This window comes from Mobula hypostoma, chromosome 22 (assembly GCF_963921235.1).
Source record: "Mobula hypostoma chromosome 22, sMobHyp1.1, whole genome shotgun sequence".
NCBI lineage: Eukaryota > Metazoa > Chordata > Chondrichthyes > Myliobatiformes > Myliobatidae > Mobula > Mobula hypostoma.
This window is the reverse complement of record NC_086118.1, coordinates 60222394-60510751: the sequence shown is the minus strand read 5'-3', so window position 1 is coordinate 60510751 and position 288358 is coordinate 60222394. Positions and strand designations below refer to the sequence as shown.

At 52.0% G+C, this 288358-nt stretch overlaps 2 protein-coding genes across 5 annotated transcripts; both read right to left on the bottom strand.

Annotated features, from left to right (window-relative positions):
• Positions 1–168494: 168494 nt before the first annotated feature.
• Positions 168495–242431, bottom strand: rab11fip4a (RAB11 family interacting protein 4 (class II) a). 3 transcript variants are annotated; one of them, XM_063030883.1, is made up of 15 exons: positions 242081–242431; positions 235626–235713; positions 234113–234204; positions 233200–233402; positions 226749–226922; positions 225652–225786; positions 223000–223035; positions 222493–222586; positions 212451–212554; positions 204667–204807; positions 202110–202191; positions 172454–172591; positions 171084–171242; positions 169787–169924; positions 168495–169406 (listed from the first exon to the last, which is right to left on the bottom strand). In XM_063030883.1, exons 1-15 carry the CDS (start codon positions 242237–242239, stop codon positions 169290–169292), a joined length of 1860 nt encoding a protein of 619 aa, XP_062886953.1. In that variant the 5' UTR covers positions 242240–242431; the 3' UTR covers positions 168495–169289. The 3 variants fall into 3 exon arrangements, with proteins under 3 accessions (XP_062886953.1, XP_062886954.1, XP_062886955.1); XM_063030884.1 differs by having other exon boundaries at positions 171084–171203; XM_063030885.1 differs by lacking the exon at positions 168495–169406 and having other exon boundaries at positions 169791–169924; positions 171084–171232.
• Positions 242432–247296: 4865 nt separating this feature from the next.
• coil (coilin p80) lies at positions 247297–274095 on the bottom strand. Of its 2 annotated transcripts, XR_010015795.1 has the most exons (8): positions 273805–274095; positions 271715–272702; positions 269875–269961; positions 268841–268888; positions 267934–268003; positions 262989–263080; positions 249552–249741; positions 247297–249442 (listed from the first exon to the last, which is right to left on the bottom strand). XR_010015795.1 is itself a non-coding variant. In XM_063030711.1 (7 exons), exons 1-7 carry the CDS (start codon positions 274038–274040, stop codon positions 249655–249657), a joined length of 1608 nt encoding a protein of 535 aa, XP_062886781.1. In that variant the 5' UTR covers positions 274041–274095; the 3' UTR covers positions 249458–249654. The 2 variants fall into 2 exon arrangements, 1 of the variants encoding a protein (XP_062886781.1); XM_063030711.1 differs by lacking the exon at positions 247297–249442 and having other exon boundaries at positions 249458–249741.
• Positions 274096–288358: the final 14263 nt, after the last annotated feature.

The following is a 288358-nucleotide window of genomic DNA, read 5'->3' as shown; positions in this document are numbered from 1 at the left end:
ACCCTCCACACCCCAGATCCCACATTCTGTACCTGATCATCACTGCCCGGACTCTGCTCACCCTAGACCCGATTTCCGGCATCTGCTCACCACTCCCCAGACCCTGCTTACCACAGACCCCACATCCTGTATCTGTTTACTACTCCACAGATCCTCCTAACTCCAGACCACACTTCCTGTATCTGTTCACCACTGCCCAGACCCTCCTCACCCCAGACCACACATCCTCTATCTGCTCACCACTACCCAGACCCTCCTCACCCCAGACACCACTTCCTCTATCTGCTAACCACTGCCGCGACCCTCGTAACCCAGACCCACATCCTGTATCTACTCACCGCTGCCCAGACACTTCTCACACGTCCCCCAAGTCCTGTATATGTTCACCACTGCCCAAACCCGCCTCACCCAGACGCCACTTCCTGTATTTGCTCACCACTGTCCAGACCCTCCTCAGCCCAGACCCCAAATCCTGTATCAGCTCACCACTGCCCGGACTCTGCTCATTCCAGACTCCATTTCCTGCATCTGCTCACCACTCCCCAGACCCTGCTCACCCCAGACCCCACATCCTGTATCTGTTCACCACTGTCCAGACCCTCGTCACACCAGACCACATTTCCTGTTTCTGTTCACAACAGTCCACACCCTCCTCACTATAGACCCCATTTCCTGTATCTGCTCACTTCCCAGACAACCTATCCTCACTCGAGACCCCATTTCCTGTGCTCACCACTGCCCAGACCCACGCAACCCAGACCCACATCCTGTATCTACTCACCACTGCCCAGACCCTCTTCAAACGTCCCCCACATCCTGTATATGCTCATCACTTCCCAGACGCTCCTCACCCCAGATCCCACTTCCTGTATCGGCTCACCACTGCCCAGACCCTCCTCACCCTAGGCCACACATCCTGTATCTGTTCACCCCGCTCAGACCCTTATCACACCAGATCCCACTTCCTGTATCTGCTTACCACTGCCCAGACCCGCCTCACCCTAGGCCACACATCCTGTATCTGTTCACCACTGCCCAGACCCTTAACACACCAGATCCCACTTCCTGTATCTGCTCACCACTGTTCAGGGCCCTCCTCGCCCCAGACCCCAAATCCTATATCTGCTCAGCACTGCCCTGACACCCCTCAGCCCAGACACCAAATCCTGTATCTGTTCACCACTGACCAGACGCTCCTCACCCCAGACACCATTTCCTGTATCTATTCAGCACTGACCAGACGCTCCTCACCCAAGACCCCATTTCCTGTATCTGCTCATCACTCCCCAGACCCTCCACACCCCAGACCCCACATCCTGTATCTGATCATCACTGCCCGGACTGTGCTCACCCTAGACCCGATTTCCTGTATCTGCTCACCACTCCACAGACCCTGCTTACCACAGACCCCACATCCTGTATCTGTTCACTAATCCACAGATTCTCCTAACCCCAGACCACACTTCCTGTATCTGTTCACCACTGCCCAATCCCTCCTCACCCCAGACCACACTTCCTGTATCTGTTCACCACTGCCCAGACCCTCCTCACCCTAGACCCCACTTCATGTATGTTGTCACCACTGCCCAGACCCAACTCACCCCAGACCCCACACCCTATGACTGCTCAACCCTGCCAAGACCCTCCTCACCCCAGATCACACATCCTGTACCTGATCACCACTGCCCAGCCCTCCTCACACGTCCCCCACTTCCTGTATCTGTTCACCACTGACCAGACCCTACTCACCCCAGACCTCACTTCCTGTATCTGCTCACCAATGCCCAAACACACCTCACACTTCCCCCATATCCAATCTTTGCTCACCACTGCCCAGACCCTCCTCATACGTCCCCGACATCCTATATCAGCTCAGCACTGCCCAGACCCTCCTCACCACAGACCTCACATCTTGTATCTGTTCACCACTGCCCAGAACCTCCTCACACGTCCAACACATCCAGTGTCTGTTCACCACTGCCCAGGCCCTCCTCACCCCAGACCCCACTTTCTGTATCTCCTCATCACTGCCCAGTCACTCCTCAGCCCAGACACCCCTCACCACAGACCCCACATCCTGTACCTGCTCACCAGTGCCCAGACCCTCCTCACCCCAGAGCCAATTTCCTTTATCTGTTTCCCAATGCTCACACCCTCCTCACCCCAGATCCTACTTCCTGTATCTGTTCACCACTACCCAGACCCTCCACACCCCAGACCCGACTGCTTCTATCTGCTCATCACTGCCCAGACCCTCCTCACACGTCCCCTACTTCCTGTACACTTTCACCATTGCCCAGACCCTCTTCGCCCTAGACCCCACATCTTGTACATGCTCACCAGTACCCAGACACTCCTCACACGTCCCGCACATTATCTGTTCACCACTGCCAGACTCTGCTCAACCCTGACCCCACTTCCTGACTCTGTTCACCACTGCTCAGACCCTCCTCACCCCAGACACTATTCCCTATATCTGTACACCACTGCCAGATGGTCCTCACCCCAGACCCCACATCCTGTCTCTGATTACCACTGCCCGGACCCTCCTCACCACAGACACCATTTCCAGTGTCAGATCACTACTGCCCAGACCCTCCTCACCCCAAACCCCATTTCCTGTATCTGTTCAGCACCGCCCAGACCCTGCACACCCCAGACCGCACATCCTGTATCTGCTCTCCACTGTCCAGATCCTCCACACGCCAGACCCCACATCCTGTATCTGTGCACCACTGCCAAAACCCTCCTCACACGTCCCCCACATCCTGTATCTGCTCACCACTGCCCAGACCCTCCGCACACGTCCCCCACATCTAGTATCTGTTCAGCACTGCCCAGACCCTCCTCACCCCAAATCACACATCCTCTATCTTTTCACCACTGCCCAGACCCCACTTTCTGTATCTCCTCACCATTGCCCAGTCACTCCTCAGCCCAGACCCCACATCCTGTACCTGCTCACCAGTGCCCAGACCCTCCTCACCCCAGAGCCAATTTCCTTTATCTGTTTCCCAATGCTCACACCCTCCTCACCCCAGATCCTACTTCCTGTATCTGTTCACCACTACCCAGACCCTCCACACCCCAGACCCGACTTCTTCTATCTGCTCACCACTGCCCAGACCCTCCTCACACGTCCCCTACTTCCTGTACACTTTCACCATTGCCCAGACCCTCTTCGCCCTAGACCCCACATCTTGTACATGCTCACCAGTACCCAGACACTCCTCACACGTCCCGCACATTATCTGTTCACCACTGCCAGACTCTGCTCAACCCTGACCCCACTTCCTGACTCTGTTCACCACTGCTCAGACCCTCCTCACCCCAGACACTATTCCCTATATCTGTACACCACTGCCAGATGGTCCTCACCCCAGACCCCACATCCTGTCTCTGATTACCACTGCCCGGACCCTCCTCTCCACAGACACCATTTCCAGTATCAGATCACTACTGCCCAGACCCTCCTCACCCCAAACCCCATTTCCTGTATCTGTTCAGCACCGCCCAGACCCTGCACACCCCAGACCGCACATCCTGTATCTGCTCTCCACTGTCCAGATCCTCCACACGCCAGACCCCACATCCTGTATCTGTGCACCACTGCCAAAACCCTCCTCACACGTCCCCCACATCCTGTATCTGCTCACCACTGCCCAGACCCTCCGCACACGTCCCCCACATCTAGTATCTGTTCAGCACTGCCCAGACCCTCCTCACCCCAAATCACACATCCTCTATCTTTTCACCACTGCCCAGACCCCACTTTCTGTATCTCCTCACCATTGCCCAGTCACTCCTCAGCCCAGACACCCCTCATCCCAGACCCCACATTCTGTATTGTTCACCACTGCCCAGACCCTCCTCACACGTCCCCAACATCCTGTATCTGTTCACCATTGACTAGACCCTCCTCACCCCAAACCACACATCCTCTATCTTTTCACCACTGCCCAGACCCCACTTTCTGTATCTCCTCACCATTGCCCAGTCACTCCTCAGCCCAGACACCCCTCACCCCAGACCCCACATTCTGTATTGTTCACCACTGCCCAGACCCTCCTCACACGTCCCCCACATCCTGTATCTGTTCACCATTGACCAGACCCTCCTCACCCCAAACCACACATCCTCTATCTTTTCACCAATGCTTGGACCCTCCTCACCCCAGACCCCATTTCCTGTATCTGCTCACCACTCCCCAGACCCTCCACACCCCAGACCCCACATCCTGTATCTGATCATCACTGCCCGGATCTGCTCACCCCAGACCCCATTTCCTGTATCTGCTCACCACTCCCCAAACCCTGCTTACCACAGACCCCACATCCTGTATCTGTTCACTACTCCACAGATCCTCCTAAACCCAGACCACACTTCCTGTATCTGTTCACTACTCCACAGATCCTCCTAAACCCAGACCACACTTCCTGTATCTGTTCACCACTGCCCAGACCTTCTTCACCCCAGACCACACATCCTCTATCTGCTCACCACTACCCAGACCCTCCTCACCCCAGACGCCACTTCCTCTATCTGTTAACCACTGCCGTAACCCTCGTAACCCAGACCCACATCCTGTATCTACTCATCGCTGCCCAGACCCCCCTCACACCAGACGCCACTTCCTCTATCTGCTAACCACTGCAGTAACCTTCGTAACCCAGACCCACATCCTGTATCTGTTCACCACTGCTCACACCCTCCTCAACAGAGACCTCAGTTCCTGTATCTGCTCACCATTACCCAGACCCTCCTCACCCCAGATCCTACTTCCTGTATCTGTTCACCACTACCCAGACCCTCCTCACCCCAGACCCGACTTCTTCTATCTGCTCACCACTGCCCAGACCCTCCTCACACGTCCCCTACTTCCTGTACGCTTTCACCATTGCCCAGACCCTCTTCGCCCCGACCCCACATCTTGCACCTGCTCACCAGTACCCAGACACTCCTCACACGTCCTGCATATACTGTATCTGTTCACCACTGCCAGACTCTCCTCAACCCTGACCCCACTTCCAGATTCTGTTCACCACTGCCCAGACACCATTTCCAGTATCAGTTCACTACTGCCCAGACCCTCCTCACCACAGACACCATTTCCAGTATCTGTTTACCACTGCCCAGACGCTCCTCACCCCAGACCCCATTTCCTGTATCTGTTCAGCACCTCCCAGACCCTGCACACCCCAGACCCCACATCCTGTATCTGCTGTCCACTGTCCAGAATCTCCACACGCCAGACCCCACACCCTGCATCTGTGCACCACTGCCCAGACCCTCCGCACACGTCCCCCACATCTTGTATCTGTCCAGCACAACCCAGAACCTCCTCACACGTCCAACACATCTAGTATCTGTTCAGCACTGCCCAGACCCTCCTCACCCTAAACCACACACCCTCTATCTTTTCACCACTGCCCAGACTCCACTTTCTGTATCTCCTCACCATTGCCCAGTCACTCCTCAGCCCAGACACCCCTCACCCCAGACCTCACATTCTGTATTGTTCACCACTGCACAGACCCTCCTCACACGTCCCCCACATCCTGTATCTGTTCACCATTGACCAGACCCTCCTCACCCCAAACCACACATCCTCTATCTTTTCACCAATGCTTGGACCCTCCTCACCCCAGACCCCATTTCCTGTATCTGCTCACCACTCCCCAGACCCTCCACACCCCAGACCCCACATCCTGTATCTGATCATCACTGCCCGGATCTGCTCACCCCAGACCCCATTTCCTGTATCTGCTCACCACTCCCCAAACCCTGCTTACCACAGACCCCACATCCTGTATCTGTTCACTACTCCACAGATCCTCCTAAACCCAGACCACACTTCCTGTATCTGTTCACTACTCCACAGATCCTCCTAAACCCAGACCACACTTCCTGTATCTGTTCACCACTGCCCAGACCTTCTTCACCCCAGACCACACATCCTCTATCTGCTCACCACTACCCAGACCCTCCTCACCCCAGACGCCACTTCCTCTATCTGTTAACCACTGCCGTAACCCTCGTAACCCAGACCCACATCCTGTATCTACTCATCGCTGCCCAGACCCCCCTCACACCAGACGCCACTTCCTCTATCTGCTAACCACTGCAGTAACCTTCGTAACCCAGACCCACATCCTGTATCTGTTCACCACTGCTCACACCCTCCTCAACAGAGACCTCAGTTCCTGTATCTGCTCACCATTACCCAGACCCTCCTCACCCCAGATCCTACTTCCTGTATCTGTTCACCACTACCCAGACCCTCCTCACCCCAGACCCGACTTCTTCTATCTGCTCACCACTGCCCAGACCCTCCTCACACGTCCCCTACTTCCTGTACGCTTTCACCATTGCCCAGACCCTCTTCGCCCCGACCCCACATCTTGCACCTGCTCACCAGTACCCAGACACTCCTCACACGTCCTGCATATACTGTATCTGTTCACCACTGCCAGACTCTCCTCAACCCTGACCCCACTTCCAGATTCTGTTCACCACTGCCCAGACACCATTTCCAGTATCAGTTCACTACTGCCCAGACCCTCCTCACCACAGACACCATTTCCAGTATCTGTTTACCACTGCCCAGACGCTCCTCACCCCAGACCCCATTTCCTGTATCTGTTCAGCACCTCCCAGACCCTGCACACCCCAGACCCCACATCCTGTATCTGCTGTCCACTGTCCAGAATCTCCACACGCCAGACCCCACACCCTGCATCTGTGCACCACTGCCCAGACCCTCCGCACACGTCCCCCACATCTTGTATCTGTCCAGCACAACCCAGAACCTCCTCACACGTCCAACACATCTAGTATCTGTTCAGCACTGCCCAGACCCTCCTCACCCTAAACCACACACCCTCTATCTTTTCACCACTGCCCAGACTCCACTTTCTGTATCTCCTCACCATTGCCCAGTCACTCCTCAGCCCAGACACCCCTCACCCCAGACCTCACATTCTGTATTGTTCACCACTGCACAGACCCTCCTCACACGTCCCCCACATCCTGTATCTGTTCACCATTGACCAGACCCTCCTCACCCCAAACCACACATCCTCTATCTTTTCACCAATGCTTGGACCCTCCTCACCCCAGACCCCATTTCCTGTATCTGCTCACCACTCCCCAGACCCTCCACACCCCAGACCCCACATCCTGTATCTGATCATCACTGCCCGGATCTGCTCACCCCAGACCCCATTTCCTGTATCTGCTCACCACTCCCCAAACCCTGCTTACCACAGACCCCACATCCTGTATCTGTTCACTACTCCACAGATCCTCCTAAACCCAGACCACACTTCCTGTATCTGTTCACTACTCCACAGATCCTCCTAAACCCAGACCACACTTCCTGTATCTGTTCACCACTGCCCAGACCTTCTTCACCCCAGACCACACATCCTCTATCTGCTCACCACTACCCAGACCCTCCTCACCCCAGACGCCACTTCCTCTATCTGTTAACCACTGCCGTAACCCTCGTAACCCAGACCCACATCCTGTATCTACTCATCGCTGCCCAGACCCCCCTCACACCAGACGCCACTTCCTCTATCTGCTAACCACTGCAGTAACCTTCGTAACCCAGACCCACATCCTGTATCTGTTCACCACTGCTCACACCCTCCTCAACAGAGACCTCAGTTCCTGTATCTGCTCACCATTACCCAGACCCTCCTCACCCCAGATCCTACTTCCTGTATCTGTTCACCACTACCCAGACCCTCCTCACCCCAGACCCGACTTCTTCTATCTGCTCACCACTGCCCAGACCCTCCTCACACGTCCCCTACTTCCTGTACGCTTTCACCATTGCCCAGACCCTCTTCGCCCCGACCCCACATCTTGCACCTGCTCACCAGTACCCAGACACTCCTCACACGTCCTGCATATACTGTATCTGTTCACCACTGCCAGACTCTCCTCAACCCTGACCCCACTTCCAGATTCTGTTCACCACTGCCCAGACACCATTTCCAGTATCAGTTCACTACTGCCCAGACCCTCCTCACCACAGACACCATTTCCAGTATCTGTTTACCACTGCCCAGACGCTCCTCACCCCAGACCCCATTTCCTGTATCTGTTCAGCACCTCCCAGACCCTGCACACCCCAGACCCCACATCCTGTATCTGCTGTCCACTGTCCAGAATCTCCACACGCCAGACCCCACACCCTGCATCTGTGCACCACTGCCCAGACCCTCCGCACACGTCCCCCACATCTTGTATCTGTCCAGCACAACCCAGAACCTCCTCACACGTCCAACACATCTAGTATCTGTTCAGCACTGCCCAGACCCTCCTCACCCTAAACCACACACCCTCTATCTTTTCACCACTGCCCAGACTCCACTTTCTGTATCTCCTCACCATTGCCCAGTCACTCCTCAGCCCAGACACCCCTCACCCCAGACCTCACATTCTGTATTGTTCACCACTGCACAGACCCTCCTCACAAGTCCCCCACATCCTGTATCTGTTCACCAATGCTCGGACCCTCCTCACCCCAGACCCAATTCCTGTATCTGCTCACCACTCGCCAGACCCTCCACACCCCAGATCCCACATCCTGTATCTGATCATCACTGCCCGGATCTGCTCACCCCAGACTCCATTTCGTGTATCTGCTCACCACTCCCCAAACTTTGCTTACCACAGACCCCACATCCTGTATCTGTTCACTACTCCACAGATCCACTGCCCGGACCCTCGTCACCCCGGATCCCATTTCCTGTATCTACTCACCACTGCCCAGACCCTCTTCAAACATCCCCCACATACTGTATATTCTCATCACTTACCAGACGCTCCTCACCCCAGATCCCACTTCCTGTATCAGCTCACCACTGCCCAGACCCTCCTCACCCCAGGCCACACATCCCGTATCTGTTCACCCCGCCCAGACCCTTATCACACCAGATCCCACTTTCTGTATCTGCTCATCACTGTCCAGGCCCTCCTCGCCCCAGACCCCAAATCCTATATCTGCTCAGCACTGCCCAGACCCTCCTCACCCCAGACCCCAAATCCTGTATCTGTTCAAACCACTGCCCAAACCCTCCTCACCCCAGACCTCACTTCTTGTAACTGCTCACCAATTCCCAAACACACCTCACTGGTCCCCCATATACTATATCAGCTCACCACTACCCAAACCCTCCTCACGCGTCCCCCACATCCTGTATCTGTTCACCATTGACCAGACCCTCCTCACCACAGACCACACATCCTCTATCTGTTCACCACTGCCTGGACCCTCCTTACCCCAGACCCCACTTCCTGTATCCGTTCACCACAGCCGGGACTCTGCTCACCCAAGACCCCAATTTCTGTATCTTTCCACCACTCCCCAGACCCTCCTCACACCAGACACCACATCCTGTATCTGTTCACCACTGTCCAGATCCTCGTCACACCAGACCCCATTTCCTGTTTCTGTTCACAATAGTCCAGACCCTCCTCACCCCGGACCCCGCTTCCTGTATCTGCGCACCACTGCCCAGACCCTCCTCACCCCAGAACCCACTTCCTGTGTCTGTTTACCACTTCCCAAACCCTCCTCACACGTCCCCCACATCCGATATCTCCTCATCACTGCTCAAACCCTCCTCACACGTACCCCACATACTATATCTGCTCAACATTGCCCAGACCCTCCCCATCTCAGTCCCTCACATCCTGTATGTGTTCACCACTGTGCAGACCCTGTTGACACCAGTCCCCATGCCCTGTATCTGCTCACACTGCCCAGACCCTCCTCACTCCAGACCCGACATCCTCTGTCTGCGTACAACTGCCCAGACCCTCCTCACAGCAGGTCCCACTTCCTGTATCTATTCGCCACTGCCCTGACCCTCCTCACCCCAGACCATACTTCCTCTATCTGCTCACCACTGCCCAGACCCTCCTCACCCCAGACCCCACTTCCTGTATCTGCTCACCACTGCCAGGACACCCTCACCCCAGACCCCATTTCCTGAATCTGCTCACCAATGCCCAGACCCTCCTCACCCCAGACCTGACATCCTGTGTCTGCTCACAACTGCCCAGACCCTCCTCACACCAGACCCCACTTCCTCTATCTGCTCACCACTGCCCAGACTCTCCTCACCCCAGACCTCACTTCCTGTATCTGCTCACCAATGCCCAAACACACCTCACAGGTCCCCCACATCCTATATCTGCTCACAACTGCCCAGACCCTTCTCACACCAGACACCACTTCCTGTATCTGCTCACCACTGCTCAGATCCTCCTCACCCCAGATTTCACTTCCTGTAACTGTTCACCTCTGCCCAGACCCTCCTCATCCCAGACACCACATCATGTATCTGCTCACCACTGTCCAGATCATCCTCACCCCAGATCCCACATAGTGTATCTGCTCACCACTCCCCAGACCCTCCACACCCCAGATGCCACATTCTGTATCTGATTATCACTGCCCGGACTCTGCTCACCCTAGACCCGATTTCCTGCATCTGCTCACCACTCCCCAGACCCTGCTTACCACATGCCGCACATCCTGTATCTGTTCACTATTCCACAGATCCCCCTAACCCCAGACCACACTTCCTGTATCTGATCACCACTGCCCAGACTCTCCTCACCCCAGACCACACATCCTCTATCTGCTCACCACTACCCAGACCCTCCTCACCCCCGACGCCACTTCCTCTATCTGCTAACCACTGCCGTGACCCTCGTAACCCAGACCCACATCCTGTATCTACTCACCGCTGCCCAGACCCTCCTCACACGTCCCCCAAGTCCTGTATATGTTCACCACTGCCCAAACCCGCCTCACCCAGACGCCACTTCCTGTATCTGCTCACCACTGTCCAGACCCTCCTCAGCCCAGACCCCAAATCCTGTATCAGCTCACCACTGCCCGTACTCTGCTCACTCCAGACTCCATTTCCTGCATCTGCTCACCACTCCCCAGACCCTGCTCAACCCCGACCCCACATCCTGTATCTGTTCTCCACTGTCCAGACCCTCGTCACACCAGACTACATTTCCTGTTTCTGTTCACAACAGTCCACACCTTCCTCACTATAGACCCCATTTCCTGTATCTGCTCACTTCCCAGACAACTCCTCCCCACCCCAGACCCCATTTCCTGTATCTGTTCACCACTCCCCAGATCATCCTAACCCCAGACCACACTTCCTGTATCTTTTCACCACTGCCCGGACACTCGTCACCCCGGACCCCATTTCCTGTATCTATTCACCACTGCCCAGACCCTCCTCACCCTAGACCCCACATCCTGTATGTGCTCACCACTGCCTAGACCCGACTTACCCCAGACCCCACATTCTGTGTCTGCTGACTATTGCCGAGATTCTCCTCACCCCAGACCACACATCCTGTATCTGTTCACCACTGCGCACACCCTCCTCAACAGAGACCTCACTTCCTGTATCTGCTCACCATTACCCAGACCCTCCTTACACGTCCCCCACTTCCTGTATCTGTTCACCACTCCCTAGACCCTCCTCACGCCAGAGCCAATTTTCTTTATCTGTTCACCAATGCTCACACCCTCCTCACTCCAGAACCAATCACTTACCAGACGCTCCTCACCCCAGATCCCACTTCCTGTATCGGCTCACCACTGCCCAGACCCTCCACACCCTAGGCCACACATCCTGTATCTGTTCACCCCGCCCAGACCCTTATCACACCAGATCCCACTTCCTGTATCTGTTCACCACTGCCCAGACCCGCCTCAACCCAGACCACACTTCGTGTACCTGCTCAACACTGTCTAGGCCCTCCTCGCCCCAGACCCCAAATGTTATATCTGCTCAGCACTGCCCAGACACCCCTCAGCCCAGAACCCACATCCTGTATCTGTTCACCACTGCCCAGACCCTCCTCACCCAAGACCCCACATCCTGTCTCTGTTCACCACTGCCCAGACCCTCTACACCACAAACACGATTTCCTGTATCTGTTCACCACTGCCCAGATGTTCTTCACCCCAGACCCCATTTCATGTATCTGTTCACCACTGCCCAGACCCTCCTCACACCAGACCCCACATCCTGTATCTGCTCTCCACTGCCCAGACCCACCACACGGCAGACCTTTCATCCTGTATCTGTGCACCACTGCCCAGACCCTCCTCACACGTCCGCCGTAACTTCTATATGTTCACCACTGCCCAGAACTTCCTCACAAGGCCAATACATCCAGTATCTGTTCACCACTGCCCAGACCATCCTCACCCCAGACCCCACTTTCTGCATCTCCTCACCACTGCCAAATCACTCTCAGCCCAGATACCACTCACTCCAGACCCCACATCCTGTATCTATTCACCACTGCCCAGACCCTCCTCACACGTTCCCCACATCCTGTATCTGTTCACCATTGACCAGACCCTTCTCACGCCAAACCACACATCCTCTATCTTTTCAACAATGCCCGGACCCTACTCACCCCAGACCCCACTTCCTGTATCTGCTCACCACTGCCCGGACTCTGTTCACCCCAGATACCATTTCCTGTTTCTGCTCACCCCTCCCCACACCCTGCCCACCCCATACCCCACATCCTGTATCTGTTGACAACTGTCCAGACCCACGTCACCCCAGATCCCATTTCTTGTTTCTGTTCACCACTGCCCAGACCCTCCTCACCCCAGACCCCACTTCCTGTATCTGCCCACAAGTGACCAGACCCCCTTCAGCCCAAACCCCATTTCCTGTATCTGCTCTCCAGTGCCAAGAACCTGCTCACCCCAGACCACATTTCCTGTGTCTGCCCACCACTGCCCAGACTCTCCTCACACGAGACCACACAACCTCTATCTGCTCACCACTGCCCAGACTCTCCTCACCACAGACCACACATCCTCTATCTGTTCACCACTGCCTGGACCCTCCTTACCCCAGACCCCACTTCCTGTATCCGTTCACCACAGCCGGGACTCTGCTCACCCAAGACCCCAATTTCTGTATCTTTCCACCACTCCCCAGACCCTCCTCACACCAGACACCACATCCTGTATCTGTTCACCACTGTCCAGATCCTCGTCACACCAGACCCCATTTCCTGTTTCTGTTCACAATAGTCCAGACCCTCCTCACCCCGGACCCCGCTTCCTGTATCTGCGCACCACTGCCCAGACCCTCCTCACCCCAGAACCCACTTCCTGTGTCTGTTTACCACTTCCCAAACCCTCCTCACACGTCCCCCACATCCGATATCTCCTCATCACTGCTCAAACCCTCCTCACACGTACCCCACATACTATATCTGCTCAACATTGCCCAGACCCTCCCCATCTCAGTCCCTCACATCCTGTATGTGTTCACCACTGTGCAGACCCTGTTGACACCAGTCCCCATGCCCTGTATCTGCTCACACTGCCCAGACCCTCCTCACTCCAGACCCGACATCCTCTGTCTGCGTACAACTGCCCAGACCCTCCTCACAGCAGGTCCCACTTCCTGTATCTATTCGCCACTGCCCTGACCCTCCTCACCCCAGACCATACTTCCTCTATCTGCTCACCACTGCCCAGACCCTCCTCACCCCAGACCCCACTTCCTGTATCTGCTCACCACTGCCAGGACACCCTCACCCCAGACCCCATTTCCTGAATCTGCTCACCAATGCCCAGACCCTCCTCACCCCAGACCTGACATCCTGTGTCTGCTCACAACTGCCCAGACCCTCCTCACACCAGACCCCACTTCCTCTATCTGCTCACCACTGCCCAGACTCTCCTCACCCCAGACCTCACTTCCTGTATCTGCTCACCAATGCCCAAACACACCTCACAGGTCCCCCACATCCTATATCTGCTCACAACTGCCCAGACCCTTCTCACACCAGACACCACTTCCTGTATCTGCTCACCACTGCTCAGATCCTCCTCACCCCAGATTTCACTTCCTGTAACTGTTCACCTCTGCCCAGACCCTCCTCATCCCAGACACCACATCATGTATCTGCTCACCACTGTCCAGATCATCCTCACCCCAGATCCCACATAGTGTATCTGCTCACCACTCCCCAGACCCTCCACACCCCAGATGCCACATTCTGTATCTGATTATCACTGCCCGGACTCTGCTCACCCTAGACCCGATTTCCTGCATCTGCTCACCACTCCCCAGACCCTGCTTACCACATGCCGCACATCCTGTATCTGTTCACTATTCCACAGATCCCCCTAACCCCAGACCACACTTCCTGTATCTGATCACCACTGCCCAGACTCTCCTCACCCCAGACCACACATCCTCTATCTGCTCACCACTACCCAGACCCTCCTCACCCCCGACGCCACTTCCTCTATCTGCTAACCACTGCCGTGACCCTCGTAACCCAGACCCACATCCTGTATCTACTCACCGCTGCCCAGACCCTCCTCACACGTCCCCCAAGTCCTGTATATGTTCACCACTGCCCAAACCCGCCTCACCCAGACGCCACTTCCTGTATCTGCTCACCACTGTCCAGACCCTCCTCAGCCCAGACCCCAAATCCTGTATCAGCTCACCACTGCCCGTACTCTGCTCACTCCAGACTCCATTTCCTGCATCTGCTCACCACTCCCCAGACCCTGCTCAACCCCGACCCCACATCCTGTATCTGTTCTCCACTGTCCAGACCCTCGTCACACCAGACTACATTTCCTGTTTCTGTTCACAACAGTCCACACCTTCCTCACTATAGACCCCATTTCCTGTATCTGCTCACTTCCCAGACAACTCCTCCCCACCCCAGACCCCATTTCCTGTATCTGTTCACCACTCCCCAGATCATCCTAACCCCAGACCACACTTCCTGTATCTTTTCACCACTGCCCGGACACTCGTCACCCCGGACCCCATTTCCTGTATCTATTCACCACTGCCCAGACCCTCCTCACCCTAGACCCCACATCCTGTATGTGCTCACCACTGCCTAGACCCGACTTACCCCAGACCCCACATTCTGTGTCTGCTGACTATTGCCGAGATTCTCCTCACCCCAGACCACACATCCTGTATCTGTTCACCACTGCGCACACCCTCCTCAACAGAGACCTCACTTCCTGTATCTGCTCACCATTACCCAGACCCTCCTTACACGTCCCCCACTTCCTGTATCTGTTCACCACTCCCTAGACCCTCCTCACGCCAGAGCCAATTTTCTTTATCTGTTCACCAATGCTCACACCCTCCTCACTCCAGAACCAATCACTTACCAGACGCTCCTCACCCCAGATCCCACTTCCTGTATCGGCTCACCACTGCCCAGACCCTCCACACCCTAGGCCACACATCCTGTATCTGTTCACCCCGCCCAGACCCTTATCACACCAGATCCCACTTCCTGTATCTGTTCACCACTGCCCAGACCCGCCTCAACCCAGACCACACTTCGTGTACCTGCTCAACACTGTCTAGGCCCTCCTCGCCCCAGACCCCAAATGTTATATCTGCTCAGCACTGCCCAGACACCCCTCAGCCCAGAACCCACATCCTGTATCTGTTCACCACTGCCCAGACCCTCCTCACCCAAGACCCCACATCCTGTCTCTGTTCACCACTGCCCAGACCCTCTACACCACAAACACGATTTCCTGTATCTGTTCACCACTGCCCAGATGTTCTTCACCCCAGACCCCATTTCATGTATCTGTTCACCACTGCCCAGACCCTCCTCACACGTTCCCCACATCCTGTATCTGTTCACCATTGACCAGACCCTTCTCACGCCAAACCACACATCCTCTATCTTTTCAACAATGCCCGGACCCTACTCACCCCAGACCCCACTTCCTGTATCTGCTCACCACTGCCCGGACTCTGTTCACCCCAGATACCATTTCCTGTTTCTGCTCACCCCTCCCCACACCCTGCCCACCCCATACCCCACATCCTGTATCTGTTGACAACTGTCCAGACCCACGTCACCCCAGATCCCATTTCTTGTTTCTGTTCACCACTGCCCAGACCCTCCTCACCCCAGACCCCACTTCCTGTATCTGCCCACAAGTGACCAGACCCCCTTCAGCCCAAACCCCATTTCCTGCATCTGCTCTCCAGTGCCAAGAACCTGCTCACCCCAGACCACATTTCCTGTGTCTGCCCACCACTGCCCAGACTCTCCTCACACGAGACCACACAACCTCTATCTGCTCACCACTGCCCAGACTCTCCTCACCCCAAACCTCACTTCCTGTATCTGCTCACCAATGCCCAAACACACCTCACAGGTCCCCCATATCCTATATCTGCTCACCACTACCCAAACCCTCCTCACACGTAACCCACATCCTGTATCTGTTCACCATTGACCATACCCTCCTCACCACAGACCACTCATCCTCTATCTGTTCACCACTGCCTGGACCCTCCTCACCCCAAACCCCATATCCTGTATCAGCTCACCACTGCACAGACTCTTCTTACCCCAGACCCCACTTCCTGTATCTGTTCACCACAGCCGGGACTCTGCTCACCCCAGTCCCCAATTTCTGTATCTTTCCACTACTCCCCAGACCCTCCTCACACCAGACCCCACATCCTGTATCTGTTCACCACTGTCCAGACCCTCGTCACACCAGACCGCATTTCCTGTTTCTGTTCACAATAGCCCAGACCCTCCTCACCCCAGACCACAAATCCTGCATCTGCACACCACTGCCCAGACCCTCCTCACCCCAGAACCCATTTCCTCTGTCTGTTCACCACTGCCCAAACCCTCCTCACACGTCCCCCACATCCGATATCTCCTCACCACTTTCCAAACCCTCCTCATACGTACCCCATATCCTATATCTGCTCAACATTGCCCTGACCCTCCTCATCCAGTCCCTCACATCCTGTATTTGTTCACCACTGTCCAAACCCTGCTGACACCAGACCCCATGACCTCTATCTGCTTACACTGCCTAGACCCTCCTAACCCAGACCTGACATCCTGTGTCTGCTCACAACTGCCCAGACCCTCTTCGCTCCAGACCCCACTTCCTCTATCTGCTCACCACTGCCCAGACTGTCCTCATCCCAGACCTCACTTCCTGTATCTGCTCACCAATGCCCAAACACACCTCACAGGTTCCCCACATCCGATATCTCCTCACCACTGCACAAACCCTCCTCAAACGTCCCCCACATCCTATATTTGCTCACCACAGCCCAGACCCTCCTCACACCAGGTCCCACTTCCTGTACCTGTTCACCATTGCCCTGACCCTCCTCACAACAGACACCACTTCCTGTATCTGCTCACCACTGCCCAGACCCTCCTCACCCCAGATCCCACTTCCTGTAACTGTTCACCTCTGCCCAGACCCTCCTCACCCCAGACACCACATCATGTATCTGCTCACCACTGCCCAGACCATCCTCACCCCAGATCCCACATACTGTATCTGCTCACCACTCCCCAGACCCTCAACACCCCAGATCCCACTTCCTATGTCTGTTCACCACTGTCCGGACCCTGCTGACACCAGACCCCATGCCCTCTATCTGTTTCCACTGCCTAGACCCTCTTCACCTCAGACCCGACATCCTGTATCTGCTCACCAATGCCCAAACACACCTCACAGGTCCCCCACATCCTATATCTGCTCACAACTGCCCAGACCCTTCTCACACCAGACACCACTTCCTGTATCTGCTCACCACTACCCAGATCCTCCTCACCCCAGATCCCACTTCCTGTAACTGTTCACCTCTGCCCAGACCATCCTCACTCCAGATCCCACATTCTGTATCTGATCATCACTGCCCGGACTCTGCTCACCCTGGACCCGATTTCCTGCATCTGCTCACCACTCCCCAGACCCTGCTTACCACAGACCCCACATCCTGTATCTGTTCACTACTCCACAAATCCTCCTAACCCCAGACCACACTTCCTGTATCTGCTCACCACTACCCAGACCCTCCTCACCCCCGACGCCACTTCCTCTATCTGCTAACAACTGCCGTGACCCTCGTAACCCAGACCCACATCCTGTATCTACTCACCGCTGCCCAGACCCTCCTCACACGTCCCCCAAGTCCTGTATATGTTCACCACTGCTCAAACCCGCCTCACCCAGACGCCACTTCCTGTATCTGCTCACCACTGCCCGGACTCTGCTCACCCCAGACCCCACATCCTTTATCTGTTCACCACTGTCCAGATTCTCATCACACCAGACTACATTTCCTGTCTCTGTTCACCACTGCCCAGACCCTCCTCACCACAAACACGATTTCCAGTATCTGTTCACCACTGCCCAGACGCTCCTCACCCCAGACCCCATTTCCTATATGTGCTCACCACTGCCCAGACCCGACTTACCCCAGACCCCACGCTCTGTGTCTGCTGACCATTGCCGAGATTATCCTCACCCCAGACCACCCATCCTGTATCTGTTCACCACTGCTCACACCCTCCTCAACAGAGACCTCACTTCCTGTATCTTCTCACTATTACCCAGACCATCCTCACACGTCCCCCACTTCCTGTATCTGTTCACCACTCCCTAGACCCTCCTCACGCCAGAGCCAATTTCCTTTATCTGTTCATCAATGCTCACACCCTCCTCACTCCAGAACCAATTTCCTTTATCTGCTCACCAATGCCCACACCCTCCTCACCCCAGATCCCACTTCCTGGATCTGTTCACCACTACCTTGACCCTCCTCACCCCAGACCCGACTTCATCTATCTGCTTCCCCTAAGCAGACCCTCCTCATGCCAGACCTCACTTCTTCCATCTGCTCACCACTGCCCAGACCCACATCCTGTATCTACTCACCACTGCCCAGACCCTCTTCAAACGTCCCCCACATCCTGTATATGCTCATCACTTCCCAGATGCTCCTCACCCCAGATCCCACTTCCTGTACCAGCTCACAATTGCCCAGACCCTTCTCACCCTAGGCCACACATCCTGTATCTGTTCACCCCGCTCAGATCCATATCACACCAGATCCCACTTCCTGTACCTGTTCACCACTGCCCAGACCCGCCTCAACCCAGACCACACTTCCTGTATCTGCTCACCACTGTCCAGGCCCTCCTCGCCCCAGACCCTAAATCCTATATCTGCTCAGCACTGCCCAGACACCCCTCAGCCCAAAACCCACATCCTGTATCTGTTCACCACTGCCCAGACCCTCCTCACCCCAGACACCATTTCCTGTCTCTGTTCACCACTGCCCAGACCCTCCTCACCACAAACACGATTTCCAGTATCTGTTCACCACTGCCCAGACGCTCCTCACCCCAGACCCCACATCCTGTATCTGCTCTCCACTGCCCAGACCCACCACACGGCAGACCCTTCATCCTATATCTGTTCACCACTGCCCAGACCCTCCTCACACGTCCGCCATAACTTCTGTATGTTCATCACTGCCCAGACCCTCCTCACACGTCCGCCATAACTTCTATATGTTCATCACTGCCCAGAACCTCCCCACACGTCCAATACATACAGTAGCTGTTCACCACTGCCCAGCCCCCACTTTCTGCATCTCCTCACCACTGCCAAATCACTCTCAGCCCAGATACCACTCACACCAGACCCCACATCCTGTATCTGTTCACCACTGCCCAGACCCTCCTCACACGTTCCCCACATCCTGTATCTGTTCACCATTGACCAGACCCTTCTCACGCCAAACCACACATCCTCTATCTTTTCAACAATGCCCGGACCCTACTCACCCCAGAACCCATTTCCTGTATCTGCTCACCACTCCCCAGACACTGCACACCCCAGACCCCACTTCCTGTATCTGCTCACCACTGCCCGGACTCTGCTCACCCCAGACACCATTTCCTGTGACTGCTCACCCCGCCCCACACCCTGCCCACACCAGACCCCACATCCTGTAAATGTTGACAACTGTCCAGATCCACGTCACACCAGACCCCATTTCTTGTTTCTGTTCACCACTGCCCAGACCCTCCTCACCCCAGACCCCACTTCCTGTATCTGCCCACAAGTGACCAGACCCTCTTCAGCCCAAATCCCATTTCCTGCATCTGCTCACCAGTGCCAAGAACCTGCTCACCCCAGACCCCATTTCCTGCATCTGCTCACCACTCCCCAGACCCTGCTCACCCCAGACCCCACATCCTGTATCTGTTCACCACTGTCCAGACCCTCCTCACACCAGACCCCACATCCTGTATCTGCTCTCCACTGCCCAGACCCACCACACGGCAGACCCTTCATCCTGTATCTGTGCACCACTGCCCAGACCCTCCTCACACGTCCGCCATAACTTCTATATGTTCATCACTGCCCAGAACCTCCACACACGTCCAATACATACAGTAGCTGTTCACCACTGCCCAGCCCCCACTTTCTGCATCTCCTCACCACTGCCAAGTCACTCTCAGCCCAGATACCACTCACTCCAGACCCCACATCCTGTATCTGTTCACCATTGACCAGACCCATCTCACGCCAAACCACACATCCTCTATCTTTTCAACAATGCCCGGACCCTACTCACCCCAGAACCCATTTCCTGTATCTGCTCACCACTCCCCAGACACTGCACACCCCAGACCCCACTTCCTGTATCTGCTCACCACTGCCCGGACTCTGCTCACCCCAGACACCATTTCCTGTGACTGCTCACCCCGCCCCACACCCTGCCCACCCCAGACCCCACATCTTGTATCTGTTGACAACTGTCCAGATCCACGTCACACCAGACCCCATTTCTTGTTTCTGTTCACCACTGCCCAGACCCTCCTCACCACAAACACGATTTCCAGTATCTGTTCACCACTGCCCAGGCGCTCCTCACCCCAGACCCCATTTCTTATATGTGCTCACCACTGCCCAGACCCGACTTACCCCAGACCCCACGCTCTGTGTCTGCTGACCATTGCCGAGATTATCCTCACCCCAGACCACCCATCCTGTATCTGTTCACCACTGCTCACACCCTCCTCAACAGAGACCTCACTTCCTGTATCTTCTCACTATTACCCAGACCATCCTCACACGTCCCCCACTTCCTGTATCTGTTCACCACTCCCTAGACCCTCCTCACGCCAGAGCCAATTTCCTTTATCTGCTCACCAATGCTCACACCCTCCTCACTCCAGAACCAATTTCCTTTATCTGCTCACCAATGCCCACACCCTCCTCACCCCAGATCCCACTTCCTGGATCATTCACCACTACCTTGACCCTCCTCACCCCAGACCCGACTTCATCTATCTGCTTCCCCTAAGCAGACCCTCCTCATGCCAGACCTCACTTCTTCCATCTGCTCACCACTGCCCAGACCCACATCCTGTATCTACTCACCACTGTCCAGACCCTCTTCAAACGTCCCCCACATCCTGTATATGCTCATCACTTCCCAGATGCTCCTCACCCCAGATCCCACTTCCTGTACCAGCTCACAATTGCCCAGACCCTCCTCACCCTAGGCCACACATCCTGTATCTGTTCACCCCGCTCAGATCCATATCACACCAGATCCCACTTCCTGTACCTGTTCACCACTGCCCAGACCCGCCTCAACCCAGACCACACTTCCTGTATCTGCTCACCACTGTCCAGGCCCTCCTCGCCCCAGACCCTAAATCCTATATCTGCTCAGCACTGCCCAGACACCCCTCAGCCCAGAACCCACATCCTGTATCTGTTCACCACTGCCCAGACCCTCCTCACCCCAGACACCATTTCCTGTATCTGTTCACCACTGACCAGACGCTCCTCCCCCAAGACCCCACATCCTGTTTCTGTTCACCACTGCCCAGACCCTCCTCACCACAAACACGATTTCCAGTATCTGTTCACCACTGCCCAGACGCTCCTCACCCCAGACCCCACATCCTGTATCTGCTCTCCACTGCCCAGACCCACCACACGGCAGACCCTTCATCCTGTATCTGTTCACCACTGCCCAGACCCTCCTCACACGTCCGCCATAACTTCTGTATGTTCATCACTGCCCAGACCCTCCTCACACGTCCGCCATAACTTCTATATGTTCATCACTGCCCAGAACCTCCCCACACGTCCAATACATACAGTAGCTGTTCACCACTGCCCAGCCCCCACTTTCTGCATCTCCTCACCACTGCCAAATCACTCTCAGCCCAGATACCACTCACACCAGACCCCACATCCTGTATCTGTTCACCACTGCCCAGACCCTCCTCACACGTTCCCCACATCCTGTATCTGTTCACCATTGACCAGACCCTTCTTCTCACGCCAAACCACACATCCTCTATCTTTTCAACAATGCCCGGACCCTACTCACCCCAGAACCCACTTCCTGTATCTGCTCACCACTGCCCGGACTCTGCTCACCCCAGACACCATTTCCTGTGACTGCTCACCCCGCCCCACACCCTGCCCACACCAGACCCCACATCCTGTAAATGTTGACAACTGTCCAGATCCACGTCACACCAGACCCCATTTCTTGTTTCTGTTCACCACTGCCCAGACCCTCCTCACCCCAGACCCCACTTCCTGTATCTGCCCACAAGTGACCAGACCTCTTCAGCCCAAATCCCATTTCCTGCATCTGCTCACCAGTGCCAAGAACCTGCTCACCCCAGACCCCATTTCCTGCATCTGCTCACCACTCCCCAGACCCTGCTCACCCCAGACCCCACATCCTGTATCTGTTCACCACTGTCCAGACCCTCCTCACACCAGACCCCACATCCTGTATCTGCTCTCCACTGCCCAGACCCACCACACGGCAGACCCTTCATCCTGTATCTGTGCACCACTGCCCAGACCCTCCTCACACGTCCGCCATAACTTCTATATGTTCATCACTGCCCAGAACCTCCACACACGTCCAATACATACAGTAGCTGTTCACCACTGCCCAGCCCCGACTTTCTGCATCTCCTCACCACTGCCAAGTCACTCTCAGCCCAGATACCACTCACTCCAGACCCCACATCCTGTATCTGTTCACCATTGACCAGACCCATCTCACGCCAAACCACACATCCTCTATCTTTTCAACAATGCCCGGACCCTACTCACCCCAGAAACCATTTCCTGTATCTGCTCACCACTCCCCAGACACTGCACACCCCAGACCCCACTTCCTGTATCTGCTCACCACTGCCCGGACTCTGCTCACCCCAGACACCATTTCCTGTGACTGCTCACCCCGCCCCACACCCTGCCCACCCCAGACCCCACATCCTGTATCTGTTGACAACTGTCCAGATCCACGTCACACCAGACCCCATTTCTTGTTTCTGTTCACCACTGCCCAGACCCTCCTCACCCCAGTCCCCACTTCCTGTATCTGCCCACAAGTGACCAGACCTTCTTCAGCCCAAATCCCATTTCCTGCATCTGCTCTCCAGTGCCAAGAACCTGCTCACCCCAGACCCCATCTGCTCACCACTCCCCAGACCCTGCTCACCCCAGACCCCACATCCTGTATCTGTTCACCACTGTCCAGACCCTCGTCACACCAGACCACATTTCCTGTTTCTGTTCACAACAGTCCACACCCTCCTCACTATAGACACCATTTCCTGTATCTGCTCACTTCTCAGACAACCTCTCCCCACCCCAACCCCATTTCCTGTATCTGTTCACTACTCCCCAGATCTTCCTAACCCCAGACCACACTTCCTGTATCTTTTCACCACTGCCCGGACACTCGTCACCCCGGACCCCACTTCCTTTATCTGTTCACCACTGCTCACACCCTCCTCAACTGAGACCTCACTTCCTGTATCTGCTCACCATTACCCAGACCCTCCTTACACGTCCCCCATGTCCTGTATCTGTTCACCACTCCCTCGACCCTCCTCACGCCAGAGCCAATTTCTTTTATCTGTTCACCAAAGCTCACATCCTCCTCACCCCAGACCCCATTTCCTGTATCTGCTTACCACTGCCCAGACCCTCCTCACCCCAGATCCCACTTTCTGGATCTGTTCACCACTACCTTGACCCTCCTCACCCCGAACCCGACTTCATCTATCTGCTTCCCCTACCCAGACCCTCCTCACGCCAGACCCCACTTCCTCCATCTGCTCACCACTGCCCAGACCCACATCCTGTATCTGCTCACCACTGCCCAGACCCGCGCAACCCAGACCCACATCCTGTATCTACTCACCACTGCCCAGACCCTCTTCAAACGTCCCCCACATCCTGTATATGCTCATCACTTCCCAGACACTCCTCACCCCAGATCCCACTTCCTGTATCTGCTCACCACCGCCCAGACCCGCCTCACCCTATGCCACACATCCTGTATCTGTTCACCACTGCCCAGACCCTTAACACACCAGATCCCACTTCCTGTATCTGCTCACCACTGTTCAGGGCCCTCCTCGCCCCAGACCCTAAATCCTATATCTGCTCAGCACTGCCCAGACACCCCTCAGCCCAGAACCCACATCCTGTATCTGTTCACCACTGCCCAGACCCTCCTCACCCCAGACACCATTTCCTGTATCTGTCCACCACTGACCAGACCCTCCTCACCCTAGACCACACACCCTGTATGTGCTTACCACTGCCCAGACCCGACTTACCCCAGACCCCACATTCTGTGTCTGCTGACCATTGCCGAGATTCTCCTCACCCCAGACCACACATCCTGTATCTGTTCACCACTGCTCACACCCTCCTCAACAGAGACCTCACTTCCTGTATCTGCTCACCATTACCCAGACCCTCCTCACCCCAGATCCCACTTCCTGGATCTGTTCACCACTACCTTGACCCTCCTCACCGCAGACCCGACTTCATTTATCTGCTTCCCCTGCCCAGACCCTCCTCACGCCAGACCCCACTTCCTTCATCTGCTCACCACTGCCCAGACCCACATCCTGTATCTTCTCACCACAGCCCAGACCCTCTTCAAACGTCCCCCACATCCTGTATATGCTCATCACTTCCCAGACGCTCCTCACCCCAGATCCCACTTCCTGTATCGGCTCACCACTGCCCAGACCCTCCTCACCCCAGGCCACACATCCTGTGTCTGTTCACCACTGCACAGTCACTCCTCAACCCAGACACCCCTCACCCCAGAACCCACATCCTGTATCTGTTCACCACTTTCCAAACCCTCCTCACACGTACCCCATATCCTATATCTTCTCAACATTGCCCAGACCCTCCTCACCCCAGTCCCTCACATCCTGTATGTGTTCACAACTGTCCAGACCCTGCTGACACCAGATCCCATGCCCTCTATCTGCTTACACTGCGTAGACCCTCCTCACCCCAGGCCACACATCCTGTATCCGTTCACCCCGCCCAGACCCTTATCACACCAGATCCCAATTCTTGTATCTGTTCACCACTGCCCAGACCCGCCTCAACCCAGACCACACTTCCTGTATCTGCTCACCACTGTCTAGGCCCTCCTCGCCCCAGACCCTAAATCCTATATCTACTCAGCAGTGCCCAGACCCTCCTCGCCCCAGACCCCAAGTCCTGTATCTGTTCAAATCACTGCCCAGAACCTCCTCACCCCAGACACCACTCACCCCAGAACCCACATCCTGTATCTGTTCACCACTACCCTGACCCTCCTCACCCAAGACCCCACATCCTGTCTCTGTTTACCACTGCCCAGACGCTCCTCACCCCAGGCCACACATCCTGTATCTGTTCACCCCGCCCAGACCCTTATCACACCAGATCCCACTTCCTATATCTGTTCACCACTGCCCAGAACTGCCTCAACCAAGACCACACTTCGTGTACCTGCTCACCGCTGTCTAGGCCCTCCTCAGCTCCAGACCCCAAATCCTATATCTGCTCAGCACTGCCCAGACACCCCTCACCCCAGACCACAAATCCTGTATCTGTTCAAACTACTGCCCAGAACCTCCTCACCCCAGCCACGATTTCCTGTATCTGTTCACCACTGCCCAGACCCTCCTCACACCAGACCCCACATCCTGTATCTGCTCTGCACTGTCCAGACCCACCACACGCCAGACCCTTCATCCTGTATCTGTGCACCACTGCCCAGACCCTCCTCACACGTCCGCCATAACTTTTATATGTTCACCACTGACCAGACGCTCCTCACCACAAACACGATTTCCGGCATCTGTTCACCACTGCCCAGACACTCCTCACCCCATACCCCATTTCATGTATCTGTTCACCACTGACCAGACGCTCCTCATCCAAGACCCCACATCCTGTCTCTGTTCACCACTGTCCAGACCCTCCTCACCACAAACACGATTTCCGGTATCTGTTCACCACTGCCCAGACACTCCTCACCCCAGACCCCATTTCATGTATCTGTTCACCACTGCCCAGACCCTCCTCATACCAGACCACACATCCTGTATCTGCTCTCCACTGCCCAGACCCACCACATGTCAGACCCTTCATCCTGTATCTGTGCACCACTGTCCAGACCCTCCTCACACGTCCGCCATAACTTCTGTATGTTCACCATTGCCCAGAACCTCCTCACACGTCCAATACATCCAGTATCTGTTCACCACTGCCCAGACCCTCCTCACTCCAGACCCCATTTTCTGCATCTCCTCACCACTGCCAAGTCACTCTCAGCCCAGATACCACTCACTCCAGACCCCACATCCTGTATCTGTTCACCACTGCCCAGACCCTCTTCACACGTTCCCGACATCCTGTATCTGTTCACCATTGACTAGACCCTTCTCACGCCAAACCACACATCCTCTATCTTTTCAACAGTGCCCGGACCATACTCACCCCAGACCCCTTTTCCTGTATCTGCTCACCACTCCCCAGACACAGCACACCCCAGACCCCACTTCCTGTATCTGCCCACCACTGCCCGGATTCTGCTCACGCCAGACACCATTTCCTGTGTCTGCTCACTACTCCCCACACCCTGCCCACACCAGACGCCACATCCTGTATCTGTTTACAACTGTCCAGATCCACGTCACACCAGACACCATTTGTTGTTTCTGTTCACCACTGTCCGGATCCTCCTCACCCCAGACATCACTTCCTGTATCTGCTCAGCAATGCCCAAACACACCTCACTGGTCCCCTATATCTACTCACCACTACCCAAACCCTCCACACACGTCCCCCACATACTGTATCTGTTCACCATTGACCAGACCCTCCTCACCACAGACCACACATCCTGTATCAGCTCACCACTGCACAGACCCTCCTTACCCCAGACCCCACTTCCTGTATCTGTTCACCCCGCCAAGACTCTTATCACACCAGATCCCACTTCCTGTTTCTGTTCACAATAGCCCAGACCCTCCTCAACCCAGACCACACTTCCTGTACCTGCTCACCACTGTCTAGGCCCTCCTCGCCCCATACCCCAAATCCTATACCTGTTCACCACTGACCAGACGCTCCTCACCCAAGACCCCACATCCTGTCTCTGTTCACCACTGCCCAGACCCTCCTCACAACAAAAACGATTTCCAGTATCTGTTCACCACTGCCCAGACTCTCCACACCCCAGACCCCATTTCATGTATCTGTTCACCACTGCCCAGACACTCCTCACACCAGACCCCACATCCTTTATCTGCTCTCCACTGCCCAGACTCACCACACGCCAGACCCTTCATCCTTTATTTGTGCACCACTGCCCAGACCCTCCTCACACGTTCGCCATAACTTCTATATGTTCACCACTGCCCAGCACCTCCTCACAAGGCCAATACATACAGTATCTGTTCACCACTCCCCAGACACTGCACACCCCAGACCCCACTTCCTGTATCTGCTCACCACTGCCCGGACTCTGCTCACCCCAGACAACATTTCCTGTGTCTGCTCACCACTACCCACACCCTGCCCACCCCAGACCCCACAACCTGTATCTGTTGACAACTGTCCAGACCCACGTCACGCCAGACCCCATTTCCTGTTTCTGTTCACCACAGCCCAGACCCTCCTCACTATAGAACACATTTCCAGTCTCTGCTCATTTCCTAGACAATCCCTCCTCATTCGAGACCCCATTTCTTGTATCTGTTCACCACTGCCCAAACCTTCCTCACCCCAGACCCCACTTCCTGTATCTGCCCACAAGTGACCAGACCCTCTTCAGCTCAAACCCCATTTCCTGTATCTGCTCTCCAGTGCCAAGTTCCTGCTCACCCCAGACCCCATTTCCTGTATCTGCTCACCACTGCCCAGACTCTCCTCACACGAGACCACACAACCTCTATCTGCTCACCACTGCCCAGACCCTCCTCACCCCAGACCTCAGTTCCTGTATCTGCTCACCAATGCCCAAACACACCTCACAGGTCCCCCATATCCTATATCTGCTCACCACTACCCAAACCCTCCTCACACGTCCCCCACATCCTGTATCTGTTCACCATTGACCAGACCCTCCTCACCACAGACCACAAATCCCCTATCTGTTCACCACTGCCCGGACCCTCCTCACCCCACCCCCATATCCTGTATCAGCACACCACTGCACAGACCCTCCTTACCCCAGACGCCACTTCCTGTATCTGTTCACCATTGCCGGGACTCTGCTCACCCAAGACCCCAATTTCTGTATCTTTCCACCACTCACCAGACCATCCTCACACCAGACCCCACATCCTGTATCTGTTCACCACTCTCCAGACCGTCCTCACCCCAGACCCGACTTCCTGTATCTGGTCACCACTGCCCTAACACTCCTCACCCCAGTTCCCACATCCTGTATCTGTTCACCACTGTCAGGACCCTCGTTACACCAGACCCCATTTCCTGTTTCTGTTCACAATAGCCCAGACCCTCCTCACCCCGGACCCCGCTTCCTGTACCTGCTCACCACTGCCCAGACCCTCCTCACTCCAGATCCCACATCCTGTATCTGGCGACTACTGCCCAGATGCTCCTCACCCCAGACCACAAATCCTGCATCTGCTCACCATTGCCCAGACCCTCCTCACCCAAGAACCCACTTCCTGTATCTGTTCACCACTGCCCAAACCCTCCTCACAAGTCCCCCACATCCGATATCTCCTCATCACTTTCCAAACCCTCCTCACACGTACCCCATATCCTATATCTGGAACATTGCCCAGACCCTCCTCAACCCAGTCCCTCACATCCTGTATTTGTTCACCACTGTCCAGACACTGCTGACACCAGACCCCATGCCCTCTCTCTGCATACACTGCCTAGACGCTCCTCACCCCAGACCCGACATCCTGTGTCTGCTCACAACTGCCCAGACACTCCTCACCCCAGACAACAAATCCTGTATCTGCTCACCACTGCCCAGACCCTCCTCACAGCAGGTCCCACTTCCTGTATCTGTTCACCACTGCCCTGACCCTCATCACCCCAGACCCCACATCCTGTATCTGCCCCCAAGTGACCAGACCCTCTTCAGCCCAAAGCCCATTTCCTGTATCTGCTCTCCAGTGCCAAGAACCTGCTCACCCTAGAGCCCATTTCCTGTATCTGTTCACTATAGCCCAGACCCTCCTCACCCCGGACCCCGCTTCCTGTATCTGCTCACCACTGCCCAGACCCTCCTCACCCAAGATCCCACATCCTGTATCTGCCGACCACTGCCCAGATGTTCCTCACCCCAGACTACAAATCCTGTATCTGCTCACCACTGCCCAGACCCTCCTCACAGCAGGTCCCACTTCCTGTATCTGTTCACCACTGCCCTGACCCTCATCACCCCAGACCCCACTTCCTGTATCTGCCCACCTCTGCGCAGATGCTCCTCACCCCAGACCACAAATCCTGTATCTACTCACACCTTCCCAGACCCTCCTCACCCCAGACACCACATCATGTATCTCCTCACCACTGCCCAGACCATCCTCCTCCAAGATCCCACATCCTGTAACTGCCCACCACTGCCCAGGTGCTCCTCACCCCAGAGCACAAATCCTGTATCTGTTCACCACTGCCCAAACCCTCTTCACAAGTTCCCCACATCAGATATCTCCTCATCACTGCCCAAACCTTCCTCACACGTACCCCTCATGCTATATCTGCTCAACATTACCCAGACCCTCCTCACCTCAGTCCCTCACATCCTGTATGTGTTCACCACTGTACAGACCCAGCTGACACCAGTCCCCATGCCCTGTATCTGCTCATACTGCCCAGACCCGACATCCTGTGTCTGCGTACAACTGCCCAGACCCTCCTCACAGCAGGTCCCACTTCCTGTATCTATTCACCACTGCCCTGACCCTCCTCATCCCAGACCTCACTTCCTCCATCTGCTCACCACTGCTCAGACCCTCCTCACCCAGATCTGACATCCTGTGTCTGCTCACAACTGCCCAGACTCACCACTTCAGACACCACTTCATGTATCTGTTCACCACTGTCCAAACCCTCTTCACACGTCCTCCACATCCTATATCTGCTCAACATTTCCCAGATATCCCTCATCCTTGACACCACTTCCTGTATTTGCTCACCACTGCCCAGACCCTCCTTACACCAGACCCGACCTCCTGTGAATGATCAAAACTGCCCAGACTCTCCTCACCCCAGACCACAAATCCTGTATCTGCTCACCAATGCCCTAACACACCTCACAGGTCCCCCACATCCGATATCTCCTCACCACTGCCCAAACCCTCCTCACACGTCCCCCACATCCTATATCTGCTCACCACTGCCCAGACCCTCCTCACACCAGGCCCCACCTCCTGTATCTGTTCACCACTGCCCAGACCCTCCTCACCCCAGACACCACATCAATCATGTATCTGCTCACCACTGCCCAGACCATCCTCACCCCAGATCCCACATCCTGTATCTGCTCACCACTGTCCAGTCCCTCCTCACCCAGATCCCACTTCCTGTGTCTGTTCACCGCTGCCCAAACCCTCCTCACACGTCCCCCACATCCGGTATCTCCTCATCACTGCCCAAACCCTCCTCACACGTACACCACATTCTATATCTGCTCAACATTGCCCAGACTCTCCTCACCCCAGTCACTCACATCCTGTATGTGTTCACCCCTGTCCAGACCCTGCTGACACCAGACTCCATGCCCTGTATCTGCTCACACAGCCCAGACCCTCCTCATCCCAGACCCGACATCCTGTGTCGGCTCACCACTGCGCTGACCCTCCTGACCCCAGACTCCACTTCCTGTATCTGTTCACCACTGCCTAAAACCCTCCTCAAGAGTACCCCACATCCTATATCTGCTCACGATTGCCCAGACCCTCCTCACTACAGACACCCACAATTTCTGTATCTGCTCACCAATGCCCAGACCCTTTCCACCCCAGACCCCACTTCCTGTAACTGTTCACCTCTACCCAGACTCTCCTCAACCCAGACCCCACTTCCTGTATCTACTCACCACTGCCCAGACCCTCCTCCAACGTCCCTCACATCCTGTATGTGTTCACCTCTGCTCTGACCCTGCTCACACCAGACCCCATGTTCTGCATCTGTTCACCACTTCAGACACCACTTCATGTATCTGTTCACCACTGTCCAAACCCTCTTCACACGTCCCCCGCATCCTATATCTGCTCAACATTGCCCAGATATCCCTCACCCCAGACACCACTTCCTGTATCTGCTCACCACTGCCCAGACCCTCCTCACCCCAGACCCGATATCCTGTGTCTGCTCAAAACTGCCCAGACTCTCCTCACCCCAGACCACAAATCCTGCATCTGCTCACCACTGCCCAAACCTTCCTCACACGTCACCAACATCCTATATCTGCTCACGATTGCCCAGACCCTCCTCTCCACAGACACCCATAATTCCTGTACATGCTCACCAATCCCGAGACCCTTTTTACCCCAGACCCCAGTTCATGCATCTGTTCACCTCTACCCAAACCCTCAACCCAGACTCCACTTCCTGTATCTGCTCACCACTGCCCAGACCCTCCTCAGCCCAGACCCGATACCCTGTGTCTGCTCAAAACTGCCCAGACTCTCCTCAACCCAGACCCCACTTCCTGTATCTACTCACCACTGCCCAGACCCTCCTCCAACGTCCCTCACATCCTGTATGTGTTCACCTCTGCTCTGACCCTGCTCACACCAGACCCCATGTTCTGCATCTGTTCACCACTTCAGACACCACTTCATGTATCTGTTCACCACTGTCCAAACCCTCTTCACACGTCCCCCGCATCCTATATCTGCTCAACATTGCCCAGATATCCCTCACCCCAGACACCACTTCCTGTATCTGCTCACCACTGCCCAGACCCTCCTCAGCCCAGACCCGATACCCTGTGTCTGCTCAAAACTGCCCAGACTCTCCTCACCCCAGACCACAAATCCTGTATCTGCTCACCACTGCCCAAACCTTCCTCACACGTCACCAACATCCTATATCTGCTCACCACTGCCCAGACCCTCCTACAACGTCCCTCACATCCTGTATGTGTCCACCACTGCCCTGACCCTGCTCACACCAGACCCCATGTCCTGTGTCTGCTCACATCTGCTCAGTACCTCCTCACCCCAAACCACACATCCGATAACTGCTCACTACTGCCCAGACCCTCCGGTCCCCAGACTCCACTTCCTGTATCTGCTCACCACTGCCGAATCCCTCCTCAGACGTCCCCCACATCCTATGACTGCTGAACAATGCCCAGACACTCCTTACCCCAGACACCCACACTTCCTGTTTCTGCTCACCAATGCCCAGACCCTTTCCACCCCATACCCCACTTCCTGTATCTGTTCACTGCTGCCCAAAACCTCCTCACCGGTCCCCCATATCCAATATCTGCTCACGATTGCACAGACCCTCCTCACCACAGACACCTATACTTCCTGTATATGCTAACCAATCCCTAGACCCTTTTCACCCCACACCCCACTTCATGTATCTGTTCACCTCTACCCAGACCCTCCTCACCCCAGACCTCACTTCCTATATTTGCTCACCACTGCCCAGACCCTCCTCAACCTAGATCCCACATCCTGTATCTGTTCACCACTGTCCAGACCCTCCTAACCCCAGACCACTGTTCCTGTGTCTGTTCACCACTACCCAGACCCTCGTCACCCTAGACCCCATTTCAAGTATCAGTCCACCACTGCTCAGACCCTCCTCACCCTGGACCCCACTTCCTTTATCTGCTCACCACTGCCCGGCCCATCCTCACCCCAGACACCACATCATGTATCTGCTAACTACTGCCCAGACCATCCTCACCCCAGATCCCACATCCTGTATCTGCCCACCACTGCCCAGATGCTCCTCACCCCAGAGCACAAATCCTGTATCTGCTCACCACTGCCCAGACCCTCCTCACCCCAGAACCTACTTTCTGTGTCTGCTGACTACTGCCCAAACCCTCCTCACACGTACCCCACATCCTATATCTGCTCAACATTGCCCAGACCCTCCTCACCTCAGTCCCTCACATCCTGTATGAGTTCACCACTGTCCAGACCCTGCTGACACCAGTGCCCATGCCCTGTATCTGCTCACACTGACCAGACCCTCATCACTCCAGACCCGACATCCTGTGTCTGAGCACAACTGCCCAAACTCTCCACCCAGCAGGACCCACTTCCTGTACCTGTTCACCACTGCCCTGACCATCCTCACCCCAGACCCCACTTCCTCTATCTTCTCACCACTGCCCAGACCCTCTTCACACCTGACCCCACTTCCTCTATCTGCACACCACTGCCCATACCCTCCTCACCCCAGACCCCATTTCCTGTATCTGCTCACCAATGCCCAGACCCTCCTCACCCCAGACCCGACACCCTGTGTCTGCTCACAACTGCCCAGACCTTCCTAACCCCAGAGCATACTTCCTGTGTTTGCTCACCACTGCTCAGACCCTCGTCACCCCAGACCTAATTCCTGTACCTGTCCACCACCGCTCAGACCCTCCTCACCCTGGACCACACTTCCTGTATCTGCTCACCACTGCCGAATCCCTCCTCACATCCTATATCTGCTGAACATTGCCCAGACGCTGCTTACCCCAGATCCCACATCCTGTATTTGCTTACCACTGCCCAGACCCTCCTCACCCCAGATCCCACATCCTGTATCTGTTCACCACTGTCCAGACCCTCCTAACCCAAGACCACATTTCCTGTGTCTGTTCACCACTACAGAGACCCTCGTCACCCTGGACCCCATTTTTTGTATCAGTCCACCACTGCTCAGACCCTCCTCACCCTGGACCCCACTTCCTGTATCCACTCACCAGTGCCCAGACCCTCCTCACCCCAGACACCACGTCATGTATCCGCTCACCACTACCCAGACCATCCTCAACCCAGACTCCACTTCCTGTATCTGCTCAACACTGCCCAAATCCTCCTCACCCCAAACCCCACATCCTGTGTCGGCTCACCACTGCCCAGACTCTCCTCACCCCAGACCACACATCCCATAACTGCTCACCACTGCCCAGACCCTCCGGTCCCCAGACCCCACTTCCTGTATCTGCTCACCAGTGCCAAAACCCTCCTCACATCCTATATCTGCTGAATATTGCCCAGACTCTCCTTTCCCCAGATACCCACACTTCTTGTATCTGCTCACCAATGCCCAGACACTTTCCGCCCCAGACCGCACTTCCTGTATCTGTTCACTGCTGCCCAAAACCTCCTCACACGTCCCCCACAACCAATATCTGATCACGATTGCCCAGAACCCCCTCACCACAGACACCTAGACTTCTTCGATATGCTCACCAATCCCTAGACCCTTTTCACCCCAGACCCCACATCATGTATCTGTTCACCTCTACCCAGACCCTCCTCAACCCAGACCCCACTTCCTGAATCTGCTCACCAATGCACAGACCCTTCTCACCCCAGATCCCACATCCTGTATCTGTTCACCACTACCTAGACCATCGTCACCCCAGACCCCATTTCCTGTATCAGTCCACCACTGCTCAGACCCTCCTCAGCCTGTTCCCCACTTCCTGTATCTGCTCACCACTGCCCAGTCCCTCCTTACCAGACTCCACTTCCTGTATCTGCTCACCACTGCCCAGACCCTCCTAACCCCAGACCACATTTCCTATGTCTGTTCACCACTGCCCAGACCTTCGTCACAGCAGACCCCATTTCCTCTATCTGTCCACCACTGCTCAGTCCCTCCTCACCCTGGACCCCACTACCTGTATCTGCTCACCACTGCCCAGACCCTCCTCCAACCTCCCTCACATCCTGTATGTAGTCACCACTGCCCTGACCCTGCTCACACCTTCGTCACAGCAGACCCCATGTCCTGTATCTGCTCACCAGTGCCCAGACCCTCCTCAGCCCAAACCCCATTTCCTGCATCTGCTCAACACTGCCCAGACCCTCCTCACCCCAGACCCCACATCCTGTGTCTGCTCACCACTGCCCAGACTCTCCTCACCCCAGACCCCACATCCTGTGTCTGCTCACCACTGCCCAGACTCTCTTCACCCCAGACCACACATCCCAAAACTGTTCACCACTGCCCAGACCCTCCGGTCCCCAGACCCCACTTCCTGTATCTGCTCACCACTGCCAAATCCCTCCTCACACGTCCCCCACATCCTATATCTGCTGAACATTGCCCAGACCCTCCTTACCCCAGACACCCACATTTCCTGTATCTGCTCACCAATGCCCAGTCCCTTTCCGCCCCAGACCCTACTTCGTGTGTCTGTTCGCTGCTGCCCAAAACCTCCTCACACGTCCCCCACATCCAATATCTACACACGATTGCCCAGACCCTCCTCACCACAGACACCTATACTTCCTATATATGCTCACAAATCCCTAGACACTTTTCACCCCAGACCGCACTTCATGTATCTTTTCACTTCTACCCAGACGCTCCTCAAAATAGACCGCACTTCCAGTATCTGCTCACCACTGCCCAGACCCACCTCACCACAGATCCCACATCCTGTATCTGTTCACCACTACCCAGACCATCGTCACCCCAGACACCATTTCCTGTATCAGTCCACCACTGCTCAGACCCTCCTCACCCCAGACACCACATCATGTATCTGCTCACCACTGTCCAGACCATCCTCATCCCAGATCCCACATCCTGTATCTGCCCACCACTGCCCAGATGCTCCTCACCCTGGACCCCACATCCTGTGTCAGCTCACCACTGCCCAGACTCTCTCACCCCAGACCACACATCCCATAACTGCTCACCTCTGCCCAGACCCTCCGGTCCCCAGACCCCGCTTCCTGTATCTGCTCACCACTGCCGAATCCCTCCTCACACGTCCCCCACATCCTATATCTGCTGAACATTGCCCAGACCCTCCTTACCCCAGACACCCACATTTCCTGTATCTGCTCACCAATGCCCAGTCCCTTTCCGCCCCAGACCCTACTTCGAGTGTCTGTTCACTGCTGCCCAAAACCTCCTCACACGTCCCCCACATCCAATATCTGCACACGATTGCCCAGACCCTCCTCACCACAGACACCTATACTTCCTATATATGCTCACAAATCCCTAGACACTTTTCACCCCAGACCGCACTTCATGTATCTTTTCACTTCTACTCAGACGCTCCTCAAAATAGACCGCACTTCCAGGATCTGCTCACCACTGCCCAGACCCACCTCACCACAGATCCCACATCCTGTATCTGTTCACCACTACCCAGACCATCGTCACCCCAGACACCATTTCCTGTATCAGTCCACCACTGCTCAGACCCTCCTCACCCCAGACACCACATCATGTATCTGCTCACCACTGTCCAGACCATCCTCATCCCAGATCCCACATCCTGTATCTGCCCACCACTGCCCAGATGCTCCTCACCCTGGACCCCACATCCTGTGTCAGCTCACCACTGCCCAGACTCTCTCACCCCAGACCACACATCCCATAACTGCTCACCACTGCCCAGACCCTCCGGTCCCCAGACCCCGCTTCCTGTATCTGCTCACCACTGCCCAGACCCTCCTTCATCGTCCCTCACATCCTGTATGTGTTCACCACTGCCCTGACCCTGCTCACACCAGACCCCATATCCTGTATCTTCTTAACAGTGCCCAGACCCTCCTCACCCCAGACCACACATCCCATAACTGCTCACCACTGTCCAGACCCTTCGGTTCCCAGACCCCACATCCTGTAGCTGCTCACTACTGCCGAATCCCTCCTCACACGTCCCCCACATCCAATATCTGCTCAAGATTGCCCAGACCCTCCTCACCACAGACCACCTATACTTCTTGTATATGCTCACCAATCCCTAGACACTTTTCACCCCAGACCCCACTTCGTGTATCTGTTCACCTCTACCCAGACCCTCCACAACCCAGATCCCACATCCTGTACCTGTTCACCGCTACCCAGACCCTCGTCACCCAAGACCCTATTTCCTGTATCTGTCCACCACTGCTCAGACCCTCCTCACCCTGGACCCCACTTCCTGTATCTGCTCACCACTGCCCAGACCCTCCTGCAACGTCCCTCACATCCTGTATGTGTTCACAACTGCCCTGACCCTGCTCACACCAGACCCCATGTCCTGTATCTGCTCAACACTGCCCAGACCCTCCACACTCCAGACCCAAAATCCTGTGTCTGCTCACCACTGCCCAGACTCTCCTCACCCCAGACCACACATCCCATAACTGCTCACCACTACCCAGACCCTCCGGTCCCTAGACCCCACTTCTTGTATCTGCTCACCAGTGCCGAATCCCTCCTCACACGTCCCCCACATCCTATATCTGCTGAACATTGCCCAGACCCTCCTTACCGCAGACACCCACACTTCCTGTATCTGCTTACCAATGCCCAGACCATTTCCGCCCCAGACCGCACTTCTTGTATCTGTTCACTGCTGCCCAAAACCTCCTCACACGTCCCCCACATCCAATATCTGCTCACGATTGCCCAGAACCCCCTCACCACAGACACCTAGACTTCTTCGATATGCTCACCAATCCCTAGACCCTTTTCACCCCAGACCCCACATCATGTATCTGTTCACCTCTACCCAGACCCTCCTCAACCCAGACCCCACTTTCTGAATCTGCTCACCAATGCACAGACCCTTCTCACCCCAGATCCCACATCCTGTATCTGTTCACCACTACCTAGACCATCGTCACCCCAGACCCCATTTCCTGTATCAGTCCACCACTGCTCAGACCCTCCTCACCCCGGACCCCACTACCTGTATCTGCTCACCACTGCCCAGACCCTCCTCCAACGTCCCTCACATCCTGTATGTGGTCACCACTGCCCTGACCCTACTCACACCTTCGTCACAGCAGACCCCATGTCCTGTATCTGCTCACCAGTGCCCAGACCCTCCTCAGCCCAAACCCCATTTCCTGCATCTGCTCAGCACTGCCCAGACCCTCCACACCCCAGACCCCACATCCTGTGTCTGCTTACCACTGCCCAGACTCTCCTCACCCCAGACCACACATCCCATAACTGCTCACCACTGCCCAGACCCTCCGGTCCACAGACCCCACTTCCTGTATCTGCTCACCAGTGCCGAATCCCTCCTCACACGTACCCCACATCCTATATCTGCTGAACATTGCCCAGACTCTCCTTACCCCAGACACCCACACTTCCTGTATCTGCTCACCAATGCCCAGACCCTTTCCGCCCCAGACCCTACTTCGTGTGTCTGTTCACTGCTGCCCAAAACCTCCTCACACGTCCCCCACATCCAATATCTGCACATGATTGCCCAGACCCTCCTCAACACAGACACCTATACTTCCTATATATGCTCACCAATCCCTAGACACTTTTCACCCCAGACCGCACTTCATGTATCTGTTCACAACTACCCAGACCCTCGTCACCCCAGACACCATTTCCTGTATCAGTCCACCACTGCTCAGACCCTCATCACCCTGGACCCCACTTCCTGTATCTGCTCACAACTGCCCAGAACCTCCTCACCCCAGACACTACATCATGTATCTGCCCACCACTGCCCAGATGCTCCTCACCCCAGAGCACAAATCCTGTATCTGCTTACCACTGCCCAGACCCTCCTCACCACAGATCCCACATCCTGTATCTGTTCACCACTACCCAGACCCTCGTCACACCAGACACCATTTCCTGTATCAGTCCACCACTGCTCAGACCCTCCTCACCCTGGACCCCACATCCTGTGTCTGCTCACCACTGCCCAGACTCTCCTCATCAAAGACCACACATCCCATAACTGCTCACCACTGTCCAGACCCTTCGGTTCCCAGACCCCACATCCTGTAGCTGCTCACTACTGCCGAATCCCTCCTCACACGTCCCCCACATCCAATATCTGCTCACGATTGCCCAGACCCTCCTCACCACAGACACCTATACTTCCTGTATATGCTCACCAATCCCCAGACACTTTTCATCCCAGACCCCTCTTCATGTATCTGTTCACCTCTACCCAGACCCTCCACAACCCAGATCCCACATCCTGTACCTGTTCACCACTACCCAGACCATTGTCACCACAGACCCCATTTCCTGTATCAGTCCACCACTGCTCAGACTCTCCTCACCCTGTACCCCACTTCCTGTATCTGCTCACCACTGCGCAGACCCTCCTTCATCGTCCCTCACATGCTGTATGTGTTCACAACTGCCCTGACCCTGCTCACACCATACCCCATGTCCTGTATCTGCTCACCAGTGCCCAGACCCTTACCGCCCCAGAACCCAGTTCCTGTGTCTGTTCACTGCTGCCCAAAACCTCCTTACACGTCCCCCACATCCAATATCTGCTCACGATTGCCCAGACCCTCCTCACCACAAACACCTATACTTCCTGAATATGCTCACCAATCCCTAGACCCTTTTCACCCCAGACGCCACTTCATGTATCTGTTCACCTCTACCCAGACCCTCCACAACCCAGATCCAACATCCTGTACCTGTTCACCGCTACCCAGACCCTCGTCACCCCAGACCCCATTTCCTGTATCTGTCCACCACTGCTCAGACCCTCCTCACCCTGGACCCCACTACCTGTATCTGCTCACCACTGCCCAGACCCTACTGCAACGTCCCTCACATCCTGTATGTGTTCACAACTGCCCTGACCCTGCTCACACCAGACCCCATGTCCTGTATCTGCTCACCAGTGCCCAGACCCTCCTCAGCCCAAACCCCATGTCCTGTATCTGCTCACCAGTGCCCAGACCCTCCTCAGCCCAAACCCCATTTCCTGCATCTGCTCAACACTGCCCAGACCCTCCTCACCCCAGACCCCACATTCTGTGTCTGCCCACCACTGCCCAGACTCTCCTCACCCCAGACCCCACATCCTGTGTCTGCTCACCACTGCCCAGACTCTCCTCACCCCAGACCACACAACCCATAACTGCTCACCACTGTCCAGACACTCCGGTCCCCAGACCCCACATCCTGTATCTGCTCACCACTACCGAATCCCTCCTCACACGTCCCCCACATCCTATATCTGCTGAACATTGCCCAGACCCTCCTTACCCCAGACACCCACATTTCCTGTATCTGCTCACCAATGCCCAGACCCTTACCGCCCCAGAAACAGTTCCTGTGTCTGTTCACTGCTGCCCAAAACCTCCTTACACGTCCCCCTCATCCAATATCTGCTCACGATTGCCCAGACCCTCCTCACCACAGACACCTATACTTCCTGAATATGCTCACCAATCCCTAGACCCTTTTCACCCCAGACCCCACTTCATGTATCTGTTCACCTCTACAAAGACCTTCCTCAACCCAGACCCCACTTCCTGTATCTGTTCACCACTACCCAGACCCTCGTCACCCCAGACCCATTTCCTGTATCAGTCCACCACTGCTCAGACCTCACCCTGGACCCCACTTCCTGTATCTGCTCACCACTCCCAGACCATCCTCACCCCAGATCCCACATCCTGTATCTGCCCAACACTGCCCAGATGCTCCTCACCCCAGAGCACAAATCCTGTTTCTGCTCACCACGGCCCAGACACTCTTCACCCCAGAACCCAGTTCCTGTGTCTATTCACCACTGCCCAAACCTTCCTCACACGTCCCCCACATCCGATATCACCTCATCACTGCCCAAACCCTCCTCACACGTACCCCACATCCTATATCTGCTCAACATTGCCCAGACCCCACTTCCTCTATCTGCTCACCACTGCCCAGACCCTCCTCACTCCAGACCCGACATCCTGTGTCTGCGCACAACTGCCCAGACCCTCCTCACAGCAGGTCCCACTTCCTCTATCTGCTCACCACTGCCCAGACCCTCCTCACTCCAGACCCGACATTCTGTGTCTGCGCACAACTGCCCAGACCCTCCTCACAGCAGGTCCCACTTCCTCTATCTGCTCACCACTGCCCAGACCCTCCTCACCCCAGACCCCACTTCCTGTATCTGCTCACCACTGCCAGGACGTACTCACCCCAGACCCCACTCCCTGTATCTGCTCACCAATGCCCAGACCCTCCTCACCCCAGACCCGACATCCTGTGTCTGCTCACAACTGCCCAGACCCTCCTCACACCAGACCTCACTTCCTCTATCTGCTCACCACTGCCAGACTCTCCTCACCCCAGACTTCGCTATTTGTAGCTGCGCACCAATGCCCAAACACACCTCACAGGTCCCCCACATCCTATATCTGCACACCACTGCCCAGACCCTCTTCACACCAAACACCACTTCCTGTATCTGTTCACCACTGCCCAGACCCTCCTCAATCCAGACCCCACTTCCCTTATCTGCTCACAACTGCCCAGACCCTCCTCCAACGTCCCTCACATCCTGTATGTGCTCACCACTGCCCTGACCCTGCTCACACCAGACCCCATATCCTGTATCTGCACAACAGTGCCCAGACGCTCATCAGCCCAAACCCCATTTCCTGCATCTGCTCAACACTGCCCAGACCCTCCGCACCCCAGACCCCACAACCTGTGTCTGCTCACCACTGCCCAGACTGTCCTCACCCAAGACCACACATCCCATAACTGCTCACCACTGCCCAGACCCTCCGGTCCCCAGACCCCACTTCCTGTATCTGCTCACCAGTGCCGAAACCCTCCTCACACGTCCCCCACATCCTATATCTGCTGAATATTGCCCAGACCCTCCTTTCCCCAGACACCCACATTTCCTGTATCTGCTCACCAATGCCCAGACCCTTTCCGCCCCAGACCACTTTTCCTGTATCTGTTCACTGCTGCCCAAAACCTCCTCACACGTCCCCCACATCCAATATCTGCTCACGATTGCCCAGACCCTCCTCACCACAGACACCTAGACATCCTGGATATGCTCACCAATCCCTAGACCCTTTTCACCCCAGACCCCACATAATGTATCTGTTCATTTCTACCCAGACCCTCTTCAACCCAGACCCCACGTTCTGAATCTGCTCTCCAATGCCCAGACCCTCCTCACACCAGATCCCACATCCTGTATCTGTTTACCACTACCTAGACCCTGGTCACCCCAGACCCCATTTCCTGTATCAGTCCAGCACTGCTCAGACCCTCTTCACCCTGGACCCTACCTCCTGTATCTGCTCACCCCTGTCCAGACCCTGCTGACACCAGACTCCATGCCCTGTATCTGCTCAACACTGCCCAGACCTCCTCACCCCAGACCCCACATCCTGTGTCTGCTTACCACTGCCCAGACTCTCCTCACCCCAGTCCCTCACATCCCATAACTGCTCACCACTGTCCAGACCCTCCGGTCCCCAGACCCCACATTCTGTATCTGCTCACCACTACCGAATCCCTCCTCACACGTCCCCAACATCCTATATCTGCTGAACATTGCCCAGACCCTCCTTACCCCAGACACCCACATTTCCTGTATCTGCTCACCAATGCCCAGACCCTTTTCACCCCAGACCCCACTTCATGTATCTGTTCACCTCTACCCAGACCCTCCACAACCCAGATCCCACATCCTGTACCTGTTCACCGCTACCCAGACCTTCCTCACCCTGGACCCCACTTCCTGTATCTGCTCACCACTGCCCAGACCCTCCTGCAACGTCCCTCACATCCTGTGTGTGTTCACAACTGCCCTGACCCTGCTCACACCAGACCCCATGTCCTGTATCTGCTCACCAGTGCCCAGACCCTACTCAGCCCAAACCCCATTTCCTGCATCTGCTCAACACTGCCCAGACCCTCCTCACCCCAGACCCCACATCCTGTGTCTGCTCACCACTGCCCAGACTCTCCTCACCCCAGACCACACAACCCATAACTGCTCACCACTGTCCAGACCCTCCGGTCCCCAGACCCCACATTCTGTATCTGCTCACCACTACCGAATCCCTCCTCACACGTCCCCAACATCCTATATCTGCTGAACATTGCCCAGACCCTCCTTACCCCAGACACCCGCATTTCCTGTATCTGCTCACCAATGCCCAGACCCTTACCGCCCCAGAACCCAGTTCCTGTGTCTGTTCACTGCTGCCCAAAACCTCCTTACACGTCCCCCACATCCAATATCTGCTCACGATTGCCCAGACCCTCCTCACCACAGACACCTATACTTCCTGAATATGCTCACCAATCCCTAGACCCTTTTCACCCAGACCCCACTTCACGTATCTGTTCACCTCTACCCAGACCTTCCTCAACCCAGACCCCACTTCCTGTATCTGCTCACCACTGCCAGGACGTACTCACCCCAGACCCCACTCCCTGTATCTGCTCACCAATGCCCAGACCCTCCTCACCCCAGACCCGACATCCTGTGTCTGCTCACAACTGCCCAGACCCTCCTCACACCAGACCTCACTTCCTCTATCTGCTCACCACTGCCAGACTCTCCTCACCCCAGACTTCGCTATTTGTAGCTGCGCACCAATGCCCAAACACACCTCACAGGTCCCCCACATCCTATATCTGCACACCACTGCCCAGACCCTCTTCACACCAAACACCACTTCCTGTATCTGTTCACCACTGCCCAGACCCTCCTCAATCCAGACCCCACTTCCCTTATCTGCTCACAACTGCCCAGACCCTCCTCCAACGTCCCTCACATCCTGTATGTGCTCACCACTGCCCTGACCCTGCTCACACCAGACCCCATATCCTGTATCTGCACAACAGTGCCCAGACGCTCATCAGCCCAAACCCCATTTCCTGCATCTGCTCAACACTGCCCAGACCCTCCGCACCCCAGACCCCACAACCTGTGTCTGCTCACCACTGCCCAGACTGTCCTCACCCCAGACCACACATCCCATAACTGCTCACCACTGCCCAGACCCTCCGGTCCCCAGACCCCACTTCCTGTATCTGCTCACCAGTGCCGAAACCCTCCTCACACGTCCCCCACATCCTATATCTGCTGAATATTGCCCAGACCCTCCTTTCCCCAGACACCCACATTTCCTGTATCTGCTCACCAATGCCCAGACCCTTTCCGCCCCAGACCACTTTTCCTGTATCTGTTCACTGCTGCCCAAAACCTCCTCACACGTCCCCCACATCCAATATCTGCTCACGATTGCCCAGACCCTCCTCACCACAGACACCTAGACATCCTGGATATGCTCACCAATCCCTAGACCCTTTTCACCCCAGACCCCACATAATGTATCTGTTCATTTCTACCCAGACCCTCTTCAACCCAGACCCCACGTTCTGAATCTGCTCTCCAATGCCCAGACCCTCCTCACACCAGATCCCACATCCTGTATCTGTTTACCACTACCTAGACCCTGGTCACCCCAGACCCCATTTCCTGTATCAGTCCAGCACTGCTCAGACCCTCTTCACCCTGGACCCTACCTCCTGTATCTGCTCACCCCTGTCCAGACCCTGCTGACACCAGACTCCATGCCCTGTATCTGCTCAACACTGCCCAGACCTCCTCACCCCAGACCCCACATCCTGTGTCTGCTTACCACTGCCCAGACTCTCCTCACCCCAGTCCCTCACATCCCATAACTGCTCACCACTGTCCAGACCCTCCGGTCCCCAGACCCCACATTCTGTATCTGCTCACCACTACCGAATCCCTCCTCACACGTCCCCAACATCCTATATCTGCTGAACATTGCCCAGACCCTCCTTACCCCAGACACCCACATTTCCTGTATCTGCTCACCAATGCCCAGACCCTTTTCACCCCAGACCCCACTTCATGTATCTGTTCACCTCTACCCAGACCCTCCACAACCCAGATCCCACATCCTGTACCTGTTCACCGCTACCCAGACCTTCCTCACCCTGGACCCCACTTCCTGTATCTGCTCACCACTGCCCAGACCCTCCTGCAACGTCCCTCACATCCTGTGTGTGTTCACAACTGCCCTGACCCTGCTCACACCAGACCCCATGTCCTGTATCTGCTCACCAGTGCCCAGACCCTACTCAGCCCAAACCCCATTTCCTGCATCTGCTCAACACTGCCCAGACCCTCCTCACCCCAGACCCCACATCCTGTGTCTGCTCACCACTGCCCAGACTCTCCTCACCCCAGACCACACAACCCATAACTGCTCACCACTGTCCAGACCCTCCGGTCCCCAGACCCCACATTCTGTATCTGCTCACCACTACCGAATCCCTCCTCACACGTCCCCAACATCCTATATCTGCTGAACATTGCCCAGACCCTCCTTACCCCAGACACCCGCATTTCCTGTATCTGCTCACCAATGCCCAGACCCTTACCGCCCCAGAACCCAGTTCCTGTGTCTGTTCACTGCTGCCCAAAACCTCCTTACACGTCCCCCACATCCAATATCTGCTCACGATTGCCCAGACCCTCCTCACCACAGACACCTATACTTCCTGAATATGCTCACCAATCCCTAGACCCTTTTCACCCAGACCCCACTTCACGTATCTGTTCACCTCTACCCAGACCTTCCTCAACCCAGACCCCACTTCCTGTATCTGTTCACCACTACCCAGACCCTTGTCACCGCAGACCCCATTTCCTGTATCAGTCCACCACTGCTCAGACCTCACCCTGGACCCCACTTCCTGTATCTGCTCACCACTGCCCAGACCCTCCTCACCCCAGACACCACATCATGTATCTGCTCACCACTCCCAGACCATCCTCACCCCAGATCCCGCATCCTGTATCTGCCCAACACTGCCCAGATGCTCTTCACCCCAGAGCACAAATCCTGTTTCTGCTCACCACGGCCCAGACCCTCCTCAATCCAGACCCCACTTCCCTTACCTGCTCACAACTGCCCAGACCCTCCTCCAACGTCCCTCACATCCTGTATGTGTTCCCCACTGCCCTGACCCTGTTCACACCAGACCCCATGTCCTGTATCTGCCTAACAGTACCCAGACCCTCCTCAGCCCAAACCCCATTTCCTGCATCTGCTCAACGCTGCCCAGACCCTCCACACCCCAGACCCCACTTCCTGTATCTGCTCACCAGTGCCGAAACCCTCCTCACACGTCCCCCACATCCTATATCTGCTGAATATTGCCCAGACCCTCCTTTCCCCAGACACCCACATTTCCTGTATCTGTTCACCAATGCCCAGACCCTTTCCGCCCCAGAACACTCTTCCTGTATCTGTTCACTGCTGCCCAAAACCTCCTCACACGTCCCCCACATCCAATATCTGCTCACGATTGCCCAGACCCTCCTCACCACAGACACCTAGACATCCTGGATATGCTCACCAATCCCAAGACCCTTTTCACCACAGACCCCACATAATGTATCTGTTCATCTCTACCCAGACGCTCTTCAACCCAGACCCCACGTTCTCAATCTGCTCTCCAATGCCCAGACCCTCCTCACACCAGATCCCACATCCTGTATCTGTTCACCACTACCTAGACCCTGGTCACCCCAGACCCCATTTCCTGTATCAGTCCACCACTGCTCAGACCCTCCTCACCCCAGACACCACATCATATATCTGCTCACCACTGCCCAGACCCTCCTCACCCCAGACCACACAGCCCATAACTGCTCACCAATGCCCAGACCCTTACCGCCCCAGAAGCCAGTTCCTGTATCTGTTCACTCCTGCCCAAAACCTCCTTACACGTCCCCTACATCCAATATCTGCTCACGATTGCCCAGACCCTCCTCACCACAGACACCTATACTTCCTGAATATGCTCACCAATCCCTAGACCCTTTTCACCCCAGACCCCACTTCATGTATCTTTTCACCTCTACCCAGACCCTCCACAACCCAGATCCCACATCCTGTACCTGTTCACCGCTACCCAGACCTTCGTCACCCCAGACCCCATTTCCTGTATCTGTCCACCACTGCTCAGACCCTCCTCACCCTGGACCCCACTTCCTGTATCTGCTCAAAACTGCCCAGACCCTCCTGCAACGTCCCTCACATCCTGTATGTGTTCACAACTGCCCTGACCCTGCTCACACCAGACCCCATGTCCTGTATCTGCTCACCAGTGCCCAGACCCTCCTCAGCCCAAACCCCATTTCCTGCATCTGCTCAACACTGCCCAGACCCTCCTCACCCCAGACCCCACATCCTGTGTCTGCTCACCACTGCCCAGACTCTCCTCACCCCAAACCACACAGCCCATAACTGCTCACCACTGTCCAGACACTCCGGTCCCCAGACCCCACATCCTGTATCTGCTCACCACTACCGAATCCCTCCTCACACGTCCCCAACATCCTATATCTGCTGAACATTGCCCAGACCCTCCTTACCCCAGACACTCACATTTCCGGTATCTGCTCACCAATGCCCAGACCCTTACCGCCCCAGAACCCAGTTCCTGTGTCTGTTCACTCCTGCCCAAAACCTCCTTACACGTCCCCCACATCCAATATCTGCTCACGATTGCCCAGACCCTCCTCACCACAGACACCTATACTTCCTGAATATGCTCACCAATCCCTAGACCCTTTTCACCCTAGACCCCACTTCATGTATCTGTTCACCTCTACCCAGACCTTCCTCAACCCAGACCCCACTTCCTGTATCTGCTCATCACTGCCCTGACCCTCCTCACCCCAGATCCCACATCCTGTATCTGTTCACCACTACCCAGACCCTCGTCACCCCAGACCCCATTTCCTGTATCAGTCCACCACTGCTCAGACCTCACCCTGGACCCCACTTCCTGTCTCTGCTCAACACTACCCAGACCCTCCTCACCCCAGACACCACATCATGTATCTGCTCACCACTCCCAGACCATCCTCACCCCAGATCCCACATCCTGTATCTGCCCAACATTGCCCAGACCCTCCTCACCACAGACACCTATACTTCCTGAATATGCTCACCAATCCCTAGACCCTTTTCACCCCAGACCCCACATCACGTATCTGTTCACCTCTACCCAGACCTTCCTCAACCCAGACCCCACTTCCTGTATCTGTTCACCACTACCCAGACCCTTGTCACCCCAGACCCCATTTCCTGTATCAGTCCACCACTGCTCAGACCTCACCCTGGACCCCACTTCCTGTATCTGCTCACCACTGCCCAGACCCTCCTCACCCCAGACACCACATCATGTATCTGCTCACCACTCCCAGACCATCCTCACCCCAGATCCCACATCCTGTATCTGCCCAACACTGCCCAGATGCTCTTCACCCCAGAGCACAAATCCTGTTTCTGCTCACCACGGCCCAGACCCTCCTCAATCCAGACCCCACTTCCCTTATCTGCTCACAACTGCCCAGACCCTCCGCCAACGTCCCTCACATCCTGTATGTGTTCCCCACTGCCCTGACCCTGTTCACACCAGACCCCATGTCCTGTATCTGCTCAACAGTGCCCAGACCCTCCTCAGCCCAAACCCCATTTCCTGCATCTGCTCAACACTGCCCAGACCCTCCGCACCCCAGACCCCACAACCTGTGTCTGCTCACCACTGCCCAGAATGTCCTCACCCCAGACCACACATCCCATAACTGCTCACCACTGCCCAGACCCTCCGGTCCCCAGACCCCACTTCCTGTATCTGCTCACCAGTGCCGAAACCCTCCTCACACGTCCCCCACATCCTATATCTGCTGAATATTGCCCAGACCCTCCTTTCCCCAGACACCCACATTTCCTGTATCTGTTCACCAATGCCCAGACCCTTTCCGCCCCAGACCACTCTTCCTGTATCTGTTCACTGCTGCCCAAAACCTCCTCACACGTCCCCCACATCCAATATCTGCTCACGATTGCCCAGACCCTCCTCACCACAGACACCTAGACATCCTGGATATGCTCACCAATCCCAAGACCCTTTTCACCACAGACCCCACATCATGTATCTGTTCACCTCTACCCAGACCCTCCTCAACCCAGACCCCACTTCCTGAATCTGCTCTCCAATGCCCAGACCCTCCTCACACCAGACCACACAGCCCATAACTGCTCACCACTGTCCAGACACTCCGGTCCCGAGACCCCACATCCTGTATCTGTTCACCACTACCTAGACCCTGGTCACCCCAGACCCCATTTCCTGTATCAGTCCACCACTGCTCAGACCCTCCTCACCCCAGACACCACATCATGTATCTGCTCACCACTGCCCAGACCCTCCTCACCCCAGACCCCACATCCTGTATCTGCTCACCACTGCCCAGACTCTCCTCACCCCAGACCACACAGCCCATAACTGCTCACCACTGTCCAGACACTCCGGTCCCGAGACCCCACATCCTGTATCTGCTCACCACTACCGAATCCCTCCTCACACGTCCGCCACATCCTATATCTGCTGAACATTGCCCAGACCCTCCTTACCCCAGACACCCACATTTCCTGTATCTGCTCACCAATGCCCAGACCCTTACCGCCCCAGAACCCAGTTCCTGTATCTGTTCACTCCTGCCCAAAACCTCCTTACACGTCCTCCACATCCAATATCTGCTCACGATTGCCCAGACCCTCCTCACCACAGACACCTATACTTCCTGAATATGCTCACCAATCCCTAGACCCTTTTCACCCCAGACCCCACTTCATGTATCTGTTCACCTCTACCCAGACCCTCCACAACCCAGATCCCACATCCTGTACCTGTTCACCGCTACCCAGACCTTCGTCACCCTGGAACCCACTTCCTGTATCTGCTCACCACTGCCCAGACCCTCCTGCAACGTCCCTCACATCCTGTATGTGTTCACAACTGCCCTGACCCTGCTCACACCTGACCCCATGTCCTGTATCTGCTCACCAGTGCCCAGACCCGCCTCAGCCCAAACCCCATTTCCTGCATCTGCTCAACACTGCCCAGACCCTCCTCACCCCAGACCCCACATCCTGTGTCTGCTCACCATTGCCCAGACTCTCCTCACCCCAGACCACACAGCCCATAACTGCTCACCACTATCCAGACACTCCGCTCCCCAGACCCCACATCCTGTATCTGCTCACCACTACCGAATCCCTCCTCACACGTCCCCAACATCCTATATCTGCTGAACATTGTCCAGACCCTCCTTACCCCAGACACCCACATTTCCGGTATCTGCTCACCAATGCCCAGACCCTTACCACCCCAGAACCCAGTTCCTGTGTCTGTTCACTGCTGCCCAAAACCTCCTTACACGTCTCCCACCATACAATATCTGCTCACGATTGCCCAGACCCTCCTCACCACAGACACCTATACTTCCTGAATATGCTCACCAATCCCTAGACCCTTTTCACCCTAGACCCCACTTCATATATCTGTTCACCTCTACCCAGACCTTCCTCAACCCAGACCCCACTTCCTGTATCTGCTCATCACTGCCCAGACCCTCCTCACCCCAGATCCCACATCCTGTATCTGTTCACCACTACCCAGACCCTCGTCACCCCAGACCCCATTTCCTGTATCAGTCCACCACTGCTCAGACCTCACCCTGGAACCCACTTCCTGTATCTACGCACCACTGCCCAGACCCTCCTCACCCCAGACACCACATCATGCATCTGCTCACCACTCCCAGACCATCCTCACCCCAGATCCCACATCCTGTATCTGCCCAACACTGCCCAGATGCTCCTCACCCCAGACCGCAAATCCTGTTTCTGCTCACCACGGCCCAGACCCTCTTCACCCCAGAACCCAGTTCCTGTGTCTGCTCACCACGGCCCAAACCCTCCTCACACGTTCCCCACATCCGATATCTCCTCATCACTGCCCAAACCCTCCTCACACGTACCCCACATCCTATATCTGCTCAACATTGCCCAGACCCTCCTCACTCCAGACCCGACATACTGTATCTGCGCACAACTGCCCAGACCCTCCTCACAGCAGGTCCCACTTCCTGTATCTGTTCACCACTGCCCTGACCCTGCTTATGCCAGACACCACTTCCTCTATCTGCTCACCACTGCCCAGACCCTCCTCACCCCAGACCCCATTTCCTGTATCAGTCCACCACTGCTCAGACCTCACCCTGGACCCCACCTCCTGTATCTGCTCACCACTGCCCAGACCCTTCTCACCCCAGACACCACATCATGCATCTGCTCACCACTCCCAGACCATCCTCACCCCAGATCCCACATCCTGTATCTGCCCGACACTGCCCAGATGCTCCTCACCCCAGACCGCAAATCCTGTTTCTGCTCACCACGGCCCAGACCCTCTTCACCCCAGAACCCAGTTCCTGTGTCTGCTCACCACGGCCCAAACCCTCCTCACACGTCCCCCACATCCGATATCTCCTCATCACTGCCCAAACCCTCCTCACACGTACCCCACATCCTATATCTGCTCAACATTGCCCAGACCCTCCTCACTCCAGACCCGACATCCTCTATCTGAGCACAACTGCCCAGACCCTCCTCACAGCAGGTCCCACTTCCTGTATCTGTTCACCACTGCCCTGACCCTGCTTATGCCAGACCCCACTTCCTCTATCTGCTCACCACTGCCCAGACCCTCCTGTACCCAGATCCCGCTTCCTGTATCTGTTCACCACTGCCCAGACCCTCCTCACCACAACACCACATCATGTATCTGCTCACCACTGCACAGACCATCCTCACCCCAGATACCACATCCTGTAGCTGCCCACCACTGCCCAGATGCTCCTCACCACATTCCCCATTTCCTGTATCTGCTCACCACTGCCCAGACCCTCCTCACCCCAGAAACCACTTCCTGTATCTGCTCACCACTGCCCAGACCCTCCTCACCCCAGAAACCACTTCCTGTGTCTGTTCACCACTGCTCAAACCCTCTTCACACGTCCCCCATATACGCTATCTCCTCATCACTGCTCAAACCCTCCTCACACGTACACCACATTCTATATCTGCTTAACATTGCCCAGACACTCCTCACCCCAGTCCCTCACATCCTGTATGTGTTCACCCCTGTCCAGACCCTGCTGACACCAGACTCCATGCCCTGTATCTGCTCACACTGCCCAGACCCTCTTCACCCCAGACCCCACTTCATGTATCTGTTCACCTCTACCCAGACGCTCCTTAACCCAGATCCCACATCCTGTATCTGTTCACCACTGCCCAGACCCTCCTCAGACCAGATCCCACATCCTGTATCTGTTCACCACTACCCAGACCCTCGTCACCCCAGACCCCATTTCCTGAATCAGTCCAGCACTGCTCAGACCTCACCCTGGACCCCACTTCCTGTATCTGCTCACCACTGCCCAGACCCTCCTCACCCCAGACACCAGATCATGTATCTGCTCACCACTCCCAGACCATCCTCACCCCAGATCCCACATCCTGTATCTGCCCAACACTGCCCAGACGCTCCTCACCCCAGATCCCACATCCTGTATCTGCCCAACACTGCCCAGATGCTCCTCACCCCAGAGCACAAATCCTGTTTCTGCTCACCACGGCGCAGACCAACTTCACCGCAGAACCCAGTTCCTGTGTCTGTTCACTACTGCCCAAACCCTCCTCACACGTCCCCCACATCCGATATCTCCTCATCACTGCCCAAACCCTCCTCACACGTACTCCACATCCGATATCTGCTCAACATTGCCCAGACCCTCCTCACTCCAGACCCGACATCCTGTGTCTGCGCACAACTGCCCAGACCCTCCTCACAGTAGGTCCGACTTCCTGTATCTGTTCACCACTGCCCTGACCCTGCTCATGCCCGACACCACTTCCTCTATCTGCTCACCACTGCCCAGACCCTCCTCACACCAGACCCCACTTCCTGTATCTGCTCACCACTTCCCAGATCCTCCTCATCCCAGACCCCACTTCCTGTATCTGCTCACCGCTGTCAGGACGTACGAACCCCAGACACCATTTCCTGTATCTGCTCACCAATGCCCAGACCCTCCTCACCCCAGACCCGACATCCTGTTTCTGCTCACAACTGCCCAGACCCCACTTGCTCTATCTGCTCACCACTGCCCAGACTCTCCTCACACCAGACCTCGCTTCCTGTATCTGCTCACCAATGCCCAAACACACCTCACAGGTCGCCCACATCCGATAACTACTCACCACTGCCCAAACCCTCTTCACACGCCCCCCACATCCTATATCTGCTCACCACTGCCCAGACCCTCCTCACACCAGACACCACTTCCTGTATCTGTTCACCACTGCCCAGACCTTCCTCAACCCAGATCCCGCTTCCTGTATCTGTTCAACTCCGCCCAGACCCTCCTCACCCCAACACCACATCATGTATCTGCTCACCACTGCCCAGACCATCCTCACCCCAGATCCCACATCCTGTAGCTGCCCACCACTGCCCAGATGCTCCTCACCACATTCCCCATTTCCTGTATCTGCTCACCACTGCCCAGACCCTCCTCACCCCAGAACCCACTTCCTGTGTCTGTTCACCACTGCCCAAACCCTCCTCACACGTACACCACATTCTATATCTGCTTAACATTGCCCAGACTCTCCTCACCCCAGTCCCTCACATCCTGTATGTGTTCACCCCTGTCCAGACCCTGCTGACACCAGACTCCATGCCCTGTATCTGCTCACACTGCCCAGACCCTCTTCACCCCAGACCTGACATCCTGTGTCTGCTCACCACTGCCCTGTCCCTCCTCACCCCAGACTCCACTTCCTGTATCTGTTCACATCTGCCCAAAACCTCCTCACACGTCCCCCACATCCTATATCTGCTCACGATTGCACAGACCCTCCTCACTACAGACACCCACACTTCCTGTATCTGCTCACCAATGCCCAGACCCTTTCCACCCCAGACCCCACTTCCTGTAACTGTTCACCTCTACCCAGACCCTCCTCAACCCGGACCCCACTTCCTGTATCTGCTCACCATTGCCGAGACCCTCCTGATCCTAGATTCCACATCCTGTATCTGTTCACCACTGTCCAGACCCTCCTAACCCCAGAGCACACTTCCTGTGTCTGTTCACCACTGCCCCGACTCTCGTCACCCCAGACCCAATTCCTCTATCTGTCCACCACTGCTCAGACCCTCCTCACCCTGAACCACACTTCCAGTATCTGCTCACCACTGCCCAGACCCTCCTCCAACGTCCCTCACATCCTGTATGTGTTCACCTCTGCTCTGACCCTGCTCACACCAGACCCCATGTCCTGCATCTGTTCATCACCTCGGACCCCACTTCATGTATCTGTTCACCACTGTCCAAACCCTCTTCACACGTCCTCCACATCCTATATCTGCTCAACATTACCCAGATATCCCTCACCCCAGACACCACTTCCTGTATTTGCTCACCACTGCCCAGACCCTCCTCACACCAGACCCGACATCTTGTGAATGATCAAAACTGCCCAGACTCTCCTCACCCCAGACCACAAATCCTGTATCTGCTCACCACTGCCCAGACTCTGCTCGCCCCAGACCTCACTCCCTGTATCTACTCACCAACGCCCAAACACACCTCACAGGTCGTCCACATCCGATAGCTACTCATCACTGCCCAAACCCTCTTCACACGTCCCCCACATCCTATATCTGCTCACCACTGCCCAGACCCTCCTCACACCAGGTCCCACTTCCTGTATCTGTTCACCACTGCCCAGACCCTCCTGTATCCAGATCCCGCTTCCTGTATCTGTTCACCTCTGCCCAGACCCTCCTCACCCCAACACCAAATCATGCATCTGCTGACCACTGCACAGACCATCCTCACCCCAGATACCACATCCTGTAGCTGCCCACCACTGCCCAGATGCTCCTCACCACATTCCCCATTTCCTGTATCTGCTCACCACTGCCCAGACCCTCCTCACCCCAGAACCCACTTCCTGTGTCTGTTCACCACTGCCCAAACCCTCCTCACACGTACACCACATTCTATATCTGCTTAACATTGCCCAGACTCTCCTCACCCCAGTCCCTCACATCCTGTATGTGTTCACCCCTGTCCAGACCCTGCTGACACCAGACTCCATGCCCTGTATCTGCTCACACTGCCCAGACCCTCATCACCCCAGACCTGACATCCTGTGTCTGCTCACCACTGCCCTGTCCCTCCTCACCCCAGACTCCACTTCCTGTATCTGTTCACATCTGCCCAAAACCTCCTCACACGTCCCCCACATCCTATATCTGCTCACGATTGCACAGACCCTCCTCACTACAGACACCCACACTTCCTGTATCTGCTCACCAATGCCCAGACCCTTTCCACCCCAGACCCCACTTCCTGTAACTGTTCACCTCTACCCAGACCCTCCTCAACCCGGACCCCACTTCCTGTATCTGCTCACCACTGTCCAGACCCTCCTAACCCCAGAGCACACTTCCTGTGTCTGTTCACCACTGCCCCGATCCTCGTCACCCCAGACCCAATTCCTGTAACTGTCCACCACTGCTCAGACCCTTCTCACCCTGGACCACACTTCCTGTATCTGTTCACCACCGTCCAGACCCTCCTCACAACAGACCCCATTTCCTGTATCTGCTCAGCACTTCCCAAACCCTCCTAAACCCAGACCACACCTCCTATATCTGCTCACCACTGCCCAGACCCTCCTCCAACGTCCCTCTCATCCTGTATGTGTTCACCTCTGCTCTGACCCTGCTCACACCAGACCCCATGTCCTGCATCTGTTCACCACTTCAGACATCACTTCATGTATCTGTTCACCACTGTCCAAACCCTCTTCACACGTCCTCCATATCCTATATCTGCTCAACATTACCGAGATATCCCTCACCCCAGACACCACTTCCTGTATTTGCTCACCACTTCCCAGACCCTCCTCACACCAGACCCGACATCCTGTGAAGGATCAAAACTGCCCAGACTCTCCTCACCCATGACCACAAATCCTGTATCTCCTCACCACTGCCCAAACTCTCCTCACATGTCCCCCACATCCTATATCTGCTCAGGTTTCCCAGACCCACCTCAGCACAGAAACCCATACTTCCTGTATATGCTCACCAATCCCTAGACCCTCTCCACCCTGGACCCCACTTCCTGTATATGCTCACCACTGCCCAGACACTCCTCACCCCAGATCCCACATCCTGTATCTGTTCACCACTGTCCAGACCCTCCTAACCCCAGAGCACACTTCCTGTGTCTGTTCACCACTGCCCAGACACTCGTCACCCCAGACCCAATTCCTGTATCTGTCCACCACTGCTCAGACCCTTCTCACCCTGGACCACACTTCCTGTATCTGCTCACCACTGCCCAACGTACCCTCCTCCAACGTCCCTCACATCCTGTATGTGTTCACCTCTGCTCTGACCCTGCTCACACCAGACCCCATGTCCTGCATCTGCTCACCAGTGCCCAGACCCTCCACAGCCCAAACCCCATTTCCTGCATCTGCTCAACACTGCCCAGACCCTCCTCACCCCAGACTCTACATCCTGTGTCTGCTCACCACTGTCAGACTCTCCTCACCCCAGACCACACATCCCATAACTGCTCACCACTGCCCAGACCCTCCGCTCCCCAGACCCCACTTCCTGTATCAGCTCACCAGTGCCGAATCCCTCCTTACACGTCCCCCAATCCTATATCTGCTTAACATTGCCCAGACCCTCCTTACCCCAGACACCCACACTTCCTATATCTGCTTACCAATGCCCAGACCCTTTCAGCCCCATACCCTACTTCCTGTGTCTGTTCACTGCTGCCCAAAACCTCCGTACACGTCCCCCACATCCAATATCTGCTCACGATTGCCCAGACCCTCCTCACCACAGACACCTATACTTCCTGAATATGCTCACCAATCCCTAGACCCTTTTCACCCTAGACCCCACTTCATGTATCTGTTCACCTCTACCCAGACCTTCCTCAACCCAGACCCCACTTCCTGTATCTGCTCATCACTGCCCAGACCCTCCTCACCCCAGATCCCACATCCTGTATCTGTTCACCACTACCCAGACCCTCGTCACCCCAGACCCCATTTCCTGTATCAGTCCACCACTGCTCAGACCTCACCCTGGACCCCACTTCCTTTATCAGCTCACCACTGCCCAGACCCTCCTCACCCCAGACACCACATCATGTATCTGCTCACCACTCCCAGACCATCCTCACCCCAGATCCCACATCCTGTATCTGCCCAACACTGCCCAGATGCTCCGCACCCCAGAGCACAAATCCTGTTTCTGCTCACCACGGCCCAGACCCTCTTCACCCCAGAACCCAGATCCTGTGTCTGTTCACCACTGCCCAAACCCTCCTCACACGTCCCCCACATCCGATATCACCTCATCACTGCCCAAACCCTCCTCACACGTACCCTACATCCTATATCTGCTAAACATTGCGCAGACCGTCCTCACGCCAGACCCCACTTCCTCTATCTGCTCACCACTGCCCAGACTCTCCTCACCCCAGACCTCGCTTCCTGTATCTGCTCACAAATGCCCAAACACACCTCACAGGTCCCCCACATCCGATATCTACTCACCACTGCCCAGACCCTCCTCAACCCAGATCCCGCTTCCTGTATCTGTTCACCTCTGCCCAGACCCTCCTCACCCCAACACCACATCATGTATCTGCTCACCACTGCCCAGACCCTCCTCAGACCAGTTCCCACTTCCTGTATCTGTTCACCACTGCCATGACCCTCCTCACACCAGACACCACTTACTGTATCTGTTCACCACTGCCCAGACCCTCCTCACCCCAGAACCCACTTCCTGTGTATGTTCACCACTGCCCAAACCCTCCTCACACGTCCCCCACATCCGATAACTACTCACCACTGCCCAGACCCTCCTCAACCCAGATCCCGCTTCCTGTATCTGTTCACCTCTGCCCAGACCCTCCTCACCCCAACACCACATCATGTATCTGCTCACCACTGCACAGACCATCCTCACCCCAGATACCACATCCTGTAGCTGCCCACCACTGCCCAGATGCTCCTCACCACATTCCCCATTTCCTGTATCTGCTCACCACTGCCCAGACCCTCCTCACCCCAGACCCGACATCCTGTGTCTGCTCACCACTGCCCTGTCCCTCCTCACCCCAGACTCCACTTCCTGTATCAGTTCACATCTTCCCCAAACCTCCTCACACATCCCCCAAATCCGATATCTGCTCACCACAGCCCAAACCCTCCTCACACTTCCCCCACATCCTATATCTGCTCACGATTGTACAGACCCTCCTCACTACAGACACTCACACTTCCTGTATCTGCTCACCAATGCCCAGACCCTTTCCACCCCAGACCCCACATCCTGTAATTGTTCACCTCTACCCAGACCCTCCTCAACCCGGACCCACTTCCTGTGTCTGTTCACCACTGCCCCGACACCCGTCACCCCAGACCCAATTCCTCTATCTGTCCACCACTGCTCAGACCCTCTTCACCCTGAACCACACTTCCGGTATCTGCTCACCACTGCCCAGACCCTCCTCCAACGTCCCTCACATCCTGTATGTGTTCACCTCTGCTCTGACCCTGCTCACACCAGACCCCATATCCTGCATCTATTCACCACTTCAGACACCACTTCATGTATCTGTTCACCACTGTCCAAATCCTCTTCACACGTCCTCCATATCCTATATCTGCTCAACATTACCCAGATATCCCTCACCCCAGACACCACTTCCTGTATTTGCTCACCACTGCCCAGACCCTCCTCACACCAGACCCGACATCCCGTGGAGGATGTCAAAACTGCCCAGACTCTCCTCACCCCAGACCACAAATCCTGTATCTGCTCACCACTGCCCAGACTCTCCTCACCCCAGACCTCACTTCCTGTATCTGCTCACCAATGCCCAAACACACCTCACAGGTCGTCCACATCCGATAGCTGCTCACCACTGCACAAACCCTCTTCACACGTCCCCCACATCCTATATCTGCTCACCACTGCCCAGACCCTCCTCACACCAGGTCCCACTTCCTGTATCTGCTCACCACTGCCCAGACCCTCCTGTACCCAGATCCCGCTTCCTGTATCTGTTCACCACTGCCCAGACCCTCCTCACCACAACACCACATCCTGTAGCTGCCCACCACTGCCCAGATGCTCCTCACCACATTCCCCATTTCCTGTATCTGCTCACCACTGCCCAGACCCTCCTCACCCCAGAAACCACTTCCTGTGTCTGTTCACCACTGCTCAAACCCTCTTCACACGTCCCCCATATACGCTATCTCCTCATCACTGCTCAAACCCTCCTCACACGTACACCACATTCTATATCTGCTTAACATTGCCCAGGACTCTCCTCACCCCAGTCCCTCACATCCTGTATGTGTACACCCCTGTCCAGACCCTGCTGACAACAGACTCCATGCCCTGTATCTGCTCACACTGTCCAGACCCTCTTCACCCCAGACCCCACATCCTGTGTCTGCTCACCACTGCCCAGACTCTCCTCACGCCAGACCACACATCCCATAACTGCTCACCACTGCCCAGACCCTCCGGTCCCCAGACCCCACTTCCTGTATCTGCTCACCAGTGCCGAATCCCTCCTCACACGTCACCCACATCTTAGATCTGCTTAACATTGCAGAGACCCTCCTTACCCCAGACACCCACACTACCTGTATCTGCTCAACAATGCCCAGACCCTTTCAGCCCCATACCCTACTTCTTGTGCCTGTTCACTGCTGCCCAAGACCTCCTTACACGTCCCCTACATCCAATATCTGCTCACGATTGCCCAGACCCTCCTCACCACAGACACCTATACTTCCTGAATATGCTCACCAATCCCTAGACCCTTTTCACCCCAGACCCCACTTCATGTATCTGTTCACCTCTACCCAGACGCTCCTCAACCCAGATCCCACATCCTGTATCTGTTCACCACTGCCCAGACCCTCCTCAGACCAGATCCCACATCATGTATCTGCTCACCACTCCCAGACCATCCTCACCCCAGATCCCACATCCTGTATCTGCCCAACACTGCCCAGACGCTCCTCACCCCAGATCACATATCCTGTGTCTGCTCACCACTGCCCAGACTCTCCTCACCCCAGACAACACATCTCATATCTGCTCACCACTGCCCAGACCCGCCGGTCCCCAGACCCTACTTCCTGTATCTGCTCAGCAATGCCGAATCCCTCCTCACACGTCCCCCACATCCTATATCTGCTGAACATTGCCCAGACCCTCCTTACCCCAGACACCCACACTTCCTGTATTTGCTCACAAATGCCCAGACCCATTCCGCCCCAGACCCCACTTCCTGTATCTGTTCACTGCTGCCCAAAACCTCCTCACACGTCCCCCACATCCAATATCTGCTTACGATTGCCAAGACCCTCCTCACCACAGACACCTATACTTCCTGAATATGCTCACCAATCCCTAGACCCTTTTCACCCCAGACCCCACTTCCTGTATCTGCTCACCAGTGCCGAATTCCTCCTCACACGCCCCCCACATCCCATATCTGCTGAACATTGCCCAGATCCTCCTTACCCAAGACACCCACACTTCCTGTATCTGTTCACCAATGCCCAGACCCTTTCCGCCCCAGACCCCACTTTCTGTATCTGTTCGCTGCTGCCCAAAACCTCCTCACACGTCCCCACATCCAATATCTGCTCACGATTGCCCAGACCCTCCTCACCACAGACACCTATACTTCCTGTATATGCTCACCAGTCCCTAGACCCTTTTCACTCCAGACCCCACTTCATGTATCTGTTCACCTCTACCCAGACCCTCCTCAACCCAGATCCCACATCCTGTATCTGTTCACCACTGTCCAGACCCTCCTAACCCCAGACCACATTTCCTGTGTCTATTCACCACTACCCAGACCCTCGTCACCCTAGACCCCATTTTTTGTATCAGTCCACCACTGCTCAGACCCTCCTCACCCTGGACCCCACTTCCTGTATCTGCTCACCAATGCCCAGACCCTTTCCGCCCCAGACCCCACTTCCTGTATCTGTTCGCTGCTGCCCAAAACCTCCTCACACGTCCCCACATCCAATATCTGCTCACGATTGCCCAGACCCTCCTCACCACAGACACCTATACTTCCTGTATATGCTCACCAGTCCCTAGACCCTTTTCACTCCAGACCCCACTTCATGTATCTGTTCACCTCTACCCAGACCCTCCTCAACCCAGATCCCACATCCTGTATCTGTTCACCACTGTCCAGACCCTCCTAACCCCAGACCACATTTCCTGTGTCTATTCACCACTACCCAGACCCTCGTCACCCTAGACCCCATTTTTTGTATCAGTCCACCACTGCTCAGACCCTCCTCACCCTGGACCCCACTTCCTGTAACTGCTCACCACTGCCCAGACCCTCCTCACCCCAGACACCACATCATGTATCTGCTCACCACTGCCCAGACCATCCTCACCCCAGATCCCACATCCTGTATCTGCCCAACACTGCCTTGATGCTCCTAACCCCAGATCACAAATCCTGTATCTGCTCACCACGGCCCAGACCCTTCTCACCCCAGAATCCAATTCCTGTGTCTGTTCACCACTGCCCAAACCCTCCTAACACGTCCCCCACATCCTATATCTGCTCAACGTTGCCCAGACCATCCTCACCTCAGTCTCTCACATCCTGCATGTGTTCACCACTGTCCAGACCCTGCTGACACCAGTCCCCATGCCCTGTATCTGTTCACACTGCCCAGACCCTCCTCACTCCTGACCCCACTTCCTCTATCTGCTCACCACTGACCAGACCCTCCTCACACCAGACTCCACTTCCTCTATCTGCTCACCACTGCCCAGACCCTCCTCACCCCAGTCCCGACATCATGTGTCTGCTCACAACTGCCCAGACCCTCCTCACACCAGACTCCACTTCCTCTATTTGCTCACCACTGCCCAGACTCCCCTCACCCCAGACCTCACTTCCTGTATCTACTCACCGATGCCCAAACACACCTCACAGGTCCCCCACATCCGATAGCTACTCACCACTGCCCAAACCCTCTTCACACGTCCCCCACATCCTATATCTGCTCACCACTGCCCAGACACTCCTCAACCCAGATCCCACTTCCTGTATCTGTTCACCTCTGCCCAGACCCTCCTCACCCCAACACCACATCATGTATCTGCTCACCACTGCCCAGACCGTCCTCACCCCAGATCCCACATCCTGTAGCTGCCCACCACTGCCCAGATGCTCCTCACCACATACCCCATTTCATGCATCTGCTCACCACTGCCCAAACCCTCCTCAGACGTCCCCCACATCCTATATCTGCTCAGGATTGCCCAGACCCTACTCACTACGGACACGGACACTTCCTGTATCTGCTCACCAATGACCAGACCCTTTCCATCCTCACCCCAAACACCACATGCTGTATCTGATCACCACTGCCCAATACCTCCTCACATGTTCCTACATCCTATATCTGCTCACAACTGCACAGACCCTACTCACTCCAGTCCACACATCCTGCATCATTTCCAGTATCTGTTCACCACTGCCCAGACCCTCCTCACCCCAGACCCCAATTCTGCTCACCACTGCCCAGACTCTCGTAACCCAGACCCCATATCTTGTATCTGCTCACGACTGCCCAGACCCTCGTCAACCTAGACCCCACATTTTATGTCTGCTCACCAATGCCCAGACTGTCCTGACCCCAGACCACACATCCTGTCTCTGCTCACCACTACTCAGACCAACCTCCCCCCAGACACCCACACTTCCTGTATCTTCTCACCACTGCCCTGTCCCTCCTCACCACTGACCCCACAGCCTGCACCTGTTCACCACTGCTCACACCCTCCTTCCCCCCAGATCGCACTTCCTCTATCTGTTCACCACGACACAGACCCTACACACCCCATCCCCACTTCCTCTATCTGCTCACCACTGGCTGGACTCTGCACACACCAGATCCCATTTCCTGCATCTGCTCACCACTCCCCAGACCCTGCTCACCCAAGACCCGACATCCTGTATCTGTTCACAACAGCCCAGACCCTCTTCACTAAAGTCCCCATTCCCTGTACCTGCTTACTTCCCCGACAACCCTTCCTCACACCAGACCCCATTTCCTGTATCTGTTCACCACTGCCCAGACACTCCTCACCCCGACCCCGCTTCCTGTATCTGCTCACCACTGCCCAGACCCTCCCCACCCTTGACCCCACTTCTTGTATCTGTTCATCACTGCCCAGACCCTCCTCCCACGTCCCCCACATCCTGTATGTGTTGACCACTGCCCAGACCCTGCTCACAACAGACCCCATGTCCTGTATCTGCTCACCAGTGCCTTGAACGTCCTCAGCCCAAACCCCATTTCCTGTATCTGATCACCACTGCCCAGACCCTGCTCAACTGACACCCCACTGACTGCATCTGTTCACCACTGCCCAGACCCTCCTCACATGTCCCCCGTATCCTGTATCTGCTCACCACTGCCCATACCCTCCTTACCCAGACACCACAGAACCATAGAGACTACAGCACAGAAACAGGCCTTTTGGCCCTTCTTGGCTGTGCCGAACCATTTTCTGCCTATTCCCACTGACATGCACACGGACAATATCCCTCCATACACCTCCCATCCATGTATCTGTCCAATTTATTCTTAAATGTTAAAAAAGAACCCGCATTTACCACCTCGTCTGGCGGCTCATTCCATACTCCCACCACTCTTTGTGTGAAGAAGCCCCCACTAATGTTCCCTTTAAACTTTTCCCTCCTCACCCTTAACCCATGTCCTCTGGTTTTTTTCTCCCCTTGCCTCAGTGGAAAAAGCCTGCTTGCATTCACTCTATCAATACGCATCAGTATTTTATATACCTCTGTCAAATCTCCCCCTCATTCTTCTACGCTCCAGGGAATAAAGTCCTAACCTATTCAACCTTTCTCTGTAACTGAGTTTCTCAAGTCCTGGCAACATCTTTGTAAACCTTCTCTGCACTCTTTCAATCTTATTTATATCCTTCCTGTAATTTGGTGACCAAAACTGAACACAATACTCCAGATTCGGCCTCACCAATGCCTTATACAACCTCATCATAACATTCCAGCTCTTATACTCAATACTTTGATTAATAAAGGCCAATGTACCAAAAGCTCTCTTTACGACCCTATGTCCCTGTGACGCCACTTTTAAGGAATATTGTATCTGTATTCCAAGATCCCTCTGTTCCACTGCACTCTTTAGTGCCTTACTATTAACCCTGGATGTTCTACCTTGGTTTGTCCTTCCAACATGCAATACCTCACACTTGTCTGTATTAATCTCCATCTGCCATTTTTCAGCCCATTTTTCCAGCTGGTCCAAGTCCCTCTGCAGGCTCTGAAAACCTTCCTCACTGTCTATACACCTCCAGTCTTTCTATCATCAGCAAATTTGCTGATCCAATTTACGACATTATCATCCAGATCATTGATATAGGTGACAAATAACAACGGACCCAGCACTGCTCCCTGTGGCACACCACTAGTCACAGGCCTCCACTAGGAGAAGCAATTCTCTACTACCACTCTTTGGCTTCTTCCATTGAGCCAATGTCTAATCCAATTTACCACCTCTCCAGGTATACCGAGCGACTGAATTTTCCTAACTAACCTCCCATGCGGGACCTTGTCAAAGGCCTTACTGAAGTCCATGTAGACAATATCCACTGCCTTCCCTTCATCCACTTTCCTGGTAACCTCCTCGAAAAACTCCAACAGATTGGTCAAACATAACCTACCACGCACAAAGCCATGTTGACTCTCCCTAATAAGTCCCTGGCTATCCAAATGCTTGTAGATTCTCTCTTAGTACTCCCTCCAATAACTTACCTACTGCCGACGTTAAACTTACTGGCCTATAATTTCCCGGATTACTTTTCGATCCTTTTTTAAACAATGGAACAACATGAGCCACTCTCCAATCCTCTGGCTCCTCACCTGTAGACAACGACATTTTAAATATTTCTGCCAGGGCCCCTGAAATTTCAACAGTAGTCTCCTTCAAGGTCCGAGGAAACACCCTGTCAGGTCCCGGGGATTTATACACTTTAATTTTCCTCAAGACAGCAAGGACATCCTCCTTTTCGATCTATACAGTTTCCATGATCTCACTACTTCTTTCCCTTAATTCCATAGACTTCATGCCAGTTTCCTTAGTAAATACAGACGCAAAAAACCTATTTAAGATCTCCCCATTTCCTTTGGTTCCGCACATAGCCGACCACTCTGATCTTCAAGAGAACCAATTTTATCCATTACAATCCTTTTGCTCTTAATATACCTGTAAAAGCTCTTTGGATTATCCTTCACTTTGACTGCCAAGGCAACCTCATGTCTTCTTTTAGCCCTCCTGATTTCTTTCTTAAGTATTTTCTTGCACTTCTTATACTCCTCAAGCACCCTTTACTCCCTGCTTCTTATATATGTCATACAACTCCCTCTTGTCCTTTATCAGAGTTGCAATATCCCTTGAGATCCAAGGTTCCTTATTGCTATTCACCTTGCCTTTAATCCTGACAGGAACATACAAATTCTGCACTCTCAAAATTTCTCCTTTGAAGGCTTCCCACCTACCGATCACATCCTTGCCAGAGAACAGCCTGTCCAAATCCACGCTTTTTAGATCCTTTCTCATTTCTTCAAATTTGGCCTTCTTCCAGTTAAGAACCTCAACCCTAGGACCAGATCTATCCTTGTCCATGATCAAGTTGAAACTAATGGTGTTATGATCACTGGAACCAAAGTGCTCCCCTACACAGTCTTCTGTCAATTGTCCTAACGCGTTTCTTAACAGGAGATCCAATATTGCATCCCCTCAGTTGGTCCCTCTATATATTGATTTAGAAACTTTCCTGAACACATTTTACAAACTATAGACCATCCAGACCCCTAACAGTATGTGAGACGCAATCAATATATGGAAAATTAAAATCCCCTACCACCACAACTTTATGTTTCCTGCAGTTGCCTGCTATCTCTCTGCAGATTTGCTCTTCCAATACTCGTTGACTATTGGGTGGTCTGTAATACAATCCCACTAATGTGGTCATACCTTTCCTGTTTCTCAGCTCCACCCATAAGGACTCAGTAGACAAGCCCTCTAATCTGTCCAGCCACTTCCAGTATCTGTTCACTACTGCCAAGATCCTTCTCACCCCAGACCATAGATCCTGTATCTGTTCACCATTGCCCAGACCCTTCTCACCCCAGACCCCATATGCTGTATCTGCTCACCACTGCCTAGACCATCCTCACACGTCCCCCAAGTCCTGTATCTGTTCACCACTGCCCAGACTCTCTTCACACGTCCCCCACATCCTGTAACATCTCACCACTGCCCAGGCCCTCCTCCCACGTCCTCCACATCCTGTATGTGTTGACCACTGCCCAGACCCTGCTCACACCAGACCCTATGACCTGTATCTGCTCAACAGTGCGCAGACCCTCAGCCAATACATCATTTCCTGTATCTGCTCTCCACTGCCCAGCATCTGCTCACCCCAGACCCCACATCCTGTGTCTGCTCACCACTGCCCAGACCCTCCTCCCGACCCCACATTCTGTATCTGCTCACCACTGCCAGGACCCTCCTCACTCCAGACCCTACTTCCTGTATCTGTTCACCACTACTCAGAACCTCCACACCACAGACCCCACATCCAGTGTCTGCTCACCACTGCCCAGACCCTCCTCACCCCAGACCCCGCATCCTGTATTTGCTCACCACTGCCCAGACGAAACTCACACGTCCCTGACATCCTGTATCTGTTCACCACTGCTCAGAACCACCTCACACCAGACCGCATTTCCTGTATCTGCTCAACACTGCTCAGAACCTCCTCACACGTCCCCCACATCCTGTATCTGTTCACCACTGCACTGACCCTTCTCACACCAAACCCCACATCCTGTATCTGTTCACCACTACGCAGACCCTCCTCACCCCAGACACCCACACTTCGTGTATCTGCTCACCACTGCCCAGACCCACCTCACCACAGACAACACATCCTGTATCTTTTCACCACTGCCCGGAACCTCCTCACACCAGAACCCACATCCTGTATCTGCTCGCTAATGCCCAGACCTTCTTTACCTCAGACCCCACATCCTGTATCTGTTCACCACTGCCCAGACCCTCAACATCCCAGACCCAATATCCTGTATCTGCTCACCGCCGCCCAGACCCTCCACACCCCAGACCCCACATCCTGTATCAATTCACCACTACGCAGACCCTCCAGACCGAGACATCACTTCCTGTATCTGCTCACCACTGCCAAGACCCTCCTCACCCCAGACCCCACATCCTGTATCTGTTCACCACTGCCCAGAACCATCACACAACAGACCCGTTTTCCTGTGTCTGCTCAACACTGCCCAGACCCTCCTCACATGTTACCCACATCCTGCATCTGTTCACCACTGCCCAGACCCTCCACACTCCAGACCCCACACCCTGTATCTGCTCAACACTGCCCAGACCCTCCTCACCCCAGACACCCACACTTCGTGTATCTGCTCACCACTGCCCAGACCCACCTCACCACAGACAACACATCCTGTATCTTTTCACCACTGCCCAGACCCTCAACATCCCAGACCCCATATCCTGTATCTGCTCACCACCGCCAGACTCTCCTCACCCCAGACCCCACATCCTGTATCAATTCACCACTACGCAGATCCTCCAGACCGAGACATCACTTCCTGTATCTGCTCACCACTACCCAGAGCCTCCTCACCCCAGATCCCACATCCTATGACTGCTCACCTCTGCCAGACCCTCCTGAGCCCAGACACCACATCCTGTATCTGTTCACCATTGCCCAGAACCATCTCACAACAGACCCCTTTTCCTGTGTCTGCTCAACACTGCCCAGACCCTCCTCACCCAGACCTCACATCCTGTATCTGCTCGCTAATGCCCAGACCAACCTCACACGTCCACGACATCATGTATCTGTTCACTACTGCCCAGACAGTCTTCACCACAGACCCCAAATCCTGTATCTGCTCACCACAGCCCAGACTTTCCTCACACCAGCCACCAACACTTCCTGTATCTGCTCACCACTGCACATTCCCTCCTCACACCAGCCACCCACACTTCCTGTATCGGTTCACCACTGACCAGACCTTCCTCACCCCAGAACCCATTTCCTGTATCTGTTCACCACTGCCCAGACACTCCTCAGCTCAGACGTCACATCCTGTATCTGTTCACCACTGTCTAGACCTCCTCAACCTAGTCCCCACTTCCTGTATCTGCTCACCAATGCCCAGACTATCCCTTCCCCAGACGCCACATCCTGTATCTGCTCACCGCTGCCCAGACCCTCCTCACCCCAGACCCCACTGCCTTTATCTGTTCACCAATGGCCAGACCCTCCTCAGCCCAGATCTCACTTCCTGTATCTGTTCACCAGTGGCCAGACCCTCCTAACCCCAGACCCAACATCCTTTATCTGTTCACCACTGCCCAGACACTGCTCAGCCAGGCCAACCATCTTGTATCTTCTCACCGCTGCCCAGACACTCCTTACTCCAGACCCCACATCCTGTATCTGCTCACCACTGCCCACACAAACTCACACGTCCACGACATCCTGTATCTGTTCACTACTGCCCAGACAGTCTTCACCACAGACCCCAAATCCTCTATCTGCTCACCACTGCCCAGACTTTCCTTACACCAGCCACCAACACTTCCTGTATTTGTTCACCACTGCACAGTCCCTCCTCACACCAGCCACCCACACTTCCTGTATCGGTTCACCACTGACCAGACCCTCCTCACCCCAGAACCCATTTCCTGTATCTGTTCACCACTGCCCAGACACTCCTCAGCTTAGATGTCACATCCTGAATCTGTTCACCGCTGTCTAGACCTCCTCAACCCAGTCCCCACTTCCTGTATCTGTTCACCAATGCCCAGACTATCCCTACCCCAGACGCCACATCCTGTATCCGCTCACCGTTGCCCAGACCCTCCTCATCCCAGACCCCACTTCCTTTATCTGTTCACCAATGGCCAGACCCTCCTCAGCCCAGATCTCACTTCCTGTATCTGTTCACCAGTGGCCAGACCCTCCTAACCCCAGACCCAACATCCTTTATCTGTTCACCACTTCCCAGACACTGCTTAGCCAGGCCACACATCTTGTATCTTCTCACCGCTGCCCAGACACTCCTTACCCCAGATCCCACTTCCTGTATCTGTTCATCACTGCCCAGATCCTCCTCAGCCCAGACACCCACACCTCGTGTATCTGCTCACCACTGCCCTGACCCACCTCACCACAGACAACACATCCTATATATTTTCACCACTGCCCGGACCCTCCTCACACCAGAAAACACATCCTGTATCTGCTCACCACTGCCCAGACCCTCCTCACCCCAGTGTCCACATCCTGTATCTTTTCACGACTCTCCAGACCCTCCTCACATGTCCCCCATATCTTGGATCTGTTCACCACTGCCCAGCTCCCCTCACGGCACTCCCCACTTCCTGTATGCTCGCTAATGCCCAGACCCTCTTCACCTCAGACCCCAAATCCTATATCTTTTCACCACTGCCCAGACCCTCATCATCCCAGACGCCACATCCTGTATCTGCTCAACACTGCGCAGACCCACCTCACACGTCCCCACATTCTGTATCTGCTCACCACTGCCAGGACCCTCCTCACTCCAGACCCCTCTTCCTGTATCTGTTCAATACTACCCAGAACCTCCTCACCCCAGACCCCACATCCTGTGTCTGCTCACCACTGCCCAGACCCTCCTCACCCGACCCCACATTCTGTATCTGCTCACCACTGCCAGGACCCTCCTCACTCCAGACCCTACTTCCTGTATCTGTTCACCACTACTCAGAACCTCCACACCACAGACCCCACATCCTGTGTCTGCTCACCACTGCCCAGACCCTCCTCACCCCAGACCCCGCATCCTGTATTTGCTCACCACTGCCCAGACCAGCCTCACACGGCCCCGACATCCTGTATCTGTTCACTACTGCCCAGACACTCCTCACCACAGACCACACATCCTGTATCCACTCACAGCAGCCACCCACTCTTCCTGTATAAGTTCACCACTGACCAGACCATCCTCATCCCAGAACCCATTTCCTGCATCTGTTCAAGACTGCCCAGACCCTCCTCACCTTAGATCCCACCTCCTGTATCTGTTCACCACTGCCTAGACCCTCCTCAACCCAGACCCCACATCCTGTATCTGGTCACCACTGCTCAGCGCACCTCACCGCACACCCCACTTTCTATATGTGCTCGCTAATGCCCAGACCGTCTTCACCTCAGACCCTGCATCCTGTATCTTTTCACCACTGCCCAGACCCTCATCATCCCAGATCCCACATCCTGTATCTGCTCACCACTGCGCAGACCCACCTCACATGTCCCCACATCCTGTATCTGCTCATCACTGCCAGGACCCTCCTCACTCCAGACCCGACTTCCTGTATCTGTTCACCACTACCCAGAACCTCCTCACCCCAGACCCCACATCCTGTATCTGTTCACCTCTGCCCAGACCCTCCTCACCCCAGACCCCGCATCCTGTATCTGCTCACAAATGTCCAGATCAGCCTCACACGGCCCCGACATCCTGTATCTGTTTACTACTGCACAGATCCTCTTCACCACAGACCACACATCCTGTATCTACTCACCACTGCCCAGACCCTCCTCACAGCAGCCACCCACACTTCCTGTGTCGGTTCACCACTGACCAGACCATCCTCACCCCAGAACCCATTTCCTGTATCTGTTCAAGACTGCCGAGACCCTCCTCACCTTATATCCCACCTCCTGTATCTGTTCACCACTGCACAGACCCTTCTCACAGCAAATATCACATCCTGTATCTGTTCACCACTGCCCAGACCCTCTTCACCACAGACACCAACACTTTCTGTATGTTCTCACCACGGCCCAAACCCTCCTCGGCCGAACCCCACATCCTGTAACTGTTCACCACTGCGAGACCCTCCTCACCTCAATGTCCACTTCCTGTATCTTTTCACCACTACCCAGACCCTCCTCACACCAGACCTCATTTCCTGTATCTACTCACCACTGCCCAGACCCATCTCACACGAGACCCCATGTCCTGTATCTGCTCACCGCTATCCAGATCCTCCTCACTCCAGACCCCACATCCTGTATCTGCTCACCACTGCCCAGACCCTCCTGACCCCCAGACCCCACTTCCTGTATCTGTTCACCAAAGATCAGACTCTCTTCAACACAGACCCCACATCCTGTATAAGCTCACCAATGCCCAGACCCTCCTCAACACAGACACCCACACTTCCTGTATATTCTCACCACGACCCTGACCCTCCTCGGACGAACCCCACTTCCTGTATCTGTTCACCACTGCCCAGACCCAGCTCACACAAGACCCCATGTCCTGTATCTGCTCACCGCTGCACAGACCCTGCTCACACGTCCCCCACATCCTACATATGCTCACCACTGCCCAGATCCTCCTGACCCCCAGACCCCACTTCCTGTATCTACTCACCACTGCCCAGACCCTCCTGACCGTAGACCCTATTTCCTGTATCTGTTCACTATTGCCAGACCTTCCTCACCCCAGACCGCACTTCCTGCATCCGTTCACCACTGCCCAGATCCTCCTCACCCCTGACCCCACATCCTGTATCTTCTCACCACTGCCCAGACCCTCCTCACACGAGACCCCACATCCTGTATATGCTCACCAATGCCCAGACATTCCTCACCCCAGACCCCACTTCCTTTATCTGTTCCCCACTGCCCAGACCCTCCTCAACACAGACACCCACACTTCCTGTATATTCTCACCACGGCCCTGACCCTCCTCGGACGAACCCCACTTCCTGTATCTGTTCACCACTGCCCAGACCCTCCTCAACCCAATCCCCACTTCCTGGATCTGCTCACCACTGCCCAAACATTCCTCACCCCAGAAGCCACTTCCTTTATCTGTTCACCACTGCCCAGACCCTCCTTACCCCAGATACCACTTCCAGTATCTATTCACCACTGCCCAGACCCTCCTCACCCCAGACCCCATATCGTGTATCTGTTCACCACTGCCCAGACCCTCCGCACCTCAGTCCCCTGTTCCTGTATCGGTTCACCACTGCCCAGACCAAAGTTCCTGTATCTGTTCACCACTGCCCAGACCCTCCTTACATCAGCAATCCACACTTCCTGTATCTGTTCACCACTGCCCAGACCCTCCTCACCGTAGACCCTATTTCCTGTATCTTTTCACCAATCCCCAGACCCATCTCACACCAGACCCCACGTCCTGTATCTGTTCACCAAAGATCAGACTCTCTTCAAAACAGACCCCACATCCTGTATCTGTTCACTACTGCCCAGACCCTCCTGACGCCCAGACCACACTTCCTGTATCTGCTCACCACTGCCCAAACCCTGCTCACATGTCCCCCACATCCTACATATGCTCACCACTGCCCAGACCCTCCTCACACGAGACACCACATCTTGTATCTGTTCACCAAAGATCAGACTCTCTTCAACACAGACCGCACATTCTGTATATGCTCACCAATGCCCAGACATTCCTCACCCCAGACCCCACTTCCTTTATCTGTTCCCCACTGCCCAGACCCTCCTCACCACAGACACCCACAGTTCCTGTATATTCTCACCACGGCCCTGACCCTCCTGGGACGAACCCCACTTCCTGTATATTCTCACCACGGCCCTGACCCTCCTCGGACGAACCCCACTCCCTGTATCTGTTCACCACTACCCAGACACCCCTCATCACAGACTAGACATCCTGTATCTGCTCACCACTGCCCAAACATTCCTCACCCCAGAAACCACTTGCTTTATCTATTCACTACTGCCCAGACACTGCTCACGCCAGGTCACACATCTTGTATCTGTTCACCACTGCCCAGACCCTCCTCACCACAGACACCCACACTTTCTGTATGTTCTCACCACGGCCCAGACCCTCCTCGGACTTAACCCACATCCTGTATCTGTTCACCACTGCCAGACCCTCCTCACCTCAGTGTCCACTTCCTGTGTCTTTTCACCACTCCCCAGACCCTCCTCACACGTCCCCCACATCTTGAATCTGTTCACCATTGTCCACACCTTCCCCACCCGAGACCCCATATCCTGTATCTGTTCACCACTGCCCAGACCCTCCTCACCGTAGACACTATTTCCTGTATTTGTTCACCACTGACCAGACCCTCGTCACCTCAGTGTCCACTTCCTGTATCTTTTCACTAATCCCCAGACCCTCCTCACACGTCCCCCACATCTTTTATCTGTTCACTATTGCCCAGACCCACTTCATCCCAGACCCCTTTTCCTGTATCTGCTCACCACAGCCCAGACCCACCTCACACGTCCCCCATCCTGTATCTGCGCACCACTGACCAGACCCTCGTCACCCCAGACCCCGCATCCTTTATCTGCTCAACACTGCCCAGACCTACCTCACACGTCCCCGATATCCTGTATATGTTCACCACTGCCCAGACCGTCCTTACCTCAGCAATCCACACTTCCTGTATCTGTTCACCACTGTCCTAACCCTCCACACCCCAGACACCATATCCTGTATCTGCACAACACTGCGCAGACCCTCCGCACCACAGTCCATAGGTCCTGTATCGGTTCAGCACTGCCCAGACCCAAGTTCCTGTATCTGTTCACCACTGCCCAGACCCTCCGCACCCCAGACCCTATTTCCTGTATCTGTTCACCACTGCCCAGACCCTCCTTACATCAGCAATCCACACTTCCTGTATTTGTTCACCACTGCCCAGACCCTCCTCACCCGTAGACCCTATTTCCTTGTATCTGTTCACCACTGCACAGACCCTCCTCACCCCAGTGTCCACTTCCTGAATCTTTTCACCACTGCACAGACCCTCCTCACACGTCCCCCACATCTTGTATCTGTTCATTATTGCCCAGACCCCCATCACCCCAGACAGCACATCCTGTATCTGTTCAACACTGCCCAGACCCTCCCCACCCCTGATCCCACATCCTGTATCTTCTCACCACTGCCCAGACCCTCCAGACACGAGACCCCACATCCTATATCTGTTCACCAAAGATCAGACTCTCTTCAACACAGACCCCACATCCTGTATTTGCTCACCACTGCCCAGATCCTCCTGACCCCCAGACCCCACTTCCGGTATCTGCTCACCACTGCCCAAACCCCGCTCATACGTCCCCCACATCCTACATATGCTCACCACTGCCCAGACATTCCTTACTTCAGACACCCACACTTCCTGTAACTGCTCACCACTACCCAGACACCCCTCACCACAGACTACATATCCTCTATCTCCTCACCACTGCCCAGACCCTCCTCACCACAGACACCCACACTTCCTGTACATTCTCACCACGGCCCTGACCCTCCTCCGACGAACCCCACTTCCTGTATCTGTTCACCGTTGCCCAGACCCTCCTCACCCCAGTGTCCACTTCCTGTATCTTTCCACCACTACCCAGACCCTCCTCACCCCAGACCTCATTTCCTGTATCTGCTCAACACTGCTCAGACCCAGCTCACACCAGACCCCATGTCCTGTATCTGCTCACCGCTGCCCAGACCCTCCTCACCCCAGACCCCACATCCTGTATCTGCTCACCACTGCCCAGACCATCCTCACACGAGACCCCACCTCCTGTATCTGTTCACCAAAGATCAGACTCTCTTCAACACAGACCCCACATTCTTTATATGCTCACCAATGCCCAGACATTCCTCACCCCAGACCCCACTTCCTTTATCTGTTCCCCACTGCCCAGACCCTCCTCACCACAGACACCCACACCTCCTGTATATTCTCACCACGGCCCTGACCCTCCTCGGACGAACCCCACTTCCTGTATATTCTCACCACGGCCCTGATCCTCCTCGGACGAACCTCACTTCCTGTATTTGTTCACCACCACTCAGACCCTCCTCATGCCAGACCGCATTTCCTGTATCTACTCACCACTGTCCAGACCCATCTCACACCAGACCTCATGTCCTGTATCTGCTCACTGCTATCCAGACCCTCCTCACCCCAGACCCCACATCCTGTATCTGCTCACCACTGCCCAGACCCTCCTGACACCCAGACCCCACTTCCTGTATCAGTTCACCACTGCCCAAACCCTGCTCACACGGCCCCCACATCCTACATATGCTCACCACTGCCCAGACATTTCTTACTGCAGACACCCACACTTCCTGTAACTGCTCACCACTACCCAGACATGCCTCACCACAGACTTCATATCCTCTATCTCCTCACCACTGCCCAGACCCTCCTCACCACTGCCCAGACCCTCCTCACCACAGACACCCACACTTCCTGTACATTCTCACCACGGCCCTGACCCTCCTCCGACGAACCCCACTGCCTGTATCTGTTCACCGCTGCCCAGACCCTCCTCACCCCAGTGTCCACTTCCTGTATATTTCCACCACTACCCAGACCCTCCTCACCCCAGACCTCATTTCCTGTATCTGCTCAGCACTGCTCAGACCCAGCTCACACCAGACCCCATGTCCTGTATCTGCTCACCGCTGCCCAGACCCTCCTCACCCCAGACCCCACTTCCTTTATCTGTTCCCCACTGCCCAGACCCTCCTCACCACAGACACCCACACTTCCTGTATATTCTCACCACGGTCCTGACCCTCCTCGGACGAACCCCACTTCCTGTATCTGTTCACCACTACTCAGACCCTCCTCATGCCAGACCGCATTTCCTGTATCTACTCACCACTGTCCAGACCCATCTCATACCAGACCTCATGTCCTGTATCTGCTCACTGCTATCCAGACCCTCCTCACCCCAGACCCTACATATTGTATCTGCTGAGCACTGCCCAGACCCTCCTGACCCCCAGACCCCACTTCCTGTATCAGTTCACCACTGCCCAAACCCTGCTCACACGTCCCCCATATCCTACATATGCTCACCACTGCCCAGACGCTCCTTACTGCAGATACCCACACTCCCTGTAACTGCTCACCACTACCCTGACACCCCTCACCACAGACTAGACATCTTGTATCTGCTCACCACTGCCCAAACATTCCTCACCCCAGAACCCACTTGCTTTATCTGTTCACTACTGCCCAGACACTGCTCACGCCAGGCCACACATCTTGTATCTGTTCACCACTGCCCACACCCTCCTCACCACAGACACCCACACTTTCTGTATGTTCTCACCACGGCCCAGACTCTCCTCGGACTTAACCCACATCCTGTATCTGTTCACCACTGCCAGACCCTCCTCACCTCAGTGTCCACTTCCTGTGTCTTTTCACCACTCCCCAGACCCTCCTCACACGTCCCCCACATCTTGTATCTGTTCACCATTGTCCAGACCTTCCCCACCGCAGACCCCATATCCAGTATCTGTTCACCACTGCCCAGACCCTCCGCACCACAGTCCCCAGTTCCTGTACCGGTTCAGCACTGCCCAGACCCTCCGCACCACAGTCCCCAGTTCCTGTATCTGTTCACCACTGGCCAGACCCTCCTCACCGTAGACACTATTTCCTGTATTTGTTCACCACTGACCAGACCCTCCTCACCCCAGTGTCCACTTCCTGTACCTTTTCACTAATCCCCAGACCTTCCTCACACGTCCCCCACATCTTTTATCTGTTCACTATTGCCCAGACCCTCCTCATCCCAGACCCCTTTTCCTGAATCTGCTCACCACAGCCCAGACCCACCTCATACGTCCCCCATCCTGTATCTGCGCACCACTGACCAGACCCTCGTCACCCCAGACCCCGCATCCTTTATCTGCTCAACACTGCCCAGACCAACCTCACACGTCCCCGATATCCTGTATATGTTCACCACTGCCCAGACCGTCCTTACGTCAGCAATCCACACTTCCTGTATCTGTTCACCACTGTCCTAACCCTCCTCACCCCAGACACCATATACTGTATCTGCACAACACTGCGCAGACCCTCCGCACCACAGTCCATAGGTCCTGTATCGGTTCAGCACTGCCCAGACCCAAGTTCCGGTATCTGTTCACCACTGCCCAGACCCCCCTCACCGTAGACCCTATTTCCCTGTATCTGTTCACCACTGCACAGACCCTCCTCACCCCAGTGTCCACTTCCTGTATCTTTTCACCACTGCCCAGACCCTCCTCACACGTCCCTCACATCTTGTATCTGTTCACTATTGCCCAGACCCGCATCACCCCAGACAGCACTTCCTGTATCTGTTCAACACTGCCCAGACCCTCCACACCCCAGAAACCACATCCTGTATCTTAACACCACTACCCAGACCCTCCAGACACGAGACCCCACATCCTATATCTGTTCACCAAAGATCAGACTCTCTTCAACACAGACCCCACATCCTGTATTTGCTCACCACTGCCCAGATCCTCCTGACCCCCAGACCCCACTTCCGGTATCTGCTCACCACTGCCCAAACCCTGCTCATACGTCCCCCACATCCTACATATGCTCACCACTGCCCAGACATTCCTTACTGCAGACACCCACACTTCCTGTAACTGCTCACCACTACCCAGACATCCCTCACCACAGACTTCATATCCTCTATCTCCTCACCACTGCCCAGACCCTCCTCACCACAGACACCCACACTTCCTGTACATTCTCACCACGGCCCTGACCCTCCTCCGACGAACCACACTTCCTGTATCTGTTCACCGCTGCCCAGACCCTCCTCACCCCAGTATCCACTTCCTGTATATTTCCACCACTACCCAGACCCTCCTCACCCCAGACCTCATTTCCTGTATCTGCTCAACACTGCTCAGACCCAGCTCACACCAGACCCCATGTCCTGTATCTGCTCATCGCTGCCCAGACCCTCCTCACCCCAGACCCCACATCCTGTATCTGCTCACCACTGCCCAGACCATCCTCACACGAGACCCCAATTCCTGTATCTGTTCACCAAAGATCAGACTCTCTTCAACACAGACACCACATCCTGTATATGCTCACCAATGCCCAGACATTCCTCACCCCAGACCCCACTTCCTTTATCTGTTCCCCACTGCCCAGACCCTCCTCACCACAGACACCCACACTTCCTGTATATTCTCACCACGGCCCTAACCCTCCTCGGACGAACCCCACTTCCTGTATCTGTTCACCACTACTCAGACCCTCCTCATGCCAGACCGCATTTCCTGTATCTACTCACCACTGTCCAGACCCATCTCACACCAGACCTCATGTCCTGTATCTGCTCACTGCTATCCAGACCCTCCTCACCCCAGACCCTACATCCTGTATCTGCTGAGCACTGCCCAGACCCTCCTGACCCCCAGACCCCACTTCCTGTATCATTTCACCACTGCCCAAACCCTTCTCACACGTCCCCATATCCTACATATGCTCACCACTGCCCAGACGCTCCTTACTGCAGATACCCACACTCCCTGTAACTGCTCACCACTACCCAGACACCCCTCACCACAGTCTAGACATCCTGTATCTGCTCACCACTGCCCAAACATTCCTCACCCCAGAACCCACTGGCTTTATCTGTTCACTACTGCCCAGACACTGCTCACGCCAGGCCACACATCTTGTATCTGTTCACCACTGCCCACACCCTCCTCACCACAGACACCCACACTTCCTGTACATTCTCACCACGGCCCTAACCCTCCTCCGACGAACCACACTTCCTGTATCTGTTCACCGCTGCCCAGACCCTCCTCACCCCAGTGTCCACTTCCTGTATATTTCCACCACTACCCAGACCCTCCTCACCCCAGACCTCATTTCCTGTATCTGCTCAACACTGCTCAGACCCAGCTCACACCAGACCCCATGTCCTGTATCTGCTCACCGCTGCCCAGACCCTCCTCACCCCAGACCCCACTTCCTTTATCTGTTCCCCACTGCCCAGACCCTCCTCACCACAGACACCCACACTTCCTGTATATTCTCACCACGGTCCTGACCCTCCTCGGACGAACCCCACTTCCTGTATCTGTTCACCACTACTCAGACCCTCCTCATGCCAGACCGCATTTCCTGTATCTACTCACCACTGTCCAGACCCATCTCACACCAGACCTCATGTCCTGTATCTGCTCACTGCTATCCAGACCCTCCTCACCCCAGACCCTACATCCTGTATCTGCTGACCACTGCCCAGACCCTCCTGACCCCCAGACCCCACTTCCTGTATCAGTTCACCACTGCCCAAACCCTGCTCACACGTCCCCCATATCCTACATATGCTCACCACTGCCCAGACGCTCCTTACTGCAGATACCCACACTCCCTGTAACTGCTCACCACTACCCTGACACCCCTCACCACAGACTAGACATCCTGTATCTGATCACCACTGCCCAAACATTCCTCACCCCAGAACCCACTTGTTTATCTGTTCACTACTGCCCAGACACTGCTCACGCCAGGCCACACATCTTGTATCTGTTCACCACTGCCCACACCCTCCTCACCACAGACACCCACACTTTCTGTATGTTCTCACCACGGCCCAGACTCTCCTCGGACTTAACCCACATCCTGTATCTGTTCACCACTGCCAGACCCTCCTCACCTCAGTGTCCACTTCCTGTGTCTTTTCACCACTCCCCAGACCCTCCTCACACGTCCCCCACATCTTGTATCTGTTCACCATTGTCCAGACCTTCCCCACCGCAGACCCCATATCCAGTATCTGTTCACCACTGCCCAGACCCTCCGCACCACAGTCCCCAGTTCCTGTACCGGTTCAGCACTGCCCAGACCCTCCGCACCACAGTCCCCAGTTCCTGTATCTGTTCACCACTGCCCAGACCCTCCTCACCGTAGACACTATTTCCTGTATTTGTTCACCACTGACCAGACCCTCCTCACCCCAGTGTCCACTTCCTGTATCTTTTCACTAATCCCCAGACCTTCCTCACACGTCCCCCACATCTTTTATCTGTTCACTATTGCCCAGACCCTCCTCATCCCAGACCCCTTTTCCTGTATCTGCTCACCACAGCCCAGACCCACCTCATACGTCCCCCATCCTGTATCTGCGCACCACTGACCAGACCCTCGTCACCCCAGACCCCGCATCCTTTATCTGCTCAACACTGCCCAGACCAACCTCACACGTCCCCGATATCCTGTATATGTTCATCACTGCCCAGACCGTCCTTACCTCAGCAATCCACACTTCCTGTATCTGTTCACCACTGTCCTAACCCTCCTCACCCCAGACACCATATACTGTATCTGCACAACACTGCGCAGACCCTCCGCACCACAGTCCATAGGTCCTGTATCGGTTCAGCACTGCCCAGACCCAAGTTCCGGTATCTGTTCACCACTGCCCAGACCCTCCTCACCGTAGACCCTGTTTCCTTGTATCTGTTCACCACTGCACAGACCCTCCTCACCCCAGTGTCCACTTCCTGTATCTTTTCACCACTGCCCAGACCCTCCTCACACGTCCCCCACATCTTGTATCTGTTCACTATTGCCCAGACGCGCCAGACACGAGACCCCACATCCTATATCTGTTCACCAAAGATCAGACTCTCTTCAACACAGACCCCACATCCTGTATTTGCTCACCACTGCACAGATCCTCCTGACCCCCAGACCCCACTTCCGGTATCTGCTCACCACTGCCCAAACCCTGCTCATACGTCCCCCACATCCTACATATGCTCACCACTGCCCAGACATTCCTTACTGCAGACACCCACACTTCCGGTAACTGCTCACCACTACCCAGACATCCCTCACCACAGACTTCAAATCCTCTGTCTCCTCACCACTGCCCAGACCCTCCTCACCACAGACACCCACACTTCCTGTACATTCTCACCACGGCCCTGACCCTCCTCCGACGAACCACACTTCCTGTATCTGTTCACCGCTGCCCAGACCCTCCTCACCCCAGTGTCCACTTCCTGTATATTTCCACCACTACCCAGACCCTCCTCACCCCAGACCTCATTTCCTGTATCTGCTCAACACTGCTCAGACCCAGCTCACACCAGACCCCATGTCCTGTATCTGCTCACCGCTGCCCAGACCCTCCTCACCCCAGACCCCACTTCCTTTATCTGTTCCCCACTGCCCAGACCCTCCTCACCACAGACACCCACACTTCCTGTATATTCTCACCACGGTCCTGACCCTCCTCGGACGAACCCCACTTCCTGTATCTGTTCACCACTACTCAGACCCTCCTCATGCCAGACCGCATTTCCTGTATCTACTCACCACTGTCCAGACCCATCTCATACCAGACCTCATGTCCTGTATCTGCTCACTGCTATCCAGACCCTCCTCACCCCAGACCCTACATATTGTTTCAGCTGAGCACTGCCCAGACCCTCCTGACCCCCAGACCCCACTTCCTGTATCAGTTCACCACTGCCCAAACCCTGCTCACACGTCCCCCATATCCTACATATGCTCACCACTGCCCAGACGCTCCTTACTGCAGATACCCACACTCCCTGTAACTGCTCACCACTACCCTGACACCCCTCACCACAGACTAGACATCTTGTATCTGCTCACCACTGCCCAAACATTCCTCACCCCAGAACCCACTTGCTTTATCTGTTCACTACTGCCCAGACACTGCTCACGCCAGGCCACACATCTTGTATCTGTTCACCACTGCCCACACCCTCCTCACCACAGACACCCACACTTTCTGTATGTTCTCACCACGGCCCAGACTCTCCTCGGACTTAACCCACATCCTGTATCTGTTCACCACTGCCAGACCCTCCTCACCTCAGTGTCCACTTCCTGTGTCTTTTCACCACTCCCCAGACCCTCCTCACACGTCCCCCACATCTTGTATCTGTTCACCATTGTCCAGACCTTCCCCACCGCAGACCCCATATCCAGTATCTGTTCACCACTGCCCAGACCCTCCGCACCACAGTCCCCAGTTCCTGTACCGGTTCAGCACTGCCCAGACCCTCCGCACCACAGTCCCCAGTTCCTGTATCTGTTCACCACTGGCCAGACCCTCCTCACCGTAGACACTATTTCCTGTATTTGTTCACCACTGACCAGACCCTCCTCACCCCAGTGTCCACTTCCTGTACCTTTTCACTAATCCCCAGACCTTCCTCACACGTCCCCCACATCTTTTATCTGTTCACTATTGCCCAGACCCTCCTCATCCCAGACCCCTTTTCCTGAATCTGCTCACCACAGCCCAGACCCACCTCATACGTCCCCCATCCTGTATCTGCGCACCACTGACCAGACCCTCGTCACCCCAGACCCCGCATCCTTTATCTGCTCAACACTGCCCAGACCAACCTCACACGTCCCCGATATCCTGTATATGTTCACCACTGCCCAGACCGTCCTTACGTCAGCAATCCACACTTCCTGTATCTGTTCACCACTGTCCTAACCCTCCTCACCCCAGACACCATATACTGTATCTGCACAACACTGCGCAGACCCTCCGCACCACAGTCCATAGGTCCTGTATCGGTTCAGCACTGCCCAGACCCAAGTTCCGGTATCTGTTCACCACTGCCCAGACCCCCCTCACCGTAGACCCTATTTCCCTGTATCTGTTCACCACTGCACAGACCCTCCTCACCCCAGTGTCCACTTCCTGTATCTTTTCACCACTGCCCAGACCCTCCTCACACGTCCCTCACATCTTGTATCTGTTCACTATTGCCCAGACCCGCATCACCCCAGACAGCACTTCCTGTATCTGTTCAACACTGCCCAGACCCTCCCCACCCCTGATCCCACATCCTGTATCTTCTCACCACTACCCAGACCCTCCAGACACGAGACCCCACATCCTATATCTGTTCACCAAAGATCAGACTCTCTTCAACACAGACCCCACATCCTGTATTTGCTCACCACTGCCCAGATCCTCCTGACCCCCAGACCCCACTTCCGGTATCTGCTCACCACTGCCCAAACCCTGCTCATACGTCCCCCACATCCTACATATGCTCACCACTGCCCAGACATTCCTTACTGCAGACACCCACACTTCCTGTAACTGCTCACCACTACCCAGACATCCCTCACCACAGACTTCATATCCTCTATCTCCTCACCACTGCCCAGACCCTCCTCACCACAGACACCCACACTTCCTGTACATTCTCACCACGGCCCTGACCCTCCTCCGACGAACCACACTTCCTGTATCTGTTCACCGCTGCCCAGACCCTCCTCACCCCAGTATCAACTTCCTGTATATTTCCACCACTACCCAGACCCTCCTCACCCCAGACCTCATTTCCTGTATCTGCTCAACACTGCTCAGACCCAGCTCACACCAGACCCCATGTCCTGTATCTGCTCATCGCTGCCCAGACCCTCCTCACCCCAGACCCCACATCCTGTATCTGCTCACCACTGCCCAGACCATCCTCACACGAGACCCCAATTCCTGTATCTGTTCACCAAAGATCAGACTCTCTTCAACACAGACACCACATCCTGTATATGCTCACCAATGCCCAGACATTCCTCACCCCAGACCCCACTTCCTTTATCTGTTCCCCACTGCCCAGACCCTCCTCACCACAGACACCCACACTTCCTGTATATTCTCACCACGGCCCTAACCCTCCTCGGACGAACCCCACTTCCTGTATCTGTTCACCACTACTCAGACCCTCCTCATGCCAGACCGCATTTCCTGTATCTACTCACCACTGTCCAGACCCATCTCACACCAGACCTCATGTCCTGTATCTGCTCACTGCTATCCAGACCCTCCTCACCCCAGACCCTACATCCTGTATCTGCTGAGCACTGCCCAGACCCTCCTGACCCCCAGACCCCACTTCCTGTATCATTTCACCACTGCCCAAACCCTTCTCACACGTCCCCATATCCTACATATGCTCACCACTGCCCAGACGCTCCTTACTGCAGATACCCACACTCCCTGTAACTGCTCACCACTACCCAGACACCCCTCACCACAGTCTAGACATCCTGTATCTGCTCACCACTGCCCAAACATTCCTCACCCCAGAACCCACTTGCTTTATCTGTTCACTACTGCCCAGACACTGCTCACGCCAGGCCACACATCTTGTATCTGTTCACCACTGCCCACACCCTCCTCACCACAGACACCCACACTTCCTGTACATTCTCACCACGGCCCTAACCCTCCTCCGACGAACCACACTTCCTGTATCTGTTCACCGCTGCCCAGACCCTCCTCACCCCAGTGTCCACTTCCTGTATATTTCCACCACTACCCAGACCCTCCTCACCCCAGACCTCATTTCCTGTATCTGCTCAACACTGCTCAGACCCAGCTCACACCAGACCCCATGTCCTGTATCTGCTCACCGCTGCCCAGACCCTCCTCACCCCAGACCCCACTTCCTTTATCTGTTCCCCACTGCCCAGACCCTCCTCACCACAGACACCCACACTTCCTGTATATTCTCACCACGGTTCTGACCCTCCTCGGACGAACCCCACTTCCTGTATCTGTTCACCACTACTCAGACCCTCCTCATGCCAGACCGCATTTCCTGTATCTACTCACCACTGTCCAGACCCATCTCACACCAGACCTCATGTCCTGTATCTGCTCACTGCTATCCAGACCCTCCTCACCCCAGACCCTACATCCTGTATCTGCTGACCACTGCCCAGACCCTCCTGACCCCCAGACCCCACTTCCTGTATCAGTTCACCACTGCCCAAACCCTGCTCACACGTCCCCCATATCCTACATATGCTCACCACTGCCCAGACGCTCCTTACTGCAGATACCCACACTCCCTGTAACTGCTCACCACTACCCTGACACCCCTCACCACAGACTAGACATCCTGTATCTGATCACCACTGCCCAAACATTCCTCACCCCAGAACCCACTTGTTTATCTGTTCACTACTGCCCAGACACTGCTCACGCCAGGCCACACATCTTGTATCTGTTCACCACTGCCCACACCCTCCTCACCACAGACACCCACACTTTCTGTATGTTCTCACCACGGCCCAGACTCTCCTCGGACTTAACCCACATCCTGTATCTGTTCACCACTGCCAGACCCTCCTCACCTCAGTGTCCACTTCCTGTGTCTTTTCACCACTCCCCAGACCCTCCTCACACGTCCCCCACATCTTGTATCTGTTCACCATTGTCCAGACCTTCCCCACCGCAGACCCCATATCCAGTATCTGTTCACCACTGCCCAGACCCTCCGCACCACAGTCCCCAGTTCCTGTACCGGTTCAGCACTGCCCAGACCCTCCGCACCACAGTCCCCAGTTCCTGTATCTGTTCACCACTGCCCAGACCCTCCTCACCGTAGACACTATTTCCTGTATTTGTTCACCACTGACCAGACCCTCCTCACCCCAGTGTCCACTTCCTGTATCTTTTCACTAATCCCCAGACCTTCCTCACACGTCCCCCACATCTTTTATCTGTTCACTATTGCCCAGACCCTCCTCATCCCAGACCCCTTTTCCTGTATCTGCTCACCACAGCCCAGACCCACCTCATACGTCCCCCATCCTGTATCTGCGCACCACTGACCAGACCCTCGTCACCCCAGACCCCGCATCCTTTATCTGCTCAACACTGCCCAGACCAACCTCACACGTCCCCGATATCCTGTATATGTTCATCACTGCCCAGACCGTCCTTACCTCAGCAATCCACACTTCCTGTATCTGTTCACCACTGTCCTAACCCTCCTCACCCCAGACACCATATACTGTATCTGCACAACACTGCGCAGACCCTCCGCACCACAGTCCATAGGTCCTGTATCGGTTCAGCACTGCCCAGACCCAAGTTCCGGTATCTGTTCACCACTGCCCAGACCCTCCTCACCGTAGACCCTGTTTCCTTGTATCTGTTCACCACTGCACAGACCCTCCTCACCCCAGTGTCCACTTCCTGTATCTTTTCACCACTGCCCAGACCCTCCTCACACGTCCCCCACATCTTGTATCTGTTCACTATTGCCCAGACGCGCCAGACACGAGACCCCACATCCTATATCTGTTCACCAAAGATCAGACTCTCTTCAACACAGACCCCACATCCTGTATTTGCTCACCACTGCACAGATCCTCCTGACCCCCAGACCCCACTTCCGGTATCTGCTCACCACTGCCCAAACCCTGCTCATACGTCCCCCACATCCTACATATGCTCACCACTGCCCAGACATTCCTTACTGCAGACACCCACACTTCCGGTAACTGCTCACCACTACCCAGACATCCCTCACCACAGACTTCAAATCCTCTGTCTCCTCACCACTGCCCAGACCCTCCTCACCACAGACACCCACACTTCCTGTACATTCTCACCACGGCCCTGACCCTCCTCCGACGAACCACACTTCCTGTATCTGTTCACCGCTGCCCAGACCCTCCTCACCCCAGTGTCCACTTCCTGTATATTTCCACCACTACCCAGACCCTCCTCAGCCCAGACCTCATTTCCTGTATCTGCTCAACACTGCTCAGACCCAGCTCACACCAGACCCCATGTCCTGTATCTGCTCACCGCTGCCCAGACCCTCCTCACCCCAGACCCCACATCCTGTATCTGCTCACCACTGCCCAGACCATCCTCACACGAGACCCCAATTCCTGTATCTGTTCACCAAAGATCAGACTCTCTTCAACACAGACACCACATTCTGTATATGCTCACCAATGCCCAGACATTCCTCACCCCAGACCCCACTTCCTTTATCTGTTCCCCACTGCCCAGACCCTCCTCACCACAGACACCCACACTTCCTGTATATTCTCACCACGGCCCTGACCCTTCTCGGACGAACCCAACTTCCTGTATCTGTTCACCACTACTCAGACCTTCCTCATGCCAGACCGCATTTCCTGTATCTACTCACCACTGTCCAGACCCATCTCACACCAGACCTCATGTCCTGTATCTGCTCACTGCTATCCAGACCCTCCTCACCCCAGACCCTACATCCTGTATCTGCTGACCACTGCCCAGACCCTCCTGACCCCCAGACCCCACTTCCTGTATCAGTTCACCACTGCCCAAACCCTGCTCACACGTCCCCCATATCCTACATATGCTCACCACTGCCCAGACGCTCCTTACTGCAGATACCCACACTCCCTGTAACTGCTCACCACTACCCAGACACCCCTCACCACAGACTAGACATCCTGTATCTGCTCACCACTGCCCAAACATTCCTCACCCCAGAACCCACTTGCTTTATCTGTTCACTACTGCCCAGACACTGCTCACGCCAGGCCACACATCTTGTATCTGTTCACCACTGCCCACACCCTCCTCACCACAGACACCCGACTCTCTGTATGTTCTCACCACGTTCCAGACCCTCCTCGGACTTAACCCACATCCTGTATCTGTTCACCACTGCCAGACCCTCCTCACCTCAGTGTCCACTTCCTGTGTCTTTTCACCACTCCCCAGACCCTCCTCACACGTCCCCCACATCTTGTATCTGTTCACCATTGTCCAGACCTTCCCCACCCCAGACCCCATATCCAGTATCTGTTCACCACTGCCCAGAACCTCCGCACCACAGTCCCCAGTTCCTGTACCGGTTCAGCACTGCCCAGACCCTCCGCACCACAGTCCCCAGTTCCAGTATCTGTTCACCACTGCCCAGAACCTCCCCACCCCAGACCCCATATCCAGTATCTGTTCACCACTGCCCAGAACCTCCGCACCACAGTCCCCAGTTCCTGTACCGGTTCAGCACTGACCAGACCCTCGTCACCTCAGTGTCCACTTCCTGTATCTTTTCACTAATCCCCAGACCCTCCTCACACGTCCCCCACATCTTTTATCTGTTCACTATTGCCCAGACCCTCTTCATCCCAGACCCCTTTTCCTGTATCTGCTCACCACAGCCCAGACCCACCTCACACGTCCCCATCCTGTATCTGCGCACCACTGACCAGACCCTCGTCACCCCAGACCCCGCATCCTTTATCTGCTCAACACTGCCCAGACCAACCTCACGTCCCCGATATCCTGTATATGTTCACCACTGCCCAAACCGTCCTTACCTCAGCAATCCACACTTCCTGTATCTGTTGTCCACTGTCCTAACCCTCCTCATCCCAGACACCATATCCTGTATCTGCACAACACTGCGCAGACCCTCCGCACCACAGTCCATAGGTCCTGTATCGGTTCAGCACTGACCAGACCCAAGTTCCTGTATCGGTTCAGCACTGACCAGACCCAAGTTCCTGTATCTGTTCACCACTGCCCAGACCCTCCTCACCCCAGACCCTATTTCCTGTATCTGTTCACCACTGCCCAGACCCTCCTTACATCAGCAATCCACACTTCCTATATTTGTTCACCACTGCACAGACCCTCCTCACCTCAGTGTCCACTTCCTGTGTCTTTTCACCACTCCCCAGACCCTCCTCACACGTCCCCCACATCTTGTATCTGTTCACCATTGTCCAGACCTTCCCCACCCGAGACCCCATATCCAGTATCTGTTCACCACTGCCCAGAACCTCCGCACCACAGTCCCCAGTTCCTGTACCGGTTCAGCACTGCCCAGACCCTCCGCACCACAGTCCCCAGTTCCTGTATCTGTTCACCACTGCCCAGACCCTCCTCACCGTAGACACTATTTCCTGTATTTGTTCACCACTGACCAGACCCTCGTCACCTCAGTGTCCACTTCCTGTACCTTTTCACTAATCCCCAGACCCTCCTCACACGTCCCCCACATCTTTTATCTGTTCACTATTGCCCAGACCCTCTTCATCCCAGACCCCATTTCCTGTATCTGCTCACCACAGCCCTACCCATCTCACACGTCCCCCATCCTGTATCTGCGCACCACTGACCAGACCCTCGTCACCCCAGACCCCGCATCCTTTATCTGCTCAACACTGCCCAGACCAACCTCACACGTCCCCGATATCCTGTATATGTTCACCACTGCCCAGACCATCCTTACCTCAGCAATCCACACTTCCTGTATCTGTTCACCACTGTCCTAACCCTCCTCACCCCAGACACCATATCCTGTATCTGCACAACACTGCGCAGACCCTCCGCACCACAGTCCATAGGTCCTGTATCGGTTCAGCACTGCCCAGACCCAAGTTCCTGTATCTGTTCACCACTGCCCAGACCCTCCTCACATCAGCAATCCACACTTCCTGTATTTGTTCACCACTGCCCAGACCCTCCTCACCCCAGACCCTATTTCCTGTATCTGTTCACCACTGCCCAGACCCTCCTTACATCAGCAATCCACACTTCCTGTATTTGTTTTCCACTGCCCAGACCCTCCTCACCGTAGACCCTATTTCCTTGTATCTGTTCACCACTGCACAGACCCTCCTCACCCCAGTGTCCACTTCCTGTATCTTTTCACCACTGCCCAGACCCTCCTCACACGTCCCCCACATCTTGTATCTGTTCACTATTGCCCAGACCCGCATCACCCCAGACAGCACTTCCTGTATCTGTTCAACACTGCGCAGACCCTCCTCACCCCTGACCCCACATCCTGTATCTTCTCACCACTGCCCAGACCCTCCAGACACGAGACCCCACATCCTATATCTGTTCACCAAAGATCAGACTCTCTTCAACACAGACCCCACATCCTGTATTTGCTCACCACTGCCCAGTTCCTCCTGACCCCCAGACCCCACTTCCGGTATCTGCTCACCACTGCCCAAACCCATGCTCATACGTCCCCCACATCCTACATATGCTCACCACTGCCCAGACATTCCTTACTGCAGACACCCACACTTCCTGTAACTGCTCACCACTACCCAGACATCCCTCACCACAGACTACATATCCTCTATCTCCTCACCACTGCCCAGACCCTCCTCACCACAGACACCCACACTTCCTGTACATTCTCACCACGGCCCTGACCCTCCTCTGACGAACCCCACTTCCTGTATCTGTTCACCGCTGCCCAGACCCTCCTCACCCCAGTGTCCACTTCCTGTATATTTCCACCACTACCCAGACCCTCCTCACCCCAGACCTCATTTCCTGTATCTGCTCAACACTGCTCAGACCCAGCTCACACCAGACCCCATGTCCTGTATCTGCTCACCGCTGCCCAGACCCTCCTCACCCCAGACCCCACTTCCTGTATCTGCTCACCACTGCGCAGACCCTCCTCACCACAGACACCCACACTTCCTGTATATTCTCACCACGGTCCTGACCCTCCTCGGACGAACCCCACTTCCTGTATCTGTTCACCACTACTCAGACCTTCCTCATGCCAGACCGCATTTCCTGTATCTACTCACCACTGTCCAGACCCATCTCACACCAGACCTCATGTCCTGTATCTGCTCACTGCTATCCAGACCCTCCTCACCCCAGATCCCACATCCTGTATCTGCTCACCACTGCCCAGACCCTCCTGACCCGCAGACCCCACTTCCTGTATCAGTTCACCACTGCCCAAACCCTGCTCACACGTCCCCCATATCCTACATATGCTCACCACTGCCCAGACGCTCCTTACTGCAGACAGCCGCACTTCCTGTAATTGCTCACCATTACCCAGACACCCCTCACTACAGACTAGACATCCTGTATCTGCTCACCGCTGCCCAAACATTCATCACCCCAGAACCCACTTGCTTTATCTGTTCACTACTGCCCAGACACTGCTCACGCCAGGCCACACATCTTGTATCTGTTCACCACTGCCCACACCCTCCTCACCACAGACACCCACAGTTTCTGTATGTTCTCACCACGGCCCAGACCCTCCTCGGCCTTAACCCACATCCTGTATCTGTTCACCACTGCCAGACCCTCCTCACCTCAGTGTCCACTTCCTGTGTCTTTTCACCACTCCCCAGACCCTCCTCACACGTCCCCCACATCTTGTATCTGTTCACCATTGCCCAGACCTTCCCCACCCCAGACCCCATATCCAGTATCTGTTCACCACTGCCCAGACCCTCCGCACCACAGTCCCCAGTTCCTGTACCGGTTCAGCACTGCCCAGACCCTCCGCACCACAGTCCCCAGTTCCTGTATCTGTTCACCACTGCCCAGACCCTCCTCACCCCAGACCCCACATCCTGTATCTTTTCACCAATGCCCAGACCCTCCTCACCCCAGACACCCACACTTCCTGTATCTTCTCACCACCGCCCAGACCCTCCTCACCACAGAGAACACATCCTGTATCTTCTCACAGCTGCCCAGATCCCCCTCGCACGACCCCACTTCCTGTCTCTGCTCACCACTGCCCAAATTCTCCTCACACGTCCACCACATCCTGTATCTGTTCACCACTGCAAAGACCCTTCTCACACCAAAATCCGCATCCTGTATCTGTTCACCACTGCCTAGACCCTCTCACCCCAGCCACCCACACTTTCTGTATCTACTGAACACTGCCCAGACCCTCCTCAACCCAGACCCCATTTCCTGTATCTGTTCACCACTGCCCAGACCGTCCTCACCTCAGACTCCACATCCCTAATATTTTCACCACTGCCCATACCCTCCTCACCCCAGACACACACACTTCCTGAATCTTCTCACCACTGCCCAGACCCTCCTCACACCAGACTCCACACCCTGTATCTGTTCACCAATTCCCTGACCCTCTCACCCCAGACACCAATTCCTGTATCTGCTCACCACTACCTACACCCTCCTCACTCCAGACCCCACATCCTCTATATGCACAACACTGCCCAGACCCTCCTCATCCAGCCACCCACAGCCTGTATCTGCTCACCACTGCCCAGTCCCTCCTCACACATCCCACACATCTTGTATCTGTTCACCACTTCCCAGAACCTCCACACACGTCCACCACATCCTGTATCTGTTCACCACTGCCCAGACTCTGCTCAACTCAGACCCCACATTCTGTATCTGCTCACCACTATCCAGTCACTCCTCACCCCAGAGACCCCTCGCCACAGACCCCACAACCTGTATCTGTTCACCGCTGACCAGACCCTCCTCACCCCAGACCCCAGATCCTGTATCTTCTCACCACTACCCAGACCCTCCTCATACGTCGCCGACATCCTGTATCTGATCAGCACTGTGCAGACCCACCTCACCACAGATCCAACTTCCTGTGTTTGTTCACCCCTGCCCAGACCTTCCTCACACCAGACTCTATTTCCTGTATCCATTCACTACTGCCCAGACCCTCCTCACCCCAGACACCCTCACTTCCTGTATCTTCTCGCTACTGCCCAGACCTTCCTCGCCACAGAGAACACATGCTGCATCTTCTCACAGCTGCCCAGATCCTCCTCGCACGACCCCACTTCCTGTATCTGCTCACCAGTGCCCAAACCCTCCTCACACGTCCACCACATCCTGCATCTGTTCACCATTGCAAAGACCCTTCTCACACCAAAACCCGCATCCTGTATCTGTTCACCACTGCCTAGACCCTCTTACCCCAGCCACTCACTCTTTCTGTATCAACTCACCACTGCCCAGACAATCCTCAACCCAGACCCCATTTCCTGTATCTGTTCACCACTGCCCAACCCACCTCATACTTACCCCACATCCTGTATCTGCTCACCACTGACAAGACTCTTCTCACTCCAGACCCATTTCCTCTATCTGCTCACCTCATCCCAGAAAAAACCCTCCTCACCCCAGACCGCATTTCTTTTAGTTGTTCAACACTGCCCTGACCCTCCTCACCCCAGACCCCTACATCCTGTATCTGCTCACCAGTGCCCAGACCAACCTCGCACGTCCCCGACATCCTGCATCTGATCATCACTGCACAGACCTTCCTCACCACAGACCCCACATTCTGTATCTGCTCTCCACGGCCCAGCACGTCCTCACACCAGCCACCCACACTTCCTGTATCTGTTCACTACTGCCCAGAACTTCCTCACACCAGACCCTATTTCCTGTATCTGTTCACCACTGCCCAGACCCTCCTCACACAGACACCACTTCCTGTATCTGCTCACCACTACGCAGACCCAACTCACACTTCCCCGACATCCTCTATCTGTTCACAACTGTCCAGACGCTCCTCACACCAGACCGCATTTCCTGTATCTTTTCATCGCTGCCAGACCCTCCTCACACTAAGCCCCACTTCCTGTATCTGCTCACCACTGCCCAGACCCTCCTCACCCAGAAACCACTTCCTGTATCTGCTCACCACTGCCCAGACCCTCCTCACACAGACACCACTTCCTGTATTTGCTCACCACTACGCAGACCCAACTCACACTTCCCCGACATCCTCTATCTGCTCACCACTGCCCAGACGCTCCTCAGCCAGACACTACTTCCTGTATATGCTCACCACTTTCTAGACCCTCCTCACACGTCCCCCACTTCCTGTATCTGTTCACTACTGCCGAGATCCTCCTCACCCTGTATCTGTGCACCACTGAGCAGACACTATTCCCTGTATCTGATCACCACTGGCCAGACCCTCCTCACCACAGACCCCACCTCCTGTATCTGTTCACCACTGTCCAAACCACCCTCACCCCAGGCTCCACATGCTGTATCTTTTCACCACTGCACAGAGCCTCCTCACACCAGTGTCTACTTCCTGTGTATTTTCACCAATCCCCAGACCCTCACACGTCCCCCACAGCTTCTATCTGTTCACTATTGCCTAGACCTTCCTCATTCCAGACCAGAGATCCTGTACCTGCACACCACTGCCCAGACCCCATTTCCTGTATTTGCTCGCCAACGCCCAGACCCTCCTCACCTCAGACCCTGTATATGCTTACCACTGCCCAGACCTTCCTCAGCCCAGACCCCATTTCCTGTATCTGCTCACCACTGCCCAGACCCTCCTCACCCGAGACCCCACACCTTGTATCTGCTCCACTGCCCAGACCCTCCTCATCCCAGACACACACACTTCCTTTATCTTCTCACCACTGCAGAGATCCTCCTCACCACAGACGAAACATCCTGCATCTTCTCACTACTGCTCAGCCCCTCCTCACCACTGACCCCACACCCTGTATCTGTTCACCACTGACCAGACCCTCCTCACCCCAGACACACACACTTTCTGTACCTGCTCACCACTGCCCAGAACCTACTCACACGTCCACCACATCATGTATCTGCTCACCACTGCCCAATCACTCCTCACGCCAGAGAACCTGCTCACCCCAGATGCCACTTCCTATATCTCTTCACCACTGCCCAGACCCTCCTCACCCGAGAACCCACATCCTGTATTAGTTCATTACTGCCCAGATCCTCCTCACCCCAGACACCATTTCCTTTATCTGTTCACCACTGCCCAGATCTTCCTCAGCCCAGACATCACTTCCTGTATCTGCTCACTTCTGCCCAGACCCTCCTCTCCCCAGACCCTACATCCTGTATCTGCTCACCACTACCTAGACCCTCCTCACCCGAGATCCCACATCCTGTATCTGTTCACAACTGACCAGACCCTCCTCACACGTCCCCCACATCCTGTATCTGCTCACCACTTCCCAGACACTCCACACCACAGACCTTAAATCCTGTATCTGCATACCACTGCCCAGACCCTCCTCACACATCCCACACATCTTGTATCTGTTCACTACTTCCCAGAACCTCCTCAGACGTCCACCACATCCTGTATCTGTTCACCACTGCCCAGATCCTCGTCACCCAAGACCTCACTTTCTCTAACCGTTCACCGCTGCCCAGAGCCTTCTCACCACAGACACCACATCCTGTATCTTCTCACCACTGCCCAGAACCCCCTCACCACAGACCCCACTTCCTTTATCTGCTCACCACTGCCCGGACTCTGCTCAACCCAGACCCCATTTCCTGTATTTGCCCACTACTTCCCAGACCCCACTCGCCCCATACCCAACATCCTGTATCTGTTCACCACTGCCCAGTCCCTCCTTACATGTCCCCCTCATTCGGTATCTGTTCACCACTGCCCAGACCTTCCTCACCCTAGACCCTACTTCCTGTATCTGTTCACCACTTCCCAGACCCTCCTCACCCCATACCCCACTTTCTCTATCTGCTCACCACTGCCCAGTTACTGCTCACACCAAACCACACACCCTGTATCTGTTCAGGACTGCTTAGACCGGTCACACCCGAGACCCCACTTCCGGTACCTGTTCACCACTGATCAGACCCTGCTCACATGTTCCCCACATCATGTATCTGCTCACCACTGCCCAGACCCACCTCACCCCATACCCGACTTTCTGTATCTGCTCACCACTGCACAGTAACTACTCACACCAAACCACACACCATGTATCTGTTCAGGACTACTTAGACCGGCCTCACCGAGACCCCACATCCTCTATCTGTTCACCACTGTCCAGGCCCTCCTCGCACGTAGCCCACATCGTGTATCAGCTCACCACTGCCCGGAACCTCCTCATCCTAGACCCCATTTCCTTTATCTGTTCACAACTGCCCAGACCTTCCTCACCACACCCCATTTCCTCTATCTGTTCACCACAGCCCAGACCCTCCTCTCCTCAGACCTCACATCCTGTATCTTTTCACCACTGCCCAGACACTCTTTGCACTTCCTGTATCTGTTCACCACTGCCCAGACCCTCCTCACATGTCCCCCATATCCTGTATCTGTTCAGCACTGCCCAGACCCTCCTCACCCAAACCCCATTTGCTGTACCTGTTCACCACTGCCCAGACCCTCGTCACCCCAGACCCCACAACCTGTATCTGTTCATCACTGCCCAGACCCTCCTCACCCCAGACCCCACTTCCTGTATCTTCTCACCACTGCTCAGACCCACCTGACCACAGACAACACATCCTGTATCTTTTCACCACTTCACAGACCCTCCTCATACCAGTGTCCATTTCCTGTATCTGCTCGCCAATGCTCAGACCCTCCTCACTTCAGACACCACATCCTGTATCTGTTCGCCACTGCCCAGGCCATCATCACGCCAGACCACACTTCCTGTATCTGCTTACCACTGCCCGGACACTCCTCACCGCAGACCCCATTTCCTAATCTGCTCACCACTGCCCAGACATTCCTTACACCAGCCACCCACACTTCTTGCATCTGTTCACCACTACGAAGACTCTCCTCACCCCAGATACCACATCCTGTATCTGTTCACCACAGCCCAGACCCACCTCACACGTCTCCCACATTCTGTGTCTGCTCACCACTGCCTAGACCCTCCTCAATGCAGACTCCATTTCCTGTATCTGCTCACCACACCCAGAAAAACCCTCCTCACCCCAGACCCCATTTCTTTTATTTGTTCACCACTGCCCTGACCCTCATCACCCCATATCGCACATCCTGTGTCTGCGCACCACTTCCCAGACCGTCCTTACCCTAGTCCCTGCATCCTGTATCTGCTCACAACTGTCCAGACCCTCCTCACCCCAGGCACAATATCCTGAATCTTTTCACCACTGCCCAGACCCTCCTCACATGAGAACCTGTTTCCTGTGTCTGTTCACCACTGCCCATAACGCTCCTCACCCCACACCCTGTAACTGTTCACCACTTCCCAGACACTCCCTCACCCCAGAGCCCATTTCCTGTATCTGTACAACACTGCCCAGAATCTCCTCACCCGAGACCCCACATCCTGTATCAGCTCACTACTGCCCAGACCCTCCTCACCCCAGACACCATTTCCTTTATCTGTTCACCACTGCCCAGATCTTCCTCAGCTCAGACACCACTTCCTGTACCTGCTCACCAATGCCAGGACCCGTCTCACCCCAGACCCCATATCCTGTATCTGTTCACCACAACCTAGACACTCCTCACACCTGACCCCACATCCTCTATCTGCTCACCACTGCCCAGACCTCAATCCAGCCACCCACATCCTGTATCTGCTCACCACTACCCAGATACACCTCACCCCAGACACTACAACCTGTATCTGCTCACCACTGCCCAGTCACTCCTCACGCCAGAGACCCCTCACCCCAGACCCCACATCCTGTATCTGTTCACCACTGCCTGACCCTGTTCACCCCAGACCCTACATCCTGTATCTGCTCAGCAATGTCCAAACCCTCCTCACACATCCCACACATCTTGTATCTGTTCACCACTTCCCAGATCCTCCTCACACGTCCACCACATCCTGTATCTGTTCACCACTGCCCAGACCCTCCTCACCCCTGACCCCACTATCTGTATCTGCTCACCACTGCCAAGTCACTCCTCACGCCAGAGTCCCCTCACCCCAGACTCCACATCCTGTATCTGTTCACCACTGATCAAAATCTCCTCACCCAAGACGCCACCTCCTATATCTCTTCACCACTGCCCAGACCCTCCTCACCCGAGACCCCACATCCTGTATCAGCTCACTACTGCCCAGACCCTCCTCACCCCAGACACCATTTCGTTTATCTGTTCACCACTGCCCAGATCCTCCTCAGTCCAGACACCACTTCCAGTATCTGCTCACCACTGCCCAGAGCCTCCTTACCCCAGACCCTACATCCTGTATCTGTTCACCAATGACCAGAACCCCCTCACCCCAGACGCCACCTCCTATATCACTTCAACACTGCCCAGACCCTCCTCACCCAAGACCCCACATTCTGTATCTGTTCACCAATGACCAGAAACCCCTCACCCCAGATGCCACCTCCTATATCTCTTCACCACTGCCCAGACCGTCCTCACCCAAGACCCCACATCCTGTATCAGCTCACTTCTGCCCAGAACTAACTCACCCCAGACACCATTTCCTTTATCTGTTCAACACTGCCCAGAGCCACATCACCCCAGACCCTAGATCCTGTATCTGCTCACCACAACCCATAGACCCCTCACCCGAGACCCCACATCCTGTATCAGCTCACTATTGCCCAGACCCTCCTCACCCCAGACACCATTTCCTTTATCTGTTCACCACTGCCCAGATCCTCCTCAGCCCAGACACCACTTCCTGTATCTGCTCACCACTGCAAAGACACGCCTCACCCCAGACCCCAGGTCCTGTATCTGTTCACCACAACCTAGACACTCCTCACCCCAGACGCCACATCCTCTATCTGCTCAACACTGCCCAGACCTCAATCCAGCCACCCACATCCTGTATCTGCTCACCACTACCCAGATACACCTCACCCCAGACACTACAACCTCTATCTGCTCACCACTGCCCAGTCCCTCGTCACACATCCCACACATCTTGTATCTGTTCACCACTTCCCAGAACCTCCTCACACGTCCACCACATCCTGTATCTGTTCACCACAGCCCAGACCTCCTCACCCCAGACCCCACAATCCGTATCTGCTCACCACTGCCCAGTCACTCCTCACGCCAGAGACACTTCACCCCAGACCCCACATCCTGTATCTGTTCACCACTGCCTGACCCTGCTCACCCCAGACCCTACATCCTGTATCTGCTCAGCAATGTCCAAACCCTCCTCACACATCCCACACATCTTGTATCTGTTCACCACTTCCCAGAACCTCCTCACACGTCCACCACATCCTGTATCTGTTCACCACTGCCCTGACCCTCCTCATCCCAGACCCCACTATCTGTATCCGCTCACCACTGCCCAGTCACTCCTCATGCCAGAGACCCCTCACCCCAGACTCCACATCCTGCATCTGTTCACCACTGACCAGAACCCCCTCACCCCAGACGCCACCTCCTATATCTCTTCACCACTGCCCAGACCCTCCTCACCCAAGACCCCACATCCTGTATCAGCTCACTACTGCCCAGACCTTCCTCACCCCAGACACCATTTCCTTTATCTGTTCACCACTGCCCAGAGCCACATCACCCCAGACCCCAGATCCTGTATCTGCTCACCACTACCCAGAGACCCCTCACCCCAGACCCCACATCCTGTATCTGTTCACCAATGATCAGAACCCCCTCACCCCACCCCACTTCCTATATCTGTTCACAACTGCCCAGAGCCTTCTCACCACAGTGCTGTAACTGCACACCACTGCCCGGACTCTGCTCACCCCAGGTCACACTTCCTGTATCTGCTCACCATTGCCCAGACCCTCCTCAATGCAGACCCCATTTCCTGTATCTGCTCACCACATCCCAGAAAAACCCTCCTCACCCCAGACCCCATTTATTTTATTTGTTCACCACTGCCCTGACCCTCCTCACCCCACACCGCACATCCTGTGTCTGCGCACCACTGCCCAGACCGTCCTTACCCCAGAACCCGCATCCTGTATCTGTTCACCACTGCCCAGCCCCTCCTCACACCAGCCACCCACACTTCCTGTATCTGTTCACCAGTACCCAGACGCTCCTCACCCCAGTCCCCATTTTCTTTATCTGTTCACCACTGTCCTGACCCTCCTCACCCCCGACACAATATCCTGAATTTTTTTCACCACTGCCCAGACCCTCCTCACATGAGAAACTGTTTCCTGTCTCTGTTCACCACTGCCCAGACGCTCCTCACCCCAAACCCTATTTCCTGTATCTGTACACCACTGCCCAGACTCTCCTCACCCCAGACCCCACATCCTCTATCTGTTCACCACTGCCCAGACCCTCGTCACACATCCCACACATTGTGTATCTGTTCACCACTTCCCAGATACACTTCACCCCAGACACTACATCCTCTATCTGCTCAGCACTGCCTAGACCCTCCTCACACATCCCACACATCTTGTATCTGTTCACCACTTCCCAGTCCCTGCTCACCGCAGACCCCACTGCCTGTATCTGCTCACCACCGTCCAGACCCTCCTCACCCCAGACCCCACTTCCTGTATCTTCTCACCACTGACCAGACCCACCTCACCACAGACAACACATCCTGTACCTTTTCACCACTGCACAGACCGTCCTAACCCAGTGTCCACTTCCTGTATCTTTTCACCAATCCCCAGACCCTCCTCACACATCCCCCACATCTGTTTACAATTGCCCAGACCCTCCTCATTCCAGACCCCATATCCTGTATCTGTTCGCCACTGTCCAGACACCATTTCCTGTATCTGCTCGCCAATGCCCAGACCCTCCTCACCTCAGACACCACAACCTGTATCTGTTCGCCACTGTCCAGACCCTCATCACCCCAGACCACACTTCCTGTATCTGCTTACTACTGCTCAGACCCACCTCACCCCAGACCCTATTTCCTAATCTGCTCACCACTGCCCAGACCTTCCTCACACCAGCCACCCACACTTCCTGTATCTGGTCACCACTACGAATCCTCTCTTCACCCCAGACCCCACACCCTGTACCTGTTCACCACTGCCCGGACCCTCCTCACCCCAGACCACACATCATGTATCTATTCACCACATCTCAGACCCACCTCACACGTCCCCCACATTCTGTCTCTGCTCACCACTGCTCAGACCCTCCTCAATTGAAACCCCACATTCTGTACCTGCACACCACTGCCCATTCACTCCTCACCCCAAACCACACACCCTGTATCCGTTCACCACTGCTTATACCCTCCTCACCCAGACCCCACATCCTGTAACTGTTCACCGCTGCCAGACCTTCCTCACACCAGACCCCATTTCCTCTATCTGCTCACCACTGCCCAGACCCTCCTCAATGCAGACCCCATTTCCTGTATCTACACATCCCAGAAAAACCATCCTCACTCCAGACTCCAATTCTTTTATTTGTTCACCACTGCCCTGACCCTCTTCACCCCATACCGCACATCCTGTGTCTGCGCACCAATACCCAGACTCTCCTCACCCCAAACCACGCATCCTGTATCAGCTCACCACTGCCCATCCCCTCCTCACACCAGCCACCCACACTTCCTATATCTGTTCACCACTGCCCAGACGCTCCACACCCCAGACCCCATTTCCAGTATCTGTTCACTATTGCCCAGACACTCCTCATCCCAGAGACCCCTCACCCCAGACCCCACATCCTGTATCTTTTCACCACTGCCCAGACCCTCTTCACACGAGACCCCATTTGCTGTATCTGTTCACCACTGCCTAGACCCTCCTCACCCCAGACCGCACATCCTGTATCTGATCACCACTGCCCAGACCCTCTTCACCACAGACCCCACATGCTGTAACTGTTCTCCACATTCTAGACCCTCCTCACACGTCTTCCACATCCTGTATCTGCGCACCACTGCCCAGACCCTCCTCACCCCAGACTCCACTTCCTGTATCTGCTCACCACAGCCCGGACTCTGCTCACACCACACACCATTTCCTGTATCTGCTCACTACTCCCCATACCCTCCTCACCACACACCCCACATCCCGTATCTGTTCACCACTGCCCAGTCCCTCCTCACACATTCCCCACATCCTGTATCTGTTCACCACTGCCCAGACCCTCCTCAATTCAAACCCCACATTCGGTATCTGCTCACCACTGCCCAGATTCTCCTCACCCCAGACCCCAGCCACCCACACTTCCCGTATCTGTTCACCACTGACCAGACCCTCCTCATTCCCCGACAACACATCCTGTATCTGCTCACCACTACACAGACACTCCTCACTCCAGACCCTACATCCTGTGTTTGCTCACCATTGCCCAGAACCTCCTCACACGTTCAACACTTCCTGTATCTTCTCACCACTGCCCAGACCCTCTTCACCCCAGACCCCACTTCCTGCATCTGCTCACCACAGCCCGGACTCTGCTCACCCCACACTCCATTTCCTGTATCTGCTCACTACTCCCCATACCCCACTGACCCCACATCCACATTCTGTACCTGCACATCACTGCCCAGTCACTTCTCATCCGAAACCACACACCCTGTATCCGTTCACCACTGCTTAGGATCTCCCCACCCCAGACCACACATCCTGTATCTGTTCACCAATGCCAGACCCTCCTCACCCCAGACCCCATTTCCTGTATCTATTTACCACTACACAGACTCTCCTCACCACAGACCCCACATGCTGTAACTGTTCGCCATAGTCCAGACCCTCCTCACACGTTCCCCACAGCCTGTATCAGCTCACCAATGCCCAGACCCACCTCATCCCAGACAGCCCTTCCTGTATCTGTTCACCACTGTCCAGACCCTCCTCACACCAGACCCCATTTCCTGCTTCTGTTCACCACTGCTCAGACCCTCCTCACGTTAGACCCCACATCCTGTATCAGCTGACCACTGCCCAGACCCTCCTCACTGCGGACCCCATTTCCTGTATCTGTTCACCACTGCCCAGAACCTCCTCACACCAGACACCCACACTGCCTGTATCTTCTCACCACTGCCCAGACACTCCTCACCACAGACAACACATCCTCTATCTACTCACCACTGCCCAGACCCTCCTCGCACGACCCCACTTCCTGTTTCTGTTCACCACTGCCCAGAACCTCCTCACACCAGACCCCACTTTCTGTATCTGCCCACCACTGCGCAGTCACTCCTCACGACAAAGCACACGCCCTGTATCCGTTCACCACTGCATAGGCCCTCCTCATCCCAGACCCCACATCCTCTATCTGTTCACCACTGCCCAGACCCTCCTCACCCCAGACCCCACATTCTGTATCTGTTCACCACTGCCTGACCCTCCTCACTCTAGACCCCGCTTCCTGTAACTGTTCACCACTGCCCAGAACCTCCTCACACGTCCCCCACATCTTTTATCTTTTCACCACTGCTCAGAACCTCCTGACACGTCGACCACATCCTGTATCTGTTCACCACAGCACAGACTCCCCTCACCCCACACCCCACTTTCTGTATCTACACACCACTACCCAGTCACTCCTCAACCCAAACCACACACGCTCAATCGGTTCACCACTGCCCAGAACTTCTTCACTCCAGACCCCACATTCTGCATCTATTCACCACAGCCTGACGCTCCTCACCCCAGACCCCGTTTCCTGTAACTTTTCACCACTGCCCAGAACCTCCTCACAGGACCCCGACATCTTGTATCTTTTCACCACAGCCCAGAATCTCCCCACCCCAGAGAATCCTCACCCCAGACCCCACATTCTGTATCTGATCACCACGGACCAGACCCTCCTCACCCCAAACCTCACTTCGTGTATCTGCTCACCACTGCCTGGACACTGCTCACCCCAGATCCCATTTCGTGTATCTGCTCACCACTCCCCAGAGACTCCTCACCCCAGATATCACATCCTGTATCTGCTCACCGCAGCCCGGACTCTGCTCACCCCATAATCTGCTCAGCCCATACCACATTTCATGTATCTGCTCACTACCCCCCAGACCCCCATCACCACACATCCACATCCTGTATCTGTTCACCACTGCCCAGTCCCTCCTCACACTTCCCCCACATCCTGTATCTGTTCACCACTACCCAAACCCTCCACACCTCAGACCCCATTTACTGTTTCAATTCACCAATGTCCAGACCCTCCTCACTCCAGACCTCATTTCCTCTATCTGCTCACCACTTCCCAAACGCTCCTCACCTGAGACCCCATTTCTTGTATCTGTTCACCACTGCCCAGACCCTTCGCACGTTAGACCCCACATACTGTATCTGCTCACCACTGCACAGACCCTCCTCACACAGCCACCCAGTCTTTCTGTATCTTTTCACTACTGCCCAGACCCTCCTCAACCCGGACACCCACACTGCCTACACCTTCTCACCACTTCCCAAACCCTCCTCGCCCGAGACCCCATATCCTGTGTCTGTTCACCACTGCCCAGAACCGCCTCACACGTCCCCCACATCTTGTATCTTTTCACGAATGCCCAGAACCTCCTCACACGTCCACCGCATCATGTATCTGCTCACCACTGCCCAGAGCCTCCTCACCCCAGATCCCACATCCTGTATCTGTGCACCACTGCCCAAACCCTCCACACCTCAGACCCCATTTACTGTTTCAATTCACCAATGTCCAGACCCTCCTCACTCCAGACCCCATTTCCTCTATCTGCTCACCACTTCCCAAACGCTCCTCACCTGAGACCCCATTTCTTGTATCTGTTCACCACTGCCCAGACCCTTCGCACGTTAGACCCCACATACTGTATCTGCTCACCACTGCACAGACCCTCCTCACACAGCCACCCAGTCTTTCTGTATCTTTTCACTACTGCCCAGACCCTCCTCAACCCGGACACCCACACTGCCTACACCTTCTCACCACTTCCCAAACCCTCCTCGCCCGAGACCCCATATCCTGTGTCTGTTCACCACTGCCCAGAACCGCCTCACACGTCCCCCACATCTTGTATCTTTTCACGAATGCCCAGAACCTCCTCACACGTCCACAGCATCATGTATCTGCTCACCACTGCCCAGAGCCTCCTCACCCCAGATCCCACATCCTGTATCTGTGCACCACTGCCCAAACCCTCCACACCTCAGACCCCATTTACTGTTTCTGTTCACCAATGTCCAGACCCTCCTCACTCCAGACCCCATTTCCTCTATCTGCTCACCACTTCCCAGACAAACGCTCCTCACCTGAGACCCCATTTCTTGTATCTGTTCACCACTGCCCAGACCCTTCTCACGTTAGACCCCACATACTGTATCTGCTCACCACTGCCCAGACCCTCCTCACACAGCCACCCAGACTTCCTGTGTCTTTTCACCACTGCCCAGACCCTCCTTACCCCGAACACCCACACTGCCTGTATCTTCTCACCACTGCCCAGACTCTCCTCGCACGACCCCAGTTCCTGTATCTGTTAACCACTTCCCAAACACTCCTCACCCGAGATCCCACATCCTGTGTCTGTTCACCACTGCCCAGAACCCCCTCACATGACCCCCACATCTTGTATCTTTTCACCAATGCCCAGAACATCTTCACACGTCCACCAGATCCCGTATCTGTTCACCACTGCCGAGAACCTCCTCACCCCAGACCCCACTTTCTGTATCTGCACACCACTGCCCAGTCACTCCTCACGCCAAACCACACACCCTGTATCCGTTCACCACTGCAGAGACCTTCCTCACAACAGACCCCACATCCTCCAACCGTTTACCACTGCACACACCCTCCTCACCCCAGATCCCACATCGTGTATCTGTTCACCACTGCCCAGACCCTCCTCACCGCAGACCCCACATTCTGCATCTGCTCACCACTGCCCAGAGCCTCCTCACCCCAGATCCCACATCCTGTATCTGTTCACCACTGCCCAGACCCTCCTCACCGCAGACCCCACATTCTGCATCTGCTCACCACTGCCCAGAGCCTCCTCACCCCAGATCCCACATCCTGTATCTATTCACCACTGCCCAGACCCTACTCACCGCAGACCCCACATTCTGCATCTGTTCACCACAGCCTGACACTCCTCACCCCTGACTTCGCTCCATGTATCTGTTCACCACGGTCCAGAACCTCCTCACACGTTCCCCACATTTTGTATCTTTTCACCACTGCCCAGAACCTCCTGACACGTCCACCACATCCTGTATCTATTCACCACTGCCCAGACCCTCCTCACCCCAGACCACAATCTCTGTATCTGCACACCACTGCCCAGTCACTCCTCAGCCCAGACCACACACCCTGTATCCGTTCACCACTGCTTAGACCCTTCTCACCCCAGACCCCACATCCTCTATCTGTTCACCACTGCCCAGACCCTCCTCGCACATCCCCCTCATAGTCTATCTGTTCACCACAGTCCAGACCCTCCTCACACATCCCCACATCCTGTATCAGCTCACCACTGCTCAGACAGTCCTCAGCCCGGCCATCCACTCTTCCTGTACTCGTTCACCACTGCCCAGACCCTCCTCACCCCAGTCCCCATTTACTGTGCCTGCTCACCACTGCCCAGAACCCCATTTGCTGTATCTGTTCACCACTGCCCAGATCCTCAACACCCCCTACCCCACTTCCTGTATCTGCTCACCACTGCCCAGACCCTCCTCACCACACACCGCAAATCCTGTATCTGCTCACCACTGCCCAGATCCACCTCACACCAGCCACCCACACTTCCTATATCTGTTCACCACTGCCCAGCCCCTCCTTACACCAGCCACCCACACTTCCTATATCTGTTCACCACTGCCCAGACCCTCCTCACCCCAGACACCCACACTTCCTGTACCTTCTCATCACTGCCGAGACTTTCCTCACCATAGACAACGCATCCTCTCTCTTCTCACCACTGCCCAGACCCTCCTCGCACGTCCCCCACATCCTGTAACTGTTCACCACTGCCCAAACCCTCCTCACTGTGGACCCCATTTCCTGTTTCTGTTCACCACTTGCCAAACCTTCCTCGCACGTCAACCACATCCTGCATCTGTTCACAACTGCCCAGACTCTCCTCACCCCAGACACCATTTCCTGTATCTACTCACCACTGCCCAGAACCTCCTCACACCAGACCCCATATCCTCTATCTGCTCACCACTTCCAGACAAACGCTCCTCACCTGAGACCCCGTTTCTTGTAACTGTTCACCACTGCCCAGACTCTCCTCACGTTAGACCCCACATACTGTATCTGCTCACCACTGCCCAGACCCTCCTCACACAGCCACCCAGACTTCCTGTATCTTTTCACCACTGCCCAGACCCTCCTTACCCCGAACACCCACCTTGCCTGTATCTTCTCACCACTGCCCAAACCCTCCTCGCACGACCCCAGTTCCTGTATCTGTTAACCACTTCCCAAACCCTCCTCACCCGAGACCCCACATCCTGTGTCTGTTCACCACTGCCCAGAACTCCCTCACACGACCCCCACATCTTGTATCTTTTCACCAATGCCCAGAACCTCTTCACACGTCAACCAGATCCCATATCTCTTCACCACTGCCGAGAACCTCCTCACCCCAGACCCCACTTTCTGTATCTGCACACCACTGCCCAGTCACTCCTCACGCCAAACCACACACCCTGTATCCGTTCACCACTGCAGAGACCTTCCTCACAACAGACCCCCACATCCTCCAACCGTTTACCACTGCACAGACCCTCTTCACCGCAGATCCCACATCCTGTATCTGTTCACAACTGCCCAGACTCTCCTCACCCCAGACACCATTTCCTGTATCTACTCACCACTGCCCAGAACCTCCTCACACCAGACCCCATATCCTCTATCTGCTCACCACTTCCAGACAAACGCTCCTCACCTGAGACCCCGTTTCTTGTAACTGTTCACCACTGCCCAGACTCTCCTCACGTTAGACCCCACATACTGTATCTGCTCACCACTGCCCAGACCCTCCTCACACAGCCACCCAGACTTCCTGTATCTTTTCACCACTGCCCAGACCCTCCTTACCCCGAACACCCACCTTGCCTGTATCTTCTCACCACTGCCCAAACCCTCCTCGCACGACCCCAGTTCCTGTATCTGTTAACCACTTCCCAAACCCTCCTCACCCGAGACCCCACATCCTGTGTCTGTTCACCACTGCCCAGAACTCCCTCACACGACCCCCACATCTTGTATCTTTTCACCAATGCCCAGAACCTCTTCACACGTCAACCAGATCCCATATCGCTTCACCACTGCCGAGAACCTCCTCACCCCAGACCCCACTTTCTGTATCTGCACACCACTGCCCAGTCACTCCTCACGCCAAACCACACACCCTGTATCCGTTCACCACTGCAGAGACCTTCCTCACAACAGACCCCCACATCCTCCAACCGTTTACCACTGCACAGACCCTCTTCACCGCAGATCCCACATCCTGTATCTGTTCACCACTGCCCAGACCCTACTCACCGCAGACCCCACATTCTGCATCTGTTCACCACAGCCTGACACTCCTCACCCCTGACTTCGCTCCATGTATCTGTTCACCACGGTCCAGAACCTCTTCACACGTTCCCCACATTTTGTATCCTTTCACCACTGCCCAGAACCTCCTGACACGTCCACCACATCCTGTATCTATTCACCACTGCCCAGACCCTCCTCACCCCAGACCACAATCTCTGTATCTGCACACCACTGCCCAGTCACTCCTCACCCCAGACCACACACCCTGTATCCGTTCACCACTGCTTAGACCCTTCTCACCCCAGACCCCACATCCTCTATCTGTTCACCACTGCCCAGACCCTCCTCGCACATCCCCCTCATAGTCTATCTGTTCACCACAGTCCAGACCCTCCTCACACGTCCCCACATCCTGTATCAGCTCACCACTGCTCAGACTGTCCTCTGCCCGGCCATCCACTCTTCCTGTACTCGTTCACCACTGCCCAGACCCTCCTCACCCTAGACCCCATTTACTGTATCTGCTCACCACTGCCCAGACCCTCAACACCCCCTACCCCACTTCCTGTATCTGCTCACCACTGCCCAGACCCTCCTCACCACACACCGCAAATCCTGTATCTGCTCACCACTGCCCAGATCCACCTCACACCAGCCACCCACACTTCCTATATCTGTTCACCACTGCCCAGCCCTTCCTCACACCAGCCACCCACACTTCCTATATCTGTTCACCACTGCCCAGAACCTCCTCACACCAGACCCCACTTTCTGTATCTGCCCACCACTGCGCAGTCACTCCTCACGCCAAAGCACACGCCCTGTATCCGTTCACCACTGCATAGACCCTCCTCACCCCTGACCCCACATTCTGTATCTGTTCACCACTGCCTGACCCTCCTCACCCCAGACCCCGCTTCCTGTAACTGTTCACCACTACCCAGAACCTCCTCACACGTCCCCCGTATCTTGTATCTTTTCACCACTACCCTGAACCTCCTCACACGTCGACCACATCCTGTATCTGTTTACCACAGCACAGACTCTCCTCACCTCACACCCCACTTTCTGTATCTACACACCACTGCCCAGTCACTCCTCAACCCAAACCACACACCCTCCATCCGTTCACCACTGCTAAGACCCTTCTCACCCCAGACAACACATCCTGCATCTGTTCACCACTGACAGACCCTCCACACCTGAGACCCCATTTCCTGTTTCTGTTCACCACCGCCCAGACCCTCCTCACTCCAGACCCCATTTCTTCTATCTGCTCACCACTTCGCAGACAAACGCTCCTCACCTGAGACCCCATTTCTTGTATCTGTTCATCACTGCCCAGACCCTTCTCACGTTAGACCCCACATACTGTATCTGCTCACCACTGCCCAGACCCTCCTCACACAGCCACCTAGTCTTCCTGTATCTTTTCACCACTGCCCAGACCCTCCTCGCATGATCCCAGTTCCTGTATCTGTTAACCACTTCACAAACCCTCCTCTCCCGAGACCCCACATCCTGTGTCTGTTCACCACTGCCCAGAACCTCCTCACACGTCCCCCACATCTTGTATCTTTTCACCACTGCCCAGAACCTCCTGACACGTCCACCACATCCTGTATCTATTCACCACTGCCCAGACCCTCCTCACCCCAGACCACAATTTCTGCATCTGCACACCACTGCCCAGTCACTCCTCACCCCAGACCACACACCCTGTATCAGTTCACCACTGCTTAGACCCTTCTCACCCCAGACCCCACATCCTCTATCTGTTCACCACTGCCCAGACCCTCCTCACACATCCCCACATCCTGTATCAGCTCACCACTGCCCAGACCCTCCTCATCCCAGCCATCCACTCTTACTGTACTCGTTCACCACTGCCCAGACCTTACTCACTCCAGACCCCACATCCTGTATCTGTTCACCACTGGCCAGACTTTCCTCACACCAGACACCACTTCTTGTATCTGCTCACCACAGCCGGACTCTGCTCACCCCATACCACATTTCATGTATCTGCTCACTACGCCCGAGAACCCCCTGACCAAACACCCACATCCTGTATCTGTTCACTACTGCCCAGACCCTCCTCACGCCAGACCCCATTTCCTCTATCTGCTCACCACTTCTAAGACAAACGCTCCTCACTTGAGACCCCATTTCTTGTATCTGTTCACCACTACCCAAACCCTCCTCACGTTAGACCCCACATACTGTATCTGCTCACCACTGCCCAGACCCTCCTCACCCCAGACACCCACACTGCCTACATCTTCTCACCACTTCCCAAACACTCCTCGCCCGAGACACCATTTCTTGTATTTGTTCACCACTGCCCAGACCCTCCTCACGTTAGAACCCACATACTCTATCTGCCTCACACGTCCCCCACATCTTGTATCTTTTCACCACTGCCCAGAACCTCCTCACACGTCCACTGCATCATGTATCTGCTCACACTGCCCAGAGCCTCCTCACCCCAGATCCCACATCCTGTATCTGTTCACCACTGCCCAGACCCTACTCACCCCAGACCACTCATCCTGTATCTGCTCACAACTGCCTAGATTCTCCTCACCCCAGACCCCTAACACTGTACCTGTTTACCACTTCCCAGACCCTCCTCACCCCAGACACCATTTCCTGTATCTGTTCGCACTGCCCAAACCCTCCCCACCCCACACCCCACACACTGCATCTGCTCACCATTGCCTAGATGCTCCTCAACCCAGACACGCACACTTCCTGTATCTGCTCACCATTGCCTAGACCCTGCTTACCACATACAACACATCCTGTAACTGCTCACCACTACCCAGACACTCCTCACCCCAGACCCTACATCCTGTGTCTGCTCACCACGGCCCAGACTCTCCTCTCACGTCCCACGCATCTTGTATCTGTTCACCACTGCCCAGAACCTCCTGACCTCAGACACCAATTTCTGTATCTGCTCACCACTGCGCTGTCACTCCTCACACCAGAGACCCCTCACCCCAGACTCCACATCCTGTATCTTTTCACCACTGCCCAGTCCCTCCTCACACTTCCCCCACATCCTGTACCTGTTCACCACTTCCCAGACCCTCCTCACCTCAGACCCCATATTCTGTATCTGCACACCACTGCCCAGTAACACCTCACCCCAAACCACACACCCTGTATCCGTTCACCACTGCTTAGACCCTCCTCACCCCAGACCCCTAACACTGTATCTGTTCACCACTGCCAGACCATCCTCACCCCAGACCCCTTTTTCTCTATCTGCTCACCACTTCCCAGACAAACGCTCCTCACCTGAGACCCCATTTATTGTATCTGTTCACCTATGCCCTGACCCTCCTCACTTTAGACCCCACATCCTGTATCTGCTCACCACTGCCCACACCCTCCTCATACCAGACCCCATTTCCTGTATCTCTTCACCACTTCCCAAACCCTCCTCACACGTCCACCACATCCTGCATCTGTTCATCACTGCCCAGACCCTCCTCACCACAGACAACACATCCTGTATCTACTCACTACTGCCCAGACCCTCCTCGCACGACGCCACTTCAGTTTCTGTTCACCACTGCCCAGAACCTCCTCACACCAGACCCCATTTCCTCTATCTGCTCACCACTTCCCAGACAAACGCTCCTCACCTAAGACCTCATTTCTTGTATATGTTCACCACTGCCCAGACCCTCCTCACGTTAGACCCCACATATTGTATCTGCTCACCACTGCTCAGACCCTCTTCATACAGCCACCCAAACTTCCTGTATTATTTCACCACTGCCCAGACCCTCCTCATCTCGGACACCCACACTGCCTGTATCTTCTCAACACTGCCCGGACCCTCCTCACTCCAGACCCCATTTCCTCTATCTGATCACCACTTCCCAGACAAACGCTCCTCATCTGAGACCCTATTTATTGCATCTGTACACCTATGCCCTGACACTCCTCACTCCAGACACCCACACTGCCTGTATCTTCTCACCACTGCCCAGACCCTCCTAACCACAGACAACACATCCTGTATCTACTCACCAAATCCCAGACCCTCCACATCCCAGACCCCGCATCCTGTATCTGTTCACCACTGTCCAGACCCTGCAAACACGAGACCCTATATCCTGTATCTGTTAACCACTCCCCAGACCCTCCTCATCCTAGAGCCCACACCCTATATCTGTTCACCACTTCGCAGAGCCTCCTCACCCCAGATCCCACCTCCTGCATCTGTTCACCACTGCCCAGATCCTCATCACCTCATACACCATTCCCTGTATCTGCTCATCACTGATAGATCCTTCTCACCCCAGACCCCACATCCTGTATCTGTTCACCACTGCCCAGACCCTCGTCACCACAGACCCCACATTCTGCATTTGTTCATCACTGGCTGACCCTCCTCACCTCAGACCCCGCTTCATGTAACTGTTCACCACTGCCTGACCCACCTCACCCCAGATCCCGCTTCATGTAACTGTTCATCACAGTCCAGAACCTCATCACACGTTCCCCACATTTTGTATCTTTTCACTACTGCCCAGAACCTCCTCACCCCAGACCCCAATTTCTGTATCTGCACACCACTGCCCAGTCACTCCTCACCCCAGACCACACACCCTGTATCCGTTCACCAGTCCTTAGACCCTCCTCACCCTAGACTGCAAATCCACTATCTATTCACCACAGCCCAGACACTCCTCGCTCATACCTCTCATCGTCTATCTGTTCATCACTGTCCAGACCCTCCTCACACATCCCCCACATCCTGTATTAGCTCACCACTGCCCAGACCCTCCTCATCCCAGCCATCCACTCTTCCTTTACTCGTTCACCACTGCCCAGAACCCCATTTCCTGTATCTGCTCGCCAATGCCCAGATCCTCCTCACCTCAGACCCCACATCCTTTATCTGTTCACCACTGCCCAGATCATCATCACCCCATACCTCACTTCCTGTATCTGCTCACCACTGCCCAGGAACTAATTACCCCAGACCCCACATCCTGTATCTGTTCACCACTGTCCAGACGCACCTCACATGTCCCCCACATCCTGTATCTGCTCACCACTGTCCAGACCCTCCTCACCACACACCACACATCCTGTATCTGTTCACCACTGCCCAGACCCTCTCACCCCAGACACCCACACTTCCTGTATCTTCTCATCACTGCCGAGACCCTCCTCACCACAGACAACACATCCTGTCTCTTCTCACCATTGCCAAGACCCTCCTCGCAGGTCCCCCATTTCCTGTATCTGTTCACCACTGCCCAGACGCTCCTCACCCCAGACCCCATTTCTTCTATCTGTTCACCACTGCCCAGACCCTCCACACCTCAGACCCCATTTGCTGTACCTGTTCACCACTGCCCAGACCCTCCTCACCCCAGATCCCATTTCCTGCACCTGTTCACCACTGCTCAGACCCTCCTCATCCCAGACCCCGCATCCTGTATCTGTTCACCACTGCCCAGACCCTGCAAACACAAGACCCCATTTCCTGTATTTGTTGACCACTCCCCAGACCCTCCTCATCCTAGAGCCCACACCCTATATCTGTTAACCACTTCGCAGAGCCTCCTCACCCCAGATCCCATCTCCTGTACCTGTTCACCACTGCCCAGATCCTCATCACCCCTTACACCACTCCCTGTATCTGCTCACCACTGACAGAAACGTCTCACCCCAGACCCCACATCCTGTATCTGTTCACCACTGCCAAGACCCTCCTCACCACAGACCCCACATTCTGCATTTGTTCACCACTGCCTGACCCACCTCACCCCAGAACCCGCTTCATGTAACTGTTCACCACGGTCCAGAACCTCCTCACACGTTCCCCATATTTTGTATCTTTTCACTACTGCCCAGAACCTCCTCACACGTTCCCCATATTTTGTATCTTTTCACTACTGCCCAGAACCTCCTCACACGTCCACCACATCCTGTATCTGTTCACCACTGTCCAGACCCTCCTCACACGTCCCCCACATCCTGTATCTGCTCACCACTGCCCAGACCTTCCTCATCCCAGCTATCCACTCGTCCTGTACTCGTTCACCACTGCCCAGTCCCTCCTCATCCCAGCCATCCACTCTTTCGGTACTCGTTCACCACTGCCCAGACCCCATTTCCTGTATCTGCTCGCCAATGCCAGATCCTCCTCACCTCAGACCCCACATCCTTTATCTGTTCACCACTGCCCAGATCCTCCTCACCCCAGACCCCACATCCTGTCTCTGTTCACCATTGTGCAGACCGACCTCACACGTCCCCCACATCCTGTATTTGCTCACCACTGTCCAGACTCTCCTCACCACACACCGCACATCCTGTATCTGCTCACCACTGCCCAGACCCACCTCACACCAGCCACCCACACTTCCTATATCTGTTCACAACTGCCCATACGCTCCTCACCCCAGACCCCATTTCCTGTATCTGTTCACCACTGCCCAGACCCTCTCACCCCAGACACCCACACTTCCTGTATCTTCTCATCACTGCCGAGACCCTCCTCACCACAGACAACACATTCTGTCTCTTCTCACCACTGCCCAGACACTCCTCGCAGGTCCCCCACTTCCTGTCATCCACTCTTTCGGTACTCGTTCACCACTGCCCAGAACACCATTTCCTGTATCTGTTCACCACTGCCCAGACGCTCCTCACCCCAGACCCCATTTCCTGTACCTGTTCACCACTGCCCAGACCCTCCTCACCACAGAACAAATTTCCTGTACCTGTTCACCTCTGCTCAGACCCTCCTCATCCCAGACCCCGCATCCTGTATCTGTTCACCACTGCCCAGACCCTGCAAACACGAGACCCCATTTCCTGTATCTGTTAACCACTCCCCAGACCCTTCTCATCCCAGAGCCCAAACCCTATATCTGTTCACCACTTCGCAGAGCCTCCTCACCCCAGATCCCATCTCCTGTATCTGTTCACCACTGCCCAGACCCTCCTCACCACAGACCCCACATTCTGCATTTGTTCACCACTGCCTGACCCACCTCACCCCAGACCCCGCTTCATGTAACTGTTCACCACGGCCCAGAACCTCCTCACACGTTCCCCACACTTTGTATCTTTTCACTACTGCCCAGAACCTCCTCACACGTCCACCACATCCTGTATCTGTTCACCACTGCCCAGACACTCCTCACCCCAGACCCCAATTTCTGTATCTGCACACCACTGCCCAGTCACTCCTCACCCCAGACCACACACCCTGTGTCCGTTCACCACTGCTTAGACCCTCCTCACCCCTGATTCCAAATCCACTATCTATTCACCACAGCCCAGACACTCCTCGCTCATACCCCTCATCGTCTATCTGTTCACCACTGTCCAGACACTCCTCACACGTACCCCACATCCTGTATCAGCTCACCACTGCCCAGACCCTCCTCATCCCAGCCATCCACTCTTCCTGTACTCGTTCACCACTGCCCAGAACCCCATTTCCTGTATCTGCTCGCCAACGCCCAGATCCTGCTCACCTCAGACCCCACATCCTGTATCTGTTCACCACTGCCCAGACGCACCTCACACGTCCCCCACATCCTGTATCTGCTCACCACTGTCCAGTCCCTCCTCACCACGCACCGCACATCCTGTATCTGCTCACCACTGCCCAGACCCACCTCACAACCTGCCACCCACACTTCCTATATCTGTTCACAACTGCCCAAAGGCTCCTCACCCCAGACCCCATTTCCTGTATCTGTTCACCACTGCCCAGACCCTCCTCACCCCAGGCACCCACACTTTCTGTATCTTCACATCACTGCCGAGACCCTCCTCACCACAGACAACACATCCTGTCTCTTCTCACCACTGCCCAGACCCTCCCCGTAGGTCCCCCACTTTCTCTATCTGTTCACCACTGCCCAGTCGCTCCTCACACCTCCCTCACATCCTGTATCTTATTCACCACTGCCCAGACGCTTCTCACCCCAGACTCCACACACTGTATCTGCTCACCACGGCCTAGAGACACGTACATTTCCAGTATCTGCTCACCACTGTCCAGACCCTCCTTACCACAGACAACACATCCTGTACCTGTTCACCACTGCCCAGACCCTCCTATCCCCAGACACCCACACATCCTGTCTCTTCTCAACACTGCCCAGACCCTCCGCACCCCAGACACCCACACTTCCTGTATCTTCTCATCACTGCCGAGACCCTCCTCAACCCAGCCATCCACTCTTCCTGTACTCGTTCACCACTGCCCAAACCCCATTTTCTGTGCCTACTCACTACTGCCGAGAACCCCGTTTCCTGTATCTGCTCGCCAATGCCCAGATCCTCCTCACCTCAGACCCCACATCCTGTATCAGTTCACCACTGCCCAGATCCTCCACACCCCATACCCCACTCCCTATATCTGCTGACCACTGCCCAGAACCTACTCACCGCAGACCCCACATCCTATATCGGTTCACCAAAGGCCAGACCCACCTCACACGCCCCCCACATCCTGTATCTGCTCACCACTGTCCAGACCCTCCTCACCACACACCGCACATCCTGTATCTGCTCACCACTGCCCAGACCCACCTCACACCAGCCACCCACACTTCCTATATCTGTTCAAAACTGCCTATACGCTCATCACCCCAGACACTATTTCCTGTACCTGTTCACCACTGCCCAGACCCTCCTCACCCCATACACCACTCCCTGTATCTGCTCACCACTGACAGAACCTTCTCACCCCAGACCCCACATCCTGTATCTGTTCACCACTCTCCAGACCCTCCTCACACGTCCCCCACATCCTGTATCTGTTCACCACTGCCCAGACCCTCCTCACTCCATCCCATTTTATCAATAAGTTCACCACTGCCCAGACCCTCCTCACCCCAGACACCCACACTTCCTTTATCTTCTCATCACTGCCGAGACCCTCCTCACCACAGACCCCATTTCCTGTACCTGTTCACCACTGCCCAGACCCTCCTCACCCCAGACCCCAATCCTGTATCTGTTCACCACTGTCCAGACCCTCCTCACCACACACCGCACATCCTGTATCTGCTCACCACTGCCCAGACCCTCCTCACCCCAGACACTCATACTTCCTGTATCTTCTCATCACCGCCGAGACCCTCCTCACCACAGACAACACATCCTGTCTCTTTTCACCAATGCCCAGGCTCTCCACACCACAGACAACCACACATCCTGTACTTTCTCGGCACTGCCGAGACCCTCCTCACCACAGATAACACATCCTGTCTCTTCTCACCACTGCCCAGACCCTCCTCGCACGTCCCCCACTTCCTGTATCTGTTCACTACTGCCCAGACGCTCCTCACACGTCCCCCAAATCCTGTATCTTATTCACCACTGCCCAGACCCTCCTCACTCCAGACCCCATTTCCTGTACCTGTTCACCACTGCCAGGACCCTCCTCACCACACACCGCACATCCTGTATCTGCTCACCACTGCCCAGACCCACCTCACCCCATACACCACTCCCTGTATCTGCTCACCACTGACAGAACCTTCTCACCCCAGACCCCACATCCTGTATCTGTTCACCACTGTCCAGACCCTCCTCACATGTCCCCCATATCCTTAATCTGTTCACCACTGTCCAGACCCTCCTCACCACACACCGCACATCCTGTATCTGCTCACCACTGCCCAGACCCTCCTCACCCCAGATACCCACACTTCCTGTATCTTCTCATCACTGCCGAGACCCTCCTCACCACAGACAACACATCCTGTCTCTTTTCACCAATGCCCAGGCCCTCCACACCACAGACAACCACACATCCTGTACTTTCTCGGCACTGCCGAGACCCTCCTCACCACAGATATCACATCCTGTCTCTTCTCACCACTGCCCAGACCCTCCTCGCACGTTCCCCACTTCCTGTATCTGTTCACTACTGCCCAGACGCTCCTCACACGTCCCCCAAATCCTGTATCTTATTCACCACTGCCCAGACCCTCCTCACCCCAGACCCCATTTCCTGTACCTGTTCACCACTGCCCAGACCCTCCTCACCCCAGACCCCACATCCTGTATCTGTTCACCACTGTCCAGACCCTCCTCAACACACACCGCGCATCCTGTATCTGCTCCCAACTGCCCAGACCCGCCTCACACTAGACAACCACACTTCCTATTTGTTCACCAGTGCCCTGAACCTACTCACATGTCAACCACATCCTGTATCGGTTCACCACTGCCAAGACCCTCCTCAACCCAGACATCACATTCTCCATCTGCTCACCCCAGACCCCATATACTGTATCTGCTCACCACTGCCCAGATCCACCTCACCCCATACCCCACTCCCTATATCTGCTCACCACTGCCCAGAACCTACTCACCGCGACCCCACATCCTATATCGGTTCACCAAAGGCCAGACCCACCTCACACGCCCCCCACATCCTGTATCTGCTCACCACTGTTAAGACCCTCCTCACCACACACCGCACATCCTATATCTGCTCACAACTGCCCAAAGGCTCCTCACCCCAGACCCCATTTCCTGTATCTGTTCACCACTGCCCAGACCCTCCTCACCCCAGGCACCCACACTTTCTGTATCTTCACATCACTGCCGAGACCCTCCTCACCACAGACAACACATGCTGTCTCTTCTCACCACTGCCCAGACCCTCCCCGTAGGTCCCCCACTTTCTCTATCTGTTCACCACTGCCCAGTCGCTCCTCACACCTCCCTCACATCCTGTATCTTATTCACCACTGCCCAGACGCATCTCACCCCCGACTCCACACACTGTATCTGCTCACGACGGCCTAGAGACACGTACATTTCCTGTATCTGCTCACCACTGTTCAGACCCTCCTTACCACAGACAACACATCCTGTACCTGTTCACCAGTGCCCAGACCCTCCTCACTCCATCCCATTTCATCAATCTGTTCACCACTGCCCAGACTCTCCTATCCCCAGACACCCACACATCCTGTCTCTTCTCGACACTGCCCAGACCCTCCGCACCCCAGACACCCACACTTCCTGTATCTTCTCATCACTGCCGAGACCCTCCTCAACCCAGCCATCCACTCTTCCTGTACTCGTTCACCACTGTCCAGACCCCATTTTCTGTGCCTACTCACTACTACCGAGAACCCCATTTCCTGTATCTGCTCGCCAATGCCCAGATCCTCCTCACCTCAGACCCCACATCCTGTATCAGTTCACCACTGCCCAGATCCTCCTCACCCCATACCCCACTCCCTATATCTGCTCACCACTGCCCAGAACCTACTCACCGCAGACCCCACATCCTATATCGGTTCACCAAAGGCCAGACCCACCTCACACGCCCCCCACATCCTGTATCTGCTCACCACTGTCCAGACCCTCCTCACCACACACCGCACATCCTGTATCTGCTCACCACTGCCCAGACCCACCTCACACCAGCCACCCACACTTCCTATATCTGTTCACCACTGCCCAGCCTCTGCTCACACCAGCCACCCACACTTCCTATATCTGTTCAAAACTGCCTATACGCTCCTCACCCCAGACACCATTTCCTGTACCTGTTCACCACTGCCCAGACCCTCCTCACCCCATACACCACTCCCTGTATCTGCTCACCACTGACAGAAACTTCTCACCCCAGACCCCACATCCTGTATCTGTTCACCACTGTCCAGACCCTCCTCACACGTCTCCCACATCCTGTATCTGTTCACCACTGCCAAGACCCTCCTCACTCCATCCCATTTTATCAATAAGTTCACCACTGCCCAGACCCTCCTCACCCCAGACACCCACACGTCCTGTATCTTCTCATCACTGCCGAGACCCTCCTCACCACAGATAACACATCCTGTCTCTTCTCACCACTGCCCAGACCCTCCTCGCACGTCCCCCACTTCCTGTATCTGTTCACTACTGCCCAGACGCTCCTCACACGTCCCCCAAATCCTGTATCTTATTCACCACTGCCCAGACCCTCCTCACCCCAGACCCCATTTCCTGTACCTGTTCACCACTGCCCAGACTCTCCTCACCCCAGACCCCAAATCCTGTATGTGTTCACCACTGTCCAGACCCTCCTCACCACACACCGCACATCCTGTATCTGCTCACCACTGCCCAGACCCACCTCACCCCATATACCACTCCCTGTATCTGCTCACCACTGACAGAACCTTCTCACCCCAGACCCCACATCCTCTATCTGTTCACCACTGTCCAGACCCTCGTCACCACACACAGCACATCCTATATCTGCTCACAACTGCCCATACGCTCCTCACCCCAGACCCCATTTCCTGTATCTGCTCACCACTGTCCAGACCCTCCTCACCCCAGACCCCAATTTCTGTATCTGCACACCACTGCCCAGTCACTCCTCACCCCAGACCACACACCCTGTGTCCGTTCACCACTGCTTAGACCCTCCTCACCCCAGACCCCAATTTCTGTATCTGCACACCACTGCCCAGTCACTCCTCACCCCAGACCGCACACCCTGTATCCGTTCACCAGTGCTTAGACCCTCCTCGCCCCAGACTCCAAATCCACTATCTATGCACCACAGCCCAGACTCTCCTTGCTCATGCCCCTCATCGTCTATCTGTTCACCACTGTCCAGACCCTCCTCACACGTCCCCCACATCCTATATCAGCTCACCACTGCCCAGACCCTTCTCATCCCAGCCATCCACTCTTACTGTACTCGTTCATACTACCCAGACCCAATTTTCTGTGCCTGTTCACCACTGCCCAGATCCCCATTTGCTGTATCTGCTCGCCAATGCCCAGCTCCTCCTCACCTCAGACCCCACATCCTGTATCTGTTCACCACTGCCCAGATCCTCATCACCCCATACCCCACTTCCTGTTTCTGCTGACCACTGCCCAGAAACTAATCACCCCAGACCCAACATCCTGTATCTGTTCACCACTGTCCAGACCCTCCTCACACGTCCCCCACATCCTGTATCTGCTGACCACTGTCCAGACCCTCTTCACCACACACCGCACATTCTATATCTGCTCACAACTGCCCATACGCTCCTCACCTCAGACCCCATTTCCTGTATCTGTTCACCACTGCCCAGACAATCCTCACCCCAGACACCCACACTTCCTGTATCTTCTCATCACTGCCGAGACCCTCCTCACCACAGACAACACATCCTGTTTCTTCTCACCACTGCCCAGACCCTCCTCGCACGTCCCCCACTCCTGTATCTGTTCACCACTGCCCAGACGCTCCTCACACGTCTCCCAAATCCTGTATCTTATTTACCACTGCCCAGACCCTCCTCACCCCAGACCCCATTTCCTGTATCTGTTCACCACTGCCCAGACCCTCCTCACCCCAGACCCCACTTCCTGTACCTGTTCACCACTGTCCAGACCCTCCTCACCACACACACCGCACATCCTGTATCTGCTCACCATTGCCCAGACCCACCTCACTCCAGCCACCCACACTTCCTATATCTGTTCACCACTGCCCAGCCTCTCCTCACACCAGCCACCCACACTTCCTATATCTGTTCACAACTGCCCATACGCTCCTCACCCCAGACCCCATTTCCTGTATCTGTTCACCACTGCCCAGACCCTCTCACCCCAGACACCCACACTTCCTGTATCTTCTCATCACTGCCGAGACCCTCCTCACCACAGACAACACATCCTGTCTCTTCTCACCACTGCCCAGACACTCCTCGCAGGTCCCCCGCTTCCTGTATCTGTTCACCACTGCCCAGTTGCTCCTCACACGTCCCACACATCCTGTATCTTATTCACCACTGCCCAGACCCTCCTCACCCCAGACCCCATTTCCTGTACCTGTTCACCACTGCCCAGACCCTCCTCACCCCAGATCCCATCTCCTGTATCTGTTCACCACTGCCCAGATCCTCATCACTCCATACCCCACATCCTGTATCTGTTCACCACTGGCCAGACCCACCTCACAAGTCCCCCACATCCTGTATCTGCTGACCACTGTCCAGACCCTCCTCACCACACACCGCACTTCCTGTACCTGCTCACCACAGCCCAGACCCACCTCACAAAAGCCACCCACAATTCCTATATCTGTTCACCACTGCCCATACGCTCCTCACCCCAGACCACATTTCCTGTATCTGTTCACCACTGCCCATACGCTCCTCACCCCAGACCACATTTCCTGTATCTGTTCACCACTGCCCAGACCTTCCTTACCACAGACAACACATCCTGTATCAGCTCACCACTGCGTAAACCGTCCTCACCCCAGACCCCATATCCTCTATCTGCTCACCACTGCCCAGACCCTCCACAATCCAGCCACCCTCATCCTGTATCTGCTCACCACTACCCAGACACTCCTCACGCTAGACCCTACATCCTGTATCTGCTCACGACTGCCCAGACACTCCTCACACGTCCCACGCATACTCTATCTGTTCACCACTGCCCTGAACCTCCTCACACGTCAACCACATCCTGTATCAGTTCACCACTGTCCACACCCTCATCACCACACTCCGCACATCCTGTATCTGCTCCCAACTGCCCAGACCCCCCTCACACTAGACACCCACACTTCCTATCTGTTCACCAGTGCCCTGAACCTACTCATATGTCAACCACATCCTGTATCGGTTCACCACTGGCAAGACCCTCCTCACCCCAGACATCACATTCTCTATCTGCTCACCCCAGATCCCATATCCTGTATCTGCTCACCACTGCCCAGTCTCTCCTCACACGTCCTCCACATCCTGTATCTGTTCACCATTGCCCAGACCCTCCTCACCCCAGACCCCACATCCTGTATATTTTCACCACTGGCCAGACCCACCTCACACGTCCCCCATCTCCTGTATCTGTTTACCACTGCCCAGACGCTCCTCACGCCAGTGTCCACTTCCGGTATCTTTTCACCACTCCCCAGACCCTCCTCACACATATCCCATCTTGTATCTGTTCACATTTGCCCGGACCCTCCTCATCACAGACCCAATATTCTGTATCTGCTCACCACTGCCCAGCCCCTCCTTACACCAGCCACCCTCAATTCCTCTATCTGTTCACCACTGCCCATACGCTCCTCACCCCAGACCCCATTTCCTGTATCTGTTCACCACTGTCCAGAGCCTCATCACCACAGACCCCACTTCCTGTATCTGCTCAGCACTGTCCAGACCACTTCACACCAGCCACCAACACTTCCTATATGGGTTCACCACTGACCAGGCCCTCCTCACACCAGCCACCCACAATTCCTATATCTGTTCACCACTGCCCATACGCTCCTCACCCCAGAACCCATTTCCTGTATCTGTTCACTACTGGCCAGACCCTCCTTACCACAGACAACACATCCTGTATCGGCTCACCACTGAAAAGACCCTCCTCACCCCAGACCTCACATTCTATATCTGCACACTACTGCCCAGACTCTGCTCACCCCAGACCCACATCCTGTATCTGCTCACCACTGCCTAGTCCCTCCTTACCACAGACAACACATCCTGTATCAGCTCACCACTGCCCAGACTGTGCTCACCCCAGACCCCATATCCTGTATTTGCTCACCACTGCCCAGTCCCTCTTCACACGTCCTCCACATCCTGTATCTGCTCACCACTACCCAGACCCACCTCACACTTCCCCCACATCCTGTATCTGCTCACCACTGTCCAGACCCTCATCACCACACACCTCACTTCCTGTATCTGCTCAGCACTGCCCAGATTCTCTGCCCCCCAGACCTCTAACTCTGTATATGCTCACCACCGCCCAGACCCAACTCACCCCAGACCCAACATCCTATATCTGTTCACCACTGGCCAGACCCACCTCACACGTCCCCCACATCCTGTATCTGCTCACCACTCTCCAGACCCACCTCACCACACACCGCACATCCTGTATCTGCTCATCATTGCCCAGACACACCTCACACCAGCCACCCACACTTCATGAATCTGCTCACCACTGCCCATACCCTCCTCACCCTAGACCCCACTTCGTGTATCTGTTCAACACTGCACAGACCCTCCTCACACCAGAACGCACATCCCGTATCTGCTCACCACTCCACAGACCCTCCTCACACGTCCTCCACTCCTGTATCTGTTCACCACTGCCCTGAACATCCTCACACGTCAACCACATCCTGTATCGGCTCACCACTGCCAAGTCCCTCCTCACCCCAGACCTCACATTCTCTATCTGCACACCACTGCCCAGTCCCTCCTCACACGTCCTCCACATCCTGTATCTGTTCACCACTGTCCAAACCCTCATCACGAAAGACCCCACTTCCTGTATCTGCTCACCACTCCCCAGACCCTACTCACCCCAGACTCCACATCCTGTATCTGTTCACCACTGGCCAGACCCACATCACCCGTCTCCCACATCCTGTATCTGCTCACCACTCTCCAGATCCTCATCACCACACACCGCACATTTTATATCTGCTCAGCATTGCCTAGAGACACCTCACACCAGCCACCCACACTTCATTAATCTGCTCACCACTGCCCAGACCGTCCTCACCATAGACCCCACTTCGTGTATCTGTTCATCACTGCACAGACCCTCCTCACGCCAGAACGCACATCCCGTATCTGCTCACCACTCCACAGACCCTTCTCACACGTCCTCCACTCCTGTATCTGTTCACCACTGCCCAGACGCTCCTCACGCCAGTGTCCTCTTCCTGTATCTTTTCACCACTCCCCAGACACTCCTCACACATCCCCCCATCTTGTATCTGTTCACGTTTGCCCAGACCCTCCTCATCACAGACCCAATATTCTGTATCTGCTCACCACTGCCCAGCCCCTTCTTACACCAGCCACCCTCAATTCCTTTATCTGTTCACCACTGCCCATACGCTCCTCAGCCCAGAACCCATTTCCTGTATCTGTTCACCACTGCCCAGACACTCCTTACCACAGACAATACATCTTGTATCAGCTCACCACTGGGCAAACCCTCCTCACGCCAGACACCATTTCCTTTATCAGTTCACCAATACCTAGAAACTCCTCACCCCAGACCCCATATGCTCTATCTGCTCACCATTGCCCAGACCCTCCACAACCCAGCCACCCACATCCTATATCTGCTCACCACTACCCAGACGCTCCTCACCCTAGACCCTACATCCTGTATCTGCTCACGGCTGCCCAGACCCTCCTCACACGTCCCACACATCCCCTATCTGTTCACCACTGCCCTGAACCTCCTCACACGTCCTCTACATCCTGTATCTGTTCACCATTGTCCAGACCCTCATCACCAAAGACCCCACTTCCTGTGTCTGCTCACCACTCCCCAGACCCTACTCACTCCAGAACCTACATCTTGTATCTGATCACCACTGGCCAGACCCACCTCACACGTCCCCCACATCCTGTATCTGCTCAACGCTCTCCAGACCCTCAACACTAAAGACCCCACTTCCTGTATCTGCACAACACTGCCCAGACCCTCCTCACCCCAGACACCACTTCCTGTATCTGCTCCGCACTGCCCAGATTCGCTTCCCCTCATTCCTCGAACTCCTGTATCTGCTCACCACTGCGCAGACGCTCCTCACCCCAGACACCCACACTTCCTGAATCTGCTCACCACTGCCTAGACCCTACTCACCCCAGACCTCACATCCTGTATCTGTTCACCAATGGCCAGACCCTCCTCACACTAGACTCCATTTCCTGCATCTATTCACCACTACCCAGACCCTCCTCACCCAAGACTACATTTCCTGTATCTATTCACCACTGCCCAGAACCTACTCACACGTCCCCCACATCTACCAATTCACCACTGCGTAGAACCTCCTCACACGTCCACCACATCCTGTACCTATTCACCACTGCCCAGACACTCCTCAGCCCAGACCCCACTTCCTGTATCAGCTCACCACTGCCCAGTCACTACTCACCCCAAACCACACACCCTGTATCTGTTCAGCACTGTCCAGACTCTCCTCACACCCGAACCCAAATACTGTATCTGTTCACCACAGCGCAGTCCAACCTCACACGTCCCCAACATCCTGTAGCTGTTCACCACCGCCTAGACCCTCCTCACCCTAGACCCCATTTCCTGTATCTGCTCAGCACTTCCCAAACCCTCCTCACGCGAGACCCCACATCCTGTATCTGTTCACCAATGACCAGACCCTCCTCACACATCCCCCGCATATTGTAACTGCTCACCGCTGCCCAGACCATCCTCACCCCAGGCCCACATCCTGTATCTGTTCACCACTGCCCAGTCCCTCCTCACACATCCCCCACATCCTGTATCTGTTCATCACTATCCAGACCCTCCTCACTTCAGACCACATTTCCTGTATCTGCTCACCACTGCCCAGACCCTCCTCACCCGAGACCCCACATCCTGTATCTGCTCACCACTGCCCAGACCCTCCTCACACTAGACTCCATTTCCTGCATCTATTCACCACTACCCAGACCCTCCTCACCCAAGACCCCACATCCTGTAACTGTTCACCACTGCCCAAAACCTCCTCACACGTCCCCCATATCTTCTATCCGTTCACTACTGCCCAGACCTTCCTCACCCGATACCCCACATCCTGTATCTGCTGACCACTGCCCAGACCCTCCTCACCCCAGACCCCACTTTCTGTATCTGTTCACCACTGCCCAGACCCTCCTCACACCATATACCATATCCTGTATCTTCAAACCACAGCTCATACCCTCCTCACACGACCCCACTTCCTCTATCTGTTCAGCACTGCCCAAACCCTCCTCACACGTCCCCCACATCCTGTATCTGTTCACCACTGCCCAGACCCTCCTCGCCCGACACCCCACATCCTGTATCTGCTGACTACTGCCCAGACCCTCCTCACCGCAGACCCCACTTTCTGTATCTGTTCACCACTGCCCAGACCCTCCTCACACCATATACCATATCCTGTATCTTCTAACCACAGCTCATACCCTCCTCACACGACCCCACTTCCTCTATCTGTTCAGCACTGCCCAAACCCTCCTCACACGTCCCCCATATCCTGTATCTGTTCACCACTGCCCAGACCCTCCTCGCCCGACACCCTACATCCTGTATCTGCTGACCACTGCCCAGACCCTCCTCACCCCAGACCCCACTTTCTGTATCAACTCACCACTGCCCAGTCACTCCTCACCCCAAACCCCACTTCCTGTACCTGCTCACCACAGTCCAGACCCTCCCCACACCAGACCCCATTTCCTATTTCTGTTCACCACTGACCAGGCCATCTTCACTCCAGACCCCATTTCCTGTATCTGCTCACCACTTTCTAGACAAAACCTCCTCACCTGAGACGCCATTTCTTGTAGCTGCTCACCCCTGCCCAGACCCTCCTCACGTTAGACCCCACATCCTGTATCAGCTCACCACTGCCCAGACCCTCCTCACACCAGCCACCCACACTTCCTGTATCTGTTCACCACTGCCCAGATCCTCCTCACCCCATACCCCATATCCTGTATCTTCTAACCACTGCTCATACCCTCCTCGCACGACCCCACTTCCTCTATCTGTTCAGCATTGCCCAAACCCTCCTCACACGTCCCCCACATCCTGTATCTGTTCACCACTGCACAGACCCTTCTCACACCAAAACCCACACCCTATATCTTTTCACCACTTCGCAAACCCTCCTCACCCCAGACCCCTTTTCCTGTATCTGTTCACTCCTGCCCAGACCTTCCTCACCCAGACACCATTTCCTTTAACTGTTCACCACTGACCAGATCCTAATCACCCCAGACACCCACACTTTCTGTATCAGTTCACCACTGCCCAGACCCTTCTCATCCCAGACCCCATTTCCTGGATCTGTTCATCACGCCCAGGCCCTCCTCATACGTGACCCCATTACCTGTATCTGTTCACCATTGCCCAGAGCCTCCACACCCCAGACCCCACATCCTGTATATATTTACCACTGCCCACACCCTCCTCACCACAAACCCCACATCCTGTATCTGTTCACCACTTCCCAAACCCTCCTCACCGGACACCCCACATCCTGTATCTGTTCACCACTGCACAGACCCTTCTCACACCAAAACCCACACCCTATATCTTTTCTCCACTTCCTAAACCCTCCTGACCCCAGACTCCTTTTCCTGTATCTGTTCACCCCTGCCCAGACCTTCCTCACCCCAGACACCATTTCCTTTAACTGTTCACCACTGACCAGATCCTAATCACCCCAGCCATCCACACTTTCTGTATCTGCTCCCCACGCCCAGATCCTCCTCACACGTGACCCCGCATCCTGTATCTGCTCACCACGCCCAGACCCTCCTCACACGTGACCCCATTTCCTGTATCTGTTCACTACTGCCCAGAGCCTCCACACCCCAGACCCCATATCCTGTATATATTTACCACTGCCCACACCCTCCTCACCACAGACCCCGCATCATGTATCTGCTCACTACTGCCCAGACTCTCCTCACCCTAGACACCATTTCCTGTATCTATTCACCACTGCCCAGATCCTCCTCAGAACAGACACCACTTCCTGTATCTGCTCACCAGTGCCCAGACGCTCCTCACCACAGACAACACATCCTGTATCTTTTCACCACTGCCCAGAGCTCATCACATCAGAACCCACATCCTGTATCTGCTCACCACTGTCCATACCCTCCAACACCCCAGTGTCCACTTTTTGTAACTTTTCACCACTCCCCAGACCCTCCTCAAACGTCCTCCACATTTTCTATCTGTTCACTATTGCCCAGACCCTGCTCTCCCCAGACCACATTCCCTGTATCTGCTCCCCAATTCCCAAACCCTCCTCACCCGAGACCCCACATCCTGTATCAGCTCACCACTGCCCAGATCCTCCTCACCTCAGACACCACATCCTTTCTCTGTTCATCACTTCCCAGACCCTTCTCACCCCAGATCCCATCTTCTGTATCTGTTTACCACTGCCCAGACTCTCCTCACCCAAGACCCCACATGCTGTATCAGCTCACCACTGCCCAGATCCTCCTCACCCCAGACACCATTTCCTTTATCTGTTCACCACTGCCCAGACCCTCCTCACACGTCCCCACATCTTCTATCTGTTCACTATTGCCCAGACCCTGCTCTCCCCAGACCCCATTTCCTGTATCTGCTCACCACTTCCCAAACCCTCCTCACCCGAGACCCCACATCCTGTATCTGTTCAACACCTGACCAGACCCTCCTTCACACGTCCCCCGCATCATGTGCTCACCACTGCCCAGATACATCTCACCCTAGACCCCACTTCCTGTATCTGCTAACCACTGCCCAGAGCCTCCTCACCACAGACAACACATCCTTTATCTTCTCACCACTACCCAGACCCTCCTCGCTCGACCCCACAGCCTGTATCTGTTCAACACTGACCAGACCCTCCTCACACGTCCCCCGCATCATGTATCTGCTCACCGCTGCCCAGACACACCTCACCCTAGACCCCAATTCCTGTATCTGCTAACCACTGCCCAGACCCTCCTCACCTTAGACCCAACATCCTGCATCTGCTCACCACTGCCCATACTCTCCTCACCCCAGACTCCACTTCCTGTATCTATTCATCACTGCCAAGAACCTCCTCACCACAGACCCCACATCCTGTAACTGTTCACCACTGCCCAAAACCTCCTCACACGTCCCCCACATCTTCTATCCGTTCACCACTGCCTAGACCTTCCTCACCCGACACCCCGCATCCTGTATCTGCTGACCACTGCCCAGACCCTCCTCACCCCAGACCACACTTTCTGTATCTGTTCACCACTGCCCAGACCCTCCTCACCCCATATCCCATATCCTGTATCTTCTAACCACTGCTCATACCCTCCTCACACGACCCCACTCCCTTATCTGTTCAGCACTGCAAAAACCCTCCTCACACGTCCTCCACATCCTGTATCTGCTGACCACTGCCCAGACCCTCCTCACCCCAGACCCCACTTTCTGTATCTGTTCACCACTGCCCAGACCCTTCCCACACCAAAACTCACATCCTGTATCTGTTCACCACTGCCTAGACCCTCTCATCCCAGACACCCACACTTTCTGTATCTGCTCACCACTGCCCAGCCCCTCCTCACACCAGACCCCATTTCCTGGATCTGCTCACCACAGCCCAGACCCTCCTTACACGTGACCACACTTCTTGTATCTGTTCACTGCAGACCCCATTTCCTGTATCTGTTCAGCACTACCCAGACCCTCCTCACCCCAGACTCCACTTCCTGTATCTATTCATCACTGCCAAGAACCTCCTCACCACAGACCCCACATCCTGTAACTGTTCACCACTGCCCAAACCCTCCTCACACGTCCCCCACATCCTGTATCTGTTCACCACTGCCCAGACCCTCCTCACCCGACACCCCACATCCTGTATCTGCTGACCACTGCCCAGACCCTCCTCACCCCAGACCCCACTTTCTGTATCAGCTCACCACTGCCCAGTCACTCCTCACCCCAAACCCACTTCCTGTATCTGCTCACCACAGTCCAGACGCTCCCCACACCAGACCCCATTTCCTGTTTCTGTTCACCACTGACCAGGCCCTCCTCACTCCAGACCCCATTTCCTGTATCTGCTCACCAATTTCCAGACAAATCCTCCTCACCTGAGACGCCATTTCTTGTAGCTGCTCACCCCTGCCCAGACCCTCCTCACGTTAGACCCCACATCCTGTATCAGCTCACCACTGCCCAGACTCTCCTCACACCAGCCACCCACACTTCCTGTATCTGTTCACCACTGCACAGACCCTCCTCACCCCATACCCTGTATCTTCTATCCACTGCTCATACCCTCCTCGCACGACCTCACTTCCTCTATCTGTTCAGCACTGCACAAACCCTCCTCACATGTCCCCCACATCCTGTGTCTGTTCACCACTGCACAGATCCTTCACACACCAAAACCAACACCCTATATCTGTTCACCACTTCCTAAATCCTCCTCACCCCAGACTCCTTTTCTTGTATCTGTTCACCCCTGTCCAGACCTTCCTCACCCCAGACACCATTTCCTTTAACTGTTCACCACTGAGCAGATCCTACTCACGCCAGCCACCCACACTTTCTGTATCTGTTCACCACTGCCCAGAGCCTCCACACCCCAGACCCCACATCCTGTATGTATTTACCACTGCCCACACCCTCCTCACCACAGAGCCCGCATCATGTATCTGCTCACTACTGCCCAGACTCTCCTCACCCTAAGCACCATTTTCTGTATCTATTCACCACTGCCCAGATCCTCCTTAGCACAGACACCACTTCCTGTATCTGCTCTCCACTGCCCAGACCGTCCTCAACACACACCGCTCATCCTGTATCAGCTCACCACTGCACAGATTCTCCTCTCCAGACCCCTAACCCTGTATCTGTTCACCGCTGCCCAGATCCTCCTCACCCCAGACCCCACACCCTGTATCTGCTCACCAGTGTCCAGACGCTCCTCACCGCAGACAACACATCCTGTATCTTTTCACCACTGCCCAGAGCTCCTCACACCAGAACCCACATCCTGTATCTGCTCACCACTGCCCATACCCTCCACACCCAAGACCCCACATCCTGTATCAGCTCACCACTGCCCAGACTCGCTTAACTCCAGACACCATTTCCTTTCTCTGTTCACCACTGCCCAGATCCTCCTTAGTACAGACACCACTTTCTGTATCTGCTCTCCACTGCCCAGACCCTCCTCACCCCAGACCTCTCATCCTGTATCCACTCACCACTGCACAGATTCTCCTCACCTCAGACCCCTAACCCTGTATCTGTTCACCACTGCCCAGATCCTCCTCACCCCAGACCCTACACCCTGTATCTGCTCACCAGTGCCCAGACGCTCCTCACCACAGACAATACATCCTGTATCTTTTCACCACTGCCCAGACCCTCCTTACACCAGAAACAACATACTGTATCTTTCCACCACTCCCCAGACCCTCCTCACACATCCCCACATCTTCTATCTGTTCACTATGGCCCAGACCCTGCTCTCCCCAGACCCCATTTCCTGAATCTGTTCACCACTTCGCAAACCCTCCCCACTCCTCACCACAGACCCCACATCCTGTAACTGTTCAGCACTGCCCAAAACCTCCTCACACGTCCCCCACATCTTCTATCCGTTCACCACTGCCTAGACCATCCTCACCCGACACCCCACATCCTGTATCTGCTGACCACTGCCCAGACCCTCCTCACCCGAGACCCCACTTTCTGTATCTGTTCACCACTGCCCAGACCCTCCTCACACCATACCCCACTTCCTGTATTTGTTCACCATTGCCCAGACCCTCCTCACCCCATACCCCATACCCTGTATCTTCTAACAACTGCTCATACCCTCCTCACACGACCCCACTTCCTCTATCTGTTCAGCACTGCCCAAACCCTCCTCACACGTCCCCCACATCCTGTGTCTGTTCACCACTGCCCAGACCCTTCCCACACCAAAACTCACATCCTGTATCTGTTCACCACTGCCTAGACCCTCTCATCCCAGACACCCACACTTTCTGTATCTGCTCACCACTGCTCAGCCCCTCCTCACACCAGACCCCATTTCCTGGATCTGCTCACTACAGCCCAGACCCTCCTTACACGTGACCACATTTCTTGTATCTGTTCACTGCAGACCCCATTTCCTGTATCTGTTCAGCACTACCCAGACCCTCCTCACCCCAGACTCCACTTCCTGTATCTATTCATCACTGCCAAGAACCTCCTCACCACAGACCCCACATCCTGTATCTGTTCACCACTGCCCAGACCCTCCTCACCCGACACCCCACATCCTGTATCTGCTGACCACTGCCCAGACCCTCCTCACCCCATACCCCATATCCTGTATCTTCTATCCACTGCTCATACCCTCCTCGCACGACCTCACTTCCTCTATCTGTTCAGCACTGCCCAAACCCTCCTCACATGTCCCCCACATCCTGTATCTGTTCACCACTGCACAGATCCTTCTCACACCAAAACCAACACCCTATATCTGTTCACCACTTCCTAAACCCTCCTCACCCCAGACCCCTTTTCTTGTATCTGTTCACCCCTGTCCAGACCTTCCTCACCCCAGGCACCGTTTCCTTTAACTGTTCACCACTGAGCAGATCCTACTCACGCCAGCCACCCACACTTTCTGTATCTGCTCACCACTGTCCAGATCCTCCTCACACGTGACCCCATTTCCTGTATCTGTTCACCACTGCCCAGAGCCTCCACACCCCAGACGCCACATCCTGTATCTATTTACCACTGTCCACACCCTCCTCACCACAGATCCCGCATCATGTATCTGCTCACTACTGCCCAGACTCTCCTCACCCTAAACACCATTTTCTGTATCTATTCAACACTGCCCAGATCCTCCTCAGCACAGACACCACTTCCTGTATCTGCTCTCCACTGCCCAGACCCTCCTCAACACACACCGCTCATCCTGTATCAGCTCACCACTGCACAGATTCTCCTCTCCAGACCCCTAACCCTGTATCTGTTCACCACTGCCCAGATCCTCCTCACCCCAGACCCCACACCCTGTATCTGCTCACCAGTGCCCAGACGCTCCTCACCGCAGACAACACATCCTGTATCTTTTCACCACTGCCCAGACCTCCTCACACCAGAACCCACATCCTGTATCAGCTCACCACTGCCCAGACCCTCCTCACACGTCCCCCACATGTTCTATCTGTTCACTATTGCCCAGACCCTGCTCTCCACAGACCGCATTCCCTGTATCTGCTCACCACTTCCCAAACCCACCTCACCCGAGACCCCACATCCTGTATCTGTTCAACACTGACAGACCCTCCTCACACGACCCCGCATCGTGTATCTGCTCACCGCTGCCCAGACCCTCCTCACCCAAGATCCCACTTCCTGTATCTGCTCACCACTGCCCAGACCCTACTCACACGTGACCCCATTTCCATTATCTTTTCACCACTGCCCAGACACTCCGCATCCCAGACCACACACCCTGTATCTGTTCATCACTTCCCAGACCCTCCTCACCCAAGATCCCACATCCTGTATCAGTTCACCACTGCCCAGACCCCCTGAACTCCAGACACCATTTCTTTTATCTGTTCACTACTGCCCAGATGCTCCTCTGCACAGACACCACTTCCTGTATCTGCTCTCCACTGCCCAGACCCTCCTCACCCCAGACCCCTCATCCTGTATCCGCTCACCACTGCACTGATTCTCCTCAATCCAGACCCCTAACCCTGTATCTGTTCACCTCCGCCCAGATCCTCCTCACCCCAGACCCCACATTCTGTATCTTTTCACCACTGCCCAGACCTCCTCACACCAGAACCCACAAATTGTATCTGCTCACCACTGCCCAAACCCTCCACATCCCAGTGTCCACTTCTTGTATCTTTTCACCACTCCCCAGACCCTCCGCACACGTCCCCCACATCCTGTATATGTTCACTATTGCCCACTCTGCTCTCCCCAGACCCTATTTCCTGTATCTGCTCACCACTTCCCAAACCCTCCTCACCCGAGACCCCACATCCTGCATCTGTTCAACACTGACCAGACCCTCCTCACACGTGCCCCGCATCATGTATCTGCTCACCATTGCCCAGACCCTCTTCACGCAAGACCCCATTTCCTGGATCTGCTCACCACAGCCCAGATCCTCCTTACACGTGACAGTTCCTGTATCTGTTTACTGCAGACCCCATTTCCTGTATCTTCTCACCACTGCCCAGACCCTCCTCACCCTTGACTCCACTTCCTGTATCTATTCATCACTGCCCAGACCCTCCTCACTACAGACCCCACATCCTGTATATGTCCACCACTGCCCAGACCCTCCTCACCACAGACCCCACATCCTGTATATGTCCACCACTGCCCAGACCCTCCTCACCCAAGACCCCACATCCTGTATCGGTTCACCACTGCCCAGAACCTCCTCACACGTTACCCACATCTTGTATCTGTTCATCACTGCCCAGAACCTCCTCACACGTCCACCACATCCTGTATCTATTCACCACTGCCCAGTCACACCTCACCCCAAACCACACACCCTGTATCTGTTCACCACTGTCCAGACCCTCCTCAGACATCCCCATCATCCTGTATCAGCTCACCACTGCCCAGACCATCCTCAACCCAGACTCCACTTCCTATATCTGTTCACCACAGTCAAGACCCTCCTCACACCAGACCCCATTTCCTCTTTCTGTTCACCACTGCCCAGACCCTCCTCACCCCAGACCCCACACCCTGGATCTGCTCACCAGTGGCCAGGCGCTCCTCACCACAGACAACACATCCTGTATCTTTTCACCACTGCCCAGACGCTCCTCACACCAGAACCCACACCCTGTATCTGCTCACCAGTTCCCAGACGCTCGTCACCACAGACAACACACCTTGTATCTTTTCACCACTGCCCAGACCTCCTCACACCAGAACCCACACCCTGTATCTGCTCACCAGTTCCCAGACGCTCGACACCACAGACAACACATCCTGTATCTTTTCACCACTGCCCAGACCTCCTCACACCAGAACCCACATACTGTATCTGCTCACCACTGCCCAGACCCTCCACACCCATGTCCACTTCTTCTATCTTTTCACCACTCCCCAGACCCTCCTCACACATCCCCCACATCATCTATCTGTTCACTATTGCCCAGACCCTGTTCTCCACAGATCCCATTCCCTGTATCTGCTCACCACTTCCCAAACCCTTGTCACCCGAGACCCCTCATCCTGTATCTGTTCAACACTGATCAGACCCTCCTTCACACGTCCCCCGCATCATGTATCTGCTCACCGCTGCCCAGACACTCCTCACCCCAGACTCCACTTCCTGTATCTATTCATCACTGCCAAGAACCTCCTCACCACAGACCTCACATCCTGTAACTGTTCACCACTGCCCAAGACCTCCTCACACGTCCCCCACATCTTCTATCCGTTCACCACTGCCTAGACCTTCCTCACCCGACACCCCACATCCTGTATCTGCTGACCACTGCCCAGACCCTCCTCACCCCAGACCCCACTTTCTGTATCTGTTCACCACTGCCCAGACCCTCCTCACACCATATCCGACTTCCTGTATCTGTTCACCACTGCCCGGACCCTCCTCACCCCATACCCCATATCCTGTATCTTCTAACCACTGCTCATACCCTCCTCACACGACCCCACTTCCTCTATCTGTTCACCACTGCCCAGACCCTCCTCACCCGACACCCCACATCCTGTATCTGCTGACCACTGTCCAGACCCTCCTCACACCAGACCCCATTTCCTGTTTCTGTTCACCACTGCGCAGACCCTCCTCACTCCAGACCCCATTTCCTGATCTGCTGACCACTTCCTAGACAAACCCTTCTAACCTGAGACCCCATTTCTTGTAGCTGCTCACCACTGCCCAGACCCTCCTCACGTTAGACCCCACATCCTGTATCTGCTCAGCATTGCCCAGATCCTCCTCACACCAGCCACCCACACTTCCTGTATCTGTTCACCACTGCCCAGACACCAGACCCCATTTCGTGTATCTGTTCACAACTGCCCAGACACTTCTCACCCAGACCCCACCTCCTGTAACTTTTCAGAACTGTCCAGAGCCTCACCATAGACAACACATCCTGTATCTTCTCAACACTGCGCAGACCCTCCTCACACGAGAACCCACATCCGGTATCTACGCACCACTGCCCAGACCCTCCTCACACGTCCCCCACTTCCTGTAACTGTTCACCACTGCCCAGACCCTCCTCACCCCAGTGTCCACTTCCTGTATTTTTTCACCCTCCCCAGACCCTCCTCACACGTCCCGCACATCTTGTATCTGTTCACTATTGCCCAGACCTTCCTCATCCCTGACCCAATATCCTGTATCTGCTTACCACTGCCCAGACCCTCCTCACACGTCCCCCACACCTTGTATCTGTTCACTATTGCCCAGACCCTATATCCTGTATCTTTTTACCACTGCCCAGACCCTCCTCACCCCAGAAACCCACACTTCCTGTTTCATCTCACCACTGCCTAGACCCTCCTCACCTCAGCCACCCACACTCTCTGTATCTGCTCACCACTGCCCGGATACTCCTCACCCCAGACCCCATTTCCTGTACCTGTTCACCACTGCCCAGGAACTTCTGACCACAGACCCCACATCCTGTATCTGCTCAGCACTGCCCAGACCCTGCTCTCCCCAGACCACATTCCCTGTATCTGCTCACCACTGCCCAGACCCTACTCACACGTGACCCCATTTCCATTATCTTTTCACCACTGCCCAGACACTCCTCACCTCAGACCCCACACCCTGTATCTGTTCATCACTTCCCGGACCCTCCTCATCCTAGATCCCATCTCCTGTATCTGTTCACTAATGCCCTGACCCTCCTCACCCAAGACCCCACATCCTGTATCAGCTCACCACTGCCCAGACCCTCTTAACTCCAGACATTATTTACTTTACCTGTTCACCATTGCCAAGATCCTCCTCACCCCAGACACCACTTCCTCTATCTGTTAACCACTGCCCAGACCCTCATCACCCCAGACCTCAGATCCTGTATCTGCTCTCCACTGCCCCAGACCTTGCTCACCCCAGACCCCTCATTCTGTATCTGCTCACCACTGCCCAGATTCTCGTCACCTCAGACCCCTATCCCTATATCTGTTCACCACTGCTCAGACCCTCCTCACCTAAGACCCCATTTCCTGCATCAGCTCACCACTGCCCAGAAACTCTTATCTCCAAACATCATTTCCTTTATCTGTCCACCACTGCCCAGACCCCCCTCACCCAAGACCCCACATACTGTATCTGTTCACCACTGCACAGACCCTTCGCATACAAAAACCCACTTCCTGTATCTGTTAACCACTGCCCAGACCCTCATCACCCCAGCCAGCCACACTCTGTATCTTCTCACCACTGCCCAGACACTCCTCACACATCCCGCACTTCCTGTATCTGTTCCCCACTGCCCAGACCCCCCTCACCCTAGACTCCACTTCTTGTATCTATTCACCACTGCCCAGATCCTCCTCACCACAGACCTCACATCCTTTACATGTCCACCACTGCCCAGACACCACTCACCCAAGATCCCACATCCTGTATCTGTTCACCACTGCCTGACCCTCCTCACCCTAGAACACACCCCTGTATCTGCTCACCACTGCCCAGACCCTCCTCACCCCAGACCCCATTTCCTGTATCTGTTCACCACTGCCAGACCCTCCTCACTCCAGACATCCACACTTCCTGTATCAGCTCACCACAGCCCAGATCCTCCTCACCCCAGACAACACATCCTGTATCTTTTCACCACTGAACAGACCCGGCTCAGACCAGAACACACATCCTGTATCTGCTCACCACTGCCAAGACCCGCCTCACACGACCCCACTTCCAGTACCTGTTCACCACTCCCCAGACCCTCCTCACACGTCCCCCACATCTTGTACCTGTTCACTATTGCCCAGACCATCCTCATCCCAGACCCCATATCCTGTATCTGCTCATCACTACCCAGACCCCCGTCACGGCAGACCCTACTTCCTGTATCTGCTCACCAATGCCCAGACCCACCTCTCATCAGACCCCACATCCTGTATCTGTTCACCACTGCCCAGACACTCATCAGCCCAGACCTCCCTTCCTGTATCTGCTCACCAATGCCCACACCCTCCTCACCCCAGAACCACATCCTGTATCTGTTCACCACTGCCCAGAGCCTCCTCATCCCAGACTCCACATCCTCTATCTACTCACCAATGCCCAGACCCACCTCTCATCAGACCCCACATCCTGTATCTGTTCACCACTGCCCACACCCTTCTCACCCCAGAACCACATCCTGTATCTGCTCACCAATGCCCAGACCCTCCTCACCCCAGACACAACTTCCTGTATCTGCGCCCACTACCCAGACCCTCCTCACTCGTCCCACACATCTTGTATCTGTTCACCACTGCCCAGAACATCCTCACACGTCCACCAAATCCTGTATCTGCTTACCACTGCCCAGACCCTCCTCACCCCTGACCGCACTCTCTGCATCTGCTCACCACTGCCCAGTCACTCCTCACCCCAGAGAACCCTCACCCCACACCCCACATCCTGTATCTGTTCACCACTGCCCAGACTATGCTCACCCCAGACCCCATTTGCTGTATCTGCTCACCACTGCGCAGTCCCTCCTCACACGTCCCCCACATATTGTATCTGTTCACCACTGTCCAGACCCTCCTCACCACAGACCCCACTTCCTGTATCTGCTCACCACTGCCCGGACCCTCCTCACCCCAGACCCCACATCTTCTTTCTGTTCACTATTGCTCAAATCCTCCTCATTCCAGACCCCATAATCTGTATCTGCTCACCACTGCCCAGACCCCCGTCACCGCAGATCCCATTTCATGTATCTGCTCGCCAATTCCCAGACCCTCCTCAGTTCAGACTCCACATCCTGTATCTGCTCACCACTGCCCAAACACTCATCAGCTAAGACCCCACTTCCTGTATCTGCTCACCAATGCCCAGTCCTTCGACACCCCAGACCCCACATCCTGTATCTGTTCACTACTGCCCAGACACTCATCAGCCCCGAGCTCACTTCCCGTATCTGCTCACCAATGTCCAGTTCCTCCTTACCCCAGACCCTACATCCTGTATCTGTTCACCACTGCCTAGACGCACCTCACACGTCCCCCCACATCCTCAAATGCTTACCACTGCCCAGACCCTCCTCACTCCATACCGCATTTCCTGTATCTGCTCACCACATCCCAGAAAAACCCTCCTCACCCCACACCGCACATCCTGTGTCTGCTCACCACTGCCCATACCCTCCTCACCCCACACCACACATCCTGTATTTTCTCACCACTGCCCAGTCCCACCTCACACGTCCCTGACATCCTGTATCTGTTCCCAACTGCGCAGACCCTCTTCACCACAGATCCCACATCCTGTATCTGCTCACCACTGCCCAGACCCTCCTCAGACCAAACCACACACTTCCTGTATCTGCTCACCACTGCCCAGACCCTCCTTAAACCAACCAACCACATCCTGTAACTGTTCAATACTGTCCAGACCCTCCTCACACGTCCCACACATCTTGTATCTGTTCACCAAGCCCAGAACCTCCTCACACCAGATAACCGTCACCCCAGACCCCACATCCTGTAACTGCTCAATACTGTCCAGTCCCTCCTCACATGTCCCCCAGATCCAGTATCTTTTCACCACAGCCCAGACCCTCCTCACTCCAGACCCCACTTGCTGTTTCTGCTCACCACTGCACAGATCCTTCTCACACCAATGCCCCACACTTCCTCTCTCTGTTCACCACTGCTAAGACCCTCCTCACCCGAGACCCCACTTACTGCATCTGTTCACCACTGCGCAGACCCTCCTCACCCCAGAACCCACTTCCTGTTTCTGCTCACCAGTGCCCAGACCCTCTTCAGCCCAAACCCCACTTCCTCTATCTGTTCACCACTGCCCACCGTCCTCACCCCAGAACCCACACCCTGTATGTGTTCACCACTACCCTACCCTCCTCAAACGTCGCCCACATAATGTATCTGCTAACCACTGCCCAGACCCTCCTCACCCCAGACCCCACATCCTCTATGTGTTCACCACTGCTTAACCCTCCTCATCCCAAACCCCACTTCCTGTAACTGTTCACCACTGCCCAGAACCTCCTCACACGTCCCCCACATCTTGTATCTGTTCACCACTGCCCAGAACCTCCTCACACGTCCACCACATCCTGTGTTCACTACTGCCCAGACCCTCCTCACCCCAGACCCCACTTCCTGTATCATCTCACCACTGCCCAGACCCTCCTCAGCCCGGACCCCACTTTCTGTATCTGCCCACCACTGCCCAGACCCTCCTCACCCCGGACCCCACTTTCTGTATCTGCCCACCACTGCCCAGACACTCCTCACCCCAAACACCCCTCACCGCAGACCCCACATCCAGTATCTGCTCACCACTGCCCAGACCCTCCTCAGCCCGGACCCCACTTTCTGTATCTGCCCACCACTGCCCAGACCCTCCTCACCCCGGACCCCACTTTCTGTATCTGCCCACCACTGCCCAGTCACTCCTCACCCCAAACACCCCTCACCGCAGACCCCACATCCAGTATCTGCTCACCACTGCCCAGACCCTCCTCACCCCAGACCACACATCCTGTATCAGCTCACCACTGCCCAGACCCCACTTACAGTATCAGCTCACCACAGTCCAGACCCTCTTCACTCTAGACCCCACATTCTGTATCTGTTCACCACTGCCTGACCCTCCTCACACGTCCCCCACATCTTGTTTCTGTTCACTATTGCCCAGACCCTCTTCATCCCAGACCCTATATCCTGTATCTGCTCACCACTGCCAAGATCCCATTTCCTGTACCTGCTCGCCAATGCCCAGACACTCCTCACCCCAGACACAACTTTCTGTATCTGCTCCCACTACCCAGACCCTCCTCACTCGTCCCACACATCTTGTATCTGTTCACCACTGCCCAGAACATCCTCACACGTCCACCAAATCCTGTATCTGCTTACCACTGCCCAGACCCTCCTCACCCCTGACCGCACTCTCTGCATCTGCTCACCACTGCCCAGTCACTCCTCACCCCAGAGAACCCTCACCCCACACCCCACATCCTGTATCTGTTCACCACTGCCCAGACTATGCTCACCCCAGACCCCATTTGCTGTATCTGCTCACCACTGCGCAGTCCCTCCTCACACGTCCCCCACATATTGTATCTGTTCACCACTGTCCAGACCCTCCTCACCACAGACCCCACTTCCTGTATCTGCTCACCACTACCCGGACCCTCCTCACCCCAGACCCCACATCTTCTTTCTGTTCACTATTGCTCAAATCCTCCTCATTCCAGACTCCATAATCTGTATCTGCTCACCACTGCCCAGACCCCCGTCACCGCAGATCCCATTTCATGTATCTGCTCGCCAATTCCCAGACCCTCCTCAGTTCAGACCCCACATCCTGTATCTGCTCACCACTGCCCAAACACTCATCAGCTAAGACCCCACTTCCTGTATCTGCTCACCAATGCCCAGTCCTTCGACACCCCAGACCCCACATCCTGTATCTGTTCACTACTGCCCAGACACTCATCAGCCCCGAGCTCACTTCCTGTATCTGCTCACCAATGTCCAGTTCCTCCTTACCCCAGACCCTACATCCTGTATCTGTTCACCACTGCCTAGACGCACCTCACACGTCCCCCCACATCCTCAAATGCTTACCACTGCCCAGACCCTCCTCACTCCATACCGCATTTCCTGTATCTGCTCACATCCCAGAAAAACCCTCCTCACCCCACACCGCACATCCTGTGTCTGCTCACCACTGCCCATACCCTCCTCACCCCACACCACACATCCTGTATTTGCTCACCACTGCCCAGTCCCACCTCACACGTCCCTGACATCCTGTATCTGTTCCCAACTGCGCAGACCCTCTTCACCACAGATCCCACATCCTGTATCTGCTCACCACTGCCCAGACCCTCCTCAGACCAAACCACACACTTCCTGTATCTGCTCACCACTGCCCAGACCCTCCTTAAACCAACCAACCACATCCTGTAACTGCTCAATACTGTCCAGACCCTCCTCACACGTCCCACACATCTTGTATCTGTTCACCAATGCCCAGAACCTCCTCACCCCAGATAACCGTCACCCCAGACCCCACATCCTGTAACTGCTCAATACTGTCCAGTCCCTCCTCACATGTCCCCCAGATCCAGTATCTTTTCACCACAGCCCAGACCCTCCTCACTCCAGACCCCACTTGCTGTTTCTGCTCACCACTGCACAGATCCTTCTCACACCAATGCCCCACACTTCCTCTCTCTGTTCACCACTGCCCAGACCCTCCTCACCCGAGACCCCACTTACTGCATCTGTTCACCACTGCCCAGACCCTCCTCCCACGTCCCCCACATCCTGTATGTGTTCACCACTGCGCAGACCCTCCTCACCCCAGAACCCACTTCCTGTTTCTGCTCACCAGTGCCCAGACCCTCTTCAGCCCAAACCCCACTTCCTCTATCTGTTCACCACTGCCCACCGTCCTCACCCCAGAACCCACACCCTGTATGTGTTCACCACTACCCAGACACTCCTCAAACGTCGCCCACATAATGTATCTGCTAACCACTGCCCAGACCCTCCTCACCCCAGACCCCACATCCTCTATGTGTTCACCACTGCTTGACCCTCCTCATCCCAAACCCAACTTCCTGTAACTGTTCACCACTGCCCAGAACCTCCTCACACGTCCCTCACATCTTGTATCTGTTCACCACTGCCCAGAACCTCCTCGCACGTCCACCACAACCCAGACCCTCCTCAAACGTCGCCCACATAATGTATCTGCTAACCACTGCCCAGACCCTCCTCACCCCAGACCCCACTTCCTGTATCATCTCACCACTGCCCAGACCCTCCTCACCCCTGACCCCACTTTCTGTATCTGCCCACCACTGCCCAGTCACTCCTCACCCCAAACACCCCTCACCGCAGACCCCACATCCAGTATCTGCTCACCACTGACCAGACCCTCCTCACCCCAGACCACACATCCTGTATCAACTCACCACTGCCCAGACCCCACTTACGGTATCAGCTCACCACAGTCCAGACCCTCTTCACCCTAGACCCCACATTCTGTATCTGTTCACCACTGCCTGACCATCCTCACACCAGAACCCACATCCTGTACCTGCTCACCACTGCCCAGACCCTCCTCACACGTCCCCTACATCTTGTTTCTGTTCACTATTGCCCAGACCCTCTTTATCCCAGACCCTATATCCTGTATCTGCTCACCACTGCCAAGACCCCATTTCCTGTACCTGCTCGCCAATGCCCAGACCCTCCTCACTTCAGACCCCACATCCTGTATCTGTTCACCACTGCAAAGACACTCATCAGCACAGACACCGCTTCCTGTATCTTTTCACCGCTGCCCAGACCCTCCTCACCCCAGTGTCCACTTCCTGTATCTTTTCACCACTCCGCAGACCCTCCTCACACGTCTCCCACATCTTATATCTGCTCACCACTGCCCAGAGCCTCCTCACCCTAGACTCCATATCCTGTATCTGCTCGCCACTGCCCAGACCCCTCTCACCGCAGACCCCATTTCATGTACCTGCTCACCACAGCCCAGTCCCCATTTCCTGTATCTGCTCGCCAATGCCCAGACCCTCCTCACCTCAGAACCCACATCCTGTACCTGTTCACCACTGCCCAGACACTCATCAGCCCAGACCCCACTTCCCGTCCCTGCTCACCAATGCCCAGACCTTCCTCACCCCAGACCCCACATCCTGTATCTGTTCACCACTGCCCAGACGCACCTCACATGTCTCCGATATCCTCTATCTGCTCACCACCGTCCAGACCCTCCTCACTTCAGACCGCACATCCTGTATCTGCTCACCACTGCCCAGACCCTCCTCAACCAAGCCACTGACATCCTGTATCTGCTCACCACTGCCCAGACCCTCCTCACACGTCCCACACATCTTGTATCTGTCCACCAATGCCCAGAACCTCCTCACACGTCCACCACATCCTGTAACTGTTCACCACTGCCCAGAACCTCCACCCCCAAGACCCCACTTTCTGTATCTGCTCACCACTGCCCAGTCACTCCTCACCCCAGACAACCGTCACCCCAGACCCCACATCCTTTATCTGTTCAACACTTTCCAGACCCTCCTCACCTCAGACCCCACTTCCTATATCTGCATACCACTGCCCGGACTCTGCTCACCCCAGACCCCAATACCTGTATCTGTTCACCACTGCCCAGTCCCTCCTCACAAGTCCCCCAGATCCAGTATCTGTTCACCGCTGTCCAGAACCTCCTCACCCCAAACCCCATTTCCTCTATCTGTTCACCACAGCCCAGATCCCTCTCACTCCAGACCCCACTCGCTGTATCTGCTCACCACTGCCCAGACCCTCTTCACACCAGATCCCACATTCTGTATCTGTTCACCACTGACCAGACCTTCCACACCCCAGATCCCACATCCTATATCTGTTCACCACTGCCTGACCCTCCTCACCTCAGGCCCCACTTCCTGTAACTGTTCACCACTGCCTTACCCTCCTCACCCCAGACCCCCCTTCGTAACTGTTCACCACTGCCCAGAATCTCCTCACACGTCCCCCACATCTTGTATCTGTTCACCACTGCCCAGACCCTCCTAACACCAGACCCCACTTTCTGTATCTGCCCACCACTGCCCAGACCCTCCTCACACGTCGCCCGCATAATGTATCTGCTCACCACTGCTCAGACCTTCCTCACCCTAGACCACACATCCTGTATCTGTTCATCACTGCCCAGAGCCCACATCCTCAATCTGTTCACCACTGCCTGACCCTCCTGACCCCAGACCCCACTTCCTGTAACTGTTTACCACTGCCCACAACTTCCTCACACCAGACCCCATTTTCTGTATCTGCTCACCACTGCCCAGTCACTCCTCACCCAAAACACCTCTCACACCTGACCCCACATCGTGTATCAGCTCACCACTGCCCAGACCCTCCTCACCCCAGACCCCACTTCCTGTTTCTGTTCACCACTGCCTGACCCTCCTCACCCCAGACCCCATATCCTGTATCTGTTCACCACTGCCCAGAACCTCCTCACCCCAGACCCCATATCCTGTATCTGTTCACCACTGCCCAGAACCTCCTCACACATCCACCACATCCTGTATCTGTTCACCACTGCCCAGACCCTCCTCACACCAGAGACCCCCCTTTCTGTGTATGCTCACCACTGCCCAGTCACTCCTCATCCCAGACCCCACACCCTGTTTCTGTTCACCACTGCCCAGACCCTCCTCACACGTCCCCCACATCGTGTATCTGTTCACCACTGCCCAGACCCTCCTCACACCAGACCCCACTTTCTGTATCTGCCCACAACTGCCCAGTCACTCCTCACCCCAAACACCCCTCACCACAGACCCCACATCCAGCATCTGCCCACCACTGACCAGACTCTCCTCACCCCAGACCCCACATCCTGTATCAGCTCACCACTGCCCAGAACCTCCTCACTCTAGACCCCACATCCTGTATCTGTTCACCACTGCATGACCCTCCTCACCCCAGACCCCACAACCTGTATCTGTTCACCACAGCCTGACCCTCCTGACCCCAGACCCCACTTACTGTAACTGTTTACCACTGCACAGAACTTCCTCACACCAAACCCCATTTCCTGCATCTGCTCACCACTGCCCAGACCATCCTCATCCCACACCCAACATTCTCTATCTGTTCACTATTGACCAGACCCGCCTCACACGTCCCCCACATCGTGTATCTGCTCACCACTGCCCAGAACCTCCTCACCCTAGACCCCACATCCTGTATCTGCTCACCACTGCCCCGTACCTCCTCACACATCCACCACATCCTGTATGTTCAGCACTGCCCAGACACTCCTCAACCCAGAACCGACTTGCTGTATCTACTCACCACTGCCGAGTCACTCCTCACGCCAGACCCCACACCCTGTATCTGTTAACAACTCCCCAGACCCTCCTCACACGACCCCACATCCTGCATGAGTTCAGCACTGACCAGACCCTGCTCACCCAAGACCCCACATCCTATATCTGTTCACCACTGCCCAGACACTCCTCAACCCAGACCGGACTTGCTGTATCTGCTCACCACTGCCGAGTCACTCCACACCCCAGACCCCACACCCTGTATCTGTTAACAACTGCCCAGACCCCGCTCACACGTCCCCCACATCCTGCATCAGTTCACCACCGACCAGACGCTTCTCACCCCAGACCCCACGTCCTATATCGGTTCACCACTAACTGGACTCTGCTCACCACACACCACACATTCTGTATCAGCTCACCACTGCCCAGACCCTCCTCACCCCAAACCCCACTGCCTGTATCTGTTCACCACTGCCTAGTCCCTACTCACACGTCCCCCACATCCTGTATCTGTTCACCACTGTCCAGACCCTCCTGACCCCAGACACCACATCGTGTATCTGCTCACCACTGCCCGGACTCTGCTCACCCCAGACCCCATTTCCTGTATCTGCTCACCACCCCCAGACCACCCTCACCCCAGACCCCATTTCCTGTATCTGCTCATCACCCCCCAGACCACCCTCACCCCAGACCCATTGCCTGTATCTGCTCACCACTTCCCCAACCCTCCTCACCCGAGACCCCATTTCTTCTATCTGTTCACCACTGCCTAGACCCTCCTCACCCCAGACCCCACATCGTCTATCTGCTCACAACTACCCAGACGCTCCTCACGTTAGACCCCACATCCTGTATCTGCTCACCACTGCCCGGACTCTGCTCACCTCAGACCCCATTTCCTGTATCTGTTCACCACCCCCAGACAACCCTCACCCCAGACCCCATTTCCTGTATCTGCTCACCACCCCCCAGACCACCCTCACCCCAGACCCCATTTCCTGTATCTGCTCATCACCCCCCAGACCACCCTCACCCCAGACCCCATTGCCTGTATCTGCTCACCACTTCCCCAACCCTCCTCACCCGAGACCCCATTTCTTCTATCTGTTCACCACTGCCTAGACCCTCCTCACCCCAGACCCCACATTGTCTATCTGCTCACAACTGCTCAGACCCTCCTCACGTTAGACCCCACATCCTGTATTTGCTCACCACTGCTCAAAACCTCCTCACACCATACCCCATTTCCTGTATCTGTTCACCACTCCCCAGACCCCACTTCCTGTATCTACTCACCACTTCCCACACCCTCCTCAACCCAGAGCCCAATTCCTGTATTTGCAGACCACTGCCCAGACACTCCTCACGTTAGACCCCACATCCTGTATCTGTTCACCACTGCTCAGCCCCTCCTCCCACATCCCCCACATCGTGTAAGTGTTAACTACTGCCAAAACCCTGCTCACACCAGACACCACATCCAGGATTTGTTCACCACTGCCCAGACCCTCCTCACCCTAGACCACACATCCTGTATCTGTTCACCACTGCATGACCCTCGTCACCCCAGACCCCACTTCCTGTAACTGTTCACCACTGCCCAGAAACTCCTCGCACGTCCCCCACATCTTGTATCTGTTCACCACGATCCAGAACCCCCTCACATGTACACCACATCCTGTATCTGTTCACCACTGCCCAGACCCTCCTCACACCAGACCCCACTTTCTGTATCTGCTCACCACTGCCCAGTCACTCCTCATCCCAAACACCCTTCACCACAGAACCCACATCCTGTATCTGTTCACCACTGTCTAGACCCTCCTCACTCCGGACCCCACATCCTATATATGTTCACCACTGCCCAGACCCTCCTCACCCGTGAACCCACTTACTGCATGTTCACCACTACCCAGACCTTTCTCCCACGCCCCCCACATCGTGTATCTGCTAACTACTACCCAGACACTTCTCACCCTAGACCCCTTTTCCTGTGTCTGCTTAACACTGCCCAGTCCCTCCTCACACATCCCCCACATCCTGTATCTGCTCATCACTGTCCAGACCCTACTCACCCCAGACCCCACTTCGTGTATCTGCTCACCACTGCCCGGAATCTGCTCACACCAGAACACATTTCCTGTATCTGCTCACAACTGTCCAGACCATCCTCAAAAGAGACCCCATTTCCTGTTTCTATTCACCACTGCCCAGACCCTCCTCACACCTGACCCCACATCCTGTATCAGATTACCACTGCTAAGACCCTTCTCACTACAGACCCCATTTCCTGTATCTGCTCACCACTTCCCAGACAAACCTTCCTCACCCGATACAGTTTTTGTATCTGTTCACCACCTCCCAGACCCTCTTCACGTTAGACCCCACATCCTGTATCTGCTCACCACTGCACAAACCCTCCTCACCCCAGCCGCCCACATCCTGTATATGCTCACCACAACCCAGAACCACCTGACACGTCTCCCACGTCCTGTATCTGTTCACCACTGCCCAGATCCTCCTCACCCGTGACCCCACTTACTGCATCTGTTCACCACTGGCCAGACCTTCCTCACACGTCCCCCACATCGTGTATCTGCTCACCACTGCCAGACCCTCCTCACCCTGGACCCTACTTCCTGTCTCTGCTCAACACTGCCCGGACTCTGCTCAAACCAGACCCTATTTCCTGTTTCTATTCACCACTGTCTAGACCCTCCTCACCCGAGACATTATTTTTTGTTTCTGTTCACCAATGTCCATTTCCTGTTTCTGTTCACCACTGCTCAGACCCTCCACACTACAGACCCCATTTCTTCTACCTGCTCACCAGTTCCCAGACAAACCCTCCTCACCCGACACCACATTTCTTGTATCTGTTCACCACCTCCCAGACCCTACTCACGTTAGACCTCACATCCTGTATCTGCTCACCACTGCACAACCCTCCTCACCCCAGACTCCATTTACGGAATCTGTTCACCACTCCCCAGACCCTCCTAAGCCCAGACCCCATATCCTGTACCTGCTCAACACTGCCCAGATCGTCCTCACCCCTGACACGACCCCCATATCCTGTATCTATTCAGCACTGCCCAGACCCTCCTCATTCCAGACCCCACATCCTGTATCTGCTCACCACCCCCCAGAACACTCTCACCCCAGACCCCATTGCCTGTATCTGCTCACCACTTCCCCAACCCTCCTCACCCGAGACCCCATTTCTTCTATCTGTTCACCACTGCCTAGACCCTCCTCACCCCAGACCCCACATCGTCTATCTGCTCACAACTGCCCAGACCCTCCTCACGTTTGACCCCACATCCTGTATCTGCTCACCACTGCTCAAACCCTCCTCACACCATACCCCATTTCCTTTATCTGTTCACCACTCCCCAGACCCTCCTAACCCCAGACCCCACTTCCTGTATCTGCTCACCACTTCCCACACCCTCCTCAACCCAGAGCCCAATTCCTGTATCTGCAGACCACTGCCCAGACACTCCTTACGTTAGACCCCACATCCTGTATCTGTTCACCACTGCCCAGCCCCTCCTCCCACATCCCCCACATCCTGTATGTGTTAACTACTGCCCAAACCCTGCTCACACCAGACCTCATGTCCTGTATCTGCTCACCAGTGCCCAGACCCTGCTCAGCCCAAACCGCATTTCCTGCATCTGCTCACTACTGCCCTGACCCTCCTCACACCAGACACCACATCCAGGATCTGTTCACCACTGCCCAGACCCTCCTCACCCTAGACCACACATCCTGTATCTGTTCACCACTGCATGATCCTCCTCACCCCAGACCCCACTTCCTGCAACTGTTCACCACGATCCAGAACCCCCTCACATGCACACCACATCCTGTATTTGTTCACCACTGTCCAGACCTTCCTCACACCAGACCCCACTTTCTGTATCTGCTCACCACTGCCCAGTCACTCCTCACCCCAAACACTCCTCACCACAGAACCCACATCCTGTATCTGTTCACCACTGTCTAGACCCTCCTCACACGTCCCCCACATCCTGTATCTGTTCACCACTGCCCAGACCCTCCTCACCCGTGACCCCACTTACTGCATGTTCACCACTACCCAGACCTTTCTCCCACGCCCCCCACATCGTGTATCTGCTCACTACTACCCAGACACTTCTCACCCTAGACTCCACTTCCTGTATCTGCTCACCACTGCCCAGACCCTACTCACTCTAGACCCCATTTCCTGTGTCTGCTTACCACTGCCCAGTCCCTCCTCACACATCCCCCACATCCTGTATCTGTTCACCACTGTCCAAACCCTACTCACCCCAGACCCCACTTCGTGTATCTGCTCACCACTGCACGGAATCTGCTCACACCAGAACATATTTCCTGTATCTGCTCACAACTGTCCAGACCATCCTCACAAGAGACCCCATTTCCTGTTTCTATTCTCCACTGCCCAGACCCTCCTCACACCAGACCCCACATCCTGTATCAGATTACCACTGCTCAGACCCTTCTCACTACAGACCCCATTTCCTGTATCTGCTCACCACTTCCCAGACAAACCCTCCTCACCCGACACATTTCTTGTATCTGTTCACCACCTCCCAGACCCTCCTCACGTTAGACCCCACATCCTGTATCTGCTCACCACTGCACAAACCCTCCTCACCCCAGATCCCATTTCCGGTATCAGATCACCACTCCCCAGACCAAATATCCTGTATCGGCACAGCACTGCCCAGACCCTCCTCATCCCAGCCACCCACATCCTGTATATGCGCACCACAACCCAGAACCTCCTGACACCTCCCCCACGTCATGTATCTGTTCACCACTGCCCAGACCCTCCCCACACGTGACCCCACTTACTGCATCTGTTCACCACTGCCCAGACCTTCCTCACACGTGCCCCACATCGTGTATCTGTTCACCACTGCCCAGAACATCCTCACCCCAGACCCCACATCCTGTGTCTGTTCACCACTGACCAGACCCTCCTCACAAGTCCCCCACATCCTGTATCTGCTCACCACTGCCCAGACTCTCCTCACTCCAGACCCCAATTCCTGTATCTGCTCACCACTGCCCAAACCCTCCAAACCCAAGACACCATTTCTTCTATCTGTTCACCACTGCCCAGACCCTCCTCACCCCAGACCCCACAACTTGTATCTGCTCACCACTACACAAACCCTCCTCACCCAAGACCCCAATTCCTGTATCTGTTTACCACTGACCAGACGCTCCTCACATGTCCCCCGCACCATGTATCTGCTCACCACTGCCCAAACCCGCCTCACTCTAGACCCCACATTCTCTACCTATTCACCGCGGCCAAGACCCTCCTCACACCAGACCCCACATCGATTATCTGCTCAACACTGCCCAGACCCTCCTCACGTTTTACACCACATCCTGTATCTGCTCACCACTGCTCAAACCCTCCTCACACCATACCCCATTTCCTGTATCTGTTCACCACTCCCCAGACCCTCCTAACCTCAGACACCACTTCCTGTATCTGTTCACCACTACCTGACCTCCCCACCCCAGAACCCACTTCCTGTAACTGTTCACCACTGCCCAGAACCTCCTCACACGTCCCCCACATTGTGTATCTGTTCACCACGACCCACAACCTCCTCACACGTACACCACATCCTGTATCTGTTCACCACTCCCCAGACCCTCCTAACTCCATACCCCACATCCTATATCTGCTCAGCACTGCTCAGACCCTCCTCACACCAGACCCCATTTCCTGATTCTGTTCGCCACTGCCCGGACCCTCCTCACTCCAGACCTCATTTCCTGTATCTGCTCACCACTTCCCAGACAAACCCTCCTCACTCCAGACCCCATTTCTTCTCTGTTCACCACTGCCCAGACCCTCCTCACGTTTGACCCCACATCCTATATCTGCTCACCACTGCTCAAACCCTCCTCACACCATACCCCATTTCCTATAACTGTTCACCACTCCCCAGACCCTCCTAACCCCAGACCCCACTTCCTGTATCTGTTCACCACTGTCCAGACCCTCCTCACCCCAGAACCCACATGCTGTATCTTGCTCACCACTTCCCACACCCTCCTCAACCCTGAGCCCAATTCCTGTATCTGCAGACCACTGCCCAGACACTCCTCACGTTAGAACCCACATCCTGTATCTGCTCACCACTGCCCAGATCCTCCTCATACCAGACACCACATCCTGTATCCGTTCACCACTGCCCAGACCCTCCTCACCGGAGACCCCACTTACTGCATCTGTTCAAAACTGCCCAGCCCCTCTTCCCACATCCCCCACATCCTGTATGTGCTCACCACTGCCCTGACCCTCTTCACCCCAGACCACATTTCCTGCATCTGCTCACCAGTGTCCAGACCCTCCTCAGCCCAAACCCCATATCCTGCATCTGCTCACCACTGCCCTGACCCTCTTCACCCCAGACCCCATTTCCTGTTTCTATTCACCACTGCCCAGACTCTCCTCACACCAGAACCCACATCCTGTATCAGCTCACCGCTTTCCAGATCCTCTCACACGAGACCCCATTTCTTGTATCTGTTCACCACTGTCCAGACCCTCCTCACACCAGACCCCATTTCCTGTTTCTGTTCACCACCTCCCAGACCCTCCTCATGTTAGACCCCTCATCCTGTATCTGCTCACCACTGCACAGACCTTCCTAACACCAGACACCACTTTCTGTATCTGCTCATCACTGCACAAACCCTCCTCACCCCAGACCCCATTTCCGGTATCTGTTCACCACTCCACAGACCCTCATAACCCCAGACCCCACATTCTATATCTGCTCACCACTTCCCAGACGAACCCTCCTCACCCCAGACCCCATTTCTTCTATCTGTTCACCACTGCCTAAACCCTCCACACCCCAGACCCCACATCCTGTACCTGTTCACCGCTGCCAAGACCCTCCTCACACCAGACCCCACATCGTCTATCTGCTCACCACAGCCCAGACCATCCTCACGTTTGACCCCACATCCTGTATCTGCTCACCACTGCTCAAACCCTCCTCACACCATACTCCATTTCCTGTATCTGTTCACCACTCCCCAGACCCTCCTAACCCCAGACCCCACTTCCTGTATCTGTTCACCACTGCCCAGACCCTCCTCACCCCAGAAACCACATCCTGTATCTGTTCAGCACTGTCTGACCTCCCCACCCCAGAACCCACTTCCTGTAACCGTTCACTACTGCCCAGAACCTCCTCACACGTCCCCCACATTGTGTATCTGTTCACCACGACCCACAACCTCCTCACACGTACACCACATCCTGTATCTGTTCACCACTCCCCAGACCCTCCTAACCCCAGACCCCACTTCCTGTATCTGTTCACCACTGCCCAGACCCTCCTCACCCCAGAACCCACATGCTGCATCTGCTCACCACTTCCCACACCCTCCTCAACCCTGAGCCCAATTCCTGTATCTGCAGACCACTGCCCAGACACTCCTCACCGGAGACCCCTCTTACTGCATCTGTTCAAAACTGCCCAGCCCCTCTTCCCACATTCCCCACATCCTATATGTGTTCACCACTGTCCAATCCCTGCTCACACCAGACCTCATGTCCTGTATCTGCTCACCAGTGTCCGGACCCTCCTCAGCCCAAACCCCATATCCTGCATCTGCTCACCACTGCCCTGACCCTCTTCACCCCAGACCACATTTCCTGCATCTGCTCACCACTGACCAGACCCTCCTCACAAGTCCCCCACATCCTGTATCTGCTCATCACTGTACAGACCATCCTCACAAGAGACCCCATTTCCTGTTTCTATTCACCACTGTCCAGACTCTGCTCACAACAGAACCCACATCCTATATCAGCTCACCACTTTCCAGACCCTCTCACACGAGACCCCATTTCTTGTATCTGTTCACCACTGTCCAGACCCTCCTCACACCAGACCCCATTTCCTGTTTCTGTTCACCACTGCCCAGACCCTCCTCACTACAGACCCCATTTCCTCTATCTGCTCACCACTTCCCAGACATACCTTCCTCACCCGAGACCCCTTTTCTTATCTTTGTTCACCACCTCCCAGACCCTCCTGATGTTAGACCCCACATCCTGTATCTGCTCACCACTACACAATCCCTCCTTACCCAGACCACATTTCCGGTATCTGTTCACAATTCCCAGACCCTCCTATTCCTAGAATCCAAATCCAATATCTGCTCAGCACTGCCCAGACCCTCTTCACACCAGACCCCATTTCCTGTTTCTGTACACCACTGCCCAGACCCTCCACACTCCAGACACCATTACCTGTATCTGCTCACCACTACCCCAAACCTCCTCACCCGAGACCCCATTTCTTCTATCTGTTCACAACCGCCCAGACCCTCTCACGTTAGATCCCACATCCTGTATCTGCTCACCACTGCTCAAACCCTCCTCACACCATAACCCATTTCCTATATCTGCTCACCACAGCCCAGAACCTCCAAACCCAAGACACCATTTCTTCTATCTGTTCACCACTGCCCGGACCCTCCTCACCCCAGACCCCACATCTTGTATCTGCTCACCACTGCACAAACCCTCCTCACCCAAGACCCCAATTCCTGTATCTGTTTACCACTGACCAGACCTTCCTCACATGTCCCCCGCATCATGTATCTGCTCACCACTGCCCAAACCTGCCTCACCCTAGACCCCACATTCTCTATCTATTCACCGCGGCCAAAACCCTCCTCACACCAGACCCCACATCGTCTATCTGCTCACCACTGCCCAGACCCTCCTCACGTTTAACCCCACATCCTGTATCTGCTCACCACTCCTCAAACTCTCCTCACACCATACCCCATTTCCTGTATCTGTTCACCACTCCCCAGACCCCACTTCCTGTATCTGTACACCACTGCCCAGACCCTCCTCACTCCAGACACCATTACCTGTATCTGCTCACCACTACCCCAAACCTCCTCACCCGAGACCCCATTTCTTCTATCTGTTCACAACTGCTCAGAACCTCTCACGTTAGACCCCACATCCTGTATCAGCTCACCACTGCTCAAACCCTCCTCACACCATAACCCATTTCCTGTATCTGCTCACCACAGCCCAGAACCTCAAAACCCAAGACACCATTTCTATCTGTTCACCACTGCCCGGACCCTCGTCACCCCAGACACCACTTCCTGTATCTGTTCACCACTGCCCAGACCCTCCTCACCCCAGACACCACATCCTGTATCTGTTCACCACTGCCTGACCTCCCCACGCCAGAACCCACTTCCTCTATCTGCTCACCACTTCCCAGACAAACCCTCCTCACCCGACACATTTCTTGTATCTGTTCACCACCTCCCAGACCCTCCTCACGTCAGACCCCATATTCTGTATCTGCTCAGCTCTGCCCAGACCCTCCTCACCCCAGCCACCCACAAACTGTATCTGTTCACCACTGCCCAGACCTTCCTCACACGTCCCCCACATCGTGTATCTGCTCACCACTGCCCAGACTCTCCTCACCCTAGACCCACTTCCTGTCTCTGCTCAACACTACCCGGACTCTGCTCAAACCAGACACCATTTCCTGTATCTGCTCACCACTCCCCAGACCTTCCTCACTCCGGACCACACATCCTGTATCTGTTCACCACTGCCCAGACCCTCCTCACCCGTGACCCCACTTACTGCATGTGTACCACTCCCCAGACCTTCCTCACACGTCCCCTACATCGTGTATCTGCTCACCACTACCCAGACCTTCCTCACGCTAGACTCCACTTCCTGTATCTGCTCTCCATTGCCCAGACCCTCCTCACCCTAGACCCCATTTCCTGTGTCTCCTCACCACTGCCCAGTCCCTCCTCACACGTCCTGTATCTGTTCACCACTGTCCAGACCCTCCTTACCTCAGACCCCACTTCTTGTATATGCTAACCACTGCCCGGACTCTTCTCACCCCAAAACACATTTCCTGTATCTGCTCACCACTGTCCAGACCATCCTCAAAAGAGACCCCATTTCCTGTTTCTGTTCACCACTGCCCAGACTCTCCTCACTCCAGACCCCATTTCCTCTGCTCACCACTGCCCAGAACCTCCAAACCCGAGACCCCAATTCTTCTATCTGTTCACCACTGCCCAGACCCTCCTCACCCCAGTCCCCACATCCTATATATGCTCACCAATACCCAGACCCTCCTCACACATCCCCCACATCCTGTATCTGTTCAAGACTGCCCAAACTCCCTCACCCGTGACCCCACTTACTGCATGTCCACCACTACCCAGACCTTCCTCCCACGTTCCCCACATCGTGTATCTGCTCACCACTACCCAGACACTCCTCACCCTAGACTCCACTTCCTGTATCTGCTCACCACTGCCCAGACCCTCCTCACTCCAGACACCATTACCTGTATCTGCTCACCACTACCCCAAACCTCCTCACCCGAGACCCCATTTCTTCTATCTGTTCACAACTGCTCAGACCCTCTCACGTTAGACCCCACATCCTGTATCAGCTCACCACTGCTCAAACCCTCCTCACACCATAACCCATTTCCTGTATCTGCTCACCACAGCCCAGAACCTCAAAACCCAAGACACCATTTCTATCTGTTCACCACTGCCCGGACCCTCCTCACCCCAGACACCACATCCTGCATCTGTTCACCACTGCCCAGACCCTCCTCACCCCAGACACCACATCCTGTATCTGTTCACCACTGCCTGACCTCCCCACGCCAGAACCCACTTCCTCTATCTGCTCACCACTTCCCAGACAAACCCTCTTCACCCGACACATTTCTTGTATCTGTTCACCACCTCCCAGACCCTCCTCACGTCAGACCCCATATTCTGTATCTGCTCAGCTCTGCCCAGACCCTCCGCACCCCAGCCACCCACATCCTGTATATGCTCACCACTACCCAGACCCTCCTCACACGTCCACCACATCCTGTATCTGTTCACCACTGCCCAGACCTTCCTCACACGTCCCCCACATCGTGTATCTGCTCACCACTGCCCAGACCCTCCTCACCCTAGACCCCACTTCCTGTCTCTGCTCAACACTACCCGGACTCTGCTCAAACCAGACCCCATTTCCTGTATCTGCTCACCACTCCCCAGACCTTCCTCACTCCGGACCACACATCCTGTATCTGTTCACCACTGCCCAGACCCTCCTCACCCGTGACCCCACTTACTGCATCTGTTCACCACTGCCCAGACCTTTCTCACACGTCCCCCACATCGTGTATCTACTCAGCACTGCCCAGACCCTCATCACCCTGGACCCCACTTCCTGTCTCTGCTCAACACTGCCCGGACTCTGCTCAAACCAGACCCCATTTCCTGTATCTGCTCACCACTCCCCAGACCTTCCTCACTCCGGACCACACATCCTGTATCTGTTCACCACTGCCCAGACCCTCCTCACCCGTGACCCCACTTACTGCATGTTTACCACTCCCCAGACCTTCCTCACACGTCCCCCACATCGTGTATCTGCTCACCACTACCCAGACACTCCTCACGCTAGACTCCACTTCCTGTATCTGCTCTCCATTGCCCAGACCCTCCTCACCCTAGACCCCATTTCCTGTGTCTCCTCACCACTGCCCAGTCCCTCCTCACACTTCCTGTATCTGTTCACCACTGTCCAGACCCTCCTTACCTCAGACCCCACTTCTTGTATATGCTAACCACTGCCCGGACTCTTCTCACCCCAAAACACATTTCCTGTATCTGCTCACCACTGTCCAGACCATCCTCACAAGAGACCCCATTTCCTGTTTCTGTTCACCACTGCCTAGACTCTCCTCACTCCAGACCCCATTTCCTGTATCTGCTCACCACTGCCCAGAACCTCCAAACCCGAGACCCCAATTCTTCTATCTGTTCACCACTGCCCAGACCCTCCTCACCCCAGTCCCCACATCCTATATATGCTCACCAATACCCAGACCCTCCTCACACATCCCCCACATCCTGTATCTGTTCAAGACTGCCCAAACCCCCTCACCCGTGACCCCACTTACTGCATGTTCACCACTACCCAGACCTTCCTCCCACGTTCCCCACATCGTGTATCTGCTCACCACTACCCAGACACTCCTCACCCGAGACTCCACTTCCTGTATCTGCTCACCACTGCCCAGACCCTCCTCAGCCTAGACCACATGTCCTGTGTCTCCTCACCATTGCCCAGTCCCTCCTCACACATCCCCCACATCCTGTATCTGTTCACCACTGTCCAGACCCTCCTCACCCCAGAACCCACTTCGTGTATCTGCTCACCACTGCCCGGACTCTATTCACCCCAGAACACATTTCCTGTATCTGCTCACCACTGACCAGACCCTCCTTTCAAGTCCACCAGATCCTGTACCTGCTCACTACTGTCCAGACCATCCTCTCAAGAGACCCCATTTCCTGTTTCTATTCATCACTGCCCAGACCCTCCTCACGCCACACCCCACATCCTGTATCAGCTCACCACTGTCCAGACCCTCCTCACCCGAGACCCTATTTTTTGTATCTGTTCCACTGCCCAGACCCTCCTCACACCAGAGACCATTTCCTGTTTCTGTTCACCACTGCTCAGACCCGCCACACTACAGACCACATTTCTTCTATCTGCTCAGCACTTCCCAGACAAACCCTCCTCACCCGACACCACATTTCTTGTATCTATTCACCACCTCCCGGACCCTCCTCACGTTAGACCTCACATCCTGTATCTGCTCACCACTGCACAACCCTCCTCACCCCAGACCCCATATCCTGTATCTGCTCAACACTGCCCATACACTCCTCACCCCAGCCACCCACATACTGTATATGCTCACCACTACCCAGACCCCCCTGACACGTCCCCCATATCCTGTATCTGTTCACCACTGCCCAGACCCTCCCCACACGTGACCCCACTTACTGCATCTGTTCACCACTGCCCAGACCTTCCTCACACGTGCCCCACATCGTGTATCTGTTCACCACTGACCAGACCCTCCTCACAAGTCACCCACATCCTGTATCTGCTCACTACTGCCCAGACTCTCCTCACTCCAGACCCTATTTCCTGTATCTGCTCACCACTGCCCAGAACTTCCAAACCCGAGACCCCATTTCTTCTATCTGTACACCACTGCCCAGACCCTCCTCACCCCAGACCCCACATCCTGCATCTGCTCAGCACTGCCCAAACCCTCCTCATCAAGACCCCAATTCCTGTATCTGGTTACCACTGACCAGACTCCCCCTCACATGTCCCCCGCATCATGTATCTGTTCACCACTGCCCTGATCCTCCTCACCCGAGACACCACATCCTCTATCTGTTCACCACTGCCCAGACCCTCCTCACCCCAGTCACCACATTCTGTATCTGTTCACCACTGCCTGACCTCCCCACCCCAGAACCCCACTTCCTGTAACTGTTCCCCACTGCCCAGAACCTCCTCACTGGTACACCACATCCTGTATCTGTGCACCACTGCCCAGAACTTCCTAACACCAGACACCACTTTCTGTGTCTGCTCACCACTGCCCAAACCCTCCTCACCCAAGACCCCAATTCCTGTATCTGTTTACCACTGACCAGACCCTCCTCACATGTCCCCCGCATCATGTATCTGCTCACCAATGCCCAAACCCTCCTCACCCTAGACCCCACATTCTCTATCTGTTCACCACTGCCTGACCTCCCCACCCCAGAACCCACTTACTGTAACTGTTCCCCACTGCCCAGAACCTCCACACACGTACACCACATCCTGTATCTGTGCACCACTGCCCAGAACTTCCTAACACCAGATACCACTTTCTGTATCTGCTCACCACTGCACAACCCCTCCTCACCCCAGACCCATTTCGGTATCTGTTCACCATTCCCCAGACCCTCCTAACCCCAGAGCCCACATCCTATATCTGCTCAGCACTGCCCAGACCCTTCTCACACCAGACCTCATTTCCTGTATCTGCTCACCACTTCCCAGACAAACCCTCCTCACTCCAGACCCCATTTCTTCTATCTGTTCACCACTGCCTAGACCCTCCACACCCCTGACCCCACATCCTGTATCTGTTCACCGCTGCCAAGACCCTCCTCACACCAGACCCCACATCGTCTATCTGCTCACCTCTGCCCAGACCCTCCTCACGTTTGACCCCACATCCTGTATCTGCTCACCACTGCTCAAACCCTCCTCAGACCATACCCCACTTCCTGTATCTGTTCACCACTCCCCAGACACTCCTAACCCCAGACCCCACATGCTGTATCTGCTCACCACTTCCCAAACCCTTCTCAACCCAAAGCCCAATTCCTGTATCTGCAGACCACTGCCCAGACACTCCTCACGTTAGAAACCACATCCTGCATCTGTTCACCACTGCCCAGCCCCTCCTCCCACATCCTGTATGTGTTCACCACTGCCCAAACCCTGCTCACACCAGACCTCATGTCCTGTATCTGCTCACCAGTGCCCAGACCCTCCTCACAAGTCCACCACATCGTGTATCTGCTCATCACTGTCCAGACCATCCTCACAAGAGACCCCATTTCCTGTTTCTATTCACCACTGCCCAGACTCTCCTCACATCAGAACCCACATCCTTTATCAGCTCACCACTGTCCAGACCCTCCTCACTCGAGACCCCATTTCTTGTATCTGTTCACCACTGTCCAGACCCTCCTCATACCAGACCCCATTTCCTGTTTCTGTTCACCACTGCCCAGACCCTCCTCACTACAGACCCCATTTCCTCTACCTGCTCACCACTTCCCAGACAAACCCTCTTCACACGAGATCCCATTTCTTGTATCTGTTCACCACCTCCCAGACCCTCCTCATGTTAGACCCCACATCCTGTATCTACTCACCACTGCACAAATCCTCCTTACCCCAGATCACATTTCCGGTATCTGTTCACAACTCCCCAGACCCCACATCCTATATCTGTTCAGCACTGCCCAGACCCTCCTCACACCAGACTCTATTTCCTGTTTCTGTTCACCACTGCCTAGACCCTCCTCACTCCAGACCCCACATGCTGTATCTGCTCACCACTTCCCCAAACTTCCTCACCCGAGACCCCATTTCTTCTATCTGTTCACCACTGCCTAGACCCTCCACACCCCAGACCCCACATCCTGTATCTGTTCACCGCTGAGACCCTCCTCACCCCAGACCACACATCATCTATCTGCTCACCACTGCTCAAACCCTCCTCACACCATACCCCATTTCCTGTATCTGTTCACCACTCCCCAGACCCTCCTAACCGCAGACCCACTTCCTGTATCTGTTCACCACTGCCCAGACCCTCCTTACCACAGACCCCACATGCTGTATCTGCTCACCACTTCCCACACCATCCTCAACACAGAGCACAATTCCAGTATCTGCAGACCACTGCCCAGACTCTCCTCACACCAGATACCATATCCTATATCTGTTCACCACTGCCCAAACCCTGCTCACACCAGATCCCATGTCCTGTATCTGCTCACCAGTGCCCAGACAATCCTCACTCCGGACCCCACATCCTGTATCTGTTCACCACTGCCCAGACCCTCCTCACCCGAGACCCCATTTACTACATCTGTTCACCACTGCCCAGACCCTCCTCCCATGTCCCCCACATCCTGTATCTGTTCACCACTGCCCAGAACCTCCTCACCCCAGACCCCACATCCTGTATCTGTTCCCCACTGCCCATACCCTCCTAACCCCAAATCCCATTCCCTGTACCTGCTCACCACTGCCCAGACCCTCCTCACCCCAGACCTCACATCTTCTATCTGTTCACCACTGCCAGAGACCCTCCTCACAAGTCCCCCACATCCTGTATCTGCTCACCACTGCCCAGGCCCTCCTCACCCCAGACCCCACATCCTCTATCTGTTCACCACTGCCCAGACCCTACTCACACGTCCCCCACATCCTGTATCTGCTCACCACTGCTCAGACTCTCCTCACACGTCCCCCACTTCCTGTATCTGTTCACCACTGCCCAGACCCTCCTCACCCAGACACCATTTCCTGTATCTGCTCACAATTGACCAGACCCTCCTCACCCCAGCCACCCACAGTTCCTGTATCTGCTCACCATTCTGCAGTCCCTCCTCACACCTGCTTGTCCTGTACCTGCTCTTCACAGCTCAATCCCTGCTCTCCTCTCCCGCATCCTTTTAGCTGCTCACCCCTGCTCAGTCCTTCCTCAACTCCAAGTCCTTTTCCTGCTCACCATTGCCCAGACCCTCCCCAAATCCCCCGCATCCTGTACCTGCTTGCTACCGCCCAGTTCGTCCTCAGCCCTCATGTCCCGTTCCTGCTCAGTCACTCCTTACCCCATGTCCTGTATCTATTCTCCATTGCCCATTCCGTCCTCGCCCCAGCCCCCACCAAAGAACGTCGTATCTTTGTGGGTGGAATTAAGAAACTGCAAGGGTAAAAAAAAAAATTACTGTATAGGAATCATATATAGGCCTCCAAATAGTAGCCAAGATGTGTGGTTGAGATTGCAAAGGGAGCTGGAAAGGGCATGTAATAAGGGTAATGACACAATTGTAATGGGGTCTTCAATATGCAAGGGGATTGGGAAAATCAGGTTGCTGTCAGATCACAAGAGAATTTGTTGAATGCCTACAGAATGGCGTTGTAGAGCATCTTGTACTCGAGCCTACTCAGGGAAAGGCTATCTTAGATTGGATGTTGTGTAATAACCCAGATCTTATTAGTCAGCTTAATGTAAAGGAACCCTTAGGAGGCAGTGATCATAATAGGATTGAATTCATACTGCAATTTGAGAGGGAGAAGCACAACTCACATGTATCTGTATTGCAATGGAATAAAGGGAATTACAGAGGCATGGGGGAGGAGCTTACCCAGGTGGATTGGAGAGGGATACTGGCAGGGACGACAGCTGAACAGAGGTGCCTGAAGTTTCTGGGAATAGTCTTATGGTCCAGTTCACAACGTGCTTGATAGATATGTCCCACAGAGGTTGTTTTCAAAAGGCAGTGCGAGGCAACTGTGGTTGACAAGGGAAATTAAGGACTGCATAAAAGCCGAGGAAAGGACATACAAGGTAGCAAAATTGAATGGGAAGTTGGATGATTGGGAAGCTTTTAAAATCCAACAAAAGGCAACTGAAGGAGCTCTAAGAAGGGAAAAGATTAAATATGAGGGCAAACTAGCTGATAATATAAAGTAGGATATGAAAAGTTTTTTCAGTTATATAATGAATAAAAGGGAGGTGATAGCTGATATTGGACCACTGGAAAATGATGTTGGTGAGATAGTAATGGGGGATAAAGAAATGGCAGATGAACTTAATGGGTACTTTGTGTCAACCTTCACTGTGGAAGACACTAGCAGTGTGCTAGAGATCCATGAGTGTCAGGGAGCAGAAGTGAGTGCCATTGTTATTACAAAGGAAAAAGTGCCAGGCAAGCTGAAAGGTCTTAAGGTGGATAAGTCACCTGGACCAGATGGACGACATCCCAGAGTCTCGGATGCATTGGTCATGATCTTTCAAGAATCGCTTGATTCTGGTATGATCCTGGAGGACTGGTAAATTGGAAACATCACTCCGCTCTTTGAGAAGGGAGGAAGGCAAAAGAAAGGAAATTACAGGCCAGTTAGCCTAACCTCAGTGATTGGGAAAGTGTTGGAGTCCATTATTAAGAATGAGGTTTCGGGGTACTTGGAGACTAATGATAAAATAAGTCAAAGTCAGCATGGTTTCTGTAAAGGGAAATCTTGTCTGACAAATCTGATAGAGTTCTTTAAGGAAGTAACAAGCAGGGTGGATAAAGGAGAGGCAGTGGATGTCATTTATGTAGATTTTCAGAAGGCCTTTGATAAGGTGCCTTACATGTGGCTGCTTAACAAGATAAAATCCTGTGGCATTATAGGAAAGATACTGGCATGGATAGTGGAATGGCTGACAGGCAGAAGGCAGCAAGTGGGAATAAAGGAGGCCTTTTCTGGTTGGCTGCCAGTGACTAGTGGTGTTCCACAGGGGTCAGTATTGGGACCGATACTTTCACATTGTTTGTCAATGATTTAGATAATGGAGTTGATGGCTTTGAGGCAAAGTTTGCAGATGATACGAAGATAGGTGGAGAGGTAGGTAGTGCTGAGGAAGCAATGTGATTGCAGCAGGACTTAGACAAATTGGAAGTATGGGCAAAAAAGGGACAGATGGAATACAGTGTTAGGAAATGTATGATAATGCATTTTGGTAAAAGGAACAATAATGCACACTATTATCTAAATGGGGAGAAAATTCAAACATCAGAGATGCGAAGGGACTTAAGAGTCCTCATGCAAGACTCCCAGAAGGTTAATTCACAGTTTGAGTCTGTGGTAAAGAAGACAAATGCAATGTTGGCATTTATTTCAAGGGGAACAGAATATAACAACAAGGAGATAATGCTGAAGCTTTATAAGACACTAGTCAGGCCACTTGGAGTATTGTCAACTGTTTTAGGCTCCTTATTTCAGAAAGAATGTGTTGTCATTGGAGAGAGTCCAGAGGAGGTTCACAAGGATGATTCTGGGATTGAAAGGGTTAACATACGAGTGTTTGGCAGCTTTGGGCCAGTACTCACTGGAATTTAGAAGAATGCGGAGGGATCTCATTGAAACCTACCGAATGTTGAAAAGACTAGATGAGGATGTGGAGATGATGTTTCCTATGGTGGGGTATCCAGAACTGTCATGAACACTTGTGGGCCCAGCACTGAACCCCGTGGCACACCACTCACCACTGATTTCCAGCCAGAATGACACCCATGTTTGCTCTGCTTTGTATTGGTTAACCAATCCTCTATCCATGCTAATACATCACCCCCAACTCTATGCATCCTTATCTTATGGATAAGTCTTTTCTGTGGCACCTTAATGAACGCCTTCTGGAAATCCAAGTAAATAATGTCCATCTTTTCCCCTCTATCCACTGCGCTCGTTATATCCTCTGTCAAGTCCCTCACCCACTTGCCCTGTACCTGTTTACCACTGCCCTGTCTCTCCTCACCTTGCCATGTCCTGTACCCACTGACAACTGCCCCGTAACTCGTCGACCCCTCGTCCTGTACCCGTTCACCATTGCCATTCCCTTCTCACCCCCACGTCCTTCGCCTGCTCAGCACTGCCCTGTCCCTCCTCATCCCTTCATGTTCTGAACCTGCTCATCGCTGCCCAAAATCTTCTCAACTCCCACACGTCCTGTACCTGCTCACCACTACCAGGTCCCTTCTCACCCTCTGTGTCCTATACCTGCTCACTACCACCGCCAGTCCTGACCCCCAAGTCCGGTACCTGCTCGCCACTGTCCAGCTTCTCCTCACTCTTTCGTCTTATACCTGTTCACCACTGCCTAATCTCACCATCCCCCAGTACCTGTTCACCACTGCCCAGTCTCACTATCCCCAGCACCTGTTCACCACTGCCCAGTCTCACCATCCCCCGTACCTGTTCACCACTGCCCAGTCTCACCATCTCCCAATACCTGTTCACCACTGCCCAGTCTCACTATCCCCCAGTACCTGTTCACCACTGCCCAGTCTCACCATCCCCCGTACCTGTTCACCACTGCCCAGTCTCACCATCTCCCAATACCTGTTCACCACTGCCCAGTCTCACTATCCCCCAGTACCTGTTCCCCACTGCCCAGTCTCACCATCCCCAGTACCTGTTCACCACTGCCCAGTCTCACTATCCCCCAGTACCTGTTCACCACTGCCCAGTCCCTTCTCATCCGGCCATGTTCTGTATCTGCTCACCACTATCCAATCCCTCCTCACTCCTCCATGTCCTGTACCTGCTCACCATTGCCCATTCTGTGCTTCGGATCCCAAACTGGTTCCAAACACATACCCAAGTGGTGCTGGTAGTCGTTAAGGCAGCACCCAACCCAGTGAGGCACTGAGATCTGGTAGCTCTAGTCAATGGGGAACAGCTGAGTGGTTTCAGCCAGCCCTCACAACAAGGATGGTGGCTGGGGACATGTTTGGAGGGGAGTCACCATATCAGTGTGGGAGTTGTTCTGGATGGTGACCTGGACCCCCTCAGTGAACTGACATATGGCTCCCGTTAATGTTGGGCGTTAAAAGTAGGCCGGCCCATAATCAATATTCTAGCACAATATTGTTCTTGGATCCCTGGGACAGAGTTACTTCAGCTGGGGGATTGTGAGTGGGAACCCTTGCCTGTACGGTCAGGGGCTACAGGATCAGTCTGAGATTGGACAAGAATAGACTCAGAGTGAGGCCATTCTGCCCATTGCCATTTGTTTGCCCACTCCCAGCCCTGCGCCCTGCCTGTTGTGCCTCTTCAATGTCTATCGAAGTCGCAGGAGATTCCGAGTGTTCTGCTGTAGGTAGGCAGAAGTGACCAACTCCCCTTGCTCCATCTGGGTGATCAGTCAGCCTCTCTGACAAAGATAGAGCATCAATACTGGCTCTTTGGCCCAAATGCTCCATGTTTACCGTGGCACCTACCTGAGCTTCTCCCATTTCCTGCATCTGGCTCATATCCTGCCCATAAACCTGTCCAAGAGTAACCAAACACTTCCTCCAGCAGCTCGTTCCACATACCCACCTCCCTCTGTCTGTAAAGCCTTCCCCTCAGCTCCCCTTTTTTCCCCTCTCACCTTAAACCTGTGCCCTCTAGTTTTAAGCTCCCTGATCCTGGGAAAAACACATGTGACTCCCCCCCCCCACCCTCACTTTATCTACTCCCTGCAGGATGTTATAAATGCCCCTCAGCCTCCTACACTTCAGGGGAAAGCATCCCAGCCCATCCATACTTCTTATAATTCAAGCCCTCCTTCCTTGTGAATCTTTTCCTCATCCTTCCCATCTGAATGACATCTTTCCTAAGGCTGGATGACCAAAACTGCATACAATACTCCAAGCATGGTCCCATCAAAGGCTCGTACATTGTTAACAAAAGATCCCAGCTCCTGCACTCAATGGCCCAACCAACAAAGGCCAATGTGTCATACATCTTGTTTACCCGTATCACCACTTTCATGGAACTATGTACTGATAGTAGATACTTATATTATTCCATCTACCAATTAACTTTGACCTCTGCTCCAATAACTCAGGTACTCCGTCTGATCATGCCACGCTCTGTCAGTCTCTGAAGGACCCAGCCACAGCCCGTTGCATCTGCCCCCTCTCTCCTACCACCTGAGCGGCCCCCACCTGCAAACTCCACCTTGCCCTGTTACCTAACTCGTGTCATTTACCCTCACCCTCATCTGCACCTTGACCCTGGAAACACTTCAGCCCGCCCCCCTCCGACCGTAAGGCATAGCAACAGGATGAGGCCATTTGGCCTATCGAGTCTGCTCGGCCAGCTCATCATGGCTGATCTATTTTCTCTCTCAGCCCCAACCTCCTGCCTTCTTCCTGTATTCTTTCATGCCCTGACTAATCAAGAATCTAGCAACCTCTGCTTTAAATATACCCAATGACTTGGCCTCCAGTGACAATGAATTCCACAAATTCACCACCCTCTAGCTAAAGAAATTCCTCCTCATCTCTGTTCCAAAAGCCTCTTCCAGAAATCTGTAGATCTGCCTCCGAGACCCCCTCCCATACTCCCATATATACCATCTTCCCACACGCCCTCCCCCTCCGACGTCAGGCAAACTAGCTTGTATAGACTGGGATTGTCTCCTTCACCTCAGCACGGCCCTGGCTCTGTGCTCCATCGGTGACGGGGCAGCGAGGGAGGGGCAGGGGGTGATCCTCTGGCAATTTCCACAGCCCATCTGGAATCTCCCACTCCTCATTGACATTGGTTCACCTGCTGACCCCCTCCCTCAATCCCCTCTTGCCCCATGAAGCCAACTCCTCCCTCCCTCCTCAGTCCCACCCACTGGCCATTGAACCAAATTCCCAAAAATATCACTGTCCACTTCCCACAAACCCATCTGCACACTGCCTTTCATCTCACTCTGTCTGGGATGGGTCAGGTGCTGTGTGTGGTCTGTCTGGGCTGGGACAGGCACTGTCTGTGGTCTGTCTGAGATGGGGCAGGCACTGTCTGTGGTCTGTCTGGGATGAGGCAGGCACTGTCTGTGGTCTGTCTGGGGTTAGGAGGAGGAGAGGGCGAGGAGTAGAGAGAGCCGAATGTGGAGGAAGGGCCCCATATGCAGCTTTAGGTGAGATTTGACTCCAGATTTGATCCGCCCCTTAAGACTAGCCTCAACCCTGAGAGACCCGTCTTCCAGGAGAACACCCACATCACTGTCCCAGTCACTCGGCACCCCCACACTGGACGGGCAGAGACTCTCCCACTGATGCTGACCAGTGATCGGACAGGGTGGACAGAGGTGCTGGGGTTTCACTGCATCTATCACCCTGCAGAGTAACGAGAGTCCCAATCAACATTTGTGTGACACAGCTGATCATTGTCCTGTGAGGGACCGACATATCAACGTTAGACAGGGTTCGGTGAGCAATAGCACCCAGAGCTCTCTCTCACTGGGGCACTCCCTCACTGGACATTCAGTGTGGATGTCAGGTGCTCCCTCAATGTGGACACTCCCTCGGTGTGAGGCTCCCTCAGTGTGGACGCTCCCTCGGTGTAGACACTCCCTCGGTGTGACGCTCCCTCAGTGTGACGCTCCCTCAGTGTGACGCTCCCTCGGTGTGAATATTCCCTCGCCAGGCGCTACTTTTTGATCTCAAGGATTGAGGGGTTGTGGTCAATTATTGCGAGGATGATTCGGTCCATGTACTGACGCAGACGCAGGTTAATCTCCTCCCGGTCCCTCAGCGCCTCCATCAGCTGTGGCACAGAGTCAGGGTCAGGGTCAGGGTCAAGTTGCCAACTTCATCCCCTCAATTCTCCCACTCCTCCCTCTTCCAGCACATCTCTCCCAATCAGACTCCATCACACACACCACTTTCAGCTGTGGCCCCCCACCCTGACCATACCACCTCTCCCCCACCCTGACCACACCTCCTCTCCACCCCACCACCCCAGCACAGTCAGGGTCACCCTCCCCTCACCGAACCCTCATCCTAAACCCAACCTTTCCCCACCCTCTCACTCTGACACCCACCACCCACGCTCCCCTGCACACCCTGCCCTCAGCTGGCAGCACCCCCTCCCACCTGAAACCCCCTCAGTCTGCAGCGCCCAACCCCTCTCAGACAGGTTCACACCTGGTCACGGCTGGCGGTGTCGATTTCGGTGGCCAGGCTCTGCGCTGGGTTCTGGAAGAGGCCGGCCGCCTCACTCAGACTCAGGCCAAGGACTTGTCCGTTCAGCTCCATGTTCTGTTCCCGCAGCCTCGCGTTCTCCTGTCATGGACACAGTCAGAGCACAGGTGAGACAGCGACCCACTGCAGGGGGCACTTCACTCAGGGGACAATCCATCCCAGACACTGACCCACCCAGGGGCACTCCACCCAGGGGATACTCCATCCCGGACACTGACCCACCCAGGGGCACTCCACCCAGGGGATACTCCAACCAGGGGACACTCCATCCTGGACACTGACCCACCCAGGGGCACTCCACCCAGGGGATACTCCAACCAGGGGACACTCCATCCTGGACACTGACCCACCCAGGGGCACTCCACCCAAGGGACACTCCATCCCGGACACTGACCCACCCAGGGGACACTCCACCCAGGGGATACTCCAACCAGGGGACACTCCATCCTGGACACTGACCCACCCAGGGGCACTCCACCCAAGGGACACTCCATCCCGGACACTGACCCACCCAGGGGACACTCCACCCAGGGGATACTCCAACCAGGGGACACTCCATCCTGGACACTGACCCACCCAGGGGCACTCCACCCAAGGGACACTCCATCCCGGACACTGACCCACCCAGGGGACACTCCATCCCAGACACTGACCCACCCGGGGGATATTCCACCCAGGGGGCACTCCATCCAGGGGACACTCCATCCTGGACACTGACCCACACAGGGGACACTCCACCCAAGGGACACTCCATCCCGGACACTGACCCACCCAGGGGACACTCCATCCCAGACACTGACCCACCCGGGGGACACTCCATCCCAGACACTGACCCACCCGGGGGATATTCCACCCAGGGGATACTCCAACCAGGGGACACTCCATCCTGGACACTGACCCACACAGGGGACACTCCACCCAAGGGACACTCCATCCCGGACACTGACCCACCCAGGGGACACTCCATCCCAGACACTGACCCACCCGGGGGATATTCCACCCAGGGGGCACTCCATCCAGGGGGCACTGACCCACCCAGGGGACACTACCCCATCTATTCTGCGACACTGACCCCTTCCCAGGAGTGCCTGGGCCAGCTGCCAAGACAAATGGATCCATCCTCAGTGCCCACCTGCACTGGGGGGGGGGGCACACATAACCCTCCATGGGGGACACTCACCTGCCTGCCCCGGGAAACATGCCAGCACCCCAGGATCACGGCCCAGAAACCCCCACCCACCTGCCTCAGTCGGCGGACCTCGTGTTCAAGCTCAAGCTCCCGGGAGCGGAGGGAGAGGCGGTAGAGAGCGGACGGTGAACTGTGAGCCCAGCCCGGCCTCTCAGTGTCCAGCTTAAAGAGCTGAAGGTGTTCCAGCTCCCTGCGCAGGTCTTCAATGAGCTGGAGGAGAGAGGGAGACGGAGGGGGAGGAGGAGAGAGGGAGACGGAGGGGGAGGAGGAGGGAGAGAAAGGGAGAAGAGGGGGAGGACGAGGGAGAGAGGGTGAGGAGAAGGGGAGAGGAGAGGAGGAGAGGGGCAGAGGGGATGAGGAGAGGAGGAGAGAGGGAGAGAGGGTGAGGAGAGAGGGAGAGAGGGTGAGGAGAGGAGGAATGGGGGGAGAGGAGAGGAGGAATGAGGGAGAGGGGAGGAGGAATGAGGGAGGGGAGGAGGAATGAGGGAGGGGAGGAGGAATGAGGGAAGGGGAGAGGAGGGGGAGGACGAGGGAGAGAGGGAGAGGAGAGGAGGAGACGAGGAGAGGGGGAGAGGGGTGATGAGAGGGAGAGAAGAGGGAGAGAGGGAGGAGAGAGGGACGCAGGGATAGAGGGAGGGGAGGAGGAGGGAAAGAGGGAGGGGAGGGGGGAGAGTGAGGAGGGGGGAGAAGGGGATAGAGGGAGAGGAGAGGAGGAGAGGAGGAGAGGGGAGAGGGGAGGGGGGAGAGGGGAGGGGAGAGGAGAGGAGGAGAGGGGAGAGGGGAGGGGGGAGAGGGGAGAGGAGAGGAGGAGAGGGGAGGGGGAGAGGGGTGACGAGAGGGAGAGAAGCGGGAGAGAGGGAGGAGAGAGGAGGAGGGAAAGAGGGAGGGGGAGGGGAGAGGGAGAGAGGGAAGGAGAGGAGGAGCGAGAGAAGGGGGAGGAGAGGGGCCGAGGGGGAGAGAGAGGGAGAGAAGAGGGTGGATGAGGAGTGGATAATGGGGTAGAGGGGGAAGACAGATGATACAGGAAAGAAAGGGGAGTAGGTAAGGGGGGAGGAGAGAGAGGAGACAGTGAGAGCCGGTGGTTTGGGGTCTGTCGGTACATCACTGATCAGAATGGGGTTGGGGCGGTGGAGCAAGTCTATCTCCTGCCCTGTTGCAGGGGTTCACCAGGCTGTCGGGGCTCTTCTCGGTCTGAACCTGAGGACACAGACTGGGAAGCCGAGCTCCATACTCACACCCCCCTTTATACCCCCTCCCACAGCTGCCAATTCAACATCATCCCAGGATCACCACCTTCTCCTGTGCCACCTCTCTCACTCCATCACCCTCCCTCCCCAACATCCCCCAGACACACTGTTCACTTATCCCCTCCCCCTTCCCTGTACCACCTCTCCCTCCCTCTCCCTCTACCCCCACCCCACCTCCTGCATGGCCTCGCGCTCCCTCTGAAACTCCTGCCGGTTCTGCCTCATCCTGTCCACCATCCTGCGGTACAGATCCACCTCGTCCCACAGGCGCAGGCTCGTCTCTTCCAGCTTGTACGAGATCCGCTGGTGCTCCTGAGTCAGGGAGCATGGGAGAGAGGGAGGGACGGGGAGGAGGAGAGGGAGGTGTGAGGGACAGAGAAAGGGAATGAGGGAGTGGGAGGGAGGGATGGAGGGTGAGAGTGGGAGAGAGGGAGTAAAGGAGGCAGTTGTGAGGGATGGAGAGGGATGGAGAGGGAGGGGAGAGAGTGTGGGAGAGGTGGGAGAGGGAAGGGGAGGAGAGAGGGGAGGGGAGGGAGAGAGAGGTAGGGGGAGAGAGAGGAGAGAGATGGGGAACAGAAGGTGAGAGAGAGAGAGAGGAGGGTGGGAGAGAGGAGAGAGAAGGGTAGGAGAGAGGAGAGAGGAGGGAGAGAGGGTGGGAGAGAGAGGGGGTGGGAGAGTGAGGTAGGGGGAGTGAGAGAGTGGGAGGGTGGTAGAGAGGAGAGAGGAGGGTAGGAGAGAGGAGAGAGAAGGGTAGGAGAGAGGAGAGAGGAGGGAGAGAGGGTGGGAGAGAGAGGGGGAGGTGGGAGAGTGAGGTAGGGGGAGTGAGAGAGTGGGAGGGTGGTAGAGAGGGAAGAGACAGGGGAGTTACAGAGGTACACAACACAGAAACAGGCCTTTGGCCCAACCTGTCCATTTTAATCCAGATAGCTGACTAAGCTTGTGCCATTTGCTAACATTTAGCCATTAACTTTCTAAACTTTTCCAATTGACTTTTAAAAGTTGTTTAATGCTTTATTTTACTTAGAGGTACGGCGTGAACCATTCTTCTAGCCTAACAAGCCACACTATCTTCCAACCCACCAATTTAACCCTAGCCTAATCACAGGACAATTTACAATGACCAATTACCCTACTAACTCATATGTCTTTGGACTCTGGGAGTAAATTGAAGCACCCAGAGAAAGCTCACACACACAGGAAGGACATGCAAACTTCTTACAGATGGCAGCGGGAATTGAACCCCAACACTCCGAGTGTGCTAACCAGTATGATATGTTAACGTACTTGGCTCAACCATTTCCTCTGACAGCTCGTTCCATATAATGACCAACCTCTGGGTGAACAAGCTGCCCTCAGTCTCTCTTCTCTCATCTTAACCCTACGCCTTCTTGTTTGTAATTTCCCAACTCTGTCTATCCCTCGCATGATTTGATGCAGCTCTGTAACAGCACCTCACAATCTCCCTCATAAGGTATAAAGTTCTAACCCACCCCACCTCTCCTTCCAGCTAAGACCCTCAAGACCTGGTAACAACCTCATAAATCTGTTCCACACTCTCTCCTGTTTAGTAACATATTTTCTATCGCAGGGTGACCAAAACTGTACAGATTATTCCAAAGTGTGGCCTCACCACTGGAGTAATGGACAACTGCACTATGATCTGCCAAGTATTATAGGACATAGAACATAGTACTGTACAGTGCTGGAACAGCCCACTCGTCCACAGTGTAGTGCCAATCCAGCTAAAAAGCAAATCAAAAACACACAAGTACTATTCCCTCCTACCTACACCATGTCCATATCCCTCCAGCTTCCTTACATTCATGTGCCTATCCAAACGTCTCTTAAAAGCCTTCAATATATTTATTTCTATCACCACACCAGGCAGCGTATTCCAGGCATCCACAACTCTCTGAGTAAAAAATTTGTCCCTCACATCCCCCTTTGAACATACCCCTCTCACCTTCAATGCATGCCCTCTGGTATTAGGCATTTCAACCCTGGGAATCAGATACTCTCTGTCCACTCTACCTATGCCTCTCATAATCTCTATCAGATCTCCCCTCAGACTCCGACACTGCAAAGAAAACAACCCAAGTTTATCCAGCCTCTCCTGACAGTACGTGCCCTCTAAATCAGGCGGTGTCCTAGCAAACCTTTTCTGCACTGTCTCCAAAGCCTCGACATCCTTCTTATAGTAGGGTGACCAGAACTGTACGCAATACTCCAGATGTGGCCAAACCAGAGTTTTTTAAAGTTGCAACATAATCTCTTGACTTTTGACCTCTTCATTAATAAAAGCAAGCATTCCATAAGCTTCCTTAACCATCTTATCAACCTGTGTAGCCATTTTCAAGGAGCTATGAACTTGGATCCCAAGGTCTCTCTGCTCAGCAACACAGTTAAAGATCTTGCCCTTAACAGTGTACTGTTACCCTGCATTTGCCCTACCGAGGTGCAACACCTCACATTTATCTGGGTTAAACTCCATCTGCCATCTCTCTGCCCATATCTACAACTGATTGACATCGTGCTGTGTTCTTTGCCAGTGTTCCACACTATCCACAACTCCTCCAATCTTGGTATCATCCGCAAACTTACTAACCGACCCATCTACGTTTTCATCCAGGTCATTTATAGACATCACAAACAGCAGAGATCCCAGCACAGATTCCTATGGAACACCACTAATTACAGACCTCCAGCTCAAACAAGTCACTTCAGCCATAAGGCCATAAAATATAGGAGCAGAATTAGGCCATTTGGCCCATTAAGTCTGTCTGCTATTCTATCATGACTGATCTATTTTCCCTCTCAGCCCCAATCTCCTGCCTTCTCTCCATGTCCTGACCAATCAAGAATCTATCAACCTCCTGCCTTAAATATTCATAAAAACTTGGTCTTCACAGTTAAGTTTATTGTCACTTAACTACATACATGTATATAACATATATAACCATATAATGTATATAGAGATGAGAGAATGTTTCTCCGAACCCGGGTGTAAAGCATAGTGGTACACATAACACATGATAACTTATAAAAGTAAGGATAAAATCTACAGAGGAATCACACATTAATAGCAAACTAAAGTGCATTAATATTATATATTGTAAGGTACTGAACAGATTAACCAGTCACATGGAGGAGGCATGTATTCGCAGAGGAGGATGGTTCATCTGCACCTTCCTGAAGTCCACAATGATTTCCTTTGTCTTCTCCACATTCAGGCTCAGGTTGTTCTCACACCAATCCACCAGCCGCTCTACTTCCTCTCGATACTCTGTCTCGTCATCATTCTTGATAAGGCCGACCACAGTTGTGTCATCCACAAACTTGATGCCACGGTGTAAGCTGGATTCTGCGACACAGTCATATGTCTGCAGTGGGCCGAGCACACAGCGCCAGTGCTCAGTGTAATGGGACGAGAGACACTGCTGCTCACACAGACTGACTGTGGCCTTATTGTTAACAAGTCCAGTATCCAATTACAGAGGGAGGTGTTGAGGCCCAGCGTGGACAGTTTCCCTATCAGTCGCTGGGGTATGGTAGTGTTGAATGCCGAACTGAAATCTATAAACAGCAGTGTGGCACACGAGACCCCATTTCCAAGATGGGACAGGTGAGAGTGGAGGATGGAGTAGATCGAATGGAGCTGTAGGTGAACTAGAAAGGGTCCAGTGTAGCTGGGAGAAAGGCTTTAATGTGCTCCGTGATGAGCTGCTCAAAGCATTTCATAATGGTTGGTTAATACCATCAGACATGATAAGACATTTAGACAGGTTACTGTCGCCTTCTTTGTTGCTGGAATGATGGTTGCCACCTTGAAAACTGAGAGATTTCTGGATTGTTCCAGAGATATGTTAAATATGCCCATTAGCCTCCCTGTCAGCCTCCCTTTTCAGAACTCTACCTGGCATATTATCAGACCCTGCAGTTTTGCGTGAGGTTACTCATCCAGGGCCTTCCTCACCTCAGCTTCAGCTAGACAGAGTGTCTGCTCTCCTGAGGTGAGGGCTGCCTTCCTCGCCAGCATTTTGTTCTGCACATTAAATTGGGTGTAGAAGACATTCAGCCTCTCAGAAAGTGAAGCATCCTGGTCACTGACACGCAGGGTAGACGTAGTCGGTAATCCTCTGAATTCCCTGCCACATGTTTCTCGTGGCAAAGAATTCCACAGATTTACCACTCTCTGGCTGAAGAAACTCCTCCTCATCTCTGTTCTAAAAGGCCTCTCTATTCTGAGGCTGTGTCCTCTGGTCCTAGACTCTTGCACCATAGAAAGCATCCTCTCCACATCCACTCTATCAAGGCCTTACACCATTCAATTGGTTTCAATGAGGTCACTGCTGATTCTTCTGAAATCTTGTGAATACAGGCCCAGAGCCATCAAATGTGCTTCATATGATAAACCGTTCAATCCTGCTATCATTTTCGTGAATCTCATTTGAACTCTCTCCAGTTTCAGCACATCCTTTCTAAGATAACTGGCCCAAACCTGCTCACAATACTCCAAATGAGGCCTCACCAGTGCCTTATAAAGTTTCAACATTACATCCTTGCTTTTGTATCCTAGTCCTCTTGAAATGAATACTAATATCACATTTGTCTTTCTCACCACAGACTCAACCTGCAAATTAACCTTTAGGGAATCCTGCACAAGGATTCCCAACTCCCTTTGCAATTTTTTTTTTTTGTATTTTCTCTCTATTTAGATAACAGTCAACCCTTTCAGTCTCCCACCAAAGTGCATGACCATACACTTCCTGACATGGTATCCCATCTGCCATTTCTATGCCCATTCTTCTAATCTGTCTTTCTGTAGCCTCTCAAAACTATCTGCCCCTCCAAGTATCTTCATGTCATCTTCAAACTTTGCAACAAAGTCATTAACACCGCAGCCAACCAGAAGAGGCTCCCTTTATTCCCACTCTTTGTGTCCTGCCAATCAGCCACTGCTTTATCCATGCTAGAATCTTTCCTGTAATACCATGGGCTCTTAATTTGTTAAGCAGCCTCATGTGTGGCACCTCATCAAGGGCTTTCTGAAAATCCAAGTTCACAACATCAACCAATTCTCCATTGTCTATCCTGCTTGTTATTTCTTCAAAGAATGTCAAAAGATTTGTCAGGCAATATTTTTCCTTGAGGAAACCATGCAGACTATGGCCTATTTTATAATGTGCCTGAAAGTACCTCAAAATCACATCCTTAACAAACAATTCTAACAATTTCCCAACCACTGAGGTCAGACTAACTGGTCCATAGTTTCCTTTCTTCTGCCTCTCTCCCTTCTTGAAAAGTGTAGTGACGTTTACAATTTTCCAGTCTTCTGGAACCATTACACAGTCCTGATTCTTGAAAGATCATTACTAATGCCTCCACACCCTCTCTTCATCTACCTTTTTCAGAACCCTGGGGTGTACACCATCTGATACGAAAGGGATAGATAAGATAGAGGCAGGAAAGTTGTTTCCACTGGTAGGTGAGACTAGCACTAGGGGACATAGTCTCAAGATTTGGGGGAGTAGATTTAGGACGGAGATGAGGAGGAACTGCTTTTCCCAGAGAGTGGTGAATTTGGGAATTCTCTGCCTAATGAAGCAGTGGATGCTGCCTCAGTAAATAAGTTTGAGAGAAAGGTGGATAGATTTTTGCATAGTAGGGAAATTAAAGGTTATGAGGGGGAATTTAATGTGGATAAATGTGAGGTTATCCACTTTGGTGGCAAAAACAGGAAAACAGGTTATTATCTGAATGGTGGCCGATTAGGAAAAGGGGAGGTGCAACGAGACCTGGGTGTCATTATACACCAGTCATTGAAAGTGGGCATGCAGGTACAGCAGGCGGTGAAAAAGGCGAACGGTATACTGGCATTTATAGCGAGAGGATTCGAGTACAGGAGCAGGGAGGTACCACTGCAGTTGTACGAGGCCTTGGTGAGACCACACCTGGAGTATTGTGTGCAGTTTTGGTCCCCTAATCTGAGGAAAGACATCCTTGCCATAGAGGGAGTACAAAGAAGGTTCACCAGATTGATTCCTGGGATGGCAGGACTTTCATATGATGAAAGACTGGATGAACTAGGCTTACACTCGTTGGAATTTAGAAGATTGAGGGGGGATCTTATTGAAACGTATAAAATCCTAAAGGGATTGGACAGGTTAGACGCAGGAAGATTGTTCCCGATGTTGGGGAAGTCCAGAATGAGGGGTCACAGCTTGAGGATAAAGGGGAAGCCTTTTAGGACCAAGATTAGGAAAAACTTCTTCACACAGAGAGTGGTGAATCTGTGGAATTCTCTGCCACAGGAAACAGTTGAGGCCAGTTCATTTGCTATATTTAAGAGGGAGTTAGATATGGCCCTTGTGGCTAAAGGGATCAGGGGGTTTGGAGGGAAGGCTGGTACAGGGTTCTGAGTTGGATGATCAGCCATGATCATACTGAATGGCGGTGCAGGCTCGAAGGGCCAAATGGCCTACTCCTGCACCTATTTTCTATGTTTCTATGTTTCTATGAAAGGCAGGTCAGTGGAAATGAGTCCATGGTCAGATCAGCCATGATCTTATCTAATGGTGGAGCAGGCTCGACGATCCAGATAGCCTACTCCTGCTCCTATTTCTTATGTTGTTATGTTATTTAGCTACCTTCAGACTTGTTCGCTGTCATCCCTGTTACTGTTCTTTTCCAATAACCAACTGGCCTATACTTTCCTTTCTTCTGCCTCTCTCCCTTCTTGAAGAATGGAGTGACATATGCAATTTTCTAGTCTTCCAGAACCGTTCCAAACTCCAGTGATTCTTAAAAGATCATTACTAATGTCTACATGATCTCTTCAGCCACTTCTTTCAGAACTCTGGGGTGTACACCGTCTGGGGTATACACGTCCAGGTGACTTATCTACTTTCAGACCTTTCAGTTTCCCAAGAACCATCTCTCTGGTTATGATAACTTCACACACTTCATGACCCCTGACACCTGGAACTTCCACCATACTGCTAGTGTCTTCCACAGTGAAGATTGATCCAAAATACTTATTCAGTTTTTCTGCAATTTCATTGTCCCCTATTACTACCTCTCCAGCACCATTTTCCAGCAGTCTGATGTCCACTCTCACCTCTTTTTTACCCATTCTGTATCTGAAGAAACTTTTGCAATTCCCTTTAATATTATTGGCTAGCTTACTTTCGTATTCCATCTTGACCTTCTTAAGTATATTTTTAGTTGCCTTCTGTTGGTTTTTAAAAGCTTCCCAGTCCTCTTAACTTCCCACTAATTTTTGCTCTATTATATGCCTTCCTTGGCTTTTATGTTGGCTTTGTTAGCCACGGTTTTGTCATCTTTCCTTTAGAATACTTCTTTTTCTTTGGGATGTACAGTGCCTATAAAAAGTATTCACCCGCTTGGAAGTTTTGATGTCTTATTGTTTTACAACATTGGATTTAATTTGACTTTTTTGACACTGATCAACAGAAAAAGACTCTTTTGTGTCAAAGTGAAAACAGATCTCTACAAAGTGATCTAAATTAATTGCAAATATAAAACTCAAGATAATTAATTGCATAGGTAATAACCCCCTTTAATATGACACACCATATCATCACTGGTGCAGGCAATTGGTTTTACAAGTCACATAATTAGTTAAATGGAGATCATCTGTGTTTCAATTGATTGTAGTAAAAATACACCTGTATCTGGAAATTCCAACTGTGGGGTTGGCTGGGAAATCGGGGAGGAAGGAGGTCTTGAGTGGGTGCATGCATGAATGTGGTTGCGGAACTCGTTGAGGGAAAGAGAGTGGGGAAGGCACGGGAATTGCTGGGAGGGGGTTGTGTGGGTCCAGTAATGGCGGACAAGGCGGTGGGGGGTGAGGGAAAGAGAGTGGGGAAGGCACGGGAATTGCTGGGAGGGGGTTGTGTGGGTCCAGTAATGGCGGACAAGGCGGTGGGGGGTGAGGGAAAGAGAGTGGAGAAGGAGCAGGATAGGGATTCGGGATCAGAGGTAGGCAGCTGGGGAGAAACGGATTATTGTGAAAGGAGAAATAAAGGGAATGAGGAGTTAGTGAGGGGATGGATGAATGAAAACCGAGACAAAGGGAATAAAAGAATAAGAAATGACAGTGGAGAGAGCTCTGAAAGTGAGGAAGATGAACAAGTTCAGAAAGAAGGTGCTGTCATAATTAGGTTTATTGCCTGGTCTCATGACTATACCCCTTCCCCACACGAAACCACCACGGTGGGCTCCACAGCTGAACAGGTGAGATGACAGTTTTGAAACGTCTCAACCCAAGCAAGGCTGCAGGCCCGGATGGTGTCAGTACCAGGGTGCTCAAAGCCTGTGCCCCTCAGCTATGTGGAGTACTTCACCATGTATTCAACCTGAGCCTGAGGCTCCGGAGGGTTCCTGTGCTGTGGAAGACGTCCTGCCTCATCCCTGTGCCGAAGACGCCGCACCCCAGCGGTCTCAATGACTACAGACCGGTGGCATTGACCTCCCACATCATGAAGACCCTGGAGAGACTTGTTCTGGAGCTGCTCCGGCCTATAGTCAGACCACACTTAGATCCCCTCCAGTTCGCCTACCAGCCCCGACTAGGAGTTGAGGATGCCATCGTCTACCTGCTGAACCGTGTCTACACCCACCTGGACAAGCCAGTGAGCACTGTGAGGGTCATGTTTTTTGATTTCTCCAGTGTGTTCAACACCATCCGCCCTGCTCTGCTGGGGGAGAAGCTGACAGCGATGCAGGTGGATGCTTCCCTGGTGTCATGGATTCTTGACTACCTGACTGGCAGACCACAGTACGTGTGCTTGCAACACTGTGTGTCCGACAGAGTGATCAGCAGCACTGGGGCTCCACAGGGGACTGTCTTGTCTCCCTTTCTCTTCACCATTTATACCTCGGACTTCAACTACTGCACAGAGTCTTGGCATCTTCAGAAGTTTTCAGATGACTCTGCCATAGTTGGATGCATCAGCAAGGGAGATGAGGCTGAGTACAGGGCTACGGTAGGAAACTTTGTCACATGGTGTGAGCAGAATTATCTGCAGCTTAATGTGAAAAAGACTAAGGAGCTGGTGGTAGACCTGAGGAGAGCTGAGGCACCGGTGACCCCTGTTTCCATCCAGGGGGTCAGGGTGGACATGGTGGAGGATAACAAATACCTGGGGATACGAATTGACAATAAACTGGACTGGTCAAAGAACACTGAGGCTGTCTACAAGAAGGGTCAGAGCCGTCTCTATTTCCTGAGGAGACTGAGGTCCTTTAACATCTGCCGGACGATGCTGAGGATGTTCTACCAGTCTGTGGTGGCCAGTGCTATCATGTTTGCTGTTGTGTGCTGGGGCAGCAGGCTGAAGGTAGCAGACACCAAAAGAATCAACAAACTCATTCGTAAGGCTAGTGATGTTGTGGGGATGGAACAGGACTCTCTCACGGTGCTGTCTAAGTTGCATACCATCTTGGTCAATGTCTCCCATCCACTACATAATGTACTGGTTGGGCACAGGAGTACATTTGGCTAGAGACTCATTCCACTGAGATGTAGCACAGAGCGTCATAGGAAGTCATTCCTGCCTGTGGCCATCAAACTTTACAACTCCTCCCTTGGAGGGTCAGACACCCTGAACCAGTAGGCTGGTCCTGGACTTATTTCATAACTTACTGGCATAATTTACATATTACTATTTAACTATTTATGGTTCTATCACTACTTATTATTTATGGTGCAACTGTAACGAAAACCAATTTCCCCCAAGATCAATAAAGTATGTCTATGACTATGTTTAATGAGAAGGCTCAAGGAAACATGAAGAAAATTAACCTGCTTGTGCTCACGGCAACTCTGGTAAATAAGATAGGGGAAATAGTATTTGCAAATGTCCTTAATGATGGCAACCTATTGGTAAGATGTGCGAATGAGGAACAACTTGAGAAAGCACTCAAGCTAAAAGAGATAGGAAAATGCAAGGTGGAATACACTGGGAGGGTGGGAGTACGAAATGGTGGTTGAAAAGGAGTGATCACGGGGATACCAATGAGTATAAATATGGAGGAGTTAAAGAGGAATATCAAAGGAGGAAAAGTAATGAATGTTCTAAGACTGAAAACAACAAAGGAGGGAGTGAAAAAGGAAAGTGAAACAGTATTGATTGAATTTGAAGAAGAAAGAGTGCCAAGGAAGATGTTCGTGGGTTTCAAGAGTTACCCAGTAAGGGTGTATGTGCCAAAGCCATTGAGATGCTATAATTGTCAAAGGTTTGGACACATAGCTAAAAACTGTAAAAGGCAGAGAGATATGCTAGATGTGGGGGTGATCATGAATATGGAAAGTGCGGAACAGGAGTGCAACCAAAATGCTGCAATTCTGGAGGAACTCATAATGTGGCATAGAGTGGGTGTGAAGTTACAAGACAGGAGAATAAAATACAAGAAATTCGGTACCAATGACATAGCAAGGAAGAGTGAAGAGGTCCTGGAGAGTGAGTATAGAGAGCTTGGTAGGAAGTTGAAAAGCAGGACCTCAAGGGTGGTAATCTCAGAATTGCTACCTGTGCTAGGTGCCAGTGAGGGTAAGAATAGGATGCTCTGGAGGAGGAACAAGTGGCTGAGGAACTGGTGTAGGGGGCAGGGTTTCAGATTTCAGGATCATTGTGACCTCTTCTGGGGCAGGTGGGACCTGTACAAGAGAGACGGATTACACTTGAACCACAGGGGGACCAATATCCTTTCAGGGAGGTTTGTTAGTGCTGTTGGGGAGGCTTTAAACTAGATTTGCAGGGGGATGGGAACCAGAGTGCCAGAGCTGACAGTGTGGCTGGGGTGAAAATAAATGATGTTGAAAGTTTAAGCAAATCGCTGATAGAAAGGTTGTGAGTGGTAGTAAAAATCTTCTGAGGTATATATATTTCAATGCTAGGAGTATTGCGGGGAAGGCGGGTGAGTTGAGGGCGTGGATTGACACATGGAATTATGATGTTGTAGCAATTAGTGAAACTTGGCTACAGGAGGAGCAGGACTGGCAGCTTAATATTCCAGGGTTCCGATGTTTCAGATGTGATCGAGGAAGAGGAATGAAAGGTAGGGGAGTATCATTGCTTGTTAGGGAAAATATTACAGCAGTGCTCAGGCAGGACAGATTAGAGGGCTTGACTACTGAGTCCTTATGGGTGGAGCTGAGAAACAGGAAAGGTATGGCCACATTAGTGGGATTGTATTACAGACCACCCAATAGTCAACGAGACTTGGAAGAGCAAATCTGCAGAGAGATAGCAGGCAACTGCAGGAAACATAAAGTTGTGGTGGTAGGGGATTTTAATTTTCCATACATTGATTGGGACTCAAATACTGTTAGGGGTCTAGATGGTTTAGAGTTTGTAAAATGTGTTCAGGAAAGTTTTCTAAATCAATATATAGAGGGACCAACTAGAGGGGATGCAATATTGGATCTCCTGTTAGGTAACGAATTAGGGCAAGTGACAGAAGTCTGTGGAGGGGAGCACTTTGGATCCAGTGATCATAACACCATTAGTTTCAATTTGATCATGGACAAGGATAGATCTGGTCCTAGGGTTGAGGTTCTGAACTGGAAGAAGGCCAAATTTGAAGAAATGAGAAAGGATCTAAAAAGCGTGGATTGGGACAGGTTGTTCTCTGGCAAAGATGTGATCGGTAGGTGGGAAGCCTTCAAAGGGGAAATTTTGAGAGTGCAGAGTTTGTATGTTCCTGGCAGGATTAAAGGCAAATTGAATAGGAATAAGGAACCTTGGTTCTCAAGGGATATTGCAACTCTGATAAAGAAAAAGAAGGAGTTGTATGAAATGTATAGGAAACAGGGGGTAAATCAGGTGCTTGAGGAGTATAAGAAGTGCAAGAAAATACTTAAGAAAGAAATCAGGAGGGCTAAAAGAAGACATGAGGTTGCCTTGGCAGTCAAAGTGAAGGATAATCCAAAGAGCTTTTACAAGTATATTAAGAGCAAAAGGATTGTAAGAGATAAAATTGGTCCTCTTGAAGATCAGAGTGGTCGGCTTTGTGCGGAACCAAAGGAAATGGGGGAGATCTTAAATAGGTTTTTTGCGTCTGTATTTACTAAGGAAGCTGGCATGAAATCTATGGAATTGAGGGAATCAAGTAGTGAGACCATGGAAACTGTACAGATTAAAAAGGAGGAGGTGCTTGCTGTCTTGGTGAAAATTAAAGTGGATAAATCCCCGGGACCTGACAGAGTGTTCCCTCGGACATTGAAGGAGACTAGTGTTGGAATTGCGGGGACCCTAGCAGAAATATTTAAAATGTCGCTGTCTACGGGTGAAGTGCCGGAGGATTGGAGAGTGGCTCATGTTGTTCCGTTGTTTAAAAAAGGATCGAAAAGTAATCCGGGAAATTATAGGCCAGTGAGTTTAACGTCAGTAGTAGGTAAGTTATTGGAGGGAGTACTAAGAGACAGAATCTACAAGCATTTGGATAGACAGGGGCTTATTAGGGAGAGTCAACATGGCTTTGTGCGTGGTAGGTCATGTTTGACCAATCTGTTGGAGTTTTTCGAGGAGGTTACCAGGAAAGTGGATGAAGGGAAGGCAGTGGATATTGTGTACATGGACTTCAGTAAGGCCTTTGACAAGGTCCCGCATGGGAGGTTAGTTAGGAAAATTCAGTCGCTCGGTATACATGGAGAGGTGGTAAATTGGATTAGACATTGGCTCAATGGAAGAAGCCAGAGAGTGGTGGTAGAGAATTGCTTCTCTGAGTGGAGGCCTGTGACTAGTGGTGTGCCACAGGGATCAGTGCTGGGTCCATTGTTATTTGTCATGTATATCAATGACCTGGATGATAATGTGGTAAATTGGATCAGCAAGTTTGCTGATGATACAAAGATTGGAGGTGTAGTAGACAGTGAGGAAGGTTTTCAGAGCCTGCAGAGGGACTTGGACCAGCTGGAAAAATGGGCTGAAAAATGGCAGATGGAGTTTAATACTGACAAGTGTGAGGTATTGCACGTTGGAAGGACAAACCAAGGTAGAACATACAGGGTTAATGGTAAGGCACTGAGGAGTGCAGTGGAACAGAGGGATCTGGGAATACAGATACAAAATTCTCTAAAAGTGTCGTCACAGGTAGATAGGGTCGTAAAGAGAGCTTTTGGTACATTGGCCTTTATTAATCCAAGTATTGAGTATAAGATCTGGAATGTTATGATGAGGTTGTATAAGGCATTGGTGAGGCCGAATCTGGAGTATTGTGTTCAGTTTTGGTCACCAAATTACAGGAGGGATATAAATAAGGTTGAAAGAGTGCAGAGAAGGTATACAAGGATGTTGCCGGGACTTAAGAAACTCAGTTACAGAGAAAGGTTGAATAGGTTAGGACTTTATTCCCTGGAGCGTAGAAGAATGAGGGGAGATTTGATAGAGGTATATAAAATTATGATGGGTATAGATAGAATGAATGCAAGCAGGTTTTTTCCACTGAGGCAAGGGGAGAAAAAAACCAGAGGACATGGGTTAAGGGTGAGGGGGGAAAAGTTTAAAGGGAACATTAGAGGGGGCTTCTTCACACAGAGAGTGGTGGGAGTATGGAATGAGCTGCCAGACAAGGTGGTAAATGCGGGTTCTTTTTTAACATTTAAGAATAAATTGGACAGATACATGGATGGGAGGTGTATGGAGGGATATGGTCCGTGTGCAGGTCAGTGGGACTAGGCAGAAAATGGTTCGGCACAGCCAAGAAGGGCCAAAGGGCCTGTTTCTGTGCTGTAGTTTCTATGGTTCTATGGTTCTAAATAAAAGTGAAAAGAAAGATCACTTATGCAGAAGCTGTAAGAATGTCAAGAGAACAGAATAATGCTCCTAATGAACAGGGAGCAATAGGGATACAAGAGATGCAACAAAGAACAAATGACAGGATTTATGTAGACAAAAAGGCTCTAGTAACATTCATTGCAGGAGTGATCAATAGTACGGCTGAGGTAAAGTCAAAAAGTGACAAAATTCAGCTGGTGGTAACAGCAGCAGTAAACCATTTAGGGTTAGTAGGACTGACATGGGAGGAAGTGAGGGAGAACCTCAGTAATCAGTCAAGCCAGGAAGTGTCATGTGTTGGTTAATACTAATTATGGTGATTCTTTTGCAATGGAATGTAAGGAACTTACTGGCCAATAGCCAGGAATTCAAGCACTTTATTAAAGAATTTGTTGAAAACCGGATGTAGTGTGTATTCAGGAAACTTGGTTAAAACCAACTTTAGACTTTGTGGTATATGGGTATACAATGATAAGGAAAGATAGAAATCTAGCGGGAGGAGGGGGTTGTGCTATGTTAATCAAGCAAGGTATACAATATAGGGTACTGGAAAAGGGAAATGATCAGGAATACATAGTGGTGGAAGTGTGGGAGAGAGGGGAGGGAGAGGTTATAATTAACTACTACAATCCATGTAAAAGGTTGGATTTGGACAGCCTATTAAAGATACAAGGACAAAACAGACATAAAATAGTGTGGTGTGCAGATTTCAATGCTCATAGCACAATATGGGGGGATCAGATTACAGATCCAAATGGAAAGGTAATTGAAGATTTGTTGGAAGAAAGGGATTTGGTGTGTATGAATGATGGTAGAGGCACAAGGATAGATATAACAACAGGAACTGAGTCAGTGTTAGATATTATGTTAGTGTCTAATACCTTGGCTGGCGTTAGTAACTGGGGAGTTTGGACTGCTTCAACAGTGGCAGTGATCACTACCCAGTTTTGTGTTCAGTGGGTGAAAGAGTTGAAGTAAGACCAGGTGGCGGAACCCCAAAGTGGGTGTTTGGAAAAGCAGATTGGGGTAAGTTGCAGAAGTTGAGTGAAGAAGCATTGACAAAGATTGATATTTCTGGAAATATAGATGAATTAAACAGTCAGGTGACTTCAGCAATTATTATGGCAGCAGAAGGATCTATACCCAGGAGTAAAAATAGGATGAATAGGAAACTGGTACCATGGTGGACAAAGGAATGTTGTCAGGCTGTAAAAAACAGAAATAGAGCATTCAGGCTAGTTAAAAGAACCCATAATATGCAGCATTTGGTTCAATATAAGAAAGCACAGGCAGTGGTGAGAAGAACTATACATCAAGCTAAAAGGGCAAGTTGGAGGAGTTTTTGCGACAAGGTAGGAAGAACAACACCTGTGGGAGAGATATGGGGAATGATTAAGAGGATGGGATGAGATAGAAGGGAATGGGAATATCCAGTAATGATATCTGAGGAGGAAACTGCAGTCTCCAGTAGGGATAAGGCTGAGGTCATGGCCAAGTCATTTGTACAGATACACAGTTCAGAAAATTTGTCTGAAGAAGGGAAAAGGAGAAGGGAAAGAACAATGAGTCAACACCCAGGTATGTTAAACAGGAGGGAAGGAACAGATGATATAATTGATGATCCATTTACATTAGCAGAAATGGTGAGAGCAATGAAGAGATCGAGACCAACCTCCCCAGGGAAAGATCTGATATACTCCGTGATGCTAAAAAATCTAGAAGAAGGAGCGCTCTTGAGGTTGCTGCATTTTTATAACAGAGTGTGGGGGGAGGGAAGATTACCAAGTGCATGGAAAGAAGCAGTAGTAATTCCAATAAGGAAGCCTGGCAAGGATCTGTCAAAACCCACTAGCTACAGACCAATTGCATTAACATCAAGTATATGTAAGATAATGGAAAGGATGATAACAGAAAGGTTATCATATGAACTTGAGAAAAGGGGAATGCTGGCAAGTTATCAGAGTGGTTTCAGAAAGGGAGGGCATTCCATGGACTCAGTGATAAGGTTAGAGACTGAAATAAGAAAGGCAAATTGCCTAGGTAAATAAAGAGTCAGTATTTGCAGTGTTTTTTGACATTGAAAAAGCCTATGATATGATGTGGAAGGAAGGATTATGAATTAAACTGCACAAGATGGGGGTTGGTCGGAGAGTTTTTAATTGGATTAAAGATTTTTTGTTTGGTAGAAAAATTCAAGTTCGGATTGGATCAGAATTATCAAAACAGTACGTAATGGGAAATGGCACGCCTCAAGGTAGTGTGATTAGCCCGTTACTTTTCATCATTATGATCAATGATGTCTTCACAAAGGTACCAGTGGATATAGGTAGGTCACTGTTTGTGGATGATGGGGCCTTGTGGAAAAGAGGCAGGAGCATGGACCATATAATCAGGAAACTACAAGGAGAAATTGATGAAGTGGTGGAGTGGGGTTATGACTGGGGATGTAGATTTTCAGTAGAAAAAACTCAAACTGTATTTTTCACCCAGAAAAGAATTGAGGTAGGGAAGAAGTTAAGGATGTATGGGATTGAACTAGAAAGGGTTGGATCATTTAAATATCTGTGAGTTATATTTAATTCACAATTAACATTGGCAGACCATATCAGGAAAGTTGAGGAAAAATGTAAAAAAGTAATAAATGTGATGAGATGTTTGACTGGTAGGGAATGGGGAGCAAGTTGTTCAGCATTGAAGAGAATGTATGTGGCTTTAGTGAGATCTGTGTTGGACTATGGGAATATAGCATATGGATCAGCAGCTAGGTCTCTTATAAGGAAACCGGATGTGATTCAGGCTCAGGCTTTGAGAGTGTGCAGTGGGGCTTTAAAAAAATCACCAGTATCAGCCCTACAGGTAGAAATGGGAATAATGCCTTTGGAACTAAGAAGGATGCAACTGATGGCAAACTACTGGGCTAATTTGCAGGGGCACAATGATTCTCACCCTGCAAAAGGAGTGTTGCAGGAGTGCTGGGAAAATGGGAGGTTTCAGAGGGATAACTTTAGTTGGGTAGGGAATGATATTGCTGAAGAATGTGGAGTGTTTGATCTAAGGATAAGTCCTTCAGTAGTTTATCCGGTTGTAGCTCCATGGAAACTTGTATGGCCTGACATAGACTGGCATTTGTTAGAGGTAAAAAGGAGAGGAAGATATAAAACTGATGAGGACCACCCCTGTCTGCTAATGGAGTAGCAGTATTCTTCTGCTGCTCTTAGTTTTCTTTCTTTCCCCCTAGTTTAAGCTTTGAATTTAAAATTTTTACTTGTTGATTCTTGAGGGTGATCAATATGTCTATGTCTACAAGAAGTGGGAAGAATTTACCTGAACCTAGTGATAAAGGTAATGGGAAAGGAAAGGTGCAAAAGGAAAGATCTGATGAAATGCCATCGTGGGCTGAAGATATCATTCGGACACTGAATTCAATTCAACTGGAAAAGAATAGTAATGAAATTAAGTCATTTCTGGGAAAATTTAAAGACCTGGAAATTCAAGTTATTTCACACGAAGAGGAATTGAAGATAACTAAGCAAAAGCTGTCCGAAGCTACAACTCGTTTGGAAAGATATCAAAATAAGATTATAGACCTGGAAACTAGGTCTCGACAAAGGAATATAAGAATTGTTGGGCTGCAGGAAGGAGCTGAAGATGGAGATCTAACAGCTTACTTTGGTCAGCTTTTCCACACTTCATTTCCTACCATTCTATCAGAGCTGCCTGCTATAGAAAGGGCACACAGGGCGTTTATCTCGAAATTGAAGGACTCTAGTAAACCAAGATCTGTTCTGGTTTGCTTTCATCACTTTAAAATTAAAGATCAAATAATATGACAGGCAAGAAAACAGAGAGTTTTTAGCTTTATGGAATCAGAGCTCCGCTTCTACGAAGATTATCCAAGAGAGATAATGGAACAAAGATCAAAATTTGCCCTGGTAATGAAACAAGCATATGATAAGAATCTTTTCCCGTCTCTGAGGTATCCGACAAAACTTAAGATTTTCCCTCCTAATTCTCCTCCTCGTACTTTCTTTGATCCAAATCTGCACTGGATTTTGTTCAGGCTTTACCCGCCGCTGTCACAGACACCGCTGTTGAATGATCCGTCTGAAAGGCTGTTTGGCTATTTCTATATTATTCGCATTTTGGAAAGAAGATTTATGAAGGTCACTTGTATATTTCATCGACAGACTAATTAAAGAACACAGGGAGTTATTTTTTATTACATATTATTGGTTTTCCTTTGGAGAGATTTATGGTTTAAGTATCTCTGCTCAAATGATCTCTGGACATTTTATGACTGAGGGAAGAAGATAAGGTGATTTGTTCCTTTAATTTAATACTTCATACCTAATTGGCAGTTCTTCCTACTAATAGGGCTTTTTATATATTTTTCTGTTCTATTATAACATTTTATAACTGAAGTTAAAGCTTTTTTAGGGAATTAATATTAAACTTAAACATGGCGCTGGTTTTTCTCTCTAAGAGATAACATTATTTTGGTTCTTTCTTGTTTATCAGTCGATGGAATGTAAATACCTTTTTTTCCTGAGACTTTATTGTCTTTCTCACAAGGTCACTCTACTTTTTTACTAACTGGGGGGAGGGAAAGAAAACACAGATGGAGCAGTCAGCAGCTTTGAATTCTATCATAGCTCGCTTGCCTTTTTCGGGTTTCTGGGTGTGGGTGGGTGGGTTTAGAGTTTGTTTTTTCCCCATTGGGTGGTTCCGGAGCATGCGTGTTTTTTATTTGGTTGTATTCTTCATCACCGTCATCTTTGATCATCCCGTATTGGTATGTGCTTTGTGCCTGTATAAAGTAGAATGAAATTATAGTATGTTGTTCAAACGGATTAATATTATAAGTTGGAATGTATGTGGTTGGAATCATCCTATTAAACGAAAGAAGACTTTTAAAGTTATTAACCGATTCCAACCTGATATAATTTTTGGTCAAGAGACACACATCAGGGCAGGAGATCAAAACAGATTTTTTAGATGGTGGAATGGTTTGCAATTCCACTCTACTTCTCAGAGTAAAACAAAAGGTGTGTCTATTTTCATTAAACCCAATATATTTATTCAAGAGGATATTGAATCAGATTCTAATGGTAGATTTTTAATTGTTAAAGGAACAATCTGTAATAGAAAAGTTGTTTTGGTTAATTTGTATGGTCCTAACTTAGATGATCCCTTTTTTAAAAAGGTATTCGCTTTACTGCCTGACTTAAATGAATATATGCTCATAATGGGTGGGGATTTTAATTGTTGTTTAAATCCTATGATTGATAAGAGCTCAACCAATCAGCGACTTCCAAATCAATCCATGTCATTTATTAATTCCTTTTTGATTGATTTTGGGTTGATTGATTTATGGAGGTATCTTCATCCCGACAACAGAGAATACTTTTTCTTCTCACACGTTTATAAAAAATATTCGAGGAACGATTATATTACAATCGATCCCCGCTTCTTGCCTAATGTTAAAACCTGCGAGTATGATGCTATTGCTATATCTGATCATGCACCTCTGAGTTTGTCTTTTGAATTTGATGATGTCACTCTTGCCCGCCCACCTTGGCGCATGTCTCAGACATTATTGCAAAACTCTGACTTTGTCACTTTCATTGAAACCCAGATAAAGGATTTTTTTCTTTTTAATGATATGGGGGGTATGTCTAAGTTAGTTATATGGGATACATTTAAAGCATTTTTACGCGGTCAGATTATTTCTTATTCAGCTAAACTTAAAAAACAAACTAAAGCAGAATTAAAGCAACACACATGAAAGTTGCTGGTGAATGCAGCAGGCCAGGCAGTCTCTCTAGGAAGAGGTGCAGTCGATGTTTCAGGCCGAGACCCTTTGTCAGGACTAACTGAAGGAAGAGTTAGTAAGAGATTTGAAAGTGGGAGGGGAAGGGGGAGATCCGAAATGATAGGAGAAGACAGGAGGGGGAGGGATGGAGCCAAGAGCTGGACAGGTGAAAGGCAAAAGGGATACGAGAGGATCATGGGACAGGAGGTCCGTGAAGAAAGACAAGGGGCGGGGGGGGGCCAGAGGATGGGCAAGGGGTATATTCAAAGGGACAGAGGGAGAAAAAGGAGAGTGAGAGAAAGAATGTGTGTATAAAATAAGTAACAGATGGGGTACGAGGGGGAGGTGGGGCATTAGCGGAAGTTAGAAAAGTCGATGTTCATGCCATCAGGTTGGAGGCTACCCAGACGGAATATAAGGTGTTGTTCCTCCAACCTGAGTGTGGCTTCATCTTTACAGTAGAGAAGGCCGTGGATAGACATGTCAGAATGGGAATGGGATGTGGAATTAAAATATGTGGCCACTGGGAGATCCTGCTTTCTCTGGCGGACAGAGCATAGGTGTTCAGCAAAGCGGTCTCCCAGTCTGTGTCGGGTCTCGCCAATATATAAAAGGCCACATCGGGAGCACCGGACGCAGTATATCACCCCAGCCGACTCACAGGTGAAGTGTTGCCTCACCTGGAAGGACTGTTTGGGGCCCTGAATGGTGGTAAGGGAGGAAGTGTAAGGGCATGTGTAGCACTTGTTCTGCTTACACGGATAAGTGCCAGGAGGGAGATCAGTGGGGAGGGATGGGGGGGACGAATGGACAAGGGAGTTGCGTAGGGAGCGATCCCTGCGGAATGCAGAGTGAGGGGGGAGGGAAAGATGTGCTTAGTGGTAGGATCCCGTTGGAGGTGGCAGAAGTTACGGAGAATAATATGTTGGACCCGGAGGCTGGTGGGGTGGTAGGTGAGGACCAGGGGAACCCTATTCCTAGTGGGGTGGCGGGAGGATGGAGTGAGAGCAGATGTACGTGAAATGGGGGAGATGCGTTTAAGAGCAGAGTTGATAGTGGAGGAAGGGAAGCCCCTTTCTTTAAAAAATGAAGACATCTCCCTCGTCCTAAAATGAAAAGCCTCATCCTGAGAGCAGATGCGGCGGAGACGGAGGAATTGCGAGAAGGGGATGGCGTTTTTGCAAGAGACAGGGTGAGAAGAGGAATAGTCCAGATAGCTGTGAGAGTCAGTAGGCTTACAGTAGACATCAGTGGATAGGCTGTCTCCAGAGACAGAGACAGAAAGATCTAGAAAGGGGAGGGAGGTGTCGGAAATGGACCAGGTAAATTTGAGGGCAGGGTGAAAGTTGGAGGCAAAGTTAATAAAGTCAACGAGCTCTGCATGCGTGCAGGAAGCAGCGCCAATGCAGTCATCGATGTAGCGAAGGAAAAGTGGGGGACAGATACCAGAATAGGCACGGAACATACATTGTTCCACAAACCCAACAAAAAGGCAGGCATAGCTGGGACCCATACGGGTGCCCATAGCTACACCTTTAGTTTGGATGAAGTGGGAGGAGCCAAAGGAGAAATTATTAAGAGTAAGGACTCATTCCGCTAGACGGAGCAGAGTGGTGGTAGAGGGGAACTGATTAGGTCTGGAATCCAAAAAGAAGCGTAGAGCTTTGAGACCTTCCTGATGGGGGATGGAAGTATATAAGGACTGGACATCCATGGTGAAAATAAAGCGGTGGGGGCCAGGGAACTTAAAATCATCGAAAAGTTTAAGAGCGTGAGAAGTGTCACGAACATAGGTAGGAAGGGATTGAACAAGGGGGGATAAAACAGTGTCGAGGTATGCAGAAACGAGTTCGGTGGGGCAGGAGCAAGCTGAGACAATAGGTCGGCCAGGACAGGCAGGTTTGTGGATCTTGGGTAGGAGGTAGAAACGGGAAGTGCGGGGTGTGGGAACTATAAGGCTGGTAGCAGTGGATGGGAGATCCCCTGAGCGGATAAAGTCGGTGATGGTGTGGGAGACAATGGCCTGGTGCTCCTTAGTGGGGTCACGATCGAGGGGTAAATACGAGGAGGTATCCGCGAGTTGTCGCTGTGCCTCGGCAAGGTAGAGGTCAGTACGTCAGACTACAACAGCACCCCCCTTATCGGCGGGTTTAATAATAAGGTTAGGATTAGTGCGGAGGGAGTGGAGAGCAGAGCGTTCCGAAGGAGTGAGGTTGGAATGGGGACAAGGTGCGGTGAAGTCGAGACGGTTGATGTCCCGTCGGCAGTTAGCGATAAAGAGATCCAGAGCAGGCAGAAGACCAGAGCGGGGTGTCCATGAAGAAGAGGAGGGTTGAAGACGGGAGAAGGGGTCATCGGTGGGGGTGGAAGAGTCCTTGCCGAAGAAGTAGGCTCGGAGACGGAGACGGCGGAAGAAAAGTTCCGCATCATGGTGAACACGGAACTCGCTGAGGTGTGGGCGAAGGGGGACAAAGGTGAGGCCCTTACTGAGGACAGAGCGCTCTGCCTCCGACAGTTGAAGGTCGGAGGGGATGGTAAAGACCCGGCACGGATGAGAGCTGGGATCAGAGGGGGGCGGGGGGAGGCTGGGGGTGTCAATGGAGAGGGGAGGGTTGGGGTGAGAGGAAGATGGAGCCTCTGAGGACCTAGGAGCTGACGATGGGATCTGAAGGAGATGGGATTGCAGAGTATTGGTGGGGGAAGGGGATTAGATAGAATTTCAAAACAAATTAAAGATTTAGATAATATTTATGCAATTTCCCCCAATACTGATTTATTTAAACAAAGGGTGGAACTTCAATCACAATATAACCTGTTATTAACTCATCCCATTGAAGGTTATTTGCTTAAGTTAAAGAGCCAATTTTATATGTCTGGAGATAAAAATAATAAACTGCTCGCATCTCAATTAAAAATGGCTGCAGCCAAAAGGCAAATCATGAAAATTCATAGGAAAGATGGTACCTTAGCTCAGGAATATGAGGAAATTAATAAGATTTTTCAAGACTTTTATGCTGAGCTATATAAATCTCAATGTCCGTTAGATTCCTCTAAAATGAATGCTTTTTTACGAAAGATTGTTTTTCCTAAAATCTCGGCTGAGGATCAAAAGATTCTCGATGCTCAAATTACTGAAGCCGAAATTCATAAAGCTGTTTTTTCAATGCAATCTGGTAAGTCCCCAGGACTTGATGGCTATCCCGTAGAATTTTATAAAAAATTTGGAAAGTTGCTCTCTCCGTATATGTTGGAAATGTTTAATGATTCTTTGGTGAAAGGTAACTTACCCTCTACTTTTTATGACGCTTCTATTTCTTTAATTCTTAAAAAAGAGAAAGATCTCACTGACTGTGCTTCATATAGACCTATTTCATTACTGAATGTTGACGCTAAGATTTTGTCAAAGATCATGGCCAATCGGTTGGAGAATATTTTGGGTAAAATTATTTGTAAAGATCAAACAAGCTTTATAAAGGTTCGTTATTCCTTTTCAAATGTTCGGAGACTACTTAATATTATATATTCATCCTCTTCTAAAATTCCACGATGTGTTGTATCTTTGGATGCTGAAAAAGCGTTTGACCGAGTCGAATGGAAATATTTATTCAATGTTTTAGAGAAATTTGGCTTTGGTGTTAATTTTAATAATTGGATTAAAATGATATATAAAGCCCCTATTGCTACTGCTGTTACTAACAATTGTAGGTCTCCTTTTTTTCAGCTTTCACGGGGGACAAGGCAAGGCTGTCCATTAAGTCCTTTGTTGTTTAATTTAATATTAAAACCCCTTGTTATTGCTCTTCGTGAGGCTAAAAATATCCATGGGATATTTGTGAATGAGACCATGCATAAGGTCCCTCTTTATGCTGATGATTTATTGGTTTATATATCGAACCCTGACGAATCCATTCCTGCCCTGTTGAAATTATTTAATGAATTTGGAGGTTTTTCAGGATATAAAATTAATTTTAGTAAAAGTGAATTATTTCCTTTAAATGATTCTGTTTCTATATATGATGATACTCCTTTTAAAGTTTCAGACTCTTTTAGATATTTAGGTATTGTAATTACTAAATAATATAAGGATCTTTATAAAGCTAATTTTGTTCCCTTAGTAGACTCTATGAAGTATTTATTTAGTAGATGGAGTCCACTTACATTTTCACTTGTTGGTCATATTCATATAGTTAAAATGATGACTCTACCGAAATTTTTATATTTATTTCAGAATATTCCTGTTTTTTTGACCAGGAAGTTTTTTGATCGGATTGATTCTATTATTTTATCTTTTATTTGGAATAATAAAAGACCAAGAATTAGTAAATGTCATTTACAAAAATTGAAAAAGGATGGAGGTCTTGCTTTGCCTAATTTTAGAATGTATTATTGGGCTGTTAATCTGCGATATATGTCTTTTTGGTCATACTGGGTTGATAAGACTGATCAGTCAATTTGGGCAGATCTGGAACTAAAAGTTGTAAAACAGTTTTATTTAACTTCGTTATTGGGGGCTCCTTTACCTATGCAATTAGGTAAAGTTGTTAATTTAAACTTATATCCTGTGATTAAGTATTCTTTACAAATTTGGCTCCAGTTCCGCAATTCTTTTAATCTTAAAAAATTTAAACTTTGTAGTGTAATTTACCGAAATTACTTTTTTAAGCCTTCTTTGAGTGATCAAATTTTTCTACTTTGGAAAAATAAAGGTATTAATTCTTTTTTGGATTTATTTAAAGAAGATAGATTGATGTCCTTTGAACAATTAACTGATAAATATTCTCTTTCATATTCACACTTTCTGCAATACCTTCAAGTTAGACATTTTTTACAAAAATATTTAAGTAATTTCCCTTACATATTGGAGGCTGACCTGTTAGATACTATTATGAGTATGAATCCTTTGATTAAGGGTTCTATTGGAAGAATTTATAATTTATTATCACAATGGGATAAGCATCCTTTGTCTAAGATTAAACAGGATTGGGAAAAGGAACTTAATTTGACTTTTATGACGGAGGATTGGATGCTGATATTGAAGTTGGTTAACTCCTCTTCAATTTGTGCTAGCTATTCATTGATTCAATTTAAAATTGTACATCATTATCATTTGACAAAGGAGAGACTTTCTGAAATCTTTCCTAATGTTGATAGTCATTGTGATAGATGTAAAACTGAGATAGCTACACTGACACATATGTTTTGGTCTTGTTCTATATTGGAACAGTTCTGGAAGTCTGTTTTCTCAACAATTTCTAAAGCACTTAAAATTAATTTACAACCTAATAAATTAACTGTGCTTTTTGGAATAGTTCCTCAAAATATTCATGGTACTTCTGTGTCTGACCAACATGTTATTGCATTTGTTACATTGATAGCTAGGAGGGCCATTTGTTGAAGTGGAAGGATACATCAGCTCCCACTTTGTCACAATGGTTCTCTCAAGTGATGCTATGTCTTAGTTTGGAGAAAATTAGAAGTCGAACCTTTGAACCTTTATTTGATTTTGAGAAAAGATGGAGCTCATTTGCTCGTTATTATCATTTGAGTTAATTGATATAATTTTTCCACGATCTAATTGTAAATTCTTTTAGTATATTTTCTTTTCTTGCTGGCGGTTTGATGTTTACTTTTAGAAGCTTTTTGTATGATGCATGGCTCCAGGGTTGTACACCTAATGGGTTCTCTTTTTTTTTTCTCACTTTTCTGCTCAGTAGGTTTTTTTTTGTTATCACAAAATTTTGTTTTCAATCTTTAAGATGATGGGTTTTTTGAGGCATTGTAAGTGTTGTTACTTCGATGTACTCATGTTATTTTTCCTATATATTTATATACACACAATAAAAAGATTTGGAAAGAATAAAACTGATTTGGTAAGTGCATTTAACTGTCATGTGATGGAAAAGTATAGTGATTATACTCAGATTTATACGGATGGTGCTAAGGAACCTGAAACAGGAGTGACAGGGTTTGGGGCGGCTATACCAGCAAAAGAATTTGGAATCAGCAGAAGAACATCTAATAAGTTAGGGGTGTATACAGTGGAGATGCTGGCAGTGTTGGTTGCGTTGCGATGGGTGGAGAAAGCTAGACAAGTCAAAGTGTTGATATGCTCAGATTCATCCTCAGTTCTAGCAAGTTTAAGGTCTTTTCACACAAACAGTTGGCAAGATGTACTTTATGAAGTCCTTCAGTCATTTACAAGAATTACAAATCAGGGAGGTCAGGTAAAATTTCTATAGGTTCCAGCACATGTAGGGGTGAAGGGGAATGAGAGGGTGGATGAGTTGGCAAAGAGGGCATTAAAAAAAGAAAATATAGAAATGCACATTAGTATCAGTAAAGCAGAGGTTAAGGGTGTAATCTGGGAAAAAATCAACCAAATATGGCAAGAAAGATGGGACAGGGAGGGGAAAGGGAGGCATTGATATCAAATACAAAAGAGTGTTGCAGGTACTAGGGTAGGTAGTAGATACAGAAGAGAGGAGACTGTGTGGACTAGGTTAAGGCTGGGGCACTGTGCATTAAACAAAACATTGAAAATGATAGAGAAACACCAGACAGGATTGTGTGAGGAATGTCAGGAAGAGGAGTCAGTAGAACATGTAGTTCTGAGTTGCAGGAAGTATGGGATACAGAGAGAGATGATGAGAATTAATCTAAGGGAATTGGGGGTGCAGGAATTCACATTAAAAGGGTTGCTGGGCATGGGTGAGAGAACACAGGTCAGGGTATTTTTAGCTTTCTTAAGGGGTACAGGGTTTTTTTTTATAGGATATGACGGATAAACAGGAATAGGGTACTTGGGTGGCCAAAGATGGGAGGATAAAGTGTATGTTAGGGTATGTGTGTGTGTGATTGAGTAAAGGGATTTAGAATGTAAGCCTATTGCACACTCCGGAACAGAAGGTGGCGGTAATGCACCATTAAGCTGGGTGCCAACCACTGTAAAACAAGACAGAGAAGAAGAAGAAGTTCCAACGGTGGGTGAGTCAGTATCCTAGTAAAAACTACACCATGAAGACAAAAGAACATTCCAAGCAACTCTACAAAAAGGTGGAAGAGGGTTCTATGGTCTGATAAAACCAAAACTGAGCTTTTTGACTATCAGACTAAACACTGCACGTCATCAAAAACACACCATCCCTACTGTGAAGTGTGGTGATGGCTGCATCATACTGTGGGGATGCTTCACTGCAGCAGGTCCTGGAAGGCTTGCGAAGGTAGAGGGTAAAATGAATGCAGCAAAATATAGGGAAATCCTGGAGGAAAACCTGACACAGTCTGCAAGAGAACTGCAACTTGGGAGAGAATATCTGTTTTCCAGCAAGACAAGGACCCCAAACCCAAAGCCAAAACTACACAGGAATGGCTGAAAAACAACAAAGTTAGTGTGCTGGAACGGCCAAGTCAGAGTCCAGTTCCCAATCCAATTGAGAGTTTGTGGCTGGATTTGAAAAGGGTTGTTCACTCATGAACCCATGCAATCTGACAGAACTCAAGCAATTTTATGAAGAAGAACAGGGAAAAACAGTCCTGATGAAAGGTTCCAGCCCGAAACGTTGACTGATCGTTTCCACGGATGCTGCCCGACCTGCTGAGTTCCTCCAGCTTGTTGTGAGTGTTGCTTTGACCCAGCATCTGCAGAATATTTTGTGTTTCAAAAAAATTGAAGTGTCCAGTTGCTCAGTGTCTCCATTCACCGCTGCCGTTTGTTCTCTACAGTACAGCAGGGGGCGTTCTCGTGTAGCGCAGCTCCCTCTTGATCAGATTTCCTCCAGGTGTATGGATTGAGTGCAATGTCTTCCCAGTTTTTACATGTAAGCTTGAGTTTCTTCAGGATCATTTTGATGTTCAAAGTAAATTCATTATCAAAGTACATGTATGTTACTATATACAACCCTGAGATTCATTTTCTTGGGGCCAAGACAGAAAGAAATACAATTGAATCCATGAAAAGCCACTCCCCTATCCACACAGACTCAAGGCTGTCATTGTTGCCAAAGTTGCACTTACTAAGTACAGACTTGAAGAGGGTGAGTAATTATACAATCAATTATTTTATATTTAGTAATTGTAATAAATTTAAACCAATTTGTAGAAATTTGTTTACACTTTGATACAAAAGAGTCCTTCCTGTTGATCAGTGTCAAAAAAGCCAAATTAAATCTATTGTGAATCAGTGTTGTAAGACAATAAAACATGAAAACTTCCAAGGGGTGGAGGGGGGTTAATACTTTTATAGGATATATATATACATTCTGTACCTTCCAAGTTGCTTCAAGAAATTCCAGCCATTGCTGCTCTGCCATCATCCCTGCCAGTGTTTTCTTCCAGTCAATTCTGGCCAACTCTTCTCATGCCTCTGTAACTCCCTTTACTCCACTGTAATACTGATACATCTGAATTTGCTTCCCCTTCTCAAATTTCAGGGTGAATTTGAACATATTATGATCACTTGGGCTCAACCATGAACTGCTCTAAAAAGCCATCTCTTTAGCACTCTAGAAATACCCTCTCCTGGAATCCAGCACAACCTGATCTTCCCAATCTACCTGCATATTGAAATCCCCCATGACTATTGTAACATTGCCCTTTTGGCATGCATTTTCTATCTCCCTTTGTAATTTATAGGCCAAATCCTTACAACTGTTTGGGGGTCTGTATACTAATCCCATCAGGGTCTTTTTACCCTTGCTGTTTCTTAGCTCTTTCTAATGATTTGATTTCATTTTTTTACCAACAGAGCCATGCCACCCCCTCTGCCTTCCTGTCAGTCCTTTCGATTCAATGTGTTTCCTCGGACATTAAGCTCCCAGCTATAACCTTTCAGCCATGATTCAATGATGCCTACAACATCACACCTGCCAATCTGTAACTGTGCTGCAAGTTCAACTACCTTATTCTGTACACTGCGCACATTCAAATACATCACCTTCAGTCCAGTGTTCACCCTTTTTGATTTTGTCTGCCTTTCACATTGCATCTCATCCTGTTGACTGCAAGTTTGCCCTTTCAACTGCCTCACCTCACTACACATTGCCTCTGTTTGTAAACCAGCTACCTCATCCTGAGCACTATTATCCACCTTTCCTACGATATTTCCTACATTGAAATACAGGCAGCTCAGGACACTAGTCACACAATGCTCAACCTTTTGATTCCTGACTTTGTCTGAGGTTTTGCCAACATCTGCCTCCACAACCTCTCCACTAACTGTTCCAGCACTCTGGTTCCCATCCCCCTGCAACTCTAGATTAAACCCCACTGTGCAGCATTAGAAACCTTCCCACTAGGATATTAGTCCCCGTCCAGGCCAGGTACAAACTGTCCCTTCTGTACAAGTCCCACCTTCCCTGGAAGAGAGCCCAGTGATCTAAAAAATCTTACGCCCTCCCTCCTACACCAACTCCTTAGTCATGTATTAAAATGTATAATCTTCCTAGTTCTGGCCTCATAATCACGTGGCACGGGTAGTAACCCTGAGATCACAATCCTAGAGGTCCTGCCTTTTAACTTATCAATCCCAGCAACCCCTATGCAGAACCTTGTCACTCGTCCTACCCATGTCATTGGTAGCTACATGGACCACGACTTCTGGCTGTTCACCCTCCCACTTAAGAATGCTGAGGACTCGATCTGAGATATCCCAGACCCTGGCACCCAAGAGGCAACATACCATCCGGGAATTTCATTCTCACCCACAGAACCTCCCGTCCATTCCCCTCACTAATAAATCCCGTCACCACAGTGTGCCTCTTCTTCCCTCTTCTCTTCTGAGTCACAGAGGCAGCCTCAGTGCCAGACCTGACCACTGTGACTTTCCTGTTCGATCACCACCCCCCCCCCACCAGACAGCATCGAAAGTGCACTGGCTCCTTAACCCCTTTCCCCTTCCTGACTGTCACCCAGTCTCCTGTGACCTGCACCTTGGGTATAAGTACCTCTCGATATGTCTTATCCATCACCCTTCAGCCTCCAAAATGATCCAGAGTTCACCCAGTTCCAGCTCCAGCTCCAACTCCTTAATGCGGATTGTTAGAAGCTGCGGCTGGGTGTACTGCTCGCACTAGAGGTCTCCCTGCTCTCTCACATCCTGCAAGAGAAGCATTTCACTATCCAGCCCTGCGGCCCTACTGTCCCAGCAGAGAAGGTTAAAAACGAGCCCCTACCCCGCCCCCCTCATCTCCCACCCCCACCCCTTTCCCCTACCCCTCACCTGGTCAAGCCGCTGGGTTTGGGTCTTCAGCCGGCTGGCTGTCTGTCTCAACTGCTGTGACTCCTCCTCGAGCTGCTGGGCCCTGAAAAAGAAAGAGGGGATGGGCACGTTACCACCGGGCCAGGTGAGGGGTGAGGGGACGGGCACATTACCACCAGGCGGGGTGAGGGGGTGAGGGGGGGACGGGCACGTTACCACCGGGCGGGGTGAGGGGACGGGCACATTACCACCAGGCCAGGTGAGGGGATGGGCACGTTACCACCGGGCGGGGTGAGGGGACGGGCACGTTACCACCGGGCCGGGTGAGGGAGTGAGGGGACGGGCACGTTACCACCGGGCCGGGTGAGGGAGTGAGGGGACAGGCACGTTACCACCAGGCCGGGTGAGGGAGTGAGGGGATGGGCACATTACCACCGGGCGGGGTGAGGGGGGGGATGGGCACGTTACCACCAGGCCGGGTGAGGGGGTGAGGGGACAGGCACGTTACCACCGGGCCGGGTGAGCGGTGAGGGGACGGGCACGTTACCGCCGGGCCGGTGAGGGGTGAGGGGGGACAGGCACGTTACCACCGGGCCGGGTGAGGGGGTGAGGGGGGGACGGGCACGTTACCACCGGGCCGGGTGAAGGGGTGAGGGGGTGACGGACACGTTACCAGCAGGCCGGGTGAGGGGTGAGGGGGGGAACAGGCACGTTACCACCGGGCCGGGTGAGGGGGGATGGGCACGTTACCACCTTGCCGGGTGAGGGGACGGGCACGTTACCACCGGCCCAGGTGAGGGGACGGGCACGTTACCACCGGCCCAGGTGAGGGGGGTGGGGTGGTCGGTGGGGAATGTTTGATGACGGTCAGTGGGGGTGTTTGGGGACAGTCATTGGGAGTGTTTGGTGACGGTCAGTGGGGGTGTTTGGGGACGGTCAGTGGGGGTGTTTGGGGACGGTCAGTGGGAGTATTTGGGGACGGTCAGTGGGAGTGTTTGGGGACGGTCATTGGGAGTGTTTGGTGACGGTCAGTGGGGGTGTTTGGTGACGGTCAGTGGGAGTGTTTGGGGACGGTCAGTGGGGGTGTTTGGTGACGGTCAGTGGGGGTGTTTGGGGACGGTCAGTGGGAGTGTTTGGGGACGGTCAGTGGGGAGTGTTTGATGACGGTCAGTGGGGGTGTTTGGGGACGGTCAGTGGGAGTGTTTGGGGACGGTCAGTGGGGGTGTTTGGGGACGGTCAGTGGGAGTGTTTGGTGACGGTCAGTGGGAGTATTTGGGGACGGTCAGTGGGGAGTGTTTGGTGACGGTCAGTGGGAGTATTTGGGGACGGTCAGTGGGAGTGTTTGGTGACGGTCAGTGGGGGTGTTTGGGGACGGTCAGTGGGAGTGTTTGGTGACGGTCAGTGGGAGTATTTGGGGACGGTCAGTGGGGAGCGTTTGGGGACGGTCAGTGGGAGTGTTTGGGGACGGTCAGTGGGAGTATTTGGGGACGGTCATTGGGAGTGTTTGGTGACGGTCAGTGGGAGTGTTTGGTGACGGTCAGTGGGAGTATTTGGGGACGGTCAGTGGGAGTGTTTGGGGACGGTCAGTGGGAGTATTTGGGGACGGTCATTGGGAGTGTTTGGTGACGGTCAGTGGGAGTATTTGGGGACGGTCAGTGGGGAGTGTTTGGGGACGGTCAGTGGGGGTGTTTGGGGACAGTCATTGGGAGTGTTTGGGGACGGTCAGTGGGGGTGTTTGGGGACGGTCAGTGGGAGTGTTTGGGGACGGTCAGTGGGAGTATTTGGGGACGGTCATTGGGAGTGTTTGGTGACGGTCAGTGGGAGTATTTGGGGACGGTCAGTGGGAGTGTTTGGTGACGGTCAGTGGGAGTATTTGGGGACGGTCAGTGGGAGTGTTTGGGGACGGTCAGTGGGGGTGTTTGGGGACGGTCATTGGGAGTGTTTGGTGACGGTCAGTGGGGGTGTTTGGGGACGGTCATTGGGAGTGTTTGGGGACGGTCAGTGGGGGTGTTTGGGGACGGTCAGTGGGAGCGTTTGGGGACGGTCAGTGGGGGTGTTTGGTGACGGTCAGTGGGAGTGTTTGGGGACGGTCAGTGGGAGTGTTTGGTGACGGTCAGTGGGAGTGTTTGGGGACGGTCAGTGGGGGTGTTTGATGACGGTCAGTGGGAGCGTTTGGGGACGGTCAGTGGGGGTGTTTGGTGACGGTCAGTGGGAGTGTTTGGGGACGGTCAGTGGGAGTGTTTGGGGACGGTCAGTGGGGGTGTTTGGGGATGGTCAGTGGGAGTGTTTGGGGACGGTCAGTGGGGGTGTTTGATGACGGTCAGTGGGAGCGTTTGGGGACGGTCAGTGGGGGTGTTTGGTGACGGTCAGTGGGAGTGTTTGGGGACGGTCAGTGGGAGTGTTTGGTGACGGTCAGTGGGAGTGTTTGGGGACGGTCAGTGGGGGTGTTTGGTGACGGTCAGTGGGAGTGTTTGGGGACGGTCAGTGGGGGTGTTTGAGGACGGTCTTTGGGGAGGGGGTGTTTGGTGATGCTCAGTGGGGAGGGGTGTGCTCTGGAGGGGAGGAGGCTCAGATGAACCTGGAGTTGAGGGTGAGGATCTCCTCCTCCTTCTGACGCTCGAGTCGGCTGAGCAGCTGTCGCTGTCGTCGCAGTTCCTGCTGAAGCTCCTCTTGCGCCCGGCTCTCCTGTTCCCGCAGCTGCTCCTCCATTGCATGTACCCTGTATGGGTGAGGTCAGGGTCAGACACAGAGAGACAGACTGACCCTTACCCCACACACACAGATACACACCCTTGTATGGGTGAGGGCAGGGTCAGACACAGACACAGACAGACAGACTGACTGACCCTTACCCCACACACACAGATACACACCCTGTATCGGTGAGGGCAGGGTCAGACACAGAGAGACAGACTGACACTTACCCCACACACACACACACACACACACAGACTGACCCTTGCCCCACACACACACACACAGACTGACGCTTACCCCACACACACACACACACACACACACACAGACTGACCCTTGCCCCACACACACACACACACACACACACACACAGACTGACGCTTACCCCACACACACACACACAGACTGACGCTTACCCCCCACACACACACACACACACACACACACACACAGACTGACCCTTGCCCCACACACACACACAGATACAACACAGACACACACTCACACACACACAACACGGACACACACTCAGACATGCACACACATACACACACAGACACACACTCTCACACTGACACACACTCACAACACACACAGACACACACACATACAGATGCACACAGACACACACTCACAGACACAGTCACACACTCACACTGACACACACAGACACACAGTCACACACTGACACACACACACTCACACACAGACACAGTCACACACGGATGGACACAAACACACTCTCACATACGTTCGCACCCTGCAGGGGGCGGTCAGATATGTAGTCTGACCTTCACACCCCAAATTCCACACAACCCCCTGACTCTTCGTCACACTCAGCACCACACACACAAAACTTCACACCACACCCTATGGGAGTGTTGGGTCAGACAATGCGGCCCGATCACACACCACACCCACCTGTACCCCAAACCCCACCACTCTGCCCCCTCCCCACCCTGCAGAGACTGGAGTTCGGACCATCCCTACTGCTCTCATCCACCGCACACCCCTCATACCCATTCCCACCCTGTGGGGGCCAACATGAGACTCAAGGCTTGTCTGCACCCACTGATCTATCCCCACCCATCACCCTGTAGCAACGTGATCACTCAAGCCGATTATGATGCCCTCCGAAGAGATTGTCCGTTGGCCGGAGAGGCTACAGTGTGGACAAGAGTGAGTGGTGGCTGCGGTTAGCAGCTGAAGTGTCCAGTTGCTCAGTGTCTCCATTCACCGCTGCCGCTCATTCTCAGCGGTCAGCAGGGGGCGCTCTCATGTAGCGCAGCTCCCTTTTGAACAGATTTCCTCCAGGTCCATCTAGTGAGTGCAATATCTTCCCAGTTTTTACATGTAAGCTTGAGTTTCTTCAGGATCATTTTGATGTTCAAAGTAAATTCATTATCAAAGTACATGTATATTACTATATACAACCCTGAGATTCATTTTCTTGCGGCCAAGACAGAAAGAAATACAATAGAATCAGTGAAATGCCACTCTCAAGACAGACAAACAACCAATGTGTAAAAGACAATGAATTATGCATGTATTCAAAACACAAAATGATAATAATTAATAAATAAGCAATAAATATTGAGAACATGACATAGAGCATAGAATAGTACAGCACAGTACAGGCCCTTTGGCCCACAATGTTGTGCCGACCCTCAAACCCTGCCTCCCATATAACCCCCCACCTTAAATTCCTCCATATACCTGTCTCGTAGTCTCTTAAATTTCACTAATGTATCTACCTGCACCACTGACTCAGGCAGTGCATTCCACACACCAACCACTCTCTGAGTAAAAAACCTTCCTCTAATATCCCCCTTGAACTTCCCACTCCTTACCTTAAAGCCATGTCCTCTTGTATTGAGTAGTGGTGCCCTGGGGAAGAGGCGCTGGCTGTCCACTCTATCTATTCCTCTTAATATCTTGTATAACTCTATCAGGTCTCCTCTCATCCTCCTTCTCTCCAGAGAGTAAAGCCCTAACTCCCTTAATCTCTGGTCATAATCCATACTCTCTAAACCAGGCAGCATCCTGGTAAATCTCCTCTGTACCCTTTCCAATGCTTCCACATCCTTCCTATAGTGAGGCGACCAGAACTGGACACAGTACTCCAAGTGTGGCCTAACCAGTTTTATAGAGCTGCATCATTACCTCACAACTCTTAAACTCTGTCCCTCGACTTATGAAAACTAACACCCCATAAGCTTTCTTAACTACCCTATCTACCTGTGAGGCAACTTTCAGGGATCTGTGGACATGTACCCCCAGATCCCTCTGCCCCTTCACACTACCAAGTATCCTGCCATTTACTTTGTACTCTGCCTTGGATTTTGTCCTTCCAAAGTGTACCACCTCACACTTCTCCGGGTTGAACTCCATCTGCCACTTCACAGCCCACTTCTGCATCTTATCAATGTCTCTATGCAATCTGTGACAATCCTCTACACTATTCACAGCACCACCAACTTTTGTGTCGTCTTCAAACTTGCCAACCCACCCTTCTACTCCACATCCAGGTCGTTAATAAAAATCATGAAAAGTAGAGGTCCTTGTGGGACACCACTAGTCACAACCCTCCAATCCGAATGTACTCCCTCCACCACCACCATCTGCCTTCTGCAGGCAAGCCAATTCTGAATCCACCTGGCCAAACCTCCCTGGATCCCATGCCTTCTGACTTTCTGAATAAGCCTACCGTGTGGAACCTTGTCAAATGCCTTACTAAAATCCATATAGATCACATCCACTGCACTACCCTCATCTACATGCCTGGTCACCTCCTCAAAGAACTCTATCAGGCTTGTTAGACATGATCTGCCCTTCACAAAGCCATGCTGACTGTCCCTGATCAGACCATGATTCTCTGAATGCCCACAGATCCTATCTCAAAGAATCTTTTCCAACAGCTTTCCTACCACAGACGTAAGGCTTGTTAGAGTGAGTTTTTCAGGATAGATGATTTGTTTACACAAATGAATTTGGCCACCAGACTTCTATTTGACCTTTTGACAAAGTACCGTGGACTGAGTCCACAACAACGCGCTTCCTAAAAGGGTGTGAATACCAGATGCTTCTGGTGCCGTAGTTTGACCTGATGCTGTAGTTTCGAAGACAGTATTATCTATACATTATAAATATTAATTGTCTTCTATGTTAGCACGGGAAATACCAAATAAATGTATTGTGGATTTAATTGCATTCCTAAAGGCTGTAGATACCAACCCAGACATGTTGGCGTCGAAAGGAAAGGATGGAGTTAGGTGATGTGATATTTCGTATGTAACTTCAATAGGGAGCATTGTCTATGCCTTTTTAAGTAGCGAATGCCTTTGTGTTTAGTATATAAATATCGATCCCACACTGGGCTAGCAGACCTATCTAGCGAAAGCGTCTCCGTCGGTATGATGCCTGCTGTACCTTCTTGTGTCAAATAAAGAAGCTGCTTTGTATCTACCAGTGACTCTGTCTCTCTGGTGATTTCATCCACGTTACAACAAGGCTCACTGGTCTATAATTACCTGGACTATCCCTACTAACTTTTTTGAACAAGGGGTCAACATTCGCCTCCCTCCAATCCTCCAGTACCATTCCCATGGACAACGAGGACATAAGGATCCCAGCCAGAGGCTCAGCAATCTCTTCCCTCGCCTCGTGGAGCAGCCTGGGGAATATTCCATCAGGCCCCGGGGATTTATCCATCCTAATGTTTTTTAGCAACTCCAACACCTCCTCTCCCTTAATATCAACATGCTCCAGAACATCAACCTCACTCATATTGTCCTCACCATCATCAAGTTCCCCTTCATTGGTGAATACCGAAGAGAAGTATTCATTGAGGACCTCGCTGACTTCCACAGCCTCCAGGCACATCTTCCCACCTTTATCTCTAATCGGTCCTACCTTCACTCCTGTCATCCTTTTGTTCTTCACATAATTGAAAAATGCCTTGGGGTTTTCCTTTACCCTACTTGCCAAGACCTTCTCATGCCCCCTTCTTGCTCATCTCAGCCCCTTCTTAAGCTCCTTTCTTGTTACCCCATATTCTTCAATAGACCCATCTGATCCTTGCTTCCTAAACCTCATGTATGCTGCCTTCTTCCGCCTGACTAGAGTCCTTGAAAGTGTGTCCATTGGTTGTAGGAACATTTCAGCGATGGAGTTAGTGAAGTTGAGTAAAGTTATCCCCCTTTGCTTCAGGAGCCTGATGGTTGAGGGTAATAACTGTTCCTGAACACGGTGCTGTGAGTCCTGAGGCTCCTGTTGCTTCTTTCTGATGGCAGCAGCGAGAAGAGAGTTTGGCCTGATGGTGGCGGGTCTCCTGCCGTGTAGATGTGCTCAGCGGTGGGGAGTACTTCATCTGTGATCGAGTGGGCTCTCACCACTACGTTTTGTAGGATTTTCCATTCAAGAATATAGGTCAGACAACCCGAATAGGCGGACCGCGCCGACCCATTGGCACTTACGTGATCGTGATCGCACCTGTCATAACATGTAAATGAAACGCGTGCTGCTCTAATTGATTTAAACCTCATCCCACACCGTACACCTGACCTACGCCCCCGTAGAGCGTCTAAATCGACTTAATCTGCAATTACAAGGCGACAACCACACTGTTGCGGACATGTATGAGGCGATTGAAGCTTTCCGGTCAAAGCTGATCCTTTTGGAGAGAGACATTCACGGGACAAACATCCCACCCTGCAAAACCTCATTTTAGGGAGGTAGCACCATCAATTTCCGGGAGAGGTGGGATGTCTGCAACAGAGTAGCTCCTTAGCAACTAGCCAGCTAGTTTAAATAACCTTAGCTATTGCTAATGAACGAATGACACCTGTTAAACTCACCTCAACATGTCTTTTACAGTCTTAACCCACCATGGGCAATAGAAAAGTCACTGTTGCAAACAGTGCAGCGAACAACACTGTCATTATTTTGACCTCTATTAGGCAGGGGTACACTTTAGTGTAGTCTGGGGTGACGTACGTTTTATATTTTCTTTTTTGGAACACTCTCCCATGGCGCGCTCTCTCTCGCTCGCTCTCATGCTCTCTCTCTTTCTCACGTTCTCTCTTGCTCTCGCTCTCTATCGCGCTTGTTCTCTCTCTCTCGCTCTCTCTCACACTCTCTCTCGCGCGCGCGCTCGCTCTCTCACGCTCTCTCTTGCGCTTGTTCTTTCTCTCTCACGCTTGTTCTCTCGCGCGCGCTCGCTCGCTCTCGCTCTCTCTTGCGCTTGTTCTTTCTCTCTCACGCTTGTTCTCTCGCGCGCGCTCGCTCGCTCTCGCTCTCTCTTGCGCTTGTTCTCTTTCTCTCTCTCACGCTTGTTCTCTCTCGCGCGCTCTCTCTCGCTCTCTCTTGCGCTTGTTCTCTTTCTCTCTCGCTCGCTCTCTCTCGCTCTCTCTTGCGCTTGTTCTCTTTCTCTCTCTCACGCTTGTTCTCTCACGCTCTCTCGCGCTTGTTCTCGCGCTCTCTCGCTCGCTCTCAAAAAAATTGATTTCCAGGATATTGTATATATGCGGGCATCAGGGAGCCGTTATCAATATGCGGGAGACTCCCGGAACTTCCGGGAGAGGTGGGATGTCTGCGTCTGCGGGAGCATTGCGAGAAGAACGAAATGCGGGAGGATCCAGTGATGAAGGACTTCGTGACGAGCCTGGCAGAAAAATTCAGGAAATGATTTGAAAGCTCCCCTAAACTCTCAGGTGACATCCTCCTCTTCCTGAGACAGCCGTTCTCCGTTTCGGCTGACGGCCAGTGGGCTGCAGAGGCCAAAAGGCTGGTGCCTTTCATAGATGAGGCAACTCTTCAGATGGAGGTCTTGGAAATGGGAACATCTGATTTGCTCAAAGCACAACACAAGGACGTTGGGGTGAGTGACTTTTGGATCAACGTGGTTCCCCGAGCTCAATTCAAAAACACGACAGCTATTGCACTGCTCCTACTCACACTGTTCCCCTCCACGTACAAATGTGAGTCATCATTTTCTTCAATGAACTTTATCAAGAACCAGCACAGAAACAGACTCTCCAATGCACATCTTGGCCAGTGCTTCAGGATTGCCACAACAGAATACAGGCCCAACATCAGAAGGATTGGCTCACCCCGTCGCTGTCACTTCTCTCACTGATCAGTGAGTGAATCAATTTACTTTTGTCCATTTGTCAATCTTATTGTGGTACAATAATATTACAACAATAATCCTGGTAATTTCATTTATAGCTGCACTTCATACTTCAAATGCTACATAGCTTAATTAAAAAGAACAAATAGATTAAATGAGAGAACAGAAACAGTGGAAAAGGCAGTACTACTAAACCCTTTGTGTGGAAGAGAAGTAGTGAAGACTACCATGTTTACAGTGTGTGTGTGTGTGTGTGTGTGTGTGTGTGTGTGTGTGTGTGTGTCTGTGTGCGTGTGCATGTATTTTAAGTCCCAGATGAGTTCTAAATGTGACAGCTGACAGTTGAGATAGCTAGAGTCATAATTAAATGGTTGGTTGGTTTTGGACTAATTTTGTTTCAAGAGTGCATTTTTCTTCTTGTGTGACCCACAACACAGACTTTGAGAATCCCAGGCCTAAATTATTACTACTACTACTAATAACAATAATAATAATAGTAGTAATGGTAATAGCAGCAACAACAACATCTGCCCATAAAGCAACTTACTGGCGCAATGAAGAAAAACCTGGACGTTTTGGCCCTTGGCTTGGCATGCTTGACATAATTTGGCCCCTGTGGAAAACTAATTGGGAAACCCTGATATAGGTGATCCCATGCCAGGCTGTGATGCAGCCCGTCAATATACTCTCCAACATGTATCTAAAGTAGAAGTTGGTCAAAGTTTTAGATTTCATATTGAATCTTTACAAACTTCGAAGGAAGTAGAGGTGCTATGTGCTTTTAAAAATATTATTATTTATTTGAGAAAGGGATGAACTGTAATTGTAGAAAATCCGGGGGAAATGGCACAGACAAGGAGTTCAGTCCAGGGGCTCATCAGCCATGATTACATTAAATTGTGGGAAAGGTTCAAAGGGCCGGGTGGTCCTGGTTCCAGGATCTGATGTGTTCCATGGGTTGGGTTGTAGCTGCTACACACAAACACCTCACACTGTTCAGTTTAACAACAGGATCAACAGCACGGTATCATTTCCTGCGATATCACCTGAGCTATGGTTCAGTATCTGTGGCTGTTGGGTTCATGTAAATTCATGCAACCAGTCAATATACTCTCCATTATGCATCTGTAGAAGTTATTACCTGTGCCCACCAGAGGCTCGCTGACCTCCCTTCAACAGGGAGTGAAGGATCTGTTTGGGGAGATGCGAGTTGGGCATCTGGAAGACATGGCCTATCCATCAGAGATGGTGTTGCTTTATCATGGTGGAGTTGCTGTCCATGTTGGCCTCCTCCTGTACGCTGATATCAGTGCATCTCTCTGTCCAGGTGATCCTCAAAGTCTTTCCGAAGGCTCTTTGGTGGTATCGTTCCAGGGCTTTCAGTTGTCAACTGTAGGTGGTCTATGATTCAGTTCCAACACTCACCACTGCACACACACACTCTCTCTAGGACCCTCACCCCTTCCTCCAGTTCCAGCAATTCCAACGGGACCCCTTGACCGTTTGGTTCCCTCGACCCTCATTTAGGACATTACCTGTGGACCAGGTGAACATTCTCCTGTTTCAGTTTACTCTTCTGGTCGCCCTTAATGATTCGTTCATTCTCCAGCTCCGAAACCTTCCTCTCCAGGTAACACACCTGACAAAGAAAACCCAGTTCAGTGTATTGTCCCATCACACACTCGTGAGGTCAGACACAGAGTGAATCTCCCTCAACACCATCCCATCACACACTCCCGGGGTCAGACACAGAGTGAATCTCCCTCAACACCATCCCATCACACACTCCCTGGGTCAGACACAGAGTGAACCTCCCTCCACACCGTCCCATCACACACTCCCAGTGCCAGACACAGAGTGAACCCCCCTCCACACCGTCCCATCACACACTCCTGGGGTCAGACACAGAATGAAACTCCCTCCACACTGTCCCATCACACACCCCTGGAGTCAGACACAGAGTGAAACTCCCTCCACCCTGCCCATCACACACTCCCAGGGTCAGACACAGAATGAAACTCCCTCTACAGCATCCCATCACACACTCCCAGGGTCAGACACAGAGTGAAACTCCCTCTACACTGTCGCATCACACACTCCCAGGGCCAGACACAGAGTGAAGCTCCCTCCACACTGTCCAATCACACACTCCGAGGGTCAGACACAGACTGAAGCTCCTTCCATACCATCCCATGACACACTCCTGGCGTCAGACAGAGAATGAAACTCCCTCCACACCGTCCCATCACACACTCCTAGGCTCATACAGAATGAAGCTCCCTCCACACTCTCCCATCACACACTGCCAGGGTCAGACACACAGAGAATCTCCCTCTACATCATCCCATCACACACGCCCGGGGTCAGACACAGAGAGAAACTCCCTCTACACCGTCCCATCACACACTGCCAGCGTCAGACACAGAGTGAATCTCCCTCCACATCGTCCCATCACACACTCCCAGGGTCAGACACAGAGTGAAGCTCCCTCCGCACTGTCCCTTCACACACTCCCGGGGTCAGACACAGAGTGAAGCTCCTTCCACACTGCCCCATCACACACTCCCAGGGTCAGACACAGAGTGAAGCTCCCTCTACACTGTCAAATCACACTCCCGGGGTCAGATACAGAGTGAAGCTCCCTCCACATTGTCCAATCACACACTCCAAGGGTCAGACGTAGAGGGAAGCTGCTTCCACGCCATCCCATCACACACTCCCGGGGTCAGATAGAGTGAAACTCTATCATCATCGTCCCATCACACACTCCCAGGGTCAGACAGAGTGAAGCTCCCTCCACACTGTCCCATCACACACTCCCAGGGTCAGACAGAGAGTGAATCTCCCTCCACACATTCCCATCACACACTCCCGGGGTCAGACACAGAGTGAAGCTCTCTCCACACCTTCCCATCACACACTCCCGGGGTCAGACACAGACTGAATCTCCCTCTAAACCGTCCCATCACACACTGCCAGGGTCAGACACAGAGTGAAGCTCCCTCCACACTGTCCCTTCACACACACCCGGGTTCAGACACAGAGTGAAGCTCCCTCCACACTGTCCCATCACACACTCCCGGGGTCAGATAGAGTGAAACTCCATCCACATCATCCCATCACACACGCCCAGGGCCAGACAGAGTGAAACTCCTTCCACACGATCCCATCACACACTCCTGGGGTCACACACAGAATGCAACTCCCTCCACACTGTCCCATCACACACTCCCAGGGTCAGACACAGAGTGAAACTCCCTTTACACCATCCCATCACACACTCCCAGGGTCAGACAGAGTGAAGCTCCCTCCACACCCTCCCAACACATACACCCGGGGTCAGACACAGAGTGAAGCTCTCTCCACACCATCCGATCACACACTCCCTGTGTCAGACATAGAATGAAGCTCACTCTACACCTTCCCATCACACACACCCAGGGTCAGACACAGATAGAATCTGCCTCCACACCGTCCCATCACACACTCCCGGGGTCAGATAGAGTGAAACTCCTTCCACACCGTCCCATCACTCTGGGTCTGACCCTGGGAGGGTGTATTGGGACAGTGTGGAGGGAGCTTCACTCTGTGTCTGACCCTGGGAGTGCGTGAAGTTCCCTCCAACCCGTCCCATCACACACTCCCTGGGTCAGACACAGAGTGAAACTCGCTCTACACTGTCCCATCACACACTCCCAGGGTCAGACAGAGTGAAGCTCCCTCCACACCGTCCCATCACACACAACCGGGGTCAGACACAGAGTGAAGCTCCCTCTACACCTTCCCATCACACACACCCAGGGTCAGACACAGATAGAATCTCCCTCCACACTGTCCCATCACACACTCCCGGGGTCAGATACAGAGAGAATCTCCCTCCACACCGTCCCATCACACACTCCCGGGGTCAGACACAGAGTGAAGCTCTCTCCACACCGTCCCATCACACACTCCCGGGGTCAGACACAGACTGAATCTCCCTCTAAACCGTCCCATCACACACTGCCAGGGTCAGACACAGACTGAATCTCCCTCCACACTGTCACTTCACACACTCCCGGGGTCAGACACAGAGTGAAGCTCTCTCCACACCATCCCATCACACACACCCGGGTTCAGACACAGAGTGAAGCTCCTTCCACCCTGTCCCATCACTCTGTGTCTGACTGTGGGAGGGTGTATTGGGACAGTGTGGAAGGAGCTTCACTCTGTGTCTGACCCTGGGAGTGCGTGAAGTTCCCTCCAACCCGTCCCATCACACACTCCCTGGGTCAGACACAGAGTGAAACTCGCTCTACACTGTCCCATCACACACTCCCAGGGTCAGACAGAGTGAAGCTCCCTCCACACCGTCCCATCACACACAACCGGGGTCAGACACAGAGTGAAGCTCCCTCTACACCTTCCCATCACACACACCCAGGGTCAGACACAGATAGAATCTCCCTCCACACTGTCCCATCACACACTCCCGGGGTCAGATACAGAGAGAATCTCCCTCCACACCGTCCCATCACACACTCCCGGGGTCAGACACAGAGTGAAGCTCTCTCCACACCATCCCATCACACACTCCCGGGCTGGGACACAGACTGAATCTCCCTCTAAACCGTCCCATCACACACTGCCAGGGTCAGACACAGACTGAATCTCCCTCCACACTGTCACTTCACACACTCCCGGGGTCAGACACAGAGTGAAGCTCTCTCCACACCATCCCATCACACACACCCGGGTTCAGACACAGAGTGAAGCTCCTTCCACCCTGTCCCATCACTCTGTGTCTGACTGTGGGAGGGTGTATTGGGACAGTGTGGAAGGAGCTTCACTCTGTGTCTGACCCTGGGAGTGCGTGAAGTTCCCTCCAAACTGTCCCTTCACACACTCCCGGGGTCAGACACAGAGTGAAGCTCTCTCCACACCATCCCATCACACACTCCCGGGGTCAGACACAGAGTGAAGCTCTCTCCACACCATCCCATCACACACTCCCAGGGTCAGACACAGAGTGAAGCCCCCTCCACACTGTCCCATCACACACTCCCAGGGTCAGATAGAGTGAAACTCCATCCACATCATCCCATCACACACGCCCGGGGTCAGACAGAGTGAAACTCCTTCCACACGATCCCATCACACACTCCTGGGGTCACACACAGAAGGCAACTCCCTCCACACTGTCCCATCACACACTCCCAGGGTCAGACACAGAGTGAAACTCCCTCTACACCATCCCATCACACACTGCCAGGGTCAGGCACAGAGTGAAACTCCCTCTACACTGTCCCATCACACACTCCTAGGGTCAGATACAGAGAGAATCTCCCTCCACACCGTCCCATCAAACACTCCGTGGGACAGACACAGAGTGAAGCTCCCTCCACACTGTTCCTTCACACGCTCCCGGGGTCAGACACAGAGTGAAGCTCTCTCCACACCATCCCATCACACACTCCCGGGCTAGGACACAGACTGAATCTCCTTCTAAACCGTCCCATCACACAACTGCCAGTGTCAGACACAGAGTGAATCTCCCTCCACACTCTCCCTTCACACACTCCCAGGGTCAGACACAGAGAGAATTTCCCTCCACACCGTCCCATCACACACACCCGGGGTCAAACACAGAGTGAAGCTCCCTCTACACTCTCCCATCACACACTCCCAGGGTCAGACACAGAGAGAATTTCCCTCCACACCGTCCCATCAAACACTCCCGGGGTCAGACACAGACTGAATCTCCCTCTAAACCGGCCCATCACACACTGCCAGGGTCAGACACAGAGTGAATCTCCCTCCACACTGTCCCTTCACACACTCTCGGGGTCAGACACAGACTGAAGCTCTCTCCACACCATCCCATCACACACACCCGGGTTCAGACACAGAGTGAAGCTCCTTCCACACCATCCCATCACTCTGTGTCTGACCCTGGGAGTGCATGAAGTTCCCTCCACACTGTCCCTTCACACACTCCCGGAGTCAGACACAGAGTGAAGCTCTCTCCACACCATCCCATCACACACACCCGGGGTCAGACATAGAGTGAAGCTCCCTCTATACCTTCCCATCACACACTCCCAGGGTCAGAGACAGGTAGAATCTCCCTCCAAACCGTCCCATCACACACTCCCTGGGTCAGCCACAGAGTGAATCTCCCTCCGTACTGTCCCATCACACTCTCCTGGGGTCAGACACAAAATGCAACTCCCTCCACACTGTCCCATCACGCACTCCCAGGGTCAGACACAGAGTGAAGCTCCCTCTACACAATCCCATCACACACTCCCAGGGTCAGACACAGAGTGAAGCTCTCTCCACACCATCCCATCACACACACCCGGGGTCAGACACAGAGTGAAGCTCCCTCTACACAATCCCATCACACACTCCCAGGGTCAGGCGCAGAGTGAAACTCCCTCTACACTGTCCCATCACACACTCCTGGGGTCAGACACAGAGAGAAACATCCTATGCACCTTCCCATCAAACACTCCGTGGGACAGACACAGAGTGAAGCTCCCTCCACACTGTCCCTTCACACACTCCCGGGGTCAGACACAGAGTGAAGCTCCCTCCACACCATCCCATCACACACACCCGGGGTCAGACACAGAGTGAAGCTCTCTCCACACCATCCCATCACACACACCCGGGTTCAGACACAGAGTGAAGCTCCCTCTACACCTTCCCATCACGCACTCCCAGGGTCAGACACAGATAGAATGTCCCTCCAGACCGTCCCATCACACACTCCCTGGGTCAGACACAGAGTGAAACACCCTCCACACTGTCCAATCACACACTCCAAGGGTCAGACACAGACTGAAGCTCCCCCCACACCATCCCATCACACACTCCCGGGATCAGATAGAGTGAAACTCCATCCACATCATCCCATCACACACTCCCAGGATCAGACAGAGTGAAGCTCCTTCCATACCATCCCATCACACACTCCTAGGGTCAGACACAGAATGAAACTCCCTCCACACTGTCCCATCACACACTCCTGGGGTCTGACACAGAATGAAACTTCGTCTACACTGTCCCATCACACACTCCCTGGGTTAGACACAGAGTGAAGCTCCCTCCACACCGTCCGATCACACACACCCGGGGTCAGACACAGAGTGAAGCTCCCTCCACACTGTCCAATCACACACTCCAAGGGTCAGACACAGACTGAAGCTCCTCCCACACCATCCCATCACACACTCCCGGGATCAGATAGAATGAAACTCCATCCACATCATCCCATCACACACTCCCAGGATCAGACAGAGTGAAGCTCCTTCCATACCATCCCATCACACACTCCTAGGGTCAGACACTGAATGAAACTCCCTCCACACTGTCCCATCACACACTCCTGGGGTCTGACACAGAATGAAACTTCGTCTACACTGTCCCATCACACACTCCCTCGGTTAGACACAGAGTGAAGCTCCCTCCACACCGTCCGATCACACACACCCGGGGTCAGACACAGAGTGAAACTCCCTCTACACTGTCCCATCACACACTCCCTGGGTCAGACACAGAGTGAAGCTCCTTTCACACTGTTCCATCACACACTCCCAGGGTCCGACACAGAGTGAAGCTCCCTCCACACCCTCCCAACACATACACCCGGGGTCAGACACAGAGTGAAGCTCTCTCCACACCATCCGATCACACACTCCCTGTGTCAGACATAGAGTGAAGCTCACTCTACACCTTCCCATCACACACTCCCAGGGTCGGACACAGAGAGTATCTCCCTCCACACCGTCCCATCACACACTCCCGGGGTCAGACACAGAGAGAAACTCCCTCTGCACTGCCCCATCACACACTCCCGGGGTCAGACACAGAATGAAGCTCCCTCCACTCTGTCCCATCACACACTCCCAGGGTCAGACAGAGAGAGAATCTCCCTCCACACCGTCGCATCACACATTCCCGGGGTCAGACACTGAGAGAAACTCCTTCTGCACCGTCCCATCACAGACTCCCAGGGTCAGACATAGAGTGAAGCTCCCTCCGCACTGTCCCTTCATACACTCCCGGGGTCAGAAGACACAGAGTGAAGCTCTCTCCACACAGTCCCATCACACACTCCCGCGGTCAGACACAGAGTGAAGCTCTCTCCACACCATCCCATCACACACACCCGGGGTCAGACACAGAGTGAAGCTCCCTCTACACTGTCCCATCACACACTCCCAGGGTCAGACACAGAGAGAATCTTCTTCTGCACCATCCCATCACACACTCCCAGGGTCAGACACAGAGTGAAGCTCCCTCCACACTGTCCCTTCATACACTCCCAGGGTCAGACACAAAGTGAAGCTCTCTCTACACCGTTCTATCACACAGTCCCGGGTTCAGACACAGTCTGAATCTCCCTCTGCACCGTCCCATCACACACTGCCAGGGTCAGACACAGAGTGAATCTCCCTCCACACTCGCCCTTCACACACTCCCGGGGTAAGACACAGAGTGAATTCCCTCCACACTGTCCCATCACACTCCCGGGGTCAGACACAGAGTGAAGCTCTCTCCACACCATCCCATCACACACACCCGGGGTCAGACACAGAGTGAAGCTCCTTCCACACCGTCCCATCACTCTGTGTCTGACCCTGGGAGTGCGTGAAGTTCCCTCCACACTGTCCCTTCACACACTCCCAGGGTCAGACACAGAGTGAAGCTCCTTCCACACTGTCCCATCACACACTCCCAGGGTGTTTGACCGGGTGGACCACAGTTTCCTGCTGGGCACCCTGCAGGCTTTTGGGCTCGGACCACACTTTGTGGCCCGAGTTCGGCTCCTGTACTCTGCCGCAGAGTGCCTAGTTAAGATCAACGGATCACTGACAGGACCTATCCACTTCCGAAGAGGAGTGCGTCAAGGGTGCCCCATGTCCGGTCAACTGTATGCGATCTGTGTCGAGCCATTCCTCGGCCTTCTTCGGCGAAGGCTGACAGGTCTGGTTCTGCGCGAACCGGACATGAGGGTCGTCCTCTCGGCCTACGCCGATGACGTACTCCTCATGATGACAGACCCCTGTGACCTGCGGAGGATGCGCGAGTGCCAAGATGTTTTCTCGGCGGCATCCTCCGCCAGGATCAACTGGGCGAAATGTTCCGGACTCTTAGTAGGCCAGTGGCAGGTGGACTCCCTGCCGGAGGAGATGAGAGCTTTTGAGTGGAGCACCAGACGTCTTCTCTATCTGGGAGTCTACCTGAGTCCTTCTGGGGAGACCTGGCTGGCGAACTGGCAGGACCTGGAGACAAAGGTCATGGCCCGGCTAGGGCGCTGGTCAGGCCTTCTCAGGGTGCTTTCCTATCGAGGCAGGGTGGTGGTCATAAACCAGCTGGTGGCCTCCATGTTGTGGTACCGGATGGTCACCTTGGCCCCCCCTGCCCCTTTTGTTGCGAGAATGCAGAGGAAGCTGGTGGACTTCTTCTGGGGAAACAGGAAACACTGGGTTTCTGCAGCGGTTCTGAGTCTCCCAGTAGGAGAGGGCGGACAGTCGCTGGTGTGTGTACGCACACGACTGGCGGCTCTCCGCCTCAGGACTCTGCAGAGATTCCTGTACACCGAGCGCCCTCCCAGGTGGCACGTGTTGGCGACTTTCTTCCTCCGGAGGGGCTGCTGCCTTCACGAAGATATGCAGCTACCACCGGCAGGCGTCAGCCGTGCTGCTTTGCAGAGGCTGCCCGGCTTCTATCAGGACCTACTGAGAGTCTGGAACATGGTTGCCTCAGGCCGGGAATCCCCTCCTCTGGCAGAGGGCGGGGTCCTGGCCGACCCTTGCCCTGCCTCAGCGGATGTCGGTGCGGCTCAGGTGTGTGGATCGACTCAAGCTGAGCTGCTCGTCGGGCCCAGGCCCCGCAGCCTTACCCGAGAGACGAATCCACACAACTTGAGCCGTCTTTCATCGACACCCACAATCCCATTCAGGGATGCAGGCAGGAGGTACCTTTATGGGCTGCTGCTCCACACCCTCCACTTCCTAGCCTTTGTCCACCATCCCGACACGCCATGGCGGTCGGTCTTTCCACCTGGAGGTGAGGGGGGTCCCCAATGGAAGTCCCTTTACAAGGGAGTCCTCCCCATGCACCTTGGGGATCTCGGCTGGAGGGTGCTGCATAAAGCGGTGCCCTGCAATAAGTTCTTTAGTCTGTACACGGATCTCCCAGCCGCGTGTCACTTCTGCGGGCTGGAGGAGACCGTGTACCACATGTACGTGGAGTGTGTGAGGCTGCAGCCCCTTTTCGCGTTTTTGCGTGGGCTGCTTCTCGCCTTCTGGTTGCATTTCAGTCCCACCCTATTCATATATGGTCATCCAGTAAGGAGGGGGGCACAGAGGGATGAGGATGTCCTTGTCAACTTGCTCCTGGGGCTGGCGAAAATTGCCATCCGTGGCTCCTGGAAAAGGGTGGCAGGAGGTTCTCCCCGGGCGGACTGCCTTGCTATGTTTAGGGGGTATGTTCGTGCCCGGGTGAACATTGAAAAGGAATACGCACAGTCCACGGCGACCGTAGAGGTGTTCCGGGACCGTTGGGCTCCGCGGGGTGTAAATGCCATCATTGATGAGGATGGCAATATATTGGTTTAAGATGTATTGTCTGTTTGTAGTGTAGTAAATATGTTAGTCACTGGGTTTGTAAATATTGTATAGCACCGACATGTGTAATAAAGAATTTTGTAAAAAAAAAAGGGTCAGACACAAAGTGAAGCTCTCTCTACACCGTTCTATCACACAGTCCCGGGTTCAGACACAGTCTGAATCTCCCTCTGCACCGTCCCATCACACACTGCCAGGGTCAGACACAGAGTGAATCTCCCTCCACACTCGCCCTTCACACACTCCCGGGGTCAGACACAGAGTGAAGCTCTCTCCACACCGTCCCATCACACACTCCCAGAATCAGACAGAGTGAAGCTCCCTCCACACCGTCCCATCACACACATTCGGGGTCAGACACAGAGTGAAGCTCCCTCTACACTGTCCCCTCACACACACCCAAGTACATGGAGCTGCTCCCCGATGGTGTGGTCTTTCTCCCAGCAGTGACCATCAGGCTGTGTTAGAGCTTTTCAAATGTGGGATGTGGCCACATCCTGCAGGGCGCTGTATACCATGGGAGAGGTTACAGTCTGTCTGAGAGCGTGAAGCAACATAGAGTGTTCCTGTACACACAGCCCCAGCCAGGTAGCTGGTAACAGTCTGTCTGAAAGTGTGAAGGGACTGTTCCTTTGGTTCCAGTCAGATTTCAGCCTCATCCCCCTGATCCTTGGGCTGATGTGGAGGATTGTTGGGGGAGGTCAGTCGGGGGACCCCTCTCATCAGGCTGTTTCTGGGCTGGGCCTGTGTGGTCAGTCATGGGCCCAGGCAGTGGTCAGCTGCAGGCTCCTGCCCCCTTCCAAGGGTGTGACTATGCCTCCAGGCAGTGGGAACAACAGGGTGTAGAGTGCATCTCAGACAGACAGAGTTGCAGTTTATTTTAAAATGTAAATGATGTCACTTTAAAGAATAAAATCTCATGAAATGAGCAGCAAGTAACAGTCGGTCTGCCTCTCACCTTCTGGGCGATGTCGTCCTCACAGGGGTCGATGGTGTCCCGGAACAAGTCCTCAGAGCTGTTGCTATTGTAGTTACTGGTGTGGAAGAGTTGTCTTGGGAAGGAGAGACCAGAGATTATTGTCTCAGCAAACCGTGGTCTGAGAGAAGTTCCCACACCCCCAGTGCTCCAGCTGTAACTCCCAGCACGACCAGCTGACCTTCCCCCCAACACCCCTCCAAAAAAGTCCAGGCCCCAGCACCCCGCACCCTTGCTGCTCCTCTCTCCATCCCGGCGAGGTGGATTGCCTGGTTTCTCTCTGTTACGATGTCTGTGCTTCCTGTCACTTCCCTGCCCCCTTCACACCAGCCCCTCCATTCATCATTAAAGTGGATTGCAGGGAATTCACCACCACTGGGGAAGAGTAGGCAGATGCTATGAGGTGTGAAGTTGTGGTAGGGGTGGAGAGGGGTTTGGGAAAGAGAGGAATGGGAAGGGGTGGGGAAGAGAGGGAGGGGTCAGTCTCACCTTCCAAATGCTGTAGATGACAACTTCCTGCTGGAGCTGGAAAGGCAGAGATAGAGAAAGTTACAGATCAGTGCATGGATGCACTAACCATAAAGCATAGGAACAGAATTAGGCCATTCAGCCCATCAAGTCTGCTACGCCATTCCATCACAACTGATTTATTATCCTTCTCAACCCCATTCTCCTGCCTTCTCCCCGTAACCTTTGATGCCCTGACTTATCAAGTATCTATTAACCTCCAGCTTATATATCCCTCTATCCTGAGGCTGTGCCCCGGGGTCCGAGACTACCCCACAATGGGAAACATCCTTTCCACATCCACTCTATCGAGGCGTTTCAATATTTAATGGATTTCAGTAAGACACCCCCTGATCTGTCTTAAGTCCTTCTGCAGACTCCCAGCTTCCTCAACCTGACCTGCCCCTCCTCCTACCTTTGTATCTTCTGCAAATTTGGCCACAAAACCATCAATTCCATCATCCAAATCATTGACATAGAGCATAAAAAGAAGTGGTCCCAATACAGACCCCTGCAGAACAGCACTAGTCACCCATGGCCTCGTTTATTCTAACTCTTAGCCTCCTGTCAGTCAGGCAGTCTCCTGTCCTGTAGTACCATTGGTTCTTATCTGGTTAAGCAGCCTCATGTGTGGCACGTTGTCTAAAAATCCAAGTAAACAACATCCACTGACTCTCCTTTGTTTGTCTTGTCTGTTACTTTCTCAAAGAATTCCAACTGATGTGTCAGGCATAATTTCCCCTTAAGGAAACCATGCTGACTTTGGCCTACTTATCAAGTACGCCAAAACCTCTTTCTCAATAATGGTCTCCAACATCTTCCCAATCACTGAAGGCTAACTGGCCTATAATTTCCTTCCTTCTGCCCCTCTACCTCTTAAAGAGTGGAGTGACATTTGCGATTATTCAGTCCTCTGGAACCATTCAAGAATCTAGTGATCAAGATCATTACTAATACCACCACAATCTCTCCAGCCACCTCTTTCAGAGCCCTAGGTGTAGACCATCCGGTCCAGGTGACTTATCTACCTTCAGACCTCTCAGCTTCACAAGCAACTTCTCCTTAGTAATAGTAACGAAACTCACTTCTGCTCTCTGACACTCTTGAATTTGAAGTCTGCTAATGTCTTCCACAATGAATACTGATGCAAAAAAAAAGAGAGACTTTTCATCCCTCTTCCATCCGGGAGAAGGCTCAGAAGCTTGAAGACTCGTACGGCCAGATTTGGGAACAGCTTCTTTCCAACTGTGATAAGACTGCTGAATGGATCCTGACCCGGATCTGGGCCATACCCTCCAAATATCTGGATCTGCCTCTGTTTTTTTGCACTACCTTACTTTCCATTTTTCTATTTTCTATTTATGAGTTATAATTTAAATTTTTAATATTTACTCTTGATTTGTAATCCAGGGAGCGGGAAGCGCAGAATCAAATATTGCTGTGATGATTGTACGTTCTAGTATCAATTGTTTGGCGACAATAAAGTATAAAGTAATTAATTTCATTTGCCATTTCTTTGTCCCCCATTACTACCTCTCCAGCATCATTTTCCAGTGGTCCAATATCCATTCTCACCTCTCCTTGATTCCTTATATATCTGGAAAAAAAACTTTTGGTATCCTCTATTATGTTACAGACTAGCTTCCCTTCAAATTAAATCTTTTCGGTGCGATTGCTTTTTAAGTCGCCTCCTGTTGGTTTTTAAAAGCTTCCCAATCCTCTACCTTCTTATTAATTTTTGCTCTATTATCTACCCTCTGTCTTTGACTTCTCTTGTTAGCCACAGATGTCTTTAGAGTACTTTTTCATCTTTGGGATGTATCTATCTTGTGCCTTCTGAATTGCTCTCAGAAATTCCAGTCATTGTTGTTCTGCTGGTCTCCCTGCTCATGTCCCCTTCCAATCAACTTTGGCCAGCTCCTCTCTCATGTCACTGCAATTCCCTTCACTTTTCTGTAATACTGATACATCTGACTTTATCTTCTTCCTCTCAAACTTGCAGAGTGAATTTATGATTACTGTCTCCTCAATGTTTCTTTATCTTAAGCTCCTGATCAAATCTGATTTAATACACAGTACCCAATCAGGAATTGCCTTTTCCCCTAGTGGGTTCAACCACAAGCTGTCCCAAAAAACCACCTCATAAACATTCTACAAATTTCATCTCTTGGGATCCAAGACCAACCTGATTTTCCGAATCTACCTGCATATTGAAATCCCCCCATGACATTTCCCTTATTACATGACTTTTCTATTTCCATTTGAAATTCATATGCAACATCCTGCTGGTATATAACTCCCATCAGGGTCTGACTACTGACCAATGCCATCCCATCCACACTGTCCACTAATCACCCTCACCCACATCTCCCCTCAACCCCAACCCAACCCCCTTCACCACCCCACCCTCAACCCCAACCCAACCCTCTTCACCACTGCCACCCCCAAACCCTCGCTCCCCATCAACATTGACTGCCTCTCACCCCACCCACCAACACCAACACTGACCACTCGTAACCCCCCTCACCACCATGCCCAATGCCTCACACATCACCACCCAGACAGACCACTCTCCATCTCAACCCCCCGCCCCACCCTTTGCAGTCCAGTTGCCGTGGTGACAGCCTTCCTCACCCTTCGGCCTTGAGCTTGCGGAGCCGGGTCGCCAGGTCACTGAGCAGATCGATGCGGCGGCTACACTGAGCACAGAAAACTTCGAGACCCGTCCTGGGAGAAACGGCTCCCCCTCTCCGCGGGGTCTGTCCGGCACTGCAGGCATGAGAGAGTCACCGCTGGGTGTGTCACACTGTCCCTCTCCCCCCCATTCCCCTCTCCCCCTTCCCCTCTCCTCCACCATTCCCCTCTCTCCCCACCACCCCTCACTCCCCCTTTCCCCTCTCCCCCTTTCCCTCTCCCCTACATTCCCCCCTCCCCTACATTCCCCCCACCATTCCCCCCTCCCCCCTCCCCACCATTCCCCTCTCCCCCCACATTCTCCTCCCCCACCATTCCCCTCTCCCCCCACATTCCCCTCCCCTACCATTCCCCTCTCCCCAACATTTCCCTCTCCCCATTCCCCTTTCCCCACATTCCCCTGTCCCCACATTCCCGTCCCCACGTTCCCCTCGCCCCACATTCCCCTCGCCCCACATTCCCTTCTCCCCACATTCCCCTCTCCCCACATTCCCCTCCCCATTCCCCTCTGCCCCCTTTCCCCTCTCCCCCACATTCCCCTCTGCCCACACATTCCCCTCTGCCCACACATTCCCCTCTCCCCCATATTCCCCCCTCCCCCACCATTTCCCTCTCCCCCCACCATTCCCCTCCCCCACACCATTCCCCTCTCCCCCACTCCCCTGCCCCCACATTCCCCTCTCCCCCCACATTCCCCTTTCCCCCCACATTCCCCTCTCCACGGGGTCTGTCCGGCACTGTAGGTATGAGAGAGTTGCTGCTGGGTGTGGCCCACTCTGTCCAGTGGGTGGGGAGACAGAATACTCCAGCAATACCAGGTTCTACGAACACCCAAGAAAACCCACAAGGTCACTGGGAAGAGTGCAAACTTCAGACAGACAGTATTGAGGATGGGGATGGAGTCCAGGTCCCTGGGGCAGTAGTGCTATGTGCACAGGGGTAGGGGTAGGGGTCAATTCCCCGCCCCCCCCCCCCACATTTCAGGCACAGCAGTACTGATCATTGCACTGCCGTGGTGGAAGGTTGCTGTGACTCACCTGGAGCACAGGGACGAGCCCAGGTCAGAGCAGGCATGTGTGCGTCCCTCCTCGTCGGCAGATGGACTGCCTGGGGACACGTCCCCCTCCCCATAATCCTCAAACTGTTCTTCGCCGCTGTGTAGGGAGCTCACCGCCGGTGACACGTGTCCGCTCTCCACGCAATGGCTGTTCCTGTAACATAGGTAGCACCCAGTCCCATCCCGGCACAGCACTGGTCTGCTGTACAGAGGAGTACTGCACAGGGGGCGTGGTATACAAGCAGTACGTTGTACAGGAAGTACAGAGTACAGGTAGGGCAGTGAATGTGATGTCCAAGTTGGGCAGTGTACAGGGACTGAGGTGTACAGGCAGGGTAGAGTACTTTGGGGCCATGCACTGGGGATCGGTGTACAGGTGGGGCGGTGTAGAAGCAGCGTGGTGTACAGGGGTTGATGTGTACAGGGCTTTATGTGTGGTGTACAGGGCTTGATGTGTGGTGTACAGGCAGTGTGTACAGGGGTTGATGTGTACAGGCAGTGTGGTGTACAGGGACTGAGGTGTACAGGCAGCATGGTGTACAGGGTTGATGTGTACAGTCAGTGTGGTGTACAGGGGTTGATGTGTACAGGGTTTGATGTGTACAGGCAGTGTGGTGTACAGGGACTGAGGTGTACAGGCAGCATGGTGTGCAGGGGTTGATGTGTACAGTCACTGTGGTGTACAGGCAGTGTGGTGTGCAGGGGTTGATGTGTACAGGGACTGAGCTGTACAGGCAGTGTGGTGTACAGGGGTTGATGTGTACAGGCAGTGTGGTGTGCAGGGATTGATGTGTACAGGCAGTGTGGTGTACAGCGGTTGAGGTGTACAGGCGGTGTGTACAGCGGTTGATGTGTACAGGTGGTGTGTACAGGGGTTGATGTGTACAGGGCTTGATGTGTGGTGTACAGGCAGTGTGTACAGGGGTTGGTGTGTACAGGCAGTGTGGCGTACAGGGGTTGATGTGTACAGTCAGTGTGGTGTACAGGGGTTGATGTGTACAGGCAGTGTAGTGTGCAGGGACTGAGGTGTACAGGCAGTGTGGTGTGCAGGGGTTGATGTCTATGGGTAGCACGGTGTACATGCAGCATAGTGTACAACAGTTCAGATGTACAAGTGGTGTGGTGAACAGGCGTACTGGTACACACAAGTTTAGGTGTACATGGTTTGAGATGTACAGGCAGTGTGGTGTACACAGGGTTGAGTTGTACAGATGGCGTGGTGCACAGGGGATATGGTGTACAGTGTTTGAACTATATAGCCAGTGTAGTCTACAGTGATTGAGGTGTACAGGCAGCATGGTGTACTGATGTTAAGGTGTACAGGGGCTGAGATCTACAGGTGGTGTGGAGCATGGGTTGACTTGCACAGATGGCGTAGTGTACAGGGATTTAGATGTACAAGTGGTTTGGTTTTCAGGGGCTGACATGTTCGGGTGACATGGGGTACAGAGGTTGCTGGCAGAATGGTGTACAGAGGTGTACAGCTGGTGTGGTATACAGACAATGAGCTCTACAGGCAGAGTGGAGTACAGGGTTTGTGGTGTAGAGGGTTTGAGGTGTACAGGGGATGTGGTGTGCTGGAGTGATGTGTACAGGAGGTGTTTACAGGGATTGATGTATATAGGCAGCATAGTGTACAGCAGTTGAGGTGTAAAAGTTGAGTGGTGTGCAGGGATGAGGGGTATAGGTGACATGTTGTACAGAGGTTGTAATGTACAGATGGTGTGATGTACAGGGTTGAGGTCTACAGGCTGTTTGGTTTACAGGGGTTGACATGTTCAGGCAGTGTGGTGTACAGAGATTGAGGTGTACTGATGTTGTGGTTTACAACTTTTGAGCTGTACAGGTGGCGTGGTGTACAGGGGTTGAGTTGTACTGGTGGCATGATGTACAAGGATTGAGGAGTACAGGCAGTGTGGTTTACAGGCATCGATATATATGGGTGGAGTGGTGTACAAGGGTTGAGGTATATTGGCCACATGATGTATAGGTGGTTGGTTGTACATGTGTTGAGATGTACAAGCGGCATGGTGTACAGGGATTGAGTTACCTGTAATATACTCACTGTACACCTCAAACCCTGTATACCATATCACCTGTACACCACATTGCTTAACACTTCAATCTCTGTACACCTCACTGCCTGTAAACCTCAAATGCCGTACACCACAGTGCCTGTCCACCTCAGCCCCTGTATACCACGCTGCTGTAAACTTCAACCACTGCACACAATGCAGCCTGTCCACCTCAGCCCCTGTATACCACGCTGCTGTAAACTTCAACCACTGCACACAATGCAGCCTGTGCACCTCAGCCCCTGTATACCACGCTGCTGTAAACTTCAACCACTGCACACAATGCAGCCTGTCCACCTCAGCCCCTGTATACCACACTGCTGTAAACTTCAACCACTGCACACAATGCAGCCTGTCCACCTCAGCCCCTGTATACCACGCTGCTGTAAACTTCAACCACTGCACACAATGCAGCCTGTCCACCTCAGCCCCTGTATACCACGCTGCTGTAAACTTCAACCACTGCACACAATGCAGCCTGTGCACCTCAGCCCCTGTATACCACGCTGCTGTAAACTTCAACCACTGCACACAATGCAGCCTGTGCACCTCAGCCCCTGTATACCACACTGCTGTAAACTTCAACCACTGCACACAATGCAGCCTGTGCACCTCAGCCCCTGTATACCACACTGCTGTAAACTTCAACCACTGCACACAATGCAGCCTGTCCACCTCAGCCCCTGTATACCACGCTGCTGTAAACTTCAACCACTGCACACAATGCAGCCTGTGCACCTCAGCCCCTGTATACCACGCTGCTGTAAACTTCAACCACTGCACACAATGCAGCCTGTCCACCTCAGCCCCTGTATACCACGCTGCTGTAAACTTCAACCACTGCACACAATGCAGCCTGTCCACCTCAGCCCCTGTATACCACGCTGCTGTAAACTTCAACCACTGCACACAATGCAGCCTGTCCACCTCAGCCCCTGTATACCACGCTGCTGTAAACTTCAACCACTGCACACAATGCAGCCTGTCCACCTCAGCCCCTGTATACCACACTGCTGTAAACTTCAACCACTGCACACAATGCAGCCTGTCCACCTCAGCCCCTGTACACCACACTGCTGTAAACTTCAACCACTGCACACAATGCAGCCTGTCCACCTCAGCCCCTGTAAACCACACTGCTGTAAACTTCAACCACTGCACACAATGCAGCCTGTCCACCTCAGCCCCTGTACACCACACTGCTGTAAACTTCAACCACTGCACACAATGCAGCCTGTCCACCTCAGCCCCTGTACACCACACTGCTGTAAACTTCAACCACTGCACACAATGCAGCCTGTGCACCTCAGCCCCTGTATACCACACTGCTGTAAACTTCAACCACTGCACACAATGCAGCCTGTCCACCTCAGCCCCTGTATACCACACTGCTGTAAACTTCAACCACTGCACACAATGCAGCCTGTGCACCTCAGCCCCTGTATACCACACTGCTGTAAACTTCAACCACTGCACACAATGCAGCCTGTCCACCTCAGCCCCTGTATACCACACTGCTGTAAACTTCAACCACTGCACACAATGCAGCCTGTCCACCTCAGCCCCTGTATACCACACTGCTGTAAACTTCAACCACTGCACACAATGCAGCCTGTCCACCTCAGCCCCTGTATACCACACTGCTGTAAACTTCAACCACTGCACACAATGCAGCCTGTCCACCTCAGCCCCTGTATACCACACTGCTGTAAACTTCAACCACTGCACACAATGCAGCCTGTGCACCTCAGCCCCTGTATACCACACTGCTGTAAACTTCAACCACTGCACACAATGCAGCCTGTCCACCTCAGCCCCTGTACACCACACTGCTGTAAACTTCAACCACTGCACACAATGCAGCCTGTGCACCTCAGCCCCTGTATACCACGCTGCTGTAAACTTCAACCACTGCACACAATGCAGCCTGTCCACCTCAGCCCCTGTATACCACACTGCTGTAAACTTCAACCACTGCACACAATGCAGCCTGTCCACCTCAGCCCCTGTATACCACACTGCTGTAAACTTCAACCACTGCACACAATGCAGCCTGTCCACCTCAGCCCCTGTATACCACACTGCTGTAAACTTCAACCACTGCACACAATGCAGCCTGTGCACCTCAGCCCCTGTATACCACACTGCTGTAAACTTCAACCACTGCACACAATGCAGCCTGTCCACCTCAGCCCCTGTATACCACGCTGCTGTAAACTTCAACCACTGCACACAATGCAGCCTGTCCACCTCAGCCCCTGTACACCACACTGCTGTAAACTTCAACCACTGCACACAATGCAGCCTGTCCACCTCAGCCCCTGTATACCACACTGCTGTAAACTTCAACCACTGCACACAATGCAGCCTGTCCACCTCAGCCCCTGTATACCACGCTGCTGTAAACTTCAACCACTGCACACAATGCAGCCTGTCCACCTCAGCCCCTGTATACCACGCTGCTGTAAACTTCAACCACTGCACACAATGCAGCCTGTCCACCTCAGCCCCTGTATACCACGCTGCTGTAAACTTCAACCACTGCACACAATGCAGCCTGTCCACCTCAGCCCCTGTATACCACGCTGCTGTAAACTTCAACCACTGCACACAATGCAGCCTGTCCACCTCAGCCCCTGTATACCACACTGCTGTAAACTTCAACCACTGCACACAATGCAGCCTGTGCACCTCAGCCCCTGTATACCACACTGCTGTAAACTTCAACCACTGCACACAATGCAGCCTGTCCACCTCAGCCCCTGTATACCACGCTGCTGTAAACTTCAACCACTGCACACAATGCAGCCTGTCCACCTCAGCCCCTGTACACCACACTGCTGTAAACTTCAACCACTGCACACAATGCAGCCTGTCCACCTCAGCCCCTGTATACCACACTGCTGTAAACTTCAACCACTGCACACAATGCAGCCTGTCCACCTCAGCCCCTGTATACCACGCTGCTGTAAACTTCAACCACTGCACACAATGCAGCCTGTCCACCTCAGCCCCTGTATACCACGCTGCTGTAAACTTCAACCACTGCACACAATGCAGCCTGTGCACCTCAGCCCCTGTATACCACACTGCTGTAAACTTCAACCACTGCACACAATGCAGCCTGTGCACCTCAGCCCCTGTATACCACACTGCTGTAAACTTCAACCACTGCACACAATGCAGCCTGTCCACCTCAGCCCCTGTATACCACGCTGCTGTAAACTTCAACCACTGCACACAATGCAGCCTGTGCACCTCAGCCCCTGTATACCACATCCCATGTAGATCTAAGCTATGTACACCACACCAACTGAACACTTCAATCCCTGCACACCACACTGCCTGTACATCATGCTACCTGTACACCTCAATCGCTGAACGTCACATCGCCTGTACACCACACTGCTTGTAAAACTTAACCGCTGTACACCACAGCACCTGTGCATTTCAACCCCTGCACACCACACTGCCTGTACACCTCATCTTCTGTACAACTCAATCCCTGTACACCATATCCCCTGAACAGCATGCCACCTCACAAACAAGAGAAAGTCTGTGGATACTGGAAATCGGAGCAACACACACAAAATGCTGGAGGAACTCATCAGGCCAGGCAGCATTTATGGAAAAGAATACAGTCGACATTTTGGGCTCAGCCTCTGCTGAAAGGGTTGAGGTGTACAAGCAGCATGGTGCATAAAAGTTGAGGTGTATCAGGTGGTGTGGTGTACAGGGGTTGTGTACAGGGGTTGTGGTGTATAGGCAGTGTGGTGTACAGGGGTTGTGTACAGGGGTTGTGGTGTATAGGCAGTGTGGTGTACAGGGGTTGAGGTATACAGGGGCTGTGGTGTACAGGGGTTGAGGTGTACAGCTGGTGTGGTGTACAGGTATTGAAGTATATAGGCGTTGAGGTGTACAGGCATTGAGGTGTACAGGGGTTGAGATCTACAGCTGGTGTGCTACACGAGGGTAGTGCATAGGTGGTGTAGTGTACAGGGGTTGAAGTGTACAGACGGTGTTGTGTAAGGCATTGAGATACACAGGGGTTGTGGTGTACAGGTGGTGTGGTGTACAGGGGTTGAGGTTTACAGGTGGTGTGGTATACAGGCATTGAGGTGTACGGGGTTGTGGTGTACAGGTGGTGTGGTGTACAGGCTTTGGACATGTGCTGGTTCCATTTCTCCATGGAAACTCCCATTTGTTCTGATTCCATGATATTTCAGAGCGCTCAGGGAACTGTGGTTGGAAGCATAAACCCTGGCTATCTGTCTTCCCTCCACCCCTGGGGTCACTGGGCAGTGATCGGACTGGTAGTGTGTTCTCTCAGAATAAGCCATCCTGTGAGAAACTTACCGTTGTGGGCTCTGTAAGAAGAGACCATCTCTCCCCTCACCCCTGCCGCTCTGCATGCCTGAGGTCCGGGTGCTCTTGAAAGAACCATCCATGTCGGATTCCGGGTGCTCATTTTGATGGCCGATGGTCAAGATGAGATCACTGGGATAGTGGCCGCAGTCACTGAGCCCCCTGTGGTAGCCCATGGACCCCCCAGCAGCTGCCTGTCAATAGGAGCAGATTTACAGGTCTCCAGCTTGAACATAACATCACATCTCCTGTACTCCATACTTTGATTTATGAAGGCCAATGTGCCGAAAGCTCTCTTTACGACCCTATCTACCTGGGTCACCACCTTTGATGAATTACGTACCTATTTTCCCAGATCCCATTGTTCCACCACACAGGGCCACACCGTTCATTGTGCAAGTCCTACCGAAATGCAAAACCTCGCACTTGTCTGCATTAATTTCCATTTTTACAGATCCTGCTGCAAGTCATGGTAACCGTTCTCACTGTGCACTACACCCCCAATCTTGGTGTCATCTGCAAATCTGCAGATCCAGTTAACCAAATTATAACCCAGATCATTGATATAGACGACAAACGACAACGGATCCTGCAGTTACTCAGGGAGTTGAGCCTCCCCCCCCCACCCCCCGGACTGTGGCTCCTGCCCCACCCTTGCTGATTTGCTCACATCTCTCTCCCCCACCCCCCACTCTCGCTGACTGTCTGGGGGGTGGTGAGCTGCTGCAGAGGAGAGGGAGAGGGAAGCAGGGGTCAGTACAGAGACGGGAGAAGAGGGTGACAGATAGCTCCCTACTCCATACCTCCCCATTCCCCCGGCCCGCCAGGTGCTGTACAGGGGAGAGGGGGCAGAGAGGCTGAGGGCTGGTCAGTGCCAGGAATTGGTGACTAGCGACCCCATTACCTGCTGATATGCAGAAACTCCATCCTGCGTGTGGTAATGAGTGACAGGCGAACTCTCCGCACACTCGCCCTTGTCCAACAGGTCACCACACCCTGTACAGATCAGAGACAGGTCAGCTCAGACAGATGGTGACCACTGTGATCAAACTCTGTGAACTCCACATGCACCCCACAAACACCACCCTCACTGGGGGACAGTCCTACACAAACTGACCCTCACTGGGGGACAGTCCCACACACACTGACCCTCACTGGGGGACAGTCCCACACTCACGCACTGACCCTCACTGGGGGACAGTCCCACACACACTGACCCTCACTAGGGGACAGTCCCACACACACACTGACCCCCACTGGGGGACGGTCCCACACACACACTGACCCTCACTGCAGGGGACGGTCCCACACACACACTGACCCTCACTGGGAGACAGTCCCACACACACACTGACCCTCACTGGGGGACGGTCCCACACACACTGACCCTCACTGGGGGACAGTCCCACACACACACACTGACCCTCACTGGGGGACAGTCCCACACACACACTGACCCTCACTGGGGGCAGTCCCACACACACTGACCCTCACTGGGGGACAGTCCCACACACACACTGACCCTCACTGGGGGCAGTCCCACACACACTGACCCTCACTGGGGGACAGTCCCACACACACACTGACCCTCACTGGGGGCAGTCCCACACACACTGACCCTCACTGAGGGATGGTACCACACACACACACTGTCCCTCACTGGGGGACAGTCTCTCACACACACACACACTGACCCTCACTGAGGGACGGTCCTACACACACACTGACCCTCACTGGGGGATGGTCCCACACACACACACTGACCCTCACTGAGGGATGGTACCACACACACACACTGTCCCTCACTGGGGGACAGTCTCTCACACACACACACACTGACCCTCACTGAGGGACGGTCCTACACACACACTGACCCTCACTGGGGGATGGTCCCACACACACACACTGACCCTCACTGGGGGACGGTCCCACACACACACACACACTGACCCTCACTGAGGGACAGTCTGTCACACACACACACACTGACCCTCACTGGGGGACAGTCCCACACACACTGACCCTCACTGGGGGACGGTCCCACACACACACTGACTTCACTGGGGGACAGTCCCACACACTGACCTTCGCTGGGGGACGGACCCACACACGCACTGACCCTCACTGGGGGACAGTCCCACACACAGTCCCTCACTGGAGGACAGTCCCACACACATACTGACCCTCACTGAGGGACGGACCCACACACTGACCCTCACTGGGGGACAGTCCCACACAGACATTGACTCTCACTGGGGAACGGTCCCACACACACACTGACCCTCACTGGGGGACAGTCCCACACACTGACCATCACTGGGGGACAGTCCCACACACTGACCCTCACTGGGGGACGGTCCCACACACACACTGACCCTCACTGGGGGACGGTCCCACAAGGAAAGGGATGGAGATACCTTTTATGGCAAAGATTCCTCTGCAGAATTCCTGGAAGCTGATGAGACCCAGGTTGTGGGGATCAAGCAGTTGAGCCATTCTCTGCAGCTGGAAATACAGGGACAGTTAGACTGGCGTCCAAGGCACCGCCCCACCACTACCATCGCCCCCAGCTGGCAATGTGGACAATCAGAGCAGGTGCTGGTTCCACGTTCAGAGAAGGGAGAGGCTGCTTGGCTCTTCCTGCTGCTCCCTCAAGGTCAATGTCAGTCCCCATCTTGTGGCAATCAAGGTTCTGCCGAATCTGAGAGCAACACAATCGATCGCATTCCCAGGATCTGAGATCCCCATCAGCACATCCCATTCCCAGGATCTGAGATCCCCATCAGCACACTCCATTCCCAGGGGTTGATATCCCTATCAGCACATCCCATTCCCAGGAGTTGATATATCCATCAGCACACCCCCATTATCAGGATCTGATATCCCTATCAACCCTCATTGTCAGGAATTGATATCCTCATCAACCTTCCCCCATTGCCAGGAGTGGATATCCCTGTCACTCGTCCATTCCCAGGAGCGGATATCCCTGTCACTCCCCCATTCCCAGGAGCGGATATCCCTGTCACTCCCCCATTCCCAGGAGCGGATATCCCTGTCACTCCCCCATTCCCAGGAGTGGATATCCCTGTCACTTGTCCATCCCCAGGAGCGGATATCCCTGTCACTCTGCCATTCCCAGGAGCGGATATCCCTGTCACTCTGCCATTCCCAGGAGCGGATATCCCTGACACTCCCCCATTCCCAGGAGCGGATATCCCTGTCACTCCCCCATTCCCAGGAGTGGATATCCCTGTCACTTGTCCATCCCCAGGAGCGGATATCCCTGTCACTCTGCCATTCCCAGGAGCGGATATCCCTGTCACTCTGCCATTCCCAGGAGCGGATATCCCTGACACTCCCCCATTCCCGGAGCAGATATCCCTGTCACTCCCCCATTCCCAGGAGCGGATATCCCCGTCACTCCCCCATTCCCAAGAGGAGATATCCCTATCACTCCCCCATCGCTAGGAGCAGATATCCCTGTCACTCCCCCATTCCCAGGAGTGGATATCCCTGTCAGTCCCCCATTCCCAGGAGCAGATATCCCTGTCACTCCCCCATTCCCAGGAGCGGATATCCCCGTCATTCCCCCATTCCCTTGATTTTAGATCTCCATCACCACCCCCAATTCCCAGGAATTGATATCCCTATCACCCCTATTCCCAGAAATTGATATTCCCATCACCTCCATTCCCAGGAGCTGAAATCCCCAACACTTCCATTCGCAGGTTCTGATATCTGCCCTTAACAAAGTGACTCTCGGTGTCTCCTCTCCCCTTACTCACAATCTCCTCACCTCCCAACCACCAGTCCTGCCTCTCCCCTTTCTGCCCATTCACCAATCCCCATCCCCTCTTTCCCCACCCACCAGTCCCTTCCCCTCCCCACACCTCCCACCCTTTCCCACCTCCACCCTCACCCACATCCCCCACCACCATCGCCTCCCCTTGACACCCACCAGTCTCCTCTCCCTCTCCCTGCCTGAATACTCTTTTCAATGGACAATTGTAATCACCTTCTGATGCACTTTTGGGAAGGGATTGGATTTCTGCTGTGCTTTTGGGAAGGGATTGGATTTCTGCTGTGCTTTTGGGAAGGGATTGGAACCTGTGGAGGTTTTGCCACAAACTCTTTGGGAATTGGGAGGCGGGAGGTCTCTGCAACAGCCCCAGTACTGTGGAACTGAGTACTGCTCTCGCTCCCACCTGTACCTGCCTCTCCGTTGTCGCATCCCTCTCATGGAATCGTACAGCAGGGAAATGGCCCTTTCAGCCCACTGGTCCACGCTGAACACCTTCCTCATCAAATTATCCATCTTTTACCCCTTCCGGAACTCATGACCACCCACATGAATACTCTTTGGGACCTTTCCCACTTGGTCCTCATATATCATGGGATTCTCCTTAATCTTTCTTTTCAAGACCCTTCTCTGCATTCCTAATTTCTCTTTTACATTCTCTCCAAACCACTCTGTATTCCCCACGAGACTTCTGTTTTTTGTTCCTGCTCAAACCTTCACTGTCCTTCAGTTCAAGACCTTAATTTGAAAACCAAGCATCCCTTTCCAGGGTTACCTTCAAATGTGCAGAATTGGGTCACTATTTCCAAAAATGCTCCCCTACCCACACCTCCTCCTCCCCCCCCCCCAAGACATGCCCTCTTCTCATGGCTACCATCAAGGAGGAGGTACAGGAGACTGAAAACACACACTCAGCTTTTCAGGAACAGCTTCTCCTCTGCCATCAGATTTCTGAATGGACACTGAATACTGCCTTGGCTTTTGCTCTCCTTTTCCACTTTATTTATTATTTCATATTTCTTATTGTAACTTGTCTTCATTTTTTTATGTGTCGCACTGTACTGCTTTCACAAAACAACAGATTTTGCAACATCTGTCAGTGATATAAATCTAATTTTGATTCTGAATCCAGCTCCTTTACTGAGCACATGGCCCAGACCCTGACTGGGCACAACACGGCGGGGCGGGGGGGGTGGGGAGATGGAATACCCTACACACATCCATACCCTATGTTCCACTGAAATTCTGAAAATTCAATTACTGTCTTACTGACCTGCATCAATCTCTAAGCTCGCTGTTTGAACCATACAGATCAGTTTTTCAAAAATCTCCCTTCATACACCAGACCCCGTTTCTGCATTCTCACGGGACTTGGACGTGGTCTGAGATTATATAGGGACCTATATGGGACTTGGGCGTGGTCTGAGATTATATAGGGACCTACATGGGACTTGGACGTGGTCTGAGATTATCTAGGGACCTACATGATGCTCTGACTCTGCCAGCTCCACCAGGTGCACGACTCTCCCCACTACAGTATCGACAAAATCTTTCAAGGCAATGCCTCAAGAAGGTGGACTCCCACCATCCAGGTCATTGCCTCTTGTCATTACTACTGGGAAGAGGTACAGGAGCCTGAACACCCACACTCAACATTTTAGAAACCTAACCTAACCAAGGGACGATTTACAATGACCAATTAACCTACTCAGTACACCTTTGGACTGTGGGAGAAGACCAGAGCACTCAGGGAAAACATACTCATTCCACACGGAGAATATACAGACTCTTTACAGATGGCATCAGCAATGAACTCCAAACTCTGGACACCCCCAGCTGTAATAATAACTTTCCATCTCAATTCTACTTCCTTTACACTCTGCCCAAGGGACTGGATTGATCCCAGCTGCTGAACCTGACAAAAACCTCCTTTTTCTGACCAGAGCCTCACAATCCATAGAAACATAGAAAACCTACAGCACAGTACAGACCCTTCAGCCTACAAAGCTGTGCATAACATGTCCCTACCTTAGAACTACCTAGGCTTTACCCATAGCCCTCTATTTTTCTAAGCTCCATGTCGCCATCCAGGAGTCTCTTAAAAGACCCTATCGTATCCGCCTCCACCACCGCTGCCGGCAACCCATTCCACACACTCACCACTCTCTGAGTAAAAAAAACTTAGCCCTGACATCTCCTCTGTACCTACTTCCACCTTAAAACTGTGCCCTCTTGTGTTAGCCATTTCAGCCCTGGGAAAAAGCCTCTGACTATCCACACGATCAATGCCTCTCATCATCTTATACACCTCTATCAGGTCATCTCTCATCCTCCGTCGCTCCAAGGAGAAAAGGCCAAGTTCACTCAACCTATTCTCATAAGGCATGCTCCCCAATCCAGGCAACATCATTGTAAATCTCCTCTGCACCCTTTCTATGGCTTCCACATCCTTCCTGTAGTGAGGTGACCAGAACTGAGCACAGTACTCCAAGTGGGGTCTGACCAGGGTCCTATATAGCTGCAACATTACCTCTCAGTTACTTCTCGGTCCAGGGTTGCCTAATCCTGCCAGCCTTGCCCTTCACTCTGACAACAACATGCTGACCCTGAATTCTTTGTCTCACTTTTAAAAGCCTCCCACTTGTCAGATGTCCCTTTAGTTGCAAGCAGCCTCTCCCAACCAAACAGTCTGGTGGGCATTAACTTGTGGACCTTTTTCTTTCTCTGTAATAATTTTAAAACTGTCGGAAGTATGAGCACAGATTGCATCATTCCTTCACTGACCCCTCTGCCATTTCCCCAGCAGGAGGTCCAGTGTTGCCCCATCTCTGATGGACCGCCTGCATATTGTTTGAGAAGATGATCCTGCACATAGTTAACAGATTTCTCCCAGTGTAAGCCCCTGTCACTGTGGCAGTCCTAGCCAATGTTAAACAACCACTATTATAAACCTCTTGTATCTACAGCTCTCTGTGATCTGCCTAGCTTTGCTGCCCATTGACTATGAGGGGAGAAGGAGCTGTGTACCACCTTATCAAAGTGACCTCTCCTTATTCGTCAGCTCCATCCTTATGCTATTATTGGACACTCTGTCTAAAGACCTGAATGATCTGTACCCTAGACTATTAAACTGCCATTCCTGCCTTCCTTCAACTATGTTTCTGTTATAGATTAATACCCCAAACCCATGTACCTAGCTGAGTCCTAAGCTCATCCACATCATCGGTCTTGCTGTTTCGTTTACACAGAGCACTACAGCACAGTGCAGGTTTTCCAGTCACAATGTCGGAACAAACTTTCACCTATTCTAACCTTTCCTTCTACATTTTTCTATTACCTATGTGCCTAGCAAAGAGTCTCTTAATTGCACTTAATGTATCTGACTCTACCACCACTACTGGCAGTACATTCCACACACCCACTGCTCTCTGAGTAACGAAAATCTACCTCTGACATCCCCCTCAGAATGTCCTCACTCACTGTCTGTCCCACCCACCGAAAAACCTACCTCTGACACCCCCCTCAAAATGTCCTCACTCACTGTCTGTCCCATCTACTGAAAAATCTACCTGACACCTCACTCACTGTCTGTCCCACCCACCGAAAAACCTACCTCTGACATCCCCCTCAGAATGTCCTCACTCACTGTCTGTCCCACCCACCGAAAAACCTACCTCTGACACCCCCCTCAGAATGTCCTCACTCACTGTCTGTCCCACCCACCGAAAAACCTACCTCTGACACCCCCCTCAGAATGTCCTCACTCACTGTCTGTCCCACCCACCGAAAAACCTACCTCTGACACCTCCCTCAAAATGTCCTCACTCACTGTCTGTCCCACCCACCGAAAAACCTACCTCTGACACCCCCCTCAAAATGTCCTCACTCACTGTCTGTCCCACCCACCGAAAAACCTACCTCTGACACCCCCTCAAAATGTCCTCACTCACTGTCTGTCCCATCTACTGAAAAATCTACCTGACACCTCACTCACTGTCTGTCCCACCTACCGAAAAAAACTACCTCTAACACCTCCCTGCCCGTCTGTCCCATCTACCGAAAAAAAACTTAGACACCTCCCTCAGAACACTAACTCCTGCCCTGCCCGTTCCTCCTACTGACCTTGCTCGCTTTAGCTTCTATATTTGCCTCAGCTTGGTCGGCATGGGCGAGTTGGGCCGAAGGGCCTTCTACAGTATTTATTGCTTCCCGCCCCCGTCCAGACACACTAGCAAATCTGCCAGGCAAGACGCTGGTCCCTCCATTTCAGGTACAACCCGCCCAGAAGCGATCCCAATGATCGACGAACCTGCACCCCAGCTACAGATTCCTCAGCCTATTGTCTGATTCAGCACTTGGCACTCACCCGGTGTGATCCAGACACCACAGCGCTGAAGGTCCTGCCTTCTAATCTTCCTGCGTCTATCTCTAGCCTTTGCCCTCCACCTCGGACATGTCCTTGACTCCGGAACCCGGTAGACAACACGCCACCCTGCTGTCAGCTTACGCAGCTCTCCCAGTCCCCAGAGCCGGTTCTGCTCCCTTCTCCCGAGGGGCCGCTCTTACCCCCGGTGGGAACTCGCTGGGAGAGGTAGGAGGGCGAGGCAGAGAGGAGTGGGTGTGACCCACCAGCGAGGTTATCACGGTCCCGGTCCCTGTCCCACCCTGGGTGCACATAGAAAACATGTTCCTTCTGAGTACCGGAAATTCTCACATCAGGATATGGAGCCGTTCAGCCACTCCTGAGGAGAAATCGGTCTCTCCCCTCCGTAAGGGAGGGTTCAGAGTAACCGACGGAACCCGGGGCTCTGTTTTTACCGGAGTCGAGACTATTCCCCGACTGTGCTGACGAAAGTCCCAATCCCGCTCCCATATCTTATTACAAACTTTGCCCCCATGAACGATCGGGGTCCCAGACCGGTTCCCGGTAAGTAACGGGTGACGGTGTCTTCCTGTTATTGGCTGGGCTTCCGCCCCGGCTCCGGTAAACGGAGGGGTCCCGGTCCGGCTCCCGTTAAATCACGGGTCACGGCATCTTCCCGTTACCGGCTCTGGTTAACAGGCACCGCTCACCTCGTCTCCCTCCACGAAGCGCAACCCCATCTGAATGAAGCGCTGCACCGGCAGGAAGCCGCCCGGTTCCTCGGCCACCGCATCAAACACAAGCTGCAGTTTCTGCACAAACTCGCCCAGAGATTCCTCCTCCGCCGCCGGCGTCCCGGCCACCTCCATCCCCTCTCAGCAGTCGGTCGTCGGGCTTCAGGAAGCCGGCCGCCATCAGCACCGAGCCCAAGGCCAGCGCCGAGCCGGTGACATCACTCTCTGGGAGAGCGCAGTACCAATGCAGCACAAAGACAGACCCTCGGCGAGCAGTGCAGCACAGCACCGGTGCAGCACAAAGATAGACCCTCGGCGAGCAGTGCAGCCCCGGTGCAGCACAAAGATAGACCACCAGTGTCAAATGCAACATAAAAACAGCACTGATGCAAAAGACAGACCCCAACATGCAGCACAGCACTGCAATGCAGCAAAAATGCACATCACAGGCAGCAAACATCGCGCTACTGCAGCACAGACACCAAAGGCATCATACAGCAGGCAGGAGTATCCTGCATCAGAAACAGCAATAATTCAACTCAAATGCATTCCCCTGGCATAAAGCATAGCTGATCATCTCCTGATGTAAAATATGGCACCAATGCTGTGTGTGGCCATGTAGAAGCTGGAATGTGGGAACGGGGTCCGGTGTGAGAGGCAGAGGGAGAGGGAACGGGGTCCGGTATCAGAGATGGAGAGGGAACGGGGTCCGGTGTCAGAGAGGGAGAGGGAACGGGGTCCGGTGTCAGAGAGGGAGAGGGAACGGGGCCCGGTGTCAGAGAGGGAGAGGGAACGGAGTCCGGTGTGTGAGAGGGAGAGGGAACGGGGTCCGGTGTGAGAGGGAGAGGGAACGGAGTCCGGTGTGTGAGAGGGAGAGGGAACGGGGTCCGGTGTGTGAGAGGGAGAGGGAATGGGGTCCGGTGTGTGTGAGGGAGAGGGAACGGGGACCTGTGAGAGAGGAGAGGGAACGGGGTCCGGTGTGTGTGAGGGAGAGGGAACGGGAACGGGATCCGATGTGAGAGAGGGAGAGGGAACGGGGTCCGATGTGAGAGAGGGAGAGGGAAAGGGGTCCGGTGTGAGAGGGAGAGGGAACGGGGTCCGGTGTGAGAGGGAGAGGGAACGGGATCCGGTGCGTGAGAGGGAGAGGGAACGGGATCCGGTGCGTGAGAGGGAGAGGGAATGGGGTCCGGTGTGAGAGAGGGAGAGGGAACGGGGTCGGTGTATGAAGGGTGAGTAAAGTTACTCAGTTTTTTGGTGAGGTGATGAAGGTAGAGCTGAGGATGGTGACTACATGGATTTTAGTAAGGGGTTAGGCAAGGTCCCTCATGGAATGATCACCATAAGATTAAGATGCATGGGATCAATGGTGAATTGGCTGTTTGGATTCTTGCCCGAACAACACAGAGAGTGGTGGTCAAAGGTTTTACGCGAGCTGGAGGTCTGTGATTCGTGGTGTCCGCAGGGATTGGTACTGTGATCTCTGCTGTTTGTGACGTTAAATTGCAAATGTCTCTTCACTCTTTAAGGGAGGAAAACAAAAACAAGGAAATTATAGGCCAGTTAGCCATACCTCAGTGGTTAGGAAAGTCCGTTATTAAGGACGAGGTTGCAGGTTACTTCAACACTAATGATAAAATAAGTCAAAGTCAGTATGGTTTCTGTGAACCATAGAACCATAGAAACTACAGCACAGAAACAGGCCTTTTGGCCCTTCTTGGCTGTGCTGTGCCGAACCATTTTCTGCCTAGTCCCACTGACCTGCACACGGACCATATCCCTCCATACACCTCCCATCCATGTATCTGTCCAATTTATTCTTAAATGTTAAAAAAGAACCCGCATTTACCACCTCGTCTGGCAGCTCATTCCATACTTCCACCACTCTCTGTGCGAAGAAGCCCCCCCCACTAATATTCCCTTTAAACTTTTCCCCCCTCACCCTTAACCCAAGTCCTCTGGTCTTTTTCTCCCCTTGCCTCAGTGGAAAAAGCCTGCTTGCATTCACTCTATCTATACCCATCATAATTTTATATACCTCTATCAAATCTCCCCTCATTCTTCTACGCTCCAGGGAATAAAGTCCTAACCTATTCAACCTTTCTCTGTAACTGAGTTTCTCAAGTCCTGGCAACATCCTTGTAAACCTTCTCTGCACTCTTTCAACCTTATTTATATCCTTCCTGTAATTTGGTGACCAAAACTGAACACAATACTCCAGACAACAGGAATTCTGCAGATGCTGGAAATTCAAGCAACACACATAATAGTTGCTGGTGAACGCAGCAGGCCAGGCAGCATCTCTAGGAAGAGGTGCAGTCGACGTTTCAGGCCGAGACCCTTCGTCAGGACAATACTCCAGATTCGGCCTCACCAATGCCTTATACAACCTCATCATAACATTCCAGCTCTTATACTCAATACTTTGATTAATAAAGGCCAATGTACCAAAAGCTCTCTTTATGACCGTATCTACCTGTGACGCCACTTTTAGGGAATTTTGTATCTGTATTCCCAGATCCCTCCGTTCCACTGCACTCCTCAGTGCCTTACCATTAACCCTGTATGTTCTACCTTGGTTTGTCCTTCCAACGTGCAATACCTCACACTTGTCTGCATTAAACTCCATCTGCCATTTTTCAGCCCATTTTTCCAGCTGGTCCAAGTCCCTCTGCAGGCTCTGAAAACCTTCCTCACTGTCTACTACACCTCCAATCTTTGTATCATCAGCAAATTTGCTGATCCAATTAACCACATTATCATCCAGATCATTGATATAGATGACAAATAACAATGGACCCAGCACTGATCCCTGTGGCACACCACTAGTCACAGGCCTCCACTCGGAGAAGCAATTCTCTACTACCACTCTTTGGCTTCTTCCATTGAGCCAATGTCTAATCCAATTTACCACCTCTCCATGTATACCTAGTGACTGAATTTTACGAACTAACCTCCCATGCGGGACCTTGTCAAAGGCCTTACTGAAGTTCATGTAGACAATATCCACTGCCTTCCCTTCATCCACTTTCCTGGTAACCTCCTCGAAAAACTCTAATAGATTGGTCAAACATGACCTACCACGCACAAAGCCATGTTGACTCTCCTGTCTCGTAGTACTCCCTCCAATAACTTACCTACTACCGACATTAAATTTACCGGCCTATAATTTCCCGGATTACTTTTCGATCCTTTTTTAAACAACGGAACAACATGAGCCACTCTCCAATCCTCCGGCATCTCACCTGTAGACAGCGACATTTTAAATATTTCTGCCAGGGCCCCTGCAATTTCAACACCAGTCTCCTTCAAGGTCCGAGGGAACAACCTGTCAGGTCCCGGGGATTTATCCACTTTAATTTTCCTCAAGACAGCAAGGACCTCCTCCTTTTCGATCAGTACAGTTTCCATGATCTCACTGCTTGTTTCCCCTAATTCCATATACTTCATGCCAGTTTCCTTAGTAAATACAGACGCAAAAAACCTATTTAAGATCTCCCCCATTTCCTTTGGTTCCGCGTATAGGCAACCACTCTGATCTTCAAGAGGACCAATTTTATCCCTTACAATCCTTTTGCTCTTAATATACTTGTAAAAGCACTTTGGATTATCCTTCACTTTGACTGCCAAGGCAACCTCATGTCTTCTTTTAGCCCTCCTGATTTCTTTCTTAAGTATTTTCTTGCACTTCTTATACTTCCTCAAGCACCTTATTTACTCCCTGCTTCCTATACATGTCATACAACTCCCTCTTCTTCTTTCTCAGAGTTGCAATATCCCTTGAGAACCAAGGTTCCTTATTCCTATTCACTTTGCCTTTAATCCTGACAGGAACATACAAATTCTGCACAGTAGGAGGGGAAGGGGGAGATCCAAAATGATAGAAGACAGGAGGGGAGGGATGGATCTGAGAGCTGGATCCATCCCTCCCCTCCTGTCTTCTATCATTTCGGATCACCCCCTCCTACTTTCAAATCTCTTACTAATTCTTCTTTCAGTTAGTCCTGACGAAGGGTCCCGGCCCGAAACGTCAACTGTACCTCTTGAGATGTTGCCTGGCCTGCTGCATTCCACCAGCATTTTTTGTGTGTGTTGCTTGAAGTTCCAGCATCTGCAGATTTCCTCGTGTCTGCATTTTAAAAATCTGTTGAGACTTCTTTGAGGAAGTATATTTCTGATATGTTCCTAACGTATTTGGCTTATCACCAGCCCTGGCAGCATGTTCCAGGCACCCACTACTCTGTGCACAAGAAACTCATCCCTGAGGGAAACTGGAGGGGAGTGCACCCATGCTGCTTGGGAGGGTTTACACTAAATTGGCAGTGGGAAGGGGAGCTGGTCAGCAAGTGGAAGGATTGAGGAGAAAGTGGATATTTTGACCAGTAAGTTTGAAAGACGAGTGGTGCAGTGTTAATGAACATGGTTTCAGTGTAGAGTACAACACACAAGGCAGATTAACTTGGAGCCTTGATCAGTACATGGAACTGAGATATTGTGGCCAGTACAGAGACGTGGTTACGAGGACAGTTCAATGTTACAGATGCATTAGACAGGGTATAAAAGAGAAGCGAGTTGCCCCACTGATCACAGAGAATGTCATACCAGCATTCAGAGAGAACATCCTGGAGGGCCTGTACACTTTGTGTAGACCTCAGGAATAAGAAAGGTGCAGTCACTCTGATAGAGTTTTATTCCTCGCGTCCCAGTACCCAGCGGGAGATACAGATGTAAGTGGATTATGGAACACTTTATTCTGCATCATTATTGTTCTACCTCATTGCACTGTACTATGACAATCAAACCAACTCCAGTACACCACAACAGACAGGATTTCCTGGCGGTTAACCATTTTAATTCCAACCCCATTCCCAATCCAACAAATTGGTCCATGGCCTCCTCTTCTGCCACGATGAGGCCACTCTCAGGTTGGAAGTGCAACACCTCATATTCCATCTGGGTACCCTCCAACCCGATGGCATGAACATAGGTTTCTCTAACTTCTGGTAATTGCCCCCCTTCACCCTTGCCTCTACTTTCATTTCCCACTGAGGTTCCCCTCTCACCCCTCAACTGTCCATCACCTCCCTACTCCCATGGTCTATTCTCTTCTCCTATTAGATTCTTTCTTCTTTCGCCCCATCACCTCCTCCCCCCACCCTCAGCTAGTCTCACCTATTACCTACTAGTTTGCACTCCTCCCCCGTACCCCCCCATCTTATTCTGGCTTTCTCCTGCTTCTGTTCCAGTCCTGAGGAAATGTCCTCTCCACAGCTGCTGAGATCCCCCAGCATTTTGTGTCTTTCTCCAATACACATTCTTGTGTGTCATCATCATTCAGGTGTCTTGCCGTTCGGCGTGGGCGATCATGTCTCTCCATCCATCATGGTCCCTGACCCTCCAAGTTGTAGTTGTTGCCTCCCCTGTTTCTAACCAGGATGTTATTCCATCTATCATTTCCATTCTCTGTCTCCCTCTGCTTCTTTTTCCTTCCAGCTTTCCAGTTGTAACTAAATGTTCTAATGTCTCTGTCGCATGATGTGTCCAAAGAATTTTGATTGCTATTTTCTGATTCTTTTAAGTAATGTACGTTTATTTTCTTTCTCTGTAGAACTTCTTCGTTGGTTATCCTGTCCGTATATGATATGCATAGCATCCTTCTGAGGAACCACATCTCTGCTGCATTGATTCTTTTTTCTGTTGCATTTGTGGTGGTCCATGTCTCGCAGCCGTACATCAATATAGGAAGAATGTAGCAGCTGAGTGTTCTAAGGCAGATGTCAATTGCTATTTTCTTGTTCGCTAGGATGTTTCTCATTTCTGTAAATGCTGTTCTTGTCATTGCTATTCTTGCTTTTATGTCTGTTTCGCATTTGCCATCAGATGTTACCCGTGATCCAAGGTACTTGAAGTTGTGAACTCGTTTCAGGATTTAATTTCCCAGTACGATCCTACAGTTTGGGATATCAGGTTTCTTTGCTATTACCATTACTTCAGTTTTCTTTTTGTTTAAGGTTAGGCCAAGTCTTTCGCTCTCTGTGTTGATGATAGATACTAGTTTCTGTAAATTTACTTCACTGTTTGCTATCAGTACTGTATCATCCACATAGCGGAGGCTGTTAATATTGTATCCTCCTATACTTATTCCAGGTAGGTCTTGTATGGTTCTCATGATGTTTTCGCTGTACAGGGAGAACAGGTCTGGTGACAGAACACAACCCTGTCTGACTCCTCGCTTTATTGGCTGATATTCACCAATCTCATTGTCTATCCATATGGCTGCACTTTGTTGCCAGTAGAGATTCCTGATCGTCCTTATATCTTTTCCGCCAATATATCTTCAAGCATTTTCATGATGAGTTGGTGTCTCACTGTGTCAAAGGCTTTTGTGTAGTCAATGAAACAGAAGTATAGGTCTTGTTATACTTCTATTGACCTTTTGATAATATTCCTGAGAATATAAGTGGTGTTTGATGTTCCCTTGCCTTCAAACAAAGCCGCACTGTTCTTCACTGATCTCTGGTTTAATTTTGTTTCTTATTCTGAGCATGATGATTCTAAGTAGAATTTTTGTGAGGTGGCTCATTAAACTAATTGTTCTGTGTTGTCCACACTCTATTACAACTGGTTTCTTTGGCAGTGCAATGACTACTGTCTTTAAAAGATCTTCTGGTACTTTGCCACTGTTGTATATTCTATTCAATAAGATTGTTAATTTCTCTACACCAAAATCTTCTAGTGCTTCATACCGTTCAACCGGAATGTTATCTGGTCCTGATGATTTCCCCTTTTTCATTTTCTTCATAGCATGTTCCACTTCTTCTTTCACTATTGCTGGGCCCTCGTTGTTGTTGCCAATATCAAAGTTGTCCTCTCGGTCTTTGTCATCGTATAGGTCTTTGATGTATTCTGACCGTCTCTGCATTATTTTTCTCTTTTTCCATAATTGTAGAGCCATCTTTTGCTTTTATACATCCTGTTGTTGCCCTGCTTTTCCTCCAATTTGTGACCTCTTTGATCTCGTCGTGCATACGTTTGCTGTTGTTGGTCTTCTGCAATTGTTCTATTTACTCACATTTGTCCTTAAGCCACTTTTCTTTGCTTCCTTGCACTTGGTTGTTATCTGTGCATGCATGCTTTTTCGTTTTCCTTACATTTTCTTCTTTGTTCCATAAGATTCAGAATTTCTTCTGTCATCCATTTCTTTTTAGTTTTTTTTCTGTTGTTTGGGAACCACCTCTTGTGCTGCTTGTGTTATGCTGTCTCTGAGGTTTTCCCATTGCTGTTTTATAATAGTGATGTTTTGTAGAGCTTCGAATTTGTTCTTCGCTGTTATTTGGAATTCTTGTGTGTAGGAAGATATAAAAGCAGAAATTTAATAAACAAAAACATTTATTCCATGATTCACAAAGGTAACAAAGCCACTACAAGTCCAATTGCATGGTTCACCTACAAAACACAGCTCTATACAGCCAGGGTGTGGAGGAGAGCAGCAGCTGGCCACGATTGGTTCGGCCCGGTCTGGACCAGGTGTAGGGAGTGCAGGAAGGAGGGGGTTAACAGGCCATCTCCAACGCCTCGGTCTCAGCAGCAAAAGGCACTATCAGACGAGGCTCCACCAGTGAACTCCAGCTTTGTGTCAACTGTAAGAACACAGGAAAAACAAGGCAGAACATTGGTAGCTAATGGCGGACATAACTGAACCAAAAGGCCACTCAGCCCATCTCCATTGCAGCTGTAGCCAACTGCTTTCTCAAAGCTCCCACTTTGCACAAGGAGGACTGCAGGCCCCAGCTTGCGCAGCTGTTCTCCCTGTGGGAATCTTCCCAGCTGACCACTCTCCATCCCTCCCACCTGCCCCTCTCTGGTTATTCGACAAGCATTTCTCAGGACATCAGGATATTCCAAGTACATTAGCTTACTGCCAAGTTTTCTCATGGTCACATGGACACTGCCCTGACTGGCTCTTCTCTCCAGCCTCTCTGCCATCTTCCCTGGGCCCCTCTCCCAGAAACTTCCCCCACACCATCCACCCCCAGTGTCCTGACCCCTCCTGATTAGCATCTGCAACTGCTATAGCCACCGTCCTCATTAACATTGTCAGGTCAATCCATCACCACCAATAACAGTTTCTGACCCAGTGATCCAGCAAAGCTCCACTTCCTGCCCCTCCCAGTCGCAGAGTGACCCTAAACCCAGTTCCATCCTTATCTACCAATCAGAAAGTAGGATCATCATCCAATGAGTCTGTGGGTCTACCCCTCTCACTCCCAGGGTCTGTGGTCAGATCATAGCTCTTCCCAAACTCTTTGATGCATCTTGTCCATGCTGGCCCCAATTCCTATCCAAACGAATCCTACTTGCCCACACAAGTTCTTTAGCCAGCTATTCCCTTCCTATTGAAGTGTGGTTTAGACCCTGCCATTGGATTTGCTCCAACTATCTCTTCTGACACCCCATTCGTGCGGAAACACTTATGCTCAAATCTCCCTTCTCATCTCAAACCAGTGCCCTCAAGAGGAATAGGAAACTGAGGATGGGGCAGTTGATATACAAGCAGAGCAGTGTGTAGTGAGACTGACAGGAAGGACAGGCAAATGATGGGGCAAAATTGCAGTCAGTGGGATGAGCTGAAGTGTAATAAGGACAAAACTGAAAATGGTGACAAATACAGGACTAAGGGTGTTATATGTGGAACGAGGTAGATGATTTTGTAGCGCAGTTAGAGATTGGCTGGAATGATGTTGTGGGCATCACTGAGTTGTGGCTGAAAAAAGGATTACAGTTGGGAACTAAACATCCAAGAATACACATTGTATCAAAAGGACAGGCAGGTAGGCTGAGGGGGGAAGTTGGCTCTGTTGGTTAAAAATTGAAAAAAAAACCTTGACAGAGAAGAGACACAGGATCGAAAGATGTAGAATCCTTGTGGGTAGAGTTAAGGATGGGAGTTGCAGTGCCATAGAAAGTATTCACCCCCTCGAAGTTTTCATGTTTTATTGTTTCACAACATTGAATCAAAGTGCAATTTATTTTGCTTTTTTGACTGAACAACAGAAAGACTCTTTTGTGCCAAAGTGAAAACATATATACAAAATGATCTAAATTTAACACAATTATTAAACACAAAATAATTGATTGCATAATTACTCATTCCCTTCGTCAGTATTTAGTAAATGCACCTTTGGCAGCAATTACAGCCTTGAGTCTGTGTGAATAGGTCCGTCAGCTTTGCACATCTGGACACCGCAATTTTCCCCCACTCTTCTTTACAAAACTGCTCAAGCTCTGTCAGAATGCATTGAGATTGTGAGTGAACACCCCTTTTCAAGTCCAGCCACAAATTCTCAACTGCATTGAAGTCTAGACTCTGTTGGTCACTTCAAGACATTAACTTGGTTGTTTTTAAGCCATTCCTGAATGGCTTGGGCTTTGTTTGGGGTCATTGTCTTGCTGGAAAACAAATCATGTCCCAAGTCACAGTTCTCTTGCAGACTGTGTCAAGTTTTCCTCCAGGATTTCCCTGCGTTTTGCTGCATTCATTTTACCCTCTACTTTCACAAGCCTTCCAGGGCCTGCTGCAGTGAAGCATCCCCACAGCATGATATAGCCACTACCATGCTTCATGGTAGAGATGATGTGTGGTGTTTGGCTTTCACCAAACGTAGTGTTTAGTCTGATGGCCAAAAAGCTCAATTTTAGTTTCATAGAAACATAGAAAACCTACAACACAATACAGGCCCTTCGGCCCACAATGCTGTGCCAAACATGTACTTACTTTAGAAATTACCTAGCGATACCCATGGCCCTCTATTTTTCTAAGCTCCATGTACCTATCCAGGAGTCTCTTAAAAGACCCTTTTGTATCCGCCTCCACCAAAGTCAGCGCAGCCTATTCCACTCACTCATCACTCTCTGTAAAAAAACTTACCCCTGACATCTGCTCTGTACCTACTTCCAAGCACATTAAAACTGGGCCCTCTCGTGTTAGCCATTTCAGCCTTGGGAAAATGCCTCTGACTATCCACACGATCAACGCCTCTCATCACCTTATACACCTCTATCAGGTCACCTCTCATCCTCTGTCGCTCCGAGGAGAAAAGGCCAAGTTCACTCAGCCTATTCTCATAAGGCATGTTCCCCAATCCAGGCAACATCCTTGTAAATCTCCTCTGCACCCTATGGTTTCCACATCCTTCCTGTAGTGAGGTAGCCAGAACTGAGCACAGTATTCCAAGTGGGGTCTGAGCAGGGTCCTATATAGCTATAGCATTACCTCTCGGCTCTTAAACTCAATCCCACAGTTGATGAAGGCCAATGCACCATATGCCTTCATAACCACACAGTCAACCTGTGCAGCAGCTTGACTGTCCTATGGACGTGGACGCCAAGATCCCTCTGATCCTCCACACTGCCAAGAGTCTTACCATTAGTACTATATTCTGCCATCATACTTGACCTACCAAAATGAACCACCTCATACTTATCTAGGTTGAACTCCATCTGCCACTTCTCAGCCCAGTTTTGCATCCTACCGATATCCCACTGTAACCTCTGACAGCTTTATCCACAACACCCCCAACCTTTGTGTCATCAGCAAATTTACTAACCCATCCATCCACTTCCTCATCCAGGTCATTTATAAAAATCACGAAGAGAAGGGGTCCCAAAACAGATCCCTGAGGCACACCACTGGTCACCGACCTCCCTGCAGAATATGACCCGACTACAACCACTCATTGCCTTCTGTAGGCAAGCCAATTCTGGATCCACAAAGCAAGGTCCCCTTGGATCCCATGCCTCCTTACTTTTTCAACAAGCCTTGCATGGGGTACATTATCAAATGTTTTGCTGAAATCCATATAAACTACATCTTCTGCTCTACCTTCATCAACATGTTTAGTCATATCCTCAAAAAACTCAAACAGATTCGTAAGGCACGACCTGCCTTTGACAAAGCCATGCTGACTATTCCTAATCATCTTATGCCTCTCCAAATTTTAATAAATCCTGCCTCTCAGGATCTTCTCCATCAACTTACCAACCACTGAAGTAAGACTCACTGGTCTATAATTTCCTGGGCTATCTCTACTCTCTTTCTTTAATAATGGAACAACATTCGCAACCCTCCAATCCTCCAGAACCTCTCCCGTCCCCAATGATGATGCAAAGATCATCGCCAGAGGCTCAGTAATCGCCTCCCTCACCTCCCACAGTAGCCTGAGGTACATCTTGTCTGGTCCTGGAGATTTATCCAACTTGATGCTTTCCAAAAGCTCCAGTATATCCTCTTTCTTAATATCTATATGCTCAAGCTTTTCAGTCCACTGTAAGTCATCTCGACAATCGGCAAGATCCTTTTCCATACAGAATACTGAAGCAAAGCATTAAGTATCTCTGCTATCTCCTCTGGTTCCATACATACTTTTCCACTGTCACACTTGATTGGTCCTATTCTCTCACATCTTATCCTCTAGCTCTTCACATACTTGTAGAATGTCATGGGATTTTCTTTAATCCTGCTTGCCAAGGTCTTCTCATGGCCCCTTCTAGCTCTCCTAATTTCATTCTTAAGCTCCTTCCTGCTAGCCTTATAATCTTCTAGATCTCTATCATTACCTAGTTTTTTTGAAGCTTTCGTAAGGTTTTCTTTTCTTCTTGACTAGATTTTCAACAGCCTTTGTACATCACAGTTCCTGTACCCTACCATCCTTTCCCTGTCTCATTGGAATGTTCCTATGCAGAACACTACGCAAATATCTCCTGAACATTTGCCACATTTCCGCTGTACATTTCCCTGAGAACATCTGTTTCCAATTTATGCTTCCAAGTTCCTGCCTGAGAGCTTCATATTTCCCCTTACTCCAATTAAATGCTTTCCTAACTTGTCTGTTCCCATCTCTCTCCAATGCTATTGTAAAGGAGATAGAATTATGATCACCATCTCCAAAATGCTCTCCCACTGACAGACCTGACACCTGACCAGGTTCATTTCCCAATACCAGATCAAATACAGCCTCTCCTCTTGTACGCTTATCTACATATTGTGTCAGGAAATCTTCCTGAACACACCTAACAAACTCCACCCCATCTAAACCCCTTGCTCTAGGGAAATACCAATCAATGTTTGGGAAATTAAAATCTCCCACCACGACAACCCTGTTATTATTACACCTTTCCAGCATCTGTCTCCCTATCTGCTCCTTGATGTCCCTGTTACTATTGGGAGGTCTAGAAAAAACACCCAGTAGAGTTACGGACCCCTTCCTGTTCCTAACTTCCACCCACAGAGACTCCATAGACAATCCCTCCATGACTTCCTCCTTTTCTGCAGACCATAGAACCTTCTTCCAGCTGACTTCAGTGTCCCACATGCCTTCTGGCAAACTCTAGCTGAGATTTCATATGAGCTTTTTTTCCCTAAACTTGTAACTCCTCCAGAGATGTCATTCGTCTCTTGGTCTCCCTCACTAGTCCCCTTCTTGCACAGTCACTCAGTTTTGAGGATGGTCTGCTCTAGGCAGATTTATAGCAGTGCCAAATTCTTTCCATTTCTTGACGATTGACTTAACTGTACTGCAAGGGATATTCAGTACCTTGGAAATTTTCTTGTATCCATCTCCTGACTTGAGCTTTACAATAACCTTTCGTAGAGTTGCTTGGTGTTATTCTGCCTCACCAGCAGTTGGACCTTCCAGATACAGGTGTACTTTTACTACAATCAATTGAAATACCTTGATTGCACGTCTCCAAAAATCAGGTCACCATTTAACTAATTATGTAACTTCTAAAACCAATAGCTGCACCAGTGATGATTTGGTGTATCGCATTAAGGTGGGGGGGTGAATACTTATGCAATCAATTATTGTGTATTTTATATCTGTAATTAATTTAGATCACTTTGTAGAGATCTGTTTTCACTTTGGCACAAAAGAGTCTTTTTCTGTTGATCAGTGTCAAAAAAGCCAAATTAAATCCACTATGATTCAATGTTGTAAAACAATAAAAATGAAAACTTCTTGGGGGGTGGGGGCTGAATGCTTTTTATAGGGACAGTATATATAGGCCTCCAAAAAGTAGCCAGGATGTGGACTACAAATTACAAGGGGAGATAGAAAATACTTGTCAATATGAAGGTAGATGGGGAAAGTCAGATTGGTGATTTTCGAAAACCTACGAGCAGGTTTTTTTTTTAAAAAGAGTGGCTTGTGGTTGAGCCCACTAGGGAATCACCAATTCTGGAGGCATGAGAGAGAAGCTAGCCAAACTTGATTGGAAGGGGACACTAGCAGGGATGATGGCAGAGCAGTAATGTTTCTTGTTTCTGGGAACAATTTGGAAGGCGCAAGATAGATACATCTCAAAGAACAAACATTTTGAAGGTAGGATAACATAATTGTGGCTGACAAGGGAAGTCAAAGCCAATATAAAAGCAAAAGAGAGGGCATGTAATAGTGCAAAAATATTGGGAAGTTAGAGGATTGGAAAACCTTTAAAAACCAACAGAAGGCAACTAAAATATCATAAGGAGGGTAAAGATGAAATATGAAGGTAAGCTAACCAATAATATCAGAGGATACCAAAAGTTTTTTTTCCAGTTATATAAAGAATAAAAGAGAGGCAAGAGTAGATATTGAACCGCTGGAAAATGACGTAGGAGAGGAATAATAGGCAACAAGGAAATGGTAGACAAAATGAATAAGTATTTTGCATTAGTCTTCACCATGGAAGACACCAGCAGTATGCCAGAGGTTTGAGATTGTCAGGGGGCAGAAGTGAATGCAGTTGCTATCACTAGGGAGAAGGTGCTTGGGAAGCTAAAAGGTCTGAAGGTACGCAAGTCATCTGGACTAGATGATGTACACCCCAGGATTCTGAAAGAAGTGACTGGGGAGATGTCTGGAAGCATTAGTAATGATCTTTCAAGAATCACTAGAGCCTGGAATGGTTCTGGAGGACCGGAAAATTGCAAATGTCACTCCACTCTTCAAAAAAAAAAGGGGGGGGCAGAAGAAAAGAAATTATAGAAACATAGAAACATAGAAAATAGGTGCAGGAGTAGGCCATTCGGCCCTTCGAGCCTGCACCGCCATTTATTATGATCATGGCTGATCATCCAACTCAGAACCCCGCCCCAGCCTTCCCTCCATACCCCCTGATCCCCGTAGCCACAAGGCCCATATCTAACTCCCTCTTAAATTAAGCCAATGAACTGGCCTCAACTGTTTCCTGTGGCAGAGAATTCCACAGATTCACCACTCTCTGTGTGAAGAAGTTTTTCCTAATCTCGGTCCTAAAAGGCTTCCCCTTTATCCTCAAACTGTGACCCCTTGTTCTGGACTTCCCCAACATCGGGAACAATCTTTCTGCATCTAGTCTGTCCAATCCCTTTAGGATTTTATACGTTTCAATCAGATCCCCCCTCAATCTTCTAAATTCCAACGAGTACAAGCCCAGTTCATCCAGTCTTTCTTCATATGAAAGTCCTGCCATCCCAAGAATCAATCTCTGAACCTTCTTTGTACTCCCTCTATGGCAAGGATGTCTTTCCTCAGATTAGGTGACTAAAACTGCACACAATACTCCAGGTGTGGTCTCACCAAGGCCTTGTACAACTGCAGTAGTACCTCCCTGCTCCTGTACTCGAATCCTCTCGCTATAAATGCCAGCATACCATTCGCCTTTTTCACCGCCTGCTGTACCTGCATGCCCACTTTCAATGACTAGTGTATAATGACACCCAGGTCTCGTTGCACCTCCCCTTTTCCTAATCGGCCACCATTCAGATAATAATCTGTTTTCCTATTTTTGCCACCAAAGTGGATAACTTCACATTTATCCACATTAAATTGCATCTGCCATGAATTTGCCCACTCACCCAACCTATCCAAGTCACTCTGCATCCTCTTAGCATCCTCCTCACTGCTAACACCGCCACCCAGCTTCGTGTCATCCGCAAACTTGGAGATGCTGCATTTAATTCCCTCATCCAAGTCATTAATATATATTGTAAACAACTGGGGTCCCAGCACTGAGCCTTGCGGTACCCCACTAGTCACCGCCTGCCATTCTGAAAAGGTCCCGTTTATTCCCATTCTTTGCTTCCTGTCTGCTAACCAATTCTCCATCCACATCAATAACGTACCCCCAATACCGTGTGCTTTAAGTTTGCACACTAGTCTCCTGTGTGGGACCTTGTCAAAAGCCTTTTGAAAATCCAAATATACCACATCCACTGGTTCTCCCCTATCCACTCTACTAGTTACATCCTCAAAAAATTCTATGAGATTCGTCAGACATGATTTTCCTTTCACAAATCCATGCTGACTTTGTCCGATGATTTCACCGCTTTCCAAATGTGCTGTTATCACATCTTTGATAACTGTCTCCAGCAGTTTCCCCACCACCGACGTTAGGTTAACCGGTTTATAATTCCCCGGTTTCTCTCTCCCTCCTTTTTTAAAAAGTGGGGTTACATTAGCCACCCTCCAATCCTCAGGAACTAGTCCAGAATCTAACGAGTTTTGAAAAATTATTGCTAATGCATCCACTATTTCTTGGGCTACTTCCTTAAGCACTCTAGGATGCAGACCATCTGGCCCTGGGGATTTATCTGCCTTCAATCCCTTCAATTTACCTAACACCACTTCCCTACTAACATGTATTTTGCTCAGTTCCTCCATCTCACTGGACCCTCTGTCCCCTACTATTTCTGGAAGATTATTTATGTCCTCCTTAGTGAAGACAGAACCAAAGTAATTATTCAATTGGTCTACCATGTCCTTGCTCCCCATAATCAATTCACCTGTTTCTGTCTGTAGGGGACCTACATTTGTCTTTACCAGTCTTTTCCTTTTTACATATCTATAGAAGCTTTTACAGTCAGTTTTTATGTTCCCTGCCGGTTTTCTCTCATAATCTTTTTTCCCCTTCCTAATTAAGCCCTTTGCCCTCCTCTGCTGAACTCTGAATTTCTGCCAGTCCTCAGGTGAGCCACTTTCTCTGGCTAATTTGTATGCTTCTTCTTTGGAATTGATACTATCCTTAATTTCTCTTGTCAGCCACGGGTGCACTATCTTCCTTGAATTATTCTTCTGCCAAACTGGGATGAACAATTGTTGTAGTTCATCCATGCAACCTTTAAATGCTTGCCATTGCATATCCACCGTCAATCCTTTAAGTGTCATTTGCCAGTCTATCTTAGCTAATTCACGTCTCATACCTTCAAAGTTACCCCTCTTTAAGTTCAGAACCTTTGTTTCTTAACTATCTCACTCTCCATCTTAATGAAGAATTCCACCATATTATGGTCACTCTTACCCAAGGGGCCTTTCACGACAAGATTGCTAATTAACCCTTCCTCATTGCTCTAAACCCAGTTCAGAATAGCCTGCTCGCGTTGGTTCCTCGACATGTTGATTCAAAAAACCATCCCGCATACATTCCAAGAAATCCTCTTCCTCAGCACCTTTACCAATTTGGTTCACCCAATCTACATGTAGATTGAAGTCACCCATTATAACTGCTGTTCCTTTATTGCACACATTTCTAATTTCCTGTTTAATACCATCTCCGAACTCACTACTACTGTTAGGTGGCCTGTACACAACTCCCACCAGCGTCTTCTGCCCCTTAGTGTTACGCAGCTCTACCCATATCGATTCCACATCTTCCCGGCTTATGTCCTTCCTTTCTATTGCGTTAATCTCTTCTTTAACCAGCAACGCCACCCCACCTCCCCTTCCTTCATGTCTATCCCTCCTGAATATTGAATATCCCTGAACGTTGAGCTCCCATCCTTGGTCACCCTGGAGCCATGTCTCTGTGATCCCAACTATATCATAATCATTAATAACAATTTGCACTTTCAATTCATCCACCTTATTACGAATGCTCCTTGCATTGACATATAAAGCCTTCAGGCGCTCTTTTACAACTCTCTTAGCCCTTATACAATTATGTTGAAAAGTGGCCCTTTTTAATGCTTGCCCTGGATTTGTCGGCCTGCCATTTTTACCTTTCTCCTTTGTACTTTTTGCTTCTACCCTCACTTTACACCCCTGTCTCTCTGCACTGGTTCCCATCCCCCTGTTGTGAACTAACCTCCTCACGCCTAGCCTCTTTAATTTGATTCCCACCCCCCAACCATTCTAGTTTAAAGTCACCTCAGTAGCCCTCGCTAATCTCCCTGCCAGGATATTGGTCCCCCTAGGATTCAAGTGTAACCCGTCCTTTTTGTACAGGTCACGCCTGCGCCAAAAGAGGTCCCAATGATCCAAAAACTTGAATCCCTGCCCCCTGCTCCAATCCCTCAGCCACGCATTTATCCTCCACCTCATCGCATTCCTACTCTCACTGTCGCGTGGCACAGGCAGTAATCCCGAGATTACTACCTTTGCGGTCCTTTTTCTCAACTCCCTTCCTAGCTCCCTATATTCTCCTTTCAGGACCTCATCCCTTTTCCTACCTATGTCATTGGTACCTATATGTACCACGACCTCTGGCTCCTCACCCACCTACTTCAGGATATCTTGGACACGATCAGAAATATCCCGGACCCTGGCACCAGGGAGGCAAACTACCATCCGGGTCTCTGGACTGCGTCCACAGAATCGCCTATCTGACCCCCTTACCATCGAGTCCCCTATCACAACTGCCCTCCTTTTCCTTTCCCTACCCTTCTGAGCTACAGGACCGGACTCTGTGCCAGAGGCACGGCCACTGTCGCTTCCCCCGGGTAAGCTCTCCCCCCCAACAGTACTCAAACAGGAGTACCTATTGTTAAGGGGTACAGCCACCGGGGTACTCTATTACCTGACTCTTCCCCTTCTCCCTCCTAACCGTGACCCACTTGTCTGCCTCCCGTGGCCCCGGCGTGACCATATGCCTGTAACTCCTCTCTCCCCCTGACCAGACGAAGGTCATCGAGCTGCAGCTCCAGTTCCGTAACGCGGTCCCTTAGAAGCTGCATCTCGATGCACTTGGCGTAAATGTAGACGTCCGGGAGGCTTGGAGACTCCAGGGCCTCCCACATCCGACACCGAGAACAGCAAACTGCCCTCACACTCATACTGCCCCTCTCCTCAAATAACAACAGAAAATGAGTGCCAAACCTTCCTCGCCTTGCCTGTTTCCGCCTAAGCCCGTTGAGCCGAAGCCCTTAAGTCTTCACTCTACTCCCGGCTCACTCCGCCGCCCGCAAACTATGCTGCCTGCTGTATGAGGCTCTGTTCCTTTTAAATCAGCCGCGCTGCACAGCCCGACGTCACACGCCTGCGCAGTCCCACCTCTCAGAACGCCGTTGGAGGAAAAAAAAACACGAAAATTTCAAAATGTCTTTCTCGGCACTCCCACTCAGACTCTCAGACTGCCTTCTTCGAATCAAACCCAAAGCAGGATTTCTGCCCTTTTAAATCTGCCGCGCTGCACAGCCCGACGTCACACGCCTGCGCAGTCCCGCCTCTCAGAACGCCGTTGGAGAAAAAAAAATAACGAAAATTTCAAAAATATCTTTCTCAGCACTCCCACTCAGACTATCAGACTCCTTCTTCGAAATTATAGGCTAGTTAGCTGGTTGGGAAGATGTTGGAGTCGATTAAGGATGTGGTTTCAGGATACTTGGAGGCACATTATAAAATAGGCAGTAGTTAGCATGGTTTCCTCAAAGGAAAATCTTGCCTGACAAATCTGTTGGAATTCTTTGAAGAAATAACAAGCAGGATTGACAGAGAATCGGTTGTTCTGTACTTGGATTTTCAGAAGGCCTTTGATAAAGTGCCACACGTGAGGCTGCTTAACAAGATAAGAGCCCAGGGTATTACAGGATAGATAGAACATTGTCTGATAGGCAGGAGGTAAAGAGTGGGAATAATGGGAGCTTTTCTGATTGGCTGCTGGTGACTAGTTGTGTTCCGCAGGGTTCGGTGTTGGCATCGCTTCATATAAAGAACTTGACGGCTTTGTGGTCAAGTTTGCAGATGACATGAAGACAGGTAATGTTGAGGAAGCAGGAAGGCTATAGGACTTGGACAAGCTAGGATAATGGGCAAAATGGCAGATGGAATACAGTGTCAGGAACTGTACAGTCATGCACTTTGGTAGAAGAAATAAAAGTATAGACTATTTTCTGATCAGAGAGAAAATTCCAAAATCCAAGGTGCAAAGTGACTGGGGAGTTTTTGTGCAGGATTCACTAAAGGTTAATTTGCAAGATGAGTCGGTGGTGAGGAAGGCACTGTTAACATTCATTTCGAGAGAACTTGAATATAAAAACAAGGATGTAATGTTGAGGCTGTATAAGGCACTGGTGAAGCCTCACTTGGAATACTGAGAGTAGTCTAGGGCCCCTTATCTAAAAAAGGATGTCCTGACATTGGAAAGGGTTCAAAGGAGGTTCACGAAAGTTATTCTGGGAATGAAAGGATTATCATACGAGGAGCAGTTGATGGCTCTGGACCTGTACTCACTGGAATTTGGAAGAATGAGAGGAGATCTCATTGAAATATTTTGAATATTGAAAGGCCCAAATAGAGTGGATGTGGAGAGGATGCTTCCTATAGTGGCGGAGTCTAGGACCAGAGGGCACAACCTCAAAACAGAGGGACATCCATTTAGGACAGAGATGAAGAGGAATTTCTTTAGCCATAGGCTGGTGAACCTGTGGCACTCATTGCCACAGGCAGCTGTGGAGGCCAGGTCATTCTGTGTACTTAAGGCAGGTGTTAATAAATTTTTGATTAGTCAGGGCATGAAGGGTTAAGGCAGGAGATTGGGGTTGAGACAGAAATGGATCAGTTATAATAAAATGGTAGAGGAGATGTGAAGGGCCAAATGACCCAATTCTGCTCACATCTTATAGTCTTATGGAATTCTACACTCCCGTCTGGAGAAAAAGTCACTATCTACCCTAACTCTGTCTCTCATCACTTTCTATAATGTAACCAGCACTCCAAGCTCTGACACTCAAGCGAGAACAAACTCAACCTATCCAGTCCCTCTTTGTGACTATACCCTCCATTCCAACTAACACAATATAGACTCTTCAGCTTACAATGTTGTGCCATTTAATGTACTTGAACAATCTAACTCTCTGGCATAGACCTCCATTTTTTTTTAAATCATCCAGGAATGTCCCTAATGTATCTGCCTCCACCTACCAGACCCGGCTGTACTTAAATGCCCCTAATGTATCTGCCTCTTCTATCACCCCCTGGCAGTGCATTCCACACATGCGCCACTCTCTATGTAAAAAAAACCTACCTCTGACATGCCCCTTGTACTCTCCGCCAATCACTTTAAAGTTATACCTTCTGATAGTAGCCACTTCCGCCCGCAGAAAAAGGTATTAATTATAATTATCCACTCTATGGTTTTCTCACTTCCATAAAAAAGTCAATCAGATCCGGGAGGTATAACCTGCCCCTCTCAAAGCCATGCTGACTATCTAGAGCTTAACCAAAAGCTGTTTAATCCTGACTCTTCACAATCCTCTCTAATAGTTTGCCATCACTGCTTTATAATTCCCAGGATTATCATCATTACCTTTCTGAACAAAGGACTAACATTTGCCCTCTGCATTATTCTGGTACTACTCCTGAGGGAAGTGAGGATGCGCAGATCCTGGTGAATCTTTCCTGTGCTCTGACCAGTGCTGTGTGATGACCAGGACCGGACATGGCACTCTGAGCATGTATTGTGCAGCTAGAGCTAGTTCTGCAGCCCCCACACTCAGTTTCCTGCAGCCGATCCTGAGCTGGGAGAGGAGCTGCCGGATTGGACGACCCTTTCCCTACCATTCCCCATGTCCATCCCCCCCCCCAGGGGCCATGACCAGATGTGGGCTGGGTTGGAGTATCGGGCAGGGTGAGATGAGCAATTAGCCAACAGGTACCTGGGACTCCCTTGTCACTGCATACTCCACCACAGCCTCTCCATTCTCAGACTGATAAACCAGGTCAAACTTTCCAGGCTCTTTGGAACTTCCTGTAAGAGAGAAGAATTTAGTTAATTAATTTAATTAACTTAGGAATAGGTAATGGAGGCAGCAGTAAAGGCAGTTGAGTGCTCTGTATGCAGTATGTGGGAAGTCAGGGCCAGCACAATTGTCCTTGATGACTACATCTGTGAAAGGTGCATCCACAGCTCCTGACAAACCGAGTTACAGAACTGGATGAACTTTGGATCATTCATGAGGCAGAAATAGACAGGAGTTTCAGGGAGACAGTCAGCCCTAAGAGTCAGGAGGCAGGTAGCTCAGTGACTGTCAGGAGAGGGAAGGGGAATAGACAGAAAGAGCAGAGCACCCCTGTGGCCATTCCCATCAACAATAAATATACCGTTTTGGATACCGTTGGTGGGGACGACCTACCAGGGACAAGTTGTAGTGGTCACATCTCTAGCACCGAGACTGGACCCTCAGCTCAGAAAGGAAGGAGGGAAAACAGGAGGCAGTAGTGATAGGGGACTTGATAGTTAGGGGGACAGACAAGAGATTCTGTGGGAGAGATCGAGAATCCCGGATGGTCTGTTGCCTCCCTGGTGCCAGGGTCCATGATATCTCGGATCGAGTTCTCGGTATTCTCAGGAGGAAGGGTGAGCAGCCAGATGTCGTGTTCCATGTAGGGGCCAATGACGTGGATAGGAAGGAGGAGGAGATCCTGCAAAGGGAGCTTAGGGAGTTAGGTGCAAAGTTGAAGGACAGGACCTCCAGGGTTGCAATCTCAGGATTGCTACCCATGCCACGTGCTCGTGAGGCTAGAAATAGGAAGATAATGCAGCTAAATACGTGGCTAAGGAGATGGTGCAGGAGGGAGGGCTTCATGTTTCTGGACAATTGGGCTTTGTTCCAGGGAAGGTGGGACCTGTTCCAACAGGACGGTTTGCACCTGAACTGGAGGGCGACTAACATCCTTGCGGGCAGGTTTTCTAGTGCTGCTCCGGGGGGTTTAAACTAGATTTGCAGGGGGAGGGGAGCCAGAGTGTTAGAGCAGATAGTGAGGTGGAGGAGGATAAAGGTCATGTGAGGACTGCACCTATAGACAGAAATCAAAGGTTTGTACGTGATAGAAATATTCTCAGGTGCATCTATTTCAATGCAAGTAGTATTGTAGGTAAGGCAGATGAGTTTAGGGCATGGATTGGCACGTGAGATTACGACATTATTACTATTAGTGAGACTTGGTTGCAGGAGGGGCAGGACTGGCAGCTTACTGTTCCGGGGTTCCGTTGTTTCAGATGTGATGAGGAGGGGGAGGGATGAAAGGGGGAGGAGTGGCATTACTAGTCAGGGAGAATATCACAGCTGTGCGTAGACAGGACAGCCCGGAGGGCTTGTCTACAGAGGCCATATGGGTGGAGCTGAGGAACGGGAAAGGGGTGACCACACTAATAAGGTTGTATTATAGACTGCCCAATAGTCAGAGAGAATTGGAGGAACAAATCTGTAGAGAGATAGCAGACTGATGTAAGAAACAGAAAGTTGTAATATTAGGTGATTTTAACTTCCCACATATTGACTGGGACTCCCACACTGTGAAAGGGCTAGATGGCTTGCAGTTTGTCAGATTTGTTCAGGAAAGTTTTTTAAATCCCATATGTAGAGGTACCTACGAGAGAGGGTGCAATACTTGATCTCCTTTTAGGGAACCAGACAGGTCAGGTGACAGAAGTATGTGTAGGTGAACATTTTGGGTCCAGTGTCCACATGTCATTAGTTTCAAGTTAATTATGGATAAGGATAGGTCTGTGTCTCGAGTTGAGGTTCTAAATTGGAGAAGGGCCGATTTTGTGGAAATGAGAAAGGATCTAGGAAGAGTGGATTGGGATAAGTTGTTTTCTGACAAGGATGTGTTCAGTATGTGGAAGGCCTTCAAAGGCGAAATTTTGAGAGTGCAGAGTTTGCCTGTTCCTGCCAAGATTAAAAGCAAAGTTAACAGGCATAGGGAACCTTGGTTTTCAAGGGATATTGGCGATCTGGTTAAGAAAGAGAGGTGTATAGCAGGTATAAGCAACAAAGAACAAATGACGTACTTGAAGAGTATAGAAAATGTAAGAAAATACTAAAGAAGGAAATCAGGAAGGCAAAAAGAAGACAGATAATGCAAAGGTAAACCCGAAGGGTTTCTACAAGTATATTAAGACTAAAAGGATAGTAAGGGACAAAATTGGTCCCCTAGAAGATCAGAGTGGTCATCTATGTGTGGAGCCTCACGAGATGGGGGAGATCTAAACAGTTTTTTTTACATCAGTGTTTACTCAGGAAACTAGCATAGCATACAAGGAAGGAAGGGAAACAAGCAGTAGTGTCATGGAACCTATAGAGATTATAGAGGCGGAGGTGCTTGCTGCCTTACAGTGAATAAAGGTAGATAAATCCCCTGGGCCTGACATGATATTTCCTCTGACCTTGAGAGAGACTAGTGTAGAAATTGCAGGGGCCCCAGCAGAAATATTTAAAATATCCTTAGCCACGGGTGCAGTGCTGGAGGATTGGAGGGTAGCTCATGTTGTTCCGTTGTTTAAAAAAGGCTCCAAAAGTAAACCAGGTAATTACAGACCTGTGAGGCTGACATCAGTAGTAGGTAAATTATTGGAAGGTGTTCTGAGAGATCAGATATACAAGTATTTGGACAGCCAAGGGCTGATTAAGGATAGTCAGTATGGCTTTGTGCGTGGTAGATCGTGTTTAACGAATCTTGTAGAGTATTTTGAGGAGGTTACCAAGAAAGTAGATGAAGAAAAGGTTGTGGATGTTGCCAACATGGATTTTAGTGAAGCCTTTGACAAGGTCCCACATGGGAGGTTAGTTCAGAAGGTTCAGACACTAGGTATCCATGGAGAGGTTGTAAACTGGATTCAAAATTGGCTGTGTGGGAGAAGACAGAGAGTGGTAGTGGATGATTGCTTCTCAGACTGGAGGCCTGTGACTAGTGGTGTGCTTCAGGGATCTGTGCAGGGACTATTGTTGTTTGTTGCCTATATCAATGATCTAAATGATAATGTGGTAAATTGTATCAGCAAGTTTGCTGATGACACTAACACTGGAGGCGTTGTGGACAGCGAGGACGACTTTCAAAGCTTGCAGAGGGATCTGGACCAACTGGAAAAATGGGCCAGAAAATGGCAGATGGAATTTAATGCAGGCAAGTGTGAGGTGTTGCATTTTGGAAGGACAAATCAAGGTAGGACATACACAGTAAATGATAGGGCACCGAGGAGTGCAGAGGAACAAAGGGATCTGGGAGTTCAGATACATAATTCCTTGAAAGTGGCGTCACAGGTAGACAGGGTTGTAAAGAAGGCTTTTGGCATCCTGGCATTCATAAATCAAAGTATTGAGGCTAGGAGTTGGGATGTTATGGTGAGGTTGTATAAGACGTTGGTAAGGCCAAATTTGGAGTATTGTGTGCAGTTCTGGTCACCTAACTATAGGAAGGATATCAGTAAGATTGAAAGAGTGCAGAGAAGATTTATTAGGATGTTGCCGGGTCTTCAGGAGTTGAGTTACAGGGAAAGATTGAACAGGTTAGGATTTTATTCCTTGGAGCGTAGAAGAATGAGGGGGGATTTGATAGAGGTTTACAAGATTATGAGGGGTACAGACAGAGTAAATGCAAGTAGGCTCTTTCCACTTAGATTAGGAGAGATAAATACGAGAGGACATGGCTTTAGGGTGAAAGGGGAAAGGTTTAGAGGGAACTTCTTCACTCAGAGAGTGGAGGGAGTGTGGAACGAGCTGCCATCTGATGTGATAAATGCGGGCTCACTCTTAAATTTTAAGAATAAATTGGATAGATACGTGGATGGAAGACGTCTGGAGGGTTATGGACTGGGTGCAGGTCAATGGGACTCGTGGAATAACGTTTCAGCACAGACTAGAAGGGCCAAATGGCCTGTTTTCTGTGCTGCAGTGTTCTATGGTTCTAAGAACTGTGATCTAAAGTGTCAAAGGAGCAGTAATTTTATTTAACAATGAACAGAGCAAGAGCCGGTTACACGGGATTGAGGCTCCGACAGGTGAAGTGTGTAAGATTATAGAGACCAGTGATTCTAACTGCAGAGGCAATTCAGTCAGGAGTAGGAAGAAAGAGCGTCGAGCAACAGAGCTGAACCGGCCTGTCACCAGGCCCCTGCTTCAGTCAGGAGGAGGAGGAGAGCGCATTGGACAACAGAGCTGAGCCAGTCCAAAACCAGGCCCCTGCTCCCAGCTCCACCAAACCCCCCAAACCCTTCTCCACTGTCAGCTCCATGAGCTGAGATGGTCCTTCACCAGGACCCTGATCCCTGCTCCAGTCTGGAGAGATTCACTGAGCACCAGAGCTGAGCTGTTCTGTCACCAGGGCCCTACTCCCCTACTCCCCGCTCTATATCCCTCTGAACTCCTCTCTGTTGTCAGCTCCCAGTGCTGAGTTGATCCATCGTTGCATCCCCACTTCCCACTTCACTGTCAACTTCTGAAGTTGAGTTCAGTCCACAATCAGGCCCCCACTACCCACTCCACCATCTCTCCAAACCTTTCTCCACTGTCCACTCCTGGAACTGAGCCAGTTCATCATTAGGCTCCCATTCGCCACTACACAATCCCTCCAAACTCCGCTCTGCCATCAGACCCTGCTGCACTATCAACCCCATTTCATCATCTGACCACCCCCCCAGATCCCTCTACACATCACTCCCTGTCAACCTGACCACCAAACCAGATGCAAGAGCCTTCACCACAGAGTGTAGTGAGCCAGGGGGTCACATCCCGCCCAAAGGAACGTCTCCTAGGACTAACTGTAGGTGCAGCAGCTATTTCACCAAGTGTAGCCGTCAGCGTAACTGTGCAGCGCATTCACCTGAGGTTTCCGATTCCACACTGAGCTCCACCTGCTGGGTTTCAGCATCGTAACTCACGATTCTTCCTTCCTTCAGGAGAAAGTTACCAAACAGTCACACTGTGAGTTTACGCTTCCCGTTGTTCCCTCCATCCTCACCATAACTGGTCTTTTAATCCCACCGTCCCCTCTATCTGCACACCAACGGTCCGTTAATCCCACCGTCCCCTCTATCTGCACACCAACAGTCCGTTAATCCCACCGTCCCCTCTACCTGCACACCAACAGTCCGTTAATCCCACCGTCCCCTCTATCTGCACACCAACAGTCCATTAATCCCACCGTCCCCTCTATCTGCACACCAACAGTCCGTTAATCCCACAGTCCCCTCTATCTGCACACCAACAGTCCGTTAATCCCAACGTCCCCTCTATCTGCACACCAACAGTCCGTTAATCCCCACTGTCCCCTCTATCTGCACACCAACAGTCCGTTAATCCCACCGTCCCCTCTATCTGCACACCAACAGACTGTTAATCCCATCGTTCCTCTTGATCCACACCGATTCCCCGTTAATCCCCACCGTCCCCTCTATCTGCACACCAACAGTCCGTTAATCCCATCGTTCCTCTTGATCCACACCGATTCCCCGTTAATCTTGCTGTTCCCTGAACCCACGTTACAGCAACCTCCTCTAGCAACGTGTTGCCTGCTCCTCGGCTCCGTCTGCACCCCAACGCCTGGCTGCAACTGGGTCTTGCCCCCCGCCCCCCAACCAACCCCCCACCCAGACCCTCCCTCTTCACTGGTGCAGAACTCATTAGCCCTCTTCCCACCCATTACGGAGCCCATAATCAGCTCCTGCTGGCATGCGGTCTGCCCATCAAGAGTCCATACATGAGTGCGATAAGAAAGGATATCTCAGTACCTTGTAATCAGACAGTTCTGGTGTGTAATTCTCCGACAGCTCCAGCACCTTAATGGGAAATCCAGAGTCACAAGTGCCAGAGGTTCAAGAAAGAACAGACTGCCCTCTTGTAGACATTTCCCCTTTGCCCTCTCACATTGTCCTGAAACCCACACAACCCCTTCCCTTCAGACACTGTGCCATCCCACAGAATGGAACTGTCCCCCCTCCTCACTCTCTGGGGTTCTTCACACACTGCTCTCAATGCTCCATGCAACTTGGAAACCTTTTTTACACTAAAACAGTTCAGTCCCTGAACGCATCGAGGCATGTTGGCCTTCAGAAATCAGAGTACTGAGTACAGGAGATGGGATGTTATGTTGAAGTTGTATAAGACGTTGATGAAGCCTAATTCAGAGTATTATGTACAGTTCTGATCCCCCACCTACAGGAAAGATATCAATAGCCTTTAGAGTGCACAGAAATTTCACCAGGATGTTGCTGGGGCTTGAGAACCTGAGTTACAGGGAGAGGTTGAACAGGTTCAGACTTCATCCTCCGGAGTGTCAGAGAACTAGGGATGATTTGACAGAGGTAGACACAATTATGAATTGTATAGTTAGGATGCTTTTCCGCTAAGGTTGAGTGAGACTAGCACTAAAGGTCTTATGCTAAGAATAAAAGGTGAAATATTTAAGGGAAACCTTCATTCAAAGGGTGGTGAGCATGTGGAAAGAGCTGCCAACTGAAGTGGTGGACGTGGGTTTGGTCAGTGCCCACTGCAATGTTTAAGAGAAGTTTGGATAAGTACATGGATGGGAGGGATATGGAGGATTATGGTCCAGGTGCAGTCGATGGGAGTAGGTAGAATAACAGGTTGTCACACAGCAGATGGGCTGAAGGGCTGCAGTGCTCTATGGCTCTATATGATTTGCCTACTCTCTGCTTTTCTCCCTAGGGCAGAATCACTGTGAGGATCCCAGCTCCATCTTCATCTAGTCTTCGATTTTGGTCAACACTGGTGACTGGTGATACTCAGCCAGTGCAGAGCTTACCTTGAAGGCAATCCGTTCCCCAACCTGTGGTGGAGCGGCCAGGAGCGGCAGCTTGCTGTAATCCCTCGGAGGAACCTTGGGGACACTCTGCTCAGGGTAGAACACAGACAATGTTATTGAGGCTGCCAGGAGTAACAGGTGGAAACTGCCTGTCCTGGATCAGTGCCAGACTGCCCCTGGTCAGTGCCAACCAGTCAGTGCCGGACCACTCCTGGGCCATGCCAACCAACAGTGCTGGCCTGGTCAGTGCCCACTGGACAGTGCTGGACTTCCCTGGTCAGTGCCCACTGGACCTCCCTGGTCAGTGCCATAAGATATAGGAGCAGAATTAGGCCATTTGTCCCATCGAGTCTGCTCTGCCATTTCATCATGGTTGACCCATTTCCCTCTCAGCCCCATTCTCCTGCATCCCTTCATGCCCTGACCAATCAAGAATCTATCAATCTTTGCCTTAAATATACCCAATGCCTTGGCCTCCACAACTACCTGTGGCCACAAACTTCACAGATTCACCACTATCTGGCTGAAGAAATTTCTCCACATCTCCATACCACCATCTTGTCAATGCCAGACCATCAGCCCCTCCCCGATCAATACCAGGCTGCACCACCCCCCCCCCCCCCAGCCAGTGCCCGATTGCCCTGGGTCAGTGCTGCCCATCTGTGCCAGACCATGGTTCCCACCTTCCTGGTCACTGCCAGGCTTCCCTACCTCACCCCTTCCTACAGGCCCTGGGCCTGCTGACCCACGCAGAGTCCCACTGTCACACCCACACACAGACTCTGCCAACCTGCCAGGACTTTTCCCAATAGGAACAGGACTGGTGTAGGGACCTGTTGCATCACTATCACACAGGCAGTATCCCAACCCCCTGACAAACCTGCAAGTCTCACAAACACACACCCTCCCTCCTCCTCAAACACGAACCGTTTCACATATCGACAAATTCCCTCCCAGCTCCACAGTGATTGTGGTCACTGACTATTTCTGTCTGTGGCAGTGGAACTGAAGCACAGTCTGATCCCGTGACCCTGATTCCAGAATCACAAACAGCTTGACTTTCACTGTCTCAGATGACATCAAGTTTGTTTTGTGGTAGCAGTGCAATGCAAGACATAAAATTACTAACAATAGATATATACATAAATAAAAAGGAATAATGCAGTCACGTTCATGGATCGCACAGACAATTCTGGTCAGACCACAGAGGAATATTCTGTTCGGTTCTGATCACCTCATTATAGAAATGATGCGGAAGCTTTAGAGAGGGTGCAGAGATTTACCGGGATACTGTCTGGATTAGACAGCGTGTCTTATGAGGACAGGTTGAATGAACTAGGGCTTTTGTCTTTGCAGTGAAGGAGGATGAAAGACAACCGGATAGAGGTGTACAAGATGATAAAAGGCACAGATTAAGTGGACAGCGAGAAACTTTCCCAGGGAAAAAATGGTTAATACAAGGAGCCATAATTTTAAGGTGATTGAAGGAAAGTATAGGGGCAATGTCAGAAGTAAGTTTTTCTTTTAAAACCCAGAGAGTGGTGGGTGTGTGGAACTCACTGACAGGGGCGTTGGTGGAGACAGATACGGTAGGGACATGTAAGAGGTTCTTAGATGGGCACATGGATGATAGAAAAATGGAGTGCTACGTAGGAGGGAAGGGTTAGATTGATCCTGGAGTACACAAGGTCCTGTACTGTGCTGTGTTCTATGATGGGAGAGGGGAAGAGTATCGGGCTTGACACAGACGAACACAACAGTAACCCAGAGACGGGCTCCCAGGGGGTTTAGCAAGGCCAGAACACCACCCCTACCCAGACCCCAGCTCTGTACCGCTCACCTCCAAGGTCCGGTGCTGCGCAGGCTCCAACCATTCTCCCGGCTTTGTATCACGGCCACGTGGATAGTGGTTGTGTGGGGCTCCAGTCCCTCGGCCCCTGCCCCGAGTGGGACCCCGCTGCTGCCAGCCCTTTGCACCGACCCACGGTGGAGTCACACCTCCTCGTCCACGGCCCCTTCCGCACCCCAGTCCGAAGCCTATTCTCCCTGGGTGATGGGGTGGGGCAGTCTGACATCCGGATGCAGTCTCCACTCCCCTGGGCTTCTCTGGCCGGGAATCCCTGGAGCCTGCGGACGAGCTGGAGGCAGGAAGGGCTGTGATCGAGGCAGGGCTAGGAATAGCCTCCCGACTCCCCATGGGGTCGTCTGAATCACTGCTGGGTGTGTCAGTGTTGCTGCTTGTCTCTGCTGCTGCCGGCATGCTTGTCTGCTCCAAACTCCTGCAGTTCTGTCCCTTCCCAGCGAGGCCGGGCACCGACAAAACACCATTAGTCGCCGGAACATGGTGATCCAGTTCACCGGCCGAGAACCTGTCTGAGGCTGAGACGGTGCGTGTTGTGGCTGGGGAGTGGTGTTGTAATGTAGGACTCTCACTGCGAGCTACAACCATCTCCCACTCTCTGCTCCCCGAGGCCGGGACAATGCGTGTTGTGGCCGGGGAGTGTCGTTGTAATGTGGGGCTCTCACTGCAAGCTTCAATCCTCTCCCACTCGCTGCTGCGCTTATATTTTCTCTTCTTGCCATGTTTTTTCTGGGCACCGTCCTCTGCTGCCTTCTTTCTCTTCCCCAAACGTTCTGTGGTTATGCCGCAGACAGATTCCTCGGTCGAGTTGGGGGTTTGCCCCTCACTCAGCTCTGCGAGCTTCCTCCGCTTTCTGCTCTTCCTCTCCGCCGATCGGTGTCTGCTCCCTTTCCTGTTCACCAGCAGCAGCCCACCTGCATCCTCACCAGCCACAGGTCTGTCTGCCGGCAATTCCTCTTGTCTCACCCTGTCAGAGAGTGCACACCCACATGGTCACACACACCCACACCCAGCAATGACCATACTGTGTGACCAGTCACACTGACTGGCACAACGACTCCATCCACAACACCCCCACACGCGGCATTGACTGCACAGTCACACAGACCAGCGCGATGATCCATCCACAACACACCCCCCCACCCCCCAGCTGGCTGTGCCTCTGGGTGGCCCTCGCACAAGTGTATAATTGTGTGCAGAGGTTATGTCCAGATGCTGACTCCAGTCCCCCACCCCATCCCCAGTGCACTGGTCACATGTACATCCTTAATGCAATTCCAGTCGGTCAATTGGTCAGGAGACTGCCCACCCCTCCTCATCCCCCCACCCAGGCTTCTGCCTCCCAGCCATGGCACGGGGAGAGGGAGTAGAAGAGGAGGGTCACGGGCTGGGAAGACAATGGATAACAGGAGGTGCTGGGGGCAGTGGACTGAGGGGATCTGCTGGGGGGGGTATTGAGGGATTTCAGAAGAATGGATGATAGCAGGGAGGGTTACTGGGGATTGGAAAGGGTGGAGGGTATTAGGGTGATAGCAGGGGTATCAGCACCAGATGATGTACTGGCAGAGATCCCCTGCATGAGAGGCTATTGCAGGCAGGGTACCGGGCAAATTACCAGGATACAAGAGTGTGTAGCATGCAGGGTATATCAGAGGTGTCACCCCAGGGTAGTGGGTGGGTTATCAAGTTACAGGGAGGGTGATAGTGGAGAGGGTATGCAGGGTATATCGAGAATGATACCTGGGTACCGGATGTATTATCGAGTTACCGGGGAGAGTGGTAGTGGAGAGGGTATGCAGGGTATATCAGAGGTGTTACCCCGGGGTAGCGGGTGTATTATCGGGGTACGGGGAGCATGGTACTGCAGAATGTATGCAGACTACGTTAGGGGTGTTTCCCCCGGATACGGGCATCAGGGAGATAGGTACCATGGACCCTCCAGCCTCACCGGATCGAGTCGTTGTCCCGGGATATCGGGTGCCAGAAGGGATATCTAGGTAGCGGGGCGTTGTTACCCAGGGTATTGGGGATGGAGGGTTACCCCGGGAGGTATCCCACTCCAGCCTCACCGGATCGAGTCGTTGTCCCGCACCAACAGGACGCTCTCGTTGGGCGGCAGCAGACCACCGTCCAGGAAGAGGTGCAGCCGGGTGCGGCGGCTGAAGCCGAAGCGACCGCGGATGATGCTCTCCAGGTCGGCCACCACTCGGCATTGCTCGGCGGGCAGTAATAGCCAGCAAAACCGGGCGGAAGGCAGCAGCGGCGGCGGGTAGTCGAAAGCGAGGCGCAGGCGGAGCGCCGCCATGGTAGGCCGCAGGTTGTCGGGGGATAGATCCGCCGCAGAACCCGCCCCTTCCGGCGTTGAGGGCGGGTCCACTGCAAACTCCACCCCTTCTGCAAGTGGGGGTGGAGCCTCTGCAGTCCCAAAGTGGGAGGGTCTGTCTGTCTGTGTCTTGTTTCACGGCGGTTGGCATCCAGCTTAATGGTGCATTACCGCCACCCTCTGCTCCGGAGTGTGCACTACACATACATTCTAAATCCCTTCACCCAATCACACACACACACACAAACCTACACTTTACCCTCCCATCTTTGACCATCCTAATACCCTATTCCTGTTTATCCGTCATCTCCTATAAAAAAAAACCCCTGTACCCCTTAAAAACGCTAAAAATACCCGGACCTGTGTTCTCTCACCCATGCCCAGCAACCCTTTTAATGTAAATTCCTGCACCCCCAACTCCCTTAATTTAATTCTCATCATCTCTCTCTGTATCCCATACTTCATGCAACTCAGAACTACATGTTCTACTGACTCCTCTTCCTGACATTCCTCACACAATCCTGTCTAGTGTTTCCCTAGTATCTTCAATGTTTTGTTTAATGCACAGTGCCCCAGCCTTAACCTAGTCCACACAGTTTCCTCTCTTCTGTATCTACTACCTACCCTAGTACCTGCAACACTCTTTTGTATTTGATATCAATGCCTCCCTTTCTCCTCCCTGTCCCACCTTTCTTGCCACATTTGGTTGATTTTTTCCCAGATTACACACTTAACCTCTGCTTTACTGATACTAATGTGCATTTCTACATTTTCTTTGCCAACTCATCCACCCCCTCATTCCCCTTCACCCCTACATGTGCTGGAACCCATAGAAATTTTACCTGACTTCCCTGATTTGCAATTCTTGTAACTAACTGAAGGACTTGATAAAGTACATCTTGCCGACTGTTTGTGTGAAAAGACCTTAAACTTGCTGGAACTGAGGATGAATCTGAACATATCAATGCTTTGCCTTGTCTGGCTTTTTGCACCCATTGTAACGCAACCAACACTGCCAGCATCTCCACTGTAAACACCCCTAACTCAATGTGGGAGGGGCTACTGGAAAGAAAGGTGGCCCACTCAACCCTGCCCCTTTTGCAGATGGGCGGAGCTGCCTCAAACCCCACCCATTCTGGCCATGGGTCAGGACTCTGGCCACCTAGCCAAGGTAACTCAGTGAAGGTTAGGGCAGTTATAATCTCCCATTCTACCCTGCAATGTTCTACAAGTCACAACTGAGTGACCACCCTTCTCCCGTTTCTAACCTGCCCAAATGGCCTTACTGAGCTATCCCCCACAAATACAGAGTCATAGGGAAGTATAGCACTGAAGCAAGCCGTTCAGCCTTTGAGCAGAAAATCCTACAAAAGGTAGTGGATTCGGCCCAGTACATCAGTGATAAAGCCCTCCCAACCATTGAGCTCATCTATGTGAAATCCTGTTGTAGAAAAGCAGCATCCATCATCAAAGATCCTCACTAGCCAAGCCATGCTCTTTTTTTGCTGCTGCCATCAAGTAGAAGATATAGGTGCCACCACCAGGTTCAAGAACAGTTACTACTCCCCAACCATCAGGCTTGTGAACCTTGAACAAAAGGAGATAACTACACTCACTTGAGGACTCTTCTATTTTCTTATTCCATGCTCGTTGTTTATTGCCATTTATTTATTATCTGTATTTGCACAGCTTGTTCCTGATAATCACAGTTTACTGATCCTGTTTAGAGTTACTGTTCTGTAGATTTGCTAATTATGCCCACTGAAAAAGAATCTCAAGATCGTATGTGGTGACATGCATGTACTGTACATTGATAATACATTTTACTTTGAACTTTGAACTTTAGTCCGTGCTGAAACAATTTAAACTGCCTGCTCCCATCAACCTGCACTGGACCATAGCCCTCTGTATCCCTACTATCTATGTATCTATCCAATCTTCTCTGAAATGTTGAAATCAAGCTCACAGCACCACTTGCGCTGCAGCTCAGTCCACACTCTCATGACCCTTAAGCCATGGCCTGTGGTTGTGGTCCTACTCAACCTCAGTGGAAAAAGCCCTCAGTGTAAGACCTACCCTGCTTTGTCCTCCCTAAGTGCAACACCTCACATTTGTCTGCATTAAATTCCATCTGCCATTTTTCAGCCCATTTTTCTACATGATGCAGCTCCCTCTGCAAGCCATGATAGCCTTATTCACCGTCCTCTACACCCCCAATCTTGGTGTCATCTGCAAATTTGCTGATCCAGTTAACCACATTATCATCCAGATCATTGATATAGATGACAAACAACAATGGACCCAACACTGATCCCTTGTAGTGCACTAGTCACAGGCCTCCAGTCAGAGAGGCAACCACCTACTGGCACTCTCTGGCTACTCCCACAAAGCCAATGTCTAATCCAGTTTACTACCTCATCATGAACGCCCAGCCGCTGAATCTTCTTGACCAACCTCTCTTGTGGGACCTCATCAAATGCCTTGCTAGTGTCCCTATAGACAGTACCCACCGCCTTGCCTTCATCCACTTTCCTGGCAAATTCCTAGAAAAACTCTTTAACCTTGGTTTCACATGACCTTCCATGCACAAAGTTACTCTGACTATCCTTAATCAGTCATTGTCTATCAAATACTTACATCCAGTCCCTCAGAATACCTTCCAATAACTTTCCCACAACTGATGTCAGACTCAATGGCCTATAAGCTTGGATACATACATGGAATTATGATGTAGTACCCATTACAGAGACTTAGCTGGCACCAGGGCAGGAATGGATTCTCAATATTCCTGGATTTCAGTGTTTTAAAAGGGATTGGGGAGGGGAGGGGAGGAGGGATGGCATTACTGGTCAGGGATACTATTACAGCTACAGAAAGAGTGGGTAATGTAGCAGGATCCTCTTTTGAGTCAGTACGGGTGGAAGTCAGGAACAGGAAGGGAGCAGTTACTCTATTGGGGGGTATTCTATAGGCCCCCTGGTAGCAGCAGAGATACCGAGGAGCAGATTGGGAGACAGATTTTGGAAAGGTGCAAAAATAACAGGGTTGTTATCATGGGTGACTTTAACTTCCCTAATATCGATTGCCACCTGATTAGTTCCAAGGGTTTAGATGGGGCAGAGTTTGTTAAGTGTGTCCAGGACGGATTCCTGTCACAGTATGTTGACAGGCAGACTAAAGGGAATGCCATACTAGATCTAGTATTAAGTAACGAACCAGGTCAGGTCACAGATCTCTCAGTGGGTGAGCATCTTGGGGACAGTGACCACTACTACCTGGCCTTTAGCATTATCATGGAAAAGGATAGAATCAGAGAGGACAGGAACATTTTTAATTGGGGAAGGGCAAATTATGAGGCTATAAGGCTAGAACTTGCGGGTGTGAGTTGGGATGATGTTTTTGCAGGGAAATGTACTATGGACATGTGGTCGATGTTTAGGGATCTCTTGCAGGATGTTAGGGATAAATTTGTCCCAGTGAGGAAGATAAAGAATGGTAGGGTGAAGGAACCATGGGTGACAAGTGAGGTAGAAAATCTAGTCAGGTGGAAGAAGGCAGCATACATGAGGTTTAGGAAGCAAGGATCAGATGGGTCTATTGAGGAATATAGGGTAGCAAGAAAGGAGCTTAAGAAGGGGCTGAGAAGAGCAAGAAGGGGGCATGAGAAGGCCTTGGCAAGTAGGGTAAAGGAAAACCCCAAGGCATTCTTCAATTATGTGAAGAACAAAAGGGTGACAGGAGTGAAGGTAGGACCGATTAGAGATAAAGATGGGAAGATATGCCTGGAGACTATGGAAGTGAGCAAGGTCCTCAATAAATAATTCTCTTCGGTATTCACCAATGAGAGGGAACTTGATGATGGTGAGGACAATATGAGTGAGGTTGATGTTCTGGAGCATGTAGATATTAAGGGAGAGGAGGTGTTGGAGTTGTTAAAATACATTAGGACGGATAAGTCCCCGGGGCCTGACGGAATATTCCCCAGGCTGCTCCATGAGGCGAGGGAAGAAATTGTTGAGCCTCTGGCTAGGATCTTTATGTCCTCGTTGTCCATGGGAATGGTACCGGAGGATTGGAGGAGGCGAAAGTTGTCCCCTTGTTCAAAAAAGGTAGTAGGGATAGTCCGGGTAATTATAGACCAGTGAACCTTACGTCTGTGGTAGGAAAGCTGTGGGAAAAGATTCTTAGAGATAGGATCTCTGGGCATTTAGAGAATCATGGTCTGATCAGGGACAGTCAGCATGGCTTTGTGAAGGGCAGATCATGTCTAACAAGCCTGTAGAGTTCTTTGAGGAGGTGACCAGGCATGTAGATGAGGGTAGTGCAGTGGATGTGATCTACATGGATTTTAGTAAGGCATTTGATAAGGTTCCACATGGGAGGCTTATTCAGAAAGTCAGAATGCATGGGATCCAGGGAAGTTTGGCCAGGTGGATTCAGAATTGGCTTGCCTGCAGAAGGCAGAGGTCGTGGTGGAGGGAGTACATTCAGATTGGAGGGATGTGACTAGTGGTGTCCCACAAGGATCTGTTCTGGGACCTCTACTTTTCGTGATTTTTATTAACGACCTGGATGTTGGGGTAGAAGGGTGGGTTGGCAAGTTTGCAGAGGACACAAAGGTTGGTGGTGCTGTAGATAGTGTAGAGGATTGTCGAAGATTGCAGAGAGACGTTGGTAGGATGCAGAAGTGGGCTGAGAAGTGGCAGATGGAGTTCAACCCGGAGAAGCGTGAGGTGGTACACTTTCGAAGGATAAACTCCAAGGCAGAGTACAAAGTAAATGGCAGGATACTTGGTAGTATGGAGGAGCAGAGGGATCTGGGGGTACGTGTCCACAGATCACTGAAAGTTGCCTCACAGGTAGATAGGGTAGTTAAGAAAGTTTATGGGGTGTTATCTTTCATAAGTTGAGAGATAGAGTTTAAGAGTCGCGAGGTAATGATGCAGCTCTATAAAACTCTGGTTAGGCCACACTTGGAGTACTGTGTCCAGTTCTGGTCGCCTCACTATAGGAAGCATGTGGAAGCATTGGAAAGGGTACGGAGGAGATTTACCAGAATGCTGCCTGGTTTAGAGAGTATGGATTATGATCAGAGATTAAGGGAGCTAGGGCTTTACTCTTTGGAGAGAAGAAAGATGAGAGGAGACCTGATAGAGGTGTATAAGATAATAAGAGGAATTGATAGAGTGGATAGCCAGTGCCTCTTCCCCAGGGCACCACTGCTCAATACAAGAGGACATGGCTTTAAGGTAAGGGGTGGGGAGTTCAAGGGGGATATTAGAGGAAGGTTTTTTACTCAGAGAGTGGTTGGTGTGTGGAATGCACTGCCTGAGTCAGTGGTGGAGGCAGATACACTCGTGAAGTTTAAGAGACTACTGGATAGGTATTTGGAGGAATTTAAGGTCGGGGTTTATATGGGAGGCAGGGTTTGAGGTTCGGCACAACATTGTGAGCCGAAGGGCCTGTACTGTGCTGTACTATTCTATGTTCTATGTTCTTTTCCTGGTTTATGTTTAGAGCCTTTCTTAAACGGTAGAACAACATTGGCTGTTCTCCAATGTTCTGGTATCTCTCCTGTCACTAAGATAACTCCACTAGGGCCCTGGCAATTTCTGCTCTTGCCTCCTGTAGGGTCTGAGCGCTCACCTTGTCAGGCCCTGGGGACTTACCACCCTGATTTGCCTGAGGGTAGCAAACAGCTCCTCCTCTGTAATCTGTACAGGGTCCATGAAGTTGATGCCACTTTGTCTCACTTCTATAGACTCTGTGTCCATCTTCTAAGTAAATGCAGATGCAAAGAATGCATTTTAGATCTCCCCCATCTGTTCTGACTCCACATATGGATTACCATTCTGGTCTCACAGAGGACCAATCTGGTCCCAAACAATCCTTTTAACTTACCTGTGGAGTCACTTGGGATTCTCCTTCACATTATCTGACAGAGCAACGTCCTGCCATCTTTTAGTCTTCCTGATTTCTTTCTTAAGTGTCTGCTTGCATTGCTTGTCCTCTGTAGGCAACTCATCTGTAGTTAATTGCCTGGACCTGCTATATTTTTTCCCTTAACCTCTGAACAGGGCTTCAATATCTCTTGAAAAACAAGGTTCCCTATACTTACTATCTTTACCTTTTACTCTGACAGACGCGTACAACCTTTGTACTCTCAGAGCGTCACTTTTGAAGGCCTCTCACTTTCCAAGTACATCGTTGGCAGAAAACAGCCAAACCACACTTGCCAGATCCTTTCGGTTACCATCAAAATTGGCCTTTTTCCAATTTAGAATTTCAGCCCACGGACCATACCTGTCATTCTGCACATTTCCTTTGAAACTCATGACATTGTGGTCACTGGGTGCAAAGTGCTCCCCTCCACCTACTTCTGTCTCATTCCCTAATAATAGATCCAGTATTGCACACTCTCTCATTGGGACTTCTACATACTGAAAATCCTCCCGAGGGGCTCTTGTTCCCTCTTCTTTCACCAACAAGGGAGCACCCACTCTTCTCCGAACCTCTGTCACACTTTTGTAAGACCATAAGATATAGGAGCAGAATTAGGCCATTTGGCCCATCGAGTCTGTCCTGCCATTTCATCATGGCTGATCCAATTTTTCTCTCAGCACCAACCTCCATTCCTTTCCCTGTATCCCTCATGCCCTGACCCATCAAGAATATATCAAACTCTGCCTTAAGCATACATAAAGACTTGACCTCCACAACTGCCTGTGGCAATGAATTTCACAGAGTCACCACTCTCTGGCTAAAGAAATTGCTCCTCATCTCCATTCTCAAAGGATGGCCCTCTATTCTGAGGCTGTGGCCTCTGGTCTTGGACACTGCGACTACAGGAAACATCCACTCTATCAAGGCCTTTCACTAATCTATAGGTTTCAATGAGATCACCCCTCATTCTTCTGAATTCCAGTGAATACAGGCCTAGGGTCATCAGACACTCTTCATATGACAAGCCATTCAATTTTGGAATCATATTCGTGAACTTCCTTTAAACACTCTCCAGTTTCAGCACGTCCTTTCTAAGGGGCCCAAATCTGCTCACAATACTCCAAGTGAGGTCTCACCAGTGCTTTATAAAGTTTCAACATTACATCCTTGCTTTTATATTCTAGTCCTCTTCAAATGACATTGTATTTGCCTTCCGCACCACAGACACCGTAGTCAACCCTTTCATTTCTCCTACCAGCATTTTGTGTGTGTTGATTATATTTGCTTTCCTCACCACTGACTCAAACCTGCAAATTAACCTTTAGGGAATCCTGCACAAGGACTCCCAAGTCCCTTTGCACCTCAGTTTTACTTTGTATATTCTCTCCATTTAGAAAATAGTCAACTCTTTCATTTCTTCTACCAAAGTCTATGACCATACACTTCCCAACACTGTATTCGATCTGCCATTTCTTTGTCCATTCTCCCAATCTGTTTAAGTCCTTCTGTGGCCTTTCTACTTCTTTAAAACAACTTCCCCTCCACCAATCTTCATATCTTCTGCAAAATTTGCAACAAAGCCATCAATTCCATCATCCAAGTCATTAACATATAACATAAAAAGAATAGGTCCCAACACAGATCCCTGTGGAACACCACTAGTTACTGGCAGCCAACCAGAAAAGGTACCTTTTATTCCCAATCTTTGCCTCCTGCAAATGAACCACTACTTTATTCATGCTAAAATCCAGGTACTGAATCAACTGATTTTCCTTTGTCCATCCTGCTTATTATTTCCCAAAGAATTCTAAAAGATTTGTCAGGCAAGATTTTCCCTTGAGGAAACCATGCTGACTATGGCTTATTTTATCATGTGCCTCCAAGTACCCTGAGACCTCATCCTTAATAATCGACTCCAAAATCTTCCCAACCACTGAAGTCAGACTAACTGGCATATAATTTTCATTCTTCTGCCTCTGTCCCTTCTTGAAGAGTGGTGTGACATTTGCAGTTTTTCAGTATTCTGAAACCATTCCAGAATCTAGTGATTCTTGAAAGATCATTACTAATGCCTTCAGCCACCTCTTTCAGAACCCTGGTCCAGGTGACTTGTCTACCTTCAGACCTTACAGTTTCCCAAGAACCTTCTCTCTAGTTATGGTAACTTCACACACTTCATGCCCCCTGACACCTGGAATTTCCACCATGCTTTGGTGTCTTCCACAGTGAAGACTATTGCAAAATACTTATACAGTTCAATCACATTTCCTTGTCCCCCATTACTACCTCTCCAGCATTGTTTTCCAGTGGTCTGATATCCACTCTTGCCTCTCTTTTACACTTTATGTATCTGAAGAAACTTTTGGTATCCTCTTTAGTATTATTAAAGAGGAAAGCAAATATTCATCTGTATTCTGGACATTGAGTTGCAAGTCCTGCCCTTCCCTCAGCCATGTTTCTGTTCTGACTCTGATTTCTCAGTTCGCAGAACCAATCTACACATTGGGTTCATCCACCTTCTCTGTCAAGCCTCTTCTATTCCAGTCCTGATGAAGGGTGTTGGCCCAAACGTCGACTGTTTATTCATTTCCATAGATGCCGCCTGATCTCCTAAGTTCCTCCCGCATTTTGTATGTGTTGCTTTGTATTTCCAGTATCGGCAGACTTTCTTGTGTTTAGTATTGATCCCTGCTTTCTCCACAGCCACTCCACTCTCAAGGTCCTACCTCCCTGCCACTCAAGTTTAAACACGCCTGTGTAGCACTTGTAAATCCCCCAGCCAGGACGTTGGTACCTCTCCAGTTCAGGTAGAAATTGTCCCTCTTGTGTAAGTCACCCCAGACCCAGAAAGGTTCCCAATGACCCAAAAACTTGAGTCTCTGCCTGTGCATTTCTCTTTAATATTATTGGGTAGCTCACTTTAATATTCCATCTCTAACTTCATAATCACTTTTTTCATTGCCTTCTGTTGGTATTTAAAAACTTCCCAGTCCTCTAACTTTGGTGAACTTCCCTCAAACCCTCTCCAGTGTCAGCACATCCTTTTTAAGATAAGGGACTCAAAACTACTCACAGTACTCCAGATGAGGCCTCACCAGTGCTTTATGAAGCTTCATCATTACAACCTTGCTTTTATATTCTTGTCCTCTTGAAATGAATGCTAACCTTACATTTGCCTTCCTCATTACAGTCTCAATCTGCAAAGTAACCTTTAGGGAATCCTGCACGAGCACTCACAGCAACAGACACAAAATACTGGAGGATTCCATAGATACTACTCGGCCTGCTGAGTTCCTCCAGCATTTTGTGTGTGTTGCTTAGATTTCCAGCATCTGCATATTTGTTTGTGAAAGCATTCCCAAGTCTCTTTGCACCTCAGATCTTCGAAGTTTATCTCCAGTTAGAAAATAATCTACCCTTTCATTTCTTCTGCCAAAGTGCATGACCATACACTTCACTGTATTCCATCTGCCACTTCTTTGCCCATTCTTCTAATCTGTCCAAGTCCTTTTGTAGCCTCTCGACTTCCTCAGAACTATTCGCCACTCCAGCTATCTTTGTATCATCACCAAACTTTGTAACATCCAAGTCATTGACATATAATGTAAAAAGAAGTGGTCCCAACACAGCCAGCCAGCCAGAAAGGCTCCTTTTCTTCCCACTCTCTGCCTCCTGCCAATCAGTCACTGCTTTATCCATTCTAATACATTTCCTGTAACACCATGGGCTCTTAATTTGATAAGCAGTCTCATGTGTGGCACCTTGTCAAAGGCCTTCTGAAAATCCAAGTGCACAACATCAACCAATTGTTTGTCCTGCTTGTTATTTCTTCAAAGAATTCCAACAGATTTTCAAGCAAGATTTTCCTTTAAGAAAACCATGCTTACTATGGTCTATTTTATTATCCGCCTCCGTACCCCAAAGTCACATCCTTAACAATTGATTCCATCATCTTCCCAACTACTTCCCAACTAGCAGGTACAGAGGAGATGTCGGGGTAAGTTTTTTACACAGAGAATGGTGAGTGTGTGGAATAGGCTGCTGGTGACAGTGGTGGAGGTGGATACAATAGGGTCTTTTAAGAGACTCCTGAATAGGTACATGGAGCTTAGAAAAATAGAGGGCTATGGGTAACCCCAGGTAATTTCTAAAGTAACTACATGTTCGGCACAGTATTATGGGCCAAAAGGCCTGTATTGTATTATAGGTTTTCTAGTCCTGGTGATTTATCTACCTTCAGACCTTTCAGTTTCCCAAGAACTTTGTCCCTAGTAACGGCAACTTCAGACACTTCTGACCCCTGGCACCGAAGAATGTCCACCATTCAGCTGGTGTCTTCCACAGTGAAGGCTGTTGCAAAATACTCATACATTTTGTCTGCCATTTCCTTGTCCGCCATAACTACCTCTCCAGCATCGTTTTCCAGTGGTCTGATATCCACGCTCACTTCTCTTTTACACTTTACGCATCTGAAGAAATTTGTGGTATCCTCTTTAATATTATTGGCTAGCTTACTTTTGTATTCCATCTTTTCCTTTTTAATTACAATTTTAGTTGCCTTCTGTTGTTTTTTAAAAGCTCCCCAATCTTCTAACTTCCCACTAATCTTTGATTTATTATATGTCCTCTCTTTGGCTTTTATGTTGACTTTGACTTCCCTTGTTAGCCACGGTTGTGTCATCTCACCTATAGAATACTTCTTCCTCTTTGGAATGTATATATTCCATGCTTTCCAAATTGCTTCTAGAAATTCCAGACATTGTTGTTCCAACATCTCTGTTAGTGTTCTTTTCCAATCAACCCTGGCAAACTCCTGTCTCATGCCTCTGTTATTCCCTTTACTCCACTGTAATACTGATACATCTGACTTCAGCTTCCCCCTCTCAAATTTCAGGGTGAATTTGAACATATTATGATCACTTTCCCCTAAGGGTTCTTTTACCTTAAGCTCTCTAATCAATTCTGGTTCATTGCACAACACCTAATCCAGAATAACTGATCCCCCAGTGGGCTCAACCATCAGCTACTCTAAAAAGCCATCTGATAAGCATTCAAGAAATTCCCATTCTTGAAATCCCACACCAACCTGATTTTCCCAATCTACCTGCATATTGAAATCCCCATTGTCTATTGTATCCACTTTTCAAGGGAGAGAGACAGAAGAAAGGAAATTATACACCAATTAGTCTGATACCAGTGGTTGGAAGGATGTTGGAGTCGATTATTACAGATGAGGTCTCAGGGTACTTGGTTGAACATGATAAAATAGGCCGTAGTCAGCATGATTTCGTTAAGGGGAAATCTTGCCTGACAGATCTGTTGGCATTCTTTAAAGAAATAACAAGCAGGACTGACAAAGGAGAATCAGTTGATCTTGAGTACTTGGATTTTCAGAAGGCCTTTGACAAGGTGCCACACTGCTTAACAAGCTACGAGCCCGTGGAAATGTGCTAGAATGGATAAAGCAGTGGATGATTGGCAGGAGGCAAAGAGTGGGAATAAAGGGAGTCTTTTCTGGTTGGCTACTGGTGATTTGTGGTATTCCACAGGGGTCTGTGTTGGGACCAACTCTTTTTACATTATATGTCAATGACTTGGATGATAGAATTGATTGCTTTGTTGCAAAATTTGCAGATGATACAAGGATAGCTGGAGGGGCAGGTAGTTTTGAGGAAGTAGAGAAGCTACAGATGGACTTAGACATATTAGGAGAATGAGCAACGAAATGGCAGATGGAATACAGTGTCGGGAAGTGTATGGTCATGGACTTTGGTAGAAGAAATGAAAGGGTTGACTATTTTCTAAATGGAGAGAAAATACAAAAAAAATCTGAGGTGCAAAGGGACTTGGGAATCCTTATGCAGAATTCCCTAAAGGTTAATTTGCAGGTTGAGCCTGTGGTGAGGAAGGCAAATACAATGTTAGCACTTCTTTCAAGAGGACTAGAATATAAAAGCAAGGATGTAATGATGAAACTTTATAAAGTACTGGTGAGGCCTCACTTGGAGTATTGAAAGCAGTTTTGGGCCCCTTATCTTAGAAAGGATTAGAAACTGGAGAGGATTCAAAGGAGGTTCACGAAAATGATTCCAAGATTGAATGGCTTGTCATATGAGGAGTGTCTGATTACCCTGGGCCTGTATTCACTAGAATTCAGAAGAATGAGGGGTAACCTCATGGAAGCCTATCGAATGGTGAAAGGGCTTGAAAGAGTGGATGTGGAGAGAATGATTCTGATGGTGGGAGAGTCTAAGACTGGAGGCCACAACCTCAGAATAGAGGGCCGTCCTTTTGGAGCGGAGATGAGGAAGAATTTCTTTAGCCAAAAAGTGGTGAAGCTGTAGAAGCCAAATCTTTATGTAAAGTGCCGATAAGAAGTATTCACCCCCCCGCCCCCCCCGGAAGTTTATTTTGCGTCAAAGTGAAAACTGATCTGTGCAAAGCAAGCTAAATTATTACAAATATAAAACACACAATAATTGATTGCATGAATATCCATTCCCTTTAATATGACACACCAAATCATCACTGGTGCAGCCAATTAGTTTTAGAAGTCATATAATTAGTTAAATGGAGAACACCTGGGTACAGTCAAGGTGTTTCAATTGATTGTAGTAAAACTACACCCGTATCTAGAAGGTCCAACTGCTGGTGAGTCAATATCCTGGAAAAAACTACACCATGAAGATAAAAGAGCACTCCAAGCGACACCACAAAAAGGTTATTGAAAAGTGCAAGTCAGAAGAAGGATACAGGAAAATTTCTAAGTCACTGAATATCCCTTGGAGTACAGTTAAGTCAATCATCAAGAAATGGAAAGGAAGGTCTTTATTCTTTGGAGGAGCATAGAAGGTTGAGGGGGGGACTTGATAGAGGTGTTTAAAATTATGAGGGGGATAGATAGAGTTGACGTGGATAGGCTTTTTCCATTGAGAGTAGGGGAGATTCAAACAAGAGGACAAGAGTTGAGAGTTAAAGGGCAAAAGTTTAGGGGTAACATGAGGGGGAACTTCTTTACTCAGAGAGTGGTATCTGTGTGGAACGAGCTTCCAGCAGAAGTGGTTGAGGCAGGTTCTATGTTGTTGTTTAAAGTTAAATTGGATAAATATATGGATAGGAAAGGAATGGAGGGTTATGGGCTGAGTGCAGGTCAGTGGGACTAGGTAAGAGTATGAGTTCAGCACAGACTAGAAGGGCCGAAATGGCCTGTTTCCATGCTGTAATTGTTATATGGTTATAATATGGCACAGCTGTAAATCTGCCTAGAGCAGGCAGACCTCAAAAACTGAGTGACTGTGCAAGAAGGGGACTAGTGAGGGAGGCCACCAAGAGACCTATGACAACTCTGGAGGAGTTACAAGCTTCAGTGGCTGAGATGGGAGAGACTGCACATACAACAACTGTTGCTTCATCAGTCGCAGCTTTATGGGAGAGTGGCAAAGAGACTAGAATTTGCCAGAAGGCATGTGGGAGACTCTGAAGTCAGCTGGAAGAATGTTCTATTATCTGATGAAACCAAAATTGAGCTCTTTGGCCATCAGACTAAATGCTGTTTGGCATAAGCCAAACACCATGCATAATCAAAAACACACCATCCCTACCGCAAAGCAAGGCGGTGGCTGCATCATGCTGTGGGGATGCTTCACTACAGCAGGCCCTGGAAGGCTTGTGAAAGTAGAGTGTAAAATGAATGCAGCAAAATACAGGGAGATCCCGGAGGAAAACCTGATGCAATCTGCAAGAGAACTGTGACTTGGGAGGAGATTTGTTTTCCAGCAAGACAATGACCCCAAGCATAAAGCCAAATCTACACAGGAAATGCTTAATAACAAAGTTAATGTCCTGGAGTGGCCAAGTCAGAGTCTAGACCTCAATCTAATTGAGAATTTGTGGCTGGACTTGAAAAGGACTCGCGATCTCCAAGCAATCTGACAGAGCTTGAGCAGTTCTGTAAAGAAGAATGGGGGAAATTTGTAGTGTCCAGATATACAAAGCTGATAGAGACCTATCCACACAGACTTGGGCTGTAGTTGCTGCCAAAGGTGTATCTACTAAATACTGACTTGAAGGGGGTGATACTACTTCAATCAATTATTATGTGTTTTTTTATTTGTAATTAATTTAGATCAGTTTGTAGAGATTTGTTTTCACTTTGACATGAAAGTTTTTTTCTGTTGATCAGTGTCAATAAAAGCCAAATTAAATGCACTGTCAATCAATGTCGTAAAACGATAAAATATGAAAACTTCCAAGGGGGGGGATGAATACTTTTTATTGGCACTATATATTTAAGGCAGAGGTTGATAGATTCTTAATTGGTCAGGGCATGAAGGGATATGGGGAGAAGGCAGGAGATT

Excerpts from the sequence above, each read along its gene's own strand:
- rab11fip4a (XM_063030883.1), bottom strand. The coding sequence starts at position 242,239 with ATGGAGGTGGCCGGGACGCCGGCGGCGGAGGAGGAATCTCTGGGCGAG. Across the intron at positions 226,923-233,199 it reads TTCTTACAGAGCCCACAACG|GAACAGCCATTGCGTGGAGA; the intron begins GTAAGTTTCTCA and ends CCTATGTTACAG. Across the intron at positions 222,587-222,999 it reads TCATCTACAGCATTTGGAAG|ACAACTCTTCCACACCAGTA; the intron begins GTGAGACTGACC and ends CTCCTTCCCAAG.
- coil (XM_063030711.1), bottom strand. The coding sequence starts at position 274,040 with ATGGCGGCGCTCCGCCTGCGCCTCGCTTTCGACTACCCGCCGCCGCTG. Across the intron at positions 268,004-268,840 it reads CAGAACTGTCTGATTACAAG|GAAGGAAGAATCGTGAGTTA; the intron begins GTACTGAGATAT and ends TTTCTCCTGAAG. Across the intron at positions 263,081-267,933 it reads TGTGGAATCGGAAACCTCAG|GAAGTTCCAAAGAGCCTGGA; the intron begins GTGAATGCGCTG and ends TCTCTCTTACAG.